At 48.1% G+C, this 256,211-nt stretch overlaps 63 protein-coding genes and 2 non-coding genes across 65 annotated transcripts; 31 read left to right on the forward strand and 34 right to left on the reverse strand.

The window, feature by feature from the left end:
* Positions 1-1,096: 1,096 nt before the first annotated feature.
* On the reverse strand, positions 1,097-2,470 carry NBP35 (cytosolic Fe-S cluster assembly factor nbp35). Its single transcript, XM_024469237.1, has one exon. It carries the CDS (start codon positions 2,398-2,400, stop codon positions 1,366-1,368), a length of 1,035 nt encoding a protein of 344 aa, XP_024323012.1. The 5' UTR covers positions 2,401-2,470; the 3' UTR covers positions 1,097-1,365.
* Positions 2,471-18,497: 16,027 nt separating this feature from the next.
* On the reverse strand, positions 18,498-19,649 carry VC83_05620 (uncharacterized protein; the record flags this gene model as incomplete). The annotated part of the gene is made up of 5 exons (XM_024469238.1): positions 18,498-18,709; positions 18,771-18,784; positions 18,839-18,978; positions 19,040-19,361; positions 19,411-19,649. 5 exons carry the CDS (start codon positions 19,647-19,649, stop codon positions 18,498-18,500), a joined length of 927 nt encoding a protein of 308 aa, XP_024323141.1.
* Positions 19,650-24,076: 4,427 nt separating this feature from the next.
* VC83_05621 (uncharacterized protein) lies at positions 24,077-25,228 on the reverse strand (the record flags this gene model as incomplete). The annotated part of the gene is made up of 4 exons (XM_024469239.1): positions 24,077-24,362; positions 24,418-24,557; positions 24,619-24,940; positions 24,990-25,228. 4 exons carry the CDS (start codon positions 25,226-25,228, stop codon positions 24,077-24,079), a joined length of 987 nt encoding a protein of 328 aa, XP_024323142.1.
* Positions 25,229-26,913: 1,685 nt separating this feature from the next.
* On the forward strand, positions 26,914-28,905 carry VC83_05622 (uncharacterized protein; the record flags this gene model as incomplete). The annotated part of the gene is made up of 2 exons (XM_024469240.1): positions 26,914-27,705; positions 27,781-28,905. The coding sequence occupies exons 1-2, from the start codon at positions 27,436-27,438 to the stop codon at positions 28,903-28,905; spliced, it is 1,395 nt and encodes a 464-aa protein (XP_024323139.1). The 5' UTR covers positions 26,914-27,435.
* Positions 28,906-29,062: 157 nt separating this feature from the next.
* On the forward strand, positions 29,063-32,922 carry EDC3 (enhancer of mRNA decapping). Its single transcript, XM_024469241.1, has 2 exons — positions 29,063-29,907; positions 29,968-32,922. The coding sequence occupies exons 1-2, from the start codon at positions 29,790-29,792 to the stop codon at positions 31,989-31,991; spliced, it is 2,142 nt and encodes a 713-aa protein (XP_024323140.1). The 5' UTR covers positions 29,063-29,789; the 3' UTR covers positions 31,992-32,922.
* Positions 32,923-39,923: 7,001 nt separating this feature from the next.
* On the forward strand, positions 39,924-41,980 carry CYP8 (Peptidyl-prolyl cis-trans isomerase-like 2; the record flags this gene model as incomplete). The annotated part of the gene is made up of 4 exons (XM_024469242.1): positions 39,924-40,118; positions 40,177-40,193; positions 40,280-41,824; positions 41,918-41,980. The coding sequence occupies exons 1-4, from the start codon at positions 40,109-40,111 to the stop codon at positions 41,978-41,980; spliced, it is 1,635 nt and encodes a 544-aa protein (XP_024323137.1). The 5' UTR covers positions 39,924-40,108.
* Positions 41,981-43,130: 1,150 nt separating this feature from the next.
* VC83_05625 (uncharacterized protein) lies at positions 43,131-46,668 on the forward strand. Its single transcript, XM_024469243.1, has 5 exons — positions 43,131-43,190; positions 43,263-44,019; positions 44,072-44,389; positions 44,441-46,122; positions 46,183-46,668. Exons 2-5 carry the CDS (start codon positions 43,397-43,399, stop codon positions 46,533-46,535), a joined length of 2,976 nt encoding a protein of 991 aa, XP_024323138.1. The 5' UTR covers positions 43,131-43,190; positions 43,263-43,396; the 3' UTR covers positions 46,536-46,668.
* Positions 46,669-54,072: 7,404 nt separating this feature from the next.
* VC83_05626 (uncharacterized protein) lies at positions 54,073-55,732 on the reverse strand. The gene is made up of 2 exons (XM_024469244.1): positions 55,513-55,732; positions 54,073-55,420 (listed from the first exon to the last, which is right to left on the reverse strand). Exons 1-2 carry the CDS (start codon positions 55,602-55,604, stop codon positions 54,199-54,201), a joined length of 1,314 nt encoding a protein of 437 aa, XP_024323135.1. The 5' UTR covers positions 55,605-55,732; the 3' UTR covers positions 54,073-54,198.
* A 205-nt stretch (positions 55,733-55,937) lies between these two features.
* Positions 55,938-56,470, forward strand: VC83_05627 (uncharacterized protein; the record flags this gene model as incomplete). The annotated part of the gene is made up of 3 exons (XM_024469245.1): positions 55,938-55,949; positions 56,000-56,329; positions 56,384-56,470. The coding sequence occupies 3 exons, from the start codon at positions 55,938-55,940 to the stop codon at positions 56,468-56,470; spliced, it is 429 nt and encodes a 142-aa protein (XP_024323136.1).
* An 809-nt stretch (positions 56,471-57,279) lies between these two features.
* Positions 57,280-61,141, forward strand: VC83_05628 (uncharacterized protein). The gene is made up of 7 exons (XM_024469246.1): positions 57,280-57,394; positions 57,450-58,229; positions 58,309-58,463; positions 58,516-59,006; positions 59,072-59,518; positions 59,570-60,679; positions 60,733-61,141. Exons 2-7 carry the CDS (start codon positions 57,581-57,583, stop codon positions 60,869-60,871), a joined length of 2,991 nt encoding a protein of 996 aa, XP_024323133.1. The 5' UTR covers positions 57,280-57,394; positions 57,450-57,580; the 3' UTR covers positions 60,872-61,141.
* On the reverse strand, positions 61,142-65,285 carry VC83_05629 (uncharacterized protein). The gene is made up of 2 exons (XM_024469247.1): positions 64,618-65,285; positions 61,142-64,562 (listed from the first exon to the last, which is right to left on the reverse strand). The coding sequence occupies exon 2, from the start codon at positions 64,153-64,155 to the stop codon at positions 61,282-61,284; it is 2,874 nt and encodes a 957-aa protein (XP_024323134.1). The 5' UTR covers positions 64,156-64,562; positions 64,618-65,285; the 3' UTR covers positions 61,142-61,281.
* On the reverse strand, positions 65,281-66,968 carry VC83_05630 (uncharacterized protein; the record flags this gene model as incomplete). Its single annotated transcript, XM_024469248.1, has 1 exon — positions 65,281-66,968. The coding sequence occupies one exon, from the start codon at positions 66,966-66,968 to the stop codon at positions 65,553-65,555; it is 1,416 nt and encodes a 471-aa protein (XP_024323010.1). The 3' UTR covers positions 65,281-65,552.
* Positions 66,969-67,342: 374 nt separating this feature from the next.
* On the reverse strand, positions 67,343-67,640 carry VC83_05631 (uncharacterized protein; the record flags this gene model as incomplete). Its single annotated transcript, XM_024469249.1, has 2 exons — positions 67,343-67,521; positions 67,577-67,640. 2 exons carry the CDS (start codon positions 67,638-67,640, stop codon positions 67,343-67,345), a joined length of 243 nt encoding a protein of 80 aa, XP_024323009.1.
* A 4,267-nt stretch (positions 67,641-71,907) lies between these two features.
* On the forward strand, positions 71,908-72,590 carry VC83_05632 (uncharacterized protein). The gene is made up of 4 exons (XM_024469250.1): positions 71,908-72,048; positions 72,100-72,202; positions 72,257-72,492; positions 72,546-72,590. The coding sequence occupies exons 1-3, from the start codon at positions 71,919-71,921 to the stop codon at positions 72,354-72,356; spliced, it is 333 nt and encodes a 110-aa protein (XP_024322907.1). The 5' UTR covers positions 71,908-71,918; the 3' UTR covers positions 72,357-72,492; positions 72,546-72,590.
* VC83_05633 (uncharacterized protein) lies at positions 72,591-73,679 on the reverse strand. The gene is made up of 2 exons (XM_024469251.1): positions 73,448-73,679; positions 72,591-73,380 (listed from the first exon to the last, which is right to left on the reverse strand). The coding sequence occupies exons 1-2, from the start codon at positions 73,598-73,600 to the stop codon at positions 72,811-72,813; spliced, it is 723 nt and encodes a 240-aa protein (XP_024323011.1). The 5' UTR covers positions 73,601-73,679; the 3' UTR covers positions 72,591-72,810.
* A 204-nt stretch (positions 73,680-73,883) lies between these two features.
* Positions 73,884-75,079, reverse strand: VC83_05634 (uncharacterized protein). Its single transcript, XM_024469252.1, has one exon. The coding sequence runs from the start codon at positions 74,645-74,647 to the stop codon at positions 74,327-74,329; it is 321 nt and encodes a 106-aa protein (XP_024323006.1). The 5' UTR covers positions 74,648-75,079; the 3' UTR covers positions 73,884-74,326.
* On the forward strand, positions 75,080-75,993 carry VC83_05635 (uncharacterized protein; the record flags this gene model as incomplete). The annotated part of the gene is made up of 1 exon (XM_024469253.1): positions 75,080-75,993. Exon 1 carries the CDS (start codon positions 75,109-75,111, stop codon positions 75,991-75,993), a length of 885 nt encoding a protein of 294 aa, XP_024323005.1. The 5' UTR covers positions 75,080-75,108.
* SWD2 (member of Set1p complex, histone methyl transferase) lies at positions 75,651-78,010 on the reverse strand. Its single transcript, XM_024469254.1, has 3 exons — positions 77,597-78,010; positions 77,312-77,537; positions 75,651-77,250 (listed from the first exon to the last, which is right to left on the reverse strand). Exons 1-3 carry the CDS (start codon positions 77,735-77,737, stop codon positions 76,475-76,477), a joined length of 1,143 nt encoding a protein of 380 aa, XP_024323008.1. The 5' UTR covers positions 77,738-78,010; the 3' UTR covers positions 75,651-76,474.
* A 543-nt stretch (positions 78,011-78,553) lies between these two features.
* OAC1 (Mitochondrial oxaloacetate carrier protein) lies at positions 78,554-79,440 on the forward strand (the record flags this gene model as incomplete). The annotated part of the gene is made up of 2 exons (XM_024469255.1): positions 78,554-79,154; positions 79,211-79,440. The coding sequence occupies 2 exons, from the start codon at positions 78,554-78,556 to the stop codon at positions 79,438-79,440; spliced, it is 831 nt and encodes a 276-aa protein (XP_024323007.1).
* A 656-nt stretch (positions 79,441-80,096) lies between these two features.
* On the forward strand, positions 80,097-80,867 carry VC83_05638 (uncharacterized protein; the record flags this gene model as incomplete). Its single annotated transcript, XM_024469256.1, has 1 exon — positions 80,097-80,867. One exon carries the CDS (start codon positions 80,097-80,099, stop codon positions 80,865-80,867), a length of 771 nt encoding a protein of 256 aa, XP_024323004.1.
* A 1,107-nt stretch (positions 80,868-81,974) lies between these two features.
* On the reverse strand, positions 81,975-84,412 carry VC83_05639 (uncharacterized protein; the record flags this gene model as incomplete). The annotated part of the gene is made up of 4 exons (XM_024469257.1): positions 81,975-82,960; positions 83,010-83,988; positions 84,033-84,178; positions 84,238-84,412. The coding sequence occupies 4 exons, from the start codon at positions 84,410-84,412 to the stop codon at positions 81,975-81,977; spliced, it is 2,286 nt and encodes a 761-aa protein (XP_024323003.1).
* Positions 84,413-84,956: 544 nt separating this feature from the next.
* On the forward strand, positions 84,957-86,939 carry SRP1 (Importin alpha subunit (Karyopherin alpha subunit) (Serine-rich RNA polymerase I suppressor protein); the record flags this gene model as incomplete). Its single annotated transcript, XM_024469258.1, has 3 exons — positions 84,957-85,193; positions 85,466-85,975; positions 86,028-86,939. The coding sequence occupies 3 exons, from the start codon at positions 84,957-84,959 to the stop codon at positions 86,937-86,939; spliced, it is 1,659 nt and encodes a 552-aa protein (XP_024323113.1).
* A 999-nt stretch (positions 86,940-87,938) lies between these two features.
* CYN1 (Cyanate hydratase) lies at positions 87,939-88,812 on the forward strand. Its single transcript, XM_024469259.1, has 3 exons — positions 87,939-88,110; positions 88,184-88,623; positions 88,694-88,812. Exons 1-3 carry the CDS (start codon positions 88,078-88,080, stop codon positions 88,713-88,715), a joined length of 495 nt encoding a protein of 164 aa, XP_024323114.1. The 5' UTR covers positions 87,939-88,077; the 3' UTR covers positions 88,716-88,812.
* A 2,649-nt stretch (positions 88,813-91,461) lies between these two features.
* VC83_05642 (uncharacterized protein) lies at positions 91,462-92,936 on the reverse strand. The gene is made up of 6 exons (XM_024469260.1): positions 92,783-92,936; positions 92,484-92,722; positions 92,364-92,422; positions 92,032-92,288; positions 91,884-91,977; positions 91,462-91,795 (listed from the first exon to the last, which is right to left on the reverse strand). Exons 1-6 carry the CDS (start codon positions 92,802-92,804, stop codon positions 91,588-91,590), a joined length of 879 nt encoding a protein of 292 aa, XP_024323115.1. The 5' UTR covers positions 92,805-92,936; the 3' UTR covers positions 91,462-91,587.
* Positions 92,937-93,789, forward strand: VC83_05643 (uncharacterized protein). Its single transcript, XM_024469261.1, has 2 exons — positions 92,937-93,308; positions 93,370-93,789. The coding sequence occupies exons 1-2, from the start codon at positions 93,033-93,035 to the stop codon at positions 93,673-93,675; spliced, it is 582 nt and encodes a 193-aa protein (XP_024323116.1). The 5' UTR covers positions 92,937-93,032; the 3' UTR covers positions 93,676-93,789.
* A 2,494-nt stretch (positions 93,790-96,283) lies between these two features.
* VC83_05644 (uncharacterized protein) lies at positions 96,284-100,412 on the forward strand. Its single transcript, XM_024469262.1, has 2 exons — positions 96,284-98,594; positions 98,650-100,412. Exons 1-2 carry the CDS (start codon positions 98,533-98,535, stop codon positions 99,281-99,283), a joined length of 696 nt encoding a protein of 231 aa, XP_024323109.1. The 5' UTR covers positions 96,284-98,532; the 3' UTR covers positions 99,284-100,412.
* Positions 100,413-103,699, forward strand: CDC48 (AAA ATPase cdc48). Its single transcript, XM_024469263.1, has 6 exons — positions 100,413-100,676; positions 100,735-100,762; positions 100,824-100,879; positions 100,937-101,186; positions 101,238-102,729; positions 102,781-103,699. Exons 1-6 carry the CDS (start codon positions 100,630-100,632, stop codon positions 103,371-103,373), a joined length of 2,466 nt encoding a protein of 821 aa, XP_024323110.1. The 5' UTR covers positions 100,413-100,629; the 3' UTR covers positions 103,374-103,699.
* Positions 103,700-103,931: 232 nt separating this feature from the next.
* COX4 (cytochrome c oxidase subunit IV) lies at positions 103,932-105,186 on the forward strand. The gene is made up of 5 exons (XM_024469264.1): positions 103,932-104,073; positions 104,227-104,274; positions 104,345-104,503; positions 104,600-104,700; positions 104,784-105,186. The coding sequence occupies exons 1-5, from the start codon at positions 103,986-103,988 to the stop codon at positions 104,973-104,975; spliced, it is 588 nt and encodes a 195-aa protein (XP_024323111.1). The 5' UTR covers positions 103,932-103,985; the 3' UTR covers positions 104,976-105,186.
* Positions 105,187-105,507: 321 nt separating this feature from the next.
* On the reverse strand, positions 105,508-105,831 carry VC83_05647 (uncharacterized protein; the record flags this gene model as incomplete). Its single annotated transcript, XM_024469265.1, has 1 exon — positions 105,508-105,831. One exon carries the CDS (start codon positions 105,829-105,831, stop codon positions 105,508-105,510), a length of 324 nt encoding a protein of 107 aa, XP_024323112.1.
* A 77-nt stretch (positions 105,832-105,908) lies between these two features.
* On the reverse strand, positions 105,909-106,810 carry VC83_05648 (uncharacterized protein; the record flags this gene model as incomplete). The annotated part of the gene is made up of 2 exons (XM_024469266.1): positions 106,375-106,810; positions 105,909-106,260 (listed from the first exon to the last, which is right to left on the reverse strand). The coding sequence occupies exons 1-2, from the start codon at positions 106,506-106,508 to the stop codon at positions 105,909-105,911; spliced, it is 486 nt and encodes a 161-aa protein (XP_024323127.1). The 5' UTR covers positions 106,509-106,810.
* A 252-nt stretch (positions 106,811-107,062) lies between these two features.
* Positions 107,063-108,612, reverse strand: VC83_05649 (uncharacterized protein). Its single transcript, XM_024469267.1, has 2 exons — positions 107,918-108,612; positions 107,063-107,847 (listed from the first exon to the last, which is right to left on the reverse strand). Exons 1-2 carry the CDS (start codon positions 108,144-108,146, stop codon positions 107,618-107,620), a joined length of 459 nt encoding a protein of 152 aa, XP_024323128.1. The 5' UTR covers positions 108,147-108,612; the 3' UTR covers positions 107,063-107,617.
* Positions 108,613-109,634: 1,022 nt separating this feature from the next.
* Positions 109,635-114,453, forward strand: VC83_05650 (uncharacterized protein). Its single transcript, XM_024469268.1, has 3 exons — positions 109,635-110,747; positions 110,812-113,069; positions 113,132-114,453. Exons 1-3 carry the CDS (start codon positions 110,343-110,345, stop codon positions 113,526-113,528), a joined length of 3,060 nt encoding a protein of 1,019 aa, XP_024322998.1. The 5' UTR covers positions 109,635-110,342; the 3' UTR covers positions 113,529-114,453.
* Positions 114,454-114,841: 388 nt separating this feature from the next.
* NDE1_1 (NADH:ubiquinone oxidoreductase) lies at positions 114,842-116,997 on the reverse strand. The gene is made up of 3 exons (XM_024469269.1): positions 116,551-116,997; positions 115,179-116,483; positions 114,842-115,101 (listed from the first exon to the last, which is right to left on the reverse strand). The coding sequence occupies exons 1-3, from the start codon at positions 116,891-116,893 to the stop codon at positions 115,028-115,030; spliced, it is 1,722 nt and encodes a 573-aa protein (XP_024322997.1). The 5' UTR covers positions 116,894-116,997; the 3' UTR covers positions 114,842-115,027.
* VC83_05652 (uncharacterized protein) lies at positions 116,976-118,701 on the reverse strand. Its single transcript, XM_024469270.1, has 3 exons — positions 118,379-118,701; positions 118,023-118,274; positions 116,976-117,975 (listed from the first exon to the last, which is right to left on the reverse strand). Exons 1-3 carry the CDS (start codon positions 118,493-118,495, stop codon positions 117,655-117,657), a joined length of 690 nt encoding a protein of 229 aa, XP_024322996.1. The 5' UTR covers positions 118,496-118,701; the 3' UTR covers positions 116,976-117,654.
* On the forward strand, positions 118,702-121,574 carry VC83_05653 (uncharacterized protein). The gene is made up of 3 exons (XM_024469271.1): positions 118,702-120,134; positions 120,198-120,452; positions 120,500-121,574. The coding sequence occupies exons 1-3, from the start codon at positions 119,333-119,335 to the stop codon at positions 121,357-121,359; spliced, it is 1,917 nt and encodes a 638-aa protein (XP_024322995.1). The 5' UTR covers positions 118,702-119,332; the 3' UTR covers positions 121,360-121,574.
* A 2,817-nt stretch (positions 121,575-124,391) lies between these two features.
* On the forward strand, positions 124,392-126,244 carry VC83_05654 (uncharacterized protein; the record flags this gene model as incomplete). The annotated part of the gene is made up of 2 exons (XM_024469272.1): positions 124,392-125,849; positions 125,907-126,244. 2 exons carry the CDS (start codon positions 124,392-124,394, stop codon positions 126,087-126,089), a joined length of 1,641 nt encoding a protein of 546 aa, XP_024323002.1. The 3' UTR covers positions 126,090-126,244.
* Positions 126,245-126,611: 367 nt separating this feature from the next.
* On the forward strand, positions 126,612-128,196 carry VC83_05655 (uncharacterized protein). Its single transcript, XM_024469273.1, has one exon. The coding sequence runs from the start codon at positions 126,681-126,683 to the stop codon at positions 128,034-128,036; it is 1,356 nt and encodes a 451-aa protein (XP_024323001.1). The 5' UTR covers positions 126,612-126,680; the 3' UTR covers positions 128,037-128,196.
* Positions 128,197-128,955: 759 nt separating this feature from the next.
* On the forward strand, positions 128,956-130,046 carry VC83_05656 (uncharacterized protein; the record flags this gene model as incomplete). Its single annotated transcript, XM_024469274.1, has 2 exons — positions 128,956-129,004; positions 129,103-130,046. The coding sequence occupies 2 exons, from the start codon at positions 128,956-128,958 to the stop codon at positions 130,044-130,046; spliced, it is 993 nt and encodes a 330-aa protein (XP_024323000.1).
* Positions 130,047-130,148: 102 nt separating this feature from the next.
* On the reverse strand, positions 130,149-130,511 carry VC83_05657 (uncharacterized protein; the record flags this gene model as incomplete). Its single annotated transcript, XM_024469275.1, has 1 exon — positions 130,149-130,511. The coding sequence occupies one exon, from the start codon at positions 130,509-130,511 to the stop codon at positions 130,149-130,151; it is 363 nt and encodes a 120-aa protein (XP_024322999.1).
* A 930-nt stretch (positions 130,512-131,441) lies between these two features.
* On the reverse strand, positions 131,442-134,742 carry VC83_05658 (uncharacterized protein). Its single transcript, XM_024469276.1, has 3 exons — positions 133,891-134,742; positions 133,628-133,836; positions 131,442-133,578 (listed from the first exon to the last, which is right to left on the reverse strand). Exons 1-3 carry the CDS (start codon positions 134,172-134,174, stop codon positions 132,311-132,313), a joined length of 1,761 nt encoding a protein of 586 aa, XP_024322994.1. The 5' UTR covers positions 134,175-134,742; the 3' UTR covers positions 131,442-132,310.
* Positions 134,743-136,626: 1,884 nt separating this feature from the next.
* Positions 136,627-136,699, reverse strand: VC83_05659 (the record flags this gene model as incomplete). The annotated part of the gene is made up of 1 exon: positions 136,627-136,699. It is a non-coding gene; the product is annotated as a tRNA-Gly (tRNA).
* Positions 136,700-136,823: 124 nt separating this feature from the next.
* On the reverse strand, positions 136,824-136,896 carry VC83_05660 (the record flags this gene model as incomplete). The annotated part of the gene is made up of 1 exon: positions 136,824-136,896. It is a non-coding gene; the product is annotated as a tRNA-Gly (tRNA).
* Positions 136,897-154,702: 17,806 nt separating this feature from the next.
* VC83_05661 (uncharacterized protein) lies at positions 154,703-155,031 on the reverse strand (the record flags this gene model as incomplete). Its single annotated transcript, XM_024469277.1, has 3 exons — positions 154,703-154,857; positions 154,903-154,945; positions 154,996-155,031. 3 exons carry the CDS (start codon positions 155,029-155,031, stop codon positions 154,703-154,705), a joined length of 234 nt encoding a protein of 77 aa, XP_024323102.1.
* A 258-nt stretch (positions 155,032-155,289) lies between these two features.
* VC83_05662 (uncharacterized protein) lies at positions 155,290-156,663 on the forward strand. The gene is made up of 3 exons (XM_024469278.1): positions 155,290-155,537; positions 155,584-156,249; positions 156,307-156,663. The coding sequence occupies exons 1-3, from the start codon at positions 155,441-155,443 to the stop codon at positions 156,384-156,386; spliced, it is 843 nt and encodes a 280-aa protein (XP_024323100.1). The 5' UTR covers positions 155,290-155,440; the 3' UTR covers positions 156,387-156,663.
* Positions 156,664-157,818, reverse strand: VC83_05663 (uncharacterized protein). Its single transcript, XM_024469279.1, has 2 exons — positions 157,411-157,818; positions 156,664-157,314 (listed from the first exon to the last, which is right to left on the reverse strand). The coding sequence occupies exons 1-2, from the start codon at positions 157,646-157,648 to the stop codon at positions 156,881-156,883; spliced, it is 672 nt and encodes a 223-aa protein (XP_024323101.1). The 5' UTR covers positions 157,649-157,818; the 3' UTR covers positions 156,664-156,880.
* A 74-nt stretch (positions 157,819-157,892) lies between these two features.
* VC83_05664 (uncharacterized protein) lies at positions 157,893-161,321 on the reverse strand. Its single transcript, XM_024469280.1, has 2 exons — positions 160,958-161,321; positions 157,893-160,834 (listed from the first exon to the last, which is right to left on the reverse strand). The coding sequence occupies exon 2, from the start codon at positions 160,681-160,683 to the stop codon at positions 158,089-158,091; it is 2,595 nt and encodes an 864-aa protein (XP_024323105.1). The 5' UTR covers positions 160,684-160,834; positions 160,958-161,321; the 3' UTR covers positions 157,893-158,088.
* Positions 161,322-163,485: 2,164 nt separating this feature from the next.
* VC83_05665 (uncharacterized protein) lies at positions 163,486-165,315 on the reverse strand. The gene is made up of 3 exons (XM_024469281.1): positions 165,131-165,315; positions 164,092-165,073; positions 163,486-164,023 (listed from the first exon to the last, which is right to left on the reverse strand). The coding sequence occupies exons 2-3, from the start codon at positions 164,635-164,637 to the stop codon at positions 163,775-163,777; spliced, it is 795 nt and encodes a 264-aa protein (XP_024323106.1). The 5' UTR covers positions 164,638-165,073; positions 165,131-165,315; the 3' UTR covers positions 163,486-163,774.
* Positions 165,316-165,706: 391 nt separating this feature from the next.
* GPB1 (guanine nucleotide-binding protein subunit beta 1) lies at positions 165,707-167,953 on the reverse strand. Its single transcript, XM_024469282.1, has 5 exons — positions 167,684-167,953; positions 166,885-167,603; positions 166,744-166,833; positions 166,574-166,693; positions 165,707-166,520 (listed from the first exon to the last, which is right to left on the reverse strand). Exons 1-5 carry the CDS (start codon positions 167,799-167,801, stop codon positions 166,500-166,502), a joined length of 1,068 nt encoding a protein of 355 aa, XP_024323103.1. The 5' UTR covers positions 167,802-167,953; the 3' UTR covers positions 165,707-166,499.
* Positions 167,954-169,257: 1,304 nt separating this feature from the next.
* On the forward strand, positions 169,258-171,616 carry VC83_05667 (uncharacterized protein). The gene is made up of 4 exons (XM_024469283.1): positions 169,258-170,240; positions 170,337-170,482; positions 170,561-171,218; positions 171,270-171,616. Exons 1-4 carry the CDS (start codon positions 170,187-170,189, stop codon positions 171,438-171,440), a joined length of 1,029 nt encoding a protein of 342 aa, XP_024323104.1. The 5' UTR covers positions 169,258-170,186; the 3' UTR covers positions 171,441-171,616.
* Positions 171,617-171,872: 256 nt separating this feature from the next.
* Positions 171,873-173,523, forward strand: VC83_05668 (uncharacterized protein). Its single transcript, XM_024469284.1, has 5 exons — positions 171,873-172,089; positions 172,155-172,358; positions 172,413-172,671; positions 172,723-172,851; positions 172,912-173,523. The coding sequence occupies exons 1-5, from the start codon at positions 171,952-171,954 to the stop codon at positions 173,016-173,018; spliced, it is 837 nt and encodes a 278-aa protein (XP_024323107.1). The 5' UTR covers positions 171,873-171,951; the 3' UTR covers positions 173,019-173,523.
* A 222-nt stretch (positions 173,524-173,745) lies between these two features.
* VC83_05669 (uncharacterized protein) lies at positions 173,746-175,501 on the forward strand. The gene is made up of 5 exons (XM_024469285.1): positions 173,746-173,927; positions 173,984-174,027; positions 174,094-174,242; positions 174,296-174,697; positions 174,858-175,501. The coding sequence occupies exons 1-5, from the start codon at positions 173,919-173,921 to the stop codon at positions 174,938-174,940; spliced, it is 687 nt and encodes a 228-aa protein (XP_024323108.1). The 5' UTR covers positions 173,746-173,918; the 3' UTR covers positions 174,941-175,501.
* Positions 175,478-176,662, reverse strand: VC83_05670 (uncharacterized protein; the record flags this gene model as incomplete). Its single annotated transcript, XM_024469286.1, has 1 exon — positions 175,478-176,662. The coding sequence occupies one exon, from the start codon at positions 176,660-176,662 to the stop codon at positions 175,847-175,849; it is 816 nt and encodes a 271-aa protein (XP_024322979.1). The 3' UTR covers positions 175,478-175,846.
* A 10,845-nt stretch (positions 176,663-187,507) lies between these two features.
* Positions 187,508-188,499, reverse strand: VC83_05671 (uncharacterized protein; the record flags this gene model as incomplete). The annotated part of the gene is made up of 3 exons (XM_024469287.1): positions 187,508-187,657; positions 187,708-187,951; positions 188,465-188,499. 3 exons carry the CDS (start codon positions 188,497-188,499, stop codon positions 187,508-187,510), a joined length of 429 nt encoding a protein of 142 aa, XP_024322978.1.
* On the forward strand, positions 188,041-190,970 carry KTR5_2 (alpha-1,2-mannosyltransferase (Kre5)). Its single transcript, XM_024469288.1, has 5 exons — positions 188,041-189,222; positions 189,277-189,675; positions 189,728-189,814; positions 189,861-190,272; positions 190,329-190,970. The coding sequence occupies exons 1-5, from the start codon at positions 189,032-189,034 to the stop codon at positions 190,668-190,670; spliced, it is 1,431 nt and encodes a 476-aa protein (XP_024322981.1). The 5' UTR covers positions 188,041-189,031; the 3' UTR covers positions 190,671-190,970.
* A 111-nt stretch (positions 190,971-191,081) lies between these two features.
* VC83_05673 (uncharacterized protein) lies at positions 191,082-195,173 on the reverse strand. Its single transcript, XM_024469289.1, has 2 exons — positions 192,697-195,173; positions 191,082-192,645 (listed from the first exon to the last, which is right to left on the reverse strand). Exons 1-2 carry the CDS (start codon positions 194,803-194,805, stop codon positions 191,563-191,565), a joined length of 3,192 nt encoding a protein of 1,063 aa, XP_024322980.1. The 5' UTR covers positions 194,806-195,173; the 3' UTR covers positions 191,082-191,562.
* A 9,649-nt stretch (positions 195,174-204,822) lies between these two features.
* VC83_05674 (uncharacterized protein) lies at positions 204,823-206,440 on the forward strand. Its single transcript, XM_024469290.1, has one exon. The coding sequence runs from the start codon at positions 205,197-205,199 to the stop codon at positions 206,187-206,189; it is 993 nt and encodes a 330-aa protein (XP_024322983.1). The 5' UTR covers positions 204,823-205,196; the 3' UTR covers positions 206,190-206,440.
* Positions 206,441-211,526: 5,086 nt separating this feature from the next.
* VC83_05675 (uncharacterized protein) lies at positions 211,527-212,523 on the forward strand. Its single transcript, XM_024469291.1, has 3 exons — positions 211,527-211,949; positions 212,005-212,136; positions 212,250-212,523. The coding sequence occupies exons 1-3, from the start codon at positions 211,920-211,922 to the stop codon at positions 212,430-212,432; spliced, it is 345 nt and encodes a 114-aa protein (XP_024322982.1). The 5' UTR covers positions 211,527-211,919; the 3' UTR covers positions 212,433-212,523.
* Positions 212,524-213,212: 689 nt separating this feature from the next.
* VC83_05676 (uncharacterized protein) lies at positions 213,213-215,205 on the reverse strand. The gene is made up of 3 exons (XM_024469292.1): positions 214,366-215,205; positions 213,347-214,307; positions 213,213-213,289 (listed from the first exon to the last, which is right to left on the reverse strand). Exons 1-2 carry the CDS (start codon positions 215,008-215,010, stop codon positions 213,390-213,392), a joined length of 1,563 nt encoding a protein of 520 aa, XP_024322985.1. The 5' UTR covers positions 215,011-215,205; the 3' UTR covers positions 213,213-213,289; positions 213,347-213,389.
* Positions 215,206-215,218: 13 nt separating this feature from the next.
* On the reverse strand, positions 215,219-218,544 carry VC83_05677 (uncharacterized protein). Its single transcript, XM_024469293.1, has 2 exons — positions 218,224-218,544; positions 215,219-218,141 (listed from the first exon to the last, which is right to left on the reverse strand). The coding sequence occupies exons 1-2, from the start codon at positions 218,401-218,403 to the stop codon at positions 215,502-215,504; spliced, it is 2,820 nt and encodes a 939-aa protein (XP_024322984.1). The 5' UTR covers positions 218,404-218,544; the 3' UTR covers positions 215,219-215,501.
* A 70-nt stretch (positions 218,545-218,614) lies between these two features.
* VC83_05678 (uncharacterized protein) lies at positions 218,615-222,859 on the forward strand. Its single transcript, XM_024469294.1, has 3 exons — positions 218,615-218,908; positions 218,977-221,960; positions 222,012-222,859. The coding sequence occupies exons 1-3, from the start codon at positions 218,827-218,829 to the stop codon at positions 222,675-222,677; spliced, it is 3,732 nt and encodes a 1,243-aa protein (XP_024322987.1). The 5' UTR covers positions 218,615-218,826; the 3' UTR covers positions 222,678-222,859.
* Positions 222,860-223,441: 582 nt separating this feature from the next.
* VC83_05679 (uncharacterized protein) lies at positions 223,442-224,078 on the forward strand (the record flags this gene model as incomplete). The annotated part of the gene is made up of 3 exons (XM_024469295.1): positions 223,442-223,446; positions 223,509-223,586; positions 223,634-224,078. 3 exons carry the CDS (start codon positions 223,442-223,444, stop codon positions 224,076-224,078), a joined length of 528 nt encoding a protein of 175 aa, XP_024322986.1.
* Positions 224,079-232,067: 7,989 nt separating this feature from the next.
* VC83_05680 (uncharacterized protein) lies at positions 232,068-232,346 on the reverse strand (the record flags this gene model as incomplete). The annotated part of the gene is made up of 2 exons (XM_024469296.1): positions 232,068-232,070; positions 232,137-232,346. The coding sequence occupies 2 exons, from the start codon at positions 232,344-232,346 to the stop codon at positions 232,068-232,070; spliced, it is 213 nt and encodes a 70-aa protein (XP_024323092.1).
* Positions 232,347-232,952: 606 nt separating this feature from the next.
* On the forward strand, positions 232,953-233,438 carry VC83_05681 (uncharacterized protein; the record flags this gene model as incomplete). Its single annotated transcript, XM_024469297.1, has 1 exon — positions 232,953-233,438. The coding sequence occupies one exon, from the start codon at positions 232,953-232,955 to the stop codon at positions 233,436-233,438; it is 486 nt and encodes a 161-aa protein (XP_024323093.1).
* A 405-nt stretch (positions 233,439-233,843) lies between these two features.
* VC83_05682 (uncharacterized protein) lies at positions 233,844-234,737 on the reverse strand (the record flags this gene model as incomplete). Its single annotated transcript, XM_024469298.1, has 1 exon — positions 233,844-234,737. One exon carries the CDS (start codon positions 234,735-234,737, stop codon positions 233,844-233,846), a length of 894 nt encoding a protein of 297 aa, XP_024323094.1.
* Positions 234,738-248,786: 14,049 nt separating this feature from the next.
* Positions 248,787-249,926, reverse strand: VC83_05683 (uncharacterized protein; the record flags this gene model as incomplete). Its single annotated transcript, XM_024469299.1, has 4 exons — positions 248,787-248,895; positions 249,126-249,193; positions 249,317-249,638; positions 249,688-249,926. The coding sequence occupies 4 exons, from the start codon at positions 249,924-249,926 to the stop codon at positions 248,787-248,789; spliced, it is 738 nt and encodes a 245-aa protein (XP_024323095.1).
* Between the last annotated feature and the right edge of the window lie 6,285 nt (positions 249,927-256,211).

The raw sequence follows: 256,211 nt of genomic DNA on the forward strand, positions 1-256,211 counted from the left end.
AATAGTTATTAACTCCTAGGAGGGGTTCTAGGTGTATACAAGTAATTTAGAGTATCTAGAAAGCGTCTTACTCTAGGCTTATAACTATTGAGTAATGTGTGTCTTCTTTGTCTAAGCTGCCTAATATTTAAGCAAGGTCGTACTGAGGTCATGTGACCATTTTACAACACTTCTTGTTATAATATAGCCGCCTATAAGAACTACAGTAGAAGTGGATTGATTCACTTTTGCTAGTTCAACACTTCTCTAAATTTTCAAATCGCATGAACTTCATAATATAGTACACGATTAAGAGCATCAAGCCACTGAATTACAAGCTTGTGTATGGCACAGCGGCAGACGGGATGCCTAATTCTCTTGAGTCTATGGTCGATTGTCTTTAAAGTATGGCGTAATATAAGGGGTGATGAACGACGAGAGAACCTTGGGAGCTTCGTTGAAGAATTGGGGAGAGAAGACGGAAGAAGAAGAATACTGTAATGGGTTTAAGTGGATTGGGGGGGTTGCACTGAATATTTAGAGGTGGTTGTTTGTATGAAGACTGGCCTCCTATCACTGCGTCTTACAAATGTCCTCAAAGTCCGAGAATAACAAAAGTAAAGTGAACCTGACGCAAAAAAGGCTTAATCAAAAGTCAAGAGTGCCAAAGACTCATCAAATCTTGTCGTCTTGAAATTTGATGAGGAGAAAACACTTGATTTTACTTTTTGATGTTATGTTATGTATTCGTTGTTTATTTCTTGTCGGTTGCTTGAAGTCGTCGTTTAGTTCTTGTCCGTTGCTCGAAGTTGAATTTATTTTTTATCGTCGTTGATTGCTGGGAGTCGAATTGGTGATCTCTTTTATTCATTCCAAGCCCTGGCCAGGTTGTCCAGACAGTGGTACGTCCACTGCGCCACTGTGCCGCTTGAAAGGAGGGGGAGTTAAGTTGGGTTATAAGGGGGTGCTTCGCCTGTTGGGGGTGGTGTTGGCCTGTGGATCAGGTAATGGGATTAGGCTTGGGAATTTCCCTGCAGACAAAGGGGTTGCATGTCCGATAAACGGTGGAAATGGAGGACGAGAGAGACATAGCGGTAGATCAGTCATAGACATATGGGCACGGATAATATTGGTATATTTCTTGATTCTTGACTAACTCATGCTCAGCAGTAAGTGATGCAATAACTGGTTCTATGAACGTGTATATGGCACCTGTGGGGTATATTGTGGCTCAACTTGACTTGGCTTGGGGAATTCTATCCTTTGGCCCTGATCCGTCTAACGGATTGGCCATTTCTCTGCCCTTGTCTTGAAGTGAGCGGCCCGTTATCGTACTTGTGAGCTCCTGTCGACGGCCTCACAGCCGTTGGCTAAAATGTTCATCTTTCAATCCTCAGACAAGACATCCTTCGCGTCTAACCCGACCTCCTCTCCTACCCTCCTGACAACACCCTTCAATGCCTCACAAGCCGGGCTCTCTGGATAGGCATCGAAGAAGCTCTCTCCGTAATCACAACTCATTCCGATTCGCGGATCCAGTGGCACGGACCCAAGGAATGGAATGCCCATCTCCTTTGCCAGCGCGAGTCCTCCTCCAGTCGTCGCCTGGAAGATCTGACTCTCGTGCGTGCACTTTGGGCACACGAACCCCGACATATTCTCCACGAGCCCCAAGACCTTGATGCCTGCCTTACGGCAGAAATCGATCTCTTTACGCACATCCAGGAGCGCAACTTCCTGTGGCGTGGTGACCACAACCGCGCCATCCACGCCACTCTCCTTGAGGAATGCATTGACGCTGAGATGCTCATCGGATGTTCCTGGCGGAGTATCCACAAGTAGGAAATCCATGGGGCCCCACTCGACGTCCTTGAGGAATTGCTTGATTAATCCGTTCTTCTTTGCACCGCGCCAGATAACAGCATCGTCGCGGGAAGGAAGCATGAACTGGACAGACATGACGGCGAGGTTGTCGGCGACCCAGACCGGACTCCAGCCAGAGGAACTGACGTGGATAGTCTCGGTTTCCACGCCCATCATTTTGGGGATCGAGGGTCCACATATATCTGTATCCATGATGCCGACTGTGGAGGCGGGGTTGCGCGCGAAGGCGTGCGCTAGGAGGGTGGTGAAGGTGGACTTGCCCACGCCGCCCTTGCCACTGAGGACGAGGATTTTATGTGATATGGATGCAAGGCGCGCCGTTATTAGAGGTATATCGGGATCAGGACCCTTCGGTGCAGAGGCGCAGATGGCTTGGTTAGGGCAACCCGCGCAGGAATCTGCGGTGCCGGCTTGTTCGGACTCGGGGCCTACACAGTGTTCTGGCTCTGGGGCGACTAGCTGTGGCGCGGCCTTGAGTGGGTTTTTTATGACATCGAGGACATCGCTGGCGGTAGGTTCTTCTAATGACGGCGACATGGTGTATATGATGAATCGAAATCGCCCAGCATGGGTGTTGTTGGCGAGGTGAAGTTGGTGAGAGATGCTGGTGGCGGGGTAGATATCCGGAAACTACTCCGTACTTGGGAAATTGATGTTGGCAGAATGAGATAAATCGGGAGGCGGTCAATCACGGGAAGTCAAAATAAGGCAAAGCGTAAGGACAGATGGAGCTACGCCCGTTGGCTGCTCGTGTGCTACAGTAGAGTCCCGCTAAGCCGATGCTCAGTAGGGCGATGTTCGCGATTCAAAACACGTACAACAACCAATATCCATGATATTGCTCTGTTGCCACCTAAATATCGCCTTATCTGATATTCTAGTGGACCATTTGGCTATGCCTCGAAATAAGCCCATCACTATTGAGCAGCGTCGTGCACTCAGAGAGTGGCATTCTCGACAATACCCTCGACCCTCACAAAAGGCCTGTCAGCGGTGGTTTAAGGACAAATACAACCATTCCCTCAGTCAATCAACAGTCTCAGAGTCACTCAGCAAGCATTTTGACAGTGTCGACGACTCCTCAGCTATCTCAACAGCTGCTCGACTCCGCACTGGAACATGGCCTGACCTTGAGGAGATCCTTTTCGCTTGGCAAAAGCAGATTAAAGGCCGAGGTGGAAACACAAGTGGAGAGGCTTTGAAGGAAAGAGCAAGGCAGATTTGGCAGCAACTTCCACAGTATTCAACGCTGCCTATACCTGATTTCTCAGTTGGTTGGCTGTCTCGATTCAAGAAGCGACACAACATCCGACAGCATACAAATCACGGCGAGGCAGGATCTGTTAGCAAGTCTACAGAAGAGGATATGAAGGCTTTACAAACTCTCGCTGGAGAATATCAAGAGGAGGATATATACAGTATGGATGAAACAGCATTGTTTTGGCTAATGGTTCCATCTAAAGGTCTAAAAGTGGCAAAAGGCTGTCTTTGATAGGTTTGATATTCAACGGCTATTATGGCCAGGTAATTCGCCTGACCTTAATATGATTGAGCCTTGTTGGCCATTTATGAAGCAGGTTACTACTCGTAAAGGGCCTCCTACAACTCAGAAGACTGCAGAAATCGTGTGGAAAAAGGCATGGGAGGAGCTTGAACAACCCAGAATACAGGCGTGGATTGAGAGGATTCCACGCCATATTCAAGAGGTTATTAGACTCGAAGGAGGAAATGGATATAAGGAAGGGGTTAGTGATATATCTACACATGGCAAGGCACGTAGGAACTATTAACTATTATAATTGATTCTCATTTTATGAAGCTACAGGTGCAAGTATTGTGAGTGCTCATTTTGACAGGGGTAGGCTATACCCCTGCCCGGCAAGGACTTTTGGTACACGCCTACACAGGTCATGGCGTAAGTCGTCTAATGGCGTAAATCGCGTAGTTCACCCTACCACCACCACTTAGGCTGGAAACAATGAATTTATTAGCTTAGTACTCAACTACAATGTAGTCTAATTCCTCCTCTAGTGTTACGACGGAACAAGAAGGCTGGCCAACTACAGGACAGGAAGGAGGGAGGTCGCATGAGACCGGCCCTGGTACCTGGAGGGGCAGCGGGGAATAGTAGTTCTGAAAGTATCACGTGACGGACTCGCAGGATGATGAGAAGAGTCCTAAGAGTCCAGGACTCCGAGGACTCGAGTGAGTTCCCAGGAGTCCACTAGGCACGTGACGGACTCGCAGGATGATGAGAAGAATCCTAAGAGTCCAGGACTCCGAGGACTCGAGTGAGTTCCCAGGAGTCCACTAGGCACGACGCCACTATATAAGTAGATAGTATTTCCTTAGATAGGAGCTTCGTGCTCAACTCAATACAGTATTTGTTATATACTAGTAACGTGTTACTTGAAGCCTTTGTGTCTGATCCCCTGCCTCCTCTGATAAGTAAACCTTTACGCAAGAGAACCTCTGTGTCTTCTATCGTTTAGAAGTCAGCGTTACATCTAGGTCATCTCTAACATTTTCCTCTTTAATTAGTTCAGTTAGAGCACGGTTTACGCCTATAGCTCTAACTTTTGTTGCTTTCTATTAGATGGTGTAATGCTAAATTCTAAATGATAGAAGACTGTAAGGATGCACCCTCAGTGACGGAAGGGATCTGAGTTGGACAGGTTACGGTCACGTGGGGAGAGTTAGGGCAGGTTAGCCGAGTCGGACCTGTTTCAGGTACTTAAGGGGATTGACCCAACGGGGTTCCTCATCATCTTTTTTGTATCCTTCATAGTAGACCTATAGGATAGCATCCGTTTAGCCTCTGACTCGCACTCTCTTATGCTATTACTGTGAGCTGGGTGCCCTGTGTCCTTACAAAGATATAGAGGGTTCTTACGTAAGGTTGACTTAACAGAGGAGGTAGAGGATTAAAGACAAAGGCTTTCTAAGTAACACATTATAGTATTGTAAAGAATACTATATTAAGTTGAGCACAAAGCTCCTATCTAAGGAAATACTATCTACTTATATAGTAGCGTCATGCCTTACTAATCCTGTCTAGTCTATAGACTATGTAGGATTAGTTGTGTCCTATGACATCTTCATGACTTACGGATCCTGTCTAGTCTATAGACCATGTAGGATCAGTCGCGTCCTATGACCTCCTTATGACTTACAGATCCTGTCTAGTCTATAGACTATGTAGGATCGGTCGCATCCTATGACCTCCTTATGACTCACAGATCCTGTCTAGTCTATAGACCATGTAAGATTGATACGTGGTCCTAGTCTCATGACTGCTTCATAACTCATATGTGACTCATGACCATAGCCTTTCCTAACTCACATATTCCTTAACTTAGCGCTATAGGTAGGGTAAGCCATAACAGGTGGCTTCCTTAGCCTCTAGAACTTGCGTATGTAATTCCTCTATAGAAATGTGGTACTAACCATTTAAAATTACGCATTTACTCTTGTTCTATGTCCTCTGTGTTTGAATTATTAATCATAGATTCTCAGCTTCATGCTATTGTAGGAAATTGCGTGTGTTGAGTCGCTTGGTAGCATCAGCTATACAAAGGTCTAACGCTATCCCTAGGACAGTATTCACCTTTCGTAATGTAGTGAAATCAGGTGGGCTACTGTTCTGAAAGACAGTATCAAAAATATCAAGATGTGATTCTGTATGTAGTGTGATATAAATTTTCCACTTATATAGCTATCATGGCTATTACAAATAAGAAGGCGTTGTCCTCTATCTGCCTTTACACGTGTTGCTAGCTCGAATACACATTTTAACCATTTAACTCTATGTAGATTACTTGTCTATCCTTTCTTGTTTGCAGAGAAGTGCCATTTATCAATAACATCCTGTAGAATCTAGCTTTACAGAATGTTAAGACCTTGCCATCTATACAGATGCATTCAACTACAGACACCCATTATTAACAGCCTTAGTGTGCTTAATGGCATGTATAGAGTGTAGAATCAACAATGATTCGACTACATTCTATAGTCCTAATTGAAAAGCCAGTCTCATCTATGTTATATGTGATTCGATCTGTCTTCCTAGTCGTACTTGTAGGTGCGGATGTCATCTAATAAAATGTAGAACTCACTCCTATCCTAAAGGTAGGTTTGGAATTTGTGTGTATGTGATGCTAGGTGTGTTTGGGATGCGTCTGTTATCAGACAGTTAGAAGATGTGACAGCGGTTGGTGCAGATTTCGTATGCAACCTCTTGTAAAATGCGATGACTATGTCATACTGACATTTGTTGCACTCAGTTTGCTATCAAACTCAAGAGCAAACTTAGAAATCTCCTCCTCAAACCTACAAGTCACCATACATATCTTGCTTATCACACCAACAACAAGAGCAATACTACTCAACGATTGCTGCAAACTCTTCTACTACATCTGTTTATGCTACATATATCACAGCATATCATTTGGACACTCATTGAACAAGTTATTAAGAAAATCTCCTCCTTAAGGGGGTGGGCCAATACTACCACATGGCATATCGACCTTGGACCTCCTTTCACTTCCTATAGGCTAGGAACACAAGAGATGGTTCTATGGGATTCTCTTACGTTCGCTACATGATTAGCAAGCTAGTTGTGGGTCGCACTTGATTTCTAATACACTTACCAAGCCTGGTTAGTCATGGAAAGTCTTGGAAAATGAGAGAACAACACTCCTTTGGCATAAATAGGATTGCCCTTTCCTTAAGAAAGGGCAAGCAGACGATACAGTAAATCGATTAGCACATACTTTCCAAGCTTCCAAGCATTGATCTTGTTATTCTTTGTTTCTAAAAAGTCAGTGAGGTGCTAACCTCTGACTTACCCCTGACTTACCCCTGATTTACCCCTGACTTACCCCTGACTTACCCCTGACTTACCCCTGACTTACCCCTGACTTACCCCTGAGTTCTCATCCTCATCCTCATCCTCATCCTCATCCTCATCCTCATCCTCATCCTCATCCTCATCCCACCCCCTCCACCCTCACCCAAAGGGTTCTAGGTGGTGGTGGGGTGAATTACACGATTTATGCCATTAGATGACTTACGCCATGACCTACGTTATGGCATTTAACTTAACGTACTATTCTTCTCTTCATCTACAGCTAACAACGCTACTATATAAGTATATAGTATTTCCTTAGATAGGAGCTTCGTTGTAATGCTATTTCCTTATCTACTTATATAGTGGTGTCATGTCTTATAACGTGCATGTATAACGAAAGTGCCAAACAAGCGAAAGTGCCAAAATATCGCGACTACCCCATAAGAATTGCGATAAATCCACCACAATAATATAAATTAATTAAAACTACTCGGAGTCCTCTTCCTCAGACCTGTCTATTACAATCTGACAAGTGCGCGCATTGTGTCCAGTCTCACCACACTTGCCACAGCGACGTGCATGGGTTTCTTCCCTTGGCTTCCGACCACTACTTGCCCTTATTTCTTGCTCTACTTGCTGCACAACGTCTCTCTCGTCCTGTAGCTCCTGTGCTACCTGTTGACTAAGTGATCCTCCTTGCTGTAGCCGTGTTTTTTTAGCTCTCCGGCGCTTGCTTAGCACTTCATTTGCCTGTCGCAGGTTTTGGTTCTCTGCTTTTACAATGCTAATTGATGCATTATTTGCGATGCACCCTTTGTAAACTGGTCAACAGCTGCATAGATTGAGGTTGGAGAGCTATTTTGATGATGCGCAATTCAGTTTTTAATGAAAGTAGACTGTGATACAGCTTCAGTTGGGTTATTTGGTGTCTGAGAAACCCATGGTTGAGCAGTGTTTGGGCGAGAGGTTGGATGTGTAAATCACTCGCGCATACTGCCCGTACGTGTCCATTAAGGGAGGTTTCTAATTAGGGTAGTTCTATAGGGTTTAATAAATTGTATTGTTGTGAAATTAACCTCTAGAGTTATAGAAGTCCCCATGGCATCGGTTTATCATCATTCGCACGTCCTCCACGTCTCGCCCTAAGAAGGTGGCCATGATTTGAGTTCCAATGTGACTGATGTCAATGGGGCCTTTGGCAATATGTGTCTGACTTGACGATATAAACCGAAATTGAAATAGCAACTCGCTATGGCTTATACAGCTGAAGAAAAAGCTGCAATGGCAGCTCGAAATGATCCAGAACAAGACCAGGAATCCCTGGCAGAAGGAGCATCAATTCCAAGCTCTGCAAACCAAACCAATGAACTTCATGATCCTAATTTCAAATCCAAAACCTTCCTTCACACTCTGGGCAAAACAGCTCAAGAGAGACATGAATCTATACTTGCAAATCGACATGAAAAGGCTGAATGGAATGTTGAAACCTTTGACGAATTCCAGAAACTATCTGTCGCCAACCAGAAAATGGCATGGACTTTGCACAAGAACATTCTTCGGGACTATTTGGCCCTAGCAGAGGACTCAAATTCGATACTGGCTGAAAAGGATGATGCCATTCTCCAGTTACAGGAACTGATCCAGAGCAACGAGCAACAAATCACAGAGCAACAAACAATTCAGAAATATCTTGAAAAGCAAACCCAACAAGCTCTGAAGAATGAACCAGGACACCACTCTCACAGTCGACTGTCAGCTCGGATTCCAGACCCTCCAATCCTCACAGATGTGTCATACTGACATTCGTTGCACTCAGTTTGCTATCAAACTCAAGAGCAAACTTGGAAATCTCCTCCTCAAACCTACAAGTCACTATACATATTTTGGCTTATCACACCAACAACAAGAGCAATACTACTCAACGATTGCTACAACCATCTATGATTCATTACACGTCATCGCTCCTTAGTTACTGGGCCGATATTACCACATAGCATATCTCTACAACCCTCTATGATTCATTACATGACATCACTCATACTACCACATGACATATCTCTACCAACTAGAGGCCTAGGAGCATGAACGATAGCTCTAAAAGCTCCTACGAACCTCTATAATTCATTACATGTCATCGCTCTTTAGTTACCCACAAGATTGGTTAAGTTATGACATAATTTGTCTATGACATAATTTGTCTATAGGGGTACTCTGACCTTGGACCTCCTTTTACTTCCTATAGGCTACGAACCTAAGAGATGGTTCTATGGGATTCTCTTACGTCGACTACAGTTACCAAGCCTGGTAATCATGGAAAGTCTTGGAAAATGAGAGAACTACACTCCTTTAGCATAAATAGGATTGCCCTTTCCTTAAGAAAGGGCAAGCAGACAATACAGTAAATCGACTATCACATACTTCCACGTCTTTTCCAAGCTTCCAAGCATTCATCTTGTTACTCCTTGTTTCTGAAAAGTCAGTGAGGTGTTAACCTCTGACTTACCCCTGAGTTCCCAGACTCAACATTTGTTGCAACTTGTCTGAACCACTTCACTACATCACACACCTGATTGCTGCGTTGTGGAATAGTCTAAGCTACGACCCTTTGGCTCTGTTTTCTAAGACAGTGTGTTGTCTTAGTAAATTCATCCCTTCCTTGGGTGGCTAGATTCTCACATCTGGTGCACCCACCATTACAATTCAGAGTCGACTGGAAGGACTGGCAGTTCAACATGTCAATCCAAGGCTTCCACCAAACTCTACAAACAAATTGCAGACAGCAGAAGAAATTCTCGAACTTTTGGAAAAAGTCTTCAGTGATCCCGATCGAAGGCACACAGCTCAAACTGAGTATCGAAAGCTGTATCAGAGAAACAACACCTTTGCAGTGTTCTGGGCTGAGTTCCAAAGGCTCACGACAGAGCTTGATTACTCTGAAGAAACTTTGCTGGATGACTTGCGCTTCAAAGTCAACCAACAGATGCAGAAAGCCTTAGTGGCTGAAGTTGGAGCTACTACACTTCACGAGTTTGCAAAGAAATGCATGCTCATCGACCAGAACATTCAGCGGATCAAGGAACAAGAAGACAAAAGGAAGCCAAAGTCATTTTCGAACAACATGGGCCAAACTCAAAATCAGGGCCAGGCACTTCGAACTTCAATCCCTCAACCTACAATGGATTCGAACATGCAAAACAAGACGCAGAAGCTGTATCGACCACCGCATCAAGATCCAGCAAAAGAAATGCTCATGAAACTTGGGAAATGCTTCATATGCCGACAAAATGGACATCGAGCTCGAGACTGTCCCCAGAAGCTCAAAGCTCAAGTGAATGAGGTATCTACAGCTGAGTCTATCATCGATTCGGAAAACGAATAGCCTCTAGACAAGTCATCACTAGAGGCAGTGCAGCCAGAATTGCAGCTTCTTCCTCGAGATCCAGTTTTGATCCGGACACCCCTTTCTTAGCTACTTGTAGAATAGGAAAATACAAAGCTATTGTCCATGCATTGATCGATACTGGTGCCACAGGTGGAAACTTCATTAATGCTGCTGATGCAGAAAGAATATGTGAAATCGAAGGGATAGCCCCAGTCGAACTTGTGAAGCCAAAACAAGTTGAAGGATTCAATGGAGAGGCTGCCCCTGCTATCACACATGCTATATATCCTCGACTACAAGTGGGAGAGCATGTGGAAAGCCTATGTCCATTATTCATTACTTCGCTGGGAAAACATTCCATCATTCTCGGGAAAGCTTGGATGAAGCAACATGGAGTTGTTCTCGATATGATCAATGATCAAGTCCTCTTCACTGGAGATTATTGCAACCATTCTATACCAGATCGAGCCCTCGAAACAGAGCCTATATCTAAAAGCGAAAGACAAAGGCCAAAGAAGAAAGCCAAAGAAATGCCTCCTCCGGAACCTGCTCCGAAAGTGGAAAAACCAAAATCTTGCACCATAGCAATGATTGGCGCAGCACCATTTCGAATGCTCATGAAGCAAATAGGAGCTCAAGTCTTTGCTATATCAATGAAGGACATAATCGAGCACAAGAACAAGACCAAAACTGAAGAAATTGACTCTCGACTGATCCTTCCGAAGGAATTTCATGAATTTTTGGATGTTTTTTCAAAACTGGCGGCAGACAAGCTACCTCCCCATCGACCTTCAGACCATCATATTGAACTCGAAGGTGATGCAAAGCTGGGATATGCACCACTCTGGAATATGTCAAAGGAAGAACTTGATTTGGTCGAAGAATATGACTTCGAGCACTTGCCAAAAGGGTTCATTGAAGCAAGCAAAGCCCCATACTCTTCACCCATTATGTTTGTGAGAAAGCCAGGTGGTGGTCTTCGATTCTGTGTTGACTACAGGAAGCTAAATGCCATAACGAAAAAGGATCGATATCCCATACCACTCATTGATGAAATGCTGGCCCAAGTCATAGGAGCAAAATATCTCACCAAACTGGACATTCGACATGCCTTCAATCGAATTCGAATGCAGACAGAAGAAGATGAAGACCTCACTACATTCAGAACTCGATTTGGATCCTACAAATACAAGGTCATGCCCTTCGGACTCACAAATGGTCCAGCAACATTCCAGAGGTACATGAAGGAAACCCTCATGGATTACCTCAACCAATTCGTCACCGCATACATGGATGACATTCTTATCTACAGTGCTACTCGAGCGGAGCATACAGAGCACATAAGGAAAGTCCTACAGAAGCTTCGGGAAGCTGGACTGCAAGCAGATATCTCAAAATGTGAGTTTTTCGTCCAAGAAACCAAATTCCTAGGACTCATCGTGGGAGTCAATGGCATTCGCATGGACCCTGCAAAGGTTTCTACTATATTGGAATGGCGAACTCCAAAATCGCTCAGGGATATGCAAGCTTTCATTGGATTCTGCAATTTCTATCGAAGGTTCATCCGAAATTACTCCAGCATCATGAGTCCATTGGTGAACCTTACCAGAAAGGATCAGATATTCGAATGGACTCATGCATGCCAAACTGCATTCGAGCTGTTGAAACAAACAGTCACAGAAGCTCCTGTCTTGAGGCATTTCGATAGAAACAAGACAGCCTATGTCGAAGCAGATTCCTCAGACTTCATCTCATCAGGAGTCTTGTCACAAAAAGATGATCAAGGGGTTCTACATCCAGTGGCATACTTCTCGAAAAAGCTAGCACCTGCAGAATGCAATTACGAGATATATGACAAGGAATTGCTTGCAATCATCAGATGTTTCGAAGCATGGAGACCAGAACTTGAAGGGACAGATTTTCCAGTCCAAGTCTTGTCTGATCACAAAAGCTTGGAATACTTCATGTCCACCAAGAAGCTGACAAGAAGACAAGCTCGATGGGCTGAATTCCTCTCTCGATACAACTTCCAGATCATCTATAGGCCTGGGAAGCAAAATGGAAAAGCAGATGCTTTGACTCGAAGGCCTGGTGACAGACCAGAAGGCAATGATGAGGATGATCGACAAAAGCAACAGCTTCAGGTGTTGCTACCACCTTCGAGGCTACATCCAGACATTCAGAAACTCAAAGAACAAGGCCAAACAGCTCAGCTAGCTCCAGTGGAAACTCATATCAGAGAAATGACAATTCTTGAGAAAATCCAAAAGTCTCAACTGGAAGACAAATTCTGCAAGGCTACACTACAGAAGCTTGAGAATGGTGATCGAACAAGCAAAGAGGTTGCATTGGCTTATTGCGAACTCAAAAACGGCATGCTAGAATATCAAAATCGAGTTTGGGTGCCAGAAACCATTCAGGTGGACTTGTTGAGAGAAGTTCATGAACAACCTTCTATGGGACATCCAGGAGCTGGAAAGATGCTGCGAGTCATGAAACAGCACTATTACTGGCCAAACATGGACAAAACAATAATTCGATATATCAAAAACTGCCATAGTTGTCGAAGATCGAAACCATCTCGAGATTCCTACAATGGACTTCTACAACCAATCCCTATTGACAGTCGACCATGGATGGATATATCAATGGATTTCGTGACAGGATTACCACTCTGTGAAGGGAACAATGCTATCTTGGTTGTTGCATGCAGGTTGACGAAAGAAAGACATTTCATTCCGTGTTTCGCTGGGCAAGAAGGGACTACTGCAGAAGCTACAGCACAGCTCTTACTTCGACATGTATGGAAGCACCATGGTCTACCAAACTCGATAATATCAGACAGAGGTCCTCAGTTCATTGCAGAAGTCTGGAGTTTGCTCTGCAAAATTTGGAAAATTTCAGCCAAACTTTCAACTGCCTTCCACCCAGAAACAGATGGACAGACTGAGCGATTCAATGCAGAGCTCGAACGCTACTTGCGAGCTCATGTGAACTATCTTCAAGACAATTGGGTTTCATACTTGTGCATGGCGGAGTTTGCTGCCAACAGTTTGCCATCAGATGCAACCAAGACAAGTGCGTTTTTTGTGAACAAGGGCTATGAACCAAGAATGAGCTTCGATACAGAGCAGCAAGCATATCACGAAGCCAAACAAGAGCACAAGAACATAGCTCAGACCATGGCAAAGGTTTGGGAGTTTCTGCAGGATGAAATCACGCTCTCGCAAGCAAAAATGGAACATTTCGCGAACAAGAAAAGGAAACCTGCACCACGCTATCAAGTGGGAGACAGAGTATGGCTTTCAACTCGAAATATAAAGACACAGAGGCCATCAAAGAAGCTAGACCACAAGCAAGTGGGACCTTTTGAAATTCTAGAGCGAATTGGGCAAGTTGCATATCGGCTCAAACTTCCAAACAGCATGAAGATTCATCCAGTATTTCATGCCAATCTATTAAGACTTGACTCGAATGATGCAATCGAAGGGCAGCAACAGGAGCCAGAGCCTCCAGTCATTGTCAATGGCGAAGAGGAGTGGGAAGTGGATGAAATCCTCGACTCAAAAGTTATTCGAAAGAAGCTTTTCTACAAGGCAGCTTGGAAGAACTATCCACCGGAGTGAGACATGGTATACTGCAGAGAGCTTTGAAAATTCTCCAGAAGTTACCCAAGCATATCACAGAAAATACCCTCAGAAACCAAAATGAGAGCTGGAGACAATGTTTTTTTTTGAAAATGGGATTTCTTGATCAGGAGATCAACTCTGGAGTAGGGGGGGGTAGTGTTACGATATCAAGTGCGCCTTGCAGCTCGAGTGGGGGTTCAGAGGTGTGGGGAGCTTTCCGGGGTTGGAGCGAAGTTTTCAGTTGTGGAGTGAATTCTCAGAACTGGTCTCGCTAAAGAGAATTCACTCCACAATAGCTGTATATAGATCGAGCCACTGCTCGAGTGCTCCTCTTCTCTTTCCTTTCTTCTCTAGATTGAGTTTAATTCATAATACCCAACTGGCGCCCTATGCCTTGGTGAACCGTGACAAACGATTACATGACGGAAGGAATCAGGGCTTTCAACACATATCTGCGAATGATGAGCCCCGCGGAATGCTTTCAGGTAGTCATCAATAATAGGACACACACAATCCTCCTAATCGCAGAAGACGAGCTTGCTATTGATGATAGGATGCATGAATCTGCAGCGAATCTCCACGCGGAGGCAACCAAGAGAGTCATTGGTTTGAAACGCAAGGCCACCGAAGATCTGTCTCACACTTACCACGCACGGAAGATGGTTGTCTGCACCGATAGGAATGAGCTACCGTAAAATGCCAGGTACTGTAAAGTCTTCTGCACCTTTGGAATGAGCTACCATCATGTTACTTGTACCGTCATTTTGTTGGTAGTGTAGTGTCTTCTGCGTCTTTGGGAATGAGCTACCGTTTGGCAAGTTCCATTGTCAGAAGTTCTATTTCCTTTGAGAGTCACGTGGGTGCATAGTAAAAATGGCAACGGTATCATGACATTGCAGAGTAATTTGCAACCAGGATTGCTAGGGCGTCTAGAGAGTAATATAGCTAGAGAGTGACATTAAGTATAAGAGAGCCATAATTTCCCACGTGACTGTTACAGGTAAGGAAACTTTCTCGAAAATGCAGGTGAGGGTTTATTTGGCACTAAATTAACTTATTTCAAGTGGATCGAGGGGTTTTTCTTTCCGCTTGTAATTAGTAGGAGAGCACAGGTACAAGGGAAGATTTAGTGATAGCAAGGCAGTTGGCGCTACCGCCTAAGAGCGGAGCTTGGGTAGGCACGGCGTGACGGCAGGCGGCAAAGAGGCGGCTGCTTGGGGATCGAGAAATTCTTGTGCTTATGGCTAAGCGCACCCCCTGCCTTACTCATGAAGGCGTCAGTATGGGCGATGAGTGCTTTATTGATACTGTATGGATTTGAGGTGAAAGTGTCCAGGATGCATCTATGACCTCGAGGTGTGGGTCATTACTAGGCTGCGCACTACTCGCCCAATACTCGGCTCACTCACTCAGTGGGTTACTCAGCTGGGTGAGTAGCTGAACCTTTCACTCGACTCGGTGAGTGAGGCAATACTCAGTTACTCTGTAAAAACCCAGTGAGTACTCGGCTGTCACGTGTAAGATATATGCATTACGTGAACAGTCCCTCATACGATTAATACTGTTTTATGGTTACAGTTGTAAGTTAACTTAAAGTATTACATTTATCAGCATCACTCTACCATCTCTAATAAGCTGTGAGAACGAATCACGTATATTCCTCTATCTAAGTACCACGATTATCAGAAGATTATCAGAACACTATATTATATATGCTCAAGAACATCTTTCCACCTTGCTTGATGAGGCCGGCCAGACCTACTAATACCTAAAGTATTTATAGGGTCTTGACGAGTAGCTTGAAAGATATCAAGTAGATCTCTTCCAGTCTTCCGAGGGCGTTGGATAGGCGTTGGTGGCGAGGACGGCATATCCTTATCTTCATCGTCATGAATAGTTGGAAGTATAGGCTCCTCATTATTACCATCTTCTCTTATATCTTCATTATCTGGGATATCGTCATCTGGGATGTCGTATAAGGTCTCGTTAAGACGGTCAGCCCTATCTCTTTCTTCACCTTGTTGGTAGCGCATTTGTCGTTCTTCATGTGCAGCTTGTGATAAGTCTTGCTGTTGCTGTGGCCGCTGAGGATTAAACGGAGGATATTGTACCTTTGAATATGTCTCTCGATATGTGTATTTGATCGTGGTTCTTCTTCATCGCTGATATATTGTAACTCGATAGAATTGCACATCCGTTGTCGTTGTGCCTCATACTCTTCTTCGACTTGCTCCTCAGTCATATCAACGACGTCCATCATATCTGCAAGCTTGTCACGATGACCTTGACGATTCTTGTATTGTCGAGAGTAATATATAAGCATAATCTCTTAATCGTCTCAGGATAAGTTGACCACGTCGGTGCCACATACGTCCCTTGCGGCACTAAAGACTCGCTCAACTCCAGACTCAGCAGCAGGAATACAAAGTATATCACGAGCCATTGCTGATAGACCAGGAAATTGCTCTTCCTTTTGTTGCCAAAATAGCAATATCTTGTGTAGATATGTGCTATACAAGTTAGAATAAGATTATCAGAAGATTACCAGAAACTTACGAGCATCAAGATAGAGATCAGCCTCATTCACATATTCCTCTCGCTGGCCCGAGTCCCATTTAATGTCTGACTTTGCTGCAATACTAAGGCTAATGGATCCATATCTGCATCTCGTAATCCTGATTGACTCGCAACTCGCACTGTAGAGTACTGCTCTTTATAAAGGTCCTAAACTGTTGTTCAAACTCTGTCTCCCAATTTCGTATTGAAAAGTCAAGCTTGCAAACCTTTTTTGTTAAAGTGTGAGAGCTTCACACTAGGATTTAAGATACTAGCAAATGCGAAGATAGATCCAGTATTTGTGTATAGCTTGTTATAATACTTCCTAATCTTCTTCTCTGCAGCATCGATTGCTAAAGTCATCTTTGCTGCCCATGGATATGTCTTATGCCGTAGCCGGTGCCGAGTTCCTTCAAGCGTTGATAAGAGTTTTTGATATACTCCAAGTGTATAGCAGACAGTAGGTCCGGCTGACGATCCAATGTTTGTTGTAAAGAAGTTGAATGGCCTTGTAAGATCAATGATGTATTCGATGTGCTTCCATTCTAGCTCGCTAAGTCTGAACATGTGAGCACCATGATCGCCTCGAGTATATTGATTGATTGTTGACTTGAGTTGCTGTGCTCGCAGAAGCATATGGCATGTCGAATCCCATCGAGTTGATACATCTTGAATAAGTCGAAGAAGCCTCTGAGATGATTGACCCCGGTTCATGTTTGCCTTTTGCAAAGTCATAAACCTGTTCCTTCGAGTTTGACTTGAATTAACAAAGATAGTGAGCTTCCGGAGCTATGAGATATTAGAAAAGACTACCAGAAGTTTACCAGAACTAACAAGAGAATATATACCTTTCCAAGTGTAAATCCAATACCCTTGTCCTTCTGCAACTTTGCAAGGCCCTCCATCTGATTCTCTTCTTCCCAGTTCATTAAGATCTCTTGATTGTTGGCGTAATCCGGATTCGACCAAAGAGAGCACTAAGGGCAAGTTGAATAACGTGAGCTAGGCAGGGTATGTGTTGTACTTTTCCTCCAATGAAATGCTCGTTGTCTGCAATACTATCAAGCATTATTTCCACATCTCTCATCATTGAAGTGTTGTTTGACGCATTATCAGTCGTAATGGATATAATTCGTCCTTCTAAATGCTGCCTTGTGATAACTTTTTCAAGTATTCCACATAACTCAGCACCAGTATGCTCTGTATATATAGGTTCAAACCCAATCAAGACCTCTTGCATTTTCCAATGACGGTCGATAAATGATGCAATAACACCCATAAATGAAAGTCGAGTAACACTTGACCAACAGTCGAGCGATAATGCAATCTTTGAACCAGGAACAACATCTTGTTAGCATCTCTTCTTCGATTTGTGTGAGCTTTGTTGTTAAGAGGTTTCGAATAGTTGTTGCTGAGGGTAGTGGATAGTGAGGATTCTGTAAGATAGCAAGCCTTTTCCATTCAGGATCCTCGACTGAGCGAACGAGCTATGAGTTGAGATAACTGTGTATAGAACTTGTTCGTAAAATGCCTCTTGTGTGAGAATATGATCCTATTATAGATATTAGCCTATATAATTCTGGTAATAATCTGGTAATCCTTACCTGTTGAGGTCGCATCTGATTGATTCGCATTTGATAGAGACTATCCTTACCCATCCGTGACTTCTTTTTGCAAATGTCTGATGCAAGATGTGTTGCCATAGACTTTGGGCCAGCAGACTTGATTGCAGGATGCGTAAGGGCCTTCGAACAATAGGTACAAATGACACATGGTTCTCCAGAAAGCCGGTCTGCTCCTTGGTGATAAATTCTCCAGTATTGAGAACTCCGGTTGGTTGAATCCCATGCAATCTTCGTAAGAAATTTCTAGTATGATCTGAGTGTTGTTCATACCATCGTGATAGCTTCCACCACTCAATGAATACATCGTGTGTATCCTTAGTCCATTTGATGAATTGGGTTTAATTTGCCAGTATATTCGAGGCCCGCAGGGATTTGATTTAATGAAGTAGTCGTTGAGAAGAGGGAAGAGAGTCTGAGAATATATTAGAAATAGGATTGTCAGAGTCAAAACAACTCTGAATATTGCGATGACATTTGGCAAGTAGCAAATTGTTTGATTATCAGAAGATTACCAGAAGTCTGGCTACGATGAAATACTTAAATCTCTATAGCCCCTATTCGCGTCGGAAAATCAAATACTCCATTTCTCTCCTCTACTCTAACTCCAGAAACAACATATCCTGTGCAGCTGATACCTTAGCCCACTTTTCCTTATCAAATTTCTTAGAGTAGACAAGTAAGAACGCCTCTTTGAAGCTAGAACTATGAGTGGAGACTTGTAACCATCCGTTGTCGACAAGATTGTAAGACTTTGGGTACCACTGCGCAGGTCCTGGTAATTGGGCCCACTTTCCAAACTTCCAAGCTGTAAAGTTTGTCCAAACTGCCTGCTCGTACAAACAGAAATATTTATGTGGTGGGATAACGTTGTGAAAAAGTGCTATAATAAACAATTAGTATCTCTAGAAGATTGCTAGAATGATCAGAGACGTACCCTTCTTCTACATCAATCCATGGCATATATTCAAAGAGATGCTCAGGCTTCTTTCTCAGCTTTCCAGCCTTTCTCGTATATGAGCGGATACAGCTATCCCAGAAATGTTGCCACTTGCGGAAATTGGACTCTTCATGGGCCTATCAACCGTTAGTATTACCAGAAGATTACCAGAAGATTACCAGACTATGAGGTACCAACATCAATGCGTGCTTGAGTTAAGAGAGCCTGGATGCTAGCGATCTCTTCATCAGAAAGCTCATCTGGTAGAACAGCCTCGTCATTTAAAATATCGTCGCGCCGTAACATAAGCTCCAACTCTAAATCGTCTTCAACCTCAGTATCCTCCCATTCGCTGTTATGATCGTCATCGATTGGGATACTGGTGATACCCTCAAATGCAGCAAGCTCAGACAGAAGTTGTGGCGGAGTAGATGGTGGGGCTTGTGGAGAAGAAGAAGGGGCGCTAGTATTCTTGACTTTCTGATTCGCAATGCAAGATGCATGGGTGCCCTTTTCAGTCCTGTTTATAGTTAGATTAAGGCTACCAGAGATTACCAGAAGGAACTTACCGAACACGAATACGCTCAACCTTCAATTCATTCTGTAGACGTGTCTTGTCTTCAGCAGAGGCAGCGATATACTTTGCAGACTTGTATAACTTCTTTAAGTAGTAGCTCAGATCGCCATGGTCAGCCTTGAGTGCTAAATGAACAGCCTTCTCATCTTCAGTAAGGTTGGAGACGCGGTTGCGAGCTTTGATAGTATTCAAATTAGTGGAGAGTTCTTCAGGTGCCTTGCGTTTCGCCATGCTAAACACGTGATTAGCAGAAGATCATCAGAAGTTCTGACTGTAGAATCAAGATAATAAACTTACTTGAGGTCCTAGTGAAGAGGTAAAGCGCAAAAGAGAAGAAGAATGTGTAGATCGGAACGTAACCAAGGAAGGTGGTTGGTTGTAAGGTTGTTGTTTTTTTAAAGTTGCAAACAATTATATTCGTCAAGGAATATTCACCTGCAAATAATTACTGTTCTAAACAACACTACAACGCGTACCTTCAAATAAAACACATACCTTTCAACCTCTACCTCTTTCTTTACTCTTTCTACAACATCCTTGCTACAAACTCACTGTAAGTACATATATCTTTTTGATCTACTTCTTTGTCTTGTGTATACTTCACTAACTCATCTTAATGTTAGCAAATGGCTCGTATTAAGCAAACTGCTAGGAGATCAACTGGCGGCACAGCACCAAGGATGCCACTTGGATTACAGGCTGGCTCTAGGCTTGGTGGAAAGGGAAAGGGAAAGGAAAAGGCTGTGCGCACAGCAAGAAAAGCTCCAGTTCGCTCATCTCAAGCTTGCAACAATCATGCTCAGAAGGCCATGCGCCGTGCAAAGTCTGGTAAGAGGATTACCAGAGGATTACCAGAACTCTCTAATAAACATATAGGCACCAAGGCTCTCCGCGATATCAGAAGACAGCAACTTGATACTCGCCTGATTATTCCAAAGCTCTCATTCCAGCGTCTTGTTAGGGAAATCGCACAAGACTTCAAGTCCAATCTTCGCTTCCAGCAATCTGCTATCCTAGCTCTCCAGGAAGCTGCCGAATGCTTCCTCATTCGAGAATTTGAGAGTATGATACTTGAACATAGTGACAGGGACATACTAACAGTTATAGTGACAAATCTCCTTGCTATTCATGCGAAGAGAGTGACAATTCAGGCAAAGGATATGGTATTGGTTCGGCGTTTGCGGGATATGATGTTTAATCATGGAGCTGTAGGCTTAATCGATGGAAATGTCTCTCACCCAGGAATGAAGGTTAGATAAGTTCTGGCAACCTTCTGGTAACCTGGTACCTAAAGGCAAAGGTTATAGTGTGGAATAGGATATCAACGACATGGGAATGGAGTTATTGAGTTATGGCGTTTTACGATATCGATATCAATGTGAAGTCACGATCACACCCCCTTTTCAATGACTAATCAAACACGTGATATAACTGGGTTGCCAAGACCTATACTAGGTACCCGGCAAGTGAGTAATCCTCATTCAACAATACTCGGGATATGAGTGAGTAACTCAGCTGGGTGAGTAGAAATTCTACTACTCGACTCATGAGTACCCAGTGCGCAGCCTAATCAGAACACTATATTATATATGCTCAAGAACATCTTTCCACCTTGCTTGATGAGGCCGGCCAGACCTACTAATACCTAAAGTATTTATAGGGTCTTGACGAGTAGCTTGAAAGATATCAAGTAGATCTCTTCCAGTCTTCCGAGGGCGTTGGATAGGCGTTGGTGGCGAGGACGGCATATCCTTATCTTCATCGTCATGAATAGTTGGAAGTATAGGCTCCTCATTATTACCATCTTCTCTTATATCTTCATTATCTGGGATATCGTCATCTGGGATGTCGTATAAGGTCTCGTTAAGACGGTCAGCCCTATCTCTTTCTTCACCTTGTTGGTAGCGCATTTGTCGTTCTTCATGTGCAGCTTGTGATAAGTCTTGCTGTTGCTGTGGCCGCTGAGGATTAAACGGAGGATATTGTACCTTTGAATATGTCTCTCGGATATGTGTATTTGATCGTGGTTCTTCTTCATCGCTGATATATTGTAACTCGATAGAATTGCACATCCGTTGTCGTTGTGCCTCATACTCTTCTTCGACTTGCTCCTCAGTCATATCAACGACGTCCATCATATCTGCAAGCTTGTCACGATGACCTTGACGATTCTTGTATTGTCGAGAGTAATATATAAGCATAATACTCTTAATCGTCTCAGGATTAAGTTGACCACGTCGGTGGCCACATACGTCCCTTGCGGCACTAAAGACTCGCTCAACTCCAGACTCAGCAGCAGGAATACAAAGTATATCACGAGCCATTGCTGATAGACCAGGAAATTGCTCTTCCTTTTGTTGCCAAAATAGCAATATCTTTGTGTAGATATGTGCTATACAAGTTAGAATAAGATTATCAGAAGATTACCAGAAACTTACGAGCATCAAGATAGAGATCAGCCTCATTCACATATTCCTCTCGCTGGCCCCGAGTCCCATTTAATGTCTGACTTTGCTGCAATACTAAGGCTAATGGATCCATATCTGCATCTCGTAATCCTGATTGACTCGCAACTCGCACTGTAGAGTACTGCTCTTTATAAAGAGTCCTAAACTGTTGTTCAAACTCTGTCTCCCAATTTCGTATTGAAAAGTCAAGCTTGCAAACCTTTTTGTTAAAGTGTGAGAGCTTCACACTAGGATTTAAGATACTAGCAAATGCGAAGATAGATCCAGTATTTGTGTATAGCTTGTTATAATACTTCCTAATCTTCTTCTCTGCAGCATCGATTGCTAAAGTCATCTTTGCTGCCCATGGATATGTCTTATGCCGTAGCCGGTGCCGAGTTCCTTCAAGCGTTGATAAGAGTTTTTGATATACTCCAAGTGTATAGCAGACAGTAGGTCCGGCTGACGATCCAATGTTTGTTGTAAAGAAGTTGAATGGCCTTGTAAGATCAATGATGTATTCGATGTGCTTCCATTCTAGCTCGCTAAGTCTGAACATGTGAGCACCATGATCGCCTCGAGTATATTGATTGATTGTTGACTTGAGTTGCTGTGCTCGCAGAAGCATATGGCATGTCGAATCCCATCGAGTTGATACATCTTGAATAAGTCGAAGAAGCCTCTGAGATGATTGACCCCGGTTCATGTTTGCCTTTTGCAAAGTCATAAACCTGTTCCTTCGAGTTTGACTTGAATTAACAAAGATAGTGAGCTTCCGGAGCTATGAGATATTAGAAAAGACTACCAGAAGTTTACCAGAACTAACAAGAGAATATATACCTTTCCAAGTGTAAATCCAATACCCTTGTCCTTCTGCAACTTTGCAAGGCCCTCCATCTGATTCTCTTCTTCCCAGTTCATTAAGATCTCTTGATTTGTTGGCGTAATCCGGATTCGACCAAGGAGAGCACTAAGGGCAAGTTGAATAACGTGAGCTAGGCAGGGTATGTGTTGTACTTTTCCTCCAATGAAATGCTCGTTGTCTGCAATACTATCAAGCATTATTTCCACATCTCTCATCATTGAAGTGTTGTTTGACGCATTATCAGTCGTAATGGATATAATTCGTCCTTCTAAATGCTGCCTTGTGATAACTTTTTCAAGTATTCCACATAACTCAGCACCAGTATGCTCTGTATATATAGGTTCAAACCCAATCAAGACCTCTTGCATTTTCCAATGACGGTCGATAAATGATGCAATAACACCCATAAATGAAAGTCGAGTAACACTTGACCAACAGTCGAGCGATAATGCAATCTTTGAACCAGGAACAACATCTTGTAGCATCTCTTCTTCGATTTGTGTGAGCTTTGTTGTTAAGAGGTTTTCGAATAGTTGTTGCTGAGGGTAGTGGATAGTGAGGATTCTGTAAGATAGCAAGCCTTTTCATTCAGGATCCTCGACTGAGCGGAACGAGCTATGAGTTGAGATAACTGTGTATAGAACTTGTTCGTAAAATGCCTCTTGTGTGAGAATATGATCCTATTATAGATATTAGCCTATATAATTCTGGTAATAATCTGGTAATCCTTACCTGTTGAGGTCGCATCTGATTGATTCGCATTTGATAGAGACTATCCTTACCCATCCGTGACTTCTTTTTGCAAATGTCTGATGCAAGATGTGTTGCCATAGACTTTGGGCCAGCAGACTTGATTGCAGGATGCGTAAGGGCCTTCGAACAATAGGTACAAATGACACATGGTTCTCCAGAAAGCCGGTCTGCTCCTTGGTGATAAATTCTCCAGTATTGAGAACTCCGGTTGGTTGAATCCCATGCAATCTTCGTAAGGAGTTTTGTAGTATGATCTGAGTGTTGTTCATACCATCGTGATAGCTTCCACCACTCAATGAATACATCGTGTGTATCCTTAGTCCATTTGATGAATTGGTTTAATTTGCCAGTATATTCGAGGCCCGCAGGGATTTGATTTAATGAAGGTAGTCGTTGAGAAGAGGGAAGAGAGTCTGAGAATATATTAGAAATAGGATTGTCAGAGTCAAACAACTCTGAATATTGCGATGACATTTGGCAAGTAGCAAATTGTTTGATTATCAGAAGATTACCAGAAGTCTGGCTACGATGAAATACTTAAATCTCTATAGCCCCTATTCGCGTCGGAAAATCAAATACTCCATTTCTCTCCTCTACTCTAACTCCAGAAACAACATATCCTGTGCAGCTGATACCTTAGCCCACTTTTCCTTATCAAATTTCTTAGAGTAGACAAGTAAGAACGCCTCTTTGAAGCTAGAACTATGAGTGGAGACTTGTAACCATCCGTTGTCGACAAGATTGTAAGACTTTGGGTACCACTGCGCAGGTCCTGGTAATTGGGCCCACTTTCCAAACTTCCAAGCTGTAAAGTTTGTCCAAACTGCCTGCTCGTACAAACAGAAATATTTATGTGGTGGGATAACGTTGTGAAAAGTGCTATAATAAAACAATTAGTATCTCTAGAAGATTGCTAGAATGATCAGAGACGTACCCTTCTTCTACATCAATCCATGGCATATATTCAAAGAGATGCTCAGGCTTCTTTCTCAGCTTTCCAGCCTTTCTCGTATATGAGCGGATACAGCTATCCCAGAAATGTTGCCACTTGCGGAAATTGGACTCTTCATGGGCCTATCAACCGTTAGTATTACCAGAAGATTACCAGAAGATTACCAGACTATGAGGTACCAACATCAATGCGTGCTTGAGTTAAGAGAGCCTGGATGCTAGCGATCTCTTCATCAGAAAGCTCATCTGGTAGAACAGCCTCGTCATTTAAAATATCGTCGCGCCGTAACATAAGCTCCAACTCTAAATCGTCTTCAACCTCAGTATCCTCCCATTCGCTGTTATGATCGTCATCGATTGGGATACTGGTGATACCCTCAAATGCAGCAAGCTCAGACAGAAGTTGTGGCGGAGTAGATGGTGGGGCTTGTGGAGAAGAAGAAGGGGCGCTAGTATTCTTGACTTTCTGATTCGCAATGCAAGATGCATGGGTGCCCTTTTCAGTCCTGTTTATAGTTAGATTAAGGCTACCAGAGATTACCAGAAGGAACTTACCGAACACGAATACGCTCAACCTTCAATTCATTCTGTAGACGTGTCTTGTCTTCAGCAGAGGCAGCGATATACTTTGCAGACTTGTATAACTTCTTTAAGTAGTAGCTCAGATCGCCATGGTCAGCCTTGAGTGCTAAATGAACAGCCTTCTCATCTTCAGTAAGGTTGGAGACGCGGTTGCGAGCTTTGATAGTATTCAAATTAGTGGAGAGTTCTTCAGGTGCCTTGCGTTTCGCCATGCTAAACACGTGATTAGCAGAAGATCATCAGAAGTTCTGACTGTAGAATCAAGATAATAAACTTACTTGAGGTCCTAGTGAAGAGGTAAAGCGCAAAAGAGAAGAAGAATGTGTAGATCGGAACGTAACCAAGGAAGGTGGTTGGTTGTAAGGTTGTTGTTTTTTTAAAGTTGCAAACAATTATATTCGTCAAGGAATATTCACCTGCAAATAATTACTGTTCTAAACAACACTACAACGCGTACCTTCAAATAAAACACATACCTTTCAACCTTTACCTCTTTCTTTACTCTTTCTACAACATCCTTGCTACAAACTCACTGTAAGTACATATATCTTTTGATCTACTTCTTTGTCTTGTGTATACTTCACTAACTCATCTTAATGTTAGCAAATGGCTCGTATTAAGCAAACTGCTAGGAGATCAACTGGCGGCACAGCACCAAGGATGCCACTTGGATTACAGGCTGGCTCTAGGCTTGGTGGAAAGGGAAAGGGAAAGGAAAAGGCTGTGCGCACAGCAAGAAAAGCTCCAGTTCGCTCATCTCAAGCTTGCAACAATCATGCTCAGAAGGCCATGCGCCGTGCAAAGTCTGGTAAGAGGATTACCAGAGGATTACCAGAACTCTCTAATAAACATATAGGCACCAAGGCTCTCCGCGATATCAGAAGACAGCAACTTGATACTCGCCTGATTATTCCAAAGCTCTCATTCCAGCGTCTTGTTAGGGAAATCGCACAAGACTTCAAGTCCAATCTTCGCTTCCAGCAATCTGCTATCCTAGCTCTCCAGGAAGCTGCCGAATGCTTCCTCATTCGAGAATTTGAGAGTATGATACTTGAACATAGTGACAGGGACATACTAACAGTTATAGTGACAAATCTCCTTGCTATTCATGCGAAGAGAGTGACAATTCAGGCAAAGGATATGGTATTGGTTCGGCGTTTGCGGGATATGATGTTTAATCATGGAGCTGTAGGCTTAATCGATGGAAATGTCTCTCACCCAGGAATGAAGGTTAGATAAGTTCTGGCAACCTTCTGGTAACCTGGTACCTAAAGGCAAAGGTTATAGTGTGGAATAGGATATCAACGACATGGGAATGGAGTTATTGAGTTATGGCGTTTTACGATATCGATATCAATGTGAAGTCACGATCACACCCCCTTTTCAATGACTAATCAAACACGTGATATAACTGGGTTGCCAAGACCTATACTAGGTACCCGGCAAGTGAGTAATCCTCATTCAACAATACTCGGGATATGAGTGAGTAACTCAGCTGGGTGAGTAGAAATTCTACTACTCGACTCATGAGTACCCAGTGCGCAGCCTACTAATAGCAAAGGAAAAACGCCAAGAGCGCGTATGTGACAGGAAATACCGTGAATTATTTCATCGGAGATATATTCCCTTGGCGTAAAAGAACGAAATGCTAAGATTTGGCAGAGGCAGAGGCAGAGGCAGAGGCAGGGGAAAAATAAAAATCTTTTGCTGGGAATATTCTCTGTTTATAGTCGGAGTCGGTTGATAACCCCGCATTAGATAAGATGGGCGGGGAGTCACGTGGCATGCGTCACAGTAAAATGGCTATATACGGAGCCGGAGAAACCTTGCTAAGATTGCCGAGAACACCCTTGCCTTCCTGGCTACGATCCACCACGGCGGCGTCACCACGGCGTCAGTAAAGTTCGTCCCTGCCTCCTTGAAACCCCTCCGTCTTCGCCGCCGAAACCCTACTACTCGATCTCTCCAGCAGTACCAAGCTGCTCGTTTCATGGCCACTATAACTTCTTCTTCCAACATTATTATTCAAAGGCCTGAACTGACCTGTTGTTGAGCCGGTGCTACGTCAATGCGCATAGTGCCAACCACGAACTGCAACCTCACAATCCATCTTCCGCACACCTCCACTACCGTCACTCTCGCCTGCTGATCGCCATGTCTCTGCCGCATCATTGAGACAAAACAAACCCCGTGTTCGCGACTTCCCTCACCTCCCCCCATCGATCCATCCGGTGGCTGGAAAGGTTTAATGACTGTCGCCACGCTCTCCTCACCAGCCTCCCGACCTTAGATGACCGCCAACCCAACCCCCCAGCTTCTCTGCTCGACAGAACCCAGAGCCGCCGAACGACCGCACCTCGCATTCCCTATCTGATATATAATACATAATACCTAGTTTCTTCTTTCCCAAACCCCGAAAATGGACAAGGCACGCGCCACAGCTGCCTCGACGGCGGTGGCACAGCCGCAGATGATCCCGCCGCGAACACCCGCAGGTCCGTCCAAGAGCCAGGCCAAGCCGTCGCCGTTGGCTGTCTCGGTGCCGGCGCCGGCGCCGGCGACTAAGGTGCGCAATAGCGTGATGGCACCCGACGCTTTCTCTTCGTCTGTCGTCACAGAGAACGGTAGCTACGAGTTCGATCGCGTGCTCAAGAGCGGCTACGTGCGCAAGCGGACGCGCAAGACAAAGGTGAGCGAGCGAGCATACGCCCCCCGGGCCCAGACCCAGGCCCCCTCCTGACATCTAGCTAACCCTCTCCTCCAGTCATGGAAATCAATCTACCTCGTCCTCCGCCCAACCTCCATATCCATCTACAAAGACCAAGAGGAAGCCAAGCTGCGCCACAAAATCCTCCTCTCCGACCTCACCGCCGTCGCCTTCCTCAAAGACCCCAAACATAAGCGCCACAACGTCTTCGGCCTCTTCTCCCCCTCCCGCAACTACCACCTCGAGGCCCTCTCCAAGTCCGACGCGGCGGAATGGGTCGACCTGATCCGACGCGAGGCGCGCATCGAGGAAGAGGAGGAGGAGATGTTCCTCGCGTCCCCGACTACGAATACTACGCACAACTACGCTGGCCTTGATGCTGAGATGCGCAAACGCACGGCGGCGGCACTCCGCGACGCACCGCTTGAAACACACCGCGGCTCTTCATCCCCTGAACCCTCGCCCGCGCGCGTCAGACCAGTCCATCCCCCGCCTCTGGATCCGAAGATCGCAAGGCGCCCTTCGCACTTCGAGTACTCCGGCACGGAACCAGCGTCGCACTCTGATTTCTCCGACGTAGAGACGCACTTTAACCCCTCTCTCCGCCCCAAAGCCGCAGGCTCCTCGCGGGTCTCCATTCCCGAGATTGGGGAATCGTCCGCCTCCGCTGCTGTTGTGCCAGGGTTGCAACAGCAGCAACAGCAGCAACAACGTCCCATAATCGGCGCCCGCAACGGCAGCCAACTCAGCAGCCTCAACCTCACCCCCGACGCCGACCCGGAACGGGTGATCTGGCAAGGCCACCTGTTGTACCTGAAATCCAAATCGGGCGTCCGACAATGGAAAGACCTCTGGTGCGTCCTTCGCGCGCGCACCTTCGCCCTCTACAAAGACGAGAACGAGTACGCCCCCCTGCTGATATTGGAGCTGGGGAATATCATTAATGTAGTGGAAATCGACCCTGTGAGCCGCACGAAGAGGAATTGTCTGCAGGTTATTACGGAGGAGAGGAGTTATCGGTTTTGTGCGAGGAGTGAGGAGGGGTTGGATTTGGCGTTGGGGGGGTTTAAGAGTTTGTTGGTGAGGAGGAGGGAGGGGAGTGTGGGGAGTGGGGGGGCGTGGTTGGGGGTGCGGGGGTTTGAGAGGGGGGGTGGAACGGGGGTGTATTATGTGTATTGTTGATTGATGATGAGTAATGATGGGGTTTTGGGAAAAGTTTGGCCCCGACCGGCCGACTTGAATGCCAGTTTCTTTTTCTTTTTTGGGAAGACTGAGCTGAGATGGTCGGGGGGTGGGGGTGGTTTGAATGGAGGGGGGGGGTAATGCCGGTAATGCCGGTCATGAATGAGGTTTTAACGAGGTTATGGAAAATTAAAGATCATTTTTATGTTTGACTATCTGAGTTCCTTCTCTGACGGCCCGTCTCCATTTGAACCCCCCTTTCTCACCGACTAACCTACTGCGAGGTATTCATCACACACCCCGACTTCCCCGGATATGAGATCTCATGAACGCTCAAGAACATTCCGGATCCCCTCCACTCATCCTCTCTGTCCATGGGTGATGGGCCGGGGATATCTACGGGGCACCCGGCACCCCACAGCACTGCATTGTGACGGAGATGGGATGGAGCTTATGATCCTTCCTTGGGCGGGACCTTCACTGTTTCCCCCATCTATAACAAGTTCGTGAGTGAGTTTTGGCCAGCCACCCAGGCTCTAGGCGCGCAAGGCTGCACCACACCCGATCCACACTAGCGCCATAAGTCCCTTGGCCGCACCGCTCTAGTGCAGCACCACTGCCTGTTTCTCATGAATAATCGTTTCCGTTGACACATCTAGGTTTCACGCACCTGACACACGACACTTTACAAAGATAAGGGACACTTCATGACGCTGGGACGGTGTGATTTGTTGTTGTTGTTGTTGTTGTTGCCTTCCGGTCGGTTTTGAGTTGGAAAAGGACGGGATTTGTGGGAAAGGGAAGAGATACGAGGGGTTGAGCTTGTGCTCGAGGACGGAAGGACGGAAGGACGGAAGGGTCGGGATACAAAGGACGACGTAGACATGGCGGAACAGTTTGTGGGCTTGACGATGCTGGTGACGCTCAGTTCACCGCTGGATGCGCAGTTGAGGGGGAGGGTGTCGAGTGTTGTCGCTGGACAATCTTTGACGTTGTCGGATGGTATGTTTGCGATTCTGTGGAGATAAAACTATGCTGCGGTCAAGCTAACTGCCTTTCTAGTTTACTGCCCGAGCAATGGCAAATACATCACAGAAATCACGATCCAAGCCAGTCACATCAAAGACCTAGCTGAAGCAGGCAACGAGAATGCAGCGCCCAACCCAGCTATCCAAGCCGCTGCTGCACACCCACAAGCGCAGTCAATCTCCAGAATCAAGCAATCCAGCTTCGAAGACCCAGCAATCGTCAGCGTCGGCCGACCATCCCTCTCACGCCCCCCAGCAATAACACCAATCCCCACCCCCCCCCAAGTCTTCACACCCGAACTCGACTCTAGCAAACCCACCACCACCACCATTCCCCCTTACCCCGCTCAGCCGGTGCATATGTCCCGCAACTCGTCCGCCATCAAGGTCGCACAACAAGAGCGCTCGGTTACACCCGCCGCGATCCTGGTTGACCCGATGGGGAACCTGGAATTGGGGAATGAGAATGAGGATGCCGCCGATGCGGAGGTGGCGGCGAAGGAACGACATAATAAGCGGCGCCGCGGGCGAGGCGCGAAGGGGGCACGCAGGGGGAAGGCGGCCGATGGGACGGATGGCGATGAGGGGTTCCCTGCTGTTACGCCTGTTACCGATACGAATCGCTCGAAGGGATGGAGACAGACGCCATTGCTGGAGCCGAACCCGTCATTCCAGCCTTTTGCGACGCTGAAGAAGGCGGCGAGGGGGCGTGGGGGGAAGGGATATGATAATGGCTGGGCCACCGAGGACGCTACGGATGTGCAGGACATGGGGGACTTTGATTTCGAAGCCAGCCTGTCGAAATTCGATAAGCGCACGGTCTTTGAGGGGATTAGAGCGGATGATGTGACGGCGGATGAGGATCGATTGGTTGGGCATAATAGGATCCCGAAATTGGGAACGATGGGGGGGAGGAACCTGCATCCGTCGGAGAATGTGCTTGATCATATTGGGCGCGTTGCCCCCGCGTGGAATAGCGAGGCGGGCGATAGTGAGGATGCGGAGAATATGGGCGTCAGCCAGCGCGGGTCGGGCAGTGGCCGCACGTCCCGTCGCGCGGAGTCGCGGCTGCGCATGCCGATGTCGAAGAAGGAGACATCGTCGCTGCACTCGCAGTCTCGACAGTCCATGTCAGCACCCCGCGCGAAATCCCGCGCCCCTCCCTCCTCGCCTCCGCATGCAACTACGAAATCCTCATTCTACCTCGTCCCCGCCGATCGCCAGGTCGAAGTCGCGTCGGCGCTGCAGATGCTCAATCTTGAGAATATCGCGAATAGTGAGCTCGGACTTACTGAGGATATGATGACCGAGAATGCCGCGCGCGGAATCGCGGAAGTCGCGTTATCGACTCTGAACTTGGGGGGTACTCGCCATAGGACGCAGAGGAAGGCTAATACACTCCCTTACGTCGTCATATACGCCGGGAACAGCAAATCCGGCATCCGCGCCATCGCGGCCGGCCGCCACCTCCGCAACCACGGCACCACCGTCGCCGTCTGCGTCCTCGGGCTAGAGCGCGAACCCGAGCTCCTTGACGGGGTGCGGCGGCAACTCAAAGTCTTCCGCTCCTTCGGCGGAAAGGTGTTCACCAAGATCGAACTCATGGACTACCTCAAATCCACCGCCGTGCCTGTGGAACTCATCATCGACGGATTGCTGGGGTTGACTATCAGTTTTGAGGAGCTGAGGACGGGGGATCAGGCTACGGCGTTTGAGTTGATTGAGTGGGCTAATCGCTCGAAGGCGGCGGTGTTGGCGCTGGATGTCCCGACTGGTCTGGACCCCGGCACCGGGTTGCCGATGCAGATTGACGGCCGCGAGCTGTGGATCCAGGCATCCCTCGTTGTTAGTCTCGGGGTACCGAAGACGGGACTCTTGGAGGCGATGAAGGTGGGGTTTGGGACGAGCGATGGGGAGACAGAGGCGTGGGGGCTGTGGGTGGTGGATGTGGGGATTGCGAAGAATGTGTGGAAGAAGAGTGGGATGAGGATGAGGAGGGGGGTGGAGTTTGAGGGGACGTGGGTGCTGGGTATGAGGTTCCAGAAGGGGACGGATTAGGTGGGGGAGGGATGGGGACATTGCAAGGCGTTTGGAAAGCGAAAATGGCTAGCATAGCTCTGGTTAAGGAGTATGGGGATCACGCGGGCTGGGGAGGGGTCGCTTTGCATTGGGCTTGGAGTTTTTTGATAGCTAGTTGGTGTTGCTCTTTTGAAAGAAGAGCTGGGACGTAGGCACAATGAAGTAGATATGCTGAATGAAGTTAAGACTTTATATCCAGATTTTTTGCACGTGGAGCGATTATCATCTTTTGGCCAGCCCATTTACAACATGATGCCCCTTCATCGCCCCCGTAGCAGAATCGTCAGCCGTGCGGCTGCCTACAAGCGGGCAGCAGCATCAATTTCCTGTCGGGCCCGTCGTACCAATGAATTAGCCTCTTGTCGTTGCGTATAGAGCTCATTCTTCCGGGTATAATAATCAAGCTCCCTCAACACTGTCTCGTACGCCCTCAACTCCTTTACACGCTCCAGCTGACCACTTCCTTATACGTCGCCTCATCCAAGGAGAACGACCGCAGGCTGCGCTTGCGGGCGGTGGGCTCGAAGCGCGCGGAGAAGGGGACTGTTTCCGGATGCGATCGCATCGTAGTATATAGCCAGTTTCTTTCGAACGTACCGTAGCATCTGCGCCGGGGTCGGGTCCCGTCATCGTCGTCGTGAGGTTGAGGCCATCCCTTTAGGCTCCTCGGCGACGGTTGCTTTGCTTTCTTAGCCTTGGTTTTGTCTATTGCAGAAGCTTATTTGCCACAGCAGGTTCTCACACGGCGACAGTTTTGTCAACCTCTTAAGGGCTGCATATTTGGTAAGGCGTACCTAATGCCAAGGTGCCCACTCCGGCCCCACGTGCCCAAATAGGAAAAGGGACCGTCACACTGTGACGGAGCCATTTCTAGCCTAGTAAATTAGTAGTGTATCGTATGTATTTAGCCATAATCAACAATTTGAAACATCCTATGCTGAAATAGGTGAATACTGTATATTACTCTATAATAACTATAGAAGCTGACCCTTATGGCATCTAGCAATCAGCCTGGCTTGCTATGCGGATAGCAAGCTAACTGTAATGGTGGGTGCACCAGATGTGAGAATCTAGCCACCCAAGGAAGGGATGATTCTACTAAGACAACACACTGTCTTAGGAAACAGAGCCAAAGGGTTGTAGCTTAGACTATTCCACAACGCAGCAATCAGGTGTGTGATGTAGTGAAGTGGTTCAGACAAGTTGCAACAAATGTTGAGTCTGGGAACTCAGGGGTAAGTCAGAGGTTAACACCTCACTGACTTTTCAGAAACAAGGAGTAACAAGATGAATGCTTGGAAGCTTGTAAAAGACGTGGAGGTATGTGATAGTCTATTTACTGTATTGCCTGCTTGCCCTTTCTTAAGGAAAGGGCAATCCTATTTATGCCAAAGGAGTGTAGTTCTCTCATTTTCCATGACTTTCCATGAGTAACCAGGCTTGGTAAATGTATTAGAAATCAAGTGCGACCCACAACTAGCTTGCTAATCATGTAGTGAACGTAAGAGAATCCCATAGAACCATCTCTTGGGTTCCTAGCCTATAGGAAGTGAAAAGGAGGTCCAAGGTCAGAGTACCTATAGATAAATTATGTCATAACTTAACCAATCTTGTGGGTAACTAAGGAGCGATGACGTGTAATGAATCATAGAGGGTTGTAGAAGCTTTTAGAGCTATCGTTCATGTTCCCAGGCCTCTAGTTGGTAGAGATATGCCATGTGGTAGTATTGGCCCACCCCCTTAAGGAGGAGATTTTCTTAATAACTTGTTCAATGAGTGTCCAAATGATATGCCGTGATGTATGTAGCATAAACAGATGTAGTAGAAGAGTTTGCAGCAATCGTTGAGTAGTATTGCTTCTGTTGTTGGTGTGATAAGCCAAGATATGTATGGTGACTTGTAGGTTTGAGGAGGAGATTTCTAAGTTTGCTCTTGAGTTTGATAGCAAACTGAGTGCAACGAATGTCAGTATGACACTAACTCCCTGAACCTATTAGAGCCCTAGCCCTAGCCTCGACTAGCTTAGCCTGCTCTAGCCCTTAGAGGAGCCCCCTAACTACTCGCCTATAGATTTCCCCCTCTTCCCCTAAAGGGCCTAGCCAGCCTCTAACCTAGACAACAATGACGACAATGGCGCCACTAGCGCCACCCCTAGCATTACCAGTAGTGGACAAAACCATATAACTGCCAAGGACATGCTCTTTGTCGTATGGCTCTACATCGAGTAGCAGGCCGCATATGGCCACTAGTCTAACTAAGCGTTTTAGAAGCAGATTGCTAAGCTCCTTATAGTAGACTAAGGTAAAGAGCACTAAACTCTTAGCTAGCCTAGCAGCAGGCCTCTCTTGCACTCCCTAGGCAGACAAGATGCAGATCTTAAGAGGTGCTTCTTATGCCTCCTAGTAAGAGAACGAGGAGGACGAGAGTAGCACTGCCCCTAAGACCCCGAACCCTGCAACTACAGACCCTACAACCTAACGACGACAACGACTAGCCGCCCTAGCACTAGTTATAGCCCTTACAGGGAATCCTATCGCTATAGGACTCAAACACCTCTTTAGCGTTGTTAAAAGGGCTGCAAGTCAGATAGGCAGCACCTATCTGACTTGCAGCCCTTTTATGCATATTCGTGAGCAAGACAGCGACGACAAAGTATGTAGCGACAGGCTATATACCAGCCCTTAGCCCCTTGCTAAAGGCAGAATACGTCTAGCTTTGCTAGTAACAGAGGACAGAGTAGCGTTCCATCGCTACTAGTCCTTAGGCAAGCTAAACCACCTAAGTATATGCTCAAATGGGCACGTAGTGCCAAAGGCAGCTGAGTAGGCTAGGTCGCTAAAGACATTGAGGGTCTTATGACCCTCTATGATCTGTAACGCTGACTTCTAAACAATAGAAGACACAGAGGTTTCTTGCGTAAGATTGACTTGACAGAGGAGGCAGGGGATTAAACACAAAGGCTTTCCAAGTAACATGTTACAGTATTGTAAAGAATACTATATTAAGTTAAGCACGAAGCTCCTATCTAAGGAAATACTATCTACTTATATAGTGGTGTCGTGCCTCCTGGGTAATCTGGATAGTTGGCGGATAGCTAGATATTCAGGATAGTTCGTGGATAGCTCAACTATCCAATATCCACTAGTTTCTGCAACTATCCATTAGCCCCGTCACATGGCAGCCTACCCCACTTGCCCCCTGTGACTCACACGTCACGTTACTAGGCCCTGGTCCTGTAACCATGACATCACGTTACCGTAGCTGTAACAATAGGCTAGCAAATGGCCCTATGAGCAAGCTGATCAAGCCATCTAGGGTACAGTGCTAGTTAACGCTGTGAAGGCGCTTGTGCCTAGAGTTGGCCACATTGCCTTATAGCTGGCAATGTAGACAGAAAGTGCCATCTACAAAGCCCTAGACTCCCCTAACCCCACAGACTCTCTTAACCCTAGTAGCGAACTCTGCTAGCTAATGGTATATTAGCTAGTGGTGCCACTAGAGAGTTGTCCTAAACTAGGCTGTAAGGAATAGCACTGTGTCATTAAACACAGTGCTAAGCTAGGCCTTAGAGCGTCTAAAGACGTGACAGAGGCTGACCTAGGGGCAGGTCCCCTAGGCAGAACGACTGGTGTCTATAAATGAACACTAGCTGCCAAACCACTTATAGCAACCGCTGCTGCTACTGCTTAATTAGACGGTGACAATACATTGTTGCAGCCTAGGCTGTTGCTATTTGAGCAGCAACAGTAGGAGCACCTCCCCCTCATCCCGCCCTTGTCCTCCTTATGTGCTAATGCCTAGCACTAGTCTTTGGCCTTAATGAGGAGGGCTTCTAAGTGCCTTGCAATGAGGGCTTCTAAGTTCCTTGTAACAAGGGCTTCCGAGTGCCTTATAACGAGGGCTTCTAAGTGCCTCATGACAAGGGCTTCTAAGTGCCTTGTAATGAGGGCTTCTAAGTGCCTTGTGATGAGAGCTTACAAGTGACTTGTGATGAGAGCTTACAATTGCCTCATTAAGGGTGGTAGGTGGTGAATCTACCATTCGTTAGCCCTACTAATTGTCAGGGTTGACAGGCATAGTAGTGATGGCAGGGTATGGGCACCTTCGACTGGATATTGTCCTATAGAGAGCCTAGTGCTGATTTAGGAATAGAGGGGGCAGGGGCTGTAGGGACCAGGGCACCCAGCTCACAGTAATAGCATATGAGAGTGCGAGTCGGAGGCTAAACAGATGCTATCCTATAGGTCTACTATGAAGGATACAAAAAAGATGAAGGGGGAACCCTGTGAGTCGATTCCCTCAAGTACCCGAAAACCATCCGACTCGGTTCCGACTCGGTTAGCCCACCCAAATGATCACACGTGACCAGGGGAAACCCCGTGAGTCAATTCCTGAAGTACCCGAAATCCGTCCGACTCGGTTAGCCCACCCAAATGATCACACGTGACCCCGCAGCTACCCAGAGTCTACTCCTTAGAATGAGAGATGAGAAGGCATCCTTACAGGGGCCCTAGTTACTGTCACATGCTAAAAGTGCAATAGTAATTCAGTTGCTAAATTGCTCTAGTAGAGTCTTAATAGGACGATATTCAGTTAGACGATATTTTTGTTAGAACTGATTGATTTTACATACAATATACGATATTCACAATATCACTCTAATTCCTTAAAAAATCGTCTTATCATAATACCTTTCTGTAATCTATACTGTAATAATGTAACATATGGGGTAGTCGGACATATGGGGTAGTCGGACATACGGGGTAGTCGGACAAAAATGCCCGACTACCAACTCAGAACCTTCATACCTTCCACCATGAACATCCCACAACCATACAGTCATGCTCAGATTGAAGACAACATCCAAAAGGCTGTCATTGCGCTCCAATTGAAGGAATTCAAATCAATTAGACTTGCTGCAGACCACTTCGAAGTTCCTAAGTCAACTCTTGCTGATAGGATGTCTGGGAAGAAAACGCATGCTGTAGCTCACGAAATTGAACAAGCTCTCTCAAATGCAGAAGAAAATACACTAGCACGATGGATTACACGTCTCACTGCCACGGGTTTTCCTGCAACTCCTATGTTGATCAAGGAAATGGCTGAAGGAATTCGCGTACGATGCGTCCAAATCGCGTCTTCTCAAACCACTCTTCAGACCAATCCTACCCTCATAGGCTATGAATGGATCTATAGATTCTTAAAATGACATCCAAACTTTAAAGGGGTCTACTCAAGACAACTAGAGTCTGCACGACATAAAGAAGCCACTCCTATAAAGATTTCAGCTTGGTTTGACGCGTTTAAAGCACGAATTGAAGAGCGAAAGTACAAGCCATGCAACATCTATAATATGGATGAGACAGGTTTTGCAGTTGAAGAGACTCAATCCACGCAAATAATTGTTGATTCTACCTTGAAATCCAATTGGAAGGTCACAGCTGGGAAGCAGGAGTGGATAACTGTACTTGAATGCATTGATGCAGACGGTGGTGCTTTACCACCTATGATTATATTCAAGGCTAAGAATACCAATTCAAGTTGGATTCCAAAGGACACCCCTACAAACTGGCACTTCTCAACAAGTAATAGTGGCTGGACTTCAAACAGTCATGGATTTGAGTGGTTGCGGAAGGTATTTGAGCCTGAGTCACGCAAAAAGTCTGGAAATCACCCGCGAATGTTGATTATGGATGGCCATTCTAGTCACATTACTGGCGATAGCATTGAGAATGACATCGACCTTCTTATTCTACTGCCTCATTGCTCTCATCTACTCCAACCACTTGATGTTGGGGTGTATGGACCTCTTAAGCGATTTCATGCTCAGGAAGTAGATCGGTATACTCGAGCAGGAATAAAGCGAATCCAGCGCTCCCACTGGGTTGAAATCTTCCAGTGTATTCGAGAGAAGGGTCTTATACCTCAAAACATTAGAAGTGGGTGGAGGGCAGCGGGTTTAATACCCTTTCTCCCAGAAAGAGTTCTGGCTAACCTTCCACTTCCACCAACCGAACCACCTAGCACTCCTCAAAACTCAACCAATATCACTACTCTGGATCTCTCAATACTCTGAAGTTCTCCTCCAGATGGAACTGAACTAAGGCATACAAATTTAGTATTTAATTCAAGTATGGCAACTTGTGACTCTCTGTTACGTCTATAGTAACATGATGTCATGGTTACAGGGCCAGGGCCTAGTAACGTGACATGTGAGTCACAGTGGGAAGCGGGGTAGGCTGCCATGTGACGGGGCTAATGGATAGTTGCAGAAACTAGTGGATATTGGATAGTTGAGCTATCCACGAACTATCCTGAATATCTAGCTATCCGCCAACTATCCAGATTACCCATGAGGCATGACGCCACTATATAAGTAGATAGTATTTCCTTAGATAGGAGCTTCGTGCTCAACTCAATATAGTATTCTTTACAATACTGTAACGTGTTACTTGGAAAGCCTTTGTGTCTAATCCCCTGCCTCCTCTGTCAAGTCAACCTTACGCAAGAAACCTCTGTGTCTTCTATCATTTAGAAGTCAGCGTTACACTCTCCTGCTTCACCAACTCGACGCTATGCCAAGAGAATGACTAGGCTGGTTGAAAGTCAGAATGCTGAACTCAGCATCCTTCGAAAGGAGGTGAAAGAGTACAAAGAGATACTTGAGACATGAAAGAAAAGAACTACGGGCAAGAGAATTAAGTTGCAAGGCGAATTTGTATTCAGTACCGAGGAAGTGTTGAAAATTGTCCGGGAGGCAGAGTTGAAGTCAACCGAGAAAAGACCACGTGGAAGGCCACGCAAATGGCCAATTGAAGAAGTAGATGAGGAAGTTGAAGAGGAAGAGGTAGAGAACGATTCAAGCGACCCAGAATTGGAATTGGAGGAGTGTGTGGCATGTAGGACTCAGTCAACTAGAGTAGAATAAACTTTTTGTCCGACTACCCCATACGTTACGTTATATGATATTAAAGCCTTTAATACTTAATATGCTATGAAAACAACATCCACATACACTAGCAAGAAGCCCTACGTATGTAGGCCTTTAAACAAACTCCTCGACCTTCTTAAAAAGCCTATATTACATGGTTCTATGATAATTATAGCTAACGAATAGGACAGTCCACTGTCTCTAAGTCTCTCTTGACTCATTTTAGGTCTATTAATAACTCTAATAGGCAGTTAATGTGCATACAAACCAGAAACTAGCTAGATCTTAAGGCAGTTCTATTTAATTAGCAACCCTAAATCAAAGAATAGGGAGGTGTAACAAGTAGAGAACTCCTATACCAGAAGCCTTAACAAATCTAGCGTTAATTTCCTTAATATTCATAATTTCCTTGCCCTAAGTTCAGTGTCAGCTAGCTTTAAAAGTTCAAACAGCAACATTATATTTAGGATTAGCTCTATGTTATGGCTATAATAACATGACATCAGTTATAGGGCTAGCTGTTAAGCACATATTTAGAGTTTAATGACTTAATTAAGTAAACTATAGGTGTAAAGGTATATATATACTGCCTAGCAGTATATAGACTACACTGTGTAGCGTACTTCTAGGAACGTAGTTCTAACACTAGTAGGGCTAGGCTCTAGTAACGTGACCTAAGAAGTCATGAGGCTAGCGGGGCTAGGCAGTAGCGTGACCAGGCTAGTGGATAGTTGCAGAAACTAGTGGATATTAGATAGTTGAGCTATCTACCCGTATCAACTATCTAGATTATCTAGCTATCCATCAACTATCTGAACTATCCCTAGGCACGACACTACTATATAAGTAGATGGTATTCCCTTAGATAGGAGCTTCGTGCTGAACTTAATATAGTATTCTTTACATACTGTAACGTGTTACTTAGAAGCCTTTGTGTCTAATCCCCTACCTCCTCTAATAAGTAAACCTTACGCAAGAAACCTCTGTGCATCCTATCTGATAGGAAGCGGCGTTACACTTGGCTCCTGCTAGGCCAAATACTTTGTTTTAGCGCAAGGCGCTACTGATAAGATTAGATCCTAGGGAATCTTTATCTTGGCCAGCCGCCTTTCTCCAAAACTGTAAACATCCTCTGCCCCAAGCCAGTTCTTGAGCAACCGCAAAGATGGGTAAAGGTAAGTCATCGTCATGATCGCCTTGAATCCAATGATCTATACTAACTCAACGTCACAGGAACCGACAAACTCTACGTAAGTCCCTCTCGACTCCTCCGCGGGCAGACCACACGACCTCACCCATTCCCCATCTACACTGTACTGACTTCTATTCCTCCTAGATCACCCACTCCGAATGGTCCTCCTCCGACCAATTCTCCGCCTCCGCCGGCTCTAATGTCAACGTCCGCGCCGCCTCGGGCTCCTTCAAGCGCCTCCCCTTCAACTTCTGCGCCGCCTCCCTCCAGCCCTTCCACCACCCCGTCTGCACCCCCTCCGGCACAATCTTCGACATCGAAGTCATAACCACCTGGCTCGCCACGCACTCTACCAACCCCGTCACCGGCGGCCCCCTCAAAGCTAGCGAGTTGATTAAACTCAACTTCGCGCGGAACGGGGACACGGATGCGGGCGCGGCGGAGGGGAGGAAGGAGGCGTTGGGAGAGATGGTGGATCCGGTGACGTTTAAGGTGTTTACGGATAATACGCATATTGTAGCGATACGACATGGCGGGGAGGCGAATGTGTTTGCCTGGGAGACGGTGGAGAGGTTGAATGTCAAGGCGAGGATGTGGCGCGATCTAGTGGACGACCGCGAGTTCAGCCGGAAAGACATCATAACCCTCCAAGACCCGCAGAACGTGGAGAGTCGCGACCTGAGCCAGTTTAAGTTCCTGAAAGAGGGGGAGAGCGTGCTTAGTAAATCTGAAGAGGAGGAGCAGAAGGGCGGGAGCGTGAATGTCGCGGCGCTGGGAAGGGTGGGGGAGAAGGTGTTGAAAGCCAAGGAGGCGGTGGAGAAGGCGAGGCGAGAGAGAGAGGCGAATGGCGATGTAAATAGGAGTAAAGCTGTTGCGAAGGCGAGTGCGCCGGCGATGAGACCGCAGATGCATACCCAGAAGAAGGAGGTGTATAACGCGGCGCAGTATACGACGGGGAAGGCGGCGGCGTCGTTTACGTCGACGGGGTTGACGCCTTCGACGAGTGGGGAGCGCGCGTTGCTAACGGAGGAGGAGTATATGTTGCGCCCGAAACGGGTTAAGAATAAGGGGTATGCGCGGCTGGAAACGAATTATGGGTCGTTGAACCTGGAGCTTTACCCTGAGACGGCGCCGAGAGCGGTGTGGAACTTTATACAGCTCGCGAAGAAGGGGTACTATAAAGGCGTTATTTTCCACCGCAGCATCCGAAATTTCATGTTGCAAGGTGGGGACCCGACGGGGACAGGGAAGGGGGGGACGAGCTGCTGGGGCAAGAACTTCCAGGATGAGTTTGACGGCCCGTTAACCCATGACGCGAGGGGGGTGGTCAGCATGGCGAATAAAGGGAAGAACACGAATTCGAGCCAATTCTTCATCCTCTACCGCCCACAAAAACATCTCGATCGGAAACACACCATCTTCGCGCGCGTAGTAGGCGGTATGGACGTCCTAGGCCGCATCGAAGCCGTGCCTGTGGATTCCGGGGATCGGCCGACGGAGGAGGTGGTCATTGAGGATGTAGTAGTGTTTGTGGACCCCTTTGAGGAGTTTCAAGCCGAGAGGAGGGAGAGGGAGGGGAAGGAAAGGGAGAGGGAGGAGGTGGAGAGGATGGGGGGGAGGGAGGATGATAGGACGACGTGGACGGGGAAGAGGGTTAGGGGTGATGGGACGGTGGTGCAGAGTGAGGAGGCGGGGGGGGTGGGGAAGTATTTGAAGGCTGCTATTGAGGAGGGGGGGAAGGGGGGTGCTGGGGAGGGTGCTGGGGAGGGGGAGGCGTGGGAGGACGAGCCGGTGAAGAAGAAGGTTAAGGCTGCGGGGGGGTTTGGGAATTTTGATAGTTGGTGAGAGATGGCTGGAAGGTTGAGGGTGGGTGTATATGCATATAACGGCGTTTGGAGTGGTGGGATGGAGGGAGAGGGATGTAAATGTAGTCTGGATACACATTGAATGTTGGTGACCGCCGAAGATAAGATGTCTCTTTGTCTGTGATATGAAAACAGTGCGCATTGAGTATATCAACGAGTAACGACGACTCGCGCCGTCGTACGCTCCCTGGAACAGTACAATAAAAACGGCATATACATCTCTTTCTTCCGCTCACCGAGTCGATCTCTGAAGCTTCCCCATGTCCCCACCCCCCAGCCTGCTATCTCCAACCTCATTGTTCCCTCATCTCCATAACAACCGTACCTCAAATTCACCTCCCATTCTCACCGTTTACTCCATTCCTGTCACCACAGCCTCTAATTCACGCGTCCAAAGGATAAGTCGGGCCTGCCTACCCGGCAAAAGCTGGAGGATATATAAGGCGAGGATTCGGGTGGTTTGTGGTGGCTTCCTTCTTCCTTCTTCAACCACCAATAGACCTGTTTACGCACCACGCAACGACCACAAACGGATACATACTTACACACACATACTTACACCTTGTTGAAGTCTTCGACAGACTTTGAAGACTGGATTCATCGATAGATTCGCTGCATTTTGGAGATTCGAGAGTGGGTGTGAAGTGGTCTGGACTCTGGTGGCTCGTGTTGACTCCATGCAGGTGTTTTGAGAGAGGGCTGGTTTGGAATATCATACCCGAGGTCGTTGGTGAGGTGAGGACACGCCGCAATATTACACTCCATTATACCCATTATGTCCATTGTCTCTCTGGCACTATTGGACATGTCTAATGTCTTATTCGACGCGTCCATGACTAAAGTTATTTCCATTATTTGTTGTCGCTGCTCGTCGGGACATGCCCCAACGGGAGTCGGTGTACGAATATCATTCTCACCTTCTCCTTTCGTCGTGAGCAAATTGTGGATTTGTCTGCACTGCCTTGTGAGGAACAGGCAATGGTGGACTGCTAATGGATTGCTAACCGTCACATGCAGGGGAGGAGATTCCATCTCTTACACAATCTCTAACAAGCCCACCCAATTAAGAGGCTACTACGCGTTTTATATATTTTCTGCCCTAGGAAAGAGTGGTTATAGACGCAAAACTTATATCTTATACCATCACTTTGGTTTATCAGCAAACAATCAACGGCTAGTTATCTGCTAAAGTAAGTCCCAGCTTAAACCCTTCGCACTTTCATTTATCCCCTCCGATCAGACTAGTGACTAAATCGGTTTAGTCACTTTTCGTCGTCAGCTTTTCCCCGCGTCCGCCCCTCTTCGATCCTGAGAAACCCAACCAAAGAGCCGCCGCAAAGCGAGGCCATCCGCCCTTCCATCACCAAAAGCCCGGCAACAAAATCCTGCCAGAGCAATGGCGACAACACACCAGGTTTCCCAGCAGTCCTCGGGAAACGTTAATTCCACCAGTGGCGGCGCCAATGGGAAAAACGAAGGCTCTCCCCAGCCTACCACCCAGCACAAGCGTGTCTACCAGGCCTGCATCCCATGTCGCAAGCGCAAAGTCAAGTGCGACCTGGGCTCCGTCGACAACCCCAATGCCCCGCCATGCGTCCGCTGCCGTCGCGAGTCAAAGGACTGCTACTTCTCTGTGACCCGGCGCAAGCAGAGACTCGACGAGAATGACATTCCCATCTACGACCCGGACTTCGTCGACCGCAACGCGCGCAAGAGGCAGTATACCAGCGACAGCGGCTCGGAGCCGCCAGAGGTGCGCCCGGAGTCGTCCGCGGGGTCGCGCCCGTTAAACCCTGCGTACAGACATACGCCGATCCAACCGCCTAATGTTGCTACGTCGCCAGCTGCGAGTGTCAGTCGCTATGATTCGCAGCCGGGGCGCGAGCATCGCAGGGCGGGGTCGCGCCAATGCGACTCGAATGTGCGCTATGAAAACCCTGAGGCGCAGACTACGATGAGGAAGGGAATCTATGGACCGCATGATGCTCTGGATCTGCTGTACCAGGCCGCGACTGATGGGTATGTTTGTGTGATGTCTCTCAGATGTTGGTTGTGCTAACGCAAGCTGCAGTTCCCCGACGAAGCGCATGAAGCTGCTCAACTCCAGCGGCATCGATGGCTCTTCTGCCCGCGACAACCAGGGGTTCCCACAACAGCAACCATACAGCACTCCGAGGTTCATCCAGGCAAACAACCTACGCCCAATGGGTCCTCCGTCGCAGGCACACAACGAGACGAGGGACACGAGGGGCTCTATGCCAGTCGATAACGATACTATAAACCGCATGAACGACCCTGGCTACAAGACAGCAGTTAGGGCTTGGGGCAGGTTTCGTTTTGTCCGCGCTGGATGGTTCACTCCTGTAGAAGCCATTGCGTATATCGAATAGTGAGTGATGGCTATCTCTACAACCATCAAAGCGTATGCTGACCTTTATAGCTATTATCGGTACCTGTCGCCAATGACGCCAATCTCGCCTCCCACCTTCCAAAACCCCTCAACGCACGTCACTTTACTCCAGGAAGAGCCCATCCTGACGGTCACGCTGCTGACTATTGCGTCTCGGTATTTGCAAATCCCAGGAACCGGCGGCCAGTGTCGGTCTCACGCAATCCACGAGCAATTGTGGACCTACCTTCGCGGCATGATCGAGCGCTGCCTCTGGGGCCAGGAATCATTCGGTGGGGGCTTCTGCGGATCAGGTGCCACGGATTGGGAGCAGACTTCAAGCACTGCACCATGGCGTGGGATGCGGAAAGGCTCTCTTCGGACTCTCGGCACGATTGAGTCGCTGATGATTCTCACCGAGTGGCATCCTCGCGGCCTCCATTTCCCTCCACAAGACGCTACTGATGAGCTTATGCTTCCGTCGTACGACGGCCCCGACAACTTTTCCACGGATGAAGATGGAAACCAGCGCGCCCTGAACGGTGTCGGCGGTAAGCGAATTGAGAGCTGGCTGGAGCCGGCATGGAGATCCGACCGCATGTGCTGGATGCTTCTGAGTACCGCCATGGGCCTTTCCTACGAGCTTGGCGTCTTCGACCAGATCGACCAGCTGCTGGAAGTAGGCGGCGACATGGCTCGTCCCGAATATGACGACGAAGCATACCGCCACCGTGCTGCCCGCATCAAAAAGCTGCTGCTGATTTACGTGACCCAGCTTGCGGGGCGTCTTGGATGGACCAATATGGTGCCTGAGAACCTCAGAGCGTATGATAAAATGCGCAAGAGGACGGCTTCTGCGGACCCAAACACGCCGAACACAACCGCGTCCATACTGGCTTCGTTCAACTACATTCCCGACTTGGAGCTCGACGACCAGATCATCCACTGCTGGGCGGGAATTACCACGGCTATGGGGGCGGGCAATGACAAGATCTTCCGGTCGCGCAAGTACACCACCGATATCATCACGACCGGCAAGTATCTCGATCTCTTGGCCGAGTTCCAGCCAATTCTGGCCACCTGGAAGCGGACCTTTGTCAGCTACCCCCTGCCGCAATACATTCGCCACATCTTAACCATCGAGTACGAGTATGTTCGGATATACATCAACTCACTTTCCCTGCAAGCCGTCGTCGAGCGCTGCACCAACAATGCCGCAACGACCGAAAACCGCCACCCCAACTTCCTCAACCAGATCCCACTGACGCTCTACGGTGGCTTCACAACACGCGACCAGGAATACGTCCGTGAAGTAGTCGACGGCTCACGCAACCTCCTCCGAACAGTGGTTGAGGGCCTCCTCCCCAACGGCTTCCTCAAGCACGCCCCCGTCCGCACATACTTCCGCATCATCTCCGGCGCCATGTTCTTGCTCAAGACCTTCGCCCTCGGCGCCTCCAAGAACGATGTCGAAGTTAGCATCGGGCTCATGGACCGCGCTGTTGAAGCCCTTCGCGACTGCGTTGTTGATGACGTACATCTCGGAACCCGGTTCGCGGACCTACTGCACACCCTCACCACGCGCCTGCGCAACCGCTTCATGCACGCCCCCGTCTCATCCGAGGCAGGCGTCAACGATTCCCAACAAGCTATCGCGGGAGGACCACATGGTGGCGAAGATAACGGACACTGGAACGGCCCTAGCATGCCTGCCTTCTCCGACGGAGGCAATGGTATGCACCCCCCTAACTCCTCGTCCTCTATCAAACACCAACTAACCCCCACCCCCCCAGACATCAACATCTCTGCCACCGCCTTTGATCTCGGCAGCAACGCCTTCCACGGCAACGCACCCTACGGCTCCACCGGCGGCAGCGCACAGAACCCCTTCGGTGCCCCCGCCGTCTCCGAGGGCGGCCCAGCCTTTGGTGGCAGCGACTGGGGCAACGCGGGCGAGATGTGGTATCTCCCACCCGGCGCGGCGTTCTTTCATAATGCCAATGCGGATACGAGTATCACGCAGACGAGCGAGGGGGTTAATCTTGGGGGGGTAGATTTGTTGGATTATATGGCCATGGATTCGATGGATCAGTATCCGGGGGGGATTGAGTCGTTGGTGGGGGAGTATAGGGAGTATAGTCGTTGAGATTGTGGAGGTGATGTGTGGGAGGTAGGTGGGCGGTGTGGTTTATGCGTTTTTTTAGCGGAAGACTGGGTAGATAGCGTCGTTTGGGACGAGTTGTATGGAATTTTTTTTCGTGTGGGGCAAAATATTGGGGGGATCTGGGACTTTTCTTGGGATAGGGGGGTGTTGGTATGGAGGGGACGGAAGGGGGGACTTTTTGTGTATGGCGTTATATTAGGTATAATTAGCGAGCGCGAGAAATTTTACTATATTTATATCCCATCTTCCTTCTTGTGAGGGTTTCCCTATCTGATACATTTCTATTACAAGAGTCTATTTTTTTAATTGTGTAATTCAACTTTAGCATGAAGGTTCCGAGACCGCCTTCTTCTTTCGCCTCCAATGGCCCACCATATTCGTCTCATCCTCCGTCTCATTCGCCGCTCCATTTGGCGTGCCATGATGGCGAGTATTGCGTACGTTAAGGGGGCAGATGTCTTCGCAAGCATAGGAACTTTCCTCCCGAAGGCCTGTTGTGCATCGAACATGTCGAGCCATGGAGCTACCTCGTTGATGTAATTCTTAAGCCACACTACACGTTCACCTGTCGACACAACCGTATGTATGAACCACATTCCATGTTGATGCATTGGAGTCTGAAGGGTGAAGATAATACGAACCTTTGTCATCTCCTGCGACTGGGCTGCCGACTCTCGTAGGGCCCGCAGAATGAGCAGTATCGAACAATAGCGCTCAAAACTGTCTCTGTGACTCTATGAATCTGGGGTTGTTCAAGTATTCATCATATGTGGAAAGGTTCATTGGAGAAGTGTTTAAAGTAGCATTATATGCCAACGCATAGTCTTCTAGACCTGCCTTGTAATGAGACTTGTTCCATTAATATCGATGTTGACAAGTTATCATAGTATGAGCAAATCTTGTGATGTATACGAGCTGACTGAATTTGAGCGTCGTTGAACAGCTTTGAAAAACCAAGCAGGTGGCTCGGGCTAGGCATTCTGGAGTTTAGAAAGGTCGGTCCACAGTAATAAAGTTAACCCGCTCATCTGACTTACGGTCTAGGACTTTGGTTACGAATATAAGGGTGCATATATCCTGCCCGTTGACTGGCAGGCGGCCTTTAGTGGGGCCTTGTTGCATCGTGAGTCCTTTGCCTTCAACCAGGTCTCCTGAGGTTAATCATCTGTAGCGCTTTTGTTGGATCCCTCGGAATTGCGTATCTTGCAGACAAGGTGGGGAGGAAATGGGCGTATGCTCTTGTCTTGTATTTTCATACGTCGGCATCACTCTCGAGTTCGTTGCTTTATGCTTGCTTTTATAATGAGCAATATAATTACTAGTAGATTGCCCTAGTTTTTTTATTTCTCTATAGGTGGCTAATAAAAGTTAATAAATATTAATAAACTATAAAAAGAGAATACTTACTTGCAGAATTTTTAAGAACACTTAACAGTAAGTGTCCTAGGTTGATTTTCAATAATTGGATTTAATGTCATACTGACATTCGTTGCACTCAGTTTGCTATCAAACTCAAGAGCAAACTTAGAAATCTCCTCCTCAAACCTACAAGTCACTATACATATTTTGGCTTATCACACCAACAACAAAAGCAATACTACTCAACGATTGCTACAACCCTCTATGATTCATTACACGTCATTGCTCCTTAGTTACTGGGCCGATATGACCACATAGCATATCTCTACAACCCTCTATGATTCATTACATGACATCACTCCTTAGTTACTGGGCTAATACTACACATGACATATCTCTATCAACTAGAAGCTCCAAAAGCTTCTACAACCATCTATGATTCATTACACATCATCGCTCCTTAGTTACCCACAAGATTGGTTAAGTTATGACATAATTTGTCTATAGGGGTACTCTGACCTTGGACCTCCTTTCACTTCCTATAGGCTACGAACCTAAGAGATGGTTCTATGGGATTCTCTTACGTCGACTACAGTTACCAAGCCTGGTAAGTCATGGAACTCTTGGAAAATGAGAGAACTACAGTCCTTTAGCATAAATAGGATTGCCCTTTCCTTAAGAAAGGGCAAGCAGACAATACAGTAAATCGACTATCACATACTTCCACGTCTTTTCCAAGCTTCCAAGCATTCATCTTGTTACTCCTTGTTTCTGAAAAGTCAGTGAGGTGTTAACCTCTGACTTACCCCCGAGTTCCCAGACTCAACATTTGTTGCAACTTGTCTGAACCACTTCACTACATCACACACCTGATTGCTGTGTTGTGGAATAGTCTAAGCTACGACCCTTTGTGGCTCTGTTTTCTAAGACAGTGTGTTGTCTTAGTAAATTCATCCCTTCCTTGGGTGGCTAGATTCTCACATCTGGTGCACCCACCATTACACTGAACCCTACACCCTTACCGTCCCCCACTATAGTGTAACTCGCTATGTCCTCCTCTACTGGTTCGAAACCACACTGAGTCGGATTTCATGCTTGTGGTGACCGTAACAGCTCATAGGCAGGTTCTTCGAGTATCTAGGTAAGGAGGCATCCTTACATGTATAATAATAGGAGTTTTGTTATAAAAATAAAAATTTAAGAGGGAGATTATTATTATATATATACTTAAAAGCTTTTACATATCTTTATATGTCTTTATAAGCATCTATAAGCATCTATAAGTATCTATAAGCATTTATAAGCATTTATAAGCATCTATAACGTACATGTATAGCGAAAGCGCCAAACAAGCGAAAGCGCCAAAATGATGCGGTGACCAAACCCCCCAACTAAATGTTAAATTCCTCAACAACAAAACATGCCCCATAAAAACGATGAAAGCCAATTAGTGCTAGCTATCCAGGCTATGCAAAGCGACCCAAAGTTACGCCTTCGAGTTGCTGCTAGGATCTATTCTGTGGACCACCGCAAGCTAGGTCGTCGTCTAGAAGGTGTACCTTCACGACGCGATATCCAAGCCAACTCACGGAAATTAACTAACCTAGAGGAGTCCGTCCTTGTTCAGTATATACTCGACCTAGCTGCCAAAGGGTTTCCTCCTCGGCTGTCTGTTGTTGAAGATATGGCAAGTCGACTACTTGCAACACGCGACGCGTCACGCGTTGGGTCGCGTTGGGCTTCAAACTTTGTTAAGCGGCGTGTAGAGCTCCAGACACGCTTTCAGTGCAAATACGACTACCAGAGGGCTAAGTGCGAAGATCCAGAAGTTATTAATGGCTGGTTTGAGCTTGTGCGTAACACAATTGCGAAATATGGTATCGATGAAGCAGATATCTACAACTTTGATGAGACTGGGTTTATGATGGGCGTTATCTCAACTGCTATGGTTGTAACAAGCTCAGACGGGCGGGCAAAAGCAAAGAAGGTACAGCCTGGTAATCGGGAATGGGTTACAGTAATCCAAGGCGTTAGTTCTCAAGGTTGGGCAGTACCACCATTTATCATTGTTGCAGGCAAAAACCACCTTACATCTTGGTATGAGAATAGTGGATTTTCAAGCGATTGGGTGATTTCTGTTACTGAAAATGGCTGGACTACAAACGAGAGAGGCATGGATTGGATTCAGCACTTTGAGAAGCATACAAAGGCCCGGAGTGTTGGTGGTTATCGCTTGTTAGTCCTTGATGGTCATGAGAGCCACCACTCAGATGAGTTTGAGGAGTACTGCAAGGAACACAACATTATTACGCTTTGTATGCCTGCTCACTCTTCTCATCTACTCCAGCCACTTGATGTTGGCTGTTTCGGCCCGTTAAAGCAGGCCTATGGTCGGCAAATTGAAGATATGATGCAGGCTCATATTTCTCATATTACAAAGGATGACTTCTTTCCTGCCTTCCACGCTGCATTTAACACTACAATGACGGAAAGTAACATTTGAGGCGGGTTCCGAGGGGCAGGGCTTCTTCCATTTGACCCTGAGAGAGTGATATCTACACTTGATCTTAAGTTAAGGACACCAACGCCTCCAAGCTCCCGCCCAGGTACTGCTCAACCTTGGGTTTCTCAGACACCAAACAACCCAATTGAAGCTATGTCACAGTCTACATTTATTAAAACTCGGATTTCACGCCATCAAAATAGCTCTCCAACCTCAATCTATGCAGCTGTTGACCAGTTTACAAAGGGTGCATCGCAAATAATGCATCAATTAGCACTGCTAAAGGGAGAGAACCAAAACCTACGACAGGCAAATGAAGTACTAAGCAAGCGCCGGAGAGCTAGGAAAACACGACTACAGCAAGGAGGATCACTTAGTCAACAAGGGGCGCAAGAGCTACAGGATGAGAGGAATGTTGTGCAGCAGGTAGAGCAGGAAATAAGGGCAAGCCGTGGTCGGAAGCCAAGGGAAGAAACCCGTGCCCGTCGCTGTGGCAAGTGTGGTGAGACTGGGCACAATGTGCGCACGTGTCAGATTGTAATAGACACCTCTGAGGAAGAGGACTCCGAGTAGTTTCAATTGATTTCTAATGTTGTGGTAGATTTATCGCAATGTTTGTCGTGAGGGTAGATAATTTTGGCGCTTTCGCTTGTTTGGCGCTTTCGCTATACATGTACGTTAAGCAATTACATTAGTAATTTATCTTATCTTATCTTATCTTATTGCAACTTAGTCCTAATTAGGTAATGTATATACCTAAATAGGTTTAATACTTTTTCTAACTCATTAACTCATAAGTCTACTCGAGTTGGTGAGTTTGAGTTTGAGTACAGGTCTAAACTCAACTCAATGAGTTGAGTTTGGTTTCAAACTCATGAGTCTACTTGAATTGCTAACCCTGACCTATGGTATCTAGGTATTTACCTAGGTAATTTCCTACCTAGACTTATTATAAAATATCTAAGTATCTAGGTATTTTCAGATACATACCTAGATACTAGCCAAGAGTTGCCAAGAGCACTAAGGCGCACAAATACTAACGTCTAAAATCTTGTCTTCGTGCTTAATGTGGTGATAATTAGTGTAAAGATAAGCGACTCTCCATTGTCTAAGGCATTACGGGTGTAGCCTTAGCCACCAAGGTTACAACCGCTAAGCAGACAACTGTATGTTATGAGGAATAGCCTCACCTTCCTTCCTTCTTCTTCTTCTTCTTCTCTCTTTAGATTCAATCTAGATTACTTTTCCTGGACTGGCATCATGACCTCTATGACCATCGTAACAGGAACTATACTGAGTATGCTGCTGTTACTGCTCATTGGATTAATGAGAAATGGCAACAAAGGTCAAAGTTGCTTTCAAGATCCTATTCACAGCGGCAAGTACTTAGCTAAGCAGTTAGCTACAGTAACAGACAGTCTAGACATCACAGGTGCAATCTTTACATACACGTGAGACAATGCATCAGCAAACACTATGATGCTCTTAGAATATGAGAAGTTAGCAAACAACTGTCAAACATCAACTTAACAACCTTAGACATTTACTGTTAAAGAAGGTGACATTCAGTGCATTGCACATATTATAAATATTGCAGTACAAGCTGCTTTTAAGAGCTTAAAAGCTGACATAGATACAGAGACAGAAGCATACTGGTGTAAGCAAGGTGTAGCTCGGATTCCACATACTAGGAATACTTATGTAGAAGTTATGAACACTCTAGCAATATTACGAAGGCATATTTATGTATTCCGCAATCGATGAGCATAGAAGGATGCTTTATAACGGCAAACTAAAACAGCAGGCTTAAAGCCACAGCAGTTATCACTTGATATGCCTATGTGTTGGAATTCAACATATCATATGCTTCATACAGCACTAAACCTCCACATATCAATTATAGCAGTTTGCACAACACAGCAACTTGATATTAGTATGCAAGACATTGCATTAACTACAGAAGATTAGGCTATTATTAAGGATCTTGAACAACTGTTCTTAATATTCTTAAAACCATCAAGATGACTACAAAGTGATTCTTATCTAATGCTAAACTTTGCTATTCCACTTTATTTAAAAATGATAAATAAAGTTAAGAAGATGCAACATGATGTTGGCGAGCACTCTATAATTAGTATTGCGTACGCAGCTGCTTATCTAAAGCTTCATGAGTATTATACTCTTACAACAAACCAACAATGCAAGCACTCAGCTGTAGCTACAATTTGTGATCTACAGATGAATCATATCATATTTAAGAAGATTTATCTAGACAGTATAGATGATATACGAAGATCACGGGCAAGAGCTTAGTTTGAAGACGTCTATAGAAAATACAAGACATGACAATATCATCTTGATACAGAGCACATTGAGCATTAGGAAATGCAAATAACAGAGAACAAGAGCCGGATTCTAATGAAGACTTATTTGCATCAAGGCATATCATTTGAAGAGCCAAAATGGAAACGATGGATGCTTGAACCAAGAACGGACCAAAGCCACAAGGTCTGCCAACCACTGTGGGATGCAAACACAAGTGCGCCTTTCCGCTCCACGTGCATCCGACGCAGCTTGATTGCCGTGCAAAAGTAGTACAGGAGACAGCGCCGAACTGCAGCCTCACAGGCTCATGTCGGCGCCTTGCATCTCTGCAGCGCACTGAGCCTCATGAGACAAGAGGTTGCATCCCCTCGCAGCCCTGGAACAGAAGCGGGATTTTTTTGGGCGGGAATTGGCTTGGAGGCTTGGGACTGGGTTATTGGGGTAAGGATATAAGTTACGGAGTATATACGGTACTACAATACTCGTACAGTACTTTGGGACAATAATTGTTAAACGTGCAATGATCGTCTCCCCCCCTGTAGAAGTGTAGTCCAATAAAAACTAAAACAGCGTCGAGGTGGAACTACTACATGGGTCCCCTGTTACCAAAGAACGAGTACTACTATATACCTATATAATACCATGGTGCTGGGGAGGGAGCGGCGGTTTTGCGAAGGGAGTGGCGGTTTTGCGAGGAGGGAGCGGCGGATTTGCGAGTTACGGTGTGGGGAACATATATTAGACGGAGCGAACGGATGGGTATCTTTAAATATTGGTCTTCAAAACAATATCAGTACCTAATAGTTGCTCAAGTTGCTCGAGACCATCTGCCCCATCAGAGCGGGTATTTAGCAATGGCAGTGATATTATCACAAAGAAACGAAACAAGTTATCACCATTAACAATTAGCTATCTACTCTGCTTACGGAATTGGGGTCAGTTGCCAGATGCTAACAGCGACGGGGATGATGCAGATGATGAGGCTGAGAAATAAGGCTTAATTTGCAGTATTATATTTTGTTATATAGGTCGCGGGTTATCACTTCTATAGCCACATTTCATTGTCTACAGTAATTATCAAAGCTTCATTTTTCTTAATTGAGGCTCAAATTCCTGTTAAAGTATCTGTAAATACCTACCTTAGCTGGGCAAGGTCGCCTAGATACTTACCTTACCTGGTGAGGACCTAGATACAACCTGGGACACTGATTTATTTTGTATGAATCAATTAAATGTATACAACGAACATATATTCCTCAAACCGAACCAAGGAATCACTACCATTGAACATTCTTTGAGACATAGATTTAAGCTGAATAGTACGAATATTATCTTCTCCTTGTATAATAGCCTACAATACCCCTTTCTAACATTACATACCGTGGCATGACCGTATAATATACTCCCGCTGAAAAACTTCCCGACTCCATCCACATCATCGCATTTTATCATTCGAGGCTAGTCATCCTTATTGCTACCTGCAATATCGCCGCCGAAAAGACCGAGCCAGAAATCGAGCCACCACATCAGCCTCCAGTAGAAGCTGGCAAGCACCCAGTCGAATTCCCCGTCATCCTTCCTAGTCACCTCGCTCCCAATGATATCTCCAGTAATCCAGCTGATGACGGGTATGCTGGCAAGTAGTTTCTGCGAATAGCTTTGTTGTGGAAGCAAGGTATCTGATGCGGGCAGGAGCTGCATTTTCTTCGCTGTAGGAATGCGTCGGCAGAACACATCGTCATCCTTACTCCTGGCAGGTAATTGAGGTCCACCCGTGAGGGTTGAAGTTGATTGTGTCTCGCTAATCGTCACGGTATCCAAAGTAACCTCACTCGTATCTGGACTTGGGGGGCTAGGAATACTAGCCCACCTGCCTGCACTTGACACCGTCGAATTCCTCGGCAAGCTTCCAAATGGCCTGTCCCTCCCCGCCGCAGACCAGTCTTTCCTGCCAGCCGCGGCCCCGAGTGTATGCCTTTCCTTCCCTCCATACCCCGGCGCTGGCACTGCGTCGAGCTCTGTTGGTGGTCCGCCTCTCCACAACTCTGCGTAAACACTGAATCCCATAATCGTTTGTGGGCTTTCTTCAATCGCCACCTCCGCTGCTTCTTCGCTTTCGAATGTGATCTTGATCCAGTTTTCGCCACCGGCAAAGCTTAAAGCTTTCGCCCTCTCTTCTGGCGTCAGGGTTCTGGCTCTCAGTGCGGTGGGATCTCCGCGACCGGCCTTAAACTTTAGCTGAGACAGAGCTGGGTCCCGTGGGTAGTCTTCGAGAATCGTGCCCGCAAGAGTCTCGTAGTAGGAAATGGCTGCATATTGTTGTGCGCTGGGAAATCCACGGAGGATGACTTCGGTTGGGATGCGGTGGACGGGGTGGTGTACGAGGTTCGGCTCATGATCCGTGTCACTGTTGCGATCATGTTGCAACACAGGTTGTGTGAGGCTTCGCTGCGAACCTAAGGGCCGGCGAGATTTATCTGTGGCCGAAGTGCCTGAGGGCGTCGGTTTTCTGGTGAATTCGGCCACGTATGAGGAGAAGATCGCATCTGCAACAAGAATATTCGGGTCTTCTTTCCTTGCTGGCGTTCCTGTCTTTGAGCGCGAACGCCTGACCGATCGTCCAAAGGAGCCGCTTTCGGGGATGGGCTTGCGTGCGCGGGTGTTGTGTTGGGTTTCCGAGCTGTGGGAGTTGAGGTCAGCAAAAGGTTCAGCAGGGTAATCGGCCTGGTCGTGGCGATATCGAGGATGAGATGGAAATCGAGGAGGACATACCTAGGGAAGACCATCGCATATGGGCGCTGGATCCCGTCTTCTCCTACATATAACTCGTCGTCCGGAACATTGTGGAGAATGAGAGGAGGCATCGCGGCTGTTTATATTATGGGAAGGGCGTATAAACAAAGAAGCACCTAGATGGCTGCGATGTGAAGCAGTTGTGAGGGGACAAAATCGGATCTGTTGCTGAGGTCGCTGTCGCAGCGATTTATTGTTGATGAACTTCGCGATTTCTGCTGATCCCTGGAGCAACGCGATTCGTCGCCCTGCAGGGGTTTAAGGGAAGGAGTTATTCCGTACCGAGCCGCCTATGTCATAGCTCCACAACGTCGACATCAAGGTTAATACCATTTATTTACAACCCACGACTGTGAGAAACATTAGAACAATTAAAACAATCAATTGCTATTAGATACTTCAAGATGTTTAGATTTGTAAGTATGGGGCCATCTTGGGGTCGAGAATGGAGCTAACAGCCAACCAGCGCAAAGGCCTCGACGTGATTACGCTGTTCCACAGCCCAACAGCCCCAGCTTCGATGAGAGTCCACAGTCTCTTGAAGCAAGCTTCAGCGGCCGCAGGAGAGACAGCTACAGAGGACCAAGCGAGTGACCACACGCAACAGACAAAGAGCAGCGTACAGACGCAGTTCGAGCTCAACGTTATCGAAGACGCCCCGACCCCGGATCAGCTGAAGAGCATTCTCGAATACGTCGGAGCGAATGGAGCCGGCAAAGTCGTCCAGGGCGCAACGAGTGAGAAGGATGCCTTTGCAAAGTGGAAGAAGGATAACGGCAGCTTCCAACGGCCATTGGTAAGCTCCCAGCGGTTGGAATAGCGTGGCGTGGCGCAGGCTGACAGAAGGTAGACGGTCGACTGGAACAACGGAAAGGTGGTGGCAGGTGCAAATGAATCGGAGATTCGGAAATTGTTGGAATCGCTGCCAAAGGAATGATTTTGAATTTAGCGTTCCCACACCGGCGGCATTTCCCGCCTGTCTCTCGATACCTCAAGTGAAGGTGGCTCGAGAAGTGTTGTTATATAGATTGGTGAATTTCACTCCACTCTTTCCAGGCTCACGAGCAAATCAAGTAAATAGCGAACCCAGGGTGGTTTTGAATGTGCTGAGTCAACATGCTTCTTTCAATTCTTGGTGGGGACCTGTGGTAGCTTTCGTGATCAATAACAGCCTCTGTCATATTTCCAGCAGTCTCATAATTATAGTCTGTTTGCAGCGTTGGTTATATGGGATCGGGTACTGACTGAGGTGTGTGGCTTCATACGGGCTGCCGTTTGGAGAGAAAAGTGAAATATAATCCAAGCACTTGCAGCTTGAGTCGAGGAGGATTAATGAGCCTGCTATTATCAGAAGCAAGAAGATGCCGGTTATCTCATTCTCGTCAAATCCACCGTGGCGCTGTCGCGCCTTCCCATCTCGTCAAGAAGTGGAAGTGATTTTTTTTGTTCTCTTTGTTGGCTTCTGCTCCTTCCTTCTCTCCTGCCTCCCTCCTGCCTTGTTTACTTTTAGAATTGCACAACTGGGTGGCACCTTCCTGTTGGATACTTGGCACTCAACGCTTGATGTTTGACGTGGACGCGTCTTCCCTCTCTACTCTTTCTTTCTTAACTTTCTCTTTCAACTTCTCTCTCAACTTCTCTCTCAACTTCTCTCTCAACTTCTCTCTCAAACTTCTCTCTCAACTTCTCTCTCAACTTCTCTCTCAACTTCTCTCTCAACTTCTCTCTCAACTTCTCTCTCAACTTCTCTCTCAACTTCTCTCTCAAACATGGTCGACACAGCGTCGTAACTATTGCATTCAACACAGAAATCCGCTTAAATTGGCTTGACAGTTCTGTGCCATCTATAAGAAGGCTCCAGGTTAGTGCTGTTTATCCACTCCAATTATAAACCATGTTCTCAACACCCAATGCAGATAAACTCAGCTTCAGCTTCAATATCTGCAGCTCGTGCCTTCCGATCTGACCTACATGATGAGTGTATGTTATCCCTGGTTACCAGTCTAAGCTTCATTTCTAATCTCCTCTTTCGGATTTCGTCCCACAGATGCTACCCATGGCACCGTTAATGCCGCCTAATGGCTTCATTGAGCTGCCTGTCGTCCCAGGATATGTGCCTCCTGAGCTGTTTACCAATTTCCCGCTAAATGCTCCTGCTTTCTTCTCGACCAACCTCAGATCACGCGCTATTCGACTTGTACCGAAACCGGCACCACAATATGCGGTCCGAACCAATGATCCAAACGATATTTACGAAAGAGCTAATTCCTATCGAGATAAATATCCAGATTTCGTTCATACTATCCAATCTTTGCCGATTGCCTGGGACGATCTATACACTTATTTTGACCCCTTGGATATCTGGATGGAGGGAGCCGGCTTCTGCTTCCACGTCATCCACCGTCTCGCAGGCACCAATATCGAGAAGAGACGACAGATAGAGTCATTTGTCAACGAATGGTCTGTAGTCAATCTCGCAAAGCTTGCCAGAGTGCCCCCCAACACGCCTGTCATAGCGGCATTTGAACCCGAAGATTATCAGTACTTCGACTTCGACAACTTGGCTCCCACCGACATTGTTGATGTATGCAATTTTCTTGCTCAACGGTGCTATGCTCTGCAACCACAACTCCATCTTATCAGAGAAGGCCTCGCCCGGTCCGTGGAAATTGATAGAAATAATTTTGCTCCCCCAGGTTAGTTAAGATCAACAAATCATCGCCGCACTATGCTATTTGCCACCATTTGAGCGAAAAATAACAAAATTCCCGGCAGTTCCAACTCGATCCGGCCGAAAGGCCCAACACCAGATTCCATGGCAGGAATCTCCAAATTCAGACGCAATAGGGCTTGGGATTGCTTCTGCTAGAGAGTCTACTGGAGAATATCAGCACCGGCGTGAAGTCTCGTTCGAAAAGAATTGCGGCATTGTGAGGAGAACGGATATCCCTACGCTCCCATATATACTAACTATTTGTTAAGGTCCGATACCCTCAATGTTCGCAGACGAAAATCGAACCGATTTACACGTATAATCCGCATAGAATCTCTCGGAGTGGACCTGTGGCTCTGGCCGGGCCGATTCTAACGGCCGTTACGCCACCTCGCGACTTCAAAGACCGAGCATTGGCCAACGATGACGACCAGAATCGAGTAATATCTGGTTCCAAGCCTAGAGTTAACCGGAACAGGGCCTATTCAAATGTGTCCAGGAACAAAACCTTTACAAAGTACGAGGCTGTAGCACTCGTTGAAGTCAAAACTGCCATTCTAGATCCACAGAATCCTGCGGGGAAAAATTATTATATTCAAAACTCCGCGAAACTCATGAACACCGTAATCGAAGAAGGCCGTTCGATCTATATCAGGGGATTTACAGACGATGAGTTCACTTCAGACCTTGTTCCAACAATGATGGAGTGTTGCGGAGAGATCGGGGAATATAGACCCATCAAGGGCTTTGCATTTATGACGTAAGTTATTGAACCCTCGGCCATGTTTTCGTTGCCTTTACGCGGATTCTAACCCTTGGTTTTAGCTTCAAAGCCCATACGAGCGCTACAGAGGCAATCCGACGCTTCAATGGATTCTTTTATGATGGCGGAGTATTGATAGTTGCACCCTATCGGAGAAAGGCCGAGTTTGATAATCGGAATGGGCCAAATCGCTACCAAGGAGACTCGTTTAGAGGCAACCAGCGCTACATGAACGATCATACTGGAGATCCATCCGAAGCTGGTGAGCACAGGCGAACTTATAAAACCACTGAAAGAGATCAGAATGCCAGTGTTTCAAACAATGGAGCTCAAATGCCGAGAAAAGAATCTAGCACACCTTCAAAACGACACAATACGCCGTCCATACAGAATCTTGCGATTAAGAAGACATATATTGAAAGTGGCACTATGCCCAGATGTGGGAAGGGACCGACAAGTTCAGGCCAGTCAACCAAGACGACGAAGTCTGTTGACACAGGCAAATTACGGTAAGTAATGCCCATACCTACAATTTGGCAGATACTGACTGCATACGACAGAAGCGACAGCATCTCAGACATTCCAACCAAGAAGGGGTCATTTGTTTCTGAAGACCTCTCTGTACCCGAGGAAGGAAAATATGGGACCTCATTCAGCAGCTATAGTTCATCCTTTACTCACAAGGAAAGCATATTTGATGAATCGCCGGCGGAGACCTTGCTCTACCACACCATGAAAATTTTTGAGAGCTCGTTTGGCAACAAGGAAAGTTCTATTACCAGCGGCGTTATCTCAGTTTCCCCCGAGCGTCGTGATCCCAGCTCGACCATGGGAGAATCGGATAGGCTTGGAAAAAAGAAAAAGAAAAAGCTTAAGAACATCGATTTTAATGTAATACCCACTGCTGGCACTGGCCACTCAACACGCAAGATGACGGGTGAGGCGATGAGTGCTGAGGCATTAAAAGCTGAGGGCGTATCTGATGCAAACAACGACGACGCTGGCTCTTCTAACCCCCTGAAACTGGATTCTAAGACAAGAGACGAAGAATCCTCCACGCAGCCTACTTCAAGTAAAAGCCTGACAGGAATCGGCGAGTTTGGAGGCAGAGCACCTTTGAAAAGGCCGACGAAGGTAAACCATGGTTCTCCTAGAAAGTTAACCACGGACGAGGGGTCGCCCAGATCCTCAAAGAAAAAGCATGGCAAGACGGACAGTAATACCTCATCTTTTGGTATCGAAGCCAGAGTGAAGAAATATGAAGGCTACGAACCAACTACGAATGAGATTACTTACAACGCTGGTGAGGCCCCTCAGTCAGAGGCTAGAAATCATGTGAAGGTCAAGTTTTTTAAAAGAAACAAGTCCAGCATCGACCTCAAAGAGAACACACACTCCGAGCGTGTCCTTCCAGCTACAGAGGTCAATATACTTGCCGACCCCACACACTGGCCGAGTCTTGGAGAAGGGAAGCCCAGTTGCCATGGTCATGGCCATTCAACCGTGGCGCCGTTGAACCCCGCGCCGGATGGATGCTTGGTGACAGCGAGGAGGAATTCTATGGCAGCTATTATTTCTCAAAAAACTAGAATCGTTCCTGCAGTACCACTGCTTCTTCGATCCGTGACAATGGCCGAGACGAGGTCTGTCAGCAGTGATTCAGCCAAGAGGTATTTCATTATCTATATTTCCATCCCTAATTTGTTTTCTGACATAATTGCAGCGACGACACGATCATCACTGTCGCCAACACCACAGGGACCAGACTCTGGCCTGCAGTAGTGAAGTGGGCCGGGAAGCCTCCGAGCACAGACGTCGTTGAAAACCAGCCCGAAGCAGCCGACCCCGCCAGCTGCCCGTAGTATTATATTTGACAAGTGGACGTTGCTATCTTCTTTTGCGCCCGGGATTAGTGAGAATGGAAGGGTAGGGGCCATGAGCCTGAATTATAAATAGATGCCTTGAGCACGTACGAAACTGGCGGCAAATAGTGGCTACACCAGGTCGGCTTTTAAAAGGGGGAGTCAGTGAGTGGGATCCGAATGTTATTGTAGTACGGAGCGCATACAGATGAAGAATTCATATGGCTTCCAAGATGGCTTCATTTGACCTAGAGCAAGGGACGTAGAAAACACGATATTTGTCAATTGATTTACATACTAAAATTCCCCATTCTACCAATATTTTCAAGGAGCATCTCCCATACACCCCTTCTAATTTTGGTATCGATTCCAAACGCCCGCTTCCCATGTCATAAGACCAGACCAACACATTAGAATTTTCCTTCAAGCCTGATATCCCTTGAGCTACTCCCAACCCTTATCGTAAACGCCCCGTCAACAGGCATAACCCAGTTTTGCTCCCTCACATCCCAGAAACTCAGATCTCTTCGAGTTAACTTGAAGTGTACATCCTTCACCTCTCCCGGCGTCAATTTTATCTTCTCAAAGCCTCTCAGCACTTTAACCGGGAAGTCACTCATATCAGTGTCGAACCAGCCACCTCGTCTCATCCCACCCATGGAGTCGCTAGGAACTGGGGACTTAGGGTATGATAAATACAATTGCGCAACTTCTGCGCCGGACACCCCACCAGTGTTTTTCAGGGTCACGGACACGGTAGCGTGGACGTCGAAAAGTGATGGGTTGCCACCCTCGCCGCCACCGGCTTGGGATGCCAGCTGTGTCGTGTTGTAGCCATCTGGGTATGGATATGACCCTGTAGTAATACCCGATACGTTGTTGATGTAGGGGTAAATGTACTTTGCTAACCTTCTGAATCCAGAAGGGTAGAGCGCAGATGAGGGGTCGGGAAGTGTTTGATCATAAGTTGGCGGAGCTGTGGCATTTGGCCGCAGGTCAGGTAGTGCCGACTTCCCCTTGACGGTAGTGACTTGAATATCGCTATACTCAAACTTGGTGTAGGAGAGACCAAATCCAAACTCGAAGCGCGGTGTGATGTCATATTTGTCAAAGTGTCTGTAGTCGATGTAGATGCCTTCAGAGAAGTTCTGCTGTGGGATCGGCGCATTGGGCAAATAGAGAACCTTGGCTCCACTCCCATAATCGTCAAGACTCTTTCCGATTGTATATGGAAGTTTACCGCTCGGGTTCGCATCGCCGAAAAGGATATCGACGAGGGCATTGCCGCTTTCTTGGCCAGGAAGATGAGCCATAACCACGGCTTTCACGCCGGGAAGATCAATCCAGCTTTCCATCAACACAGGGCCAACGGCGTGGACAACGACAACAGTATCGCCTTTCCCGCCACCACAGCCGTTTGTTACCTGCTGGACAAGCTTATCGCCATCCTTGTGTAATTTGAGGTCATTTCGATCGCCCGCAATGCCATCGGATTTCTTGTAGCCCTCGCCCGAGTCAGCGTTCACGAACACGATACAAATATCTTCGTCCTTCAGCATCGACGAGCTTCCTGGCGGGGCCTTGTTGGTCAATGAGTCGGCTACGTCGACTTTGGCCTTATTGACGGCCGCCTTGATCGCAGAAACTGGCGTAATGAGATACGGAAACTCAACGGCCCCAGAGCCCCATCCAGATCCTAGAGTTCCCTGGTTACAGGCACGATCCTCGCAAACATTTGGCCCATTGCCAGGCCCAGAGTCTTCCCCGAATATGCCAATCCTAAACTTCCTGTCCTGTGTCGAATCCTCTGGCCAGCCCACACGGCTAAGGGGCAAGATGCCGCTGTTTTTGAGCAACACCGTCCCTTGTATTGCCACCTCCTTTGCGATTTCGGCGTGGGAATTTTCCTCTTCGCCTTGAACATTGACAAACTGATTGACTATTTGAAGGCTGTTGTCATCTGGGCTACCATGGTGAAGACGTCCTTTGGCATCATTCGTCCACGACGAAAAGTTTGGCCCCTTTCGGTCAAATTTAGATCCGTCATCCTGTCCGAGTTGGTACCATGCTGCGACAATACGGGTCACCATATCATTCAACCGAGATACAGGCACAGAGCCATTGAGAACCGACTTGGTAAGTTCAGGGCCCCAGAGCGACTGGCCGTTTGCCCATACAAGACCATCTCCTGGCATGCTCATGTCTAACCCTGCCAATGTACTCGCCACCCCAGCTCGCTGCGCCAGCCAGTCGGACTGGACGAATCCTTGAAATCCGAGTTCATCTTTTAGAATGCCATTTATCAACTTGCTATTGGCGCAAGAGTATGAGTTATTCGTCATCTGGTAACTGCACATGACACTTGCAACGCCCGCTTTAACGGCATCAGCAAATGGCCATAGATAGAGCTCGTGCAAAGTCCTGTCGCCAATGTTTGAGCTGAGGGCATTTGGGATGGCCCATTCCCGAGCCTGCCGAAAGTGTTCTTGCTCATTCCCAATGTAGTGCTTGATTGTAGCCATGACTCCTTCGCCCTGGATGCCCTTGACCGTCTCGGCGGCAGCAACGCCCTGGAGGTACGGATCGGCTCCAAATCCTTCCCAGTTCCTGCCACCTGCAGGCATGCGCCCAAGTGGCCCAACGCAGGGGCCAAGGAGAACATTTATGCCCTTCAAGCGCGCTTCCTGACCGTGCGCTTTCCCCCTTGCATACATCAACGTTCTGTTCCACGTCGCGCCAACCGTCAACCCCGCCGGGAATGCTGTAGCATTGTCGGCAAATCTAATGCCCAGAGGCCCATCTTGGAGCGCCAGGCTCGGGAAGCCGACATGTGTAGCTGGTGCAGTGTTGCCTACTGCGAGGCCCATCTGCCAGCCTACTCCGGTCGAGACATTTACTTTTTCCGGCAGTGTCATCTTCTCAACCAGTTTCGCAGCTTTGGCATAGCTCTCTTTCCACGGCGTGTCGATCTCTCCTCCGAGTGGGGATGGGTACCATGGCGGCGACTCGCCGTCCAGCGGCACCATGTTGTAAACCCACCATCCGCCCCCACCACCCACGATTCCGATTATAATGACCACCACGGCGATCATGAGGCAGCATTTTGAGCGGCGGGTGCAGCTCCGGCGGAGCTTCGACAAGGGCTTCATTTCGGAAGGCTCCGTAGAAGGTGGGGTTGCATCGAGGTCGGAATCGGAAGAGGATCGATAGGCTTGGTCGAGCGACGGCCGCAAGAGACCTTCACGACTCTCATTGGCACCGTCCGTGGCTATGTTTCGAACCATATCGTACAAATGCCAGTTATATCAACAACCACCGCGGCAACACTACTGAACATGTGTTGCTATTCAGATGAGGCTATCCACAATATCCACGATACCACGATTGAACCCACAGCTGAGTCCAACCCTAGCTTTCTGGTGCACGGGCGCCTTGGTGGCAGCTTTGTTTGCGGCCCCACTTGTTGACGAACTTGTTATCCCCTTACAAACTGTGTGTAGACGTATGCGTTGATAATTTGCGATCGTTAAAATAGGATGTGCGTAAAGGGAGACAAGATGCTACTTACATATCGGGGTGAGGAGGATAAGAATTTGAGAAATAAGTGCTAGACGTGAATTCTGTTGGTTCCGCATACTTATTGTCCTCGTGGCGTAAGAACCAAACTCCTAGATGGAGTTTAATAGAACCCCTTTCGATGGAAAACTTTGTTAGTTAAGATTCTAACAATCATTCGAAAGACTGACCTTTTTATACTTGATACCCTCAGCGATGTGAACAAATGTAACGACGCCAAAAAAGATAGCGGCAACGAGCGCAGCAGCAAAAGACGGGTAGTAGTTATATTGGGCATTGCAGTTGCCTGGTGGAACGTATCCATTTGAATCTGGCGTGGCTGTTGGGCTGCATTCGGCGATATCGAGTGTAATGATTTTAGCTGCAACTGTCTAGTCTAGAATGGTGATGGGGTCGATTGTAACAAACTGAGTACGAGGAACCAGAGTAGTAATAAAAGTAGTAATAGGAGTGGGAAGAAACGTGGAAGCATCTGTCTGTGTCGCCTGAAAACTAAGAGCTGCGGAGCCAGTCGCCGACATCAAAGCGATGAGGAAACAGGTGATCTGTTCTTCTGATTAAGAAGGAACATTGCTAGAAAAGAAAATGTATGAGACAAATTAGAGCCAGATATTGGAAGGTATATGCTCCGAGGACAAAGCCATTATAGAGGAAGGAGAAAGCTTATATACTGTTGAGAGTATATGCGTTACCTACACGCAAGTACATCATTGGTGTGAAAGAACGAAGATGCGGACGACGACGACTACGACGAAACCAGCATTCCGTAAAATAAGTGAGGAGGGGGTAAATCGACGCACCTACAATTTTAAGACTGGATGCCAGACATGCAAGTAGGCCTCCTCCTCAACCCCTCTGCATCTGGCACTCTGCAATATTAATATATGCATATATAGAATCCGACGAGTCATGCGATGAATCCAAACCCGCATGCCAGCGCTGCATCAGCACAGGTCGAAAATGCGACTGCTATGTCTCCGATATCCTTCCCTCGAACGCACAGGACCAGCATTCACTCCCCAGAACACCAGCTAACCCCCCCCGCAGGCAAAGCAGAAGCTGCCGCAACCTGCCACAAACGCCGCAAAAGAGACGACGAAGATATTTAGGCAAGCGTGATCGTTCCCCCAGTTGTCTCCTCAATATCTTTAATAAGCTCGTAGACGGGTGTGACAAATCCACATTCTGTACTCTTTTCGGCAGCGAATAGCATGCCCACCCACTCCTTATCTAAATTGAATACCAACGATCCTGAATCCCCCCCCCTTGCAAATTGCTCACCTGAATGCAACGATTTGCATTCGTATTCATCGGAGAACAAGCCGTTACCCCACGAGATATTCCGCTGGATCCCATTGAACTCTGCAGCGGTGCACTTAGAGGTTCGGCCGACCTTCCCGTACCAAGTATTCGCAATAATGGTGTTAGTTCCCGAGACAGTTTCACCTTCTTGTGCAACATAGCGAGGTTCGATCCTAACAAAACACTCATCTTTAAACTGTTCTTCTATTGGTAAGAGGTTTTGCACCAGGAGTGCGGGATCGAGTTCTACCAAAGCCCAGTCCATCCTTCGACGATTAGCCAGCAGTCGATAACCTGACGCAAATTTGACTTGGCCAATAGGCCCCCGAGCAGCAATTTGGCGAAGACGTTCAATGATATCATGATCTTTTTGAGTCCCTTGATTATGTGCGACGCGAGCCATACAAACCCTCCTTGTTTGTATAGAATCGTATCTGGCCGGGTAATGAATGTTGATTTGGGCATCAACCCTCCTCCCGTATAAACCAATACCACGGGAGTCGTTAACTTCTTTCCCAGCTGGGTCGCCGGGTGCTATCACATGGTAGCAGGTGAGGAAGCATCTTTTCACCTCCTCTTCACGACCGTCACGAAAGTTCACTACAACACCAAGAGTTCCTGCTGCATCTGTACTCAACGCTGGCGCAATCGATGACCCGTTCGATGGAACCATTGGTATGCTGCTTACCCTCAAATACTCCAGCGCATCCTCAGATGGCTGTGCAGGTAAAATCCGCCCTGGTAGTATCTCAATAGAAATAGCAACCTCTCCATTAAAAGTAGTAGATCTGATGACGTTGGCAATGACTTCTTCAAAGTCTTGCCATGCATAAATCGTGCCTGGTTCAATAAAAACAATGGCTGTGATTTTCTTTTCGCTGTTGTAGAACGGAGCTCTGCGGTTGTGGTATGCGATCGATGTCCACTTCCCAGGGCAGTATTGCTCAACAGCAGCCAAGACAGACGGCTGAATTCGAGTAATAGTGTTGACTGCAGCATCGTCCCTGATAAAGTCGGAAACATCCCAGTACATCTTTTCTTCGTTGCGGATCTCTACTCTCATTTGGATTTGAGACGATGTTGCCTCGGTCTCGACCATCTCATAGATCTCCGAAGCCGCCATTTTCCACGATGCATTAAACTCGTCCTGAGTTCGGATGAGGATGATGTCTTTGGCCTTATCCGGTGTGTTTTGAGCAGCTAGGTTGTACGTGCCCATCATGCGCGTTGCGATATTGAGAGCTTTTAAAATATTCCATCTGCCTACTACAGCATGAATCGGCTAGTAACTTCATAGCAACCGGGTTGGTAACTATTCATAAACACAATACCTATAGAGGCTTCTTGAAGGCTATAGAATACAAAGACGCTAGCGTGCTTATAACCACTTTAGCTACCCGCCTATAATTATCCAACCTCAACCTCACTCTCTCACTCTACCTCTTTCAGGAACTCGAAATAACACAACACCAACCATCTGAACTACACTCAAATACGACGACAAGATGAGTGTGTTGAAGCGCAGGTTCAACCCAGAGCAAACTTCTGACCAAATTTACAATACTGAAAGTATGTATATAATCTTCACTCTCATCACTTTGCGAGACTTGCGAGTACGTTTCGAATACGCTGCTCAAGGCGATCAAAGACCGTACGCCCAGCTTGTGAAGCCTTCTTGACGACCCAGGGGAACGGAACGGGAATCTTGTAGCTAGGAGCTACGCGGTAGATGTCTTTGCAAGCATTGTATAACTCGACCGAGCAATATCCAGCTATTATTGTGTTAGTATAGTAGCAAAGTGATGAGAGTGAAGATTATATACATACTTTCAGTATTGTAAATTTGGTCAGAAGTTTGCTCTGGGTTGAACCTGCGCTTCAACACACTCATCTTGTCGTCGTATTTGAGTGTAGTTCAGATGGTTGGTGTTGTGTTATTTCGAGTTCCTGAAAGAGGTAGAGTGAGAGAGTGAGGTTGAGGTTGGATAATTATAGGCGGGTAGCTAAAGTGGTTATAAGCACGCTAGCGTCTTTGTATTCTATAGCCTTCAAGAAGCCTCTATAGGTATTGTGTTTATGAATAGTTACCAACCCGGTTGCTATGAAGTTACTAGCCGATTCATGCTGTAGTAGGCAGATGGAATATTTTAAAAGCTCTCTATATATTTCGCCGAGAGGCTTCGAGATAGCCTCTATGACTATTACGTCGTTAGACAGTCGCTAAGTTAGAGGCTGAGTCACGGTGTAGTGGGCAGATGGGACCCTTCATGGACCCCTTTTCTTGAGTCACTATGGTCTGTAACTTTCGAGATAGCATCTATGGATATAGGTCGATGAATAGTCACCAGCCTCATTATCACGAGGCTAGAGAGGCTAAATCATAGCTTAGTAGGTAGATGGAATCATAAAGCTTCTCCCTTTCTATTGCCACCTCGCTCCGAGGCATTCGAGAGAGGCCCCATGGGTATAATACCGATGTATAGTCAGTCACTCACCTCATTCCCATGGGCTGACACCCACTCCCCGCGATGTTATAGTAGAACCTCCAAAAAGAATACTCTGTGGTAAAACCACTAGACTAGCACCATGGCCTCTATGGCCATCGTAACACTTTCAAGCCTAATGGCAAACAGCACAATCCTAACAAGGAGCGACAGCTTTAAGAACGGCTCTGCTAGCGTGAAATTACAAGCAATTAAAGAAAGGGAACAGTAGACAAAAGTATATCAAACAGCTTAATGCCACTTGGCAAGGACAGAGCAGACAACTTAACACCACATTTATCAGAACACCTAGTTAGGTCATGAACGGTAAAGACACTGAAGAGGGAGGCAACACAAGCAAAGGGTCAGAACCAGAATCGCTTACCCCCTTAGAACAAGAGACTTTTGGCAAACTAGCGCCAAAACCACCTCTACCCCTACAATGTGTAAAGATTGTGCGAACTATGACTAAGTTTGCATATGAGAAAATCAAGGAGAGCAAGAAAGGGCCTAATCTAGAGAGAAAGGTTCCGATACTCAAGGCTCTATATAAGAACTCACTTTAGAAGCTTGCATGCCAAATCTTAATAGAGGATCGAAGGGGTGGCTTGTAGAACTACTACAACTACTTAAACAACACTTGTAGGATGTTGGTGGTTCTAAGACAGTCATTAAGATGGAGGACCACTAAGAAGAATGGCTTAAGACAAGCATTTTGCAAATGACCAAGTTTAAGAGTTCAACAGTAGTCAAGAACTACTACTAGGAACGCATAGGAGACCTAGAGTAGGCTAACGACAGAATGTGGGAGATGATTCATAGAGAAGGCACAAAACCCATTACATGCCTAGAAAGGAGAGTGATAGAACAACTCAGTGTGTTAAATAGTATGAACCCGTATACTGCCAAGCACTTTTCCTGACATCATAGAGTCTTAGCAGGTCCCAAAATAGGAAAATTTGGGATAAATAAACATTGTGTTACTGAGGTTATTATCATGTTGGTACAGCAACTATCACGCACATGCTTTATGCTGGCATGTGCATTCCTTGGCAGTATACGGGTTCATACTATTTAACACACTGGAACAACTTGACTCCTTATCTACACTACGAAGGATCGAAAAACCATAGGTTAGAGGTTAACGGGAATGGGTGATGATGGATGCAACAAAGGCTAATCACCCCTAGCACTATTACATCTACTAGGAATACTGTGGCTAGGATGACTATAAGTATCATTTACAGAAAAAAGAAAAACACCAGTTTTTCCCTGGATGACAAGTATGATGTTTACTCCTCTAACGATTCAAAAAACTAGGGGTCATCAATGGTAGGCCACTAGCAAGCAACACAAAGAGACCTAGTACGAACTAGCTATGTGCCACGACAGGTGGCATGTAGCTATTTGTGGTTGCTAAGATACAACAGCAACACCTCTAAGCTATAATAGACTTAGGAGTAACGGGCAACTTTATGATGAAAAAAGTAGCAGCACATACAGTTTCAGGACGCAACTAAAGACTGACCTCTATTAATGGTTGTAGATAGAGAGCCTATCTTAACTAACAACAGAATGGTAACCTACAATACAGTCCTATTAGAAATGGTCATGCTATGTAGACACTGTTACGGATATGGTAATGTGATGTCATGGTTACAGGGCTAGTGGGGCTAGGCTCTAGTAACGTGACCTATAAGTCACAAGGCTAGCGTTTACAGTGTAATGGTGGGTGCACCAGATGTGAGAATCTAGCCACCCAAGGAAGGGATGAATTTACTAAGACAACACACTGTCTTAGGAAACAGAGCCAAAGGGTTGTAGCTTAGACTATTCCACAACGCAGCAATCAGGTGTGTGATGTAGTGAAGTGGTTCAGACAAGTTGCAACAAATGTTGAGTCTGGGAACTCGGGGGTAAGTCAGAGGTTAACACCTCACTGACTTTTCAGAAACAAGGAGTAACAAGATGAATGCTTGGAAGCTTGGAAAAGACGTGGAAGTATGTGATAGTCGATTTACTGTATTGTCTGCTTGCCCTTTCTTAAGGAAAGGGCAATCCTATTTATGCTAAAGGAATGTAGTTCTCTCATTTTCCAAGACTTTCCATGACTTACCAGGCTTGGTAACTGTAGTCGACGTAAGAGAATCCCATAGAACCATCTCTTAGGTTTGTAGCCTATAGGAAGTAAAAGGAGGTCCAAGGTCAGAGTACTCCTATAGACAAATTATGTCATAGACAAATTATGTCATAACTTAACCAATCTTGTGGGTAACTAAAGAGCGATGACATGTAATGAATCATAGAGGTTCGTAGGAGCTTTTAGAGCTATCGTTCATGCTCCTAGGCCTCTAGTTGGTAGAGATATGTCATGTGGTAGTATGAGTGATGTCATGTAATGAATCATAGAGGGTTGTAGAGATATGCTATGTGGTAATATCGGCCCAGTAACTAAGGAGCGATGACGTGTAATGAATCATAGATGGTTGTAGCAATCGTTGAGTAGTATTGCTCTTGTTGTTGGTGTGATAAGCCAAAATATGTATAGTGACTTGTAGGTTTGAGGAGGAGATTTCCAAGTTTGCTCTTGAGTTTGATAGCAAACTGAGTGCAACGAATGTCAGTATGACATACAGCCACAACCCCATGTGGTGGATAGTAGAGGATATGATGGATATTAGTTATCTATAATATCCTCAATATCACATGTGATTGATAGCAGAGGATATGATGGATATTTGTTATCCATAATATCTCTAATATCCCTTTGGCACAATGCTACTATATAAGTAGATAGTATTCCCTTAGATAGGAGCTTCGTGCTCAACTCAATATAGTATTCTTTACAATACTGTAACGTGTTACTTAGAAAGCCTTTGTGTTTAATCCCCTGCCTCCTCTGTTAAGTCAACCTTACATAAGAAACCTCTATGTCTTCTATCATTTAGAAGTTAGTGTTACAGACACAAGGAAACGATATAGTTTGATATCGTACACATAGACAATCATGTATGCATCCTTAGTGTGCTGTGTCTTAAGAAACACAGCCCCTAGATCGACTAGGAGAATGAGAAAGTTGTAATGAGCTAGTGTACGTGTGAACAACGAACAGACACAATGTAAAGGGAGAGATCCTCCTAGGACTAGAAGGAGTTATGTGCAACTGCTAAGTCTAATGACCTAGCCTAGGCATCCTTACTAAATCAAATACCAGTGGAGTATAAGGAATACAAGTAGTTATTCTAGGAAGTCCCTAAGAAAGAGCGGATCTATGCACCGTTAATATAGATGGAATCATGGCGTTGATCATGCTGAAGTGGACTTGTGGAAGGAAGGAGTGCGTGGAACGACCATGGCTAGCTCACTAGCTACTGCGTTCTGCTGATTTGCATCATAGAGAAGTCTTACTAGATTTGTGATATCATTTTTGTATTACTCTTTGTTGTTGTTCCTCGAATCCGGACACTCAGCTGGAATAACTTCCACCTTAGCGCTCTATAGTGTTCTCGTCTTGATTCACTCTTCGAGAGGTCATAGTGGAAGTTGAAATTGTAGGCCATCCCTAGTTTATAGCTAGAAATCTACTGACTTATTTAGCCATCGCCTAAAGTCGCCATTCTCCGTTTCGACCGGGGCATGCAGCAAGGTCTTCTAGGAAGAATCTGTCACCTCTATCATGGAGTACCATGCCTTTGGAATCATTAGCGAAGGCCGGAAATCCGGGCATCATTATGATCTGCGGAGTTCAAGGTGACTTTACGAAGGATATTGTTACTCATCCACCCAAAACCGTGTGGACTAGGGAGCTGAAGTTTAGTATGCTCGCTTTATCCTCTCTAGACTAGCTATTTACTAATATATAAATAGCTGGTGTTGGGCAAGCCTCTGCGATGGTTAATAAAGGGATCCGTATCTGCACTGGTACTGGTATTGGCGCAGCGCTGTCAACCTGCATCCAGAACCCTAATTGGTACGCCGCTCTCAAATAATGTTATAAAGGGTGGATTTTCTAACATCGTGCTAGGTTCCTCATTTGGATAGGTTCTGATCAAGAGAAAACTTTTGGACCAACAGTAACGGGTTTGATTCGCAAACATATTGAGCCTGAAAGAATGATTCTCTAGGACTCAAGGAAACAAGGAGGGCGACCAGATACTATGGAACTACTCAAAGCCACGTGGGCGAGTTTTGGAGCTGAGGTCATCTTCATTACTTCCAACATGCAGGGGAATGATGAGATGATGCAAGGGTATCGTGAAGGTACGTTCGTCAGCACCTTAACCAACAGTAAATCACTAACCTCTGACAATCAGCTGGACTACACGCATTTGGCACGCTTTGGGACTTCTGATAGTTTACCGTCCACTCTGACGGCAGTTGATAGATGCATTACTGGCGCTGGATTTATGAACTATGTACTAGACATTTACAGCATTTACAACATTAGAAACGGAGGATAGAGAATAGAAGCATCGGCCACATTTATCGTCCCCTATGCATGGGAATGACAGTATCACCCCCCCTCAATAGCCCTGAATTCGAATAACCAACGTCAAAGACGGCCACAAAAAAACACCCTTAATCCGCCTTCGTCTTACTCCCCTTCAACTTCCCCACCGCCGGCATCTTCCCAATCCACCTCTCCCTCCCATCCTCCGTAGCATCAACCAACCACCTCGCCAACGCCCCCCTCTTCTGCATCACACTCCACCCCCCCTCCCCAATCCACCCCTCAAACACCTCTCCCTCCTCCCTATCCTTCCTCCACGCCTCCTCATCACTCCCCCCCGGAATCCCCGCGATCCTAAAAACCGTCCAATCCACCCCCTGCCCCGCCTCCTCGAACGCGCGCGCGATATCCAGAATAGCGCGGTAGGCGGAGTTAGCGAACAGACGTACGATGAAGACTAAGAAGAGACGCAGGAGAGAGAACTTGTCCTTTGGTTGAGGGATGGAGAGAGTGCCCATGGCGAAGATGCGGCGGACGGAGTGTTGGCGCATGAGGCTGAAGAGGGAGGTATAGAAGGTGGAGTAGATGGTGGGGTCAAATTTACTGGTTGTGGTTGGGCCGAGGAAGGAGAGGATGGTGTGGGAGGTTGAGACGGCGGTAGAGAGGCCGTCGAGGTCCGTTAGGGTGCCTTGGATTATCTGTGGCAGGTTAACTTGGTATTACATGATGCATGTCCATAGGTGATCTTGGAAGTATGGAGCGTACCTCGAGGAGGGGGTTTGATGCGAGATCTTCTGGGATCTTGGAGGGCGTTCTGGCAAAGACTACCACAGGGTGATTGCGATGGAGAAGCTCCCTGAGGAGGCATATTCCTGCAGGGCCCGTGCCGCCGAGGACGAGGACTTTGGGGCCTGCCATTGTCCTTCGTGTATCAGCGTTATGCCAACGAGATACTTCTAAGAGTTAACTGTTAAGTGACGGGTTCGTAGAAATGGGTTCATAAGGATGGGTTGAAGCTCTGTTATGTTGTCATGCCGTAATAAAGCAAGCCAATCACGTGGGCGGCTTTCGTATGAGCCGATTGAAGATATCACCCAGAGTTTCTGTTCACATAACTGTGTGTAAAAATAAAAAAGTGCACGGTACTGGAGAGCTCCATGGTGCACACTGTTGTGTCTTGCATCGGGATATATATGCATCCCCTTTTACTCACTGCCTCTGGTATTATATCACCCCCGTCCTGCTCTTCCCCCTATTCTAAATAAGTATCTCGCCCCTGGAAAGACCCCTATCTGTCACAATCGCACAGAGTGCTTCGTTGCACATCTCCAGTAGCGATCACGATGCATGCCCTACCATGACTCTAATCCCTTTCGCGTCCTAAATCTCAATACGCCTTTAAATCCTCCTACAGCGGCATCGACATGTCGTCGACAGTACCATAGGGCGTGGAATAAAAGATCGCTGGATGCACTCCCGGGTGACAGGTTTGACAGCCTTCTAAATTAACACCCTGTCGATCTCCTCGTCCTGCCCAGGGATAGTAATCCTTCATCCTTTGCTTACCGTGCCACAAAAGATATCCGCCTACCTGTCCAAAGGCACCACTGGAAAGTAGAAATTCTGCGGATCGCGCGGCTGATATTACGGCCGGACGCTCTCTCGAAACGCGATCCTGATCGGGTCACCACGTCGTTGTGACACCCTGAGCGCCGCCGCTACGGTCGTTGCCGTCAGCACTACTGTAGGATGATCATGGGGCGTGGCGGAGTCATCATGGCTGCACTCAACGAAGCAAAGAGCCTGATACGGTAAGTGCGCTCGATGGGTGCGATATTGCGGTATTGCGCGGACGCGTGTCAGCGTTAGGGTTGTCTTGCCGAGTGGGTTAAGCTTTCGTAGTGATTTTAGGGGACTTGGGACTTTGGAGGGGTCGCGATTTGGTGATTTGAGCTGGATTGACATTTCTTTATATGTATCGAAAGAGGTTTGTGGGAGTCGAGGGATTCGATAAGAAAGATACTGACTTTAGTATAGCGTCACAAAGGTTCGAGGGCTCTATATGAAGGATCTTCTATACCCGAGGGTAATCCGCCAACGAACGACCCAGACCACTCAATTCCATCTTTTCGATGATCCAACACAACCGTTGCTATCGAGGCTGAGATGGCTCATACGAGGCTTGAGACAGAATGAGAGTGGAGATGAGTGCCGGTGTGGCCGTTGGCCGCATCGGGATGTCCAGTGCGTTGAAGGTGAGCATATAAGCTTTTCTATTCCCCGTCTTGGTAACCTTATCACTCGACCATCCATTTCACTCTGTTATTACACACTGCCAGCCCCATTGCAAGACCGCTCTCCCATCCCACACTCGTGGATCTCACCTTAACTCCCACCCACCACACCCCAACCAAACGCAGCCCAACATGACCCCCCTAACCTTCCGCAACGGCATCTCCATCGCCCTCCTCGTCCTCTACGCCCCCCTCCTCCTCCTCGGCGCCTTCCTCTCCAAACGCCACGGCTTTGGCCGTTCCTCCGGCTGGATCTTCCTCGTCATCTTCTGCACCCTCCGCCTCCTCTCCGCCGCCATAAACCTCGCCCTCATCAACTCCCCCACCTCCACCTCCCTCCACATCGCCAACAGCATAACCAACTCCCTCGGGCTCTCCCCCCTCCTCCTCGCCTCCCTCGGCCTGCTCAACCGCGCCATCGAATCCATCGAGCGCCGCGCCCACTCGGTGACTGTCACGCCGCGCCATTTGCGTCTGATCCAGCTGCTCGTCATGATCGGTCTCATCCTCGCTATCGTCGGCGCTGTCAACCTCAGCGATGCCAAAACTGATGACGACGTCCATCAGGCGCGGACGCTCGTCCAGGCAGCGGCCGGACTCTTCATCGCTGGCTACGTCATCCTGTGCCTTGCGACCGCGCGCGTCTTCTTCGCCATCTCGTCCGCGGAGGCGGGGGAGCGGCGTCTCATTCCCGCGCTGACGGCTGCGCTGCCGTTCCTCCTCGTTCGCGTAGTCTACGCGGGCGTTGGTGCTTTCGGGGACAATGCGAAGTTCAATGCTGTGACGGGGAGTGATGTGGTTTTCCTGGTTATGGTGGTGCTTATGGAGTTGGCGGTGGTATGCATCTTTGAGGGCGTGGGTATCACGCTCAGGGCCATTCCAGAGGAGGATAGGGGGAAGGTGTGGGATTACATGGAGATGCCTGTGACGGGGGGGTTGGTGGGCAAGTTGGTAGGTGGGAGGAGGCATGAGTCGAGGAGGGGCGAGCCGGTGGCAGAGAGGAGGTATGGCGCGTAGGTGGAGGTAGAGGGGTGTATTTTGCTTTAGTCGGGTTTGAAAGCGGGGGGTAGCGCGGGTAATTCGTCAGAGGGGTATTTGGGTTATGTACAGCGAAAATATATAGTTACACTACTTATTTCATATTAGCATATAGACTATATAATTCATTATTCGTTTGTCTCGCTTCCTGCTTGCGGTGGCGTAGTTGGCGAGTGTGCGAGATTGGTACAAACAGATCGGCTTTCGATTGACTGTGGGCTTTATATATCCTGGGAAAATTCCATGCCCTAGGGAGAGCAGACCTGCTTTTTGCTCTGCTTATGCCCCTCTTCACTCGGCATCAACTTTGAGCAGTCTCCTCGTATTCTTCAACCTCCAAATGCAGTCCAGATACCCGTTTAATGGCAATATAACCCGACATTCAATATCTTTAGCCCCATCCATCACCACCCCAACGCCCCCAACTCCGATGTCATCTCCCCAATTCCCCCTCGCCCACTTAAACAGAATCCCGATCCGGCACCCAGAAATTCAGCTCCCTATCGGCCGTTGCAAACATATTGAAGCGCGGATTATACCGTATCGCCGCCACCTCGCTTTTACTCTCGAGCTCGCACATCGGTGTGTTCCCTCCCACCTGCGTCGCGCCCGTGATATTATACACGAGCACGTTGCTGCGCTGCTGCCCGCTCAGCACGTACCGCCCGTCGGGCGAGAAGCATACGTCGCCGCTGGTGTGATGGCGCGCCTCCGTGTCATCCTCTCCATCAGGTCCCTCTTTGGCAAGTGGGAGTCGACGCGCGGCCCCGGACTTTCGGATAAGGCCGTGCTTGAGCGTGCCATCGAAGGCGTCGAGTACGAAATGAGTGTTCCCGGCTGTGCCAACGAGGAGGCTTTTCCCGTCATTGGAGAAGTCGAGGGAGCGCCAGGCGCGCGCGGTTGGGTCGTGTTTGGCGAAGGGGTAGAGGTCGAAGGAGGCGAAGGGCTCTTTCTCGAATTTGCGGATGTCGTAGAGGAGGATGGTTTGCGCGGCGGCAGAGGCGATAGCGAGGACGCAGGCGGATGGATCGAAAGCTGTGAGGTGGGGGGAGTTGATGTTGAGCATGCCGATGGGGTTTACGCTGTTGAGGTCCCAGATGCGGATGGTGTTGTCGAGGGAGGAGGAGACGAATGTGTCGCTGCCGGGGTTCATTGTGAGGCAGGTTACCGACCCAGTGTGCCCTTTGAAGTAGCGTAGGAAGGAGTTGTCGTGAGTCGCGAGGTAGCGGATGTCATCTAGGGAGTATAAATTAGCATGTCGAGTCCTCTATCACAGGGTGGGGGGCGTCGGGCATACTGTTCTCCTTCGTACTGGCATAGATGATGCTCGTGGACTTGTGTGTGAATTTGGCGTGCTTGACACCGTACTTTTTGCTGAACAGCGACTTGTTGAACGTGCCATCGAGGACATTGTACAGTTGGATAGACTCATCCGTCTCGGAGGTCATCAAGAGCTCCCCCTTGTCATCAAAGTCCAGTGAGAGCACCGTCGTGGGCTCGTTATGATAGTCGCGCTTGAAGAGCTTGAAGAAGGCAGCATTAGCTATGAGTGGGCAATTGAGCGTATTCGAAACAGGCTTACCCTTGTTGGCCGGAAGTTTGAAATTATTTCGCTGACTTTCGCAATGGCCGGCACACTGATACCTGACCTGGAGAGGCCAATGCCTCCATTTGCATTGGGCGCCGGCCTTGGAGTCTCCACGTCCATAGGTGTGGAGCTCATGGTGGAGGAGTAAAGGGAGAAAAGAAATGTTATGCTAGTATTCAGTAATATGGCAAGTTAAAGTCATGCCTGAGAAGCTTATAAATACTCTATGCGCTCATTGTGATGTTGAGTTGCTCTCTTGTTGTCGTCGAGTGAGGCTGTTGCATTGGAGGAAGCTCGCCGCCGCCTTGTCCCAGCCTTCTACAACAGGCACGCACGTGACCAGATTTTGTTCAGCCTTGTCGCAAGGGTTGCTGCGGTTCGGATCGGCTTTCCAGTGTGGGATTGTCGGAGTCCGCAAAAAGCACTAAGACTAATATGGACAAGGGTCACGGTTCTGACTGCGGTCTCGGGGAAAACGGCTGCCACGCGAGGGATCAACCAGCATAAGCTCTCTGGGCGGCATATCCGTCGGCAAGCCCGCACTCTCTCTGGTGTTAATATATTATCTATTTTTCCAGCGGCTTCTTTTCCTTGTTGTCTTTGTTGTCTGCACACTAGGGGGCGCAATCGGATAACCACTCGTTTATCATATATCCGGCTCGCTGTCTACTCGGTCGAACAAGTCTTAGAACGGCCCGGAGGCGGCTTGAGTGCTGAGGAAGAGGAAGTTGCAAGAAGACATCGGTGAAAGATGTCGACCACGTTAGGGTGAGCCGGAGCACCAGGTTGAACGACTAAACCGCAGAATGCTAATAATTCCCCCAGCGCATTCATCGCTGGCGGCGTTGCAGCCTGCGGCGCAGTAACAGCAACCCACCCTTTCGAGACAGTCAAGATCCGGTTCGTTCGCGCCTCGCCCCTGGCCTTTTTCCCGTGCTGACCATTCTCAGCATGCAATTGCAGGGCGAGTTGCAAGGCAAGGCGCAACAACCTAAACTATATAAGGGTCCGATCCACGGCGTCACCGTCATTGTTCGAAATGAGGGTCTCAGAGGAATCTACCGCGGTATCGGGGCTGCCTACATATACCAAGTCCTACTTAACGGCTGCCGTCTCGGTTTTTACGAGCCCCTCCGTGCTACGGCGACGAAAGTTGTCTACGGCGACTCTACCGTGCAGTCCCTCGGGGTCAATGTCTTCTCCGGCGCATCCTCCGGTATCCTTGGCGCCGCGGCGGGAAGCCCGTTTTTCCTTATCAAGACGAGATTGCAGAGCTTCTCGCCAATGCGGCCGGTCGGCACGCAACATAAATATAAGAATGCGCTTGATGGGTTCAAGAGCATCTATGGCACCGAGGGGCTGAAGGGCTTATACCGCGGTGTGGGCGCTGCGATGGTGAGGACGGGCTTTGGCAGCTCCGTGCAGCTGCCAACATACTTCTTCGTGAAGAGGAGGTTAGTGAAACATTTTGGCATGGAAGAGGGGCCGGCGCTGCACCTCGCGAGTAGCACAACGAGTGGGTTCGTCGTATGCTGTGTAATGCATCCACCAGGTATGTTATGGATGAGAACCCCCATATTGTGCAGTGACTCTTACTAACACTCGCAGATACTATCATGTCCCGAATGTACAACCAGAACGGAAACCTCTACAAGGGCGTCTACGACTGTCTCTCGAAGACTGTGCGCACTGAGGGTTTCCTTGCCATCTATAAGGGTTACCTGCCGCACTTGGCGCGGATTCTCCCACATACAATCTTAACCTTATCTTTCGCCGAGCAGACGAATAAGTGGATGACGAAACTAGAGAAGAAGATATTGCCAGCTGGTGCGATATGAGAGGACTTGGGAAGGCGAACCAAAGGAGGAGAGGACTGGTGTAAGGTACCGTCACTTGTATATAATACCTTTTGCCGAGATGAGAGTAAATAAAGTCCGAGGTTAGATCTCTTGTATAAAGAAAAAGATTAAGGTTGTATAATTGGCAAATATCCAAGGTGTTACCGATTCTATCACTGATAGACCGCCCAGCCCCTGTTTTTACACCGGACCAGTATCACCGTATCGAGCTTTCACTGCCAGTTGACACAACGCTCTGAGAAACCAGCATCAACTCAAGACAGCCAGACCGGCAGCTGGCTCCCATAATACCTGATAGGTACACTCTCGCCTGGAACAAAAAAGTGGCAGAGCCAGGTCCTTCCAACGGAGAGAATGGCAAAGCAAAGGGGATTAAAAGCAAGCTCGCGCAGAAATTTAAGGCTCCACTCAGGCGGCTTAAGAAAGGAGGCAAACCCGAGGCAAATGAACCATCACGAATTACACACGGGCCAATATTTGCTGCCGGAAATGTACCGCAAGGTGTCGCACTCACCGGCGAGGGTTCGACCCGGCACCACCGAGCAAGGCCCAAAAGAGCAAAGCACGAAAGGAGGGAAACAAGAAGCCACAGAGAGCAGCAACATGGGATCTCCGCCCGCTGCCTGGAAAAGCGCATGCGCAGGCTTGGGGTAGAGCCTGAGGTAATGAACGACTATATAGAGGGCTTCCGATGGGCTGCACCCCCTCATGCTGGAGCCGGTATTGGCCTCGAGAGGCTCACATTTCTCTTCCTTGACCTTGGCAATATCCGTCTCGCATCACTCTTTCCAAGAGATCCAAAATCCCTTCCCAGGCATCTAGGAGGGCCCATTCTACGGCACCCAGAAGCGAGAACTACCAATCCGCCATGGGCCGACAAGACAAACCGGAACCAAGAAGTCATCCCCAAAGACTACCAGCCTCTCGAGAAGCTCATTGCAAATTATGGCGATGCGGCAAATACGTCCTGGCTAGATGAACGCTACGAGCACTGGCGACATCCTTCCACAGGCGCGGTTCAAGGTTTTGTCCCGTATCATGGGTTTGCAATCACCATTGGAGATCCTCTATGCGCTAAACCACAGTATCCTGAGGTTGTTTCTGCATACCTCAACTATATTAAGACAGATTGGGGAGATCTCAATCCGTTATGGCTTATGGCGGGCCCAGCGATAGAGGAGTTCCTTGGTGATAAATGCAATTGGCGCACCCTGAGCCCAGTCGCAGAGAACAGGGTTGATCCACACAACAACGTTGCCTCTAAATACCATGATATCGCCAGAAAGCTACGCCATGCCGAGCGCGAAAGGGTAAACAACTTCGAGTGGCCCAGGACCAGGCCTGTCCCAATGCTGTGCACATCAGGCTCTTGGCCGCCACGGCAAAAATGTCCAGGAATTCCATAGTGCCGGAGGTTCACTTTACAGAGATCAGACCTTGGATCGACGAGGAGTACCGCCGAACCCGAGTTAACGAGCCCATCGACGAGAGGCGCAAAGCCGGCGCCCAGGTTCACTTTACAGAGATCAGACCTTGGATCGACGAGGAGTACCGCCGGTACTTTTACGCCACTCATGGCTCCCGGGATGGCCGTATGCACTCCTTGTTCTGCACCAGCTAGCTCCAGAGAACGGCTACCAAGTGAAATTCTTGCTCGAGTTCCCACGCGCACCCTCCGGCACTATGGTTCCTGGACATTTTTGCCGTGGCGGCCAAGGAGCCTGATGTGCACAGCGTACTGGTGCAACAGATGCTGTTGTTGGCGGCCGCAATATGGGAAAGGGCAAGCTCAAGCCCCTAAAAAAAAGCTATGAGATCATCAATAGGCGTTTGAAACTGACGAATAAAACTGGGTTTCGTGAGAAATTCGGTGCTAGTTTGGATAGGGTTTATGTGTGTTATCCTTGGCCTGGGCTGGGTCCCGCGGCGATTAAGACGATTGTGGATTTTATGCAGGAAGAGAATTAGCGGGTTGGATGGAATTATGAGATATGATGGCATTGGGATTTGGTTCATCTAGGGTAATTTTTCTAATCTGCTACAAGGCAGACTGGTCTCGGGACAAGAAAATCAACTTAAGCGCTGATCTCCAGCTCAACTTCGCTCCGAACCACATAGGGTCAAGATCAGACTGAAACAGAGAACCACAGCAGTATGTTGAGCAACCCAGAAACAAGACAAGTTCCAACTCGATATTGTAGCAGTGCATACAAATGGACAGAGTCACGCCCCTTGGTGAATGAATTGGTAGACATTCTAGCATGCGGTGATAGAGGTATGTAACGGTACCCTTGGAACGGCAACATACATTTCATAAACTACGGTTGAGGGTTGAGCACTCTAAGTTGGCATATAAATATTATGGTGTGGTAGTGCTGTGGACGTAAGGATTACTACTAGGAGGTCGTCCATGAATTGTAACCTGCATCACATGGCGCTAATGAAGTATCAAATTGCCGTTCTGACCCTGACCCTATTATCTAATGACACGGGGTTGAATTTGCAGACAAAATTTATATAATTATCGTCCCATGAAGCCCAAACTTTCTTTCCCACTTTGTCGCTACCGCCGGCTTTTCTGTTCGCTGGCTTTGATCATTGTCATCTTCGTCGTCCTCGTTTTCTTCACCCAAAGCTGGTTCATCAACCTTAACTTTGATGCCATACTCTCGAATGCATCCGCAGAAAGGCTTATTTTGGGCCTGGTCTCCAATTTCCCTCAGCTTCGCAGACAGACGTGCAGCTGCTTGTTTGGGAGTAGCCTTTTTAATACTTTCCAATGAGTTTGGATCTCGCTCCACAGGTGCTTTTTGGGGGGGTGGTTCGACTGCAGGCGTTTCTTCGTCACTATCTGGCGGCTGTTCCCCAGGTCGAGATATACGCTTCTGGGGGATCTTAGGAGGTGGCGAAACGTCTCGTGACAAGTTGGGCGACTCTAGTGACCGCGGGAGAAGGATCTTTCCTTCGGCGCTGTTCAGGTAAGCAGCCTTGCTTTCCTCCAAGTCGCCCCATAGCACAAAGAGCCTCTCGCGCACAGCAGCAAGGACATCGGGCGTGGTGCGGAGATTCGCAGCATTTTCAGTCAATAGAAACTGCCCTGACTCATTATCGATTAAAACCCAAACACGCTCTTTTGTTCCGCTTTCGGATGGACTTGCATCTTCGACCTGTAATGCGAATCGCCAACTCCACTGTAGATGGTCATTATCACGGAGTACAAAGTCATCAATGTCTTTACCGACAGTATTAATATCATCCTCTTCATCCGACGTAGGGTCGAAGTCAGAGAGACAGTCAAATTCGTTTGGCTTTCTACCAACTGAGAAATCTTCGAGTTTGTGAGGGAAGAAGTCGGTGACGCGGAGGTTGGCGCGATAGTTGGCGTTGACGAAAGGTGCATATGTTTGATTCCCACCGTCTATGCTACCGGGCACACTGCGGCGGTTATTGAGTATTAGCGCCAGAGGAATGGCCGGTGATGTCTGCTTGTGGCATCTCACTTGTAAAGGTCAGCAAAATCGATTTGTTTTCCGCTATTAACAACATACCAGCAGTATTCAGTGCAGTTTTATCCTCTGCTGGCGTGTCGGCGACGGGCTTTCCTTGGCCAGACTCAATCTTAGACTTCTGTTGAAGTTTTTCTTGCATTGCCTTTCTCTTCTCCTTCCGCCGAAGCTTTCCGTTCATCTTCACAGGCTCATCATCGTCATCACGCTTGCGCTTTCCGGTAACTTCTTCAATTTCTTGTTCGAACTCGCGCTTCTGCTTCTTGACTGTCTCTTGGTAGTGTCTTTTGCGGCGTAGTGCGTTTTTCCACATATAATCCATATCTTCCTTGTTCTCAGGTGGGGCAAGAACTTCCACTTGGAGCTTGCCTGCGTGGGCACGTCGATCAGTACGAAGCTTCGCCTCCAGGTGACCGCCAGTTTTTGGGAACTCAAAATGAACGTTTAACAGCTTCACCCAGTTTCCAACTTTTACATGGTCTCTGAATCGCTCGCTGTGCTCATCAAACGCTGTAAGTTGGATAGACATTTTACCGTATGGGCCCTTCCATTCATTCGTCTTTGACTTATTGATCATCTTCGGGTTGGAATACCCGAAATCATCTCCATCCCGCCCTTCCAAAATCGGGTGTACACCTGGCATGACGTGGTTGTAGAAGTTCTTATTGCTTGTGTAGTCGGTAACATACACAGTGGTTCGATCGGACACATCAAACATGTGGATAACCTCCCCAACGATGTCACCAAACATCCCTGGCCGAGCATCCTTCAGCTCGCAAGATTTTACTTTGAGATTTGTTGCCTGGACTACTCTTTCCTGGAATTCTCTGGAATCTGGGAATGCACCTCTTTGAATATTAGTTTGTAGCCAAGCAACGTATCTGACTTCTTCTATGTTGACCTTGCCACGTTTTGATGTCGGCTGAGGAAGAGCCGGGTCTGTGGGAATTTGCACTGGAAATACGTGGATTTCGGTACGATAGTTCGTAATCAGAGAGATAGCGCCTGAATGTATTTGGACCTACTGAATGAGCTACAGGTATATCAATAAAAGGGTGCACCTACTCTACAGTTCCTAATAAGGATAGGCTGTGCCACACCAGCAATGACCGGCATGTCTGGCCGAGGTAAGAAAACGTTAAGCTTCATAATGTCCACGTCATATGATTCCTCGATAGACTGATCGACAATTGTAAGGGTCATTTTCCAATCTACGCAACTATAAGTCTCAGGCCCATCTACAGTACACCAAAGAGGGGGGGTTGCCTACCTGCGCCCCCAGTCTGCCTTGGAGGCTGGTAGTCTCTGATCAAGCCAACAACGTTGACAAATGGCTTTTGTTTTGCTACTAGAATGGCGTCCATATCAGAGATTTCCCGGATCGATTTGAAATCCTTTGGAAGAGCCATCGTTGGAGATGGCTCGGTTGTCATGCTGTCCGTCATCTCTGCGGCTCCAATGTGGCAGCAGAAGTCGTGGGAAAGAGGTAGGTATCGCAGACAGATCGCGGCAGTAATGAATTACTAGACTTAGTATATTATATTGTGCATTTCGAGGTTGTGAGCTGGTTGCTCTCTGTGAAAGGAGTCAAATCTGGCGGCTAAATTCCATAAATAAAGGGCAGCTTGACGTCGCAATTTATATAAATTACAGCGAGACGCGACTGTAATGGTGAGAGACGGGACTGCCAAGCCTCGGGCCTAATTGAACTCAGCTTACATAATCCGATTTGCATTGAAAGATGCCAACTCACGTGCTAGGAAGCTCAACCGCACGACAGTTACCGCATCCGTATTGGCGCCTGTTTGTCCGTTCAACTGCAACTTCTTGTCTCTGATTCTGAAATACCGAATCATCTTCCTCCACACCACAACCTTCCAACTTCACCTTCAACCCCGCTACACTTCAGAACCTCCACGACCTTCGAACGTTCGAGTGGAGCCATTACAGACAACGTCTAGAACAAGGCTCACACAGTACACTACAGCTATGTCTGAACGTTACATTCCAGAGCATCGTCGTACGCAGTTCAAGGCGAAGGGTACCTTCAAGCCTGAGGAGCTCCGTCGTCGTCGTGAAGAACAGCAAGTTGAGATTCGCAAAGCTAAGCGTGAGGAGAACCTTGCAAAGCGCAGAGGCCTTGCCAGCGCCGATGGATCCAGGCCGGGCGCATCGTTAGGGGCTGCTCCTGATAGTGACGATGATACTGCTCCCACGGAGTCTCAGGTACGTGAAGGCACATAGCTCACCCTACTTCATATCCCTATGGTTATCCCGTCATTTGTGACGACAAGACCGCCGAGTATTGCAAGCAAAATGCAATTATTCTGCTGTTTTGTTTACTTTTCGCATTTTGCCCCGCTGTGGGGATTTACTTCGCTTGTCTGTGCACGACGCTTGGTCATGACATGTGTGGTTGGTGTACGAGAGCTTTGACGATATATGTTATAACAACGATGAACTATGGAAACATATGCTAATATACTTCGTCATTATAGCTAAATGAGGACCTCCCACAAATGGTACAGGGTGTCCTGTCAGACCAAATCGATAAGCAAATTCAGGCCACGACTAAGTTTAGAAAGCTCCTTTCAAAGGAGAGGAACCCACCTATCGAGGAAGTTATCAAGACTGGTGTTGTTAGCCGTTTTGTCGAGTTCCTTCGTTCGCCTCACACCTTGGTCCAGTTCGAAGCTGCCTGGGCTTTGACCAACATTGCTTCTGGATCAGCACAACAGACACAAGTCGTCATTGAGGCTGGTGCCGTCCCAATATTCGTTGAGTTACTTGCCAGCCATGAGCCAGATGTGCGTGAGCAGGCCGTTTGGGCGTTGGGAAATATTGCTGGTGACAGCCCTTCGTGCCGTGATTACGTTTTGAGCTGTGACGCTCTCAAGCCTCTTTTGTCTCTTCTTGGCGACAGCCGCAAGCTTAGCATGCTTCGCAACGCAACCTGGACTTTGAGCAACTTCTGCCGTGGCAAGACTCCTCAGCCAGATTGGAACACTGTAAGTCACTTCCCGAAATCTTCCCACATTCGTCAAATACTAATCGCCGTAGATTTTGCCCGCCCTGCCCGTCTTGGCGAAGCTTGTTTACTCCCTCGATGACGAGGTCTTAATCGATGCTTGCTGGGCAGTCTCATACCTGTCTGATGGGGCCAACGACAAGATTCAAGCAGTTATCGAGGCCGGTATCCCACGCCGCCTTGTAGAGCTCCTGATGCACGCATCCACTTCCGTCCAGACACCTGCTCTGCGTTCCGTGGGTAACATTGTTACTGGCGATGACGTCCAGACCCAGGTCATTGTCAACTGCGGTGCTCTTCCAGCCTTACTGTCGCTGTTGAGCTCCAGCAAGGATGGCATTCGCAAGGAGGCTTGCTGGACCATCTCCAACGTTACTGCTGGCAACTCCACCCAGATCCAGGCTGTTATCGATGCCAACATTATCCCACCTCTCATCCACCTCCTGTCGAATGGAGATCTTAAGACTCGCAAGGAGGCATGCTGGGCCATCTCCAACGCCACCTCCGGTGGTCTCCAGAAGCCTGAGCAGATCCGTTACCTTGTCGCCCAGGGCTGCATTAAGCCACTGTGTGACCTTCTGGCCTGCCCTGACAACAAGATCATCCAGGTTGCCCTTGATGGCCTAGAGAACATCCTCAAGGTTGGAGAGATGGACAAGGAGTCCTCTGGTGAGGGCCCAGAGAGCATCAACAGATATGCTCTCTTCATTGAGGAGTGCAACGGCATGGAGAAGATCCACGACTGCCAGACCAACGCCAACGAGGAGATCTATATGAAGGCATACAACATGATCGAGAAGTACTTCTCCGATGAGGATGACAACGCCGTCGATAACGAGGCTGCCGAACAGGCACAGGGTGCCAACGGCACCTTCGGCTTCGGTACCCAGGGCCAATCTGGTGGCTTCAACTTCGCCAACGGTGGAGACTCCATGGATATGTAAATGCAACTACATATCCACGAATATATCTTCGCGCCTTGGGTTACTTTACCACCAACATACTCCTCTTAATTTTACCGGCATCTCTTAACCCTTTTAGTCACAGCACATAACAAATTCGACTCCCCACACGACACAGCACCAAGCCCTCGACGAGAGGACTTCCCCTCCCCCCCCTCGCACAGTTTTTGCGATGTGACCCACGATAAGCGAAAAAGATTCACCGTCATGTAATTTCCTTTGTCAGCAAACCCCACCAAACCACCGGCACATCAACATCATCAGGCGTTCCGTTTTTACGAAGTTTCGTATGTAAGTCGGGGCATAGTTGGCTTAAAAGCTGCTGTTCCCGCATTTGCGCGTGGGGAGAAAGTATTTTGAGATGGAGATATCAGATCAGGCATGGGCTTGGTAGCTTTAAAGCTCCGGCTCGCGGGATGGGAGAGATGGTGCGTACAGAGGCGATGATAGATGGGGATAGTGGATGGAGAGAGGCTGGGTAGCTTTAAAGCTCCCGCCTGCCCACGGGTTTTTTGATAGCCTGGGGGAGATGATGGACTGTTGTCATGCCTACGATATGCCTAGACGTGCAACCGATCTTGATGATGAGATGGGATGCGTGTCAATGGATTGAGTATACAAAAAGGTGCCCTTCATATTTGCATGACATGTATGCATCGCTGTTATGAACGTACATCTATTCTACAAACTGATTCCCACACAACATTCCCACACACCCCAATCAATGAATCCGCACAATACGCAATACGCTCCTGCACACAAAACTGTACCGTTACCTCATGAAATAAGTCGATAAATAAAATCCGTCAGGTCGTGTGATTATGACTAAAACTGCCTTGTATTTTTCTGAAAGATGATTGGGGGTCCAGCTGCGGGGATCTGCTCACATTATGACGTGGGTACCAGTCAGTGCAGGAGGGGTTCCGCCCACAGCTCGATGGCGGGGTAAGGTGATTATTGATTGATGACGCCCTGGGTCAACTGTATCACGAACACTCTTCTACAAGAACCACAACTTCTTGATTCTTTCCTCGTTCAGTCAGTTTAACAGACGTATACTATCCAAAACTCAAATACAAAGATTATTTTCGGTTCACTCGAGAACATACAAACCGCAACAATGGCCCAAGAACGCCGTATCTCCGTCCTCGACGTAAGACCCCAACTCAAACCCTCAGCCCTCCACACCACACACTCCCAAATCCCTAACACCCTCTCTCTCCCAGAAATCCTTCGAATCTCGCCTCCCCCCCTCCTCCAAAATGCTCTTCGACGCCAAAGCCGGGCAGTCCCTCTCCTTCGAAGCCATCGCGAAGCAACTCGGCCGCAGCGAAGTCGCCGTCGCAGCCCTCTTCTACGGGCAAGCCGCCGCCTCCCAAGAGGACGTCGAGAAGCTGTCCAATCTCCTTGGCATTCCGTTGCCGGCGCTGGAGACTCAGTTGCTGGGCTTTCCCGATAGGGGACGCGCGGGGCCGATGCCGCCGGTGGAGCCGCTGATTTATAGGTTGTATGAGATTGTGCAGAATTATGGGTATGCGTATAAGGCGGTGCTGAATGAGAAGTTTGGGGATGGGATTATGAGCGCGATTGCGTTTGAGACGAAGGTGGATAAGGAGGTTGATGAGAGTGGGAATGCGTGGGCGATTATTACGTTGAAGGGGAAGTGGTGAGTTTTGCCCTGATGTCCATGTGTTTTGGGGAACGAGGGAATGGGTTTGCTAACTATTTTGTTATAGGCTTCCCTTCTCCAGGTTTTAATTTGGTGGAGGGTGATGTTGGTGATCAGAAGACTACGCGTTCATATGTATCATGTTTTTCTCACGAGCACAGTTGCAGTAATAATAAACACTTCCAAACGACAGACCAGCATATTGATTGCTATAATATAAAAGGCATAGAACCACCCAATCCCCAACTAATCCACTCAAGGGCGAGTTCCTGACTCCTAGAATTAGGCCCCCATTTTTCTGTGAACTAATTCCAGTAATACCCAAAAGAAATCCCTGTCCCATAACCAACAGATTGTTTGAGAAGCAAACGACCCTCCAAACCCTGCGACGGGCGTGGGAGCTGCGGAGCGTGTCGTTGATGTGCCTTTCGAAGCCGTTGGTGATGGGCTCAAAAGAGTGTAGTGAAAGTAGGTCTGTAATCGCACACGATTGGTACAAGATCCTTGCCCAAAGCCCGTCGGGGGACAGAGAGAGACAATGAATTCGAGGGCATGGCATCCTGCGAAGTTGAGAGAGGCGCCATGCTCGCGAAGGTAGAGACAAGCTGCGGTTTCGCTCCAGTATTTGTGCAGTAGCTTGTTCAAATGGTACTGGGAGTGACGAGATGATGGCGAGGTTGGCGAGGGTAGGTTATTACATAACCAGGCATCCCGCACCGTAGATCTCGTTGACCTTCTGAACAACGCCGTAGATCTCGTTGACCTTGCGTTGACGCTGGCCGGAGATGGCGGAGGGACCCATTTTGATTGGTTGGTTGGTGGAGGGTGTTATTGATATATTTGGGGAGTGGCAAGTGGTTGGTTTGATTTGATTGTCTGTGGAAAGCTGTTGTGTTTGTGACGAAGAGAAAAAGACGAGGTATGGGCGGATCCCAGGTGGATACTTATACTCAACTTCGAGATAGCCAGGTAGCGGCGAGGGGTATGTAAACTGCATTCTTCCGGTTGACCAAGCTTGAACAGTATTGGAAAGGGACGGCACGGCGTAGGGACCCATTCTTAAGACTTGAAAGAAGGAGAGGTGACAGACGGTTCTGCGATGAATGGAGAGAGCGAGTGAGGGTGGGGGGAGAGAGGTCAGGAGCACTTACCGTGAAAGCATCGTCAAGGGGATGAGCAGGCTGGAACTGAACAGTCGTTGTAATAAACGACAAGTCCGTGGTCACAGGCAATATGTGACTGTTTTTCGATAAAGAAGGAATAGAAGGAACAGAAGAAACAATCGAGGCTCTTCGGTTATCGAATAAGGGCTAGGCTGCATCATTGGTGCATTGGTACATTTGTTTGGACGTCAGGAGTGGTTTTTTTGTTGTTGGATTGGTGGTTGTTGTGGTGAGTTGTGGTTGTGGTTGAGAGTCGCTTAGCCCCTTAGTATTGTTCCCCCTGTTGAACCTATCCCCCTACTGGCCCCGCCCTTAGTATTGTTCTTCCTCGCCATATCGCCCGCTAGAAACACATCGATATGATCGCCACTAACAGAACACGGTTAACTGATCTCGCGATACCAGGTTGTCGGGACGCATAACGGCTTTACAGTCAGTGGCCAGGTCGGCCAGAGCTCGAGACAAGTCATCCCCATCGAGTGCATACACCGGTGACGGCGATGCAAAGTCGGAGGATGTAACGCTGATTGCGTTGAACAGCTTTCCTTGTCTATGCCCCCTTGTCTACCGTGCTGGCACGGTGGGATATCACTCATGTGCCGAACCCCACCGTGAAGATTCATAGCAGTCTGTTTAGCGTCCAAATCTCCTATGCTTCATAATGCCAAGACTGAAGACTCTCTTGCCATTCAATGAACCATGACAACGGTATGTGAGGGGGAGTGAAGCCTCACACGGTCCTTTGCTCTCCCTGTTGTTGGCCTCACCGAAGCCTACCCACGTGAGACATCGTGCCAGACCGCGATCTGCGGATGCTCTCAGCTAGTCACATATTTCTCCCCGACAGATAATGAGCGGTGGCCAACGCTCCCGGTTAGCTGACCGATCAATCAAAACAGACAACTGATCAGAGGCGCGCATTCCTCGAAATGCTACAGCCGACGCCTCAAGAAATAAAACCCCTATCAAGTATATTGCCCCGCCCACGGCACGCATACATCGCATGCGTTGCTGACGAGGTCTCCCCTCGGACGGGATGTGGAATGAGCAATGCCACCTCCTCTCGCCTGCTTACTATTGTCTGGCGGGGAACTCGAGACACGGGCTTCGATACAGACCCAGAATCGCGGCAGAGACCAACGTGGCTCGGAAGATGCGTTTGTGATGGGAGGGGTACGAGTCCCGTACACTCGCGCTAACTGAGACAGCTGTGCTGTTTCGTGCCCGACAAAGGTATCATCGCGGTGTGGAGTGATCATGCCTTTGTTGGGCACGGCAGAGTATCAATTTAGGGATAAGGGTGTGATCTGAACGTCGGAATTGTTGTTGGAAACTGACATGTTTTGAACGAAAGGAAACGAGTACCCCTTACCAAACATGACTCCAGCAATGCTCACACACGCCTCCCGATAGTTGCCTTCTGTTTGTTGGTTCAGGGGGGCTCGAACAACACGGCCAAGGTAGAGTGCGTTCTAATGATCCAGGTGATGCACAGCAAGGCAGACCGCCATTCCAACAATGGAACTGAGGTAGAGTGAGTCAAATGGCCCCTTCAAAGTTTGGTCTAGATTCGAGACGTAGAAGGCAGCGGAAGGTCCCCCTTTACAGCACCTACTTGACTTCGAGGCATCAGCCAGACCGTAAAGGAGCAGGGAAATGGCTCAATGCAAGACGCAGTATAGCCGTGAATTGGCATGATAATATATTCTATGTACAGATTATCATACTATCACCACCTGAAATCTGTCGAGTGATCTGGCCATGCTGTAATACTTATCGGTTGCTGTACTCTGTCACTCTATTTCCCATTGACAAACGCCGTAGTCAACGTCCCAATACCCGGCAGGATCTCAACAGAGAACTCGTCGCCATCACGGAGATACTCCTTCGGCGAGAAGCCGTGGCCCACACCAGCTGGGGTGCCAGTCAAGATGACCGTTCCAGGCTTCAGCGTCGTCCCCTGCGAGAGGAAGCTCACGATCTTAGCGACGGAGAAGATAAGGTCTCTTTGACGATGTCAGTATCGATCATGTTCATAAATGTTATCGGCGATCGACATTGAGAAGATTGGGAATAAGAATGGGGGTCACTTACTCGGTCCCACAGTCTTGCAAGACTCGTCCGTTCTTCAGACCACGAACTCGGAGTTTACTCACGTCGTACTCCTTGCTGGAGATCAACACCGGGCCTGTGTTCATTGTCACTCACAGTCCATAGCTGGCTCGGGAACATGACAGCATACCAATCGGACACGCGCCATCAAAGCCCTTCGAAAAACACCACTGCGTCTGCGCGAACTGAGCATTGCGCGCCGAGATGTCGTTCGCTGCCGTGTAGCCCAAGACATACTCAAGCGCGTCAGCCTCCGATACATCCTTTGCTGCGCGATTAATAACAATCGCGAGCTCGGACTCGAAGTCAGTGGTGTCATCTCCAATCGTGGATTTAGGAATCGTGAAGGGCGTTGGCCAGGGGTCTGCTAGGGCAGTTTCCGGCTTGCTGTTGACGTGGATGGGCAGTTAGATCATGCGCTCTTGATATGCACACGGCTGGGGACGGAAATGGGCTGCATACAGGAATAGGGTAGGCAGAGTCGGCAGCGCCATCTTGACCTCCTTCGCATGCTGAGCATACTATAGTTCCTGTTAGCACTCCTCGTAACCCCCCAACAGACGACTTCGCCAGATCACACACATTAAGCCCAATACACCTTATCGTCCCAACCTCCTCCTGCGCAAGCGGCGACAAAAGCCGCGCTATCGACTCCGTCTTCCCCGTCTTCGACCCGGGGCTAAGCGCCGACTTGCCGCTGAAGATATCGACGAGGACCTCTTTTTCAGCGCGCAGAGCTGCTCCGACGTCCACGGCGCTGTCGGCGGGCTGACCGAGGAGGATCGCTGAGCTGTCTGATTTGGGGATGAAGCGTACTAGACCTGTGTTTTGTGTTAGAAATAGGCAGGGGTAACGCTGCTAGGTTTGTTTAGAGTCCTTGCGATTAAATGAAGCGGCTGCCATCTTGGTCTGTATGTGAAGCTTTGTGTTTGTAGGCTGGATGCACAAGCACAAAATCCTGACGTTGCTAAACCGTTAGGGTAATAATGCCCAGACTAAATATGCATTTGAGCCTCAAATAATCAAAAATCGGCGCTTCTTCTATAATCAACAGCTATCAGTCCACAAGCAGTCCTCAATAGAACCCCCCGATTCGGAGCCTATCACGTGATTTCACCCCCCTTAAATCGGATGACTAAGGGTGAGGGACCCCTCGGTCCAAAGGGTCTGCGCCAGGCGTTTGATGGGCTGCCCAGCATTGACAACAACGGGCCAGGGAAACCCAGCGCAGAGCACAGCGAGGACATGGAGCTAACAGTAGAGAATATCACCTATGTGCACCCAGGAACTACAGATGCACTTTCTTCAGAGCATCGGGAATACCTGATGCAGCGCCACGGCACCCTGGGGCTTGATCCGATTCTACGAATGGGAGATGCAGACCCCTATAACTGGACCTCGTCGAATGTATGCTGCCCTTGCTTCTACGGATTCGTCTAGCTTGAATAACTCAAGTGTCACTTTGCAGAAAGTTATCAATCTCATTCTCGTTGCGTTCCACGCTTCCATGTCGACATTCACTGCGGCCTCCATCATTCCTGCCTATCAAGTCATGGCAGAGTATTTGGGCAGACCGCTCCAGGATATTACGTACCTCACGTCTCTCCAGATCGCCATTCTGGGGGTAGCACCGCTCATCTGGAAGCCGATATCCCATCGTTATGGACGGCGCCCCATCTTCCTGCTCTCTCTCATCTGCAGCTTGTTGGGGCAATATCGGCTATGTGAATACCACAAGCTGATAACTACAGCTATATCCCTTTCTATAGACTGACACGTGCATCTTGTAATGGTGGGTGCACCAGATGTGAGAATCTAGCCACCCAAGGAAGGGATGATTTTAACTAAGACAACACACTGTCTTAGGAAACAGAGCCAAAGGGTCGTAGCTTAGACTATTCCACAACGCAGCAATCAGGTGTGTGATGTAGTGAAGTGGTTCAGACAAGTTGCAACAAATGTTGAGTCTGGGAACTCAGGGGTAAGTCAGAGGTTAACACCTCACTGACTTTTCAGAAACAAGGAGTAACAAGATGAATGCTTGGAAGCTTGGAAAAGACGTGGAAGTATGTGATAGTCGATTTACTGTATTGTCTGCTTGCCCTTTCTTAAGGAAAGGGCAATCCTATTTATGCTAAAGGAATGTAGTTCTCTCATTTTCCAAGACTTTCCATGACTTACCAGGCTTGGTAACTGTAGTCGATGTAAGAGAATCCCATAGAACCATCTCTTAGGTTCGTAGCCTATAGGAAGTAAAAGGAGGTCCAAGGTCAGAGTACCCCTATAGACAAATTATGTCATAGACAAATTATGTCATAACATAACCAATCTTGTGGGTAACTAAAGAGCGATGACATGTAATGAATCATAGAGGTTCGTAGGAGCTTTTAGAGCTATCGTTCATGCTCCTAGGCCTCTAGTTGGTAGAGATATGTCATGTGGTAGTATGAGTGATGTCATGTAATGAATCATAGAGGGTTGTAGAGATATGCTATGTGGTAATATCGGCCCAGTAACTAAGGAGCGATGACGTGTAATGAATCATAGATGGTTGTAGCAATCGTTGAGTAGTATTGCTCTTGTTGTTGGTGTGATAAGCCAAAATATGTATAGTGACTTGTAGGTTTGAGGAGAAGATTTCCAAGTTTGCTCTTGAGTTTGATAGCAAACTGAGTGCAACGAATGTCAGTATGACAACTGTGAGAGTGGTGTCCTGGTTCATTCTTCAGAGCTTGTTGGGTTTGCTTTTCAAGATATTTCTGAATTGTTTGTTGCTCTGTGATTTGTTGCTCGTTGCTCTGGATCAGTTCCTGTAACTGGAGAATGGCATCATCCTTTTCAGCCAGTATCAAATTCGAGTCCTCTGCTAGGGCCAAATAGTCCCGAAGAATGTTCTTGTGCAAAGTCCATGCCATTTTCTGGTTGGCGGCAGATAGTTTCTGGAATTCGTTGTAATGGTGGGTGCACCAGATATGAGAATCTAGCCACCCAAGGAAGGGATGAATTTACTAAGACAACACACTGTCTTAGGAAACAGAGCCAAAGGGTTGTAGCTTAGACTATTCCACAACGCAGCAATCAGGTGTATGATGTGGTGAAGTGGTTTAGACAAGTTGCAACAAATGTTGAGTCTGAGAACTCAGGGGTAAGTCAGAGGTTAGCACCTCACTGACTTTTCAAAAACAGAGAATAACAAGATCAATGCTTGGAAGCTTGGAAAAGACGTAGAAGTATGTGCTAGTCGATTTACTGTATTGCCTGCTTGCCCTTTCTTAAGGAAAGGGCAATCCTATTTATGCCAAAGGAGTGTAGTTCTCTCATTTTCCATGACTTTCCATGACTAACCAGGCTTGGTAAATGTATTAGAAATCAAGTGCGACCCACAACTAGCTTGCTAATCATGTAGTGAACGTAAGAGAATCCCATAGAACCATCTCTTGGGTTCCTAGCCTATAGGAAGTGAAAAGGAGGTCCAAGGTCAGAGTACCTATAGATAAATTATGTCATAACTTAACCAATCTTGTGGGTAACTAAGGAGCGATGACGTGTAATGAATCATAGAGGGTTGTAGAAGCTTCTAGAGCTATCGTTCATGTTCCTAGGCCTCTAGTTGGTAGATATATGCCATGTGGTAGTATTGGCCCACCCCCTTAAGGAGGAGATTTTCTTAATAACTTGTTCAATGAGTGTTCAAATGATATGCCGTGATGTATGTAGCATAAACAGATGTAGTAGAAGAGTTTGCAGCAATCGTTGAGTAGTATTGCTTCTGTTGTTGGTGTGATAAGCCAAGATATGTATGGTGACTTGTAGGTTTGAGGAGGAGATTTCTAAGTTTGCTCTTGAGTTTGATAGCAAACTGAGTGCAACGAATGTCAGTATGACACAAAGGCCAGTTATATCCTTGTCGAGGGAGCGTTGTAAAAGGTCTGACTTGCGAAGGTGGTGTGTGTGTATCGAGCTGACTGTTGAGAGCCAACTTTGAGGGGTTGCCTCGGGTTCAGCTCAAAGAGCAGGAAAAGAGGTATAAGAGAGATTGAGTTTTATGTCACGGTTCACTAAGGCATAGGGCGCCAGTTGGGTATTATGAATTAAACTCAATCTAGAGAAGAAAGGAAAGAGAAGAGGAGCACTTGAGCAGTGGCTCGATCTATATACAGCTATGTTGTTGTGGAGTGAATTCTCTTTAGAGACCAGTCCTGAGAATTCACTCCACAACTGAAAACTTCGCTCCAACCCCAGAAAGCTCCCCACACCCCTGAACCCCCACTCGAGCTGCAAGGCGCACTTGATATCATAACATCTGTAACTGAGGGCGGAGGACCTGCCTTAAGTCTTACCATGTGACCGTAACCAGTCCGACTCAGATCCCTTCCGTCACTAAGGGCGGAGGCATCCTTACATCTCCTAGCTTAAACTGTGACTTAATTTTGGCTCTATATAGATCTCAAAAGATAGCTGGAGGTTTGTAGGATGCACTATGTACAGGTATTGAGTCTTTGATCCTGCTTCTTTAAGGATAGCACGTAGGGCGGGCTTCTGATTAGTAAATCTTATAAAATGCACCTAGTAGCAGCGATATTAGGCAAGTAGCAGGGGGGCATATACTTGGGATACTTATCAAACGCACCTAGCAGCGGTGCTATAGAGCAGCAGCAGAGTAGCTTAATAATGATATATTAGCGTTAGAATACCATTTTATGAACTTAGAAAGGCAGTTAACGGAATTCACCTCCGGCTGTTAATGGAATGGACTAGTGAAGCGACGTCTGGTGCCATCTGCTGTCTAGTGATTTTGATCTTAGCGAGTCTGCTGTGCCATTTTTCGCCACCTATTAGCCATCTCATGACGATTCAGGCTAAATAAGGGCCTGCCTTCTGTCCTAAGGCTACCACTACACGCTTTGGCCTGTACAGAGTAGTCCATACCTTGAAGCCGATAACAGCACAAGTGGGGCGTCCAAAACGCCACAATGCATGAGGGAATACATTAACATGGCGGAGAGCGTATTCGCATTCCATTTTCATCAGCACCGATCGGGTTTGCCACCATCCTCTTACTCCGTGGCCGTGTTGAAGCATCCTTTGACAAGGCCTTAGCGCTTGGCATCCTTGTGTCTCCCCAAAGTTTGCCACCGAGATATCAGTTACGCGCGAGTTGCGCGAGCTGCGCGGCTGACGGATGGGCGGGTCTGGAGCTGCTCCTTAGACATTGCTTACATGGCATCGTCGGTGTCATCTCTTTGTTGGCTCGAGGCCGCCAAAAGACTAACGTCCCGTCCCGCCACCGAGAGACATGCAATGCACAACCAGGCCTATCACGCTGACCATGCCGTAAGCACTCTTTATCGGGCCTTCTGCACCTCTCCAGCCATAAGGCTGTGCTTTTTTATGGGTTTCCCAGCATAATCAGAGGGATTTAATTCCACGGCCAATGCTTGATTCCCATGCCGTACTGTCTGAGCCGGCTGTTGCCTGCCATACGGTCTCTTTGCCGTTGAGATTCTCATGCGGGAAGCAATTCGCTGACACATACCGGGAGCACGAGACTGGTAGAAAATTGGAAATGCAGGAACAAGGAACGGTCATCAAGCTTGACCGAAGGCAAGGCTGTTGAAGCGATTGGAGAGCAGGTCTTGTGCGTTTCTCTAACACGAGATTTCGGATTCTTGTGAGCATCAAAACACACCGGGTAAATGAGATGTCAACTCGACATTCAAAAGCAGCGGATTCAGCAATTAGCCGGGCCTACGGAGTTTCCTGTAGGACCGAGGGGATAAGGGTATTTCTTGGAACTTGGCCACTTTCGAGACGCCATTGTCCTGTGCATACTGGATCAACAGTACGATGGTTGTGATATGCAGGATCACGACGCGGACTTGCTGTGGTGCTGAGGCTGGGCACTGGGCGTACCAGCTTCCCCAACAACGTACAACCACAGCCAATTGCGTTTGACGCCGAAGGAAGGATGAAGGTTTAAACTTCAACATTCAGAAGGATCAGCTTCAGCTCGCTGCTAGTGCACTGTCGGAGGCCTAGAATCGTCATTTCCGATCTCCTTTTTCATGGATATTGTTATTGGGGATAGGGAAAGTGTCGTCGAGCCTAGCCTTGCTGCCCTCACAGCCTCCCCACACCTCAGGTTCCCCCACCTCAGCGTCATCATGTCACTCAACACCACCATCGGAACGCCCAACAAGTGGGATGCAGACCTGGTTTGGCCGTCCGGTCAAGCCATTCAGTCGCTTTAATTACGTGGGCGTCGTTTCAAGGTTTGATATCGAAGGATTTCTAATACCAGCCGCCGGACGCGGCGCAGCCTTGCGCTGCCTTTCAGAGACCAGATCAGATATGCTGGTCCAGGCAGCTATGGGGTGATTCAGAGCTTTGATTAAATAAATACCTTCTGCATCCCCTCATTTCTTTTAATTTGCCCCCCTCAGTTGCTATCCAACCATTACTAGCTACTAACCTCTCGCCAAATCAACCCGAGCCTGTTCGAGGACAGCAAATCACCACATCGTTGAAGCTCCAAGTCTAGCCTTGCAGCATAAGGCACCCCAGTCCAAATACCGGCACAGGATCTGAGCCTGTTCATCCATTCTATCCGCCAGCGGCTTCGACTTCAAATATGTCGGGATACGACAGCGACGAGTCAATGGGACGACCAAGACTTCTCACGCCGGGTCTGAGGTAAGCTTGATACCACGGCAATCAGATCATACTCACCACTTGCTAACCAACCCAGTGAGACTCACTCGATGCAGGGTTCTGGGTGCAGCTCCGAAGACCGAAACTCTAGCCCAGAGCGAAGCCCGAAACGGAGATGTACATATAACCCATATGATCCACGGCTCAACGGCGATGGCAACCATATGGCGTCTGCTGCCAGTCCTCCGGGGCACCCAACAGCTTTCGTCTTCATCCCTTGCTCCCCAGTTAGAAGCTGGACTACACCAATCCCTAGCTCGCTTCGTTCAACTGTGCCGAGTCCTGGCTTACCTTGTTCGACCATACCGTCTTTCGGCATGCCTTGTTCGACCTTACCGTCTTCTGGCATGCATTGTTCGACCATACCGTCTTCTGGCGCGCCTTGTTCGACCATACCGACTCCAGGGTCACCCCGTTCATTCGGCCAGAGCCGTGAGTTCCTGCCTTTGATACTTTCGGGGGGGCTCCTCTACAACAGAGCTCGCAACCCATATCCAGTATCGGCCATGGCATTGGCTGCAGAGCGTTACTCGCGTGTGCCTGCATCCCCAAGGTTACGCATCATCGACTGGAGACTGAGGTTAAATTCGTGGCCAGAGGCGTCCAGGAGCCAGGCGGATGCGGAGATGGATACGTGCGAAGCGGCGTTGAGGAGATCGAGTACCTGGTAGCATTTCGGCTTGGTCGCTGTGGTCAAATATTGCCCAACAGTAAAGTCGGGAGTATCACAACCGTTTCTCTTGACATGCTAGTCAAAAGATCCACGCCGGCATCTACATGGATGAAGCGCATGAGGCATGGTTGCTGAAGCTTGTCTCTTACATTCGTTTTCTTTTTCTTGTCAAAGGATGCACGCCGCCATCAATAGAGATGGGGCACGGCGCAGGGTTGCCAGAAGATCGTCTCTCTCACTCGTTCTCCTTTCCGGTAAAGATGATGCCTTTGGTGTCCTCCATTATCTAGGCACACGAGTCAGGATTGTTAGAAGCTCGTCTCTCACACTCGTTATTTTTTCTTGTGAAGATAAAGCGATTTGCATCCCTTGCTACTCAGGGCACATGAGTCAGAATTGTTGGAAGCCTCTTTCTTTTAGTCGTTATCTGTTGCTCAAGACACATGAGTCTGGACAGGAAGCTTCTTTCTTTCAGTCGTTATCTTTTCTGGCGAAGAGGAAGCTCTAGGCGGCCTCTATTACCTGTCATACCATAACATTCGTTTCTATATTTATTCCTCCGTTGGCCTTAGGCTTGATCTGAGCATTTTCTGGTGTCAAGGGGTATTGTTGTTTTCAGATAACCACTTGGTTGTTCTCAAAAAGTGTTTTATAAATCATGTCACGTGGTTAGTGTCACGTGGTTATGAGATGGTGAATCTGAAAGGCGACTATGGATGGGTTGGGCTGCTAGAAACGTCTTAAAAAGTATTGTGGTAGAATATCAGCGATTAAAAAGTCTATCTGCATATCAAGTGACACAGAGCCTCTTTCAAAGCGAAAAAAGCTAGAAAGTACGGAGTACAAAGCGTGTGATTCAAAAAGAAATAAAATAAAGTGAATAATCATCAGGCTCTGTACCATTTTCCAAAAAGTAGCCACGCACCATCTCGTTGCCTGGTTTCGCCAACCTTGGGCCACATTTCACCACTAACAATCTGCACTGGCCAGCTCTCATAATCGCCCTGGAACTCTGTCGAATGTAGAGGATAGCGGCGACTAGCAACAAGAGTCAGTTCATTTAAGCGAGGCTAGTAGGCTACGGTACCTATCACCAAAGCTTGGGCTGCTTCTCCGTACCTTGATCAACATCATCATAACTTGGACACTTCACAACTCCAAACCCCATCTTCCTCACTTCAACCATCACACTTTCTATTGTCTGTGACATATCATCACAACTGTTCCGTGCAGTCACAGACCCAATATCTTACTTGCTCCACTCGAACGAAACGTTCACAGCTCCGCGAGGACATCCTACTCGTACGACTTGTCTATCGCCAGATCTGAGCTCTCATCATCACCATGTCTGCCGAACCAGACTATGTCAGCAAGAAGAAGGTTAACTTGAAGTGAGTTCACTTGTGAGGTCGAGCTTCATGGCAATAGGTTTACTGACTGGCTCCACAGTGACGCTTCCGGCGCAGAACACAAAGATGTAAGCATATAACGCCACCGTACGATCTGGCCGGCCCATGGCGGATACTGACAGTTCCCAGGCCGACGATACTGCAACTGCTATTCTCAAGAAGAAGAAGAAGCCAAACTCGTTAATGTAAGCCTATCTCTGTGAATTCAATGATGTGCAGATACTGATATCTGTTGCAAACAGGGTTACTGATGCCATCAACGATGACAACTCTATTATCGCCCTCTCCAACAACACCATGGAGGTATTAGGATTATTCCGTGGTGACACCGTCTTGGTCAAGGGAAAGAAGCGCAAGGATACCGTTCTTATCGTTCTGGCCGATGACGAGCTGGATGATGGAAGTGCACGTATCAACCGTGTTGTCAGGCATAACCTCCGCGTAAAGCACGGAGATATGATTACCGTGCACGCGTGTCCGGATATCAAATACGTACGTTAGGAAAGTCCACAGGATCGTATGATTATGCTAACAGTTTATTAGGCAAAGCGCATTGCGGTTCTTCCAATTGCCGATACCGTTGAAGGCCTTACCGGCTCCCTCTTCGATGTTTTCCTTGCACCATACTTCCGCGAATCATACAGGCCGGTACGCCAAGGCGATCTCTTCATGGTCCGAGGTGGCATGAGACAAGTCGAATTTAAGGTAGTCGAGGTGGACCCACCGGAGTACGGAGTTGTTGCACAAGATACAGTCATTCACTGCGAGGGCGAGCCAATTCAACGTGAGGATGAGGAGGGTAACCTCAACGAGGTCGGCTACGATGATATTGGTGGATGCAGAAAGCAAATGGCACAGATCCGTGAGATGGTTGAGCTCCCTCTCAGACATCCACAGCTGTTCAAGTCGATCGGTATCAAGCCACCTCGTGGTGTTCTCATGTTCGGTCCTCCCGGTACGGGTAAGACCCTCATGGCGAGAGCGGTTGCCAACGAGACTGGTGCATTTTTCTTCCTGATCAACGGTCCTGAGATTATGTCCAAGATGGCCGGAGAGTCTGAGTCGAATTTACGCAAGGCATTCGAGGAGGCCGAGAAGAACTCCCCCGCAATCATCTTCATCGACGAAATCGACTCTATTGCGCCAAAGCGTGACAAGACCAATGGAGAGGTTGAGCGCCGTGTCGTTTCCCAGCTTCTTACCCTGATGGATGGCATGAAGGCTAGATCCAATGTCGTTGTCATGGCTGCAACCAACAGGCCTAACTCCATCGATCCTGCTCTCCGTCGTTTCGGTCGCTTCGATCGCGAGGTTGATATTGGTATCCCCGACCCAACTGGCCGTCTCGAGATTCTTCAAATTCACACCAAGAACATGAAGTTGGGTGATGATGTTGATCTGGAGCAGATCGCATCCGAGACTCACGGATATGTCGGTTCCGATATTGCGTCTCTCTGCTCTGAGGCTGCCATGCAGCAGATTCGTGAGAAGATGGATCTCATCGATCTTGATGAGGAGACGATCGATGCCGAGGTTCTCGACTCCCTCGGAGTCACGATGGACAACTTCCGCTTCGCCCTTGGTGTCTCCAACCCATCCGCTCTTCGCGAGGTTGCCGTTGTCGAGGTACCAAATGTTCGCTGGGACGACATTGGAGGACTGGAGAACGTCAAGCGCGAGCTCATCGAGAGCGTGCAGTACCCAGTCGACCATCCCGAGAAGTTCCTCAAGTTTGGTCTTTCGCCATCTCGTGGTGTTCTTTTCTACGGTCCACCAGGTACTGGTAAGACACTGCTCGCCAAGGCTGTTGCCAACGAGTGCTCTGCCAACTTCATCTCCGTCAAGGGGCCCGAGCTTCTGAGCATGTGGTTTGGTGAGTCTGAGAGCAACATCCGTGATATTTTCGACAAGGCCAGAGCTGCTGCTCCTTGTGTTGTCTTCCTCGATGAGTTGGATTCCATCGCCAAGTCGCGTGGTGGATCTGTCGGCGATGCCGGCGGTGCCTCTGACCGTGTTGTCAACCAGCTTCTTACTGGTGAGTTAATTCCCCTCTTTCCTGAGATTATCACAAACTAACAAATCTCAGAAATGGACGGAATGACCTCCAAGAAGAACGTCTTCGTTATCGGCGCTACTAACAGACCTGAGCAACTCGATAACGCTCTGTGCCGTCCCGGACGTCTCGATACCCTCGTTTACGTCCCGCTTCCAGACGAGACATCCCGTGCTGGTATCCTCAAGGCCCAGCTCCGCAAGACCCCGGTCGCTCCAGATGTGGACATCGCCTACATTGCGTCCAAGACCGAGGGCTTCTCCGGTGCTGATTTGGGTTTCATCACTCAGCGTGCCGTCAAGCTCGCCATCAAGGAGGCCATCTCTCTCGATATCGAGCGCCGCAAGGCTCGCGAGGCGGCTGGCGAGGATGTTGAGATGGAGGATGAGGATGCCGAGGACCCAGTCCCAGAGCTGACCAAGGCACATTTCGAGGAGGCCATGGCATCTGCCCGCCGCTCCGTTACCGACGTCGAGATCCGCCGTTACGAGGCCTTCGCCCAGTCGATGAAGAGCTCCGGCGGTGGTGCCTTCTTCAAGTTCCCTGAGGGAGGTGACCCAGAAGCTCAGGGTGCCGGAAGCGGTGGCTTCGGCGAGGCCGGCAACGATGACAGCCTTTACGATTAGTTAACCATGTACTCTATACGTTTCTATTTTTTTCTCTTTATTGCATCTCAGTCTAGTGGGTGTCACAGGGCATGATCGGGTCTTGCTTCACCAGGAGTTACGCTCCTTTGTAGCAGGTATCTCTAGAGGTTAGCAACGTCGATCTCGAGTTTTCGGGTCGTCCGACCTACACATCTAGGAGCGATATGGTTTGGGATATGAATATTCGATGAGTTACAGGACAGCGTTGGGAGTGAAGGGAGGATTAGACAAGACGGATGGGAGTCGTTGCTTTCTCTTGCTACTTGGTAGTATCGCCATAGATTGTTTAATAACATGCTCTATCTAAATACTGAAAGTTCCAAATCGTGACATATGTGACTATACCATTTCCTAAGTAAATACAACAACTGAATAAATCCGATTTTCGCTCATAAAAGTCGTCATCGCCTACCCAGGAACGGCATCCAATCTCTCGTTAGCCATTTCCTCGGCGCTGACCCAAAAATTTATACCAAGTCACGTGCCTATCCCACTAGCTCCGCTCGGCTTCACGGTCATCAAATAGCACCACTACCACCAAGCCAACCAGCTCCTCCAGCACCTCTCTAACACCTCAATTGCCAATCCACAATGTTCCTCCAACGCACCGTGATCGCGGCCCGCCGCGCGGCCGTCAGCCCTGCCATCAGGCGCAGCTTCTCCAGCGCAATTGTTCGCCGTAAGTTTCTCCGAGGAAGGCTTCCCGAGGTGTGATCGGGCGAATGCGGTTTAGGAGGGAGAGAGAGGAAGGGGGATGGAGGGGGGGTCAATCGGCGTCGCTGCGGATTGTGGGGGATGGGAAGGGGAATTGATAGCTAATTCGTGTGTGTAGAGGAGAGCAACAAGTACAGCGTCGCTACCAAGGCGAAGCCTTTCTCTGGTATGTTCGCACATCACGACCCAGCGACTTTTTTTGGGATAGGGAATGGTGGCTAATATTATCGATGCAGAGATCAAGAATCAGGATGATCTCCTCCCCCAGGGTGCCCAGCCTGGCACCATCCCCACCGATCTCGAGCAGGCGACTGGTCTAGAGCGTGTTGAGATTTTGGGGAAAATGGAGGGGATTGACATCTTCGACATGAGGCCTCTGGATTCCAGCCGTACCGGTAAGATAAAAACCGCCCGCGCATGCACTCGCTGCTTTACAATATACATACTCGAGACAGATGCGAAAGACGGAATGGAATGCTAATGTATACAAGGAACCATCGCCGACCCTATCATGGTCAAGTCCTTCGGCGAGGAGCAGTACGTTGGCTGCACCGGCTCCCCTGCCGACTCCCACGTCACCATCTGGCTTACCGTACGTCTCCCCACCACCACGTCCCCCCCCAATCCACTCCATACCATAGCTATCCGTAACTAACACCCCCCCCCCAACAACAGATGTCCCGCGAGCGCCCCGTCGGGCGCTGCCCCGAGTGCGGCTCCGTGTACAAGATGGAGTACGTCGGTCCCCAGGACGACGGCCACCACGACGACGATCACCACGATGATGGACTCGATCACGGCTACGCGCACCCGCTGCTCGAGGAGCCGAAGACGTTTGCGGATTTCGTGAAGCCGGAGTACAGATAGATGTGTTTCTTGGCTTGTGTGCGAACTGTACGGAATGGATAGATAGATTGGTCGGGGGGGGGGAGCGGAGCCGGGGGGGTATTGTTGTATAGAAAATCTATGGGTGGTTTGTTATTTGTCCTGTCTATGTGTGTCCGATGTGCCAAGGGGAGATACAGGGTGAGATTGTAGATATGCAACTAATTGATCAAGAGTCCCATGTAAGGCATCCAACAGCGTATGGCATATTCGTCTCTTATTGTCCGTCCTCACTTCATCGGTCAATTTCTTCTTGAGAAAGAAAATGCAATTCCATAATTTCAAAAATCGTGTTACAGTATATACGAGCACAATTTCGAGATATAGATGGGGGATATGGGGGAACAACTGACTGTATATTCAGTAATTTGCGAGCTGCAGTTCAAATAGTCTGTCCAGTAGGTATAAAAGGATTCAGGCATACTTTAGAGCCTAGAAGGATTGGAAGGCCCGCGCAGGGGCGCCAAAAACTCCAGCTTGCTTTCTGGAAATTATATGTCCAGGAGATACAGCTCTAAAAGCCTTTGTCAACTACAGTCAAATACCAATTAACCCCATTCCTCTCCATAATACCATAATAATGCTCAATCATCCTCAAAAAGTTCACTTGCACCCCCTCCACAATCACGTCCAAAAGATTCACATCCCCTTCTGAAAATTGTTTGTTCTGCACCCGTCCTGTGTATTTATTTACATCCAACGAAACGCGTAATAGGAAAGTGATGATATGCTGCGTATCCGAAACGCTCCTCCCCTCAGTAGTAGTATCGATATCCAAAAACGCCGGTTCCCAAATGCATACTTCTATCCGGCCCCACGACGACTTTCCACACTCCATCTTCTCTCTTCCAACCTCTTCCTCCCATCTTCAATTCTTTTTCCAGCTCCCTTCGCACCCGCATTAATCCCCCATCCTCAAGGCCTAACCTCAACAACCATCTCCAAACACTCCCTCGTAATCCTCACCCCCTCCTCCATCACCACCCCCGGAATCTCCAACCCACCCCCCTCCCTCTCCCCCCTCCTATCCCTCCCCCCCGTCCCCGCATACACCTCCCCCCTCTCCTCCGCCCTCTTCCTCGCCCCCGCCTCCCGCCTCGCCGCATTAGTATCCTCCCTAATATCCGCCATCACCTGCTCCATCAATCTCGGGAAGGTGTCGCATTCTGAGTCGGGGGAGCGCAGGAGCGTGAGCGCGTGTTGTCGGATGCGGGTCGGCCAGTTGGAGGCGTCGGAGGAGAGGATGTGGGAGAGGTGGTTGTGGATGCTGGGGGGGTGTTAGTGGGTGGTGGGTGGTGGATGGGGATTATGTCATTGGGGGGAGAGTGGTGAAGGGACGGGGTAGAAGGGGAGAAGGAAGGGAGGGGGGGGGGCGGCGTACCGGTCAATATGCCCATCTTTTATAAGCTGAGCGTTTATCTCAGATCTCAAATCTGGGTCTGGGGCGTTGGCAGCAGCGGGCGTCCGAGGGATCACCACGCCTGTTGGTGTCTTGCCCGGGGACGGTTGTGCCATTGTGTAGAAAGATTATCGCAAATACGCTTCACGATTCTCGTGTATAGCAAAATCTCGCCCGTTTTCCGGATTCGGGAGCCTCTCAATTGTATATTCCTTCTTTCTGGTTTGGTGCTGGCTGAGGGGAAACAGTTGCGAAGGCGTCGGTCACTAACTTCCAATTCTGTGACTATTGCAACAGTGGGTGCTTGCATAACAATGCTATATCTCCTCGCTATGCAGACTGCAATTATAATATCGAGTGAAACAGCTACCAGATTTTATGGGTGTTATGGTCGTGGCATTGTCGCTTTGGATTGGGGGACTGGGTAGGTTGAGAGTTGCGTAAATTTGGGAAGTCTTTCAGCCTTGTCGTTAGGCGGGAGATGGGGGGAAGGTGCGAGGGGGGGACGAGGTTGGAGATGTGATAAGGACTATGGTTGTGGTGAAATGCTTTTAATATGTTAGATAGGCATACCTCTGTAATTGTCAATATATCGAATGGTAATATTTGATTTTGTAACGTGGAAAGGTAAATAATTATTTTATTAACTTGTTTCATTTTCGTCAATTTTAGTTACCGGAAATATAAAAACATGTGTTCGACCAACCATATGAATTAAATAAAACCCAGAGAGCATTTTCAAAGTATTACATAACGAAAGACCATATCAATCGAAAAGCCTCAATTCTAGCTCAAGAATAATTAAGAGTTAAGAGACGTTATAAGGATGGCTGGTTTCTGATCGTGATATACTCCAAAAACGGACATGATCACGTCACATACAAGGCTGAGCTCGCACGAGCCTTGGGATAGTTAGCTGTTTCATGGTGATCAGCTTCTAGCATCAGAATGGAGCTGGCGCCCATCAATGCACCTGCCGTCTCCATTGGGGCTGTTGCAGCTTCTCCACCACGTGGTCGTACGCTTATACAGGTCCATTAACTGGTCGCACATAGCTATATATATGGGGACCGGTGTCGTCACCGAACAGTCGTCCCAGCCCTCCATCTCACCGGTCCTGTCGTCTGTCTGTCTCCAAATATCGTTGGAGTCGGTGCTCCCACAACGACCTCGGTCGAAACTCGGGCGAGACAACGCCGACGACAACGAGAGAATGAACACTCTGTTAGTTTCCAAACCAAACCTCGCCTATCACCTCGGGAATAGAACACGTCTCCTCATACCCGTTCCCGCCTATTTGTCCTGCATCACTTGGCTTGCCTGGAAGGGAGGGGGGCGGTGAGGGAGATAAGTTAGGTAGACGCCCGTGGACTCCTGGGGGGACCCGAGCTGCTTTCGTCTCAAGCGCCAATGCCAACGGTACGGCCCGAAATCCATGTTCCTGGCCATGGTCGTCTGTCAATCGAACACGTATCCCTTCCGCCTGAAGGGAAGGCGTGCAGCCGGTTGCTCAGCTGGAACTTACCGGTCAACTGTGTGCTCTCAGGAAATATGAGATACGTGGTGCGAGAGCGGCCACAGGAAGAGTCAAGGGCCACAGCACCACACATTGGGCAAAGCAAACAGCGGAAGCCGCCGAGCAGCTTACCGCGTCTCGAGTTACAATTCCGATGGGTTTTGATCATCAGACGTCCGTTGAGCTGGTCAATATCTCTCTTTTGTGGTTTGACAAACTGAGAGGTCTGAGATGGCATAGGCCCGGGGATGAAGCGGAGTGTGAAACCCTAGTAACGGCCAGAACATGAGCGAGTCCAGCCCGGACAATGTAGGCTTATTCCACTAACCCCGTCGACTCTGGCATAGGAGTAGCTGCAAGCCGGCATGGTTATGGCGCACACCGCACGTCTTGTAATTTGGTAATACATGCCCAACGGGGTGGTAGATGACCTGAGCTACTGTGGAGTATCCCCCATATGCGTGGCGGAGCGGGAGTCGGAGCAGGCAGGGGGCGGGGCGGCATATTGTTCCGGGGCCTATGGAGAAAAGACGGTGAGTGTTTTGAGAGTGAGCATGTGGGAGTTGGGCCGCGTGCGGATGCTCAAATGTGAGACTGCGCCGGGACTACATCAGACCGAGGTGACGGGGACATTGGTGATGTTGTCAAGAGGCATTTAACGTGCTGTACATCTGCGTACGGCGTACAGGATGCGCGAGGGAGCCTCTCGAATTGATGTTCGGGTGGGAGGGAGGGAGCCTCTCGAATGTTCGGTAGTGGCATACGCTGACCAACTGAACCGAACGAAACATGGGCATCTTGAAGCTGAAGCTGAATGAATGGCACCGCGGGGCCTTGGAGGGGGCGACCCGGGGGATCTTAGAAGGACTAATCCTTTGGTAAAAAAGCCCTAGAGCGTCGAGACCTGCCAAGGCGCTTGGAATCATGGCGGGGCGACCGGGTGACCTGGGAGGGTCGCTCTTAGGGTGTTCCGCCGGTTCCGCCGTCGATGTCGATGGAGGGGGATGCAAGATTGCCTCTTTGAGATGTTGGGATGGGCTGGGCTAACGTAGTTAACGGAGTACTGGTATTCTACCACTTACTAACTAACATCCTAACATCCTAACATCCTAACATCCTAACATCCTAACATCCTAACATCCTAACATCCTAACATCCTAACATCCTAACATTCTAACATCCCAACTAACTAACATCCCAACTAACTACATCCTAACATCCTAACTAACAACTAGCTTCCTAGCTTCCTAGCTTCCCAACTTCCCAACTTCCCAACTTCCCAACTTCCCAACTAACCAACCAACTAATGTACATACACCCCAACGAATGCGACTTGCAGACAGCTTGCAGACCAATTTTGCAGCTCTAGACCGCCTCCGGGGAATACTTGGTTAGAGTTGTACTGCGGTGTGTGAGTAGCTGCATCAAAGCGAACCCGGCATGCAGGCATTAGTTTGTTAGTTGTAGTTTGTTAGTTGTTGTTTGTTAGTTGTAGTTTGTTAGTTGTTGTTTGTTAGTTGTAGTTTGTTAGTTGTAGTTTGTTAGTTGTAGTTTGTTAGTTGTAGTTTGTTAGTTGTAGTTTGTTAGTTGTTGTTTGTTAGTTGTTGTTTGTTAGTTTGTTAGTTGTTGTTTTTTAGTTTGTAGTTGTTGTTTGTTAGTTGTGTTGTTTGTTAGTTGTTGTTGTTAGTTGGTTAGTTGGGAAGCTAGTTAGTTGGTTAGCTAGTTAGTTGGTAACTAGTTAGCTAGTTAGTTGGTTAGCTAGTTAGTTGTTAGCTAGTTAGTTAGCATTGGTCCTTCACAACAACCTCATTCTTTTCCAACAGGTCCAATAATACTACCTACTCTACTACCTACTCTACTACCTACTCACTACACTGGCCCATGTCCATACCAACTAAATAAATAAACCTCACGAAAAGTAACGCCATCCATCTCCCGCATTTTTGGGGGGTCTCTCTCCCCACATCAAAATTCCCATTTCCCATACCCCAAAAAACCACACCGATCATACCCCCAATCCGACCTTCGGGACTCGTCGTTATCATACATACATTACAATTCCTGTCGCTGCCCTTTTCTGCACCACCAGAATATTACTGTCTTTCGCACTTTCCCAATTTCTTCGCACCACAGCACCACTTCTATTCTGGATCGCAGTCCCCCTTCCTCAAACTGTCAGATACCAGAAGCACCTGACTCGACCTGTGCGATCTGGGCCGCACGACTAAGACCAATTTTGCCGCCGTAGTGGCAACTGGCAACCCCGACAGCTACGCCACCCCTATGGTATCCTACCTACCTGGAACAATCCCATATAACTCCCCGTCCACCGCCCGCACCCCAGACAGGCATGAGTGAATACCAGAACCGGTAATACTCATAATTCGGATCGCAAGCGGAGGGAGTCCGATCTCGGGAGGAAAAACTTACCACCATGGATTCTTCTTCAGAGCCAATTCCCACCATGGCGAGCTCCTCTTCGCCTGGCATTGCATATTGGATCCTTCACTATGTCCAATACGCATACCCATTGGTGTTGCTCGTGGTCTTCCTGACTGCATTCGTTGCGCACAGCATCATTTCCTCCCCCAGTAACCAGTCTGTCACTTCTCGATCTACCCTCACGGGCCCAGGAGGCAAGCCACTACCGCCGACCTCGAGACCGCCCAGCAATGGCCCGCCAGTGCCGACGAACGATGGGTTTGGCAAGACCCGCAGCTTGCTCTTCTGCTGGCTGTCGGTTGGCCTGATTGGCACCTTTGTCGGAAACATTGTCAATATCGTGGTGCACGCCGTCTCGGAGCGCAAGGAGGGCTGGTGGTGTGGTGAGGCGCCTGCGGTATGTTCACACGACCTCCTTCTCTTCTTACTCTGTGGTGACTCGGGCTAATTTGGGGTCGCAGGCATACGTGATCGGCTCCGCATTTCTCTACTCGCTCTTTCTTATTTCGCTGGTCGATACACATCCGTCTCCGAGTGTCGTTCATTTGATAACATGGAGTGTTGCGTTGGTCGGGGAGCTTGTTCTCATTGGGGCCTCAATCGTGTATATCACGTCACCGCACCGCGAAATAAATTCTTTGAACCCAGATACGGCTATATTAGAGGTTCCAAATCAATGGGAGATTGTCGAGGTCCTCTGTGATGCCACTAGGGTACTCTTTCTGGTGCTCTGCGTGGCATTCTACGCGTTCTTCTCCTATCAGCAATCGTCCACGCCCAGTAAAAGAAGGACCTCTCGAGAGCGCGCTGCTGCGAGGGACGAGCGAATGCCCCTGCTCAATGGACACACCGTCACCGGTGATGTTCACGTAGAGAATGGACACACGGAACACGAGAATGGAGGGCATTCGCCAGGGGAGTCAACGTACGGTGCTACTACCATGAATGGACATGCTGCTATAAACGGCGACGCTGCTATGAATGGACATGGCCAGGGTCCGGCAGGTCCTACTGATTCGGCGGCATTTTACAGACCTACGACTGCGCCTTCGAGGAGCTGGTGGGAATACCTACGTGGATACTCGCTATTCTTCCCATACCTGTGGCCGAACAAGTCATTGAGGCTCCAGATCACAGTGGTTGTCTGTTTTGTGCTCGTGCTGCTACAACGACTGGTCAATGTCCTTGTCCCAATCCAGATGGGCAATGTGACAGACATGCTGTCCGAAGACGATCCGGAAGAGGAGGGCATTCTCCAGATGCTGAAGGGTGGACCTACAGGCCCGGGAATGCCGTGGTTGGCCATTTCTCTCCTCATCGTGTACAAGGTTTTCCAGGGGACGTCGGGTCTCCTTGCGGCCGGGAGAGCCGTGCTCTGGATTCCAGTCTCCCAGTACTCTTACCAAGCGCTGTCTACTTCCTCGTTTGAGCACGTCCACGACCTAAGCCTGGACTTTCACCTGGGGAAACGCACTGGAGAGGTCCTGTCGGCTCTCAGCAAGGGTGCTGCGATCAACACGTTCCTGGAGCAGATCACTTTCCAAGTTCTGCCGATGCTCATCGACTTGGTACTCGCCATTATCTACTTTTCCATCAAATTCGACATCTACTACTCTCTCACTCTCAGCGTCGTTACCTTCTGGTACCTCTACGCGACTGTCCGCCTCGCGCAGCTGCGCGCTGAGCAGCGTAGACGGATGATCAATGCGGACAGAGAGGAGGATGCAGTCAAAAATGACTCGATTCAGTCATATGAAACCGTGAAATACTTTGGCGCTGAGGAGTACGAGTCCAACAGGTACAGAAAAGCCGTCCAAAACTTCCAGAACGAGGAATATCAAGTCACTCTCTCTTTGAGCGTCATGAACATTGTCCAGAACATGATCTTCATGCTCGGATTACTGGTTGTGTCCTTAATCGCTGCATATCAAGTTACGTCTGGACTTCGACGTGTAGGAGAGTTCGTCTCGCTTATCACCTACATGGCCCAGCTACAGCAGCCGTTGAACTTCTTCGGCACGTTCTATAAGAATGTTCAGAGTGCCATGATCAATGGAGAACGTCTTTTGGAGCTCTTCAAAGAGCAACCGACCGTTACGGACCACCCTGGTGCACGCGATCTGAACAAATGTGAAGGGCGGATTACCTTTGAGGGTGTCAAATTCTCCTATGACCAGCGGAAACCCGCATTGCAAGACCTTACCTTTGACTGTCTGCCGGGAACGACAACTGCACTGGTCGGTGAATCGGGTGGTGGGAAATCGACAATTTTCCGCCTTCTGTTCCGTTTTTACAACGAGCAGGCTGGTAGAATTCTACTTGACAACCATGATGTCCAGAACTTGACCATCAAATCTCTGCGAAGCCATATCGGTGTCGTGCCGCAAGATACAGTACTTTTCAACGAGACAATCATGTATAACTTGAGGTACGCGAACCAAGATGCTACTGACGAGGACATCTTCAATGCCTGCAGAGCGGCCAGTATCCACGACAAGATCCTTTCATTCCCCGATGCCTACGACACCAAAGTCGGCGAGCGTGGGCTCCGTCTGAGCGGCGGTGAAAAGCAAAGAGTCGCCATCGCGCGCACCATCCTGAAGAACCCCCGGATCATCATGCTCGACGAGGCAACAGCGGCACTGGATTCAGAGACTGAGCAACACATCCAAGAAGCCCTCAAGCGGCTGTCCGTCGGTCGCACAATGCTTGTCATAGCGTAAGCACAATCCTTCCACTTGTCCACATGAGCACCCCCACTAATTTGATTTCCCACAACAGCCACCGCCTCTCCACCATCACCAGCGCAGACCAGATCCTGGTCCTACACGAGGGATCGGTGTACGAGCGCGGGACCCACGACCAGCTCCTCGCCAAGAAGGGGCGCTACTACAATATGTGGCGTAAACAGATTCGCGCGGAGAGAGCAGCTGAAGAAGCGCGCCTCCTGAGCGATCGCGCGGCGGTACTGAGAGAGCAGGCCTTGGCGAGACCGGGGAGCTGTGATGGTCTGGGGAGTGAGGAGACTTCGGATAATGATACTGCCCACGATGGAGCTGAAGCTGAGGCACAGAGACCTCTACTTGGGCCTGGCGAACATATTCGTGGCCCATTCCGGGGAGAGGCGTTCTTGGTTCGGAGAAGTACTCATGATGGGATACCGCCGGGTTCTCCTTGAGTAAATATACGTTTAACGAAGTCACGGCAAGCTTTGTCTACCACAGCTGCATGGCTTTGTTTGTGGGAATCAATCGCTCGTTCTCCCATCGTCCTCACATCGATAGCTCACATGAGCATATCCACAACGCCGAGCGGACTCACTCACTCACACCCCCTCGACACACACTTTACCTTCTTTTTTAATACTTACGTCCTGCAGCGCTTCATTAACGAATGTCACGGCAACCAAACAGCTGTTCTTCCCCCTGGAAACCGAGCATCAGCGAACCCGCATTATTCCTCACACCTTAATTAAACTTCACCCTTTTTAAACCCTGGATGGGGGTCGCCTTAATTACTCAATTCGTCGCTCTCGCCCTATTCATTCAACGGCGGCCCTGCTTTTTGCGTTTCCCTTCCCTTGATTTTTTTTCGCCCTCACCTACCTGTTTGCTTTTTGCTTTTTTCACAAAAAAAAGTTGAAATCTGCATCCTCTTTTTTATTCCTTTTGGGTCCTTTCAGCATCGAGCGTGTTTGTTTTGCGGCGGCGTGCTCTGCTTTTTTGCTTTCTCACATTGGCCGAGCAAGTGGCCGGAGGGATTTGTATATGTTGCGTTTCCCAGCCACTACCTCACTCACGGAGCCCCCCCGCCCCCCTTTGCTATCTGAGCTATGGGGTGGTTTGCGACCTGCACATGCCTTTTTTTGTTCTCCTATTTAATTGGTTCTTTGCGGAGGTTTAATTTCTACTTGAGAAGGGTGTCTGGGGGGACCGACTGGCGGGGGGCGGGGAGGGGGTTTTGGGTAGATATATTTGGTATGAATGGAACGGGGGTATGCAGGGGCCGAAGGCGTAGCTTTGTTCTTTCTGCTTTTAGGCATGTAAAATAAGGAACGACCTGGAGGTTTTGCGTGGTGGCTTTACCAGAACAGTAGAGGGAGGATGGGGGGAATGGAGGGGAGGGGTAGCGAGGGGAAACGGGGGTTGGGGGGGGGTGAGAGATGCGGGGGAGGGGAAAAGAATGATGTGTTTGGTTGGTTGGTGCGGGGCGAAAATAGATAAGATGCGAATCTGAGGATCTTTGCACTTGTGGTGTCTCTTCTTGTTTGTGAATGCACGAGACGGGTCTGATCGTGTTGGTTGCTTCAGTGTGTTTGGTTCAGAGGTATGCATTGCACCACCGCTGTTGCTGCTGCGCTGTTCTAAATACTTCCCCCCCTTCTCTCTATCAGGCGTCCTCATATGTGCACCCAACATCACATACCCCAAATCCCCCCTCACCACTCCCGTCTCCGCCGTTCTCCACCCCTCCCCTCCCCCGCACGCACTAGCCCCCTCACACCATCGTACAATATTATGAAAAATTGCAGCGCGCAGAAAATAAAAAACCCCGTCTATCCCAAGAGAGTCGTAATTAGGAAAAGAAAAATTGTCGCCCGTCCACCATCCCCAGTCTATACCAACCCATCCCGGATCCAGCCTGCTAAATGTTTTACATGCGGCGGATTGTTTGTGCTTACTCGCGAGAGACGTCGCGGCCGAAAGCCTTCGATTTGAGCCAGTCTACGACGACGAGGACGCGGTTACGTGCTAGTAGGATGTTAGATTCTTGTTGATGGGATAATAGAGGGAGGAGGGATGGGGATGGGGATGGGGGAGGTACTCACTGCTAAAGCACATACTCAGATACGCGCTGCGCCAGAAGAGATACGTGAGGCTTCCACCCGAGGCAAAGTTGCCATTAAACCACGTCACATCCGCGACCGCGCGATCACTGCCAATATACGCCAACGAACCCTGGTGCGAGTAGTGGAACGGCTTGATATCCTTGATGCGACGAAGACTCTTCTGGAGGTCCTCGAGCTCGGTAGCAACAACCGGCGCATCGGTGCGAGTAACGTTCAACGAGGTGGAGAGCTCATCAATGCGGCTCTCGAGGAACTCAGTCTTAGCCATCGTATTGAACAGACGCGCGAGGAAAGCGCCCTCCTGCGCAGCAACCTGGGCAGTTGGCGCATAACCCGCAACAGCGCAGTCACCCGTGGCCCAGATGTCGGTGGTTCCCTGGACGACGAGGTACTCGTTGACGGCGAGGCCGCGGCGGGAGTCCTTCTGCGCGGGGATCTGGGACATGAGGTCGTGGACGATGGGGCGGACGGCGTTACCGGTCGCCCAGACGAGGAGGCCGTAGGGGAGGATCGTGGTGGTCTTCTTGCCGTCGGGGCTGGTGGCTTCGGCTTCGACGGTGTTGGCGGTGACTTTCTTGACGGCGGTCTTGGTCATGATGGTGATTTTCTCCTCTTTGAAGGTCGACTCCGTGTAGTCGATCAGCTGCTTGGAGAAGGAGGGGAGCACGTTGGGGAGAGCCTCGATCAGCGTCACCTTGAACTTGTCGCTGATTTCAGGGACCCATTTGCGAATGTCTTGGTCAAAGAAGTCTTGCAGCTCGCCGGCGAATTCGACGCCGGTTGGGCCGCCGCCGACGACGACCATGTGGAGGAGACGCTTGATTTCCTCGGGCGATTGGTCTTTGAATGTCGCGGTCTCGATGCAGTCCATGATCTTGGTGCGGATGCGCTGGGCATCACCGACCTCCTTCAGGAAGCAAGAGTGCTCGGTGACACCCTGGATGCCGAAGGTGGCATTCTCGGCGCCAACAGCGATGACTAGCTTGTCGTAGGAGACCTCGGTTTTCGCGGAGGTGCCCTTGATCTCAGAGTTATCGGCGATGCTGACGGTCTTGCGGATTGGGTCGATGTGCGAGGCTTCGGCTTCGTAGAAAGTAACGGCGGCCTTCTTGTGTCTGAGAATGGATCGGATCGGCTCCATGATAGATCTGTGCTCGATGGTACCGGTCGTGCATGATGGCAGAAGGGGTGTGAATAGGAAGTAGTTGCGAGGAGAGACTACAATGACGTTGTAGTTCTCGGTGTTGAGCTTCTTGAGCAGCGAGACCGCGCCCCATCCGGTACCTGCGGCAATTGATTAGATTCTCGATCGATACAAGCTATCGTGGGCATGGAGGGCTTCAGGGCTTACCTAGGATAACGAGGTTCTGCTTGTTTGGATCGGGAATTGGCTGCTCCATAGGATGACGCAGTTCGTAGATGCCGTATCCCATGTAAGCTACGCCTCCGATGAGAGAGAGGTAGGTCGCTCTCCACATCAACCTGAAGGCTCTGAACTTGCGGCGAGGCTTCACCGGCTCAACAGGCTTGATGTCCGCATAGCCTCTGCGCGACGACTGCTGCAGTCTGCTCGCACTGACGATGCTGCTGCTTGGTCTCGCACGTGACAGAATGGCGAATGAGCGACGAGCAACGCTCTGGAGCCCAATTGAGGGCGACTGAAGCATCGTTGAAGCTCTGATTGATGAAGCCATTGCTTCGAGAGTTGGCAATGCGTGCCAGAAGAAAAGGTGAGGGTCAGAGAGAAAGGGCGGAGTCGGAGAGGGGAGGGGCTATGGGGAATTCTCAGCAATTTTTGTTTTCGCGCCTGGAACCTTATGCGAGGCGGCGGCCGCTTGTGAATGGATGAGCAAAGGTGATGACATAGCGCGGCTACTGATTGATAACTAGGATATCACTTTATTGCAAGTCACAACTGATGTTAAGAATTTTTTTCTTTTTTGCGGCGGGCGCAAAGGGGGGAAATAAAAAATGCCAATGCCTTTGTTGAGGCTATCTGCTTGTAAATTACAGTGTACAGCTCGTCGAGAGGCAATTTCATGAGTTATAATAATGGGAGACCAAGGCTCGATCCCTTTCAATTATTCATACTGTATTCACAGAGGGGGAGCTAGCAAACTAGCAGAACTAGTGTCGGAATTACTTTACAGTACTCGTACATGACGCGACGGCAATTTCGGAAGAACGGCAGCTACAATTCTCTCCTTCACTCTAGTCCGAGAGCTATGTGGGGGCACTTGCTCTGTCTATCTTATGGTGTATGGGTATCGCCCAGCCGCCGCAGTTGAATTCCTCTTCAGCTTCATTAGTTCAGCCTTGTGGATGTTTGACATGGCTGTCGCGGCACCGAGACCGAGGCATGTAGGCATCAGCAGCCAGTATCGAGTGATGCAAGCTTGGGGCTTTGCAACCACACCACCTCGGGATTCTCGTTGGACAGTCTCAGCCGCCTGGCTCATGCTATCGCCTTCGGTTCCCGAACCATGCAGTAGAGCTTGCAACCCTCTGCGTCGTCGTCGCAGTCCATGCCCCTGACGAATTTGAACCCCATCGCCTCGTAGATCTTGGTATTCGGCTCGTCCCGACTACTTTCCAGATAGCATTTGATACCTTCCGCATCTGCCTTCTTGGTGACTTCGTTGAACAAGGCTCTTCCGACACCCTTCCCTTGTGCTTCAGGTAGAACGCTGATGATGTTCAGAAAGTAGTAGCCTTTCGGGTCCGTCCAAACTTCCTTATGGGCTTCCGCCTGGCGCGCTTTCCATATATAGTATCGCTGCCAGGGTCAATTAAGCTCTCACATGACAGAGCCATCATTCTTACCTTGACGTTCAACCCTCCTCGCCCATACCGTAGGTTCATTGCCACCTGGCTTCCCCAGAGTCGCCAACCCTCGAAGCCATTCCAGAACCACTCGCCCCATGTTAATGGCTTGTCAGTCGCTCTGGGCGGTATCCACATAGCAATCCCAAGGACTTTATCTGAGCCTTCCTCCTTGGCCACATGGAACAAGGCATTACGTAGACCCCATAGGCAGCGGATGCGAAGAGATACGCGGTTGCGATTCAAATCAATCTGTTTGGTTGTTAGTGGCGCCAACAACGAACTCGTTTGCCAAATAGATGCTTAGAATAGAACGGATTTTGTTTGGGACGTGTACTCTTTACACCGCAACTCACCTTCGATCGATCGTTAAAAATCCATAAATTATATGGGTCATTTGCGAACGCTTCTTGAATCGTCCTTATGCCGCCATCGATATCCTCTTCTCTCATAGGACTCACAACAACCGGCATGATGGCTTTTGATAGAGTCTCTGGGCTATATTACCCCGACTTATTGATCTATGCCAGGATAGGATGGGAATGCCAGGATGTGTAACTTACTCCGTACTCCGTACTCCGTACAAGTGCTCAAGTTTGTGGCTGGCATCCGTTCCCGGCCCGCAAAACGCCAAGACGCCTGCCGACTTCAAAACACAAACCACGACAACTCATCCGCTTGAGACGGAACTGAGACGCCTCAGGACGAGCCTGCCACACAACCGCATTGCGATCTCTTCCAGTTGCAGTCAAGAAGCCCAATAACCCAGTAAGGTCCACATGATAATGCGTCAGCTTGTGTGGATTCTCTCAAGTGTTACTTCCTCCTCGCTGTGTTTCTGGTGAGTGCGCATGTATATCGCTGTCGCAAGCTTGGGCACGCGAGGCAGTCTCGGGGATGATCAGAGCTCCTGATCTCCACTCAGTTCTATGGCTTCTTGATCTCAGCGTCAAAAGGGAAGGATCCGTTGCATTTGTGCGGCAGTTCGCTCCTGAAGTCTGGGGTTTCCTGTCATGCCAAGATCACGGAATCATGTGTCTACCCGATGCCATCCATATCTTGTTGATATCCTGATGATCGGAAGTTCTTCATCCTTTTCGTAGTATGGCTGGCACATACGGCACTTTTATTTCTTTTCATTTTCTGTAGTTTGGCTGCTTCATTCGTCATTTTTCATTCTCAATTGGCTCTTTTTGTTTGTTACGAATACTCTACGTCCGACCTTCGACCTACCTCTCTTTCCGAATCAGTATATTCTATGTTACGGCTTTGAACCGATTATCTATCAAGTTCGGTAGAAGGCAAAAGCCATGGCTCCATTCAACCATTTCGGTGCTGTTTTCTCGACGCCACGACCCCCGGTTTCTCCGCCATCGACGGAACGGACTGCGAGGGAACGAAGGGCATTGCGAGATTTCCAGCCAGAGAGGGCTCCGAATATATCTAGGGACTCGAGACCAAGGCGATGCCGACGGCTATCACCTCGACAGCTACCTGCCGCGGTCGATTCGGATAGTGTCAGTACTGGCGAAGTGGGTGACGAAGTGAGCAGCGCTTCGGATAGTGGCAGTGCTTCCGCGGCGACAGAGAGAGGTACATTAGGTGATGCGATAGCTGGAGCTGGTTCTGTGACTGACAGTGCCCTCGATGCAATCCTTGGTGGCCAAAGTTCTACCGCCGTTGCAGCGCCCGAGAAAACCAGTGCCGCTGAAATAGAAAGCAAGCCGACTGATATCGCCACCACGGCGAGCGAACCGGAGGCCGTTGCCATTACATCGAGCAAACCATCGTCTGCCGCCGTTGAAACGAGTAGGCCAGCTATCATTACCACAACGCCAACGAAACATTCTAGCAAAACGCCTGACACACCATCATCATCAGCTCCGCCTGTAGCGGCATTGCCAGGAACTACCAGAGTATTGTCGCCAGAAGCTGCCGCTACTCCTACACCTAGTAAGGTAGGAGGACTGACAAGGGTTACCCCGGAATTTACCAGGGCCTTTCCAACGCCAAAAGCACAACTGCAGAGTGCAGACCGCGTCAGTCTCAGCAACACCCAAGCCACAGGTGCTGCGGGGCTAAAGGCCCAGGGTCAGGCTATTGACTCTACTAGTAAGTCTGAGCCTGACTCCCATTGAGACTCCGACTCCGACTCTGGTATTAACTCTGGCGTAGAGTCTGGCGATGATCTCGATTCAGATTATGAGGACGACTCTACCGAGTCGCGGTTGGTCGCCTTCACAACAATCTCTGGCACCCCTCTCTCGACATTATCAGCCATCTTGGATCCTACTGCTGTGAGGACCTTGCCAGACAGCGTCACCACGGCATCTCAGACTGGTGGTCAACCTACGATAGCTTCGGCTGCTGCCAACAAGCCACCGCTTACCCCTGAAGCCTCAAATGGCCTGATTGCATTCGGTGCTGTCGGTAAGAATTACGCAATCCAATTCATATCACCAGCTAATATGTTATAGGTGGCGTTCTTGTACTCAGCTTTGTAGTATGCATCCTGCTTCGTCTCCTCAAGACCGACGCCTTCGGCTGCTTCAACTGTTGTGGAAGCAAACGCAAGTCTCAGAATAGTGCCTCAGAGTCCCTTTACCATGCAAGCGGCGTCTTCGGCACAGCTGCTCCCTCAGAAATTCAAACCCATTCGCGAGGCTTCTCGGCATTTTTCAACCCCATGATCCAGTTAAGAGCCGCCAAGTACGAAAAAGACCCAAGTCAGGGCCAAACGTACTCGCGCAACTCGTTGATACAGAATGCGGCGCCCATCGCTGTGAGCCAACAGCCTATGCAATCTAGGGATGACCCTCCTCCCATGCCTGTCCTTCCACTAGCGTACCGTCAGGCCGCCAATGGGAAGAACCCGCGGATATCGGAGGTCTCCAGTCTATCATCTGGCTTCGGAGACGCTGTAATCGATATACCTGAATCGGGACCAACTACATATGTTACCAACAAGTCGGGCCAAGGTTTACCTAAACCTAACAGTCAAACGCTCGGGCTGGACGTAGGCCCCCGGTTCTCATGGGCAAACGTACCTACTCCCCGAACACTCGGTAACCACAGAAACAGAGACACTGCTAACACTGCTACGACGACCACCTCTCGTGACTCAGAGCCCAGGTTCCGCACCGTAACGAGCTGGGTGCATCAGCAGGCGAACCGGGTGATGAAGAACCAAAGTGATAGCGGTGCTTCTGCTGCCCCTAGCCAAGAGAGGAGCAGCGTCCCGGACATACCGGCTTTTCCCGAGGCATACGGGGGAGGAAAGCATCAGAGGATGCCGAGTGTGGACGGATGTGGTGTCCAGGGCACATCCGGGCGATGAAGTTGAGATTAAGGAGAGTTCGAGGATCCCGAGCACCTTGTTGACGAGGAAGTTGAGGCATTGAGGGGTGGAGGATGGGGCTATCTAGCAGTGTAATAACACACGTGGTGTATTGAAGAGTGAGACATGGGGGAGGGGATATATCATAGTATCTGTCTATGGGGTAGCTCCTGGGGACTACTAGCGGGGTTGGAGAGCGTTGGGTTTTGAAGGAATTAGATTTGGATAAATATATATAGTTAGTTAACTTAAATAAGTTATATATTATGTAACAACTGGCCATCACTTGTCGATCAAGAAGTCTGTTCCTTGGTGGATGAGAAAATGGCGACTTATAAAGCCGGCAGATGGCTGGCAACTCACCGGTTAATTGGTCTGATTCAACTTTGGCGGCTTTCTTTTGCATATCTTATTCTGTTTTTATTTTTCGGTTTCCTTCATTCGCTGCATTTCTCAGTGCCTCGTGGCCAAAGTCTCATTGTTGACGTTCCTCACGTGGTCGTCGTCAGTTGCCCCTCACATTCTGTACTAGGCGCGTTACTAAAAATAAAGGGCAAAAGTTTTATAATACCCGGTAAGTTCAAAAATAAGTTTTATATACCATGCTGATTCTTACTAAGCAGGAAACCACTCAACGCGCTCGGCGCGTTGGACTCGCGTTGCCCCCCTTTCCGTTGCCTTCGCCGTCGCCCCTTTTGCCGTCGCCGTCGCCGTCGGCCGCCTCGCCCTCGCCGTCCTAGCTGACTCGCCAGCCGCCGCCCTCATTGAGGCACTCGGCGACTCTTCGGAAGCCCTCCCTCATCGCGAGGATGGCTTCTCTTCGCGAGCTGACCGTTCCTGTGAACGGTCAGCTTTTCCTCGACCTAGGCGCCTGGTCGAGAGCCCTTGACGACTGGGCTGTCAAGGAGAAGTTCTCCTGGCGCTATAAGTGCCGGGACACCACACGAGCTGTTGCCGTGTGCCCCGAGGAGGGGTGTAGCTGGCGCTGTAGCGCCAGCTACGTTTGTGACGACCAGCTTTGGGCGCTGGTCGTCACGGACTCGGTCCATTCTTGCGTGGCTCGTGGCCAGCGCAAGCATGCCTCTTCTTCAAAGAAGGCATGGTTGGACCCGGTGGTCTCTCGTCACCTTCAGGTGACGAGGAAGACCACCGCTCATGAGATAGTTGATCTCCTCCGCGTTCGATTCGCGGAGGAGATCAGCTACGAGAGGGCGCAGAAGTGCCGTCTGCGCCTTCTCGACGGTGATATTGGGGCACAACGGCATAGCTTTGCCTTGTTGCCCCAATATAAGGCGCACCTTGAGGCAGAATGCCTCGGGGTTCATGTTGATCTCGTTCGAGATCAACATGATCGCTTTCAGAGAGTCTTCGTGTGTCCTCCGCACTCGCGGGACACATTCAGACTCTCTCGGCGCCTTGTCGCCGTCGACGGGACCTTTTTAAAGGCCCGTTTTATACAAACCTTGCTTCTCGCCGTTGGTATTGATGCCAACGGCGAGAACGTTCCCTTGGCTTGGGCGGTAGTGGAGTCCGAGAATGGAGACTCTTGGAGGTGGTTTTTAGACCACCTCAAGTGGTCTATTCCGGAGTTCACCACCGAGCCAAGCACCCTTGTCTCGGATCGAGACAAGGGGCTTATTGAAGCTGCGAGGACTCTTGGTCCTCGCGTGGCGATAGCTCACTGCTGTCGCCACCTCTCGGAGAACTTCTCGGAGAAGTTCGGGCGGGGGTTACTCCCTGCCTTCTGGAAGGTAGCTCGAGCGAAGACTCGAGCTGCCTATCACGGGCAACTGGAGGAGCTCCGGGTTATTAAACCCGGAGCTGCCTCCTATTTAGAAGCCGCTGACCCAGATACCTGGGCAGCGGCTTTATGTCGTGGCCGTCGATACGGCCACGATACCTCAAATATCGTGGAGAGTCTGAATAAGACTCTCCGGTTTGAGCGGGAGCTCCCAATTGTGGAGCTCCTTGACGCGCTGTGGCATCGTGTGATGGCACAGCGCGCTGATCGAAAAGCCACAGCCTCAAGGGCTGTGGCTAGCCATCAAGAACCCCCTCTTCTCGTGGGTCTTGTGGCGGCTGGGAGGGAGTGGGCTCGGACCAATATGGTCCAAGTCTCTACTCCCACGGAGGGAAGGGTGATACAGCCCGACGGGGCTGTACACCTGGTGGATTTGACGGCAGGAACCTGTTCCTGCCGTCGATATCAAGACAATGGCGTGCCATGTGGGCATGCCATTGCCTTGATTCTACGATTACGGGGGCAAGTAGGTGCCTACTTGCCCCCCCTTTTACTATCTACGACATGGCAAGCTCAATACGAGCTTGCCATGCCTCCTATGGATATGTCGGGTCTTCTGGTAGAACCAGAAGACCCTTGCCAGCCGCCGACTACGAGAATACCTCGTGGTCGGCCCAAGAAAGAGCGGGTTCGTCAGGAGGATGCTCGCCGCCCTCGAGGGCGGCGAGCAGCCAGGGACCACGGTGGACTGCTCCCCCTGGGAGCAGTCGTGGCGCGCGTACCGGACTTGGTACGCAGCCGCTGCTCCACCTGTGGGGAGCCTGGGCATAACGCCCGGAGCTGCCGACGGTCTCATGAATGAGGCCGTCGAAAGGAGCGACGGCGAGGTTGGGGGGTTGGGGGGGGGCTACGGGGGGCTACGGGGGAGAGGGATTGGGGGGTTTTTACTGGTCGAAGGGGGTTTCATTTTTCGCAGGGTATATAAAACTTATCACGTAAATTGCAGGGTATATAAAACTTTTGCCCAAGAATAAAACCCGAGGTACAAAATTGCGGGACTCAAAAGGCTCAGCCTCAACCCGTGAGGCTGATAAGACGTCGTAATTGCAAACGTACTCGCCCCACACTCTTCAAACCAAGTCGAAATCGCATTCTACAAGGGCTGGCATAGGCCAAATAACCTTATAACCTAGGGCCTTCAACTCTGCATATATTGCATGTCTTCGTTGAAGCTCACTACACCATTCACAGCTCCCCACGGCACTAGGTGCAAGGCAGCATATATTCCGAGATGCTGGACGAAAACCTACCCGCCTTCTTCATGAAGCCAAACCCCGATGACCCTCTCCGAAGCACAATCTACCTAGGCCAAGGCGGCCAAGAGCTCAGTCCCGAATACACCCTCCGCCGACCCGACCCCAAGCAGACCCCCGAAGCGCGCAACTGCTACGCCGTCGCCCTCTACGACTCGCACAACCCGGACGTCCTGTACGCCGAAGTCCTCGTGCAGCCAGAATGGACGCAGCCGACGCTCTCCCAGGCCGAGATCCGCGCAAACAACGGGCTCACCCCGCCGCCGGTGCCGATCGTGCCGAATAGCTTCACGATACAGTTGTATAACCCGGACCAGCAGGTGGCCGTGAAGCAGATCGCGGGGTCGTGGAATTTGTCGGCGTACTGGGAGTTTGAGATGCCGCAGCAGACGTTTAGGCTGCCATCGGCGTCGTCGTTGGATAGGGAGCAGAGCGATCCTGCGGCGTCGATAGTTACGCCTAAGGTGACGTTTAAGTGGAAGAAGGATGGGAAGTTGTCCAAGGATATCACTTGTTTCATGGCGGGGAAGTCTACGAATGGGAAGAAGAGCAAGGAGCCTGATATCACTATTGCCATGTTTCGGAAGGGCAAGGAGATGACGATGTACGAGCCGAATATGCACCGGGTGGATGTTGAAGATACAAAGGGTCTCGAGGTTGTGATTTTACTAGGCGCAACCGTCATAAAAGATATCTTCTTCGAAGCCTCAAAGGAAATGTTCAACATCAGCACCGTCGCCGCCCCAGCCATCGCCTCCCCAGCCCGAAAATTCAGCGGACCCGGACCCGTTATGAGCGGCGCCAGGCAGACCGCAGCACCCACCCCCGCCCTCGGCGCATACTCCCTCCCACCACCAATATCCAACGCCCAAGCCCCTCCACGCACCCAAGCCTCACCTCCATCTAACAACCACTCCATGAGCCCTCTAGACCAATGGCAGATGAACCAAGAAACCGCTCGCCTACGCGCCCAAGTCGAGTCCGAAGAGCGCGACCGCGACCGCCGCAGCAGAGACGAACAAAAGGAGCGAGACCGCCGCGATCGCGAGGAGCAGAAGCGCATCAAGAAGATGCTCGAAGCCGAAGCCAAAGAGCAAGCGCGCCGCGACGCTGAAGTCGCGAAGGAGACTGAGCGCTTGCGTAGACAATACGGCGTTGCTACCGTGCGTGACGACGGCGCCCAGCCGACTGTTCACTTCGCGCCCCCGCTCCCCGCGCGCCCGGTCTCATATATACAGGGCCCTGCGATGCCACCGCGGCCACAGGGATACACGAGCGGGCAACAGAACCGGCAGAATCTATATAACCAGGCCCAGCCGATGCAACAGCTCCCGCAGCACTTCTCGGCGCCGCACTCGCAGCCTTCGCCTGTGCAGCGCCCGGTGAGCGCTAATGCGGCGCAGACGGGGCCGTTTTCGTCGCAGACGCTGAATAATGTAAGGACTTCTGTTTTATTGTGACACGACGTGGTGATGGGGGCTAATGAGATATAGTGGTGGTCCGGTCCGAATGCGTCAGCTCCTCCGCCGACGAAGAATAAACGAAGCAACTCGGGGACGTCGCATCCGCAGACGCATGGGAGTAGCAGTGGGAGTGTGAGCAGACTGCTGGGGATAGGAGTTGAAGGGGAAGGAGGGAGGCAAAAGGTCAAGAAGAAGCGCAGCGTGTATTTCTGAAAAGTGGGTTGAATGGGATGGGATGTACGAGGATGGCAGGATCTATGAGTGAGTGATTAAGCGTGGGATGGAGGAGGGGCGTTTTGTCGAGATTTATGATATCCATGATTGCGAAATTTATATAGTTATAGATGTAGGGAACGCTGGAATGCGAATGAGTTGATCTGGATATAATCTGGGTAATCTGGGTAATCTGTGCCTGGCCCGTCAACGGCACGGTCCCGTGATGGACCCTTTGACTTACAAGTCAGGATCGGCACCTGACAAAGCCGAAAACTGCGGGGGGCCGTCGTTGGTGATCAACAAAAATGATGGGTAGAAATATCTCTCTTCTCAATTTACAGAATTACCAGATTCGGCCAGACATGACCTATACTATGTATAGCCAGTGTATAATTAGCCAGACCCACTTAATCGCAGGAATGCGGGGCGTGAGCGAATGGAAGGGTGCCAAGAGTGCTAAGTACTCTTATTTGCTTATTTGCCTCTTTGGGGTCGGTGCGCGACCTTTAAGTTCCTTGGCCTCAGTAATCTTGCCCTTAAGATATAATATCCAGATCCCAGAACCAGGACATCAACTCTTTCGCAGCTATGTTCTGGGGCCGCGGGCTCTTATCCGCCGGCTACTCACGCCTCTCCAATGGCGGCCTGACAGTCCGGCACCAGTCCCCCTTCACGCGCTGGCACATCAATGCCTTCACGGCGCTATCGCTGCTCTTCCTCGCCGCCATCGTCTACTGCCACCAGACATTCTACCGCGACCCTGGCTCCTTCTTCTTCGACCCCATAGCGGGATACCGCCCATTCTACAGCGTCGTGCGTCAATCGCAGGTGAACGAGTTCCTGATTTCCGAGGCGACGTCGCCGAGCCCTCCACGAGGCACCCTTGGCGGCACCGATGTCCCCCATAAACCCACCCTCTGCATTGGCATGTCGAGTGTGAAGAGGCCTGAAGACCAATACGTACAGGTAGCCGTCGGGTCGCTGGTGCGGGATCTGACACCGGAGGAGCGGAACAGCATTCACTTCGCCGTATTGTTCGCGCACACGAATCCCTCCGACCACCCCTTATTCAATGCGCCATGGCTGTCTGGGTTGCTCGACGCGCCGCTTAGCTACAATGTCTCTGGTTCCAAGATGGCTCGCCTGAAGGAGCTGGAGAAGGAGCGCAAGTTCAACGAGAAACTCATGTTCGACTTCCTCTACCTGATCGACCACTGCCGGCAAACGGGAGCAACGTGGATCGCCATGGTTGAAGACGATGTCCTGGCACAAGACGGGTGGTACCACCACACGCTCCGCGCTCTCGAAGAGGTGAAGGAGAAGCATGACGAGAACAAGACGTGGGTCTACCTGCGTCTCTTCTACACCGAGAAGTTTCTGGGATGGAACTCGGAAGAGTGGCCCACATACCTGGCATGGAGCATCTTCTTCGCGACGATCCCCGCGCTCCTCGCCCTCATTATCCGCAACCGCGCCCCCTCCGCCCGCAAGAGCCTCACCAACTCCCTCATCGCAACTTTCTGCCTTGGCTTCGTCCCCGCCTGCATCATACTCTACTTCCTCGCCGGGCGCGTCAGCATGCAACCGCTACCACCGGGAGTGAGTCTCATGAATAGCTACGGCTGCTGCGCGCAGGGCCTCGTGTTCTCGCAGGATATCATGCCGAAACTCGTGGCGAGGTTAGAGTCGGTGCCGCCTGGCCCGGCGGATGTGGCTGTGGAGACGTGGGCAATCGAAGAGGGTTTTGAAAGATGGGCGCTGACGCCGAGTGTTATACAGCATATTGGGAGGAAGACGATGAAGCAGGTGTTTGGCGAACCGGATAAGCCGAGCGAGAGGTACAGCATTGGAGCTGCGAGGGGGCTGTGGAATTTTGGTTTCGAATTGCATGATAGCGAGGCGTTGAAGTTTGAGCATATGAAGGTTTCGGGACAGCTTAGATGAGTGCGGTTGTTGTGAGGGACTACGAGGGTGCTTGGTCTACCTGCTTAGGGCTCGTGGTGGGCCTTGATCGGCCAGGGAAGGAGCGTTGCTGCGTAACTTCCTCGCCGAGTATTTGGCTGGACAGGAGGGAGCGTTGCTGCGTAACTTCCTCGTCGAGTATCCGGTCAGACAGGGAAGGAGCGTTCTGCGTGACTTCCTCGGCGAGTATCCGGTCGGGAAGGATCGCCTCTCCCGAGCTACCTTGAGAAAGCCGCCTTCTACCATCCCGACCATGGCATATTAATGATATCACGAAACACGGTTGCTTCCCCCCACCAAAGCACACCACCACCAGCAAAGGACTGTACAATATACATATCGCACAAGCAGCTCAAGAACTGCGCAAATCGAACCAGACGGCGTTCATCTGATGTCACGCCATTGACACATTGCGTCCTGTCTTGGATACATGATCGTGGGTTCGACGTGTGGGTGTTATGGGGCGTTATGGGGATAGATTAGGGGGCAAGGGGTTTCAAACCCGGGTTCGGGGCGACGTGTAATATATGGGTCTATATCTATGTGAATGTAAAATATGACCATGCTACGCCTATTGGCAAAGCGCATTTATAAAACCAAATATTACCATTGACGACGCTGTAGAGCATTTGAATATCTGGGAAATCATCCTGCTTAACTTACGTTACTGCTTACACAACACTCATATCTTCGTAACGCGACGCTAAGATGATCCTAACATACGACCGACCCCTCATATGACCATCGTTGGTCCCTATATTGTAGGTTCATCATTAGCAATATACATCTCAGTGCTGTGAATTCAAAAACTTATCCTTTGATACTTTACTACTGAAATTACCATGGCTATTAATCCATCCCTAGTACTCTCAGAAAACAAACGCTTCTTCGAGAGCGAGCGATGCAACGACGCTGCTCCGATTGGGGGACCCAAAAGCATATCTCATCCAGTCAGCATCACGGATAATCTGAGACTGTCCACCCAAGCTCCCATGGTCATCGCTCTTCCGCGGCCACGTTCACCGCGGCTTATTTGTCGGTCCCACAGCCATAGCCTACTTCTTCTGGACCCTCTCCATCAAACACCCCGGTTTGGAGATCGAGGGCAAGCTGCCAGTGGATTGGTGCAAGGCCTACATCGAGTTGGGGCATGACTCTGTGCCTACTTTGCTGAATGAGAGCTGTGGAATTACTAACGAGTTTCTAACTTCCAATGCCATCAAGGCGTGTCTCTACCAAGATGAGAGTCGTGGAATGGAAGTGATAGATGCACTCCGCAACCTCGAGACGGATCCAACTTACTGCGAGTGGATGAAAGGCCGCGCAGGCGCGCTCTATATTCTGCGCATAATACGAAAGTGGCTGCCTAATCTGACCACGGCCGTAAACGAGGTCATCACATTGCTAATCGAGGATATCCTCCCGCAGCAGCCTTGGAGCTGGAGCGATCGGAGATATATAGGGGCAGTGCATGGCGATATTGGAATCCTGACCCAGATCTTCTTGAGTGATCCATCCTACGCTCCCAAGCTGGAAAGCAAGCTTCTGGAGCTCTTGAATGTGCAGGGCGAAGAGGGCAACTGGCCAGTTATTGAGGGCAAGGAGAAAGGGCTCATCCAATTTTGCCACGGTGCGCCGGGCGTCCTTATCTCGCTCCTGGCTATCAGACAGCATTTTACTGCGCTGCATGAGAAGATTGACAAGGCCATCGTGCTTGGGAGTAAGATGACGTGGGAGAGGGGCCTCCTGACTAAAGAGCCCAATATCTGTCATGGTATCACAGGCAATGCCTTGGTGCTTGAGCCGCGGCAGAAAGAGCACTTTCTTTGCCTTGCAACGCCTGAGAAGGTCGCGCAGGGCGTTGCGGACGGGGTGTTTGAGAAAGATTCGGACCCGTTTGGATTACTCTGGGGGGAGGCAGGTAGGGCCTGGGTCTGGATGGAAGTTTGGGATGGGAGCGAGGGGAAGCTCATCCTCTATAGTGACGTGTAGGCCATAATCGGCTTCTACGAGAATTCGAACCCACTACATGTGAACTATATGAGCTATATACTACGCACTATCGCGCCGTGCAGCTCCCGGCCAACAACCAACTCACACCCCACCCACACATCCTACACCGCCTCCCCCGCCGTCCTCCTCAGCGCTCCTACCGTCCACTCGTTCCACAACACCAAACGCACTCTTCTCCACCCCCCTCGCCCCTTGAATCATCAACTCCGACACCGCGGCCGTGAACCGCGTCCGGTCCGCCATGCCGATCAGATACGTAGACGGGATGTGCGTCCAGGCCGCGTGCGTGGTGGTGCTGAAGAAGAAGCCTGCGCTGTGGGAGCGGAGCGACGCGATGAGGGAGGCGGCGCCGGGGGGGAGGTCGTGGTAGAAAATGGTGGTGGCGTCGGTGGGGGTGACGGTGAAGGTGTCGGTTTCGGCGTTGTACTTCATCCACTCGGGCATTGTGGAATAATCGCCCCTGGGGGCCGGGCTGGAAACCTGGGGGCGCGACGAAGCCGTTGATCACGACCGACACCAGAGGGAAGGAAGGAAGGAGCGGTCCTTCCTTCCTAGTGAGTTTTTGCATTTATAAGGGAAGGAACGACCGGCTTCTAAAGGAAAGAGCGACTCCAGTAAGGAAGGACCGTTCCTTCTTATTTTGGGCTTTACAGTTATGAGGGAAGGAACGACCGACTAGCTGAGGAAGGAACCATCGACTCTAGAAGGAAAGAACGGTCCTTCCTTCCTAGGGGGTTACATTTATAAAAGAGGGAACGACCGACTAACTGAGGAAGGAACGGCCACTTTCAAATGGAAAGAGCGCCCGACTCCAGAGGAAAGGAACGTTCCTTCCTAACCTTGGGTTTTATAGTTATAAGGGAAGGAACCGCTGACTATGTGAGGAAGGAACGATCGACTATATAGAGGAGGAGCGGCCCTTCCTACCTTGGAACTTTATAGTTGTTACAAGGGAAGGAACGACCGTGGGTAGCCATATTTTGGATTTTTCGTTCCTTCCTTACATGGCTGAAAGGGGTAGATTTTATATTTATATGGTAGGGTAGGGCCCACCCCGAGAGGGGAGAGGTGAGTTGACTCTCTAGCTTTAGAGTACAAGTATCAGCAAACAAGGTATCATCTCACAGCGCACAGGGATAAGGCAAAAATCGGGTGTAGATGTGTATGAATTCCCATCCATCGGCTCAGCCGACCGATATACAAGTACGTTGCTACGAACACTACCCCACCATCCGTTCGTCCTCCTCCTGGCCCCCTATACCCCTATCCTCCCCTCACTCATCCCTCAGTCAGTCACACCCGTCTCGGTGGACTGCATCCTGCAGGACTCCACCCAAAGGACATACATAAAACCTCCCTCGCCCCCCCCCCCCCCCCGAAAAAAAAAAAAGGGAACAAAAAAAAGTTTGTTTCAAAGATAAAAGATCCCCCATCCAGGTTAATAGCCTGGGCACCACAGGGGGTAGCAACGGACGTGGCAGCCGGCAGTTTATTCACCGCCGTTTGCCCGTCCGCCGCGGGGCCCTTGCGGTCCCAGCTCTCCCTTCCCCCGCTCTCTCTCTAAGTGGTTGATCACTTCCTCCACTTCGCCAACTTCATAATCATCCACCACCACTCCCATCCCCGCGGTCTTCCATACAGAAAGGGTATATATAAATGCTCTCTCTCCGCGTATTGCTCGAAGACTGCACAACTGCACTGCACTGCCTCAAAAACTGAACAATGCCATCAAAAAAACGCGCAACTCGCAAGAAACTAGTGTTGAACAAAGGGAACAAAAAAAGGTTGTCAAAAAAGGCAAAACAAAAACGTAAAGCTCGAAGATTTCCGTACCGCAAGAAGTAAGATATTGGTGAGTAGGGTTTTTGAGACAAAAAATAAAGGACGAATTATGATATGATGAATAAATCGCTGTGCCAGACAGAACAAAAAAAGGGGTAGATAGGTAGCGACGTGAGTGGGGGAACACAATAACCCTCACAAAACGCAGCAAAAAAACAACATCGGCCGTAAAAGCAAAAAAACACGAGTTATCAACAGCCCTTAGCTGAATCCCCAGATCCCCGACAACCCGCCCCATTAAAAACCCAAATTCCAAACAAACCCAACGTTTCAAAACGCCAACGAAAATCCGCTCCCCGTTGTTTCCCGTTCCAATCTTACGCACTCCGATCCCAAGAATGAAAAACACCGCGTCGTAGGAACCCGCGAAACCAAGGCCGTCAGTGGGGTGTCATAAGGCATCATCTGTGTCCCGAGTTCGGTTCGGGGGATAGGCCTGCCGGGTCTATGGGTTCGAACTCGACAAGCTGGTTCATCTCCATGTCTGCCTGCGATTGCTCGAGGTATGCGGGTGACGGGGAGTTCTGGTGCATGGGCAGGGTGAGGGAGTGTTTGGAGTACATCTCGTTGAGCCCGGAGCCGTCGTCGGAGAGGCTGGCGTGGTTCATGTTGTAGGCGTCGGCGGAACCGGAGCGGTGCATCATGGAGAGTGGCGGGGATTGGTCGACGATAGCGGGGTCGCCGTGGCTCATGAAGGAGAGGGGTGAGACCGAGGGGGGGACTATGGAGGAGGGGTCGACCATGGGGGAGAGGAAGGGGACGGTGTAGGGAGTATTGTAGCTGGATGCCTGGAGTGGGCCGGTCTCGGGACCTTGGGAGTAGAAGGAGGGGCTTGCGTAGTCGGATGGCGGGGTCGTCGTGGCGGCGGACATGGGGTATTGTCTGAAATCCATGCCGTAACCCGTCGAAGTATCGATCCGTAAGTTCGAGCCCATCGGGGTAAGGTTGTTTGGCTGTTGCGGGACAGGCGCGAAGATGTTGGGGCTGTGGTGCGTTTGATGCTCGCCGGGGTGCTGGATGAGGAAAGACGGCATAGGCGCGCTGAACATGGAGAAGTCGATGGCCGTCGGTACGGATCTACTCCTTTGGCGTTTGTGACCTGGTCCGCGTGCGCCGGGGTGGACGCCAATACCCCATTGCTCCTGGAACATGCCGACGTGTGCCTGCGCGTTGTAGTTTGGTTGGGATGCGGGGCGGTGTCCGATTGGAGAGTTGGGCGCCGAAACGGCCAACTGGTGCTGAGACTCGAATGGGTTGTGACGGTTGATGAATGAATCCAGGTTGGCAAGCTTAGCTAGTTGTCCACTCAGGACCTTCGGGTGTCCTCCAAGCCTGTGTATTAAAACTTGCGACGCTTGGTGCTCCTCTGTGAAATCCCCAACATCAACAAACCCGCCTGATCCAGAACAATCCATGAAAAACATCGGGGGCCGGTTAAGCTCCACGACTAGTCCCCCTTGACTTCCTCCGTCAATATCGCCATTTTCCAGGTATATGTTCTTGATGTATGCGAAAGGGTATTCGATCTTGTAGCCAGCCTGGTCGTTGTTGATATAGTACGTCATGCACTCCTTCTTGGGCGAGTAGAAAATGATAAGGTCCATCATAGTTTGGCCAATTCGTTTCCAGGTTCCAATCTGCAGGGACCTACAGTGGAAATGGTGGATGACTTCAGGGTCTTAGTAAGGGGACCGCGTACAGTGAAGGGGTTTACTTACGAACTTTGCCCTGGGGGCCCTGGTCAGCACCCATCATGCCTCCTGCGCGATAAGACACAAGTCCGTCGCGCCCCATGAAGTTTGCGCCCATAGGCCTGCCAGACTCCATAGTTTGTAGGCCAAGGTACTGACGCATGCCTTCTGGAATGTTATCGATATCCTCACCGCCCTCAATGCCCTTCTTAGCCAGCAACTTGATCTTGGCACGTCTACACGTCTTCATTAGTGCACCGGTCGCGTCAAGAGTGTAGCTCTCAGCATACCTGTTCTGGAACCAAATCTGCACCGAGCGCTCCGTCATGTTGATTTCATCCGCGATCCGTTCCCTCACCGACGCAGTCGGCGTCGGGTTCTTGAGGAACTCCTGCTCGAGTGTGGCCAGCTGGTCCTGGGTCGCGCGCTGTCTCTTCTGGTTCTTCTGCTGCTGCGTCAGGGTGCTCTTCCGCGGCGGGCGTCGCGAGGCAGAGTTGCTGGTTGTGGCCGAGGCGGAGGGAGACGGGGACGGCGTGGCCATCTTTTTCGGCTCGTTGTCCCCATGTTCGGACATGGTGTCTGAGCTCGCCGGGAAGCGGGTGGTGGCCCGGTCGTGGACGCAGCCTGCCAGGTAAACAAAGGGTTACGGGTCACTCTCGGGTTCGTGTTGCGGTGGTTGCCGTGGTCGAAGACTTGCCGAAGTTCGGAGAGCGGCGGTGTGTCGATGGAGAGATCTGGTCGGGCGGGTTCGTGTGTGAGGAACGTCGAGAATGAGAGGAGCGTGTTGACTCGGTATATAATGGTTCGCTGTAACTGGCAGGAAATAGAGAGTATGGTGCTCGAGGCGCGGGGTTGTCGTGTTGTTGTTGGACTAGCGTTGGATGAAGATCGGTGGGTGTCGTTGGTCAGAAAATGAGTGTGAAGTCGAGATTGTAATAGCTGGTTGTTGAGCCGAATGAAAGTATCGGACCTGAAAGGAGTGACAGGTATCCGTAATGGCTGAACGATGAAAAGAAAATAGAAGGACGAGGAGGAAAAGAAGATTTTTCGTTCAGCAGCAGCGACGACGTGAAGGCGACGATGATGGGAGTGTCAAGGAGAGGAGGAGGAGGAGAGGAGGAGGAGGAGAGGAGGAGGAAGAGTTGTAGGTAGGGTAGTAGGTGAGGTGGGTTTTGGTGGGTGTAGGTTTTGTGGGTGTAGGTAGTAAGTTGGTGGGTGGTGGTGGTGGTGGTGGGTAGATTTAGTGGGTGGATGTAGTTGTGGGTGATGGTGGTGGTGGTGGGTGATGGGTGGTGGGTGGTGGGTAGATTTAGTGGGTGGATGTAGTGTGGGTGGTGGTGGGTAGATTTAGTGGGTGGATGTAGTTGTGGGTGGTGGTGGTGGGTAGATTTAGTGGGTGGATGTAGTTGTGGGTGGTGGTGGTGGTGGTGGGTGGTGGGTAGATTTAGTGGGTGGATGTAGTTGTGGGTGATGGTGGTGGTGGTGGGTGATGGGTGGTGGGTGGTGGGTAGATTTAGTGGGTGGATGTAGTTGTGGGTGGTGGTGGTGGGTAGATTTAGTGGGTGGATGTAGTTGTGGGTGGTGGTGGTGGGTAGATTTAGTGGGTGGATGGATGTAGTTGTGGGTGATGGTGATGGGTGATGGGTGATGGGTGATGGGTGGTGGGTTAGGTTAGGTAGCAGCTGGATGGAAGGGGAAAGGGAAGGGCGGTAGAAGAGGGGGAGGTGTGGATTGTGGGAGTGGGTGTGGTTAGATAGAGACCTCCTACTACTCCTCTCACTCCCTCACCGACGGCCAACCACTGAGACCCTCACCAACCCTACCACCAAAACCCTCACCAACCCTACCACCAAAATCCCCACCAACCCTACCACCAAAATCCCCACCAACCCTACCACCAAAACCCTCTCCAACCCCTAGACGAGGATGCTGGGTTAAGGGGCTTACTGCACGTCAATCACTACTCGACTACCTTCGCCACAATCGCCCAACACACGCCTCCCCTCGCCTCCTCACCATCCACACGCCACACACCCGCCACCTTCCCTCCGCTCCGGCGCATCTGCTCCGAATGGGTGTGCGCCGATGGGGATGCCGATGACGATGACGATAATGCATGGGTCGACTCCCTTCCTCCTTCACCATTATCCCGTCTCGTAGATCTCTCACACCACTCCAGTACCTCCGTACTCCTGCTGTGCATCCGTGATACTCTCTACAGCCGGCGAGTCCCCCGGCGCATCGCAACCCCAAGTGGACCCACGGCTCAGTGCGCACTTCCCTCCCTCCAGGAACAGGTTTAGCGTCAGGTACGATGGGTCGCTTGTGGGGGGATTACGTGATGCTGGGACGGACACAACATTCAAAGTCAGACGGCGACTGTAAGTTAATGGTTGTCGGTTCAGGGGTGAAACGCCGGCAGATCTGAGCACCGGCGAATCATTGTTGCATGTGTTTCTCCGCATACATACTTTGTTTGCACTCCCAATTTTCGCTGCATGAATCGATGCGGTCGACTGCGATATGAAGCAACCTATCACATACGTTCTGGCCCCTGGGGTCGCGCACAGCCCGCAACGACATCTTCCAAGACGCTTCCAAGACGCTTCCAAGACGCTGTTGACTCGCTCGCCAACCACGCCTACCCCGCTATCAGCCTTTCTTCCCCTACCCCTCCCTCCTTCGACGCCACCCACTACACCACGGCTTCGCGGATGGAGCCGCCGGAGCTTGTTTCATACTGTAAAGATGTCATCCTCGTCGTGGGCTCCTTCGCACGCCTCCCGGGGAGTTAGTCGTTCCATTCCTGACGGGTCGTTCGTTCTTTATTATTTTGCGGGTCGCTCCTTCCCCATTCTCTGGGCGTGCAAAAAATTAATCACCGTGGTGGCAGGAATGATGCATTTACACTGTAGCGAAGCAGAATGTGGCAAGAATGAAAGGCCGTAACTTATCGTAAAAAGTCACCCATCTACCAAAAAAAAAGGATCGAGTGGAAAAGAAATGCCATAAAAATTGATGGATGTTTGCAACTGCCGTGAATCGAACACGAACCTCCACCTTGGAAGGGTGGAATCCTAACCATTGGACCACAGAAGCTGGTTATTGATGGCAGGAACGAGGCAGAACTGTAACAAGAACGAATAAAAAAATAGAAAAATTCAGGAGAGAACTTTTCAGCCCTACACGAAGCAAAAGAAAAAGCCAAAAAATTAATGGATGTTTGCAACTGCCGTGAATCGAACACGAACCTCCACCTTGGAAGGGTGGAATCCTAACCATTGGACCACAGAAGCCGGTTATTGTTGGCAAGGAACACGTAGATTGAATTTTACAGCGTTGTATAACTGATTTTTTGGTAATGGTCAAGCTCGCGTAGCATCACATGATAGGGTCAGGTAGCGTGAAGAACGGTATATAATAATTGTGGGTGGAAGCAAAGTGCGACCACTCAATTGCGACAACTCACAACCTACATATGTTCACCGCTACTCCTTACTAAAACCTCGAACATTCCTGTACATAGTATTTTATATAGTAAATCAATGCAATTCATTCAATGGAAGGGACTCCTCTATCAGAAGCCTGTAAATGGCTGTCAGAAAACCCTTCTGAGTCTATTGACGTAGCTAGTCGGATCTTCAAGATCCATAGGTCGACTATACGGTCAAGCCTCAACCGGTCAGCCCGCCAGAAGAAGCCCCGCAGGGGTAAGAATAAGGTGCTATCTACTGCCCAAACGGAGGCCCTAAAGACCTGGATTACAGAGCAATATCACCTAGGGCTTGGGGCTAATAGGCATATGGTATATGCTGCAATATGCCACCTACGGGCCCCATTACCTCCACCCTCACAGAGCTGGCTCACTAAATATATTAAGAGTGAGCTTCTAGACTTCCATTTTATCACTACGAAGCCTATTGCACAGCAGCGTACGCAAGCTCAGAAGGAGCCTGCTATTATAAAGTGGTTTGAAGAGTACATGGCATTTATACTACAGCATGGTATAAAACCAGAGTCACTTTGGAATATGGATGAAACTGGATTTAGGATTGGAATTCCAGGAGGAGAGAGAGTTATAGTCCCCCGAGCTATAACACAGCTCTATACTGCAAGCCTTGAGAATCGTATATCTATTACGATTATAGAGGCAATATCTGCAGCTGGACATAAGATTGCACCTGTACTTGTTGTACCGGGTAAAATCCATATGGCAGCGTGGTACCCTGAAAACCTCGATCGCGACAAGCTGATATTACTCTCAGAAACTAGCTATTCTAATAGCCAGCTTGCTCTACGGTGGTTACAGCACTTCATACAGCTTACTGCTCCACACGACCTAGAAAATCCTAAGGTTCTACTGCTTGATTCTCATGTGAGCCATACAAGCCCTGAGTTTATCATTACAGCAGCAAAGAATCACATTATCTTATACACGTTTCCCAGCCACCTTACACACATTTTACAGCCATTAGACGTGGGAATATTCCAGCCTTACAAGCATTGGCATAGGCAGGCTGTGCTCCGTGCTATACGGGAAGTGGACATTTCCTACAACCTACCCCTATTTATGAGGGATCTCCCACGAATGCGGGAGCTTACCTTTAAGGAGTCTACCATACAATCAGCGTTCCAGAAAGCTGGTATGTGGCCTATAAGCTGTGATATAGCTATTGAGAACTACGTACTTACCCAGAGCCTATGCCTACAGGGCCTATAGAGCCTATAGAGCCTACAACACCTACCCTGCCACAGCCTATTATGCCTATTCTGTCTACTTACCAGGGTGTACAACAGGGCCTACAGCGGTGGAAGGAGCGGGTTCCAGAGGCCTTTAGTAGCCCCTCACGCCAGAGCTACAGTAACTGACTTACTGGGGCAGCCCGGGTTCTGGCCACCGGCCAGCTCCAGGAGCTCGACCTACAGGCTGTTCGGCAGCAGGTCAAGAACTCCAAGAAGAAGCGGGGGGGCCGGGCCCAACTCCAGCGTGGAGGTGAGTGTAATGGTGGGTGCACCAGATATGAGAATCTAGCCACCCAAGGAAGGGATGAATTTACTAAGACAACACACTGTCTTAGGAAACAGAGCCAAAGGGTTGTAGCTTAGACTATTCCACAACGCAGCAATCAGGTGTATGATGTGGTGAAGTGGTTTAGACAAGTTGCAACAAATGTTGAGTCTGAGAACTCAGGGGTAAGTCAGAGGTTAGCACCTCACTGACTTTTCAAAAACAGAGAATAACAAGATCAATGCTTGGAAGCTTGGAAAAGACGTAGAAGTATGTGCTAGTCGATTTACTGTATTGCCTGCTTGCCCTTTCTTAAGGAAAGGGCAATCCTATTTATGCCAAAGGAGTGTAGTTCTCTTATTTTCCATGACTTTCCATGACTAACCAGGCTTGGTAAATGTATTAGAAATCAAGTGCGACCCACAACTAGCTTGCTAATCATGTAGTGAACGTAAGAGAATCCCATAGAACCATCTCTTGGGTTCCTAGCCTATAGGAAGTGAAAAGGAGGTCCAAGGTCAGAGTACCTATAGACAAATTATGTCATAACTTAACCAATCTTGTGGGTAACTAAGGAGCGATGACGTGTAATGAATCATAGAGGGTTGTAGAAGCTTCTAGAGCTATCGTTCATGTTCCTAGGCCTCTAGTTGGTAGATATATGCCATGTGGTAGTATTGGCCCACCCCCTTAAGGAGGAGATTTTCTTAATAACTTGTTCAATGAGTGTCCAAATGATATGCCGTGATGTATGTAGCATAAACAGATGTAGTAGAAGAGTTTTCAGCAATCGTTGAGTAGTATTGCTTCTGTTGTTGGTGTGATAAGCCCAGATATGTATGGTGACTTGTAGGTTTGAGGAGGAGATTTCTAAGTTTGCTCTTGAGTTTGATAGCAAACTGAGTGCAACGAATGTCAGTATGACAGTGAGCTCCGGGCTTCAGGCCCAGACAGCTGAGCTTGAGGCCCAGAAGCTCACTGCTAAAGAAGCCCGGAGGCAGAGCCAGGCTACAAACTGAGCCCGGAAGCAGCTCAAACGAGCAGGAATTGAAGCCCAAAAACAGGAGCGCCTCCGGAAGAAGAGCGTGGCTCAGCTTACTCAATCGGGCCTCCCAATTCCTCCGGAGCTAGAAGACCCAATTACTGACCCAGAAGCTGATTCTAGGTCAGAATATGAGAGTGCGAGTGAGGGTGGGCATGGGAGTGCATGGGAGTGGGAATGAAAAAGTGATAATTTCATAGAATTGAATTTTTAAGTACTTTTACATACAAATTACTATGTGGGGGTACTTATGGTCACAATTTTGAGTGGTCGCACATTGCTTCCTCTTGCTTCAAGTGGTCGCACTTTGCTTCCACCCACTATTAGTGCCCTAATTTCTCGCCAAATTAAAACCTATAGGACATGGCAACAACAACAGTAGTAATTCATTACTAATGCATTATTCACGATGGATGAGATAATTTCACTACCTCAACTTAATCTATGGTCTGATACTGTTACCATTCATAGTAATCTTCAATTTGAGGATGACAGATATCGGGAAGAACGTCTTGTCACAGAAGAAGGAGAGGAGGGGGTAAGAACCGCCTTATATATACCTAATGCATTACTAATGCATTAAGCTCGAAACAACTACAGTTATTTCAGCGATGTTAGCGATAAAGCAACCCGTGTAATAAAGTGAACTATACAACAGATTTACCAGAATACCCAGAAACATCCAAAAATGGCGTCGCCTATATCATCAATACTGTAATTGTAAGGATGCCTCCGTACCTAGATACTCGAAGAACCTGTCTCAGAACTGTTACGGTCACTACAAGCATACAATCCGACTCGGTGGGGTTTCGAACCAGTAGAGGAGCATATAGCGAGTTACACTATAGTGGGGGACGGTAAGTGTATAGGGTTCAGGGCTGATGTAGACCTGTTGTGGTGGAAGGTTCAGGGCTAGGGTTGGGATAACCGAGTCGGGCCCGTTTCGGGAGTTAAGGAAACAGACTCAACGGGGTTCCCCCTTCATCTTTTTTGTATCCTTCGTAGTAGACCTATAGGATAGCATCCGTTTAGCCTCCGACTCGCACTCTCATATGCTATTACTGTGAGCTGGGTGCCCTGTGTCCTTACAGTAATGCTGACTTCTAAACGATAGAAGACACAGAGGTTTCTTGCGTAAGGTTGACTTGACAGAGGAGGCATGTAAGGACACAGGGCACCCAGCTCACAGTAATAGCATATGAGAGTGCGAGTCGGAGGCTAAACGGATGCTATCCTATAGGTCTACTATGAAGGATACAAAAAAGATGATGGGGAACCCCCGTCAGTCGATTTTCTCAAGTATCCGAAACCCATCCGACTCGGTTCCGACTCAGTTAGGCCACCCAAATGATCATACGTGACCCCGCGGCTACCCGGAGTCTACTCCCTAGAATGAGAGACGAGAAGGCATCCTTACACTACCCCCCTCCTGAGAGAGTGCTTTGTCCGCAAGGCACGCGGCTAGTATCATGTCCGCAACGCACGCGGCTAATATCCTGTCCACAACGTCTCCGAATCATCTCCGTATCATCTCCGTGAATGGAGCGTTTCTTGTTATCATAATGTTGGCTGGTAATTGCGTCCGGAACAACTTCGTTTGTCGTGCGCGTCGGGAAGGTGCTTTGTTTGCCACCGTAGTCATCCCGAGGTGGTATCGCGTTAGGGTCCGTGTGGCATGCGAAACTGGAGTTCGCTTTTGTTGGATCTCACGTTTGTTCTTGGGGTCCGAAACAGTACCGGAAGGTGTCCGCTACCCGTTTGAGTAGAATTTTCGTAAAATGTGAAAGAAGAAGTGGCCGCGCTAACCCGATTCGGCGTTCATTGTTGTAAGCCAACATTTGAGTATTCCGCTTCGCCCACTTCCTCTTGTTTTTACCTTACAACAACAACGCCAGCAACCCTCCCGCCCGAGACCGGTAAGTGGCCCCTCCCCGTCCGTTTGTTTATGATACTGATAGATTGTATAGTATCCTCCAATCTAAAGAACGAGTAGGTGATGGGAGCGCGTTGGCGCGGTGTTGATAACTTGTGCTGGGCTGACGGAATCACAGATTCCAAATTTGAAGATGCCGGTTCCCACCCCCTCCGGGGCTCTTACTGTCGCCTTCCGTGTGCTCTGTTTGCGCTGCCTTCAGGCCAAAGCCCGTGGGATCCAGTCCCACGACTGCGTCTGGTCCTCGACCAGTTCAAAGTGTGGGTACTGCACGTCGCAGCACTCGCCTTGCGTCCCAGTAGGTTTTCTTGTGGGGTTCGGAGTTTGGTTTGGTTGGCCGTTGCTGACTTTGGTGAAAGCTGCCCTGGTTCCTTGGGGAAGAGTTTGCGGCCCTCCTGGCCGCCGAAGAGGCCACCCCCCTCATCCCCGCCGACGTCGTCACCGCCGCCACCGAGGCCAATTGGGTGGCCCTCCTGGCCGCCCAGAGCGTGCCAAAGTTCCGCTCCGAGGCGGAGCGTGACCTCTACAAGGAGGCACGCGCCACTCGGGCTGCCCTCGAGTTGGGGCTGGCCGTGAGTAGACCCCCTTCCCCTCGTGACTCGGTGTGGTTCCGATGCTGACTCTGGGCAGCAAATTCAGTCATCGCTGCGCCGTCTCCGGATGGAACAGGAGAGCGTTCCTGCTCTCTTGGGGGAGTTGGTGGCTGCTGTGGGCAAACTGCCCACCGCTGCCGCTCCCGCGGTCGCTCCGACTCGGGGTGATGGAAGGAGGGAGGGGGAGGATGGGGAAGTTGGGGCGGCCTATGGGGCCTAGGTGGGGGAAGACCTTGTGTCAGAGGGGACTCGGGCCTGGCCCTTCGCGTGGGGTCACTTCGACCCTTCGTCTCTCATGGTGGTAGCTGCTTGTTGCGACGCCGGTGAGACGTTTGGGAAGGGTGGCTCCCGCAAGGGTTACGGTGGTGAGTGCACCCTGGCTCGGAGGGTATTTTAGTTTAGAGTCACAGACAGCAACGACTCTGTTTCTTCCGCTTTGTCTTTCCCTCCGTGATCATAGTTTTGTTCCTTTCCCGTCTCCCCTGCCGTAACCCCTCCGAGTAGTTCTTGAGGTGGACCTGGTAAATCTGGGTATTCCGTATGAAACTCTCTGAGTTTCTGGGGAGAGTTCATGAAGTTTGACGCTGGGTACCACTCCGGGTCCGGATCGTATCCGACCCAACTAACCCTGTATTGTAGTTGCTTCCGGTGGAGCCTTACGGCGAGGATCTTTCCCACTTCCCATTCCTCTACGCCGTCTATCACTTCGCTGCTAGGCTCAGGCGGATCCTGACCAGGTAGGGGATTGTTCGGATCCTTCATGAGTACGTCTGGTGAGAACACATCGTGTATTTGCGAACCGGTAGGTAGTTCCAATCGAAATGCGTGCCCAATCCGTTCCAACACCGTATATGGTCCGACCCATTGTTGGCCCAGCTTGCGGCTAGGACGAGAGTTTTTCAAATTTTTGGTCGATAGGTACACTCTATCTCCTACGTCCCAGTCGATGGCCCTTCGGCATCGATTCGCGTGCTTAGACATTTCCTCTTGTGCCTTTGTCATGTTTTCCTTTGCATGGACCCATGCGGTATGCATTCGGTCTGCCACCGCCTTGGCTTCCTCTCAGTTTAGGGTCTCCCTGGGGGGTTGGTGCTTTTCGGAGTGTTCCAATTCCAACTCGTACGCGGATCGGTTCCGTACTTGAGTCGGTAGGGGGTCATGCCAATGGATGCGTGGGGGAGTGTCATTTGCACGCGGTCCATTATGGGGATGAGTTCGCTCCAGTTATCCTGATAATGGGATACGAAGGGCCTCAGTCTCTGATCGATGTATTGGTTCATGATTTCCGTCTGCCCATCGGTCTGCTTATGATAGGCAGTTGACAGCTTAACCTTAACGCCGATAATTCGACAGAACTCTTGCCAAAAGGATGATACGAATTGGGGTCTGTGGTCGCTTACAATCGACTCCGGAGTGTGTCCGAATCGGTATATCCATTCGATGAACAATTGCGCCATCTGGCGTGCAGTTGTGGTTTTGTAGCAAGGTATTGTCACCGAACTCTTTCCGAGTTGGTCCATAAACACTAAGATGCTATCGTATCCATGCTTGTCCCTTGGGAACTCCTTGAAGTCCATGGTGAGGTGTTGCATAGGGTATTCGGGTACGGGTAGTGGGTGTAGAAATCCTTGTTGCGCAAACAGTCCGCTTCCATCCCGACCCAATGATACTTTGGGGCGAGCAATTGGTAGGTTTTCCTGTCATACTGACATTCATTGTACTCAGTTTGCTATCAAACTCAAGAGCAAACTTAGAAATCTCCTCCTCAAACCTATAAGTCACCATACATATCTTGGCTTATCACACCAACAACAGAAGCAATACTACTCAACGATTGCTGCAAACTCTTCTACTACATCTGTTTATGCTACATACATCACGGCATATTATTTGGACACTCATTGAACAAGTTATTAAGAAAATCTCCTCCTTAAGGGGGTGGGCCAATACTACCACATGGCATATCTCTACCAACTAGAGGCCTAGGAACATGAACGATAGCTCTAGAAGCTTCTACAACCCTCTATGATTCATTACACGTCATCGCTCCTTAGTTACCCACAAGATTGGTTAAGTTATGACATAATTTATCTATAGGTACTCTGACCTTGGACCTCCTTTTCACTTCCTATAGGCTAGAAACCCAAGAGATGGTTCTATGGGATTCTCTTACGTTCACTACATGATTAGCAAGCTAGTTGTGGGTCGCACTTGATTTCTAATACATTTACCAAGCCTGGTTAGTCATGAAAAGTCATGGAAAATGAGAGAACTACACTCCTTTGGCATAAATAGGATTGCCCTTTCCTTAAGAAAGGGCAAGCAGGCAATACAGTAAATCGACTATCACATACTTCCCCGTCTTTTACAAGCTTCCAAGCATTCATCTTGTTACTCCTTGTTTCTGAAAAGTCAGTGAGGTGTTAACCTCTGACTTACCCCTGAGTTCCCAGACTCAACATTTGTTGCAACTTGTCTGAACAACTTCACTACATCACACACCTGATTGCTGCGTTGTGGAATAGTCTAAGCTACAACCCTTTGGCTCTGTTTCCTAAGACAGTGTGTTGTCTTAGTAAAATCATCCCTTCCTTGGGTGGCTAGATTCTCACATCTGGTGCACCCATCATTACACCTTGCCTGCTTCAAGCTTCAACTATTTCTATAGCAGCACTTCGATACTACAATGGAGGACGACCAAGCTCCTACAACTACTGCTGAACAGCAGATGCAACAACTGTTTGCCTTTATACAAACTATAGCAAACAAACTTGAGAATTTGGAAAACACCTTTCAAGCCAACACTTCAGCAACACAATCTTCAACTCAGACACATCATACAGAGCTTCCCACAGCTCCTCTGGCTATTTCGAGTACCCCAGGTGCACTTCCTAAAGTGCAAACACCAGATTTATACCATGGAGACAGGAGGAAGTTGAAGGGATTTCTTATGCAACTGGACATCTACTTCACCCTCAGGCCTCATCAGTTCACCTCAGACATTCAGAAGATCTATTTCGCTGCCAGCTACCTCCGTGGATCTGCATTCAACTTCTTTGAGCCATATCTTAGAAGACTTAGTGGCAACAACCAAAATACCACTACACCTTTGATTACCTCTTATGACCAGTTTCAAGAGGAACTTACCAGGACCTTTGGAGACATCAACGAAACTGCTACAGCAGAAAGAGAGCTACAGAAGCTATGTCAAAAGACCTCTGCTGCTCAGTATACAACAGAATTTAGGAGAATCACTTCTCACTTGACTTGGAATGAAGAAGCCTTAGTCTTCACTTACTACCAAGGGCTCAAGAGCTCTATTAAGGATGAACTCAGCAAAGAAGAACGCCCTACAACACTTCAAACGCTTATAGAGAAAGCTGTCAGACTTGATGATAGGCTTTTTGAAAGAAGAAAGGAGAAGAACCAAGACTGGCATCCAACAAGAAATTTCAACAATTACACCTCTACACCAACTGCTAAGGACTCAGCACCTGAACCTATGGACTTAGACGCCTCTATAAAGAGATCTACAGCAAATCCAGCACCTCAGCCTACAGGATACCCTCAAAAACTGAAAAGGGGTAAACTTACCCCTCAAGAAAGAAAACACAGAATGGACAACAACCTTTGTTTATACTGTGGCAAAGGGGGACACAGAATTCAGGAGTGCTATTCAGCACGGGGGAGTGCTGATTCAAAACATATAGCAGCCTCAGACACAGTCACAACTGCTATTCCTGAAAAACTTGAAAAATCCCTAGCAGGCACAACTTCAACTGAGACTATAACTTCTCCCCTAGACAACAAAGATGTGTCGATGGTGCTTTCTCAGAGTCTCACACACCTGTTAATCCCTATTCAACTCCATTTCAAACAACAGGTGTTGTCTACAAGGGCTATGATAGACTCAGGGGCAACAGGCAACTTTATATCTCAAGACCTCATCTTGACACACCAGTTACCTACAATTCCCAAACGCACTCCAGAGTTGCTCCGAGTCATTGATGGAACTCCTATCAGTTCAGGTTCCATTACCTGCAACACCCCAGTACTCAAACTTGAGATTCCCCTAGGAAAATCAACATTTTCAGACACCATCTCTTTAGATGTTATACCAATGAAGTACCCAGTTATCCTAGGTCTTCCATGGCTTCAAAGGCATGATCCAACTATCAATTGGAAGCATTTATCGCTTGGGTTTAGCTCAAATCCTGAGCTCAATACTGAAAAAACCCTTCAAGCCTCAGTTACCCCTATTCAGGTCCAAGACTCAAACTTGTCCCAGATCAAGGATTTTGACCAAACTATGGACGATATATCATCTCTGATATGGGTTAAACCTTTCCAACCTGTCCTGGAGATAGCAGCTACTTCAGATTTGGAGAAATCATCTCAGGAGGTCATTTTGCCTTTAGCATACCAAGACTACCAACATCTTTTTGACAAGGCAAAGGCATCAATTCTGCCAAAGCACCAGCCTTATGACCATGAGATACCACTCGCAGAAGGCTCAATGCCTCCCTACGGCCCTATCTACTCTCTATCTGAATTAGAGCTGAAAACTCTCAGAGAATACCTAGATGAGAACCTTAGTTCTGGCTTTATCAGACCTTCTTCCTCACCAGCAGGAGCTCCCATTCTCTTTGTCAAGAAGAAAGATGGCTCCTTGCGTCTCTGTGTTGATTATAGGGGCCTTAATGCAGTCACTGTTAAAAACAGATATGCTTTACCCCTTATCCCTGAGCTCATAGATAGGCTCTCTTCAGCAAGGATCTTTACCAAGTTAAATCTCAGGGGAGCTTATAACCTGATACGCATCAAGGAAGGTGATGAGTGGAAGACAGCATTCAGAACACGCTATGGTCATTTTGAATACCAGGTAATGCCTTTTGGGCTTGCCAATGCACCTGCTTCTTTCCAAGCTCTCATGAATGATATTCTAAGACCTTACTTGGATATCTTTGTTGTTGTCTACTTAGACGACATTCTTATATACTCTTTAGACACTCAAGAGCATGTTCTACATGTTAGACAAGTCTTAGAGAAGCTATCTCAAGCACAACTCTTTTGCAAACTTGAGAAATGTCTTTTCCATATGTCTCAAGTTGATTTCTTAGGACATAGAATTTCAACAGAAGGCATTCAAATGGACCCTGAAAAGACAAAAGCAGTACAAACGTGGCCTATTCCTTCCAGCATTAAAGAGGTTCAGTCTTTCCTTGGGTTTGCCAACTATTACAGGAGGTTTATACCAAGATATACATCCTTGGCTTTACCCCTTACTCAATTACTTCACAAGGACACTTTGTATCACTGGGATAAGACACAGCAAGATGCTTTCGATGCTCTTAAAGGAGAATTTAAAGAAGGGAAAATGTTACTACACTTTAACCCCTTGAAACCTGCCACTCTTGAGACAGATGCCTCAGATTTTGCCATTTCTGGAATCTTATACCAAGCTCCAAAAGACAAACAAGAAGAGCTACAGCCTGTGGCATTTTACTCAAGAAAGCTATCAGCAGCCGAACAAAACTATCCCATTACAGACAAGGAACTGCTTGCCATAGTATGTTCTCTAAAGCATTGGAGATGCTACCTTGAAGGGGCAAACTATCCTATCACTATTTACAGTGACCATTCAAATCTCTTGACCTTTACAACCACTAAACAGCTCAATAGACGACAAGCAAGGTGGTCTGAACAACTAGGAGGTTTTGACTTTGTTATAAAACATGTCTCAGGGGCCAAGAATCAAAGAGCAGATCTCCTCTCAAGAAGACATGACTACCAAGATTCTGCTAAAACTAGCAATACAAAGGCTCTGCTAGACTCAGCAAAGCTTATAGCAGCATCTTTAAGCAACCCTAGTACTACAGAGGACTTAGGGGTAAACTTATCCCCTCAAGACCAAGTTGCCCCCATTACCTCTTCTCAGGAACCAGAGACCTTTAAAGACTATACACCCTCAGCAACACTTCTTAAAGCATTCAAAGATGCTTACAACCATGATCCCTTTGCGAAAAGAACTTTGGAATACCTCCAGAAGAAAGGTTCCTCTCTTGAGAAAGTTGGACTACAGAATTTCTCAAAAAATCAGCATGGACTTCTCTTATTCAAGAACTATATCTATGTCCCAAGGGATAAACGATTACAGCTACACCTCCTACAGCAGTTCCATGATGCTCCAGCTGCAGGGCACTTTGGCTTTGCAAAAACTTATGAACTTCTAACAAGAAAGTTCTACTGGCCTAGTCTAAGGACTACTCTTCAAGACTATATATCTTCTTGCACTACTTGCAACTTGAACAAGCCTACACGGCAAAAGCCCTATGGCCTCTTGCAGCCTCTACCTATACCAGAACGCCCATGGGACTCCATATCCATTGACTTTATAGTCAAGTTGCCTCCTTCTATCCCAAAAGGGGGTGCTACCCCTTATGACTCTATCCTTGTGGTGGTAGAAAGGCTCACAAAAATGGCACACTTTGAGCCTTGCAATGAGACTATCACAGCTTCTGAACTTGCGTGGCTATTCCTCAAGGTGGTCTTTAAATATCATGGAATTCCTGGACACTGGATCTCAGATAGGGGAGCAGTTTTCACTTCAAACTTTTTTAAGGAGTTCTCTAAACTCTTAAACATGGAACAACGCTTCTCTACAGCTTATCACCCTCAAACAGATGGCCAGACAGAGAGAGTCAACTCTGTACTTGAACAATATCTAAGAATTTATACAAACTATGCTCAAGACAACTGGGCAGATCTTCTCCATCTTGCAGAATTTGCTTACAACAACACAGTCTCTAACACCACAAAAGAGACACCTTTCTATGCAAACTATGGTTATCACCCTAGGTTTGAAGTGGCAGAACTGAATTGTCCTGAAAATTTCAAAAACCCTTCTGCTACTGAAAGAATCATCTACCTTAAGGGCCTCCAGGACTATCTCAAGGTTCAAATACAGCGTGCACAAGACGAGCAGGCTCAGGCCTTTAACAGGGGGGTGGTTGCACCACAATTCAAAGTTGGTGATCAAGTCTTTTTGTCTAGAAGACATATCACAACTACTAGACCTTCAGACAAACTTGATACTAAAAGACTTGGACCTTTTAAGATCACAAGGACTATTGGCAAGAATGCTTTCGAGCTTGCATTACCACCTACTTGGACTATCCATAATGTCTTCCATGCATCTCTCTTGTCTAAGGCACAAGAAAGTTCCTTAAGACCACTTCAGTCTCCTCCACCTCCTGTTCTGATCTTGGATCAACCAGAATATGAAGTAGAGTCTATCTTTGACAAAAAGACACTTAGAGGTCAGGACTACTTCCTCGTTAAGTGGAAAGGCTATCCTACAAGTGACAACACTTGGGAGCCTAAGAGAAATCTAAAAAATGCATCTAAGCTCATTCTAGAATTTCTTTCTAAGAAAGCCACCTGGCTAAAGGGCAAGCAGACAGCCTACAAACGTCCTTAAAAGGGGGATCATGTCATACTGACATTTGTTGTACTCAGTTTGCTATCAAACTCAAGAGCAAACTTAGAAATCTCCTCCTCAAACCTATAAGTCACCATACATATCTTGGCTTATCACACCAACAACAGAAGCAATACTACTCAACAATTGCTGCAAACTCTTCTACTACATCTGTTTATGCTACATACATCATGGCATATCATTTGGACACTCATTGAACAAGTTATTAAGAAAATCTCCTCCTTAAGGGGGTGGGCCAATACTACCACATGGCATATCTCTACCAACTAGAGGCCTAGGGACATGAACAATAGCTCTAGAAGCTTCTACAACCCTCTATGATGCATTACACGTCATCGCTCCTTAGTTACCCACAAGATTGGTTAAGTTATGACATAATTTGTCTATAGGGGTACTCTGACCTTGGACCTCCTATAGGCTAGGAACCTAGGAGATGGTTCTATGGGATTCTCTTACGTCGACTACATTTACCAAGCCTGGTTAAGTCATGGAAAGTCTTGGAAAATGAGAGAACTACACTCCTTTAGCATAAATAGGATTGCCCTTTCCTTAAGAAAGGGCAAGCAGACAATACAGTAAATCGACTATCACATACTTCCACGTCTTTTACAAGCTTCCAAGCATTAATCTTGTTATTCTTTGTTTCTGAAAAGTCAGTGAGGTGCTAACCTCTGACTTACCTCTGAGTTTTCAGACTCAACATTTGTTACAACTTGTCTAAACCACTTCACTACATACACCTGATTGCTGCATTGTGGAATAGTCTAAGCTACAACCCTTTGGCTCTGTTTCCTAAGCAGTGTGTTGTCTTAGTAAATATCATCCCCTTCCTTGGGTGGCTAGATTCTCACATCTGGTCCACCCACCATTACACAAAGAAACAGGCCAACAAATTTGATGGAAGCATCTACACCAGTCCAGGTTTGGGGCTGTTGTAATGGACATGGACTCAAAACAAATGTCTGGTATGAAACGCATATAACGTATTATGAATCTATTACTAATGCATTAAGGCCTTGGACGATATCTGTCAGATATGTCATACTGACATTCGTTGCACTCAGTTTGCTATCAAACTCAAGAGCAAACTTAGAAATCTCCTCCTCAACCCTACAAGTCAACATACATATCTTGGCTTATCACATCAACAACAGAAGCAATACTACTCAACGATTGCTGCAAACTCTTCTACTACATCTGTTTATGCTACATACATCACGGCATATTATTTGGACACTCATTGAACAAGTTATTAAGAAAATCTCCTCCTTAAGGGGGTGGGCCAATACTACCACATGGCATATCTCTACCAACTAGAGGCCTAGGAACATGAACGATAGCTCTAGAAGCTTCTACAACCCTCTATGATTCATTACACGTCATCAGTCCTTAGTTACCCACAAGATTGGTTAAGTTATGACATAATTTGTCTATAGGTACTCTGACCTTGGACCTCCTTTTCACTTCCTATAGGCTAGGAACCCAAGAGATGGTTCTATGGGATTCTCTTACATTCACTACATGATTAGCAAGCTAGTTGTGGGTCGCACTTGATTTCTAATACATTTACCAAGCCTGGTTAGTCATGGAAAGTCATGGAAAATGAGAGAACTACACTCCTTTGGCATAAATAGGATTGCCCTTTCCTTAAGAAAGGGCAAGCAGACAATACAGTAAATCGACTATCACATACTTCCACGTCTTTTCCAAGCTTCCAAGCATTGATCTTGTTACTCCTTGTTTCTGAAAAGTCAGTGAGGTGTTAACCCCTGACTTACCCCTGAGTTCCCAGACTCAACATTTGTTGCAACTTGTCTGAACCACTTCACTACATCACACACCTGATTGCTGCGTTGTGGAATAGTCTAAGCTATGACCCTTTGGCTCTTTTTCCTAAGACAGTGTGTTGTCTTAGTAAAATCATCCCTTCCTTGGGTGGCTAGATTCTCACATCTGGTGCACCCACCATTACAAGATATTGATGACCACCATTTCCCTTGGCAATGGCATGTACAACATGTTATTATATATTGTACAATCCATTTTAAGAGAGGCATTTTAAAAGCTGTAGGAACAGCCTTTTCTGGCAACTTTTTACGGCAGCGCAATTATTATATGTGTCAACCCAAGCAGAATATTTTAAACTCTGCAATTTAATTATAAGTAAGTATATAACGTGCATGTATAACGAAAGTGCCAAACAAGCGAAAGTGCCAAAATATCGCGACTACCCCATAAGAATTGCGATAAATCCACCACAACAATATAAATTAATTAAAACTACTCGGAGTCCTCTTCCTCAGACCTGTCTATTACAATCTGACAAGTGCGCGCATTGTGTCCAGTCTCACCACACTTGCCACAGCGACGTGCATGGGTTTCTTCCCTTGGCTTCCGACCACTACTTGCCCTTATTTCTTGCTCTACTTGCTGCACAACGTCCCTCTCGTCCTGTAGCTCCTGTGCTACCTGTTGACTAAGTGATCCTCCTTGCTGTAGTCGTGTTTTTTTAGCTCTCCGGCGCTTGCTTAGCACTTCATTTGCCTGTCGCAGGTTTTGGTTCTCTGCTTTTAACAATGCTAATTGATGCATTATTTGCAATGCACCCTTTGTAAACTGGTCAACAGCTGCATAGATTGAGGTTGGAGAGCTATTTTGATGATGCGCAATTCGGTTTTTAATGAAAGTAGACTGTGATACAGCTTCAGTTGGGTTATTTGGTGTCTGAGAAACCCATGGTTGAGCGGTGTTTGGGCGAGAGGTTGGAGGTGTTGGCGTCTTAAACCTAAGGTCAAGTGTAGATATTACACTCTTAGGGCTAAATGGAAGAAGCCCAGCACCTCGGAACCCTCCCTGAATATTGCTTTCTGTCATTGCAATGTTAAATGCAGCGTGGAAGGCAGGAAAGAAGTCATCCTTAGTAATGTGAATAATATGAGCCCGCATCATATCTTCAATTTGCCGACCATAAGCTCTCTTTAATGGGCCAAAACAGCCAACATCAAGTGGTTGGAGTATATGGGAAGAGTGAGCAGGCATACAAAGCGTAATAATGTTGTGTTCTTTGCAGTACTCCTCAAACTTGTCTGAGTGGTGGCTCTCATGACCATCAAGGACTAACAAGCGATAACCACCAACACTCCGGGGCTTTGTGTGCTTCTCAAAATGCTGAATCCAATCCATACCTCTCTCGTTTGTAGTCCAGCCATTTGCAGTAACAGCGATTACCCAATCTGCTGGAAATCCGCTATTCTCATACCAAGATGCAAGGTGGTTTTTACCTGCCACAATGACAAATGGCGGCACTGCCCAACCTTGAGAACTAACGCCTTGGATTACTGTAACCCATTCCCGATTGCCAGGCTGCACCTTTTTTGCCTTTGCCCGCCCATCTGAGCTCGTTACTACCGTTGCGCTTGAGATGACGCCCATCATAAACCCAGTCTCATCAAAGTTGTAGATATCTGCATTGTTGATGCCATACTTTAGAATTGTGTTCCATACAAGCTCAAACCAGCCACGAATGACTTCTGGATCTTCGCACTTAGCCCTCTGGTAGTCGTATTTTCGCTGGAAGCGTGTCCGGAGCTCTACATGGCGCTTAACAAAGTTTGAAGCCCAACGTGACCCGACGCGTGGCGCGTCGCGTGTTGCAAGTAGTCGATTTGCCATATCTTCAACAATAGACAACTGAGGAGGGAACCCTTTAGCAGCTAAGTCAAGTATATACTGAACAAGAACTGATTCCTCTAGGTTACTTAATTTCCGTAAGTTGGCTTGGATATCGCGTCGTGAAGGTACGCCTTGTAAACGGTGACGTAGCTTGCGGTGGTCTACGGAATAGATCCTAGCTGCAACTCGAAGGCGCAAATTTGGGTCGCTTTGCATAGCTTGGATAGCTAGCACTAATTTGCTTTCATCATTTTTATGGCGCATGTTTTGTTGTGGAGGAATTTAACATTTAGTTGGGGGGGTTGGTCACCGCATGATTTTGGCACTTTCACTTGTTTGGCACTTTCGTTATACATGCACGTTAAATGTATTTGTAATATATTGCTAATATATTACCTAGATAGCATAGATTCCACAGAGCAGATTTGATTCTGGGCACTACATAAGAAGCAGCTTTGTATTTCTTCTGGGTTAAATGCTTCTTGTTCATTAATGGATAATGAATTGTTTTTCCAGACTCGTCGACATACAAATGCTGTTGAGCAAACACATTGGAAAAGCACATCACTTGGAAAGCAATTGTCAATATTGAAGGCAATTCAAATGTAAGTGTTAGGGTAATATATTAGCAATTAATCTATTATAGGGGCCAAATACTTGATGAGACAGACCTAAAGCAATATTTAGGGAAGGTTACTCATGGTATAAACCACTCTTGGCGTTCAAATAGCTTATCATCTCGATTTACACTTCAAGAATATCGACACCGTATGATTGATGTTCTCTCCCTACCTAATACATTACTAATGCATTTAGGTCGAAAACGACAACACCATGAGACTGATCATAATGATGGTATAAGTATTATTTCAAGTGTCTCATCTTCTGGCTCACGGTCACAATCAAGATCAAGGTCACGATCACAAAGGTATGTAATCTACATTAATGCATTAGGAATGTATTGTTAATGTATTATAGAGGGGGAACCCTTCGGCGCGTTGCGTCAATTACTTCTGCCTCACAAGCTCAAGAGATTTCAATTGAGCGATCACGACTTGAACTTCAAGCTGAAACAGCACGGGTACGCCGAATGGAACTTGAGAAGGAGAAACTTGAGTTGGAATTGATAACTCTCCGCGAAGCTGCTCGAAGTAGAGCTGATCTATAATACATTACGAATGGATTGTAAATGCATTGCATATCCATTCTCCATTCCTCCTATAATCCCATTGATAACCCTTCGCGAAGCTACTTGAAGTAGAGCTGATCATCCTATAATACATTCCTAATGCATTCCAAATACATTAGGAAACCATTTACTGGCTTTCCTCGTCATCTTCATCCTCGTCATCCTCATCTTCGTTCCTCGTCATCCTTATTCTCATCATCTGGGATAGTCTGTGCAGCAGAAAGAGGGCTAGAAACTATCTCCTCTTCCTCCTCCGTCTCGTCATCTGTCAAGTAATTCCACACATCACAGGCATTGGTTGGCTTGGTAGGTGGACAGGCTATAATGCATTAGTAATGTATGGCAAGCTTTGCCTTGTGGGAACCCGTGAGGTGGGCTCTCAAATTCCCGGTGTGGCTGCAACGGTGCTGTAATACATTAGCAATGTATTAATAATGTATTAGAAGACTTCACTCACCTTGGCCTCACATAGTCGGAATTGAGGATCGTCCATCAGCTCAGCATCATATCTCTCTTGTTCTGTCACGACGTCCTTGCGACAAAAGAGTTCTCAGAACCGACAATAAGGAGCCCATCATCCTAATGCATTATGGATGCATTAGTATGTATTAATACCAGGTGAAGTTGAAAGGTCGGAAGTTGTGGAGGATTTATTTGTGGGGGGGTCAGCCGAGGTTTTGGCGGGTGTGGGGGTGGGTGGGTCGACTGAGGTTGGGGGAATGGTGTTGGCCATCGATTTATACCTCGTCTCATCGAAGGTTAGACTATGATATACTACGCAGCGCATGGAAAAGGCGAACTGAGATTTTATTGAATAGAGCAGGGAAAGAACGAATCGAGATAGCGGAGCAAAATATACGCGCACGCCACTGGAAAAAATAAGTTCAGAGTCCAATATCGAAATGACCCCGCCAACAACGACACCAGACCAGGTCAAAGACCCCCGCCGCATCCTCCTTCTCGCCCCCTCTAACGCAGCCGCCAGCACATTCCTCAAAGGTCCTCGGTTCCCTTCCCTCAGAAATACCGAACTAACAACCCGCAGACCTAACAGGCACCCCCGCACCACCCCCCAGCGCAGAAACGGGGAGCCTCGCAGGTTCATCCCACGTGCTCAGCCTCCAGACCACATATTACGCAGCAGACGTCCATATATGGATTGACATCATCAATCCTGATGGGATCAAGGGGTGGGCGGACGCGTTTTGTGAGGAAGAGGCGGCAGAGGTCCTTGCCGCGGTTGGAGGGTACGTAGTTCTCCTTAACCGTGGGAAAGGAAGGGCAGGATGGGATGAGTTAGAGAGGGTATTGAGGGAAGTAGATAGGGTGGTCAGTGTTTCTGAAGGGAACGAGTGGGAGGTTGTTCGTCTCGGTGTTCTCCTTGGTGCCACCGCTGGGGAAGACGACGAGGGCTGGGTTGAAGGCTGGGAAGTCGTTGATGGAGCTGCAACGGGGAAGAATGAGTTTGGCGAGGTCGTTGGGGTGGAGAGGGTCAGAGAGGCACTGGAGGCTAATGAATGGGTTGGTGGAGACGGAAGGCTGGAGGAATTGGAGGAGCTGGGCTTTGGAGGGGATGTAGGGGGGGGCTTTGAGATTGGAGAGGAGGACGTGGAGGGGATGACGAGGCCGATTTTTGGGAAGGATGAGGGGGAGGAGGAGGAGAGTGTTGAGGGGATGGAGGCGTTGATGTTGAAGATGCAGGCGATGCGAGGTGAGGTTTTGTGCGGGGTCGTTGGGATACGTGGATGCTGGCTAACACGGAGTGTAGATTTAGGTGCTGATATGCCGGAAGCGGAGAGGAAGAAGTTTGCTGCTAAGGCTGTTAGGGATTTAATGAAGACGTTATGATGCATAATTCTGTTTTGCTGATTTCCGAGAACTTTGATCGTCTTATTCTTGGAATGGCAGGGCTATGAACTCGGAACCTTGCCAGTACTGAAGGGAGGGAAGGAACGATGCTGTCCAAAAACTGAAAAGGCGGAAAGGAACGATGCTGCCCAAAAACCGAAAAGAGGGGAAGGAACGACCCAGCCTTCAAAATAATAACATGGGAAGGTGCATCGATTGCTCCTTTCTTGACAAGCGTTCTTTCCCCTACCCAACACATGTCCACACACACATACCAGTGGCAAGATGCCGCGCTCATGCTTTCGCCAACCGCTCAGCGATGGCGTGGAAGGAGCTGATGCAGTCATGCAATATATGAGTCTTCAAGCAAACGCAGCGCTACTCGCGCCTTTCATTTCCATTATAATATACAGTAAGCCATCATCTATTCATACTTAACTATCCCACATCCATTTTTAACCCTTCGCCTCAAATCTCCCCCTCCCTCCTCCACCTTACTGGGTCTTCTTCTCCACAGCCTTTCCCCTCATAGCCTTCCGCCTCTGCTTCATCATGTACGAATACAGCACGTAGGTGCCCGGGACATAAATCGCCAGCATCGCGTAGTAGAAATATCCCCACAGCTCCGATACCTCGTTCGCGTACGGGATCGCAAGGTACATAAGCCAGCACTCACTCGCAATGCCGAGCGGGTACAGCACAATAAACGTATTATACCTCAACCACCCCAGGAACTCAATCGTCTCCCCGCTGAGCGCCATCGCAAAGTATCCGTAGCGAATCACCTCCGTGACACCATGCGCAACTAGCAGACTGATGAACACCGGGCTCTTCGCGACCTGCGGGAACGGAGTGACAGTCCCCCAAACGACCAGGAAACGCGACGCAACCTGCATCAGTGTCGTCATGAAAGGCGAGCGCACAATTCCTATCCAGCTTGTCAGCTCAACAAATCCACATTACCCCATCACCACACGCGACCTGACGCCCACACACACACACACACAGGACAGGGGAGACCCACCGAAAGCAGAGTGCACAATCTCAAGCACGGCGAGCGACTGCGTGACCTTCCAGAAGATATCGACTTGCGGGTGCACGTACTCGAGGCCCCAGACCTTGAGGGTCAGCCCGGCGTGCCAGAGGAGCGAGAGCCATGAGAACATGGACACAGCATTGTAGCCGAGGAGGTAGTTCGCTTTCAGAGAGTTGGACGCCGGGCGCGGCGCGGCTGCGGAGGAGGATGTAGCGGCGTCAGGCATTTTGGATTTGGTCGTGTGTGAAGTGGAGGGGAGGAAATGAGGAGGGTGAGTGAGTGAGGTAGCTCAGAAATTGTTAGAAATATTGCCAAGAGTTCGTTAGGGAAGGTGAGGGTTGGGCGGTAGGTCGGGGCAGAACAATTGTTGAGCACCTACAGGAGCATGGGCTCGCTGAAGCGTGTGCTCTGTAGGAAGCTTTTTTCTTCATTTCTCAGGAAATATTAATATTATATTAGAATTATATTCACAATATTTATCTTGTTAATTCCTAGCACTGCACGTAACTATAACAAAGTACCTGACTGAGTACGTACGTCCTACCTACGCCATCTCTCGAGTAAGAAGTAGAGACTCTCATACCCCCTTAATCTGGCAAAGAAATAAAAATCAAAGCTCACTAATCTCCAGCAACAGCAGCGACACTAGTCGCTTCCATCCGTCATCTAACGCTTCGACCTGCGTGCCTTCCGCTTCTTGCTACAAGTCTTCCGGTTTGCCTTCCGCTCCTTCAATACGTCCCTCCGAGCTTTAGTCTCCTTCTTCTTCTCCGCAATGCGCGCCTTGAACACAACCTTTCGTGCCTCCGTCTCCTTCTTCATCCTCTCCTTGTGCTCCTTCAGCGAATCCCTCAATGGCTCGACCTTGTCTTTCGGCTTCTCCTTCTCCTTCACTTCTTCCTTCGTCACCCTACGTCCCAACCACCCACAGGTACTCTGAGAGCACTTCCCAGTAGAAACCCCCGCCTCGCTGGCCTTTCGCTGGTATTCTTTCGCCTCGTCAACTCGCCCTGTCAAGCGCAGCCACTGCGCCCGGCTATCCACCTGTGCCTTCAGCAGCGCAGCTCCAAGCGGCTCGCGCACACGATCTGCAAGCTCTAGCCCAGTGGTTATAGCTTGCGTTGCTAGTTCACGTCCCGCCTCCGCAGCTCTCGCACCTTGTACCTCGGCCTGTTGGCGGCCAATGTGGGCGACGAACTGAGTGTGGAGGACGGCTTGGTTGCGCCACTCATCGATACGCGTGAGTGTCTCGTCAAGGTTGAAGTCTCTAGGGAGAACGTCGTCATAGACGCGCTGGCAAAGCTTGTCCAGGGTCTCGTGGAACCCACGGGTCCACGATGATCCTAGATCAATGTGGAACGTCTTGTTAACCTTGGGGTGCTTGGTTGTGACGACTGCGATCCGGAGATTGCCGTGGGCCTCGTGGTGAGCAAAATGGAGGACAATACCGTAGTGTGAGCTGTATACGCGCTCTATATCGACGGTTTCGTTGTTGCGTGTGACGTTGACAAGCATGGCCTCCTTTGCGAGCCAACTCAGCTTCGTGGCAGATGGGATGCGTATGAGGACTTCCTGATCACCGAGGCGTTCAGCAGTGCATACCATCTTCTGGCCATCGTAGGGTTCAGCGACGGCACCAACATCCTTAGATTGGACAAGGGATATGCTTGTTGAGCTGGAGAGAACCTCCACCACATCAATCATCTTGGTAATGGTCTTCGTCTGAACTCGAGACGTATATGATGCGCCACCGCCAATTACTGCCGATTCCGTGGTGGTCATGGAGGTAATGACGGTAACTGGCGACGGATGTGTTGGAGTCAGATTCCCATTGATCGACACTAGATTTGCAGGTATCGGTTTGAAGCTGTAGAAGTTCGCAAAAATGGATGCCAGAATTCCGGTAATCAATAAGCCCACGGGTACCAGATCTCTCCATCCAAGTCCCGTCAGAAACTTGGAGACATTTCGTGAGTTGGTGGCCTTTACGCTGGTGAGTCCTTTGACTGCGGGACTAGTCTTGGGGGCCTGGCGGACTTTGGATCTAGAGGTGCTAGCGGCTTCAGACGTCTCTCCTTGCTCCGTCATAGCCCGGAATGTGATATAAGCCAGGTTCTTGTTCATCTGGCGAGCATCAATACTCATGAAAGACGCCAAATCAATTGGCAGTCTGAGATGGACAGTTCCCCTCGGCATGCTTGATGAGAACATGGCTTCCAGTGACAAGTGAATGGGGTGATGACCAAGTGGGATTTCCCACTCGAGTGGCTTCTCAAGCATTGGCTTGTGCGTGATGAAAATCCGTGCAATGTTGTGCCTACTGGTAAACTCGCTAGCAGCAATCCGCGTTTCGCGCATTTCCTCCGTATCGTTCTCGGAGCAGTAGAAGATCGAGAGGTGAGGCAGTTCCCATTTTGGCTGAACATGGAATTCCCCGTTTTGAGGCATAGAGCGGTAGGTGTTTTTATTAAGCGTCAGCTCCAGAATACCTTCCTTACCTTGCGAACTTTCAGCACCAAAGTTAACTGCTTTCAAGCATTCCTCAACCTGGAAGTTCCAGCCAGACGAAGGCATCAACTCGATTTCTGGTGCATGGTGCGATCCAAAGTCGCTCACCGGGATGACATTATAAAATGTCGCTGAGGAGCTGTTTGATAGTGGATCGTTGTCCATGTAGGCGGCAACAGCACTTCCAATCTTGCGAATAATATCATGCATCGCGCCACGGCTGCCTACATACAAGATCCTCAAGGGCACAACAGTTGTCAATATTCGCGTGCTCATCATAGTCTGGCCGAGACTAGCTGATATCCGGTCTGGCATCCGGTTGCCACGGAGTTTCAAGTACGGAGTTATCGCTTTAATCTCATCCTCGGAGAGATCTTTCATAGGAAGGCTGGCGATTATCGGACCACGGTGGGCCTGTGGCTCCTCAAATAGGATCGGCTGGTCTGAAGTTCCGGTGGTAGTCTGGAGGAAGCTCTCTGCACTTTGGCCGATTTCTTGCGCATCTGCTTCCTCGTTATTTCTATCAAGACCGGGTATACCACCTGTGGCATGGCTCTTCTCGGATTCCGTGTCATCGAAACTGTTCTCTGTGTCGGCAAGGCTCGTAACATCGTCTGGGCGACAGTAATCAGCTGAGGCTACAGATTCAGTTGCGTTCCCATCTCTGCTCTCGATATCGTCGTCGACAAACTCGTATGTAGAATCTGTGAGACTGCCTGCGTCTGCCTCTCGTGGCGGGGTATTGGTAGCCATGTCTTCGGCCGAGTCGGGATGGTCCTCAAGCCAGTTGGCTATTCTTTCATCGACTCCCTCAGGAACCACGCCGTCGGGAACTGGATAACCAAGTTGTGAGTATATGGGCCTGTGTGAAGTGTTTGTTGTGTGATTCGAACCTGGATCGGCACTGGATAGTGGCATGACGTTAGCCGTGCTGTCTGATGACGCCTGAGTAATAACGAGAAACGAGCGACGAGAAGCGACGACCAGAGGGTTTTTCTATCAACAAGCTAGTGAAGGAAGGACCTACACGGATGACCTGACTACTAGATTTTATGAGCTCAGGTTGTTTGGGTCGATTTCGAACTATCAGGTCCGGTCCAGCGCAGCACCAAGTGGGTTGAAACTAGCCAACGATGTCGACTTTGACAGGCTGACCTACCAGCGAATAGAGTTTCGGCGGAGTTATAGCTCCTTTGTAGTTGACCAAATTTCGTTAAATAGGCAGTTCCTGCTCTCTTCACATATCAAACTGTACGGGATAAATACTTGAACTGGATATAACACGTTGTATGTTTCGTGGTCTATTGGTGACGCGGACGAGGATAACTTGGTGGAGGAGGGATGCCTGGCTGGTTAAGGTGGGGTAACCAACCGTGTGCCGATAACGATAACGCCAAGGGTGAAGTCGCTGTCAGTTGGGTACGATTACTGGTGCGCAAGGGTCCGTGCACCTGGACTACAACTGCAACTATAACTATAGCTAGCTTGTTGAGTTGAATGACTTTGATATCATAATTATTGTTCTAAAGTTTATTTTATTTTCATTTATTGTTGTGGTGAACGTTTAGAGCGGCGACGTGGGTTTCCAGCTGGTTGTTATTCAGCAGACGGACTGACGGTCGGCCACACACCCATTTATCAAAACTGGCATGAATTCAACCCATCCACCCAAAAATGGAGCTGTATAGATGCAACATCCTGCCGCCACTCACCTCCTACTTCCCAGGCCACTGGCCATGACACAAACCTCGTCCTCGCGACGTGGAACATAGATGCTGGCGAATCCCTCCCTCAAACCCGCACCTCGGCCATTCTATCTCACCTCGGCAACCTCGCCCCAGCACCTGACATAATCTTCCTGCAAGAAGTCTAGTGGCCATCGTTGGGATTACTCCTGGGCGACGAGAGGATCCGCGAGGCTTGGTTTTCAAGCGAGATGGACTCGAAAAACTGGGGCGGGCAACTATTCGCAACGACGACTCTGCTTTCCAAAGAGCGGTTCTCCCGGAGAGTGAGGATAGGGCCCCGTGGAGAGTAAGTTCCAGAGTAAGTTTGGAAGAGATGCGTTGTGTTGTGATATTTTCCTCCCAAATCCGGGATCAGCTTCTGAAGAAGAAGAGGACGAGAAGCACGTTCGAGTGGTTAACATGCATCTTGACTCCCTGGCGGCCGTACCTTCTTGTCGCCCACATCAACTCGCTACTGTGGCGTCTAGTCTCCGCGGTGCAGAGCGCGGACTGTCGCGGGAGACTTTAACCCTGTGTTACCGGACGATAAAACGTTGGTTGAGGAGAATGGGCTTGTCGATGCGTGACAGGAGCTGAGAAAGGGAGAGGATGGATCCACGTGGGGCATAATCGTCGGTGTTCGCACCGACCACCTTACAGGTGGTCGGCGAAAGCGAAGTGCATCCGGAAAGCGAAATTGCATCCAGCCAGCCAGGTATCATTAGTATGTAGAATCTAATATAACCACTATCTAAACAACTTATACAACCAATTAAGTGATTAAATTATTAAATAAAATTGACGCTATTCTCACTTTAAAACAACCCTGAATCCAAATTCTCTTCTGTCCTGTCTGTAAATATGTCCTCATCCAAACCACTAAACCTTATAAATCCAGTCTCATCGTCGTCGCCTACCTGTGATCCCGACCACCCCATTGTTGAAATCAATTGAATATTGGCTTCTTCTTGAATCTCTGACTCCTGCGCAATTTTTTCAGGATCAGGAATTGGATTAAGTAAATCAGGAGGCACCTCCTGCTTTGGTTTTAACAACTAGGTAACCTGCCGCTTTCTTGAAAGCTCGGCTTTGCGGGCCTCAACACCACAAATATAAAGCTCCTTTTTGACCTTATTCAAGGCTATTCGTGCTCTGAATATGACTTCTGCTCTTGAGTTTTCTTCTCCTTTTTAGCCTTGTCAGCTATTTTTTTTCCAAGCATCTTTAGCTGCTAATGGACCGCACGTTGCTTGAACAACATTGCGGCTTTTGACCTTTGCCTTTTGCTGGTTCGCAACCTTTGTAGATAGTAAATCATACTGTAGAACAGCTAACTCTCCTTGAGCAAGGACGTTTTTAGTACCGTGCGCCCAAGAATCCCATTCTCGTGTCGATGGACTTGACAAAAGGTATGGTATCTTTGCCTGCCAATGCTGTAATTTGAGCTCTGAATGTACAAATTTTGTCGGAGTCTATGGAATTTTCGGTAGGTCTAGAGCCTTTTCAGACAGTGTATATACCTTCATTTTTTCCAAGGCTTCTTTACGGTTTATTAGCCACGTTCCAGCTTCACGAAATGCTCCTATAATTGTGCCTTTCTTGAATGTTTCCTAGCGGATTTTGCCCAAGTCTCGAAAAAAATAAAGCAATATTGTAATCAATATCAAGATTTCGCATTGCTTTTTGAATTGCCTTCTTGTGCCAGTGTTTGTAAGACTGAAAAACACCAACATCAAGCGGCTGCATAATATGTGTAAGATGTGACGGGAGCGGATATGGATGAATATTCATCGCTGTTGCTCGTATGACAAACTCGGGTATCGTATGACTGATATGGCTATCCATAAGAAGGACTTTTAATGGTTTATTAGGCCTAGCATCAGAATGTTTAATGAAATTCTCTAAATAAAGCATTGCTAGTTCGCCATTTGTATATCCAGAATCAGAGAGCAATATAAGCTCGTCGCCGCTTAGCTTTTCATGATACCAGGACTCTATATGTTGTCGTCCTTGTATAATAATCACTAGTGGAATCACTTGTCCAATTGCACAGATTGACTCGATTATAGTAATAGACCTGCGATTTTCGGCCATTAGAACATAAAAGAAAATTGCAATTATAAAACCTTGTGCTTCCTCAGCACATTCTTCAAAGCTTGGGTATCAAAGTTCGTATCCTCGGGTATCTGGTCGATGATGTATGTGAGATTCGCAAACAGCTCTCCCTGCTGCTTATACGCCAGCATGGCCGGCACTCCTGCATTATCAAACTCTATGTCGTCGTAGTGCACCTTGACGAAGTGGATTTCGGGATGTGTCGCGACGAGCGGGGTAAGAGCTTCTTCGATAACCTGCGAGACAGCGCACTGCGAAAGGGGTCAGCATGTGCTTGTAAACGCGAGAGGAAAAGCGAATGAAGAAGGGCGGCACATACCTCGATATCATACACAAAAACCACCACTACCGTCTCCCATCCCACCTTCTCAATCGCATCCAGATACCCCAGCGCATCAACCTCATCAAACCGTCCAAACCTCCTCACACTAGGACTCGTCCGCCTATTCCTAATATCACTCCCATCGCGCTCCAACTCCCTCCTCCTCTCCTCCCTCCACTTCTCCAAAAACTCCTCATCCTCCTCCAGCGCCTCCTCCCCCCCCGCCCCTTCCACCCTCCCCAACCCCTCCCTCCTCGCCTGCTCAAAACTCCTCGCATCAGCAATAACCCCCTTCACCCCCGTCGTCCTCCCACTATCAAAGCTAGGCGGGGGCAAGTTCAGCCTCCCCCCCCTTCCCCCACTCGGCGCCCGCATCGCCTCCTCCATCTGCTGCTCGCGGTGCCGCGCCTCCTCGTCCGCCTCATCGATCTCGTCGGCGCCGCCATTCGCGTCCTCGGGGTGGCGGTCGGACGGCGCCCCGCCGAACCAGGCTTTGTCAAGCATGGCCTGGAACTCCTCTTGTGCGGGGGTCTGTGCTGTCATCTTAAGCTGTGCTGCGGTGAGCCGAGACTGCCTATGCGCCCGGCGTCGTTGAACTCCGGAGTGCGGGGGTGGAGTCGGACGAGGTGCGCTGCGGTCGAGGGAATGGCGTGGTTTGTGTGCGTGAGGAGGTGTGTGGCTCTGTTGGATCACAGATATGGGAATTGTTTTTATCTTATTTCACTTTTCGTGTTTGGAGAGGTTGTGCCTTATAGAGTTGGGGGGATGTGAGGTGACCTTCTGCCGACTTTTGTGAAACCGCGCTGTAGCCCGCATCGTCCAAGATTGGCGATCTTAGACGATGCGGGCCACAGCGCGCCTCGTCTCATCTTTCACCAGCACCCCCTGAAACTGACAAGATCTCTCCCTGACGGTTGGTAGTGGATAAATAGGGACGCCTGCGTCACGTCGTGTCTCTCCTTCGCTGCGCGCCCTCGTGCTACATTCAGTCAGTTCTCAGGCTGATACTGCTAGGATCGTGTTTATTGTGGGCTACATATTATTTGTTTTTGTGGTCTTTTGGGTGCGGCCCGAAAATATAAATTCTGGACGCAAGGGGAGGGGGGCTATAGAAATACAAATACAAAACGCCACGACGCCCTGTTTAGAATATAGGATGGAAAGATCTCTTTATGTTTGAAGAGACCTTGTCAGTTTCAGGGGGTGCTGATGAAACATGAGACGAGGCACGGCTGTCCCCGAAGATACGACAAATAAACTTTCATTTAGAGTTGACTCTGGGTGGGCACTGTAGTATGTGGGTAGCCATTTCCAGCCTCTCCAAAATGCCGAGGGATGTCAACTATGGTGAGAGTTATCCGTAATAAACACTAATTCCGCGCATATTCTTCTTCTGGTTCGTCGGGAAACCTCCGCTTGTTCTTTTGAGACATTCGCGTTCTAGAGCTGCCAGGATTGGAAGTGTCGCGCTGGATCAAAGTGTAGTATTTTTCATGTGGTGCTGTTTCTAGCCATCTCTTACGCCGATCCTACTCCTGTAATTACTCACAACGGCAATAGGTATGTCAGCCACTCATCACATTAAGGGGAACATCTATCTTGTGGAATACTGGTCAAACATTCGCTACGAAATGGTCGTAAGACAATAAGAATATGAAGCTTTCCTTCACAATCATGCGTGACACGTAAGAGTTATCGTGGTTCCCATTTTCTCTAATACTAGAACACTCCTCCGCCCTCCACCTCCCACTAAGCAAAGGAAAGCCTCCACAAGAAATCGTGCGCTCTGAAGTGTTTTTTTACAAGCAATTTCGCACCACATCCAACGACATATGAAAAAATGGCTAGAGCCTCAAAGCCAAATGACGTTGTGACCGAGAAACACCTGACACCCGAAAGGCACCAAGCTTCGGCCCTCAAGGGGTTGCCATCCACTGCAGTACTGCCTGCGTCTTCTCCCCCCTCCTCCATAATAGACTAGACAAAATCGAAGATCGTAGAGGCGACTCCATGGCGGTCGGTGGACTGGCGAATTATTCTTTGCAAACCCAGCAAAATGGAGGGCAGAGAGCGCAGCTCGACTTAGCCACCCATACAAACAAAAAAAGTTGAACAAAATAAGGGAATTATGATGCAAGAATAAAAAGTGCGTAAAACTGCAGACCGTCTCAGCCAGATCTTGGTGGCTCGCTGCGTCTTTTAAAGCTCTCCTTCGCTAAAATGGGAGAGCTATCCGGATATCATTGCTCGAGTACGCCGCGAGAAGGTGATGGAAATGGTGGTGTTCGTAGATGTGACTATTTCAAGGGAAGTTTGATTGATATCGTTGACGGAAATTCATGACATGGCTCTCGCCATAAATTTAGGGAGACAGATGAATCTCGATGTTGAATTTGTAGCATCCATTAGATTGCCCAGACTTTGAGCTGTTGGATTTGGTCAGTACTTGATCAACGATAAAGCGGCTCATAATTCTTACCAGAGAGTCCCATGAACCTGTGCACAAGCTCATGCCATCGTTGCTAACACCCAGACAGCTGACACGGTTGCCGTGGCCAACCAATGCGCCAACCTTCTCCCCGCGAGTAATATCCCAGACCTGAAAATAGTATTAGCACCTATCCAAATAGCACGCGCTGAATTACCCACCTTGCACTCAAAATCGTCATAACCAGCAAATAGCAACCTTCCGGATACAGATGTCGCCACGGAAGTAATTCCGCAAAGAATAGCATCAGACTAAATAAATGTCAGTAAAAGTTAGTCGCAGTCAAGAGCGGCTCAACTTACCCCGTATTGGTTGAGCTCTCTGTCCGCGCGAATGTCGAATAAACGGCAGGTAGCGTCGTCGGACCCAGTAACGAAAGAATGTCCATCCGGGAAGAACTGGATTGCGTTGATGTCGGATTCGTGGCCCGCAAAGGTTTGTACGGCCTTTCCTGCTCGGATATCCCAAAGCTTGGCGAAAGCGTCGCATGCGCCGGAAATGAAAGTATTCTGGTTGGTGGGGTTGATGCTGATGCTCATGACATCTCCTAAGTGATCCGCGAATTCCGTAACCTTTGTTCCAGTCTCGACATCCCATTTCATGCAAGTCATGTCACCGGACGAAGTGAGGATACTGCGGTCGTTGATGAAGCGACAGCAGGAGAGGTATCCGGAGTGGCCCGATAATTCCCTCGCAACCCTAGTAGGTCCTTCTCTGTTGGAGTTAAGGTTGTAGATTGAGCAGATGTTGTCCAATCCACCGCAGGCGACAAAGTTACCGCTCGGCGCGTATGCGCAGGTCATGACCCACGACGATCGGAGTGGTATGGCATGGACTTTGTTTGTGCTGTATGCGTCCCAGATGATGAGCTTCCCGTCTTGAGAGGCTGATACGAGATGCCTCCTATCCGTCGACCAGTGCATCGCGTAGATCTTGGCAAGATGGCCCTTCAGCGTCTTCCTAGCCTTCATCATGTGGTTCCTCGGAATCGGCTCCTGTTGTTGTTGAGCCACTGCTCGGACTGCAGTATCGGCGTTAGCGGCAATTCGAATCGCGATTCTAGCTTGGCTAAGCAGTCTCATGGGGATGTGGACAACTCACGGGTAGTGTCTGCTAACTCATCCTTCTTTCGCTTTATTCTATCCTTCAATGTCTCTGCCTCGCGACGAGCCTGCTGGATGCGCGATTGCATGGCCTCTGGGGAGACCTCGTTCGACATGGTGTTGGGGTTGTTGTTGGTGGATCAGGAGCTCTGTTCGGGTTCGGATGTTTTTTGGGGGGGGGGGGGGAGGAATAATGAGCTCGTGTTTGGAGCGCAGAATGGACGGGCGGGGAGCGAATGAGGAGGTCTGACGACAATTCAGCCTGTTGCCGATATAGAGGACGTATACGGAGTACACTCGATTGGAGATCGACGAGGGGCACGACGGGTTGTGGTCAATTGAACAGGTCGTTGAGGGAGTGAGTGGGAAGGGGGGAGGTTCAGTTCAGAGTAGAGAATGAGGACCCTGTGGCAGCAGTGAGTAGGTGAGGGTAAGTAGGGTAAGTAGGGTAAGTAGTGTCAGTAGTGTCAGTAGTGTCGGTATTGTCAGTAGTGTCAGTATTGTCAGTATTGTCGGTAGTGTCAGTAGTGTCAGTAGTGTCAGTAGTGGTAGATGAGTGACTTTGGACGGGCGAAATCAACTAAAGGTGGAGAGTGGATAGTGGATGGTGGAGAGTGGATAGTGGATGGTGGATGGTGGACGGTGGATGGTGGACGAACGGGGGGGGCTGACCAAGTTGGATTAAAAACGAAAAACAATAGTTCAATCCGCACTACGGCATCTGCGGTTGCTCCAATGCTGCAGGATGGCTCTAGGGATGCGCTCCAATCTTTCTCCATCCAGCCTCGGAGACGGGCCTTTCTCGCCTTTTTTGCTGGTGTGCGTGTTATGGGAGTGCTATGGACGGACGGTAACTAGTTATGCTCTGTAGGGTATGGAAGGGAATGGAAGTAAAACTTGCATACAATACATCCGCTATATGCACAAAATTGGTTTTGTTGGTATGACACTACTTTCCGAACTACATCTGAGCTACAGAGTGCTGTATGATGCGCTTTGGTCCAACATGTCTGAACCGTGGCCGCTCTGAAGGTAATCAGCATCAGCATTCCGCAGGACAACGGGACATTTGTTAGTGCAGTCTGCCCGCTTGATTGACGGCGGCAGCTGGTGATCTCTACTCCTTCTGAGCCATTATGCGCACTTGATACTCTGGCTCTCTGGGCTCTGCGCACTTGATACTCTGGCTCTCTGGGCTCTGCGCACTTGATACTCTGGCTCTTTGGGCTCTGCGCACTTGATACTCTGGCTCTCTGGGCTCTGCGCACTTCATACTCTGGCTCTCTGGGCTCTGCGCACTTGATACTCTGGCTCTCTGGGGGGCTCTCTGGGCTCTTCTTATCAAAACTAACTACCAGACGCGCGGGCCGCCCAAGAGCTGCAAATCAGATGTCAACGGGAGCGAGGGGGCCTGTAGCCTGCACGCACAGTACACGTCTTGGCGCAATCTCACCAAGGGGCACGGACAGTTACATACAGGCAGATGATGTCTCCAGAGGCCAAACGGAGTTGGGAACAGCGCAGTCCCAAGGGGGTCAAAATGCGTCAAAATGCGTCAAAATGCGTCAAAATGCGTCAAAATGCGTCAAAAGGCGTCAAAAGGCGTCAAAAGGCTCAAAAGGCTCAAAAGGCTCAAAAGGCGTCAAAAGGCGTCAAAAGGAGTCAACTATTGTGTCCTGCACTGTTGTTTTGACGACTAGAGTCTACGACTACTGTAGAGTACTACGACTAATTCCAGTAATATAATACTGTGGTACTATAATAGACATGGGCCATGGGCTGATTCTCCATCGCGCCCAGGTTTCTTCAGTGTCCCATGTGTGTGCACGTGAATGCGCACGAACGGCTCCTCCCTCTCATCGATGATGACCATCACAGATACAAAATGAAAACGTGAATAGCGTCCATATGTCCCAGAAGGGGGTCCCATTGGTAAGCTACCTTGCATACAGACCCGGTACTGTATGTGTATGTATATATGTATGTACGCACGCAGAGCCAGCGGCACGGAGAATTTAGAGCTGTTGCATTCAATTGGGACGATTCTCGCATCGGCCCCGAAGAGATGCTGATGCAGACGCACCGTACTCTCGTTGCAACAAATTCAATATTCTTCCGTGCCGCATATGTGCCCCACTACTAACTACTGATCGGAGACATTGATTGATCCACATCTCACCAAACTGTCTCCTCCGCACTTAACCCTGGCGTCTCACCGTCCAGATCGGTATGCTGAGGGTATGGGGCATAAGTCATAAAATAGTCGCGCGGCAACAGTGCAGAATCCAAATGCACGATTTGTACAGCGCCTTTCTGTCTCAGACCGTTCCTGTCCTCTCATCCTACCACGCCGAAATGGTAAAATCCACATAAACTGGCCTTATTAGTGCTTTCTTCGTCCCTCACGGGGTTGTTACATTTGCCACCCAGAACCAGCCGAGGCCTTGCCCCTTTATCCAGTATATACATAGTTGGAAGTGACCAGTGAGGCTGTCGTGCTCATGGCCACAGATCCTTTAAATGGCTTGGACGCCAAGTCCATGCCAAAGATTGAAGTATGGCCCGTATATTAGAGCTCAGCCCCCGCAACCTATTATCACGGTTGTGTCCAGCAACAAAGCTTTGGTGTCCATAACTAACAACCGGTTCAGCTACACGCCCATCTAAGTGGCAGTATCAGCCCAACTTGCCTTCACGAAATATGGCTATCCAAAAAGCAACGTGATGCAGACGGAGCCTCAGGCCTCTCTGACCCTCTCCAGGTGCTACACCCGAGCAAAGCAATTGGCTTGGTAACGTAAGTTTAGAATATTTATTATCATTGTCATAAATGCGATTCCGCTGCCGTGTTTCATTTTGCTCATTGTCTGAGCAGCTTCTTTCCTCTGTTCTCGAAGTATATCTACGAGCTATGCAACGATGCCGAGAGCATATCATATTCCACCAAATCTGTCCTTCAAGACTTTCAGGATGATGGTGTGATCTACCTTGAGCTGCGAACGACGCCACGTCTCATCAAGCAAGCGGGAATTACCAAAGAAGCTTATGTTCAACTCGTACTGTCAACCATTTCAAGCTTCGAATCGCCTACGATGGTTACCAAACTAATATTATCCATTGACCGCCGGAACTCCGAAGAAGAAGCATTTGAGGTCGTTGACCTAGCCCTCCGGTATAGAGACCAAGGAGTCGTCGGCGTTGATCTCTGCGGGGATCCCGCAAAGGGCAATGTCGACACATTCAGGTCTGCTTTTGCGAAGGCCAAAGAAGAGGGCCTTAAGACCACTATCCACTTCGCAGAAGCTCCCCAATCTTCCAATGAACATGAGTTACTCACTTTGCTTTCCTTCGGACCGGATCGCATCGGGCATGTTATCCACGTTCCAGATGCTATCAAAGAGGTCGTCATTAAACGGAAACTGGGCCTAGAGCTCTGCTTGAGCTGCAATGTCAAGTTTGGGATGACATCGGGGAGCTTCGCGGATCACCATTTTCTGTATTGGAAAGGCACAGGGTGCCCAATAACACTTTGCGTAAGAGAATCACTGGGGTTTATTATGAACAAAAGCTGACCTGATACACAGACTGATGATGTTGGAGTTGTTGGCAGTGCTTTGTCGAATGAATATGCTCTGATTGCTGAGCACTTTGGTTTGCAGCCCAAGGAGGTCTATGAGTTTGCTCGGAGTGGGATCGAGACGATATTTGGTGGTGATGATGAAAAGGAGAGGCTGCGAAAACTGATGTGGCATTAATGCTCAGTCGCTTCCAGGCATGTGGTTTATTCCCAGCGAATGTCAGTACCTTAGTTCTTATTTTCTTAGAATATGTGCGCGTCCTGGCTCAAAAAGTGAGGGGTAGTGAGACCAGGCAGAATGTACCAGTCACGACTTTCACGGAATAACAACTTATCATAGGCAATATTGAAGAGTTTTTTGTGATTAATGAAAAAAAAAAGTTATATTGTCCAGGATATATTATTATTTGACTAGCTTCTGAGACGTCCACGACAGGCAGGCCGACATTTGACGTTGGGTTCACGGGTTGGTCAAGGGTGCCATCACTCCATAATCAGGGGTAGCCTCTCAGACACAATTTTGCCCACGAAATGACTAGCGGCGCACAAGCGAGTTATCTAAAGAAATTCAGTGCTGACAAACACCGTCAACCCCACCATCCAGTCGGTATAACCTTTGTTTGCGACCAACTGCTCTACCCCAACACAAAAACAACTATCTGAAATAGCTATTACATACAAATTTCATCATGTCTACTGCTGAAGAAAAGGTCGACATTGCCCCAGAGGCTGTTGTCTCCTCTGAGGAGAAGAAGACCGTCGAGCCAACCACTGAGGCGACCACCACCGAGGAGGCAAAGGGCGAGACCCCTACAGTGGCACCTACTGTAAGTAACTCCGAAACCCTTTCCAACTTCATAGATTCACGTTGGGCGCATGCTGATTTTATCAGTCTGTAGTAGAGAGCGCCACCGATGCTGCCGCCACAGCCGCTTCGACCGTGACCGCCGCCGCCACCAACATGCAGGACAGCGTCTTCTCCATGTTCGGCGGAGGAGCCAAGAAGGAGAAGGTCGAGGATGAGGACCGTGGTGACAACTCTGGCTCTGCCAAGGCACAGAAGGCCGCCGCCGCCGCCGCCGGGGAGAACCCAGAGGTAAGAAACTCACCTACCCCGCACCAGTGGCACGAGCTTACCGAATTTCACCAGGACGAGGCACCAGAGTCTGAGGACGTCCACTTCGAGCCCGTCATCCATCTCACCGACAAAGTCGAGGTCAAGACCGGCGAGGAGGTTGAGGAGCAGACTTTCAAGATGCGCGCGAAGCTCTTCAAGTTCATCCGCGAGTCCAACGAGTGGAAGGAGCGTGGTACCGGTGATGTGAGGCTCCTCAAGCACAGGGAGAACAACAAGACACGTCTGGTTATGCGCAGAGATAAGACCCTCAAGGTTTGCGCGAACCACTACGGTATGTGGAAACGATAACGCCGATTTGGATGCAGTACTGATACACCGCTAGTTGTGCCTGAGATGAAGCTCTCGCCAAACGTTGGCAGCGACAGGAGCTGGGTGTGGAACGCCGCTGCTGATGTCAGCGAGGGAGAGGCCGAGGCCGTTACTTTCGCCATCCGTTTCGCCAACTCCGAGAGTAAGAAACATCCCAACCACAACGTGTTGAATCGAATCAGGGGCTAACAATATATCGCAGACGCCAACCTATTCAAGGAGGCTTTCATCAAGGCCCAGCAAGAGAACGAGGCCCTGTTCAACAAGCCTGCCGCTGCTGCTGAGGCTTCCACCGAGGCTTCTGCTTGAACTTAGCCTGCTTTCCTAAACTGTGGAGTCATTCGAATCTCAACAAAGAACTTTCACATTGCAATTACGAACCTCATGAAACTCTTGAACTCTATATTCCCCGTCACCACCCCCCAGCTTGCATATACCTCTGATGCAAGCAGTTACCCGTAGTACGTGTCCATACATATGGTGGCACTCAGATTGGCCTGGACTTTGAAGCGGTCGAAGCGGTCCAACTGATATGTCAGCTGGGAGGATATTGGAACGCAATGCATGAAGGTTAATCAGCCATAGGTTATTATCCAATGGTTTAGATACTTAAGTTAGATTACGATGCTTTATTCTCCTCCAGTCATTTGGCACAGATATATAATTCTCAAGATTTTACGAACATCCAACGAACAAAACTGTTCTGTGATATAACATGTGATTGCGATTGCTGGCATTTCTCTAGTGGATGGGGATGGTGCGTGATGTTTTTTTATTGTTTGGGTTTTGGGTGGAATTAATATGAATTTGTAGGAATGTTTAATGGGAATATTTATACCATCTCACTGGATATATATCGCTACGGGTTGTGTCAAACCCAGATCCTCGTCAAAGAGCTTCCGTACATATTAGAGCTACAACATCACTCTTCAAAGTGAAATTGTTCTTAAATTCATATATGGCACCTTGATTTCTTTGCTTCGTTAAGTGGAATCATAACGAGTTCAACACGTGACAAACGCGGTCACACGAAACACAAACTCGGTTAATTAAGGTTACCACCATTGAGCTCCCCGCGTCCACCGATATCACTGCCCATTCCGGCGTGAGCTCCAAAATCGCAACAGTCCATTCAGCATTCACCAGCATATATTTGCCTCGCACGAACTGCCATCTATTTGGTCGCATTATCACAACCAAGTCGTTATAATGGTTGAAGTAAGTTCTTGTGAACCGGTTCTGCATTTATCACCTACAATCGCTGATTCATGTAGGTCAAACGTACGGTGAAGGTGGTGACAGAGCAGTCAACAATCCCGTGAGTGAACGCGCATTCATGCTCATACCCGGCGGAAGATATATTTGCTGATTGTCTGCGATACAGTGGCCGAGCACCGGAAGTTGAGGGCTTCCCAATGAAGCTATGGAGTATTGAGATCTTCCTTTTGGACGAGGCCGGCAACCAGATTGAGGCGAACATCTTCTCAAAGGCAACCTACAATTTACATGCGTCGTTTGCGAATCCCACTCAAAGTATGACCCCTATATGAAATCTGCAGAGATAGGAGCTAATCTATATCCCACAGCTTTCGAAAAGCCACCGTTTCGCTGCCAGAATGAGGGCTGGGGAGAGTTTGATTTGACTATCGACCTCCACGCAGTCGAGAAGGGCGGAAAGCACACAATCGCGCACGACCTCAACTTTGCGCAGCCCCGATACGAGGCCAAGCATGTGATCAACTTCAAGAACCCGAACCCCAACCTCCTTGACGTGCTGCGCAAGTCGGGTCCCGTGCCAGACGACGCGAACGGCGCGCGCAAGAAGGGTGGTGACGCCGACGCGAGAAAGAAGAAGAAGACAGGGCAGGTGGACATGGACAGGCTTGCCGATGGGCTTGTGAAGTTGCAGGAGGATGATCTACTCCAAGTGGTACAGATGATCCATGACAACAAGTCCGACGAGACATACACGAAAAACGACGTTGACCGTAAGTCGCCACCTCGGCCCATACTTTCTGTCAAACCCCAAACCCCCGGACCTGAGAATACTGTCCATCCCAACCCCCCCCTGGATCACACTCCGTTACTATCCCAAACCCCCTCCACGCCTCTGGCGGCCCAAGTATCCAGTCACTGATGATACTGTAGAAGGCGAATTCCACGTCGACCTTTACACGCTTCCGGACGCCCTCGTGCGAATGCTCTGGGATTTCGTGCAATCGAAGGCATGAGCGCCCTACCGTGCTGGTATCTGATGATCCAATGGAGAGCTGCAGCAAACTCGGACATATACATCTAATTCAGCAAGATTCCCAATTACCTTTTTAAAAACCTACAGCACATTCTGCACAATACTTACCCCGCAGTCTCAATTCCCTCTACATTATCCATCCAGATTATCACACGGCGTTGGCAGGAAATATGGAAATCCCGGTGGTGGACCAGCAAACAGCAAGGCGATTATACGATTTTCTTTGTTTCTTCTTTCTTCTTTCATCTTGAAATGAGCTCGATTCGACTTGGGTCCTCCTCCTTCCATCCACAAGAATCACTCGCCAAAGTTATATGAGCATTTTTTATGCCTGGGCGAGGTAGGGCGGCGGGGCGGCCTTCCGTGTTTTGCTTCGTTTTGATGCCGTCGATTGAGGCTAGATTCGGTGGCTGGGGCCTGGTCTTTAGGGGCGCATTTGGAAGGGGTTAGGAATTGGTGGGATATAGCTTCGCATAACACACATCTTCAATGGCAAACCTTATTGTTGTGAACGCTATGGAGCGTGAGAAGCCCGTCTAGTGTCTTACCTGACAGCACAATTGCTGTGCCTCTGATGCAGCAAACCTTTCTCATAAATGGGACCGCCTAGTATGGACGCCATATCCAGGCGTTGGCAGCTTCCATGGCATGAAATAAATGCTCTTTGTATATTCAATGGGTATCTCGACACTCCTGAACGCCACCCGCAACAATCCCAGTCCCGTAGTCTATGCGCAGTATTCTAAACCACCCAATGCATCACCCCCTTGCCTTCAAGTGAACTCCAAGCATAGCGTAGGTCGTGGTGTAACGTAAGTCGTGGCGTAACGCGGGGGATGGCGTAACGCGGTGGAATTTCGAAGAGAACATAACAAATCTATGAAATTTAAACTACAATCAACGATAATATATGATCCACCGTCGCTCTCAGATTGTTCCCCTGCTTCTTCCTCAATATAATCGTCAATTTAAATGTCTGAGGAGGCGTGCTTATCCTTTGTTTTGGCTTTTTCTTACTTGGGTTATGTGTCGCCTTTTCCGCCTCCATTACCGCATCACACAATTCTTGCGTAGAAACATGAAAGTGATCCTTCAGAATAACCCTTTTCCCTTTCGTACGTACCTTACGTCGCTTTATAACTGATCGCAGGTTGTTGGCATCGAGTTGGTGGACAATGCTACGTGCTCGAAGTTGCTCTGACGCAACTGTGAGTTTTTGGATGTACGTCTGCACTGGTGTTGACAGCACCCCACCACCATTAATCGTAGTTGTAAGGAGCGCATTTGCAGAGCGTAAGGTCATCCCATCTGGGGGGGAGCTGTTGATAAAGACTCGGTCAAAAATATCATACTGATGTGGTGGTTTTGGTCTCAGCCTCGACTGATGGTTCATCATTGAGCAGCGTACGCAATGCTCGCTGGGGATTAAAAGGAAACAAGCCAGCGCCATGGTATGCTGACTCATCTGATGGTTACATATATCAAGCCGTGCCTGGATGTATGCCTCCATCCATTCATACTTCTGTATGCACGCAAGTTGCGCTTGGTTGAGTGAGGAGAGCGCTGCTGTTAGACGCTTTTTTAGCAGGCCGAATTTCTCAGCGTGATATGCACTCTTATACTTCTTAGATTGGACGTCTAATACTGCCTGAGCTATTAAAGTTTCACGCTCAGCAACACCCAGGCTTTTACAGCAAACCATCGTTGAGTTATTTACAGTTATTAGAAGTCAGCGGGGTAAATTCACTACGTTACGCCATCCCCCGCATTACGCCACGACTTACGTTAATGGGTATAATGGCATAATGGGTATAGTGGGGTTGGGGCCACCCCATCAACAGCTTCAAAAAAATCGCAATAATTCAATTATTACTATGCTAATTCATCTATATCATCATCAGAAAGCTTCACTCTCACTATTAATTAAGTTACTTATTGATGTAGGTTGTGGCGTTTTTAAGATTTTTGACCTCTATGTCATACTGACATTCGTTGCACTCAGTTTGCTATCAAACTCAAGAGCAAACTTAGAAATCTCCTCCTCAAACCTACAAGTCACCATACATATCTTGGCTTATCACACCAACAACAGAAGCAATACTACTCAACGATTGCTGCCAACTCTTCTACTACATCTGTTTATGCTACATACATCACGGCATATCATTTGGACACTCATTGAACAAGTTATTAAGAAAATCTCCTCCTTAAGGGGGTGGGCCAATACTACCACATGGCATATCTCTACCAACTAGAGGCCTAGGAACATGAACGATAGCTCTAGAAGCTTCTACAACCCTCTATGATTCATTACACGTCATCGCTCCTTAGTTACCCACAAGATTGGTTAAGTTATGACATAATTTGTCTATAGGGGTACTCTGACCTTGGATCTCCTTTTACTTCCTATAGGCTACGAACCTAAGAGATGGTTCTATGGGATTCTCTTACGTCGACTACAGTTACCAAGCCTGGTAAGTCATGGAAAGTCTTGGAAAATGAGAGAACTACATTCCTTTAGCATAAATAGGATTGCCCTTTCCTTAAGAAAGGGCAAGCAGACAATACAGTAAATCGACTATCACATACTTCCACATCTTTTCCAAGCTTCCAAGCATTCATCTTGTTACTCCTTGTTTCTGAAAAGTCAGTGAGGTGTTAATCTCTGACTTACCCCTGAGTTCCCAGACTCAACATTTGTTGCAACTTTGTCTGAACCACTTCACTACATCACACACCTGATTGCTGCATTGTGGAATAGTCTAAGCTACAACCCTTTGGCTCTGTTTCCTAAGACAGTGTGTTGTCTTAGTAAAATCATCCCTTCCTTGGGTGGCTAGATTCTCACATCTGGTGCACCCACCATTACAATTCTTTGTGCCTCTACCCTCCTTCCTAACTTAACTCTTAAGTTAGGATGCCTTTGAATAAATTGTGGAACCTAGGCAAGACTAGATTCCACGATTTAGTTTTGGTATTTGAGGTTGTTGAGTTTAGGTTGTTGAGTTTAGGTTGTTAAGTTTAGGTTGTTGAGTTTAGGTTGTTGAGTTTAGGTTGTTGAGTTTAGGTTGTTGAGTTTAGGTTGTTGAGTTTAGGTTGTTGAGTTCGAGGTTGTGTGCTATTGCTCTGTATACTACGACTTTGGTAAATGCGACACCTATTTGTACGCACTTCATCAGCTACCTGTAATGGTGGGTGCACCAGATATGAGAATCTAGCCACCCAAGGAAGGGATGAATTTACTAAGACAACACACTGTCTTAGGAAACAGAGCCAAAGGGTTGTAGCTTAGACTATTCCACAACGCAGCAATCAGGTGTATGATGTGGTGAAGTGGTTTAGACAAGTTGCAACAAATGTTGAGTCTGAGAACTCAGGGGTAAGTCAGAGGTTAGCACCTCACTGACTTTTCAAAAACAGAGAATAACAAGATCAATGCTTGGAAGCTTGGAAAAGACGTAGAAGTATGTGCTAGTCGATTTACTGTATTGCCTGCTTGCCCTTTCTTAAGGAAAGGGCAATCCTATTTATGCCAAAGGAGTGTAGTTCTCTCATTTTCCATGACTTTCCATGACTAACCAGGCTTGGTAAATGTATTAGAAATCAAGTGCGACCCACAACTAGCTTGCTAATCATGTAGTGAACGTAAGAGAATCCCATAGAACCATCTCTTGGGTTCCTAGCCTATAGGAAGTGAAAAGGAGGTCCAAGGTCAGAGTACCTATAGATAAATTATGTCATAACTTAACCAATCTTGTGGGTAACTAAGGAGCGATGACGTGTAATGAATCATAGAGGGTTGTAGAAGCTTCTAGAGCTATCGTTCATGTTCCTAGGCCTCTAGTTGGTAGATATATGCCATGTGGTAGTATTGGCCCACCCCCTTAAGGAGGAGATTTTCTTAATAACTTGTTCAATGAGTGTTCAAATGATATGCCGTGATGTATGTAGCATAAACAGATGTAGTAGAAGAGTTTGCAGCAATCGTTGAGTAGTATTGCTTCTGTTGTTGGTGTGATAAGCCAAGATATGTATGGTGACTTGTAGGTTTGAGGAGGAGATTTCTAAGTTTGCTCTTGAGTTTGATAGCAAACTGAGTGCAACGAATGTCAGTATGACATGATCCCCCTTTTAAGGACGTTTGTGGGCTGTCTGCTTGCCCTTTAGCCAGGTGGCTTTCTTAGAAAGAAATTCTAGAATGAGCTTAGATGCATTTTTTAGATTTCTCTTAGGCTCCCAAGTGTTGTCACTTGTAGGATAGCCTTTCCACTTAACGAGGAAGTAGTCCTGACCTCTAAGTGTCTTTTTGTCAAGGATAGACTCTACTTCATATTCTGGTTGATCCAAGATCAGAACAGGAGGTGGAGGAGACTGAAGTGGTCTTAAGGAACTTTCTTGTGCCTTAGACAAGAGAGATGCATGGAAGACATTATGGATAGTCCAAGTAGGTGGTAATGCAAGCTCGAAAGCATTCTTGCCAATAGTCCTTGTGATCTTAAAAGGTCCAAGTCTTTTAGTATCAAGTTTGTCTGAAGGTCTAGTAGTTGTGATATGTCTTCTAGACAAAAAGACTTGATCACCAACTTTGAATTGTGGTGCAACCACCCCCCTGTTAAAGGCCTGAGCCTGCTCGTCTTGTGCACGCTGTATTTGAACCTTGAGATAGTCCTGGAGGCCCTTAAGGTAGATGATTCTTTCAGTAGCAGAAGGGTTTTTGAAATTTTCAGGACAATTCAGTTCTGCCACTTCAAACCTAGGGTGATAACCATAGTTTGCATAGAAAGGTGTCTCTTTTGTGGTGTTAGAGACTGTGTTGTTGTAAGCAAATTCTGCAAGATGGAGAAGATCTGCCCAGTTGTCTTGAGCATAGTTTGTATAAATTCTTAGATATTGTTCAAGTACAGAGTTGACTCTCTCTGTCTGGCCATCTGTTTGAGGGTGATAAGCTGTAGAGAAGCGTTGTTCCATGTTTAAGAGTTTAGAGAACTCCTTAAAAAAGTTTGAAGTGAAAACTGCTCCCCTATCTGAGATCCAGTGTCCAGGAATTCCATGATATTTAAAGACCACCTTGAGGAATAGCCACGCAAGTTCAGAAGCTGTGATAGTCTCATTGCAAGGCTCAAAGTGTGCCATTTTTGTGAGCCTTTCTACCACCACAAGGATAGAGTCATAAGGGGTAGCACCCCCTTTTGGGATAGAAGGAGGCAACTTGACTATAAAGTCAATGGATATGGAGTCCCATGGGCGTTCTGGTATAGGTAGAGGCTGCAAGAGGCCATAGGGCTTTTGCCGTGTAGGCTTGTTCAAGTTGCAAGTAGTGCAAGAAGATATATAGTCTTGAAGAGTAGTCCTTAGACTAGGCCAGTAGAACTTTCTTGTTAGAAGTTCATAAGTTTTTGCAAAGCCAAAGTGCCCTGCAGCTGGAGCATCATGGAACTGCTGTAGGAGGTGTAGCTGTAATCGTTTATCCCTTGGGACATAGATATAGTTCTTGAATAAGAGAAGTCCATGCTGATTTTTTGAGAAATTCTGTAGTCCAACTTTCTCAAGAGAGGAACCTTTCTTCTGGAGGTATTCCAAAGTTCTTTTCGCAAAGGGATCATGGTTGTAAGCATCTTTGAATGCTTTAAGAAGTGTTGCTGAGGGTGTATAGTCTTTAAAGGTCTCTGGTTCCTGAGAAGAGGTAATGGGGGCAACTTGGTCTTGAGGGGATAAGTTTACCCCTAAGTCCTCTGTAGTACTAGGGTTGCTTAAAGATGCTGCTATAAGCTTTGCTGAGTCTAGCAGAGCCTTTGTATTGCTAGTTTTAGCAGAATCTTGGTAGTCATGTCTTCTTGAGAGGAGATCTGCTCTTTGATTCTTGGCCCCTGAGACATGTTTTATAACAAAGTCAAAACCTCCTAGTTGTTCAGACCACCTTGCTTGTCGTCTATTGAGCTGTTTAGTGGTTGTAAAGGTCAAGAGGTTTGAATGGTCACTGTAAATAGTGATAGGATAGTTTGCCCCTTCAAGGTAGCATCTCCAATGCTTTAGAGAACATACTATGGCAAGCAGTTCCTTGTCTGTAATGGGATAGTTTTGTTCAGCTGCTGATAGCTTTCTTGAGTAAAATGCCACAGGCTGTAGCTCTTCTTGTTTGTCTTTTGGAGCTTGGTATAAGATTCCAGAAATGGCAAAATCTGAGGCATCTGTCTCAAGAGTGGCAGGTTTCAAGGGGTTAAAGTGTAGTAACATTTTCCCTTCTTTAAATTCTCCTTTAAGAGCATCGAAAGCATCTTGCTGTGTCTTATCCCAGTGATACAAAGTGTCCTTGTGAAGTAATTGAGTAAGGGGTAAAGCCAAGGATGTATATCTTGGTATAAACCTCCTGTAATAGTTGGCAAACCCAAGGAAAGACTGAACCTCTTTAATGCTGGAAGGAATAGGCCACGTTTGTACTGCTTTTGTCTTTTCAGGGTCCATCTGAATGCCTTCTGTTGAAATTCTATGTCCCAAGAAATCAACTTGAGACATATGGAAAAGACATTTCTCAAGTTTGCAAAAGAGTTGTGCTTGAGATAGCTTCTCTAAGACTTGTCTAACATGTAGAACATGCTCTTGAGTGTCTAAAGAGTATATAAGAATGTCGTCTAAGTAGACAACAACAAAGATATCCAAGTAAGGTCTTAGAATATCATTCATGAGAGCTTGGAAAGAAGCAGGTGCATTGGCAAGCCCAAAAGGCATTACCTGGTATTCAAAATGACCATAGCGTGTTCTGAATGCTGTCTTCCACTCATCACCTTCCTTGATGCGTATCAGGTTATAAGCTCCCCTGAGATCTAACTTGGTAAAGATCCTTGCTGAAGAGAGCCTATCTATGAGCTCAGGGATAAGGGGTAAAGCATATCTGTTTTTAACAGTGACTGCATTAAGGCCCCTATAATCAACACAGAGACGCAAGGAGCCATCTTTCTTCTTGACAAAGAGAATGGGAGCTCCTGCTGGTGAGGAAGAAGGTCTGATAAAGCCAGAACTAAGGTTCTCATCTAGGTATTCTCTGAGAGTTTTCAGCTCTAATTCAGATAGAGAGTAGATAGGGCCGTAGGGAGGCATTGAGCCTTCTGCGAGTGGTATCTCATGGTCATAAGGCTGGTGCTTTGGCAGAATTGATGCCTTTGCCTTGTCAAAAAGATGTTGGTAGTCTTGGTATGCTAAAGGCAAAATGACCTCCTGAGATGATTTCTCCAAATCTGAAGTAGCTGCTATCTCCAGGACAGGTTGGAAAGGTTTAACCCATATCAGAGATGATATATCGTCCATAGTTTGGTCAAAATCCTTGATCTGGGACAAGTTTGAGTCTTGGACCTGAATAGGGGTAACTGAGGCTTGAAGGGTTTTTTCAGTATTGAGCTCAGGATTTGAGCTAAACCCAAGCGATAAATGCTTCCAATTGATAGTTGGATCATGCCTTTGAAGCCATGGAAGACCTAGGATAACTGGGTACTTCATTGGTATAACATCTAAAGAGATGGTGTCTGAAAATGTTGATTTTCCTAGGGGAATCTCAAGTTTGAGTACTGGGGTGTTGCAGGTAATGGAACCTGAACTGATAGGAGTTCCATCAATGACTCGGAGCAACTCTGGAGTGCGTTTGGGAATTGTAGGTAACTGGTGTGTCAAGATGAGGTCTTGAGATATAAAGTTGCCTGTTGCCCCTGAGTCTATCATAGCCCTTGTAGACAACACCTGTTGTTTGAAATGGAGTTGAATAGGGATTAACAGGTGTGTGAGACTCTGAGAAAGCACCATCGACACATCTTTGTTGTCTAGGGGAGAAGTTATAGTCTCAGTTGAAGTTGTGCCTGCTAGGGATTTTTCAAGTTTTTCAGGAATAGCAGTTGTGACTGTGTCTGAGGCTGCTATATGTTTTGAATCAGCACTCCCCCGTGCTGAATAGCACTCCTGAATTCTGTGTCCCCCTTTGCCACAGTATAAACAAAGGTTGTTGTCCATTCTGTGTTTTCTTTCTTGAGGGGTAAGTTTACCCCTTTTCAGTTTTTGAGGGTATCCTGTAGGCTGAGGTGCTGGATTTGCTGTAGATCTCTTTATAGAGGCGTCTAAGTCCATAGGTTCAGGTGCTGAGTCCTTAGCAGTTGGTGTAGAGGTGTAATTGTTGAAATTTCTTGTTGGATGCCAGTCTTGGTTCTTCTCCTTTCTTCTTTCAAAAAGCCTATCATCAAGTCTGACAGCTTTCTCTATAAGCGTTTGAAGTGTTGTAGGGCGTTCTTCTTTGCTGAGTTCATCCTTAATAGAGCTCTTGAGCCCTTGGTAGTAAGTGAAGACTAAGGCTTCTTCATTCCAAGTCAAGTGAGAAGTGATTCTCCTAAATTCTGTTGTATACTGAGCAGCAGAGGTCTTTTGACATAGCTTCTGTAGCTCTCTTTCTGCTGTAGCAGTTTCGTTGATGTCTCCAAAGGTCCTGGTAAGTTCCTCTTGAAACTGGTCATAAGAGGTAATCAAAGGTGTAGTGGTATTTTGGTTGTTGCCACTAAGTCTTCTAAGATATGGCTCAAAGAAGTTGAATGCAGATCCACGGAGGTAGCTGGCAGCGAAATAGATCTTCTGAATGTCTGAGGTGAACTGATGAGGCCTGAGGGTGAAGTAGATGTCCAGTTGCATAAGAAATCCCTTCAACTTCCTCCTGTCTCCATGGTATAAATCTGGTGTTTGCACTTTAGGAAGTGCACCTGGGGTACTTGAAATAGCCAGAGGAGCTGTGGGAAGCTCTGTATGATGTGTCTGAGTTGAAGATTGTGTTGCTGAAGTGTTGGCTTGAAAGGTGTTTTCCAAATTCTCAAGTTTGTTTGCTATAGTTTGTATAAAGGCAAACAGTTGTTGCATCTGCTGTTCAGCAGTAGTTGTAGGAGCTTGGTCATCCTCCATTGTAGTATCGAAGTGCTGCTATAGAAATAGTTGAAGCTTGAAGCAGGCAAGGTGTAATGGTGGGTGCACCAGATATGAGAATCTAGCCACCCAAGGAAGGGATGAATTTACTAAGACAACACACTGTCTTAGGAAACAGAGCCAAAGGGTTGTAGCTTAGACTATTCCACAACGCAGCAATCAGGTGTATGATGTGGTGAAGTGGTTTAGACAAGTTGCAACAAATGTTGAGTCTGAGAACTCAGGGGTAAGTCAGAGGTTAGCACCTCACTGACTTTTCAAAAACAGAGAATAACAAGATCAATGCTTGGAAGCTTGGAAAAGACGTAGAAGTATGTGCTAGTCGATTTACTGTATTGCCTGCTTGCCCTTTCTTAAGGAAAGGGCAATCCTATTTATGCCAAAGGAGTGTAGTTCTCTCATTTTCCATGACTTTCCATGACTAACCAGGCTTGGTAAATGTATTAGAAATCAAGTGCGACCCACAACTAGCTTGCTAATCATGTAGTGAACGTAAGAGAATCCCATAGAACCATCTCTTGGGTTCCTAGCCTATAGGAAGTGAAAAGGAGGTCCAAGGTCAGAGTACCCTATAGACAAATTATGTCATAACTTAACCAATCTTGTGGGTAACTAAGGAGCGATGACGTGTAATGAATCATAGAGGGTTGTAGAAGCTTCTAGAGCTATCGTTCATGTTCCTAGGCCTCTAGTTGGTAGAGATATGCCATGTGGTAGTATTGGCCCACCCCCTTAAGGAGGAGATTTTCTTAATAACTTGTTCAATGAGTGTTCAAATGATATGCCGTGATGTATGTAGCATAAACAGATGTAGTAGAAGAGTTTGCAGCAATCGTTGAGTAGTATTGCTTCTGTTGTTGGTGTGATAAGCCAAGATATGTATGGTGACTTGTAGGTTTGAGGAGGAGATTTCTAAGTTTGCTCTTGAGTTTGATAGCAAACTGAGTGCAACGAATGTCAGTATGACACTACCTCTCTTAAAATCCGGTGGCTAGGAGCATAGCCACTGCTTGTAAGCTGCTTAATCCACTTTAAAAGGATTTGTTCTTGATTTGTTGACAGGTGCTGTTGTTGTTGACGCACTTGCTCGTGTATGCCCCCATTTACGCGACGTCAGTGCGACTCATATGGTAGCCCTAGCTCATTTGCAGCTGCGTAAATTGATATATACTAATTTCATTTAATAGCTACTACTGCTTTCTGGATTTCGATTTCGCGTTCTAGAGCCTTTATACTCCTTTTCCGGGTCATTCTAGAGTAGTAGAGGTGGTAATCGTTGGTTCTCAAACCACCGCCTGGAGGCGGTTGGCGAAAGCGAACTGGGACGCGAAAGCGATTGTGGGACACTTCGGGAGCGGACTCGCGACGCGACACGACCGACCATGAACACGACTGACAACGTAACAATGTGTAAATATATATAAGTTATAGAATTAAATAATTAAAAAAGATTTGGATCAATATTGTCAGGCAGTGATTGATCATCACAGCCACCGTCACTTGCATCGTGAATCATGTCGTAGTCCAAGCCTGCAAAGTTCACGTACCCACTCTCCTCGATGGCTAACAGTCGGTCCGCCTCCTCCTCCTCCTCACGTTTCTTCTGTGTAACGTCCGGGTCAATGATTTCTGTACGTAAGCCAATTGGTGGCTCCGTGTCTGGGTTACTTTTTTGAAATTCATGTAGGTCCTTTTTCCGTGTACGTTCTGCCTTCCGTGCATCGATGCCAGCACGGAGCTGCATCTTACGCTCAACGTTCACCATGCGTGTTCTCTCTCTTTTCTCCCGTGCTTCTTCTAAAAGTTGCTCCTTTACCTTCTTCTCATAAATCCTTTGCCGTGCATGTTCAACTGTAATAGCACCGCCTTTTTGAATAGATTTCCGACTTCTAACCTTCCGCTGTCGTTGCTCAGTCATAATAGTAGTAATTTGTACAAGCTCTGACTGGAACAGCTCAGCCTCTGTTAACTGAGTTTGGATTTCAGTATAAGAAGATGCCCACTTTTGCCGTGACGGTGAACTAAGGATCTTATCAAATGTTTGACTCCATGTTGAAAGATCATAACTTGCTTGAAATGCGCGTTGTGGTGTTTCTAAAACTTCTGGTTTTGCATATATAGCAACCTTCTCTTGAATCTTTTCATAGTTAGGTGGCCAAATACCTGCATCTCTAAAAGACTTGATACAGTTACCCTTTGTAAATGTCTGCTTACGGATAGTAGACAAGTCTCTAAAGAAAGATATAACATTATAATCTGTATCAAAATTCTGGATTGCTTGTTGAATTGCACGTCGGTGCCAATGTTTATATTGTGCAAACACAGTAACATCTAGCGGTTGTAGAATATGCGTAAGATGAGACGGAAACACATGTAAGTGTATATTGTGTTGATGTGCAAGTATTATAAACTCTGGAACTTCATGTGAGACATGAGAGTCCATTATTAACAATTTCGTTCTTATAGACGGTGTATGTTGAATAAAATGCTGTAGATATTCCATTGCAAGCTCAGAGTTTGTATATCCGGAATCGGATACTGCAACTTTCTCATCACCGTGTAGATTGTCATGGTACCAACTTTCCATGTGTAATTTTCCTTGTATAATAAGGAACGGTGGAAGTGCAATGCCAGCAGCTGAAATTGTCTCTATAACTGTAAGACTTTGTCTGTTCTCTGGAGCTTGTATATAAAGCTATAAATATTAGAATAATATAAAGTAAGATAAGTAGAAACAACTTACCTCCTTTACTGCAGATGGTACCAACACATGTTCACCGGTGCTCATTCCTACACGGAATCCAACTTCATCAAAGTTGTAGATATCACCTGCAGTAATATCTAGTTGATTACACACATCTTTAAATTCATAAAACCATTCTTTAATAGCTGATACTTCATGAGATGCAACCCGTGCTGCTTCAATTGGCCGGGTTTTTATTGTATGGAAGTTGTGTTGTTGTGTCTTAATCCATGTCTGGAACCACCGTTGTGATGGTGGTGCACGTGTTGGAGTTTCTGCTGCACGTAGTTGGCAGATGGCACTGAACACCATAGGCTTAGTTGCACCGTACCCATTTTCGTACGAGCGTTGGATGTATCTTTGTATAGCTGTAACTTGTACATCAGACAGTACTCTGTTCTGGCCTCCGCGTGGCACAGCGGTGCGTTGTGGTGATGCGCGTCGTTGTCGTAGTCGTATAGTCCGGAGCGTACTTGGGTTTACTCTGTACATCCGTGCTACTGTAGCACTCTTCTCTGTTGGGTTTTCATTTAAAAATTCAATGGCATTTAAAAGAGCTTCATTTTTATTTACTTCAACTACCGGCATAGTTGTGGTTGTAGTTGTGCTCGTTGTCGGTCATGTTCATGGTCGGTCGTGTCGCGTCGTGAGTCCGCTCCCGAAGTGTCCCACAATCGCTTTCGCGTCCCAGTTCGCTTTCGCCAACCGCCTCCAGGCGGTGGTTTGAGAACCAACGATTAGTAGTCGGCTGGTTTAATAAATGTACGCAGCTGCTTGGTTTTATGGGGGGCCCCAACCCGACTATACATTACGCCATTATACCCATTACACCACGACCTACGTTAGTCCATCTGGTCCTCACTCATCATCCCCAAAGCTCAGCTTCACCTTCTTGACCTTCTTTTTCTTCTGTGGCGGCGCCTGTTTATCTTTCCCGGGGGCATCACTGACTTTCCCTTCTTCCTGCTCTGGCGCCCCTACAACCTTCCCAACCTTTTCGTTTCCTCGCTGCCCCAATTGCGGCAATCTTCTCCTCTTTCGCTCTCGGGCTCTCCCACCGCCTCTGGCTTGGCCTCCTCCGCAATTTCCTCGCCTTTCTTTGCGCCCTTTTTCGTCACACCTAAACTGTGTAGCTCATCATCATCGAGAGCTGCCCCCTCTTCGTCTACATAGACCGGCTCATCCTCCTCGTCAGCGTCAGGGTTTGGGGCGCGCTTGGGGCGTGGTACGGCTGTGGAGCCCCCAGTGTTGTCGGCACGGAGGCGCTGGAGGAAGGGCGGGAGAGAGGAGTCGTATGAGAGACTTTTTGGAAGTGATTTTGGGGGACATGTCGACAGAGGATTGTTAATTGGCTGTGATAGTGCCAAGGCGGGGTCGTCGAGGCTGAATCTAGAAACACCGTGCTGTTGGTGAAGAGTAGTGCACGTGATTAGATGTATTGGAGGGGCTAAATTACGGCAGAATTGTTAATTAACAGGGCGGTGTGCAACTAAATTGTGGTGTCTCCTTCCCTATTCTGGGTTCGTGGCTCGAATTGGACCTTCCTACTCAACAGGGAGGGACTCACGAACGTTCTACCAATCCTCGACACTATATTCCGCGCAACGATAGACAGGAGTAGAATGGCATCTTAAGAGAATTCGTTCCCCATATATTTCTCCCATACCAAGATCTCGTCAGTTCTCACCAGCCAAGACGTTCAATCGACCCTGAGGGCCACATATATCTGTCTCATCTCATGACATAACAACGCGCGAGTCGCTTGTCATAGTTTCCCAAGAAGAGCGTCGAGTCTGCGCCACTCTTGGAACCAACTCCCTCTCCCGATTCTCGACGCGTTCAAACGCCATCACAAGGGCGAAGGGATTTTTGTTTCCCTTCAGCCACTCCTTTTTTCATGGATCCTAACAATTTGCCCCCGAACCTCGAGAGTGTCTCCGCTGCCTTCAACAGAATAGCAGAGGACGTGAACACTATCAACGAAGAGATCCCACGTCTTGATAATCTAGAGCCCATCCAGCAAGCCGGGCAAATTCAGACCACGCTTGCGGAGCACAGCTGACTATTTCAACGGATCCTAGACCAACAAGCCAGTAACTCCCAGGAGACCTCACGCCGCCTGATCGCCATAGAAAACGCCCAAATTCGGAATTCAAATTCACAACGCCTTCACTACGATAGTTTAGCCATCATTTCCCCGCTTCTAGACCCCGAAACAGGAGTCGCTATACGAAACTGCCCAGACATAATTGCAGCTATTTACACATTATCTGCGCACCGAGCAACCATCATAGGTATCCTTCAGGTCCCTATACCCGCCTCTTTAGAAGCAAAGAGAGAGGCTGTACGGTTCCAATTCATCTAGGTTCAGTCTTCGCAGCTATGGAGGTTGTACGGCGAGTTATCAGACGCCCCCTGCGGTTAAAAGGGAATTCCGCCGTTTCCGTACCTCTCGGCGTCGTGCTTTTATTTCCCTTCATGGTCGTTATTTGCATCCTGGTTTTGTTTGTGCAGCACCCGTCGTCGCTGGGGAGGGGGTTATTAATGCCTGCTGGGGGACCGCCAACTATAAGGTATGGCTTGTGGATCTCTGCGATGGCTCGGGCTCATAGCTAATGTATTTACAGGAAAATTAGCGAGAAGTACGACAAGGTGTTTGTGACAGGATGCGATATTCCGGATACCACGAAGCCAAGGGCTAATGCCGCATTCGTCGTTTTGGCAAGAAATAAGGAGTTGGAGGGGGTTATCCAATCGATCAAGTCTATCGAACGTCATTTCAACAGATGGTATCATTACCCATACGTCTTTCTCAACGACGGCGACTTCAACTCAACTTTCAAGGAGACCGTCCAGAACTATACCAGTTCGTCAGTAGAGTTTGGGAAAATCGACTCGAGCATGTGGGGCTTCCCGGATTGGATAGATCCAAGGGTTGCGAAGGAGGGAATTGCAAAGCAAGGCGACGCCGCAATTATGTATGGTGGCATGGAGAGCTACCATTCCATGTGCAGATTCTACTCTGGGTATGTCCAGACAAGTAGACCCTTTGAAATGGAATGTCACTAATTAAAATAGATTCTTTTACAAGCATGAATTGCTGCAAAAGTACGAGTGGTACTGGCGCCTTGAGCCAGAGATCAAGTACTTCTGTGATATCACTTAGTAAGCGTTCTATACCATAGTTGATGGGTTAAACTAACGACTGTAGTGACCCGTTCCAAAAGATGATCGAAAATAACAAGACATACGGGTTTACCATCGCCGTGAAGGAATTGAAGGAGACTGTTCCCAATATCTTCCGATATGCATCTGCGTATATGAGAACTAACAACATCAAGTCCAAGGGGCTCTGGGAGATGTTCGTCGAGCCTGACCTAGAGGGACCGAAGAAGAAACGCCCAGAAGATTCGCTAGGCTACAAGCCTCCAATTCCAGAACCGATTCTCCGCAAGGGCTCATCATTACCTGATGTTGACCCCGAAGCCATGGAAGGCGAGAAATACAACATGTGCCATTTCTGGTCGAATTTCGAGATTGCAAGCCTCAGCTGGTTCAGGAGCAAGGAGTACGAGGACTTCTTTCAGATGATGGACCGCAGCGGCGGTTTCTGGATGGAGAGGGTACATCTCCCCGACCCCTAATTTTGTAACAGAGTATCTGCTAACACACTCTACAGTGGGGCGACGCACCTATCCACTCCCTGGCCGCTGGCGCCCTCCTTTCCCCGAGCCAAGTCCATTATTTCCGCGACTTCGGGTACCGCCACACGACTATCCAGCACTGCCCTGCCAATGCGCCAGCACGGCAGCTGAAGCGCGACCCGTGGCCCGAGATGACGACTACGAACCCACGCAAGAGGCGCGAGGAAGACGAGTACTGGGACAGCTGGGACGACCCGAAGGAGAACGGCGTCGGATGCCGATGCCGCTGCGATACGGACATTGTGGATGTGGAAGGGAAGGAGGGAAGCTGCATGGCCGAGTGGGTCGATGTTGCGGGTGGATGGGCGGGTCCTTGATTGGCTTTGGGGTAGCATGCAGGCGGTTTATATTCATGTATGAACTAATTGGGCAAAACTTGGGAAGGAGAGAGTGTGAAATGGTGGCAAATATCATGATGCTGATGATTGTGCTTGCTAGGGAAATAGGCTTATTAGCATAGCGCAGGTGTCGCAACAAGTAGGCTGCGGGAGGGAAACGAGGGTGCTGATACGAGCATCCGAGACTCGGCGTTTGCGGCTGTAGAACTTGGGGGGGAGGTGTATTGTATTTGTAGTGCCTTTAGCATAGCTTTTTCGAATACGGACTCATGATACCATTAATAGAACTCTTTTTCAATGACCGGGGGATGGTGAGTTATGGGCGACTTTTTGTGAGGTGAATTGGAAATCCTGCAAGTCACGAACGAGTTAGGGGGCATTTGAAGATTTGAGGTAATCCTTTGAAATTGGTATCTGTTCCTTATGATTCAGTAGAAAGACATTAACTATTAGCCCCCCCCTCAGCCCATCGAGATTCTTTCTCGCCCATCTTGCCACAACTGTCAGAGGTAGTCCGTAGTCCCCCCAAACCAGTTCCAAGAATCCCGAAAACCCACCCCACCCACCAAAGAGCCGCTCCCATATAGTCATAACCCCCACATTCCCATACAAGCACTCATTACCTCTGCAACTGCAGTTCCGTCGATGAGAACCCGTTTAAAAAACCACAAATCTATTAACAAGCCAGCATCCATTCTGGGGCTCTCCCAAAATTCCCCGAATAAAAGCCTAGCCCAGCCCAAAAAAGAAGCAAACCGCCCGAATTCCTTAGATCCTTAGATCCCCCAAGAAAATCGTAACAAAAAAACCCAAGGTTTTTTACCCGAAAATTTCAAATCTATGTTGGTATGTGTACGTCGTAACCACTCACTCACTTGCGTCCTCTCACCGGGTCCTCCGCAAAGCGGATCCCGCGACTCCTCCCGCTCATAGTCGACTGGCTCTGCAGCGTCGGCACCGTCGGGTACGCCTCATCCTCATCGCCCTCTTGCTCCTCGCTGTGTCCTAGCGCTGCAATACGACGCCTCCACTCCGCAGGTGTCTCGGAATCATCCCTCGTCGCTCCGGCGACCAAATTTCTCCTCGCCATCGTAGCAGACTCTCTGCGCTTATCGGCGGGGGTAGCCACGGGGAACTTTCGGGCGGGAACATCGTCATAATCTACCCCCTTGAGGGCTTGCTCGCGGCGCCTTCGCTCAGCTGCTGATTCCGGGACTTCACCCGAAGGAGAGCCCGCTGACGCGATGACACCCGTCCTACCCGGCAAGCCTGCCCCGCGGTCCTCGGAATCTTGTGCGTGCGCGAACAGCGCTCTTTGTTTCATAGCCACTGCGCGGTGCTCCTCGGCGTCCTCGCTGCTACGGCTGCTGCTGCTTGCCGCTCCGTCCAGCTCCTCGAGTTTCGGAGCATGGGCGCCTGACATCGCGGCGCCGACAACTTTGGCTGCGGCTGCGGAAGCGCCGGATTGCACGTTCTTTGCGCTGAAGAGGCGGTTTGAGCCGGGGATGCTGGCATCTGCGTCTCTGCGCGCGAGATCCTTCATTGCGGGCGGTGCATCAGACCTATCGAGCACAGCTGCGCGACCCTTAGGGTCTAGGGAGCGGATCTCGTTGAGGAAGTCTTCCTTGGTGAGACGGCGGCCGGCGCTGCCGATGGTAAATCGGATGTGCTCGTCGTCCTTGTAGTCATCCTTGTTTTCCTTGAAAGAGTCGAAGATTTGGGTATCCTTGATTGCATTGAAGCCACTCCACTTGTTGAGACCTTGGATCAGTTTGCTTTGTCCAGTCTGTTGAGCCTCGGAGCTCTCGCCCTCTTGGGCGCCTGCCTCTTCCCCTGCCTTGTCCTTACGAGGAGCTTTTGGTTTCGCGGCGCCTGCTTCACCCTTTTTATTGTCTCTATGAGACGGAAGATCATACTTCTTGACGACTTCGCCATCTTCATCTTCAACAATAATCTGAGAGAGTTAGTAAAATGTGTATTAATCGAGTATGCTTCATGAACTTACAGTGTTACCGAACTGGTAAGCCAGTGCCGGGCCGCGTTTGGATTTCTGCTTGGACTTCTGCTCTTCGCCTTCATCACGATGCCTCCACTCGCCAATCTTCTTCCTGAACTGCTTGTAGCCAGTCCCGGGATGCTCAACGGTTTCCTTTGCTTTCTCCTCGAATTCGCCGAGCTTCTCTTCCTTACCCTCTTCCGGAGGAGATTGTTCGACCGAGAGAACGTCGCCATCTTCATTTTCGATTATAATGTGATCGCCCTCTTGATAAGCTTCATATGTGTGGGGATGGGACCTGTGCTGTTCTGGGCGTTCCTCCTCCTCGCCATGGTGCATAATCTCTTCCATTTCCTCATCGTGCTGAACCTTTCCAATTTCTCTTTCGCCCCTCTCCTCGCCTTCTCCTTCGCCTTCATGGCTTGTAGACTCTGGCGTCAAGGTTGCAGATGTGTTTTGGCTTTGGTTGCGAGGCTGTGGCGCGATAGCAGACTGGCTGACAGGGCCTCCTGGTCCGTATCCGTCCCATTTGGACTTCTTCCTTCGCCTAGGCATGATAGATGAACTTCGAACATTTGATTTGCCCGTATCTTCTTCCTTTTGACGTCTAAGGAAAGCTCCTGGAACACCAACAGGTGGAAGCGCCCCCGGTGGGAGATCTTCCATCTTGATATCTTCGAGATCAGTATCCGACATTTTGGACATTGACTTGGACTGTGATGAAATTCGGGGCAATCTATTCATCCAAGACGGTCCTTCTTCATTGGCAGTCGTGTATGACATCGTCAGCGTTAACGTATTGATGTGTTTTCCGAGAGTGAAAACAGCAATTGAGGATCCGTGGATGATAATAGAGGTGATAACGAGGAACGTCACGATCGGCCATATCAAGGCGATGAGATGATAATGTGGTGTGCCCTCTGCTGGGAGCACTGCCAAAGGCGTCGTAGAACCCGTCTCCAAATCTGCTCGCGCGAGAATGGCAATGAAAATAGCTCCAACTCCAATAGGGCCAAAGTGACCCGCAAACAGCGCTTCTCGCCAACTTTTTATGTCGGGTATAAATGGTTTGAGTGCTAACATAATCGGTATGCGCCGGAAGAAAACGACAAACAACGCAATAATAACCAGTTTCCACGCGGCAGTTCCAAGCTCGGGAGAGTTGAACTGATCCCAAGGAATGATAGTGCCAAAATAGACAAAATACGCCAAATTGAGAAGCAAATCAATGACGTTGGACACATGGGACTCTTCTGTTTTCTGTGTAAACCATCCATCGTTAGAGAAGCCTACACCGGCAGCGAAGCCAACAAGCAGGTCGTCCACGCCTAACATGCTACCCGATCCAGCACAGAAGAGTGCCAGGACAAAATAAAACACTAGGAAGGACTCTCTATCAACTAAGTCGTGCTTCTCGGCCCATCGGATTCCTCGTCTACCAATGTATCCGATGATAAAGCCGTATATCGCGCCGAAAACACATTCGTACAGGACCGAGATAACGATCCAATGGAACGCAACTTGCGAGGGCTGGGACTGGTAATGGATGATGTAAAGCCCTAGGTAGACGAAAGGGAAGGCCATGCCATCGTTACATCCAGATTCAGCGGACAGAAGATCACGCAAATGCTTAGGTACGCGCTTGGCAAACTTTCCCTTACCAACGACCGAAGAGGCCAGGACGGGATCTGTGGCAGTGACACAGGAGGCCACGACCAAACTCTCGAGCCAGTTCAGCGTAGGAACCATCCACCAAATGAAAAGACTCGTAATGAGCCATCCAAAGGTCATAACGGGTATGAGGAGGAAGGTGACGGACCTCCAATGCTTCTCCATGTAGTATTTCGGCAATTCGACGCCGATGGCGAAACATTGGACCACGAGGACGATTCGTGAGAATTCGAGGGTTATTTGATCGACATTTCCCCATGTGCTGGGGTCAATGAGGTTGGCGGCATGCGGGCCAAAGATGATGCCGCAGAGGGTGGCGACAGTCGCCTCGCCTATGTATAGTCTCTCTTTGATAAAAGACGAACATAACATAAACAGAGATGTGAAGCCCCCTAAGATGATATACACCAAATGGGGCTTGTTGATCGACAGATGCTCCCAGGCCATTCTGAGTCAAGGTCAAGCCTCCGAAGGCTTCGATGTCTCGAATTTGTCGGCTTGTGCCGGGGAATGGCACCTTGCTTTGGACTCGCCAAGTCCTTTGGAGAACTTCTTGTCGCGCGCGTTTCGAACAGTATCCCGAAGCTTAGGTATGCTTGTGTAGTCCTAAGCTACAAATTCCTCCTCAGCGAGCGTCGTATTTGTAAAGGGTGCATTCAGGTCGAATGGCGCCAATGTGGAGCGCAGAAAACCGAGGATCTTGGCTCTTAGCGGGACCGCTATGAACTTGGCAAAGAGTGGACCGCCCAGACAAGAGCTTACGGGCTGAGTGAGTCGCCAAGATTTCCAGATCTTTTGTTTGCTGAGAAGTTGTAAGAATAAAGAGAGTATTGGGAGAGGAATGCCTCTGGTATTTGAGGGAGCAGTGAGCGTCGCTAGCGGGATTTCTGCTTGGGCGGGCAGACCGAAATCTTTTTGAGTTTGCCCAGGCTTTGCGCCTCAGTGGACTTTCCCAGCCCAATACTTGTGGGGCAATGTGGATGGGCAAAAAATGACACTGGTGTGCTGTATATGTGAAGCTGAATTCCCTTATTTAGTAATAAAGGTTACAGAATCAATTATTTATCTTTGTTCTATATGCATTTGAATGGGAGAATGGCCATCGATTGGACTATGTATGACGGAGGTTCCCCAGGTGGATATATTCTGCCGGTCGGTCTAGCTCCGGTGCTGTTAGCGGTGAGCGATAACTGTTATGCACGAGTTACACCATGTGGCGCCACAGAAATGCCAGAAATGCCAGAAATGCCAGAAATGCCAGAAATGCCAGAAATGCCAGAAATGCCAGAATGCCAGAAATGCCAGAAAGCCACAATACAACCAGGCGATTGGTGTCTTATAATACGCTATAATACGCTATACTATGCTATACTACGCTATAATATGCTATACTACGCTATACTACGCTATAATATGCTATACTACGCTATACTACGCTATAATATGCTATACTACGCTATACTACGCTATATTATACTACCGCTAGTACAACTATCATTGGACTGTAGCACGTGACTCATCTCTAATATATACTCTGTAATCGTCGGAACCGACCCTATTGCATAGGGTCGGAGTCCAAAAAGTAGATCCCCATCCCCATCCCCATCCCCATCCTCCCTTCACGCCATGCAGGTTGTGACATGATGAACAGCCACTCTACCTGATATTTGGAGACCAGACCGCGAAGAAACTCCTCGAGATCTAGCTCAATTTAGTCACATCATCATTACTCCCACCTCCAGCACTCCCTCGCTATCCCCTACCTCCGATATGCCTTCCAACCTCGAGGACTTGGGGGAGCGTGTGGCATTCGCAACCACCAAAATTTGTAGGTACCACTACATAGTAATTTATATGATAAGGTACTTAAATTGATCAACTACTCGTAATTCTCATATCCGTCCCACTCAAACTGGCCCTCACTCCCACTCCCACTCCCACTCCCACTCCCACTCTCACTTTCGCTCTCTGCCTCTAGATCTGGAATTGGATCTTGATCCTCGAGAGGAATTGGATTGCCAGCTTTTTGACAGGCTTTTACCCTCTTCTTCCGGAGGCGTTCTTGCTTCTAGGCTCCATGTAAAGCGTAAGCCCAAGGTCTCACAGGAATCCAGGGAACCAGGTCAGGAGGCAGGAAGGTCTCATATTCAGTAAGCACAATAGGTCTACGTATATACACTGACTATTCACTGGAGTCCTTCTTCCAAGGCCTCCAGCCCCCTTTTATCCAGGCGCCCTGTGCCCTAGTTTACTGAGCCCTACGGGCCCTGCCGAAAGGGGGCTCGCATGAGGGCACGTGACGCCTTCCTTACAATTACCTCCCCCTTTAGGGGAATTGTCCCCAATTCTGAGCGGAGAGGCCGATTGCTAGATCGTATGCTTCGCGTGATTGTTTCGGCTGTTTGCTCAGGATAGGTGGAGGGTTATCGAGGCGCGCACCAAGCTAGGTGGTCCCGTGACCCCCCTTTGTTGTTGTTGTTGGTTGCCGCGGCCACTCCTTGTTTTGGGGCCCCCCATTCCTGGATCAACTCTTGGGTTTTCTTATATCCAAAATCAGCCAGTGGGTCGTCATGGCAAATCTTGAAGATTTCCATCCTCACTGCCTGGTTGGGAGGTACGTATACCACTCCCTGGAAGCATAGGATGCCTGCATCGTCTACTCTCCATCCTGGAGGGTCCTCTGCTCGCGCCGTTCCTGCATCCTTGGCCCTCTTAACAGCAAGCTTGTCAGCCGCCTGAAGGGTTTTGATCAAGTCTGTCAGAGGTTCGGTCGCAGCACTGTAGGCACCCTCTCCCTGTGCCATAGCTGTCACTATGACCCGAGGGACAACAGAACCTGAACTCTTGGTGTCCGTATTGTGGTTTCTGTCCGGTCTGGCGCCGCTGGCGCTTTCACCCATACTCTGTGGGTCGATATCCTCTTCTTGAGGGCCCTGTGGGCTCATTGTCACCCCACTTACCTGCGGGGTTCCTCCAGCCTTCATGGCCTTGCGGAGGGTATTCTGAAGGGTAGGCAGCATCACGTTCTGGCTACCCCTTCGACCTCATAATCTGGTCTTCTTGACGGCCCGTCTGCCGGGTTCGTCTTTCCAGCCATGTGTTACGACGGAACAAGAAGGCTGGCCAACTACAGGACAGGAAGGAGGGAGGTCGCATGAGACCGGCCCTGGTACCTGGAGGGGCAGCGGGGAATAGTAGTTCCGAAAGTATCACGTGACGGACTCGCAGGATGATGAGAAGAGTCCTAAGAGTCCAGGACTCCGAGGACTCGAGTGAGTTCCCAGGAGTCCACTAGGCACGTGATGGACTCGCAGGATGATGAGAAGAGTCCTAAGAGTCCAGGACTCCGAGGACTCGAGTGAGTTCCCAAGAGTCCACTAGGCACGACGCCACTATATAAGTAGATAGTATTTCCTTAGATAGGAGCTTCGTGCTCAACTCAATACAGTATTTGTTATATACTAGTAACGTGTTACTTGAAGCCTTTGTGTCTGATCCCCTGCCTCCTCTGATAAGTAAACCTTTACGCAAGAGAACCTCTGTGTCTTCTATCGTTTAGAAGTCAGCGTTACACCATGTAGGCATATGGAAATCACAGGCCGATAATGCCTGCGCCCACTGCGCTTGCCTCCTTGTGAGGGCGGTGGTTTCCATGAAATACTTGAGGTTATTATGATCCATCCGTAAGGACCTCGATAGGGTATTGGCTCCCTTCAAAATAATGCCTCCACTGTTCGAAGGACCTCACGATCGCCAGAATTTTCTGGTCGTGGGTCTCATAATTGAGCTTAGCTGGTTCCAGCTTCTTGCTGTAGAAGGCCACAGGGTGCCACTCAGCCTTCTTGCCTGGCTCTTCTATTAATTGGGAGAGGTTCCCAGCCAGGCCAAACCCTGACGAATTGGTCTCAAGCGTAATTCTGCGGCTAGGATCGAAATGAACCAACGTTGGGGCTGTAGTGAAGGCTTCCTTCAGCTGGTCGAAGGTGCCTTGCTGTTCCACACCCCAGACGAATGGGCCTGTCTGTTTACCTGCCTTGGCCCCTTTCTTAAGGCCTATCATTGGGGCCACAACGGAGGAGTATTGCTTGACAAAACGCCAGTAGAAGTTGGCAAAGCCAAGGAATACCTGGACCTCTCGGTGGGTCCTAGGTATAGGCCATCCAGCTATTGCAGCAACCTGGTCGTCCTCCATAGCAACTCCTTCCGTTGTGATGATGTACCCAAGGAAGCCTACCTTCTTGGCATTGAACTCGCATTTCGAGAGCTTCACATATAGGTTTGCCTCGCATAGGCGTCCTAGGACCTCTCGCACATGGTCAGCGTGTTCCTCCTCCTTTTGGGAGTAGATGAGGATATCATCAAGGTATACGACACATACAGTGTCAACCAGCCCTTGTAGGGTCTCATTCATGTATGCTTAAAAAGTTGCGGGTGCATTGGCCAATCCGAAAGGCATCACCCTGTACTCAAAGTGCCCGTATCGAGTACAGAATGCTGTCTTCCACTCGCCACCTGGACGAATGCGGATACAGTGGTAGGCATTCCTTATATCAAGCTTCGTGAAGCACCTCGCCCCTTGGAGCCGATCCAAGGTCTCCGTGATTAGTGGCAGCGGGTGTCGATTCTTTACGGTGATCTTATTTAAGCCCCTGTAGTCTACACAGAGACGTAGGCTACCGTCCTTCTTCTGGACTAACAGAATGGCTGCGCCTGCAGGGCTTACACTCCTTCGGATCCAACCCTTCTTCTCGCTCTTGTCGAGGTATTTGCGGAGCGTGGCCAGCTCCGTTTCTGATAGGTTATATACTGGCCCATACGGTAGTTCTTGGGTCCCAGTATCGATGGCATGGGTCTTCCTTCCTAGTTCTGGCAGGTCTTCTGCCTTTTCCTCAGAGAAAACGTCAATATACGCCTCGTACTCCTTTGGGCATTTAGTGGGCGTGTTGTCGTCCATGCTCAAGGCCAAGATGAAGGCAGTATCATCTTCCTCCCACTCCTCAATATCCGTCACCTCGGCTCTCGTAATGTCGAAAGGCTGGCACCAGGTCTGTTCGCACCAGTCGATCTGTGGGTTGACCTGTGCCATCCAATCCATACCAAGGATAATGTCTATGCCTGGGGTGTCCATGGAAAGAAGGGTCTGGGCGACAACACACTCCCTTTGGAAGTGGTCCCTAGCTCGGACCTGGGTGGTGGCTGCTCCGTTGTCATACTGACATTCGTTGCACTCAGTTTGCTATCAAACTCAAGAGCAAACTTAGAAATCTCCTCCTCAAACCTACAAGTCACTATACATATTTTGGCTTGTCACACCAACAACAAGAGCAATACTACTCAACGATTGCTACAATCCTCTATGATACATTACACGTCATTGCTCCTTAGTTACTGGGCCGATATGACCACATAGCATATCTCTACAACCCTCTATGATTCATTACATGACATCACTCCTTAGTTACTGGGCTAATATTACACATGACATATCTCTATCAACTAGAGGCCTAGGAACATGAACGATAGCTCCAAAAGCTTCTACAACCCTCTATGATTCATTAAACATCATCGCTCCTTAGTTACCCACAAGATTGGTTAAGTTATGACATAATTTGTCTATAGGGGTACTCTGACCTTGGACCTCCTTTCACTTCCTATAGGCTAGGAACCTAGGAGATGGTTCTATGGGAATCTCTTACATTGACTACAGTTACCAAGCCTGGTTAGTTATGGAAAGTCTTCGAAAATAAGAGAACTACACTCCTTTAGCATAAATAGGATTGCCCTTTCTTGAAGAAAGGGCAAGCAGACAATACAGTAAATTGACTATCACATACTTCCACGTCTTTTCCAAGCTTCCAAGCATTGATCTTGTTACTCCTTGTTTTTGAAAAGTCAGTGAGGTGCTAACCTCTGACTTATCCCTTATCCCTGAGTTCTCAGACTCAACATTTATACAACTTGTCTAAACCACTCCACTACATCATACACCTGATTGCTGCATTGTGGAATAGTCTAAGCTACAACCCTTTGGCTCTGTTTCCTAAGACAGTGTGTTGTCTTAGTAAAATCATCCCTTCCTTGGGTGGCTAGATTCTCACATCTGGTGCACCCACCATTACATCCGTATATCTCAACCTCCTTTCCGTCAACTGCTCTTGCCTGTGGTGGTGCCTTATCTCGGCACTCCAAACCCCTCTCCTTGGCAAACAGAGGGTGGATGGTGGACACGTCAGATCCTGAATTGAGGAGGGCTTTCACCTTGTGCCATTTAGGGCCTACCTGCACCTCTACCTTGATGTCCATCCTCCTTAGCGCCCTGAGTTTCCAAGGCTCAAGTGGGAGTCACCCTTCTTCTTTGGTGTGGGTGTCAAGCTTCCTTACGCCCAAACCTGTGTGTTGGCGTGGGCTTCGGCATTCCTTGGAGAAGTGGCCCGTTTTGCCACAGTTATAGCAGTTCCCAAACGGGGTCGACCTTGTATCCCTACCTTGCATAAGGGTTCTCCCTCTCATCGACTGTTGGTCTTGTTGGCGGTGCTTATACCAGGAGGGCATCCTCTCCCCTGGTGTTGAGGCTCGAGGAGCCCCTGCTGCTGGCGAAGTTGCCCCTTCGTGTAATGTTGGGTGCACCAGATATGAGAATCTAGCCACCCAAGGAAGGGATGAATTTACTAAGACAACACACTGTCTTAGGAAACAGAGCCAAAGGGTTGTAGCTTAGACTATTCCACAACGCAGCAATCAGGTGTATGATGTGGTGAAGTGGTTTAGACAAGTTGCAACAAATGTTGAGTCTGAGAACTCAGGGGTAAGTCAGAGGTTAACTCCTCACTGACTTTTCAGAAACAAGGAGTAACAAGATGAATGCTTGGAAGCTTGTAAAAGACGTGGAAGTATGTGATAGTCTATTTACTGTATTGCCTGCTTGCCCTTTCTTAAGGAAAGGGCAATCCTATTTATGCCAAAGGAGTGTAGTTCTCTCATTTTCCATGACTTTCCATGACTAACCAGGCTTGGTAAATGTATTAGAAATCAAGTGCGACCCACAACTAGCTTGCTAATCATGTAGTGAACGTAAGAGAATCCCATAGAACCATCTCTTGGGTTCCTAGCCTATAGGAAGTGAAAAGGAGGTCCAAGGTCAGAGTACCCCTAAGACAAATTATGTCATAACTTAACCAATCTTGTGGGTAACTAAGGAGCGATGACGTGTAATGAATCATAGAGGGTTGTAGAAGCTTCTAGAGCTATCGTTCATGTTCCTAGGCCTCTAGTTGGTAGAGATATGTCATGTGTAATATTAGCCCAGTAACTAAGGAGTGATGTCATGTAATGAATCATAGAGGGTTGTAGAGATATGCTATGTGGTCATATCAGCCCAGTAACTAAGGAGCAATGACGTGTAATGTATCATAGAGGATTGTAGCAATCGTTGAGTAGTATTGCTCTTGTTGTTGGTGTGACAAGCCAAAATATGTATAGTGACTTGTAGGTTTGAGGAGGAGATTTCTAAGTTTGCTCTTGAGTTTGATAGCAAACTGAGTGCAACGAATGTCAGTATGACACTTCGGTGGGAAAAACCACCCCGGAAGGAACTCTTCCTCCTTTCTGGTTGTCCTTGTCGAGAGTAGGGGTCTTCTCTGTCGCCCACCGGTTCGTCATTTCCAGCATTGCTGGGATATTGACAACAGCGTCCCTATGGGTGGTAAAACGTTCTGCGTACCCCCCCTCGAGGAGGCGCTGCCTCATCTCTGGGTGAATCTTTGTCAAGAGGTGGGTGGTCCTTTGCAACTCGGTATAGGGTTCCATCTCTCATTCGAGGTCCTCAAGATAGGCCACAAACTTGCGGATGCTCTGTCCTTTTCTCTGGTTGGCCGCGTTGTATTTCAAGGCCGCAGTGTGCTGTCGGTTGGCTGGATCGACATGGAGGTCTTGAAGAAACTCCTTAAATCCAGCGATGTCTAAGGGGTCTATATATCCCTCTTCTTGGGAGGCGCACCGGTTATCCCACTCCTTCATAGGGTCTCCCTCTAGGTATTGGGCAGCGAAGGCCACCTTCAATTGCTCGGTTGGAAACACCCTTGGTTGGTATCGGAAGATGGCACGGATTAAGGCCATGAACTCGTTGAGCTCTCAGGTTGATTCGCCCTTGTATATCTTAGGTTCCTTGACCCTTCCTATTGGTCTTTGGGCCGGCGTGGTTTCCATCGATACCGTGGAAACAGTGTCCATTTCCAGCCCCTCCTGGCGAGGGTCCTCCCACTCATCTTCAGTATCCTGGTGTCGCCTCTTTTGACGACCCTCTTCTTTGATCAGGGCTTGCTTCTTTGCAAAATTCTGTACAGCCTCAGGGTTGTTACGATGGTCATAGAGGTGATGATGCCAGTCCAGTAAAAGTAATCTAGATTGAATCTAAAGAGAGAAGAAGAAGAAGAAGGAAGGAAGGTGAGGCTATTCCTCATAACATACAGTTGTCTGCTTAGCAGTTGTAACCTTGTGGCTAAGGCTACACCCGTAATCCCCATAACAACTGTAATAACCGTAATAACCGTAACAACCGTAACAACTGTAACAACCGTAACAACCGTAACAACGGTAACAACCGTAACAACCGTAACAAGCTGTGACAAGCTGTGAGCTGTAATCGTAACAAGGGTAGGCGTTGTAGTCGTCGCCGTGCGTCCTTCGGAATAGCTCTAGGGCCTCCTCCATGGTATTGATGTAAGCCCTTTAGTTGTCCATTCGTTTCCAAAGGTCAGCCAACTTCGAGGCCATGCTCTCGCCCCAGTCTGCTGTAGAGTGGCTGACTTCCACGGGTGTAGCTCTTAGAGCTGGCTCAGTCGCCTCGGTCGCTGGTGTCGCCCCCCCAGAGGTCGCTCGAGTAATCCGTTTTTGCCATCCTGACCCAGTAGGCTGGATATGGGTAGAGTGAATAGAATTGTAAAGCGTAAGCCCAAGGTCTCACGGGAGTCCAGGGAACCAGGTCAGGAGACAGGAAGATCTCGTATTCAGTAAGCACAATAGGTCTACGTATATACAGCGACTATTCACTGGAGTCCTTCTTCCAAGGCCTCCAGCCCCCTTTTATCAAGGCGCCCTGTGCCCTAGTTTACCGAGCCCTACGGGCCCTGCCAAAAGGGGGCTCGCGTGAGGGCACGCGACACCTTCCTTACACTCCAACTCCTGCCCTATGGAGCTGCTTGCGGGCCTGGTTAGTAGCCTCTTTCTCTGCTGCTCGCTCTGCCTTTTTAGCCTGTTGAGCTCGCGCATCCTCTACAGTAAGAGCTCCTCCAATTTGTAGGCGTGCGCGGCTACTATGCCCCCTATTTTTATGCTCATTAACCTGCTGTTGTAGAATTGAGACGTTAAGCTCTTAAAGTTGTCTGTGCGCTAATACTACTTCTGTGCCAATAACCCAATTGTTATAACGCTGCCGATAGGGGCTACTAAGTAGGTGCTCTGCTGTATATATTGTGAACTCTGGCGTACGGTGACGAGTCTAATAGTAGTAGCTTGAGGTCAGAAGTAGGAGTGATTTGCGTGTGAAAAATGAAGTGATCAAGCCACTCCATAGCAAGTTGGTCATTCGTATATCCTGATTCTGATAATAGTACCTGTTCTGTGCTAATAAGACTTGGACGGTACCACGAGTCCATGTGGACTTTGCCTACAATAATTAGTATAGGTGGAGTACCTCTTCCGCTTGCAGACACAGCTTCGATTACTGTAATTGAAGCTCGATTCTCAGGACTTCCTGTATATAGCTCTGTAACTCCGTGCGGAACTATCACTTTTTCGCCTCTTAGAATTCTAACTTGAAAGCCAGTCTCGTCCATATTCCATATAGAATCTACTCCTATATTCTGAGTTGTGATAAAAATCGTTATAATTACGAAACCACTTTTGAAGAACGCTCTCATCTTGAGCTTGAACCCGCTGTAGATAGACTTCGTTTTTATGATATAAAAATCAGAAAGGTCATTCTTAATGAATCTCGTAAGCCAACTATATGAAGGCAAATACGGCAAACAGCAGCAAATGTCATCTGCTTCGTTGCTCCAAGCCCTTGATTATATTGCGTAGTTATCCACTCTTTAAGGGCCTTCGTCTGAGCAATTGTAAGGAGCTTATTATGTCCTCCGCGGCCAACTCGTGTGCGATTAAGTCGAGTAATTGATGATTGAAGCGTTGATTTTGATACTTTGAAAATCCGGCTTGCGGCAGCAACGAATTCAGATGGGTTTGCCGCAAGCCATTCACGAGCATCGGATAGAATAGGGTCTTCCATTTCAATTACATAGTTGTAGTATACAAATTATAAGCTATAGATATGTTGAGGCTATGGATGGGGATACGATACGAAGTGGCGGTGAGCATCAACGGTGAACGCCGTTTGCTTCCGCGAACGCTCTTTGCTTACCCCGACCCTATGCAATAGGGTCGGTTCCGACGATTACGTTGGTTCATCTTGTTGGTTCAACACAATCTCTCGCGTTCCATGTTGCTTCATGCTGCATATGCTCAAGCACAATCAAACTCTTTCCATCACTCGTACATATTTCTTCTTCCCCTCTTTCTCTGACTGTTCATCGCATGTGGACCCTGGTATTCGCTGTATGAAAACTGCTTGAAGGAACCTGCATAAAGTCTCTGCGAACTGAGGCACCTGTTGAGCTATCCCAGTGACATTTGTCCTGTCACGGATCCTGCGCACAAAGTGTCATCTCGCAGCGTCCGTCCACGCTTTACCCCGCAGGCCATGAGCTGAACATTAATTATATTTTCTTATATTACCGCCCTAGACGCGCAGGAAAAGGACTGATTGGATTTCAATCGCTGCGATGGCCTCTTATCTGACGGAGTCGTCTCGTTGGGCTGCTCTGGAAGCACATGATCCCCTGGCCGACGGCAACTTTGTGTATTGCGTCAAGACGACGGGCATATATTGTCGCCCGACATGTGGTGCTCGACTCGCGCGCCGAGCAAACGTGGTCTTCCAAGACAACGCCTCTGCTGCACAAGAGGCCGGGTTTCGGGCCTGCAAGCGGTGCAAACCGGATCTTGACAAGCACGACCCACAAGCTACACTCGTGGCCAGAGCGCGGCACACCATCGAGAGGATCCAGGCTGAGAAGGGCTCCATCCCGTCGCTTGCAAACCTGGCTGAAGAAGCCGGGTTGACGAAGAGCCACTTCCATCGGGTTTTCAAGAAGATTACAGGTGTCACCCCACGAGTTTACGCCGAGGGCTTGGCGAAGGATGGCAATGCTGAATTGAAGTCGCCACAGTCGATTGCTTCAGAAACACCATCCCTTGGGTATCTGGCGAGTAAAACCGCCAGTGAAGGCCCTGCGACACCCGTGCTACACCAGCTCCCATCAGTCCCGGAAGGCCCAGCTTCCAAGAACTCGGCGTTCAGCCACATGACGCCTATTAGGCCTCAATCTAGAGCCATGGGTATGAATGAGACCGATTTGATCGATGACCTCTACTCCATGGCCTCCGGATTGCCCAGCAGAGTGGCAGTACCAAAGCCAAGCCCGAAGGAGATATTCTACACCATCCAACCATGGAAATCGAGCTTCGTCCTGATAGCCACGAGCCCTAATGGGATGTGTTTAATGGAAATTGAGGACTCGAGCGACGCTCTTTTGCACATTTTATCTACGCGCTTTCCAGACGCCCACTTGGCACTGTCGTCGTGGTCTCCCTCGAAGTCATCTGCGGGCCTCAAGGGCCATCAGAACTCGCAGGAAGCCATCTTTGAGAATATTATGAACGCTTTGGTTAATCCTACTGGGAAAATTTTAGATATTCCTTTTGATTTGCATTGAAAATTTCCCTCGGCATCTGGAATGTCGGACGCGAAAGGGGAAGGCTCTTATGAGAGAGGTCTAATATGGGAACGGTTATTTTGGCAGTTGAGCAGTTGCAGTTAGAAACTGCCACTGGTGGCTCAAGATGTGATATGGGCATGATAAATGTCGGTCGGTGGTGCAGCAGTTTATTCCTAGAGTAGTAGAGCTGGGCTCTATAGCAAACCAAACGCGAGACCCCATGATGTTGGAGTCGACAACGATCCCCCGTGTGAGTCGAGGAGTGTTGAAGGTCTCTCTGAAGTGGCGAATAATTGATTCTACACCCCCCCCACCTCCAAGACCATAAGATTTGTAAAATTACCTACAAAGCTTCAACAGTATGAGATCATATACGGAGGCGTGTACCAAAAGTCCTTGCCAGGCAGGGGTATAGCCTACCCCTGTCAAAATGAGCATTCACGATACTTGCACCTGTAGCTTCATAAAATGAGAATCAATTATAATAGTTAATAGTTCCTACGTGCCTTGCCATGTGTAGATATATTACTAACCCCTTCCTTATATCCATTTCCTCCTTCGAGTCTAATAACCTCTTGAATATGGCGTGGAATCCTCTCGATCCACGCCTGTATTCTCCGTTGTTCATGCTCCTCCCATGCCTTTTTCCACACAATTTCTGCAGTTTTCCGAGTTGTAGGAGGCCCTTTACGAGTAGTAACCCGCTTCATAAATGGTCAACAAGGCTCAATCATATTAAGGTCAGGCGAATTACCTGGCCATAATAGCCGTTGAATATCAAACCTATCAAAGACAGCCTTTTGCCACTTTGACGCATGAGATGGTGCTTTATCTTCTTGTACAATAGTATTTAGCCTTTCCTTCTTACACCCTTGTGCAAATGGTAGAAGTAAAGGCTCAAGGATGACTTTTCAGTATCGCCATGCATCAATTCCTCCTTTTTGTAATGGTGGGTGCACCAGATGTGAGAATCTAGCAACCCAAGGGAAGGGATGATTTTACTACGACAACACACTGTCTTAGGAAACAGAGCCAAAGGGTTGTAGTTTAGACTATTCCACAATGCAGCAATCAGGTGTATGATGTAGTGAAGTGGTTTAGACAAGTTGTAACAAATGTTGAGTCTGAGAACTCAGGGGTAAGTAAGAGGTTAGCACCTCACTGACTTTTCAGAAACAAAGAATAACAAGATCAATGCTTGGAAGCTTGGAAAAGACGTAGAAGTTGTGCTAGTCGATTTACTGTATTGTCTGCTTGTGCAAGGACACAGGGCACCCAGCTCACAGTAATAGCATATGAGAGTGCGAGTCAGAGGCTAAACGGATGCTATCCTATAGGTCTACTACGAAGGATACAAAAAAGATGAAGGGGGAACCCCGTGAGTCAATTCCCTCAAGTACCCGAACCCATCCGACTTGGTTAGCCCAGCCAAATGATCACACGTGACCAGGGGGAACCCTGTGAGTCAATTCCCTCAAATACCCGAAACCCATCCGACTTGGTTAGCCCAGCCAAATGATCACACGTGACCAGGGGGAACCCTGTGAGTCAATTCCCTCAAATACCCGAAACCCATCCGACTTGGTTAGCCCAGCCAAATGATCACATGTGACCAGGAGGAACCCTGTGAGTCAATTCCCTCAAATACCCGAAACCCATCCGACTCGATTAGCCCACCCAAATGATCACACATGACCAGGGGGAACCCCGTGAGTCAATTCCCTCAAGTACCCGAAACCCATCCGGCTCGGTTAGATGCAATGAACTCTACCATCTAGGTGATATTGAGATATAACACGCTGGACAATAGTTGCTCACCCAAATAATCACACGTGACCCGCAGCTACTCAGAGTCTGCTCCTTAGAGTGAGAGACGAGAAGGCATCCTTACAGCTTGCCCTTTCTTAAGGAAAGGGCAATCCTATTTATGCTAAAGGAGTGTAGTTCTCTCATTTTCCAAGACTTTCCATGACTAACCAGGCTTGGTAACTGTAGTCAATGTAAGAGAATCCCATAGAACCATCTCTTAGGTTCCTAGCCTATAGGGAGTGAAAGGAGGTCCAAGGTCAGAGTACCCCTATAGACAAATTATGTCATAACTTAACCAATCTTGTGGGTAACTAAGGAGCGATGACGTGTAATGAATCATAGAGGGTTGTAGAAGCTTCTAGAGCTATCGTTCATGTTCCTAGGCCTCTAGTTGGTAGAGATATGCCATGTGGTAGTATTGGCCCACCCCCTTAAGGAGGAGATTTTCTTTAATAACTTGTTCAATGAGTGTCCAAATGATATGCCGTGATGTATGTAGCATAAACAAATGTAGTAGAAGAGTTTACAGCAATTGTTGAGTAGTATTGCTCTTGTTGTTGGTGTGATAAGCCAAGATATGTATGGTGACTTGTAGGTTTGAGGAGGAGATTTCTAAGTTTGCTCTTGAGTTTGATAGCAAACTGAGTGTAACAAATGTCAGTATGACACTTTTCCTTTCTCACAGGTCATTGCTCCTGTCTTTTTTGTAAACTTCCACTCTGGCTTCCTTCCTCTATAGTTCCGTAATCCAAGGTGACATATTCCATTTTCAAGTTCCCATTCCTCTTTGCATTGTGCTTCAATTGTATTATTAACTGCTTCGATTTCAATTGCTGCTTCTCTCTTCTCCCTTGCTGCGAAGTGTATATGGCCCCTTTTATCGTATGTAAAACAGCTCCACCACATGAATTCCGACGCTCCGTGCCATCGAGAGCGAATAACAGATGGCTCGAATCTCTCATCTTTTGTCCTCCATACTTTAAATCCTCCACGTCGATGGCCAAGGACAATAGATGTTTCATCTTTTCTAATCTGTAAGAGTCCAATGTGCATATCATAGAGCGAATTGTAGTCGTGCTTCTCTCATCGCTTTAGTTAATCCTGGTTTCCATGTTGGCTTTTGTTTTATCAGTTTATGGCGTTGTAGTACTCAAAAAGCAGTCATTGTAGACACACCATTTTCATAATGTCATACTGACATCCGTTGCACTCAGTTTGCTATCAAACTCAAGAGCAAACTTAGAAATCTCCTCCTCAAACCTACAAGTCACCATTCATATCTTGGCTTATCACACCAACAACAAGAGCAATACTACTCAACAATTGCTGTAAACTCTTCTACTACATTTGTTTATGCTACATACATCACGGCATATCATTTGGACACTCATTGAACAAGTTATTAAAGAAAATCTCCTCCTTAAGGGGGTGGGCCAATACTACCACATGGCATATCTCTACCAACTAGAGGCCTAGGAACATGAACGATAGCTCTAGAAGCTTCTACAACCCTCTATGATTCATTACACGTCATCGCTCCTTAGTTACCCACAAGATTGGTTAAGTTATGACATAATTTGTCTATAGGGGTACTCTGACCTTGGACCTCCTTTCACTCCCTATAGGCTAGGAACCTAAGAGATGGTTCTATGGGATTCTCTTACATTGACTACAGTTACCAAGCCTGGTTAGTCATGGAAAGTCTTGGAAAATGAGAGAACTACACTCCTTTAGCATAAATAGGATTGCCCTTTCCTTAAGAAAGGGCAAGCTGTAAGGATGCCTTCTCGTCTCTCACTCTAAGGAGCAGACTCTGAGTAGCTGCGGGTCACGTGTGATTATTTGGGTGAGCAACTATTGTCCAGCGTGTTATATCTCAATATCACCTAGATGGTAGAGTTCATTGCATCTAACCGAGCCGGATGGGTTTCGGGTACTTGAGGGAATTGACTCACGGGGTTCCCCCTGGTCATGTGTGATCATTTGGGTGGGCTAATCGAGTCGGATGGGTTTCGGGTATTTGAGGGAATTGACTCACAGGGTTCCTCCTGGTCACATGTGATCATTTGGCTGGGCTAACCAAGTCGGATGGGTTTCGGGTATTTGAGGGAATTGACTCACAGGGTTCCCCCTGGTCACGTGTGATCATTTGGCTGGGCTAACCAAGTCGGATGGGTTTCGGGTATTTGAGGGAATTGACTCACAGGGTTCCCCCTGGTCACGTGTGATCATTTGGCTGGGCTAACCAAGTCGGATGGGTTCGGGTACTTGAGGGAATTGACTCACGGGGTTCCCCCTTCATCTTTTTTGTATCCTTCGTAGTAGACCTATAGGATAGCATCCGTTTAGCCTCTGACTCGCACTCTCATATGCTATTACTGTGAGCTGGGTGCCCTGTGTCCTTGCACAAGCAGACAATACAGTAAATCGACTAGCACAACTTCTACGTCTTTTCCAAGCTTCCAAGCATTGATCTTGTTATTCTTTGTTTCTGAAAAGTCAGTGAGGTGCTAACCTCTTACTTACCCCTGAGTTCTCAGACTCAACATTTGTTACAACTTGTCTAAACCACTTCACTACATCATACACCTGATTGCTGCATTGTGGAATAGTCTAAACTACAACCCTTTGGCTCTGTTTCCTAAGACAGTGTGTTGTCATAGTAAAATCATCCCTTCCCTTGGGTTGCTAGATTCTCACATCTGGTGCACCCACCATTACACATAACCAATTGTTGCTGCTGTCTTCTCTCGAGGGTTCCGGTCCATTTTTATACTCTTTATAAGAATCTCTTCGCCATTTGCACTTAGTTTCTGAGGGCATCCTGTTCGAGGGGCATCACTAAGATATTTATTGAGTAATTGCTTGTCGATATCTGGATTATATCCACGGCGGCCTGCTTCAGCCATGTAGAATCGCACTTGCCGCTCAGAAATTTTTGTATTCTCTTTAATTTGCTGATATGTAGCTCCCTAAGCTCGGAGTCCTATAGCTTGAGCTCGCGTTGCAAGAGAGTATGAAGGCATATTTAATATCTGTATTATCTTCTACTCTACAAAATACGAATTGACGATGCCTATTTACTGACTTTACCCGTATTTTTAGCCCCGAACGCTACATTCCTTGGCACTGTTAGCCCGGCAAGGACTTTTGGTACACGCCTCCGTACCCATCCCGGAATAAGAGTCAAGCAGCGGCTCCAAGACTTCCAAGTCTGAGAGGGACGTGTAGCATTCCCGTGCCACGTGACGTGCTGATTGGTTACATTGTGTTGGGGGAAACGGACAATCCCATGGGATACGGTAGTCTTTCGCGCCCAAAATGGCACTTTTCTCCGTGGGACTATCTAGTTCCCCAGTCGGTCAGAGTACTGAGCTGAGGTTTCAGCTCAGTGTATCACTTCGGTTTGGGGTGTAGGGACCCAAACCTTCGGGGTTTTGGGGGTTTCTCCCAGGCCTACAAATAGCGTACGTAGACCCGTAGTTTAGTGAGCAATTCAATTGATTATATTATCCTATATACGGTATTCTACTGTTGAAGCCTCTGTTCTGCTGCCCGTAAGAGATTAATTACGGTGACCGGAGATTATCACACGATTCTGTGTGTGGTTCTCCGTACTCCGCAATTACCTCCAACACATTGGGAGCAACCGCACTCTAGCGCGGTGGGGCGAACAGACTTCCTACGAGCCTCAACTCTGGACGTCGCTCATATAAATAAACCCATCGCCTCCACAAAAGTAGACTGGGAGAAACTGTTGATAAGAGCTTTACTGCAGGAACAAAGACCGCCCGCTACTGCCCGTAGTCAGACTCGTTATCAATATTGGAGAACCGCCAATATTCTCACTTTGAACACCACCAGCGAGAGACTGGCCCTCTAAATCCCATACTGCGCCCCAAGGCAACCACAGGCAAGATGGCAGTAAAAGTTACGCCTTACCAAGAGGTATTTATCTTTTCTGAGACTGATAAGGGAGAGAGCTCGTCAACTAACATCACAGCGCGTCTACGCCCTCCTCGTCCAAATCCCCTCCGGCCGCATCACATCCTACAAATCCCTCTCCGACGCCCTGAACTCAAGCCCACGCGCTATCGGGGGTGCATTGAGGAATAACCCTTTTGCGCCTGAAGTCGTAAGTTTCCTCCCCGCCTCATTCTTTCACCTCCGTCTCTGCCATTCCTGTACTTTTCTTACGGGCGTGGCAAAAAATAAATAAAGAGAGTGAGTGCTGATAGTAGCTTGTAGCCGTGTCATAGGTGTATTGCTTCTACGGGGTTTGTGGGGGGGTTTATGGGGGGTTGGAATAAGGCGCCGAGCGGGATTAATCAGGAGAAGAAGATTGAGTTGCTGAGGGGGGAAGGGGTGGAGTTTGATGAGAAGGGGATGTTGATGGATAAGGGGAGGTGGTGGGATGGGTTTAAGGTGTGATGAAGGGCGTTGGGAGGGCTGTACTGTATATTATAACGCGACCAAGGAAATAGGCCTCTTGAATACGGCGAGAATGAATCATTAATAACCCCAAAATGGATTTCTATTTGCTATTGTTGCCCAGGTGGTATAATAATATCCCCGCATAAAATCCAAAACTCCCGTAGCGTAAATAATCGTCCCATAAAGTCATTCCAGTCATATACTCATTACCATAAGCATAACACATCCCAATAATCATACAAACCCGCCCCCCAAACCCATAAATACGCCATCAATCTCACAGCGATATATCCTGTGCCGCCTCACTTAACACACTCAGCAAACTCCCCGCCGCACCGCCAATACTCGCCGCCGTAAACCTCTCCGACCATCGTTTATTTTGCGACCACCTACTCCCCCCCTTCACCGCACCCCCCTTCACCGCCTCCCCACTCTCCCTCCCCTCCCTCTCCCTCCCCTTCCTCTCCCTCTCCGAACTCACAGCTCCACTCGGCCCATCCATCCACGACTGCGGCATCCTATACTGCCCCTGCTTCCTCGGCGCGTACTGTGGCCTCTCCCTATCCCCCTCCTCCCCACTCCGTCTAGCCTGATCGCGACTATACCGTCTATCCACCGAACCCCTACTCGACGACGACTCATCATCGCTCGTATCCGTAATCCTCATTTCCTCGTCGGGGAAGTGGACCGATTTCTTAGGTGGTGCGGGGGCGGGGATGGGGTCGGCGGGCCGCGGGGTGCGCGCGCTTTGGGAGCGGAGACGGCGGGCTTCGTGGAGGGCGGCGGTGCGGATGGCGAGGTTTTGGATTTGGGGGAGGGTGAAGACGCCGAGGATTGCGACGTATTCGGGACGACTGGGGTGTGTTAGTATGTGTTTATATTTATTTATATATGGGAGATGGGGTACGTACGCTTCATATCTGAGTCGGTCTTCTTCGAGGATCTCGGTGCTAACTAGACGACGCCGTATCTTGGTCCACTTTGCGTCCCGAGGGATCTCGCGACCCTGCGAGTCTGGTGCCAGGCCGGCGGGTACGGAGGTGGTGATGTTTCGCGGGCTGTGTCCGTACGGTCTGTGGCAGGGTAGGGTGTGACTCTCACCGGTATGGGTAAGGCACCCGAGCCACGTGGTGAGGCACTGTACAGCGACTCCTCTGGTGCTAGGACAGGTAACTGTTGAGGTCGAGGCCGGTAGGCCATGGCGTTTCCATCGGTGAAGGATGATATCCTTTTGGAGGTGGAGGTGGAGCCGCTTGGAGAGTGGCCTTGGTCTCTGTCATTTTGGTCGGACTGTCGTCGAGGCCTTCCATCTGCTCGCGGTGCTTCGAGCATTCGCATCCTGCTTTCGTTCGCGGAGTCGTCGGCGAGGATGGACTCCGTGGTGCAGATCTCTGGCTCTGGTATTGGTGATCTGAGTTGTACGGATGTTGGAGGACTCGCGGCGATGACATAGCTATAACCGTTTCTACCGCATGAAGAGCCTGAACGCTGGAGAGATGGAACTGGTGGAGGTTGGACGGGCGGAGCATAAAGTATTGGGATCTGGGGTGGTAGGGGTTGAACTGGCGGGGCCTTTGTATCACCTATACCTTCCTTCCAAGCTGTTGTTATAGATTCTGGCTTTGGTCGCTCATTCTTCATTGTCTGTAGGAATTTGCTGTTATCCTCCCCGACTCTAAGCTCCTTTATCGAGGAGTCAGAACTGGTAGTGTTGAACGACGGTGGGACGGAAGCAGATTCTGGTGATTGAACTTGTTCGAGCCATTCCTGGGTATTTACTGATAAAACTGGCTGTCTTGCCTTCGCAGCGACCAGGACATCTTCGAGCAGTCCGTTCTGATCGATTTGCCGAATATAGGCTCGTAATACATCCTTTCAATTAATGTTAGCTCATGGAACCAGAAATTCAAGTGAGAACATCGATACTCACTTTATGTCGAGTTAAAACGTCGCTAGAGAACCCCTCCGCGACAAGTTCTCGCCGAAAGCTTTTCCACACTTCTTTATCGTCATCCTCATATGTAGTCATTAAAGAAGCCGCCCGCTGACCCATCCGCGACGCAATATTGTCCACTTTATCCAATATGATATCCAGTTGTCCTCCATGATTATCCAGTGTCGTCGCCACCCTACTCGATTCGCGAAGTTGTATCGTGTCGAGCAGCGCCGTAATATTCGTTTTGTGATTTATAAGCTTCACCCTCACAGTGCCCAGCTGGTCCATCTCTATACTGCCAAACTTGATCTGATTCCACAGCTCTCCACTCGTGTCCCCACTCCTATCGTTGTTCCTAATGTCGCCATACTTCCGCAGAAGTTCTTCCAGGTCCTCCAGCGTAAAGCGACAGTCGGCGATCAGCGGCGCAAGGTCTCGCGCATACAACGCCCGGTCGCGGTTCAGTATCGACTCCGGCGCTTGCACTTCGAACTTGAGATATCGCAGCACCGTATGGAGTGCGCGAATCTCGCGCCCGATCTCGAAATAGGCATCGTCGGCGTTCTTGCACTGTCGGTACAGCCGGCGCGTGAACTCCAGTACAATAATTATATCCGCCGGATTAGAACCGAAAGTCATCACATCAAAGGATTCGAGAAGCCGATATTAAGTGGTGGTATTCATGTGAAGAGAATCGCTATAATGCAATAAAGTAATGATGGTATGTAGATGAATAGATTATTGAAGTATTCGTAGTAACCGTACGGAGTAGTATTCGTAATATTGGAGAAGCGAAGTACAAGTACACAGCAGAGTAGAGGATGCATCCACTTCCCACTTCCCATTTCCCATTTCCCATTTCCCATATAAAGTCCACGTTGAGCGGCTACAGAGGAATAAGGGACATTTGCACACGCGCTGGACGAGATTGTGGAAGTCGCGGGCTACCCACACCCAAGTCTTACACATTATCACCAACAATTTCTCATTTACTACTGGATCGCCGGCGCCTATACGCCCCTCTTCGCAATATACATGCATGTGCATGGACCGATGGCGGCTGCACCCATCCGTAAGCTGAATCCAACAATGCCCAACATCAGTGAGCACAAGTACCTGAAGCGGGGCTTCTAGATCACAATCCTCTCCTGCGAGTACTTTCCAACCTTCTTGCTCTTCAGCCGTCCAATATCCCGCGCAGTTCGGCGCTGTAGTTCCCCGCCTGCCCCAATCTTAATCAGCGAGATCAGTTGGTCCGCCTTCAATCCGAAGGGAAGTATGGTCGCATCCTTCCCAACCTGGGCAACGGTAATTGGTTGGTTCTTTCGTACGTTGCCTCCCTTCTGAGAACTGTCTACCTTCTGCTTCTTTGCGCTTACGGGCAGGGCTTTTTGCACAGCTTCGCCGTAGCGAACCATTTCCGAGGTGAGGCCCTTGAGGTAGGTCGCTTCTTCAATGCCTTCCAACGCCGCACTGACCTCGAGCTTTAAGCTGGAGATCAATTCCTCCGACTGGAAGCGATCCCCTCCGGCCAATATTGCGTCCCCAGAAAGCCAACCGCCCGAGCCGATGGCATCGATGCAGCTATTTACTAGACTGGATATGAGGACAATGGTGCTGTCTTGTGAGCCAGTGTCTTCGTCAATGCTATCCACAACGTCCAGGTACTTCGAGGTCCAAGCTCCGCGCGCAAGCTCAAAGCGGAGCAAATAGATGAGAGACACGATCTCGCTTGATGTCAAGTTCGACTGTAGAGCATGCACGACTGCTGCCGAAGGGCAAGAATGAAGCTTAGCCAAAGCCAGGCTCAATGCCTGGCCCCGAATGCTGGCCCCGTCTCCAAGTTGGTATTCCGCCAGGCGCAAGGCTGCATCTGCTTCTTCTATTTCGTTTTCAGTCTCCATATCGCCATTGGAGGCAGGGGTTTCGCTTTCTGTGAGTAGCAGTGGCTTGTCTGCCTTGGTGCCGCCGTCGAGAATCTCGAGGCTCTGCATGAGTACGCGAATGGCGTGCACAAGCTCAGGCGCATCGAGGTAGTTGTTTGAAATGAGGGAAAGGAGAACTTTCATCTCAGGGTCCGTATCGACGAGAGACGATACTAGTTGCCCTGCTGGGACAACATAGGGCTCAGTACTGCGAGCCTCATCCTTCAACGCAGTCTCGATATTGACTTTGTTGAGGTTGCCGGTTTCCAGAAGCCAGTTGACAACATTGTGAGGATAAAATACGACAAGAAGCTTCTGCTCGCCGTTCTGGCTGGACCAACTGAAAACTCTGCTTAATGCGTACTGCACCAAACGTGGGTCGACCTCGAGATACCCACTTCGTGCGGATGGCCATATCCATTCCGGCACAGCCGTTCCATCACTGGGCTTGATGCCTTTAGTAACCGCCAGTCCATTCACAAAAGGCGCGATCTTCCGACGGTACATCTTCAGCTCTTGTGCCATTATTTCTTCAAACCCGTCGATGTCTTGCTCGGCAACACATCGATCGAGCTTTGAGAATTGCTCTTGCATGGTACTGTCGACAGCCGGATTCGACCCAGGGATATATGATGAAAGTGAGCTCAATGGGACTCGGTGCAGCTTTCCGGAACTCCCATCTGTTGCTTGGCGTCTGCCGCAACCCACCGAATCTATGAGCAAACCAAGTTCGCGACGGCGGCTTGGGATATCCTTTCGTGCCTCTATCGAAAATGCTACCAGTTGGCTACCAAGGATTGCGTGCACAAGGTTATGCTTTGTAGAATATGCCACCAGCTCGCACTGTTTCGAACTTGAATCGTCGGCGTCATCTAACTTCCGCTTTCGGGAGGCAGTCTCTCCCTGGATGCTGTCTAGGTTGGTGGATGCTTGGATAGAATGGTATATAGGGTTGTAAATATCGACGGTCTCGTTCGTGGCTGTCATTACGGATGTGCTGCAAAGTCGTAAGAATGATGCTACATTGTCGATATTAAGTTGAGATTTGATCTTGATCGTACCATCCACCAAGTCGTAGATTAGGAGTGACCTGGTACCAAGCTCGTACAAAAACCCGGATGGAACATGAATATCGTATTGTAATTTGCCGAAATCCGACAGCGGCTGCGAATGAAGCCACGGAATTGCCACAGAGAGTAAGGTCTGGACCGAGTGTACCTGGTTGGTAGACCCACTATCTCCAGCCCGAGGAAGAGCCAGAACATGAAGCGTGCGGTTGTCAGACCCAGTGGCATCTATTGGGCTTGATATGAGGACAAGAAGGGTTGGGTTAAACGCACTGGCATCCACATCTTCCGAAAAGATTGAAAATGCGTCAGGCTGTCCCTTGAGGAGCCCCTTGCTGGCGGTATGCGCATCGGTGAGGTTGACGAGCTCAATCTTGTGTCCAAAGTTGGGCGCGGCAGAGTTTTTGCTCACGGCGGCAGACGGAGATGTCCATTTGAACTTTAGATCCTCCCCATCCAAGCACTGTATCTCTCCATCCGACTTTACAAGAAGTAGGTTGTCACTGGACGATCCAATTTGTTCTGGGGCAACGCCGAGGAACACAACTGGTTTGGTCGAACCTTCAACAATGTGGATCGCACTTGACGAATCGGCATGGCCTTCTGCTGTTGTCGTCTCTCGAAAGACTGTGACTCGAGGAGTATTTTCTGTTGTAGATGCGTATGTCCTTCTCTCAACAAGCCCTTTGCCCTGCTTCAATCTTAGAGAGTATGGCGCGCAAGTGATCAAAGCCTGCGGAGGGAGAGCGTAGGAAGTGACGAGTTTTGACGATTGAATCTTGATTGAAGTTAGCAAATTGTTAATGAAGGAAATTCCTTGAAGGAGATTCCTTGAAGGAGATTCCTTGAAGGTTACTCACATCGTACAAATTCACACCTTCACCACTAATTCCCACAACCAACTCTGCTCTCTTACGCTTTCTCGAGCCTGGCGTCCCACCATGAACATCAGAAACAAAATAACGGCCGGTGGAATGGTCGACAGGTCGAGGAAGTGAGGCCACTACAAGTGACTTCTCAATCGTAACGGTGGACGACATATTGGCGCTACGCTTCAAGTGCGTAAAAATATATACAGGTGAAGTCTTCCAGAGCGGTGACTTTCATTATCACGAACTTCCCAAAACTTTTTGGAGAAAGTTTGACCCGAGATATTTGTCACCTAATATATCAGGTCAAACTTTAATTTTAGTGGGGCTGATCGTGAAGCTCGGACATCTCGCGACGTCTTCCAAGAGGAACCACTTTGGCTGAATTTCGAACATTGTCGGCCATAGAAGGACAATACTCTCTGAAAACACCATTGCCAAAGTCAGCCGAGACATGCCAATTGCCTGTAATATCTGCATTGCCATTAAATTTATAAAATCACCATTTACGCCATATCCATCACCATATCTTAATTCTGAGTGACGCGAAGTTCGCGTATAGAGGGAAGTGAATGGGCGGACTCAGGTCGTGGAATGGCAGTGGTGACTGCCAGAACAATGGTGGATACTAATGAAAGGAAGAAAACTATCCATCCCTTATTTGGCAAACCGAACTGTATGTTTACTACTCACTTCCGAGCCATGCATTTGGTAGCATGGCGTGTTAACGTTTCTGGTTCGCAGCTTCAAACCCAGCCTCAACTTCACCGAGCGACCTGCCACATACTGCACGACCAGGCACTGCCGAACCAAGCACACATACTCCACCATCAGCATCGTTAGACAATGTGCGCGACGATGTGTGGCCTACACCCCTTGAACCTCACCCAGGGCAGTATGAAGGGGCTGTTTTACCAACCACCACACATCAAAATAGTGAAGGTATGGAGTCAGATCTAAACGAATCTCGACGGAAGAGACGAAAGACGATACCGCCAGAGGACAATAGTGGGCGGAATTATCATTCCAAGCTCGAAAATGCAGCGACCTCGAGAGGTTCGAACGGCACCCTCTCACCCTGTTATGGAGCACTGGGAGAAGCACTTCACAATGTTCCCGGCGGATTGGGCTTCGAAAACGCTCATGGAGCACCATTCCAGACTCATGGTTTTGAGGGCCAGGCGGATTCCAACCTAAATACATTGGAGGCTATCAGGCCCAATACTATAAACACCATTGCGAATGGAGAGCAAGCCACTTCGGAGCCGGTCGGAAAGCTAATGGAACTTATTACATGCAACGAAAAGCCGAAGAAAATACTTCACTTCAACATAAAAACAGGCACAATTGGCTCTCCACCCAAGCGGTCCATCAAGGACCAGGCACCTTCAAAGGGCCGCAAAAATCGCAAATCGCTAGTTATTACATTGAAATACGGGTCGGATACAGGCACCCGGTTGAGTGTAGGGAACAAGATCGACCACATATTGAGCGCTACCAAGCCAATACAGGCCCCCCCGAAGCAGAAATTTGAGGTCGAAGCTCGTCCCGTGAAAGCCAACATAAGCAAATCCCCACATCCGTTTTTCCTTGGTAAAGCCGCGGAGAAGCCCAGTAGGAACGGAAGCAACAATACTTCTACCGAGCCTACCGCAGCTGTCCCCCAACAGGCAGCCTTGTGTCGAGCGCCAGCAACAGGCCGCCCGCTTCACGCTCCCAGCTGCCCACCTCCCAACGCCAATTCCTTCGCTGGTTTTGGAAACTCCAATAGTCTCATGAAGTTCCCGGGGGCAGTCGAACCAATATGGCCACCTAGCGGAATGACCCATATCAGAGGTCTAGAGAATGACCCCTCGCCGACTCCAGCGGCAGATCCGTCGAAGTTGCTCAAATCCGAAAATCACAAATCTAAATATACGGCTAGTGAGGCCACCGCCAACGAAGATATTCTAAATGTTATAGCCATCAAGCTCGAAATAAACGCTGTGCGAAAAGATAGCGCTAATCGCTTCAATGCACCAGATAGATGCCTTCGTGTGCCAGAACGCCACTTTGAATCGGGATACAAGCTTCAGCGACGTATCAGGCCGCAGTTAAAATCTGCTGTGACCTCAGGACGCTTCACAGATGATTACAGTGAGGACGAACTTAGCAGAGTCAGCCCGGGCTCTTCTCCTCACCCAGTGATCAATAAGCTATTTGGCAGCATACCCACAACTCTAAGCGCCTTTGACAAATCACAATATCAGACTCAGTCATGGATACACAAATATGCGCCACATTCAGCAGCAGAGGTTTTGCAAAATGGAAGAGAGGCTTTCATACTGAAAGAATGGCTACAATCCCTGACTGTTATTGCTGTTGATACGAAAGTAACTGACTCCAGCAATACTCGAGCCTCGCCTGGGCCTGTAAAGGCGGAAAAGGATAGTGGAGGCAAGAAGAAGCGGAAGTCGAAGAAGCTGGAAGATTTCATTGTGTCTAGTGACGATGAAGCCAACGATATGGATGAAGTATCCGAATCCGACGAGGAATCTCCACGAGGCGGCCTTGGCAGACCGAAAAAAACTGTTATTCGACACGGTGATCTGAAGTCGATGAGCTCTAAGCAGCCAAACAAGCTCTTAAACGCAGTTGTGATAAGCGGACCAAATGGATGTGGCAAAACTGCCGCTGTTTACGCTGTGGCAAAGGAACTTGGTTTCGAGGTATTTGCGATTAACTCTAGCAGTCGAAGGAGCGGCAAGGATATCCTTGAGAAGGTTGGAGATATGACAAGGAATCACTTAGTGCAGCAAACGCAAGAGCAGAAATCGGACGGTAGTGAAGACCTTCAACGCGCTTCGGATGCTCTTGATGCGGATCTAAAGAGCGGTCGGCAAGGGACAATGAAGACCTTTTTCAAATCTACTGCACCAAAGGCTAAGGAGCCAAAAGCAAAAAATGCAAAGCCAGGCTCAGAGAATACTTCGCATTCAACAGATCCAACTCCAGCAAAAAAGCCAAAGCAACAGAAGCAGTCGCTGATTCTCCTTGAAGAGGTCGATATTCTCTTTGAGGAAGATAAGCAGTTCTGGGCGACAGTCCTGACCTTAATATCACAGTCTAAGCGACCAATTATCATGACTTGCAATGATGAGTCTCTCGTTTTGAACCAACTTTTGCCATTGCACGCAATAATTCGGTTTGCACCACCCCCTGTTGACCTTGCAGTCGATTACATGCTACTGGTGGCTGCAAACGAAGGTCATGCCCTGAAGCGACCAGCAGTCACAGCTTTGTATAAATCGCAGAAGTTCGATCTTCGAGCAACAATGACGGATCTCGAATTTTGGTGCCAGATTGGTGTGGGTGACCAAAGGGGTGGCTTCGATTGGTTTTACCCCCGCCTGCCGGCTGGCATCGATAAAGATTCCCATGGCAACACTGTCAGGGTTGTGAGCGAGGACACTTATAGGAATGGTATGGGCTGGTTAGGACGGGATTCGTTGTGCGATCCGTCCGGCATCAACGATATCGAGGAGGAAATCATCAAGCAAACGTGGAATGGATGGAAACTCGACGCTGGAGACTGGTATAAAACACTTGACCTTGGCTCATACGCCGGCAAACCCGTCGAGCTCTCAAAGAGGAAACGCCTCAAGGCCCTTCAATCATATGACATCTTCACCGATGCCATGAGCGCCGCCGACCTCTGTGCTTCTGGCACACTAAACTCATCCAACTACGTGAGCTCTCCCCCCTACCCACCTGTACACACCATTACTAACGCCTGATAGATCCTCCTCGACACTACCGACCCTCCAATAAGTGCCAAATCCCTCGCCGACCTCCCTATTGGCTCCGCCTTCCTTGCCGCCACTCCCCTCTCCCCACCCTCCCTTCCACTCGTCCTATCAGGAACCCTCAAATCCCTCGCCCGCTCCTACGCCAACAGCTCCCTCCCTCGCCCCATTCGTACTGGCCTGTCCCCAGTCACCGAGCCCCAACTTCTCACCCACATCACCCAGTCCCGCTCTTCCCCTCCAGGCTGTATCTCATGCGCCCACTACAGCCTAGCCTTTGATCCCCTCGGAATCCCCGAGAAACCACTCTTTCCGCCTCCGTACCTCGAAGCGTCGTGCGTGGACCGCCCCATGGCGCTGCTCGCTACGGATATCGCGCCTTATGTGCGCGGCATTGTGGCGTGCGATGCCAGGGCAGCGCGGGAGCGAGTTAAGGCGGGCAATCTGGTGAGTGAAGGGGAAAGAGGGAAGAGGCCACGAACAACGAGGGCGGCTATGGCGGCGCTGTGGGGTGGAGGGAGGAGAGTGAGGAGGGAGTGGTGGTTTGAGGGGGTTGGAGTGGGGGAAGTGGAAAGGACAGGGGGTGATGGGTGGGGTGATCTTGTTAGTGGTGGTGGTCAGGCAGAGGAGATGGTGTGGTCGAGAGAGGGAACTGTTTGAGTCGGCAAGGTGATGAAGGTTGAGATATGATATCAGATCTGCTGAAGAAACTTTATGTATGATTCGGTGCTGGGGTTTACTGGCTGGCTGCTTTTGGTGGATGGATGGGCATTTGCATGACTGGCCACTGATTGGTAGTGGATGGAGCATTTACAACACATAGCATAGCATAGCATAGCATAGCATAGCATAGCATAGCATAGCATAGCATAGCATAGCATAGCATAGCGGGGCAATCAAGAAGTTCGATCGAAGCCCCACCCCTCTCTCGTCCCGAACCGCGCCTATCGCCTTCCTTCACATGGACAGTTAACGGGGGAAAGAACAGCCACCAACCGCATCAGAGTGGAAAGCCTAGCAAAGGCTGTGCCATCGAAACAATTTCACAGCCACAGTCCGTGATGTGTTGGGCAAAGACCAAGGCTCTACGCTCAATTCACGAGTCGCTATTATTGGTCCCAGACCCTTGTCTCAGGCAACCAACCTGGTTGTTCGCCCTACACTGCAGCCTCATATAATCCTCCGATGGGTACTATATCCTCCTGGTCGTTCGCCCCACGCTGCAGTCTCACATAATCCTACGATGGCTACTTTATCCTCCTGGGTGTCCAGATACGGGTGGCATCGTGCCACTTGCAAAATGGATCCGTTGTCCATCTGCGCAAGTATAATGGCCCTTTGCCAGGCCCTGACTGCTATCACTGCCGGGATTCGGGAGGTCGCTACCGTTATAGCGGCTCCCCACGAGATATCGGATCTACATAATGAGGTGGGTGAATTATTTACTTACGATCAGTAGCACTCCCCGGGCTACTACTGACAGTTTTCTAGCTCGAAACTGTTTATGGTTACTTGGAGATTTCTTATTGATTTCCCTCGCAACTCCATACATCTTGATGACACTGGATCGTAAGTGTAGTCCCACTACTAATTTAGTTATACCTAATAACTCTTAGTTCTCCCCATGCTATGGCCAAGTGGCGACTTGTAGTGGATAAAAAAGATCTCCACGAAGATGCCGCACACATCTATAATCGAATAATCAGCCAGAGCAAGGAGTATTCACATACAACAGTTCTGCACGATGTGGTACTCGGATATCAAAATATGAGCCTAACAGCAGCTCTTGAGCTTGATCCCTCATCTATTAACATGATCAACGACTGCGGATGCAATCCGTTGCACTGGGCCGCCTGGAAAAACGATATCAGCGCTGTTAGCCTTCTACTCTCTTGGAAAGCTGACCTAGACGTGAGAGACCATGAAGGCAGGACTGCCCTGTCAATTGCCGTCGCCGCCACAAAACTGCAGTGTACTGAGGTACTGATAGAAGCTGGAGCAGATGTCAACGCCAAGGATAAATGGAACTGGACACCATTGTTCCTAGCTACAAGTGAGTAGTCTGTGGAGATGGTGAAGCTGTGCTAACAATGGAGCTAACCCGCTGTAACGGGTGCCGCCGTTACAGTACATGTGGTATATAAAGCGTGTTATGCGTATTCCGGGCGAGCCGGAATTCTGTAGTCTTTTTGGCTCAGTGAGATGTAGCGCGAGCGTAACCGTACATCATGAAAGCGCCAGCGGCGCCAGACCGGACAGAAACCACAATACGGACACCAAGAGTTCAGGTTCTGTTGTCCCTCGGGTCATAGTGACAGCTATGGCACAGGGAAAGGGTGCCTACAGTGCTGCGACCGAACCTCTGACGGACTTCATCAAAACCCTTCAGGCGGCTGACGAGCTTGCTGTTGAAAGGGCCAAGGACGCAGGAACGGCGCGAGCAGAGGACCCTCCAGGATGGAGAGTAGACGATGCAGGCATCCTACGCTTCAAGGGGGCGGTCTACGTACCCCCCAATCAGGCATTACGTATTGAAATCTTCAAGATTTGCCATGACGACCCATTAGCTGGGCAATTCGGGTATAAGAAAACCCAGAAGTTGATCCGACGTAAATACTTCTGGCCTGGCCTTGACCAGGAAGCCAGGGAATATGTACGTAGCTGCGATATGTGCCAGCGGATCAAGCCTGTACAGCATAGACCGTACGGCGAAATGCAGGCATTAAGGATGCCCACAAAGCCCTTCGAATCCATAAGTATGGACTTCATTACGGACCTACCTCCAAGCATAGAGGTAGGCCAAAGTAAGGCCTCAGATTCCATCCTGGTCATTGTGGACCGATACACCAAAGTATCCAGGTATATACCCTGTAGGAAGACCATTACAGCCCCAGAGCTGGTGTGCCTATCCCTTGCGTATTTGGTTAAAGACTTCGGAATACCTGCTGAAATAACGGACCGGGGCAGCATTTTTACGTGCCACTTCGGCTTTCTGTTTCTACCTCAAAGTATGGCGTAACCTCTCCACCGCTTTCCACCCTCAATATGACGGCCAGACTGAGAGGCAGAATCAGAATATCGAAGCCTACTTGCAGATACACTGTAATCAGCACCAAGACAACTGGGTGGAACTCCTCCACTTCGCGGAATTGACCTACAATAACGCCTTCCACGATTCCATCCAGATGTCGCCAAACCAGGCCTGATACGGCATCAATATAGACCTAAGACAAGGGATTGAGGACGACCCCACCAGAAGAGAAGTGCCAGTCGCGAAAGATCGCGTCAACCTGATCCTAGAATTGCGACAGGAGCTCGAAGAGGCATGGAAACAGACAAAGGAAGCACAAATACGAGGCTATAACAAGCTACACAAGCCAATGCAGTATATGGTAGGAGAGAAGGTGTGGCTATCGGCCAAGAATATCAGGACCACCCAGCCAAGCAGGAAGCTGGGGCACCAGTGGCTTGGGCCGTACGAGATCATCCAGCGGATAGGTAAACAAGCATACCAGCTGAAGCTTCCACCACGATATAAGGCGATTCATGGCATATTCCACGTCTCCCTACTTGAGAGGTACTGGGAAGGCATAGAGAAGGCTGATCCTCCACCCGACCCAGAGATCGTGGATGGGGAAGAAGAATACAGGGTTGAAGCAGTCCTAGACCACAGGACTGTGCGAAAGGGCAGAGGAACTTGAGAAGAATACCTGATTAGGTGGGCAGGATACACTGCCGCTGACGATCAGTGGGTTCCAAAGCTCGACGTAGGGCTAACGTTAATTGAGGCATATCACAAGTGTCACGGTTCACCAAGGCATAGGGCGCCAGTTGGGTATTATGAATTAAACTCAATCTAGAGAAGAAAGGAAAGAGAAGAGGAGCACTCGAGCAGTGGCTCGATCTATATACAGCTATGTTGTTGTGGAGTGAATTCTCTTTAGCGAGACCAGTTCTGAGAATTCACTCCACAACTGAAAACTTCGCTCCAACCCCGGAAAGCTCCCCACACCCCTGAACCCCCACTCGAGCTGCAAGGCGCACTTGATATCGTAACACTACCCCCCCCCCTACTCCAGAGTTGATCTCCTGATCAAGAAATCCCATTTTCAAAAAAAAAAACAATTGTCTCCAGCTCTCATTTTGGTTTCTGAGGGTATTTTCTGTGATATGCTTGGGTAACTTCTGGAGAATTTTCAAAGCTCTCTGCAGTATACCATGTCTCATCCGGTGGATAGTTCTTCCAAGCTGCCTTGTAGAAAAGCTTCTTTCGAATAACTTTTGAGTCGAGGATTTCGTCCACTTCCCACTCCTCTTCGCCATTGACAATGACTGGAGGCTCTGGCTCCTGTTGCTGCCCTTCGATTGCATCATTCGAGTCAAGTCTTAATAGATTGGCATGAAATACTGGATGAATCTTCATGCTGTTTGGAAGTTTGAGCCGATATGCAACTTGCCCAATTCGCTCTAGAATTTCAAAAGGTCCCACTTGCTTGTGGTCTAGCTTCTTTGATGGCCTCTGTGTCTTTATATTTCGAGTTGAAAGCCATACTCTGTCTCCCACTTGATAGCGTGGTGCAGGTTTCCTTTTCTTGTTTGCGAAATGTTCCATTTTTGCTTGCGAGAGCGTGATTTCATCCTGCAGAAACTCCCAAACCTTTGCCATGGTCTGAGCTATGTTCTTGTGCTCTTGTTTGGCTTCGTGATATGCTTGCTGCTCTGTATCAAAGCTCATTCTTGGTTCATAGCCCTTGTTCGCAAAAAATGCACTTGTCTTGGTTGCATCTGATGGCAAACTGTTGGCAGCAAACTCCGCCATGCACAAGTATGAAACCCAATTGTCTTGAAGATAGTTCACATGAGCTCGCAAGTAGCGTTCGAGCTCTGCATTGAATCGCTCAGTCTGTCCATCTGTTTCTGGGTGGAAGGCAGTTGAAAGTTTGGCCGAAATTTTCCAAATTTTGCAGAGCAAACTCCAGACTTCTGCAATGAACTGAGGACCTCTGTCTGATATTATCGAGTTTGGTAGACCATGGTGCTTCCATACATGTCGAAGTAAGAGCTGTGCTGTAGCTTCTGCAGTAGTCCCTTCTTGCCCAGCGAAACACGGAATGAAATGTCTTTCTTTCGTCAACCTGCATGCAACAACCAAGATAGCATTGTTCCCTTCACAGAGTGGTAATCCTGTCACGAAATCCATTGATATATCCATCCATGGTCGACTGTCAATAGGGATTGGTTGTAGAAGTCCATTGTAGGAATCTCGAGATGGTTTCGATCTTCGACAACTATGGCAGTTTTTGATATATCGAATTATTGTTTTGTCCATGTTTGGCCAGTAATAGTGCTATTTCATGACTCGCAGCATCTTTCCAGCTCCTGGATGTCCCATAGAAGGTTGTTCATGAACTTCTCTCAACAAGTCCACCTGAATGGTTTCTGGCACCCAAACTCGATTTTGATATTCTAGCATGCCGTTTTTGAGTTCGCAATAAGCCAATGCAACCTCTTTGCTTGTTCGATCACCATTCTCAAGCTTCTGTAGTGTAGCCTTGCAGAATTTGTCTTCCAGTTGAGACTTTTGGATTTTCTCAAGAATTGTCATTTCTCTGATATGAGTTTCCACTGGAGCTAGCTGAGCTGTTTGGCCTTGTTCTTTGAGTTTCTGAATGTCTGGATGTAGCCTCGAAGGTGGTAGTAACACCTGAAGCTGTTGCTTTTGTCGATCATCCTCATCATTGCCTTCTGGTCTGTCACCAGGCCTTCGAGTCAAAGCATCTGCTTTTCCATTTTGCTTCCCAGGCCTATAGATGATCTGGAAGTTGTATTGAGAGAGGAATTCAGCCCATCGAGCTTGTCTTCTTGTCAGCTTCTTGGTGGACATGAAGTTCCAAGCTTTTGTGATCAGACAAGACTTGGACTGGAAAATCTGTCCCTTCAAGTTCTGGTCTCCATGCTTCGAAACATCTGATGATTGCAAGCAATTCCTTGTCATATATCTCGTAATTGCATTCTGCAGGTGCTAGCTTTTTCGAGAAGTATGCCACTGGATGTAGAACCCCTTGATCATCTTTTTGTGACAAGACTCCTGATGAGATGAAGTCTGAGGAATCTTCTTCGACATAGGCTGTCTTGTTTCTATCGAAATGCCTCAAGACAGGAGCTTCTGTGACTGTTTGTTTCAACAGCTCGAATGCAGTTTGGCATGCATGAGTCCATTCGAATATCTGATCCTTTCTGGCAAGGTTCACCAATGGCCTCATGATGCTGGAGTAATTTTGGATGAACCTTCGATAGAAATTGCAGAATCCAATGAAAGCTTGCATATCCCTGAGCGATTTTGGAGTTCGCCATTCCAACATAGTAGAAACCTTTGCAGGGTCCATGCGAATGCCATTGACTCCCACGATGAGTCCTAGGAATTTGGTTTCTTGGACGAAAAACTCACATTTTGAGATATCTGCTTGCAGTCCAGCTTCTCGAAGCTTCTGTAGGACTTTCCTTATGTGCTTTGTATGCTCCGCTCGAGTAGCACTGTAAATAAGAATGTCATCCATGTATGCGGTGACGAATTGGTTGAGGTAATCCATGAGGATTTCATTCATGTACCTCTGGAATGTTGCTGGACCATTTGTGAGTCCGAAGGGCATGACCTTGTATTTGTAGGATCCAAATCGAGTTCTGAATGTAGTGAGGTCTTCATCTTCTTCTGTCTGCATTCGAATTCGATTGAAGGCATGTCGAATGTCCAGTTTGGTGAGATATTTTGCTCCTATGACTTGGGCCAGTGTTTCATCAATGAGTGGTATGGGATATCGATCCTTTTTTGTTATGGCATTTAGCTTCCTGTAGTCAACACAGAATCGAAGACCACCACCTGGCTTTCTCACAAACATAATGGGTGAAGAGTATGGGGCTTTGCTTGCTTCAATGAACCCTTTTGGCAAGTGCTCGAAAACATATTCTTCAACCAAATCAAGTTCTTCCTTTGACATATTCCAGAGTGGTGCATATCCCAGCTTTGCATCACCTTCGAGTTCAATATGATGGTCTGAAGGTCGATGGGGAGGTAGCTTGTCTGCTGCCATTTTTGAAAAAACATCCAAAAATTCATGAAATTCCTTCGGAAGGATCAGTCGAGAGTCAATTTCTTCAGTTTTGGTCTTGTTCTTGTGCTCGATTATGTCCTTCATTGATATAGCAAAGACTTGAGCTCCTCTTTGCTTTATGAGCATTCGAAATGGTGCTGCGCCAATCATTGCTATGGTGCAAGGTTTTGGTTTTTCCACTTTCGGAGCAGGTTCCGGAGGAGACATTTCTTTGGCTTTCTTCTTTGGCCTTTGTCTTTCGCTTTTAGATATAGGCTCTTTTTTGAGGGCTCGATCTGGTATAGAATGGTTCCAATAATATCCAGTGAAGAGGACTTGATCATTGATCATATCGAGAACAACTCCATGTTGCTTCATCCAAGCTTTCCCGAGAATGATGGAATGTTTTCCCAGCGAAGTGATGAATAATGGACATAGGCCTTCCACATGCTCTCCCACTTGCAGTCGAGGATATATAGCATGTGTGATAGCAGGGGCAGCCTCTCCATTGAATCCTTCAACTTGTTCTGGCTTCACAAGTTCGACTGGGGCTATCCCTTCGATTTCACATATTCTTTCTGCATCAGCAGCATTAATGAAGTTTCCACCTGTGGCACCAGTATCGATCAATGCATGGACAATAGCTTTGTATTTTCCTATTCTACAAGTAGCTAAGAAAGGGGTGTCCGGATCAAAACTGGATCTCGAGGAAGAAGCTGCAATTCTGGCTGCACTGGCTCTAGTGATGACTTGTCTAGAGGCTATTCGTTTTCCGAATCGATGATAGACTCAGCTGTAGATACCTCATTCACTTGAGATTTGAGCTTCTGGGGACAGTCTCGAGCTCGATGTCCATTTTGTCGGCATAAGAAGCATTTCCCAAGTTTCATGAGCATTTCTTTTGCTGGATCTTGATGCGGTGGTCGATACAGCTTCTGCGTCTTGTTTTGCATGTTGGAATCCATTGTAGGTTGAGGGATTGAAGTTCGAAGTGCCTGGCCCTGATTTTAAGTTTGGCCCATGTTGTTTTGAAAATGACTTTGGCTTCCTTTTGTCTTCTTGTTCCTTGATCCGCTGAATGTTGTGGTCGATGAGCATGAATTTCTTTGCAAACTCGTGAAGTGTAGTAGCTCCAACTTCAGCCACTAAGGCTTTCTGCATCTGTTGGTTGACTTTGAAGCGCAAGTCATCCAGCAAAGTTTCTTCAGAGTAATCAAGCTCTGTCGTGAGCCTTTGGAACTCAGCCCAGAACACTGCAAAGGTGTTGTTTCTCTGATACAGCTTTCGATACTCAGTTTGAGCTGTGTGCCTTCGATCGGGATCACTGAAGACTTTTTCCAAAAGTTCGAGAATTTCTTCTGCTGTCTGCAATTTGTTTGTAGAGTTTGGTCAAAGCCTTTGATTGACATGTCGAACTGCCAGTCCTCCCAGTCGACTCTGAATGTAGCTCATTTGTAAAGTCTGTGTTGGAAAATGATCAATGTTGGCTTCGAGATTGAGGTGAATTTTCACAACCCAGTCTTCAAATGCTGGCTCTATCCCATCTGTGAGGATTGGAGGGTCTGGAATCCGAGCTGACAGTCGACTGTGAGAGTGGTGTCCTGGTTCATTCTTCAGAGCTTGTTGGGTTTGCTTTTCAAGATATTTCTGAATTGTTTGTTGCTCTGTGATTTGTTGCTCGTTGCTCTGGATCAGTTCCTGTAACTGGAGAATGGCATCATCCTTTTCAGCCAGTATCGAATTCGAGTCCTCTGCTAGGGCCAAATAGTCCCGAAGAATGTTCTTGTGCAAAGTCCATGCCATTTTCTGGTTGGCGACAGATAGTTTCTGGAATTCGTCAAAGGTTTCAACATTCCATTCAGCCTTTTCATGTCGATTTGCAAGTATAGATTCATGTCTCTCTTGAGCTGTTTTGCCCAGAGTGTGAAGGAAGGTTTCGGATTTGAAATTAGGATCATGAAGTTCATTGGTTTGGTTTGCAGAGCTTGGCATTGATGCTCCTTCTGCCAGGGATTCCTGGTCTTGTTCTGGATCATTTCGAGCTGCCATTGCAGCTTTTTCTTCAGCTGTATAAGCCATAGCGAGTTGCTATTTCAATTTCGGTTTATATCGTCAAGTCAGACACATATTGCCAAAGGCCCTATTGTGCAGTTGTTGGCCGTAGGAGCCACTCGAGAGGAGCGCACTTCCCTCACAGTTATATCCTTGTCGAGGGAGCATTGTAAAAGGTCTGACTTGCGAAGGTGGTGTGTGTGTGTCGAGCTGACTGTCGAAAGCCAACTTTGAGGGGTTGCCTTGAGATCGTCCTGGAATCGACTTCAGGATAAGGTTTCTGGTTCTGGGGTTTTCAAAGAGTGGATTTCGATTTCGATTTCAGAAGAGGGTTCAGCTCAAAGAGCAGGAAAAGAGGTATAAGAGAGATTGAGTTTTAGGTCACGGTTCACCAAGGCATAGGGCGCCAGTTGGGTATTATGAATTAGACTCAATCTAGAGAAGAAAGGAAAGAGAAGAGGAGCACTCGAGCAGTGGCTCGATCTATATACAGCTATGTTGTTGTGGAATGAATTCTCTTTAGCGAGACCAGTTCTGAGAATTCACTCCACAACTGAAAACTTCGCTCCAATCCCGGAAAGCTCCCCACACCCCTGAACCCCCACTCGAGCTGCAAGGCGCACTTGATATCGTAACAACAAGGAGCAAGTGTAACCTATAGACTACAGAAAGAAGAAAGTGTCAGAGTCCAACGAGGAACCACTACCCTCAGAAGAGGGCGACAACGACGACAACGCAGAAACCAACCCACCACCCACTAGCGAAGGGGACCCGACTGCCACAGGAGGACGGGCGTTGTACACCCATTTCTCTAGTCCCACAAACATCCGCTCAAGAAGGGCACGATCGCGATCCACTGGCGCAGGCACAAGGATAGGGCCTGCTGGCGAAGGCGCAAGAGGCGTGGGCCTCACTTGAACTGCGGGAAGGGTCAGTAAGACGTCCAGGAAGAAGACCCAGGTAGCTCAGGCCCCTCCACCTCCTCCTCCACAGAAGGAGAGTGGTAGGGGCAGATAGCGTGAGGGCATTGGCTCAATGCAACAGATCCAGGACGTTGGTTCGGCATGACAGACCCAAAGGGAGTGGGCGTCATGGGTGCCTCGCGGTCAGAGGAACCAAGCATCTCTGCTGCAGAATGTTTCTTCAGCACGAAGGGAAGCTTCTTGGCTGGTGGCTGGCGGGGTCCCATGGTAAAGGACTGCGCGAGCAAGGGAAGTAGGAACGTCTGCTTCACCAGTCAGCCTCTGAGGAAGGAAAGGAAAGGAGGAAGGACACACTCACTGAAGAAGGTGTAGATCCTGGATAGAAGCTCAACCAACTGAAGATCGAAGAGCGAGAGCATAGGAAAAAGGTGGACAAGAAGAAGGAAGGTGGGCGCGACCGCCTACGGAGCGGCCACCAACCAACAACAAGGGGGGTCACAGGACCACCCTGCCTAGCGACCACCCCAAGGATTAGGGCGAACAGCCCAAACAAACACAGAAGGCCATACTCGTTGCCGCCTCAGAATTGAGGACAATCCCACAGAAGGGGAGGCAATTGTAAGGCGGCCCATCATGTGAGGCCGCCCTGAACTCAGGGCTGCCTGGCAGTGGAGCCACTAGGGCTCGGTAAACTAGGACATGTAGGAACATAGGATATAAGGAGCTGGAAGCCTCAGAAGGAGGCCTTCAGCTGATAGTTGCTGTACATATGTAGACGTACTGTCTTGCAATACAATCTCACTTCCTGCCTTCTGACCTGGTTCCCTGGACTCCCGTGAGACCCTAGGGACTGCGCTTTACACCCACAAGCGATGGATGATGACAACGACACAGCTCTCAGCTCCCCAATATATGCCCGCAGTGTGGTTGAAAACACCATTCTGGTGAAGATGTATGCCGAGCTCGCCAGCGCAGGTGCCGATATGGATTTTCCTAATAATGACGGGAGAACCCCAATCATGAAGACGGTCAGGGCGAATAAGCCTGAGATGTTCAGGGCCCTGTGGCTGAATGGCGCAGGTGTCGACCTGATTGACTTGCATGGCCAATCTGTTCTCCACCTGGCGGGGATGTACTCCAACCTTGAGATCATCGTAGAGCTGCAGATGGTGGAAATATGCATCAACCCGAATCTGAAGGATGACCAGGGTCAAACAGCAGTGGATTATTTTTGCGAACGTACCAATACACCGAGGCGCTCTGAAGGGAGATTGACCGAGCAGGAGATTTTAGATTTTGAAGCACTCATCGAGAAGACAGCGAGCTATGACGAGTGGATTGGGAGCAAGCAAGTCTAAGAGCAGGGCCAGAATTTCCAAGATTTAAATGAGCCAAAGTTATGCTTCTTGTAAACATGCTGGATACAGTTGATTGGTTGGTTACTAATACCACGATTGTTTCATTGCTATCACTCTCCATCAATCCCAATAGCCACAGGCGATCTAACCCAACTCAAACTGGCATTACCTGCAAGGAGCCCTGAAGTCTTACCTGTGACATGCGGATCTTCGCCAAGAAAGTTATGTGGGAAGCCAACATCAAATGGCTTCATGCTCTCTAGGTGCGCAATCTGTTCCAGTGTCAGCTGGAACTTGAGCGCCTGAATGTTGTCCTTCAGATGCTCAACCTTCCTCCCACCAACCAAAGGAAACACCTATGGTCCTTTGGACATGAAGTATGCGAGCGCAACAGCTGTAACAGATTCAATCCCATGCTCTGCTGCTACTTTTGCTGCCTCGCTCATCTTCGCCTACTCTATGGTGGTTTTCAGTGCTATGGCTGATGTAGGCATGAGGGGTATCCTTTAGCATATGCAGCTGCTGACGCTGCCTACCGTTGCTATCATGGAATGTGCACCTGCGCTTGATATGCAAATCGCTCTTCACCAGGTTTTGTATAGCCCTACAGGGGTTATAGTGGAAGCCATTGCAGAACACGGCAAAGGACGACAGGAAGACAATGTAGCTGCCAAGATCGAAGCCCTGGACTGACTGGGACGTAGGCACGTCATCTAGGTGAATGCATATGTTTTTGGGTTGGGAAGTGCTCCCGTCGAGTCCTTCAAAGCTATTGCGTAGAGTATTGGACGCTTTCGGTTCGGAAACTGGCATATTATTAGGGGCCGGAAAGCTTTTCCCAGAAATCCCGCAAGTACGATTGGGCCTGAGAGGTGCGACGTCCATGAGGGTTGCCAGTAGCGGGTGGTGATACCCATCCACACTTGTAGCATGGCGTGCTGCTGCATCCTCTGAGCAACCCCCGAAGTCGCCGGTAAACTGCTCGCAAAGGAATTCGGTGACACGTTCCAAGTTAGACATGTCGGGAAGAGGCAGGTCTTGTTTGAGGGGAAGTTCTATGGCCTCATCGAGGTCTTGCTCGTAGTTGGGATTGTCCGCTACATCAGAACCATCGGAGAGGGATAGCTCACCATCAGCCACATCAGCGGAATAGTCAGGATCGATAGACCCTTCATCAACCAACCTCTCCAAGTTCCCATAAGTATAGCTGGCGGGTCGACTAGCAGTCATCGGTGGGGTATTCCCGTAGCCAGACACGACTTGGACCTGGCTCTCCATCTGATAGGTCGTACAGGTCATCATTTACAGACATAGAGACAAGATAGTCCTCCGAGGGTATGTGCCGAGAAGACGATTGCTGTATGGATTGCGGGCTGCTGCCCTCAGCCGCTTGTGTGTCCTCAACTATACTCTGGCGGCGCTTTATACCAACGGCAAGTCTAGCAGCAAAGCAGCTCATGATACTCGGACGATTAGTTGCAGTCGATCTATGGAGACCAGCCGTGCGATGTGGGGTCAAAAGGTCCATTGTCATGATGTCCCATGGTTCTGAATGTTCTACGAATGCCAATACAGAATTTGGGCGTTGACTGTCATACTGACATTCGTTGCACTCAGTTTGCTATCAAACTCAAGAGCAAACTTAGAAATCTCCTCCTCAAACCTACAAGTCAACATACATATCTTGGCTTATCACACCAACAACAGAAGCAATACTACTCAACAATTGCTGCAAACTCTTCTACTACATCTGTTTATGCTACATACATCACAGCATATCATTTGGACACTCATTGAACAAGTTACTAAGAAAATCTCCTCCTTAAGGGGATGGGCCAATACTACCACATGGCATATCTCTACCAACTAGAGGCCTAGGAACATGAACGATAGCTCTAGAAGCTTCTACAACCCTCTATGATTCATTACACGTCATCGCTCCTTAGTTACCCACAAGATTGGTTAAGTTATGACATAATTTATCTATAGGTACTCTGACCTTGGACCTCCTTTTCACTTCCTATAGGCTAGGAACCAAAGAGATGGTTCTATGGGATTCTCTTACGTTCACTACATGATTAGCAAGCTAGTTGTGGGTCGCACTTGATTTCTAATACATTTACCAAGCCTCGTTAGTCATGGAAAGTCATGGAAAATGAGAGAACTACACTCCTTTGGCATAAATAGGATTGCCCTTTCCTTAAGAAAGGGCAAGCAGACAATACAGTAAATCGACTATCACATACTTCCACGTCTTTTACAAGCTTCCAAGCATTCATCTTGTTACTCCTTGTTTCTGAAAAGTCAGTGAGGTGTTAACCTCTGACTTACCCCTGAGTTCCCAGACTCAACATTTGTTGCAACTTGTCTGAACCACTTCACTACATCACACACCTGATTGCTGCGTTGTGGAATAGTCTAAGCTACAACCCTTTGGCTCTGTTTCCTAAGACAGTGTGTTGTCTTAGTAAAATCATCCCTTCCTTGGGTGGCTAGATTCTCACATCTGGTGCACCCACCATTACATTGACGACCCATTCTTCTATTCTAATAATTACTATATATAATAGGTTGATCCTTTGGGTTGGTTAGGGCTTTTTATCCATTGTATCTTATTAGAGTTTAATATAAAGGATTATTTACTTTACCAATAACGTGCATGTATAACGAAAGTGCCAAACAAGCGAAAGTGCCAAACAAGCGAAAGTGCCAAAATATCGCGACTACCCCATAAGAATTGCGATAAATCCACCACAACAATATAAATTAATTAAAACTACTAGGAGTCCTCTTCCTCAGACCTGTCTATTACAATCTGACAAGTGCGCGCATTGTGTCCAGTCTCACCACACTTGCCACAGCGACATGCATGGGTTTCTTCCCTTGGCTTCCGACCACTACTTGCCCTTATTTCTTGCTCTACTTGCTGCACAATGTCCCTCTCGTCCTGTAGCTCCTGTGCTACCTATTGACTAAGTGATCCTCCTTGCTGTAGTCGTGTTTTTTTAGCTCTCCGGCGCTTGCTTAGCACTTCATTTGCCTGTCGCAGGTTTTGGTTCTCTGCTTTTAACAATGCTAATTGATGCATTATTTGCGATGCACCCTTTGTAAACTGGTCAACAGCTGCATAGATTGAGATTGGAGAGCTATTTTGATGATGCGCAATTTGGTTTTTAATGAAAGTAGACTGTGATACAGCTTCAGTTGGGTTATTTGGTGTCTGAGAAACCCATGGTTGAGCGGCGTTTGGGCGAGAGGTTGGAGGTGTTGGCATCTTAAACCTAAGGTCAAGTGTAGATATTACACTCTCAGGGCTAAATGGAAGAAGCCCAGCACCTCGGAACCCTCCCTGAATATTGCTTTCTGTCATTGCAATGTTAAATGCAGCGTGGAAGGCAGGAAAGAAGTCATCCTTAGTAATGTGAATAATATGAGCCCGCAGCATATCTTCAATTTGCTGACCGTAAGCTCTCTTTAATGGGCCAAAACAGCCAACATCAAGTGGTTGGAGTATATGGGAAGAGTGAGCAGGCATACAAAGCGTAATAATGTTGTGTTCTTTGCAGTACTCCTCAAACTTGTCTGAGTGGTGGCTCTCATGACCATCAAGGACTAACAAGCGATAACCACCAACACTCCGGGGCTTTGTGTGCTTCTCAAAATGCTGAATCCAATCCATACCTCTCTCGTTTGTAGTCCAGCCATTTGCAGTAACAGCGATTACCCAATCTGCTGGAAATCCGCTATTCTCATACCAAGATGCAAGGTGGTTTTTACCTGCCAGAATGACAAATGGCGGCACTGCCCAACCTTGAGAACTAAGGCCTTGGATTACTGTAACCCATTCCCGATTGCCAGGCTGCACCTTTTTTGCCTTTGCCCGCCCATCTGAGCTCGTTACTACCGTTACGCTTGAGATGACGCCCATCATAAACCCAGTCTCATCAAAGTTGTAGATATCTGCATTGTTGATGCCATACTTTAGAATTGTGTTCCATACAAGCTCAAACCAGCCACGAATGACTTCTGGATCTTCGCACTTAGCCCTCTGGTAGTCGTATTTTCGCTGGAAGCGTGTCCGGAGCTCTACATGGCGCTTAACAAAGTTTGAAGCCCAACGTGACCCGACGCGTGGCGCGTCACGTGTTGCAAGTAGTCGATTTGCCATATCTTCAATAATAGACAACTGAGGAGGGAACCCTTTAGCAGCTAAGTCAAGTATATACTGAACAAGAACTGATTCCTCTAGGTTACTTAATTTCTGTAAGTTGGCTTGGATATCGCGTCGTGAAGGTACGCCTTGTAAACGGTGACGTAGCTTGCGGTGGTCTACGGAATAGATCCTAGCTGCAACTCGAAGGCGCAAATTTGGGTCGCTTTGCATAGCTTGGATAGCTAGCACTAATTTGCTTTCATCATTTTTATGGCGCACGTTTTGTTGTGGAGGAGTTTAACATTTAGTTGGGGGGGTTGGTCACCGCATGATTTTGGCACTTTCGCTTGTTTGGCACTTTCGTTATACATGCACGTTAGCCTTTTACATATTTAATATATATTATCTTATATTAACGTCCTCCACAAGCAAGTGTCGCATACAAGTGAGTGTCGCACGCAATTGACAGATCGTAAGAAACTTTCTAACAACAACAACTATAGACTAGAAAATCAATTAAATTAATTATACACCTATTCTATAGTATCTTCGTAATCCCTTTGACATGTGCAAGCATTATGCCCAGTCTTACCACACATTCTGCAACGTTGTTGCTGTCTTTCAACCCCGCCACCCTGTTGTAGTTCTTGAGATATCTGCTCTTCCACAGCTAGGTGAGCAAGTACATCCTGACCTTCTTGAATTGTAAGGCACCCTCCTTGTTGTATACACTTTTTTTTTTCGCTTTTTGCGCTGACTTGCAACTTCATTTGCTTGTTGTAAGGCCTGAACTTCCGCCTTCATTAGAACAGCAGAATGCACCATTGTTTGAGCACCTCTTAACAACTGGTCTAGCGCATTGTTAATAGGAGTTGGTGAGCTATTTTGATGGCATATAATGCGATCTTTAAGATGCGTAGTTTGACTTGCTAGCTCTATTAGATTGTGTGGTGTTTTAGGTTCCCATGAAGCATCCTCAAAGGTTGGTGGTGTTAAAGGCCATAGTTGAATGTCAAGCTGTGACAACACAACATCAGGACAGAATGGAACTAGCCCTGTAGCTCGAAAACTACTGCAGATGTTCTGCTTTGTGATTGCGTCTGTGAAAGCCTGCTTAAAGGCAGGAAGAAACTCAACTTTCGTAACATGGTTTATATGAGTGCGGATTAAGCTCTCAACTTGCCGTCCATATGCCTTCTTAAGTGGTCCAAAGCAACTAACATCAAGCGGTTGAAGTAGATAAGATGAGTGCGGAGGCATATAAAGCAATATTAAACCATTCTCCTTACAGTATTGCTCAAACGGTAGAGAATAGTGACTCTCATGGCCATCTAGAATTAACAGGCGATGTGCACCAACTGTACGATGCTTTGTATGCTTATGAAAATGTTGGATCCATTGAAATCCAAGTTCATTTGTCGTCCATCCATTCTCACTTACTGCGAGAATCCAATCTTGTGGTATATCTTCATCATACCATGTTGAGAGATGGTTCTTCCCACTCATAATAATGAATGGTGGGATTGACCATCCTTGCGCGTTAATCCCTTGAATTACTGTTGCCCACTCTCTGTTTCCAGGTTGAATTGCTTTAGGTCAATTCTGCCGTTCAGAGTTTGTAACAACCATTGCTGTTGTAATAATGCCCATTTGAAAACCTGTCTCATCAAAGTTGTAGATGTCTGCATCGGTAATTCCATACTTTGCAGTAGTGTTTTGTACAAGTGTAAACCATGCTTTTATGAGCTCTGCATCTTCACATAGAGCTCTCTTATAGTCGTATTTGCGATTAAACTTTGTTTTAAGCTCAACATGACGTTTAACAAAGTTGGAAGCCCAATTAACTCCAACCTTGCCCACACCTCGAGATGCGAGTAATTGATTGGCCATATCTTCAACAGCACGAAGCCTAGGCGAAAACCCCCGTGAATCTAGGTCGAGGATATGTTGAATAACAACTGATTCTTCCAAGCAAGTGAGTTTTTGAGTTTTTGGTGTAATGTCGCGTCGTGGGCGTATTCCCTTTAGGCACCTCTGAAGTAGCTTAGGACAGACATTTGAGGCCTTTGCAGCTGCCCTAATGCTATTAAATTGGTGTAATCTAATAGCTTCGATAGCAATATATATTCTACCTTCAAGATTAGTTGATGGAATATCAACTTGTTGAGGCATCTTGCAGTACACATAAGGAGCATGTTGTGTTCGTCGCGTGCGACACTCACTTGTATGCGACGCTCGCTTGTGGAGGACGTTATATTATATCATATTAATATTAATATGATATAACGTATTTCACATGCGAGTCGCCATCCCGGGCGAGTCGCCATCACCAAAACACCAAAACGCTTCAACTTAACTATAGTCAACAATGCCACGACCAACACAAGCCCAATCCTCTAATCAAGAGGGCAGGATACTATTAGCTATTCAAGCAATTAAACAAGGCAATTGTCAAACTGTTCAAGCAGCTGCAGTATCATACGATGTGCCCCGTACAACCTTACGTGACCGGATTCGTGGTATAACTTCTCGACGCGACTCTACTCCTAACTCACGTAAGTTGACTCCGTACGAAGAGTCAGCTCTTGTTCAATATATTCTCAACCTAGATTCGCGTGGATTTCCACCCCAACTGCAAGCTGTGCAAGAAATGGCCGACCTTCTACTCTCTGAACGAGGCGAGAGCCCTGTTGGGAAGAACTGGACTACTACCTTTATTAAGCATCGTACGGAAATTAAATCAAAGTTCAGTCGGAAGTACGATTATAAACGAGCAAAATGTGAAGATCCTAAGATAATTCAAGAGTGGTTTTCTCTTGTACGGAACGTGGTTGCAAAATACGGCATCTTAGAGCAGGATATCTACAACTTTGATGAAGCAGGGTTTGCCATGGGAGTTATTGCTACTGCAAAGGTAGTTACAAGCTCGGAAGCAAAGAGTCATCCAAAGACTATACAGCCAGGGAATAGAGAGTGGGTGTCAATTATCCAAGGTGTCAATTCGTACGGATGGGCACTCCTGCCGTTCATCATTTTCAAGGCGCAGAATCACCTCTCTGCTTGGTACGAGGACTCAGGATTGCCAGACGATTGGGTGATTACGCTAAGTGAGAATGGGTGAACTTCAAATTCAATTGGGTACGAGTGGATTCAACACTTCGATCGACATACAAACAGTCGTTCGATCGGAACCTATCGCCTTCTTATTGACCACACTCCTCACACATTCTTCAACCACTTGACGTTAGCTGCTTTGCTCCACGAAAGCTTTCGTATGGACGTCAGATTGAAACCTTCGTACGGAACAGGCTAAACCATATCACAAAGCTTGAGTTTCTCTCTGCATTCAAAGAAGCATTTAAAGCTACATTTACAGAGCAGAAAATCAAGAGCGGATTCCGAGCTACAGGGCTAGTTCCGTACGAGCCACAGAGTGTCCTCTCTCACTTGAATCTACACTTGAGGACTCCAACTCCTCCTATAGTTGAGAGTAACAATTGGACTTCAAAGACTCCTCAAACTATAAGGGAGCTTGATTTTCAAACAGAGTATATTAAGAACCGTGTTGTACAACATCAGAATAACTCTCCTACCTCGATTAATGATGCTATTAGCTGCCTTGTTAAGGGGGCGCAAGTTATGATGCATTCTGCTGTTCTACTCAAGGCAGAAGTTAAGGCTCTATGAACAGAAAAAGAGGAGGGAAAGGAAGCGTAAGAGGCATATAATGCAAGGCGGTAGTCTCTCCGAACGAGAGGGAGAGGATATCCTTCAGAGTGCTGAGGTTGAAGCTCAAGTCCGTACGGAGGTAGCAAGTGAGAGTAGTCGGCAGGTGGGCTCTAAGAGCCGACAGAAGCGTTGTGGCTTATGTGGTATTATGGGCCATAATTCCCGTACGTGCGAGAGGCACCAGGAATCAATTACAATTGAATAAGGGTTATTATATAGGGTGGCGGTGTAGTAGTCATAGTAATAGTCAATTTTTAGTGTTTTAGTGGCGACTCGCCCGGGATGGTGACTTGCATGTGAAATACGTTAATATATTAAGCTTAGGGTTTATTTACAATGTTTATAGGCCTAATTTTGCTTATTAAGAGGCTAGTTTATAAAGTTTATAGGAGCTAATAAATTTATAGAGATTTATCAATTTCCATGGGGTGAAACTTGTGCCCGAAAAATCACGACCAAAATATTTTGGTCTTATTTTCACTCCATGGGGCAAGATTTCTAACTCCAACCCTATAGCCAAAGAGCTGAAAACTAGGTAATATCACTTTCGCGTCCCAGTTCGCTTTCCCCAACCGCCTCCAGGCGGTGGTTTGACAGTTTTGAATTTTCGCCAGGTAGGTCGATTATAGCGTTGGTACCTTATGCGCTCTGCGGCTGTTGGTGTGGGCGGTTGGGCCGGTGCTGGGAGCGGTATCGCATTTTCGCATTTCGGCCTTATGTACAGTTGGGTCAAATAAGTGTTCGTCGCTCCGAAGAACCACAACCATAAAATCAATCGTAAATAACTCAACCACAACGCTTTGGAATTGAATAAAAATTGAAATGTACTATAGCTAGAGTAATATAGATTAATATTTAATACTACCACCCTTTGCCTTAATGCATAATGCAATCCTTTTTGGCATTGAGTCAGCTAAGGTTTTGAGAAAACTAGCCTGTATACGTGACCACTCGTAGAGTACCGCCACCTCCATTTCTGCAATGTTCTTGATCCTATGCCGTCGAGTAGACACTTGTAGCTTTGCTTGCTGCCACACGTTTTCAATAGGGGCAAGGTCAGGGCTCTGTGGCGGCCATGGTAAACTCTGTACCATACAGAGCCTCTTGTAGTTTGCAGCAATAGGAGCAAAGTGGAATTTTGCTCCATCTTCTTGTATACGTACTTGTGGGCCGTACTTTGCAACCATCTTCTCGTAGAATGGGATAAAGTAGGGTTTGAGAACTAGTTCTGTGTATAGTTGCTGGTTCATCCGCTGCCCTTTAGGAAGCACAACCAATGGTCCAATCTCTGCTCCCATAAAGCAACCCCACACAGAAATTGAAGTACGGCCTGATTTGAAAGTAGGCTTTAGGTGTTTCTCCCAAAATTCTTCTCCTGGGCCTCGGGTAACCCAAAAGTTGCGACTATCATAGCCAACTTCAAATGTAGACTCATCAGACCATATAATAAGTCCAAAATCCACGTTTCTGTTTGCTTTACACCACTGTAGCCGGCCTTTCTTGTGAGCAGGCTTAAGGAACGGCTTCTTGCGTGGTTTTCTCCGTCCTTTGTTGTACTTTTTTAGAGCATTGCGTACTCTTGGTTTTGTGATCTGAGAGCCGCTCTTGCTCGGTGTGCAGAGCGCAATTAGTGGAGCTCTGCAATCTGTAACAGCAGCACGCACTAAGGCCCTCTCTGCTCGGATAGTAAGCTTCCTAGGGGCCCCCGAGCGTGCCTTGCTCTCAAACTTGACTTGCTGAGCTTGTAGGTCGGAAGCCTTTGCTCTGTGGATAATTGTAGTTACAGTAGTGCGGGGTAGGCGTTCTAGGCGGGAAATCTCAGTCACTGTCTTGCCAGCCTTGTACCAAGTCCAGCATGTTGCTCGCTTTGCAACAGAGGTCTCTCTACGAGTACTCTTCGGTAGGAGAGCCATAATAATTGATGACAGTATCTACAACTCACTATTTCTATCTATATTATCCTTTTGAAGAGGGAGTACCCCGCACTCGTTGCTTTTTTTCATGGCGTTTTGGTGGCTGAAAACGACGAACACTTATTTGACCCAACTGTACCTATGTACCCTCACCCCACCAAAATTTGACCCACAGAAGTTCAACATTGAATAACTTCTGTACCTAAAGAGCTATCGACTCAGGAATGATTTTATGAGTTTCGCACGCTTTTAGAGCACGTAAATATGTATATATACAATTTGGTTGGATTGCTAGTTGGTGCAGTACAATTGATTGAATGGCTGCATAGGTACATACCACATGTACTCACCACACAGGTGCAATTGCATTTTCGCATTTTCGGCCCTATGTACCTATGTACCCCTCCCAAGCTGGCCCAACTTATCCAACTTCCACATGGAATAACTTTTGTACCGAAAGAGCTATCGACTCACGGATTGCTTTATACGTTTCGCACGCTTCGGATGCACTAGATTGCGCATATAAAGTATGTTGTAAAGTCGCAGAATGGTGCAGGGCTGGCGATTTAAAGTATAGCACACGAGTAGATTGCGTAAGTTACTTTTTAGGATCTAATGTCTCGGTGTTGTCAGGCTTATGGAGTGATGGTGTAGTTGGGCCGACTATACCTCAACAAAGCAAGGTTGGCGGTTCAACCCGTCACGCTTCTGCGCAGGGAGCCGGTATGGCCTGCTTGCTGTGAGTGTTGTGGTTCAGCCACGTCAAATGCCTCACAGTCAAAACTTCTGTGTTCCCAACCTGGTGCTTCTTTAACCCTAATGCTGTTTGAGTCTGTTCCTGTCCGCTATTTATTACTGCATCTCTGCGCAAATAGAAGTCCTTAAAACCCCAGGTTTTTGCACACCTAGGCTAGGCCTCTTTTGTCTCTGCCCGAATTAGCTAGTTTTTCCCTATGCGGCCCAAACCTTAAGTTAGTTTCCTTTGCGGCCTCGTATATAGTCTAGCATAGCAAATACAATCACTGTTATCTCTTAGGGGTTGGGCTTTGGTTATACTATACGTAACCTTCGTGATTCGCTGATTACCAAACGACCAAACAAACAACTGCACAAAACAACCCCATACAAACAATCAACAATATGGCGTGGGTCATGTTATGGACCCGAAACAACAGCAGGCCCAGCTCAACCACCTGCTCCAGATGAAGGCTTTCGAGGATGTCAACCTCCAGCCTAGCATGACTACCTGCGAGTATGTGTATAAACAACATACCACCCTCTTGCTTAGTTTTCCGGAATACTAAGTTTAACGAAACAGTTGCTGCAGCTTCGTTAGGCGCGCACTACTCGCTCAATACTCGGCTCACTCGCTCAGTGGGTTACTCAGCTGGGTGAGTAGCTGAGCCTTTTACTCGATTCGGTGAGTGAGGTCAATACTCAGTTACTCTGTAAAAACCCAGTGAGTACTTGGCTATCACATGTAAGATTTTGCATCATGTGAACAGTCCCTCATACGATTAATACTGTTTTATGGTTAAGTTAAAGTATTACATCTATCAGCATCACTCTTGCCATCTCTAGTAAGTTGTGAGAATGAATCATGTATATTCCTCTATCTAAGTACCACAATTACCAGAAGATTATCAGAACGCTATTATCTATTATATATGCTTAAGAACATCTCTCCACCTTGCTTGATGAGGCCGGCCAGACCTACTAATACCTAAAGTATTTATGGGGTCTTGACGAGTAGCTTGAAAGATATCAAGTAAATCTCTTCCAGTCTTCCGAGCATGTTGGATAGGCGTTGGTGGCGAGGACAGCATATCCTTATCTTCATCTGCATAAATAGTTGGAAGTATAGGCTCCTCATTATTACCATCTTCTCTTATATCTTCGTTATCTAGGATATCGTCATCTAGGATGTCGTATAAGGTCTCGTTAAGACGGTCAGCCCTATCTCTTTCTTCACCTTGTTGGTAGCGCATTTGTCGTTCTTCATGTGCAGCTTGTGATAAGTCTTGCTGTTGCTGTGGCCGCTGAGGGTTAAACGGAGGATATTGTACCTTTGAATATGTCTCTCGGATATGTGTATTTGATTGTAGTTCTTCTTCATCGCTGATATATTGTAACTTGATAGAATTGCACATCCGTTGTCGTACTCTTCTTCTACTTGCTCCTCAGTCATATCAACGATGTCCATCATATCTGCAAGCTTGTCACGATGACATTGACGATTCTTGTATTGTTGAGAGTAATATACAAGCATAATACTCTTAATCGTCTCAGGATTAAGTTGGCCACGTCGGTGGCCACACACATCCCTTGCGGCACTAAAGACTCGCTCAACTCCAGACTCAGCAGCAGGAATACAAAGTATATCACGAGCCATTGCTGATAGACCAGGAAATTGCTCTTCCTTTTGTTGCCAAAGAGATCAGCCTCATTTACATATTCCTCTCTCTGGCCCCGAGTCCCATTTAATGTCTGACTTTGCTGCAATACTAAGGCTAATGGATCCATATCTGCATCTCGTAATCCTAATTGACTCGCAACTCGCACTGTAGAGTACTGCTCTTTATAAAGAGTCTTAAACTGTTGTTCAAACTCTGTCTCCCAATTTCGTATTGAAAAGTCAAGCTTGCAAACCTTTTTGTTAAAGTGTGAGAGCTTCACACTAGGATTTAATATACTAGCAAATTGTCATACTGACATTCGTTGCACTCAGTTTGCTATCAAACTCAAGAGCAAACTTAGAAATCTCCTCCTCAAACCTACAAGTCACTATACATATTTTGGCTTGTCACACTAACAACAAGAGCAATACTACTCAACGATTGCTACAACCATCTATGATTCATTACACGTCATCGCTCCTTAGTTACTGGGCCGATATTACCACATAGCATATCTCTACAACCCTCTATGATTCATTACATGACATCACTCATACTACCACATGACATATCTCTACCAACTAGAGGCCTAGGAGCATGAACGATAGCTCTAAAAGCTCCTACGAACCTCTATGATTCATTACACGTCATCGCTCTTTAGTTACCCACAAGATTGGTTAAGTTATGACATAATTTGTCTATGACATAATTTGTCTATAGGGGTACTCTGACCTTGGACCTCCTTTTACTTCCTATAGGCTACGAACCTAAGAGATGGTTCTATGGGACTCTCTTACGTCGACTACAGTTACCAAGCCTGGTTAGTCATGGAAAATCTTGGAAAATGAGAGAACTACACTCCTTTAGCATAAATAGGATTGCCCTTTCCTTAAGAAAGGGCAAGCAGACAATACAGTAAATCGACTATCACATACTTCCACGTCTTTTCCAAGCTTCCAAGCATTCATCTTGTTACTCCTTGTTTCTGAAAAGTCAGTGAGGTGTTAACCTCCGACTTACCCCTGAGTTCCCAGACTCAACATTTGTTGCAACTTGTCTGAACCACTTCACTACTTCACACACCTGATTGCTGCGTTGTGGAATAGTCTAAGCTACAACCCTTTGGCTCTGTTTCCTAAGACAGTGTGTTGTCTTAGTAAATTCATCCCTTCCTTGGGTGGCTAGATTCTCACATCTGGTGCATCCACCATTACAAAAGGGCAAGCAGACAATACAGTAAATCGACTATCACATACTTCCACGTCTTTTCCAATCTTCCAAGCATTGATCTTGTTACTCCTTGTTTCTGAAAAGTCAGTGAGGTGCTAACCTCTGACTTATCCCTGAGTTCTCAGACTCAACATTTGTTACAACTTGTCTAAACCACTCCACTACATCATACACCTGATTGCTGCGTTGTGGAATAGTCTAAGCTACGACCCTTTGGCTCTTTTTCCTAAGACAGTGTGTTGTCTTAGTAAAATCATCCCTTCCTTGGGTGGCTAGATTCTCACATCTGGTGCACCCACATTACACAAATGTGAAGATATATCCAGTATTTGTGTATAGCTTGTTATAATACTTCTTAATCTTCTTCTCTGCATCATCGATTGCTAAAGTTATCTTTGCTACCCATGGATATGTCTTATGCTGTAGCCGGTGCTGAGTTCCTTCAAGCGTTGATAAGAGTTTTTGATATACTCTGAGTGTATAGCAGACAGTAGGTCCAGCTGACGATCCAATGTTTGTTGTAAAGAAGTTGAATGGTCTGTAAGATCAATGATGTATTCGATGTGCTTCCATTCTACCTCGCTAAGTCTAAACATATGAGCACCATGATCGCCTCGGGTATATTGATTGATTGTTAACTTGAGTTGCTGTGCTCACAGAAGCATATGGCATGTTGAATCCCATCAAGTTGGTACATCTTGAATAAGTGAAGAAGTCTCTGAGATGGTTGACCCCGGTTCATGTTTGCCTTTTGCAAAGTCATAAACCTGTTCCTTCGAGTATGACTTGAATTAACAAAGATAGTGAGCTTCCGGAGCTATGAGATATTAGAAAAAGCTACCAGAAGATTACCAGAACTAACAAGAGAATATATACCTTTCCAAGTGTAAATCTGATACCCTTGTCTTATTGTAACTTTGCAAGGCCCTCCATCTGGTTCTCTTCTTCCCAGTTCATTAAGATCTCTTGATTTGTTGGCATAATCCGGATTCGGCCAAGGAGAGCAGTAAGGGCAAGTTGAATAACATGAGCTAGGCAGGGTATGTGTTGTACCTTTCCTCCAATAAAATGCTCGTTGTCTGCAATACTATCAAGCATTATTTCCACATCTCTCATCATCGAAGTGTTGTTTGACGCATTATCAGTTGTAATGGATATAATTCGTCGTTCTAAATGCTGCCTTGTGATAACTTTTTCAAGTATTCCACATAACTCAGCACCAGTATGCTCTGTATATATAGGTTCATAGCCAATCAAGACCTCTTGCATTTTCCAATGACGGTCGATAAACGATGCAATAACACCCATAAACGAAAGTCGAGTAACACTTGACCAACAGTCGAGCGATAATGCAATCTTTGAACCAGGAACAACATCTTGTAGCATCTCTTCTTCGATTTGTGTGAGCTTTGTTGTTAAGAGGTTTCGAATAGTTGTTGCTGAGGGTAGTGGATAGTGAGGATTCTGTAAGATAGCAAGCCTTTTCCATTCAGTATCCTCGACTGAGCAGAATGAGCTATGAGTTGAGAGAACTGTGTATAGAACTTGTTCATAAAATGTATCTTGTGTGAGAATATGATCCTATTATAGATATTAACCTACATGATTCTGGTAATAATCTGGTAATCCTTACTTGTTGAGGTCGCATTTGATTGATTCGCATTTGATAGAGACTATCCTTACCCATCCGTGACTTCTTTTTGCAAATGTCCGATGCAAGATGTGTTGCCATAGACTTTGGGCCAGCAGACTTGATTGCAGGATGCGTAAGGGCCTTCAAACAAGAAGTACAAATGACACATGGTTCTCCAGAAAGCCGGCCTGCTCCTTGATGATAACTTCTCCAGTATTGAGAACTCCGGTTCGTTGAATCCCATGCAATCTTCGTAACTCCAGCGCTATAACTTTAGCAAACTCAAGTTCTCCTCTACTCTAGCTCCAGGAACAACATATCCTGCGCAGCTGATACCTTAGCCCACTTTTCCTTATCAAACTTCTTAGAGTAGACAAGTAAGAATGCCTCTTTGAAGCTAGAACTATGAGTGGAGACTTGCAACCATCCATTGTCGACAAGATTGTAAGACTTTGGGTACCACTGCGCAGGTCCTGGTAATTGGGCCCACTTTCCAAACTTCCAAGCTGTAAAGTTTGTCCAAACTGCTGCTCGTACAAACAGAAATATTTATGTGGTGGGATAACCTCGTGAAAAGTGCTATAATAAACAATTAGTATTGCCAGAAGATTGCTAGGATAATTAGAGACGTACCCTTCCTCTACATCAATCCACGGCATATACTCAAAGAGACGCTCAGGCTTCTTTCTCAGCTTTCCAGCCTTTCTCGTATATGAGCGGATACATCTATCCCAGAAATGTTGCCACTTGCGGAAATTGGACTCTTCATGTGCGTATCAACTATTAGTATTACCAGAAGATTACCAGACTATGAGGTAGCATACATCAATGCGTGCTTGAGTTAAGAGAGCCTGGATGCTAGCGATCTCTTCATCGGAAAGCTCATCTGGTAGAACAGCCTCGTGATTTAAAATATCGTTGCGCCGTAACATAAGCTCCAACTCCAAATCGTCTTCAACCTCAGTATCCTCCCATTCGCTGTTATGATCGTCATCGATTGGGATACTTGAGATACCCTCAAATGCAGCAAGCTCAGACAGAAGTTGTGGCGGAGTAGATGGTGGTGCTTGTGGAGAAGAAGAAGAGGCGCTAATATTCTTGACTTTCTGATTCGCAATGCAAGATGCATGGGTACCCTTCTCAGTCCTGTTTATAGTTAGATTGAGGCTACCAGAGATTACCAGAAGGAACTTACCGAACACGAATACGCTCAACCTTCAATTCATTCTGTAGACGTGTCTTGTCTTCAGTAGAGGCAGCGATATACTTTGCAGACTTATATAACTTCTTTAAGTAGTAGCTCAGATCACCATGGTCAGCCTTGAGTGCTAAGTGAACAGCCTTCTCATCTTCAGTAAGGTTGGAGACGCGGTTGCGAGCTTTGATAGTATTCACATTAGTGGAGAGTTCTTCAGGTGCCTTGCGTTTCGCCATACTAAACACGTGATTAGCAGAAGATCGCCAGAAGTTCTGGCTATAGAATCAAGATAATAAACTTACTTGAAGTCCTAGTGAAGAGGTGAAGGCGCAAAAGGGAAGAAGAATGTGTAGATCAGAGAGTAACCAAGGAAGGTGGTTCTAAGGTCATGGTTATTTTAAAGTTGCAAACAAAAATATTCGTGAAGGAATATTCACCTACAAAGAATTACTGTTCCAAAAGCAACACCACAACGCGTACCTTCATATAAAACACATACCTTTCAACCTCTACCTCTTTTCTATACTCTTCTTCTGCAATATTCTTCCTACAAACTCACTGTAAGTACACATATCTTTTGATCTACTTCTTTGTCTTGTGTTTACTTCACTAACTCACCTTGATATTAGCAAATGGCTTGTACCAAGCAAACTGCTAGGAGATCAACTGGCGGCACAGCACCAAGGATGCCACTTGGATTACGGGCTGGCTCTGGGCTTGGTGGAAAGGGAAAGGAAAAGGCCGTGGGCACAGCAAGAAAAGCTCCAGTTCGCTCATCTCAAGCTAGCAACAATCATGCGAAGGCCACGCGCCGTGCAAAGTCTGGTAAGAGGATTACCAGAGGATTACCAGAGGATTACCAGAACTCTCTAATAAACATATAGGCACCAAGGCTCTCCACGATATCAGAAGACAGCAACTCGATACTAGCCTAATTATCCCAAAGCTCCCATTCCAGCATCTTGTTAGGGAAATTGCAGAAGACTTCAAGTCCAATCTTTGCTTCCAGCAATCTGCTATCCTAGCTCTTCAAGAAGCTGCTGAATGCTTCCTCATTCGAGAATTTGAGAGTATGATGTTTAAACATAGTGACAGGGACATACTAACAGTTATAGTGACAAACCTTCTTGCTATTCATGCGAAGAGAGTGACAATTCAGGCAAAGGATATGATATTGGTTCGGCGTTTGCGGGATATGATGTTTAATCATGGAGCTGTGGGCTTAATCGATGGAAATGTGTCTCACCCAGGAATGAAGGTCAGATAAGTTCTGGCAACCTTCTGGTAACCTGGTACCTAAAGGCCAAAGGTTATAGTGTGGAATAGGACATCAACAATATGGGAATGGAGTTATGGAGTTATGGAGTTATGGCGTCTTGATCAATGAAGTCGTGCCCCGTTTTTAACATAAGTAATGGCTAATCAAACACGTGATATAACTGAGTTGCCAAGACCCATACTAGGTACTCAGCAAGTAAGTAATCCTCATTTAACAATACTCGGGACATGAGTGAGTAACTCAGCTGGGTGAGTAAAAATTCTACTACTCGACTCGTGAGTACCCAGTGCGCAGCCTAAGCTTCGTTCTCAACTGTAATATGATGTAGTTGTATCTGTAGCACCTCATCAAATCATAATAAACATAGGAAGGAGAGAAGGTAAATGCACTGGAGCATAGCCCGGACGCACCCACCACCCCAAGATGAGAAGTAAACCTCATCATTAAAGTTATCTAACTTCTCTCCAAATGAAAGACAGGGGAATTATTTGTTGAAAACCCATAGCTTCCGCAAATCTTCCTTTGTAATTGCTCAAGCACTTGTAGCAACCTCTCCAGCTCTTGTCTATCTTATTATTAGCTCTTTCTATAGGTTGTACCGAAGGAGTAGAGTAGAGACCTTCTTCTTCCGAAGACTTTTCATATATATCATTACTGCCATTGATAGTGATGGGTTTCCCTATATCCATGGTATAATGCGCCAGTAATGCATGCAGATCTCCTATGGTCTCACCGAACCATTGCACATATGCCCTGCATATACCAAAAGAACACCATATCCTGCACTTCCACCGAACATATGCATTGCAAATAACCAGTACCGAAAAGAAAAGCAAAAAGTCCGTTGCTATTGAGGATTTACGCACTTATGACTACTCAACCAGATAACAAGTTGGGATTCGACACGACCGAATCAAACAGCCATAGCTGTGCCAGCACCAGGAGTGTTGTCGTCATCTCCATGCGGTCCCTCTGAAGGTTTCGTGACAGTCTTCATTTTGGACGTATACTTGCGCTTCTTTGCAAGAGGCGTCTTAATTGGTTGCTTCAGCTTGACCGAAGGTTCAGCTGCATCTCTAGCAGCTTTCGCAGCTTGACGGGCAGCCTTTGTGGTTGGGCTGCAAGGTTTCTTCAATAGGGGTGCAGCATCACTATCATCTTTCGAGTCCTCCGAATCGCGCTCTCCTTCCTTCGCCATGACCGAATCTTTTAGGAATAACCCAGCATTTGGGCCCGAAGCCATCACAGCATTGTTCGCTACTGTCGCAAGATACTCAAAAGTCTTCAGTTTGTTCACAGCTTTGGCCTTTTTGTGGTTGTTAACAAGCTTACTGAGGAGAGCTTCGCGTACACCGTAGCTAAAGAGATGCTAGATTGTCTCGTTAGTACCGAAGGAAGAGAAGGAAGGAAGGAATTACACCGAAAGAAGCGGGGAAACTTGCCTTCACAATGAAGCCGGGCATGAGGATTCGGATAAAATCCAGGATCTGGCGACGCATCCAGAACGTCAAACACTTTGGTGCCTTCGGTACCACCGAAGTTAGTATCTATTTGTATTGGGGGAAACGAAACAACTTACCGATTCATTGGCGCAATTGGCTTGCCCAAAGAGAACTTCAAGCTCGTATGTGAAGAAACAAAATTCAATCGCAGCTTCCTATTCTTCGTTAGTACCGAAGCTTTTCTCAAAGCTAATAGTATAACCGAAACATACCTCCCAGATACAACCGCAACCCATCAGATCAGCATCGTTGAGACGGACCGGAGCAGCTATTCCTTCGTCAGTATCGAAACAAAGTGGTAGTATTGTTGACCATACCGTACTTGTGATCCTTGTTGCCAGGGATCACAGGGTTCACAGTGCGGCCTATGTTTCGGTGACAGCGAAGATTCAATAGTAAACATGGAACCAGAACGAAGGAAAGGGGAAAACTTACAGTTGTAGCACTTTGAGATGCTCTTCTGAATGGTGCCATTTGCACAGCGGGTCCATGCGTATTGGCTATTTCTTCATTAGTACCGAAGGAGGAAGGGAAGGAGAGAGGACTTACTGCAGCTTCTCCTCGGGGTCGAGGCCATCCCCAGATGGGAAAGAAGAGTTCCCCCACTAAGAGAACCAGGTGACTTTGCGCTCACAACGAGGAATTTAGAGGTGTATTTTTGACAGTACTGAAGGGGAGACTTACCTATTCGTTCGGGTCGTGAGAACCCTGGCATCCCAGCCAGTCATTTTGACCTTGTCGAAGAAGGTGAACGTCCACATTGCTGCGGTGTGAACGAAGGTTGGGAGGGGTGTTCGCTATAAGTGAATATCAGTAAAAGGTTCGGTAAGAGTAGAACATGAAGGAAGGAAGGAGCTTCGGTGCAACTAAAGGGGAGAGAAGCTTTGATGCTTCTGAATGAAAGGGGAGCTTCAGGGCAACTGAAGGAAGGGGGGGGAGTTGCGCCCAAGGAGGGGTGACTTATGGTTGTAAAGAGGATGAAGAGGAAAGAAGGAGTTTGAAAATCGGAGTTTGTATATATGGAATGGTAATTCGACAGCACCGAACAAAGAGAGTAAACGTACGTGTAGTACCGAGTGAATTTAAGACCTTCAATAGGACTTTGGTAAGAAGTGAAAACTACAATAGGAACGTAGGAAACCTGTCATCAAATTCACCGTACCTTAACAAACACCAAGTCTATGGATTGCTTAATAGGAGCCAGTACTTCCATAATGTGGCACGATTCCTTCGGTATATGTGCATCAAGCATTGAAGTGTATGGGCTACAGCTTCAATTCACCTTCGGATTTTGATATTGAGGCTCAATTGCGATCTACAGGAGTGTGGGGCATCACATGTTGGTTTGGTACAAGGGCTTAGTCATGGGTGTGGCTGAAAACACGATTCTCATTCCTCATTGTGATTCCCGGCACAGAATAATCGTCATGACCAACCTTGAGCGAAGCTCAAGGTTGGTGTAAGCCAGTTGCAGCACTTCACATGAGAGGAAGCGAGTTGCAGCAACTCAAAAATTTGCTACTGTAAGTACCCCACCATAATAATTTGTATGTAAAGCTACCTAAATATTCTATTTTACGAAATTATCACTTCCTCGTTCCCACTTCCACTCCCACTCCCACTCCCACTCCCACTCCCACTCCCACTCCCACTCCCACTCCCACTCCCACTCCCACTCCCACTCCCACTCCCACTCCCACTCCCACTCCCACTCCCACTCCCACTCCCACTCCCACTCCCACTCCCACTCCCACTCCCACTCCCACTCCCACCCTCACTCTCACAGCTTTCATACTCGCTTTCGCACTCGCTTTCAGTGGCTTCTGGGTCCCAAATTGGCTCCTCAAACTCAGGAGGAATTGGGAGGCCTTCCTTACGGAATTGGGACACTGCCTTCTTCCATAGGCACTCTTCCTTCCGGGCCTCAATTCCAGCCTGGCAAAGCTGCTTCCAGGATCAGTTTCTGGCCTGGCGCTGTTTCCGGGCTTCTTTGTCTTCGAGCTTCTGAGCCAGAAGCTCAGCTTTACGGGCCCAAAGCTTGTGAGCTTCGGCAGCAATGAGCTCGCCCCCATACTGAAGGCGGGCCCGGCTTCGGCTTGCCCCTTCTTCGATTCCTCCACCTGGCGCTAGAGGAATACCAGGTCTAGCTCTTGGAGCTGGCCTGCCACCACCACCTCTTCAGTGCCAGTTGTCACGGTTCACCAAGGCATAGGGCACCAGTTGGGTATTATGAATTAAACTCAATCTAGAGAAGAAAGGAAAGAGAAGAGTAGCACTCAAGCAGTGGCTCGATCTATATACAGCTATGTTGTTGTGGAGTGAATTCTCTTTAGTGAGACCAGTTCTGAGAATTCACTCCACAACTGAAAACTTTGCTCCAACCCCGGAAAGCTCCCCACACCCCTGAACCCCCACTCGAGCTGCAAGGCGCACTTGATACCGTAACACTCAGTGCCAGTGCTTATATAGTTGGAATAATCCCACATCTAATGGCTGTAAAACGTGTGTAAGATGGCTAGGAAAGGCGAATAAGATAATGTTCAATTCATCTGCTGCAATGATGAAATCATCGCTCGTATGGCTTATATGAGAATCAAGGAGTAGAACCTTGGGATTCCCACTCCCATCATCATACTGAGCAGTATGCTCTGCAAAATGCTGTAGCCACCATAAGGCAATCTCACTGTTCGAATAGCCAGTTTCAGAGAGTAGTATCAGCTCACTACTCTTGAGGTTCTCAGGGTACCATGAATCCATATGAACTTTCCTGTAATGGTGGGTGCACCAGATGTGAGAATCTAGCCACCCAAGGAAGGGATGAATTTACTAAGACAACACACTGTCTTAGGAAAAAGAGCCAAAGGGTCGTAGCTTAGACTATTCCACAATGCAGCAATCAGGTGTGTGATGTAGTGAAGTGGTTCAGACAAGTTGCAACAAATGTTGAGTCTGGGAACTCAGGGGTAAGTCAGAGGTTAACACCTCACTGACTTTTCAGAAACAAGGAGTAACAAGATGAATGCTTGGAAGCTTGGAAAAGACGTGGAAGTATGTGATAGTCGATTTACTGTATTGTCTGCTTGCCCTTTCTTAAGGAAAGGGCAATCCTATTTATGCTAAAGGAGTGTAGTTCTCTCATTTTCCAAGACTTTCCATAACTAACCAGGCTTGGTAACTGTAGTCGACGTAAGAGAATCCCATAGAACCATCTCTTAGGTTCGTAGCCTATAGGAAGTAAAAGGAGGTCCAAGGTCAGAGTACCCCTATAGACAAATTATGTCATAGACAAATTATGACATTTCCCCAGAATGATAAGTACAGGTGGAATCACTTTTCCAGCTGCAGATACTGTCTCTATTACTGTAAAGACATACGATTCCCAGTTCTTGGAGTATATAGCTTCTTTGCTGCTCGTGGTACTATAATTCTCTCACCTCTAGGAATTCCAATTCAAAAGGCATACTGCAGTAAACACCATACTCCTATTCGCTCCAAGCCCTAGGTAATACTGCTCTAAAATCCGCTTTTTAAGGGTCTCTGTCTAAGCAGTAGAAAGCACCTTATTCTGACCCCCATAAGGCCGCTTCGTCTGCTGGGCTGCTCGGGCGATTCTTGACTGTATAGTTGACCTAGGGACCTTAAAAATCTGACTAGCAACACCTGCAGAGTCAGAGGGGTTTGCTGCTAGTCATTCACAGGCATTTGATAGAGGAGACTCTTCCATTTAATGAATTACATTT

This window comes from Pseudogymnoascus destructans (genome assembly GCF_001641265.1).
Source record: "Pseudogymnoascus destructans isolate 20631-21 unplaced genomic scaffold scaffold_14, whole genome shotgun sequence".
Classification (NCBI taxonomy): Eukaryota; Fungi; Ascomycota; class Leotiomycetes; order Thelebolales; family Thelebolaceae; genus Pseudogymnoascus; species Pseudogymnoascus destructans.

Excerpts from the sequence above, each read along its gene's own strand:
- VC83_05653 (XM_024469271.1), top strand. The coding sequence starts at position 119,333 with ATGGCTCCATTCAACCATTTCGGTGCTGTTTTCTCGACGCCACGACCC. Across the intron at positions 120,135-120,197 it reads TCAGGCTATTGACTCTACTA|AGTCTGGCGATGATCTCGAT; the intron begins GTAAGTCTGAGC and ends ACTCTGGCGTAG. Across the intron at positions 120,453-120,499 it reads GATTGCATTCGGTGCTGTCG|GTGGCGTTCTTGTACTCAGC; the intron begins GTAAGAATTACG and ends AATATGTTATAG.
- KTR5_2 (XM_024469288.1), top strand. The coding sequence starts at position 189,032 with ATGGAGGTTGTACGGCGAGTTATCAGACGCCCCCTGCGGTTAAAAGGG. Across the intron at positions 189,223-189,276 it reads GGGGGACCGCCAACTATAAG|GAAAATTAGCGAGAAGTACG; the intron begins GTATGGCTTGTG and ends ATGTATTTACAG. Across the intron at positions 189,815-189,860 it reads TACTTCTGTGATATCACTTA|TGACCCGTTCCAAAAGATGA; the intron begins GTAAGCGTTCTA and ends TAACGACTGTAG.
- VC83_05652 (XM_024469270.1), bottom strand. The coding sequence starts at position 118,495 with ATGCCGGTTGTTGTGAGTCCTATGAGAGAAGAGGATATCGATGGCGGC. Across the intron at positions 118,275-118,378 it reads TTTTTAACGATCGATCGAAG|ATTGATTTGAATCGCAACCG; the intron begins GTGAGTTGCGGT and ends ACAACCAAACAG. Across the intron at positions 117,976-118,022 it reads GAGGAGGGTTGAACGTCAAG|CGATACTATATATGGAAAGC; the intron begins GTAAGAATGATG and ends TGACCCTGGCAG.
- VC83_05644 (XM_024469262.1), top strand. The coding sequence starts at position 98,533 with ATGTCGGGATACGACAGCGACGAGTCAATGGGACGACCAAGACTTCTC. Across the intron at positions 98,595-98,649 it reads CTTCTCACGCCGGGTCTGAG|TGAGACTCACTCGATGCAGG; the intron begins GTAAGCTTGATA and ends TAACCAACCCAG.
- VC83_05669 (XM_024469285.1), top strand. Across the intron at positions 174,028-174,093 it reads ACAGAGCAGTCAACAATCCC|TGGCCGAGCACCGGAAGTTG; the intron begins GTGAGTGAACGC and ends TCTGCGATACAG. Across the intron at positions 174,243-174,295 it reads GTTTGCGAATCCCACTCAAA|CTTTCGAAAAGCCACCGTTT; the intron begins GTATGACCCCTA and ends TATATCCCACAG.
- NDE1_1 (XM_024469269.1), bottom strand. The coding sequence starts at position 116,893 with ATGGCTTCATCAATCAGAGCTTCAACGATGCTTCAGTCGCCCTCAATT. Across the intron at positions 116,484-116,550 it reads GCAGAACCTCGTTATCCTAG|GTACCGGATGGGGCGCGGTC; the intron begins GTAAGCCCTGAA and ends CAATTGCCGCAG. Across the intron at positions 115,102-115,178 it reads TCTGAGTATGTGCTTTAGCA|CACGTAACCGCGTCCTCGTC; the intron begins GTGAGTACCTCC and ends ACATCCTACTAG.
- VC83_05668 (XM_024469284.1), top strand. The coding sequence starts at position 171,952 with ATGTCTACTGCTGAAGAAAAGGTCGACATTGCCCCAGAGGCTGTTGTC. Across the intron at positions 172,090-172,154 it reads CCCCTACAGTGGCACCTACT|TCTGTAGTAGAGAGCGCCAC; the intron begins GTAAGTAACTCC and ends TGATTTTATCAG. Across the intron at positions 172,672-172,722 it reads GGTTTGCGCGAACCACTACG|TTGTGCCTGAGATGAAGCTC; the intron begins GTATGTGGAAAC and ends ATACACCGCTAG.
- VC83_05674 (XM_024469290.1), top strand. The coding sequence starts at position 205,197 with ATGGCCTCTTATCTGACGGAGTCGTCTCGTTGGGCTGCTCTGGAAGCA.
- VC83_05650 (XM_024469268.1), top strand. The coding sequence starts at position 110,343 with ATGGATTCTTCTTCAGAGCCAATTCCCACCATGGCGAGCTCCTCTTCG. Across the intron at positions 110,748-110,811 it reads GGTGTGGTGAGGCGCCTGCG|GCATACGTGATCGGCTCCGC; the intron begins GTATGTTCACAC and ends TTGGGGTCGCAG. Across the intron at positions 113,070-113,131 it reads CGCACAATGCTTGTCATAGC|CCACCGCCTCTCCACCATCA; the intron begins GTAAGCACAATC and ends TTCCCACAACAG.
- VC83_05675 (XM_024469291.1), top strand. The coding sequence starts at position 211,920 with ATGGCAGTAAAAGTTACGCCTTACCAAGAG. Across the intron at positions 211,950-212,004 it reads AAGTTACGCCTTACCAAGAG|CGCGTCTACGCCCTCCTCGT; the intron begins GTATTTATCTTT and ends CTAACATCACAG. Across the intron at positions 212,137-212,249 it reads ACCCTTTTGCGCCTGAAGTC|CCGTGTCATAGGTGTATTGC; the intron begins GTAAGTTTCCTC and ends AGTAGCTTGTAG.
- VC83_05663 (XM_024469279.1), bottom strand. The coding sequence starts at position 157,648 with ATGCCTGACGCCGCTACATCCTCCTCCGCAGCCGCGCCGCGCCCGGCG. Across the intron at positions 157,315-157,410 it reads GATTGTGCACTCTGCTTTCG|GAATTGTGCGCTCGCCTTTC; the intron begins GTGGGTCTCCCC and ends CAAGCTGGATAG.
- VC83_05629 (XM_024469247.1), bottom strand. The coding sequence starts at position 64,155 with ATGGTTCGAAACATAGCCACGGACGGTGCCAATGAGAGTCGTGAAGGT.
- VC83_05634 (XM_024469252.1), bottom strand. The coding sequence starts at position 74,647 with ATGTCAATCCAGCTCAAATCACCAAATCGCGACCCCTCCAAAGTCCCA.
- VC83_05676 (XM_024469292.1), bottom strand. The coding sequence starts at position 215,010 with ATGACTTTCGGTTCTAATCCGGCGGATATAATTATTGTACTGGAGTTC. Across the intron at positions 214,308-214,365 it reads ACGTTTTAACTCGACATAAA|GATGTATTACGAGCCTATAT; the intron begins GTGAGTATCGAT and ends ATTAATTGAAAG.
- VC83_05677 (XM_024469293.1), bottom strand. The coding sequence starts at position 218,403 with ATGTCGTCCACCGTTACGATTGAGAAGTCACTTGTAGTGGCCTCACTT. Across the intron at positions 218,142-218,223 it reads AAGGTGTGAATTTGTACGAT|ATTCAATCGTCAAAACTCGT; the intron begins GTGAGTAACCTT and ends ACTTCAATCAAG.
- VC83_05662 (XM_024469278.1), top strand. The coding sequence starts at position 155,441 with ATGACCCCGCCAACAACGACACCAGACCAGGTCAAAGACCCCCGCCGC. Across the intron at positions 155,538-155,583 it reads CGCCAGCACATTCCTCAAAG|ACCTAACAGGCACCCCCGCA; the intron begins GTCCTCGGTTCC and ends AACAACCCGCAG. Across the intron at positions 156,250-156,306 it reads GAAGATGCAGGCGATGCGAG|ATTTAGGTGCTGATATGCCG; the intron begins GTGAGGTTTTGT and ends CACGGAGTGTAG.
- VC83_05667 (XM_024469283.1), top strand. The coding sequence starts at position 170,187 with ATGGCCACAGATCCTTTAAATGGCTTGGACGCCAAGTCCATGCCAAAG. Across the intron at positions 170,241-170,336 it reads AGTCCATGCCAAAGATTGAA|CTACACGCCCATCTAAGTGG; the intron begins GTATGGCCCGTA and ends CAACCGGTTCAG. Across the intron at positions 171,219-171,269 it reads GGTGCCCAATAACACTTTGC|ACTGATGATGTTGGAGTTGT; the intron begins GTAAGAGAATCA and ends CCTGATACACAG.
- GPB1 (XM_024469282.1), bottom strand. The coding sequence starts at position 167,801 with ATGTCGAACGAGGTCTCCCCAGAGGCCATGCAATCGCGCATCCAGCAG. Across the intron at positions 167,604-167,683 it reads TGAGTTAGCAGACACTACCC|TCCGAGCAGTGGCTCAACAA; the intron begins GTGAGTTGTCCA and ends CCGATACTGCAG. Across the intron at positions 166,694-166,743 it reads ATGACGATTTTGAGTGCAAG|GTCTGGGATATTACTCGCGG; the intron begins GTGGGTAATTCA and ends TACTATTTTCAG.
- VC83_05633 (XM_024469251.1), bottom strand. The coding sequence starts at position 73,600 with ATGGCAGGCCCCAAAGTCCTCGTCCTCGGCGGCACGGGCCCTGCAGGA. Across the intron at positions 73,381-73,447 it reads CATCAAACCCCCTCCTCGAG|ATAATCCAAGGCACCCTAAC; the intron begins GTACGCTCCATA and ends AACCTGCCACAG.
- VC83_05649 (XM_024469267.1), bottom strand. The coding sequence starts at position 108,146 with ATGCCATCTCAGACCTCTCAGTTTGTCAAACCACAAAAGAGAGATATT. Across the intron at positions 107,848-107,917 it reads TGAGAGCACACAGTTGACCG|ACGACCATGGCCAGGAACAT; the intron begins GTAAGTTCCAGC and ends TTCGATTGACAG.
- VC83_05664 (XM_024469280.1), bottom strand. The coding sequence starts at position 160,683 with ATGGCTACCAATACCCCGCCACGAGAGGCAGACGCAGGCAGTCTCACA.
- VC83_05678 (XM_024469294.1), top strand. The coding sequence starts at position 218,827 with ATGGCAGTGGTGACTGCCAGAACAATGGTGGATACTAATGAAAGGAAG. Across the intron at positions 218,909-218,976 it reads CTTATTTGGCAAACCGAACT|CTTCAAACCCAGCCTCAACT; the intron begins GTATGTTTACTA and ends TCTGGTTCGCAG. Across the intron at positions 221,961-222,011 it reads CACTAAACTCATCCAACTAC|ATCCTCCTCGACACTACCGA; the intron begins GTGAGCTCTCCC and ends AACGCCTGATAG.
- VC83_05658 (XM_024469276.1), bottom strand. The coding sequence starts at position 134,174 with ATGTCCGAACATGGGGACAACGAGCCGAAAAAGATGGCCACGCCGTCC. Across the intron at positions 133,837-133,890 it reads CAGATTTGGTTCCAGAACAG|ACGTGCCAAGATCAAGTTGC; the intron begins GTATGCTGAGAG and ends GAAGACGTGTAG. Across the intron at positions 133,579-133,627 it reads GGGCCCCCAGGGCAAAGTTC|TCATCCACCATTTCCACTGT; the intron begins GTAAGTAAACCC and ends AAGACCCTGAAG.
- VC83_05643 (XM_024469261.1), top strand. The coding sequence starts at position 93,033 with ATGACTAAGGGTGAGGGACCCCTCGGTCCAAAGGGTCTGCGCCAGGCG. Across the intron at positions 93,309-93,369 it reads ATAACTGGACCTCGTCGAAT|AAAGTTATCAATCTCATTCT; the intron begins GTATGCTGCCCT and ends GTCACTTTGCAG.
- VC83_05642 (XM_024469260.1), bottom strand. The coding sequence starts at position 92,804 with ATGGCAGCCGCTTCATTTAATC. Across the intron at positions 92,723-92,782 it reads GGCAGCCGCTTCATTTAATC|GTCTAGTACGCTTCATCCCC; the intron begins GCAAGGACTCTA and ends CACAAAACACAG. Across the intron at positions 92,423-92,483 it reads TAAGGTGTATTGGGCTTAAT|TATGCTCAGCATGCGAAGGA; the intron begins GTGTGTGATCTG and ends CAGGAACTATAG.
- VC83_05665 (XM_024469281.1), bottom strand. The coding sequence starts at position 164,637 with ATGACAGCACAGACCCCCGCACAAGAGGAGTTCCAGGCCATGCTTGAC. Across the intron at positions 164,024-164,091 it reads TTTTTGTGTATGATATCGAG|TGCGCTGTCTCGCAGGTTAT; the intron begins GTATGTGCCGCC and ends CCCCTTTCGCAG.
- NBP35 (XM_024469237.1), bottom strand. The coding sequence starts at position 2,400 with ATGTCGCCGTCATTAGAAGAACCTACCGCCAGCGATGTCCTCGATGTC.
- VC83_05655 (XM_024469273.1), top strand. The coding sequence starts at position 126,681 with ATGTTCTGGGGCCGCGGGCTCTTATCCGCCGGCTACTCACGCCTCTCC.
- VC83_05673 (XM_024469289.1), bottom strand. The coding sequence starts at position 194,805 with ATGGCCTGGGAGCATCTGTCGATCAACAAGCCCCATTTGGTGTATATC. Across the intron at positions 192,646-192,696 it reads CTTACCAGTTCGGTAACACT|ATTATTGTTGAAGATGAAGA; the intron begins GTAAGTTCATGA and ends TAACTCTCTCAG.
- VC83_05626 (XM_024469244.1), bottom strand. The coding sequence starts at position 55,604 with ATGCCTCCTCTCATTCTCCACAATGTTCCGGACGACGAGTTATATGTA. Across the intron at positions 55,421-55,512 it reads TATGCGATGGTCTTCCCTAG|CTCGGAAACCCAACACAACA; the intron begins GTATGTCCTCCT and ends CAACTCCCACAG.
- SWD2 (XM_024469254.1), bottom strand. The coding sequence starts at position 77,737 with ATGAGCTCCACACCTATGGACGTGGAGACTCCAAGGCCGGCGCCCAAT. Across the intron at positions 77,538-77,596 it reads CAAACTTCCGGCCAACAAGG|CTCTTCAAGCGCGACTATCA; the intron begins GTAAGCCTGTTT and ends GCCTTCTTCAAG. Across the intron at positions 77,251-77,311 it reads TGCCAGTACGAAGGAGAACA|ATGACATCCGCTACCTCGCG; the intron begins GTATGCCCGACG and ends TATACTCCCTAG.
- CYN1 (XM_024469259.1), top strand. The coding sequence starts at position 88,078 with ATGGCCCAAGAACGCCGTATCTCCGTCCTCGAC. Across the intron at positions 88,111-88,183 it reads GCCGTATCTCCGTCCTCGAC|AAATCCTTCGAATCTCGCCT; the intron begins GTAAGACCCCAA and ends TCTCTCTCCCAG. Across the intron at positions 88,624-88,693 it reads ATTACGTTGAAGGGGAAGTG|GCTTCCCTTCTCCAGGTTTT; the intron begins GTGAGTTTTGCC and ends ATTTTGTTATAG.
- EDC3 (XM_024469241.1), top strand. The coding sequence starts at position 29,790 with ATGGCGGAACAGTTTGTGGGCTTGACGATGCTGGTGACGCTCAGTTCA. Across the intron at positions 29,908-29,967 it reads ATCTTTGACGTTGTCGGATG|TTTACTGCCCGAGCAATGGC; the intron begins GTATGTTTGCGA and ends CTGCCTTTCTAG.
- VC83_05628 (XM_024469246.1), top strand. The coding sequence starts at position 57,581 with ATGCTACCCATGGCACCGTTAATGCCGCCTAATGGCTTCATTGAGCTG. Across the intron at positions 58,230-58,308 it reads AAATAATTTTGCTCCCCCAG|TTCCAACTCGATCCGGCCGA; the intron begins GTTAGTTAAGAT and ends AATTCCCGGCAG. Across the intron at positions 59,519-59,569 it reads GTTGACACAGGCAAATTACG|AAGCGACAGCATCTCAGACA; the intron begins GTAAGTAATGCC and ends TGCATACGACAG.
- COX4 (XM_024469264.1), top strand. The coding sequence starts at position 103,986 with ATGTTCCTCCAACGCACCGTGATCGCGGCCCGCCGCGCGGCCGTCAGC. Across the intron at positions 104,074-104,226 it reads CTCCAGCGCAATTGTTCGCC|AGGAGAGCAACAAGTACAGC; the intron begins GTAAGTTTCTCC and ends TCGTGTGTGTAG. Across the intron at positions 104,275-104,344 it reads CAAGGCGAAGCCTTTCTCTG|AGATCAAGAATCAGGATGAT; the intron begins GTATGTTCGCAC and ends TTATCGATGCAG.
- VC83_05632 (XM_024469250.1), top strand. The coding sequence starts at position 71,919 with ATGCCTTTGGAATCATTAGCGAAGGCCGGAAATCCGGGCATCATTATG. Across the intron at positions 72,049-72,099 it reads GACTAGGGAGCTGAAGTTTA|CTGGTGTTGGGCAAGCCTCT; the intron begins GTATGCTCGCTT and ends ATATATAAATAG. Across the intron at positions 72,203-72,256 it reads TGCATCCAGAACCCTAATTG|GTTCCTCATTTGGATAGGTT; the intron begins GTACGCCGCTCT and ends ACATCGTGCTAG.
- VC83_05625 (XM_024469243.1), top strand. The coding sequence starts at position 43,397 with ATGGCGACAACACACCAGGTTTCCCAGCAGTCCTCGGGAAACGTTAAT. Across the intron at positions 44,020-44,071 it reads TACCAGGCCGCGACTGATGG|TTCCCCGACGAAGCGCATGA; the intron begins GTATGTTTGTGT and ends CGCAAGCTGCAG. Across the intron at positions 46,123-46,182 it reads CTTCTCCGACGGAGGCAATG|ACATCAACATCTCTGCCACC; the intron begins GTATGCACCCCC and ends CCACCCCCCCAG.
- CDC48 (XM_024469263.1), top strand. The coding sequence starts at position 100,630 with ATGTCTGCCGAACCAGACTATGTCAGCAAGAAGAAGGTTAACTTGAA. Across the intron at positions 100,763-100,823 it reads CCGGCGCAGAACACAAAGAT|GCCGACGATACTGCAACTGC; the intron begins GTAAGCATATAA and ends GACAGTTCCCAG. Across the intron at positions 102,730-102,780 it reads TGTCAACCAGCTTCTTACTG|AAATGGACGGAATGACCTCC; the intron begins GTGAGTTAATTC and ends AACAAATCTCAG.